At 43.0% G+C, this 238,314-nt stretch overlaps 3 protein-coding genes across 3 annotated transcripts; 1 reads left to right on the top strand and 2 right to left on the bottom strand.

Moving 5' to 3' along the window:
* Nucleotides 1–26,737: 26,737 nt before the first annotated feature.
* DGKQ (diacylglycerol kinase theta) lies at nucleotides 26,738–141,286 on the bottom strand. The gene is made up of 25 exons (XM_059834040.1): nucleotides 140,624–141,286; nucleotides 122,511–123,070; nucleotides 122,291–122,397; nucleotides 95,868–95,947; nucleotides 85,820–85,919; nucleotides 80,882–80,967; nucleotides 80,028–80,153; nucleotides 78,451–78,604; nucleotides 73,706–73,774; nucleotides 59,911–60,011; nucleotides 58,178–58,401; nucleotides 57,247–57,337; nucleotides 53,325–53,379; nucleotides 52,124–52,185; nucleotides 51,709–51,859; nucleotides 50,789–50,827; nucleotides 48,983–49,098; nucleotides 40,933–41,084; nucleotides 39,772–39,920; nucleotides 39,072–39,253; nucleotides 37,503–37,603; nucleotides 32,147–32,293; nucleotides 30,403–30,514; nucleotides 28,417–28,569; nucleotides 26,738–27,259 (listed from the first exon to the last, which is right to left on the bottom strand). Exons 1-25 carry the CDS (start codon nucleotides 141,284–141,286, stop codon nucleotides 27,161–27,163), a joined length of 3,879 nt encoding a protein of 1,292 aa, XP_059690023.1. The 3' UTR covers nucleotides 26,738–27,160.
* ACO1 (aconitase 1) lies at nucleotides 140,619–181,179 on the top strand. Its single transcript, XM_059833260.1, has 21 exons — nucleotides 140,619–140,658; nucleotides 152,390–152,510; nucleotides 153,619–153,787; nucleotides 156,785–156,922; nucleotides 158,944–159,013; nucleotides 159,122–159,305; nucleotides 164,204–164,343; nucleotides 165,366–165,537; nucleotides 165,996–166,096; nucleotides 167,145–167,261; nucleotides 168,513–168,672; nucleotides 172,568–172,703; nucleotides 173,219–173,303; nucleotides 173,645–173,801; nucleotides 174,357–174,481; nucleotides 175,252–175,356; nucleotides 176,050–176,192; nucleotides 177,604–177,751; nucleotides 178,166–178,288; nucleotides 179,311–179,496; nucleotides 180,779–181,179. The coding sequence occupies exons 2-21, from the start codon at nucleotides 152,414–152,416 to the stop codon at nucleotides 180,890–180,892; spliced, it is 2,670 nt and encodes an 889-aa protein (XP_059689243.1). The 5' UTR covers nucleotides 140,619–140,658; nucleotides 152,390–152,413; the 3' UTR covers nucleotides 180,893–181,179.
* A 2,960-nt stretch (nucleotides 181,180–184,139) lies between these two features.
* Nucleotides 184,140–210,849, bottom strand: RIGI (RNA sensor RIG-I). Its single transcript, XM_059833288.1, has 18 exons — nucleotides 210,744–210,849; nucleotides 210,461–210,592; nucleotides 208,438–208,616; nucleotides 206,955–207,105; nucleotides 204,939–205,064; nucleotides 204,003–204,116; nucleotides 202,863–203,016; nucleotides 201,721–201,979; nucleotides 200,824–200,986; nucleotides 200,307–200,408; nucleotides 195,872–196,029; nucleotides 195,430–195,565; nucleotides 194,398–194,546; nucleotides 193,014–193,104; nucleotides 192,128–192,298; nucleotides 190,418–190,569; nucleotides 186,674–186,820; nucleotides 184,140–184,905 (listed from the first exon to the last, which is right to left on the bottom strand). Exons 1-18 carry the CDS (start codon nucleotides 210,847–210,849, stop codon nucleotides 184,606–184,608), a joined length of 2,790 nt encoding a protein of 929 aa, XP_059689271.1. The 3' UTR covers nucleotides 184,140–184,605.
* Between the last annotated feature and the right edge of the window lie 27,465 nt (nucleotides 210,850–238,314).

Here is a 238,314-nt window from a genome sequence, read left to right as displayed (position 1 = left end):
ACCTCCTACCGCCCTCTGGGAAGGGCCCCCGTCGCTCGCCTGAGGGGGGCGCGCCGCTGGGGCGGTGGGAGCCATTTTGGGCTGGTCCCGGGGCTCCGTGTGCTCCAAGGGTGGGGGGCCCTCCCGCCTCGCCGGTGCCGGGGGCCCTCCCGCCTCGCGGGTGCCGCCTCAGTTCGCCTTGCCCTCTTCCCGGGGAGCCGGTGAAAACGCAGTCCTGTTACAAGGCAGCAGTTAAAATTGCCTCCTTGAGAGGCAGACTGAGGAATGACAGTTAAGTGTGTCGCTTCTACAGAGGACGCAGGTTTTACATTAGTTCACTTAATTGCCTCAATTTCAGAGTACCGAAAACTTCACTGAATTTAATTCCATAGTTGGATCTCTCTGTTGACACCTGTACAAAACCATTGCATGGCTGCAGTCTACGTCAAGGAAGGGCTGGGGGCTGGCGGCTACCCTGACGTCAACTGCGCCCTGTCCGCACTGCTCTGGGTCCGTGGCACCCTTCCAGTGGGGCTGTGCCTGCTCAGCCTGTACCCAAGCAGCTGCCGAGCTCCCGATGCCGCACGTCTGTGTGGGCACCTTGAGCAATGCTGCATACTTGAAACCTTCAGGTGCTGCAGTTTTGTTTTTGGTTGTGTCCTCTAGCTGCAAACACATGGCTGAACTCCCAATGTGTAAGTGGGCTTTCTAATCAATGCCCCACACAGAGGGGCAGAAGATGGTCACTAGCCATATGCCAACAGGCCTTGTGAAGTTGGTTCTGTTGCCCACCACCAGTGATGGAGATCCCCTCCTGCCATGAGGGGGCCCTGCCACCCTGCAGCTCACTTGCAGCAGCATTCCCTTCTTTGCAGGTATCATCCACTTCTGAGAGCCAGACTGGAGGCAACATCAGGTCAAGCTGCATCATGACAGATTGATGGAGGGCTGCCAAAGCCATGCCAGACGCTGGCCCCACAGAGGGACACTGTGGGGGCACATGCCAGTGTGGAGGTGGAGATGCTGAACCTCACCTGGGGTGTGCTTGCAAAGGGCTCCCAATGATGACTACCACCAAAACTTGGTGACAGCCTCCTTCTACCACAACCATGACAGCCTCCAGAGGCTGCTTCCTGTCGGGAGTGCAGTATTCTCTGACCAGGGTTTTTAGATACTCCACACATGGAGAGTGTGATGTTTAATACGACATTTACTTATTTGAGGCTATTTTCATTTACAAGGGTTTTCCATTTAGTAGGGTCATACAGCTATCACATTATAAATACACATTATATTTTGCAGACTATTGCATTTTTAATATACTGTGGAATCACAATATAGTCATGAATCTCATTACTGGTCTCTAGAATATGCTTATTGTCACAATACTAACTGTCCCTAATTGCCTGGAAGGGATATGTGGGTTGCAGCCAGCTCAAGCCTGGAACTCTCTCTTTAAAGGTTCTTTGTTCATTGTTTTTGACATTTTTGTACTTGGGATGAGCCACATACACACTCCCTATGCTGGTCTGCTCAAGTTTATTGCCATGGAGTCTGCAATGTGCAATCTGTGTCCCATCTCTTCCTGCTCCTCTGTACTTCTTGCTGTAACTTCTAAAGGCCTTCAGTATCAGACCAGTCCTGTATTTCTCTCACTACATCATTGTGCTGGTACTGCAAATATCTCATTTGACCCAGGACAAGTGCTTCCGACTATTCTTGTTACAAAATTGTGGTCACACTGGACAAAGATAAGGAAAAATAAAACAAATAGCCATATCAACCTTATAAATTTAGCTGTCACAGCTAAAACAAGTAAAACAAAGTTGCAGACAGACCAAGAAAAGCTTACACAGAGCAAGCTTCACAACCCCTAGCTGGAGGCCTTGTAAACTCAGTACAGAATTGAGCCATTACTTGTTAAGTGCTTCACTTAACTTACAAAACACTTGCTAAATTACTATGATAAGGTGTAGAGCCAAGCTTAGAACTCATGCAGCTAAAGAGACCTGTCCAACAGGCACCATGGTGGGGAGCATATTTCTTCCCTCCTCACTCTCTGGGTCTGGCGGAGCAAGCCGTAGGTACATGGCACTTGAAGGTACAGCCACTGTGGAGTGAGGTTCTTCTGGCAGGACAGGTAGCTCAGCTCCTTGGGCTTGCCTCAGAGTTTGTGGTGTTTGCACTGCTCCAGCTCTTAGTTGTAGGTGGAGTCACAGCAGACAAAGTCCCATGCTGAGAGACTGACAGGGCTCTACAGAAAAGTGTAAACCAAGAAGCTAAATACCTGTTATAGTTATCTGTGTAAAAAAAATAAAATATATATATTTATTGTAGTCACAGGGTCATAGCATTAAACACATCTAATGCTTACACAAGCTGTGTTATTTTAACAATAAGTATACCCCTAAAACTAGTAGGGGTATACTGTTCTGCTTAAAGTCTGCATTTCTTTAAGTCACGGACAGACAGTTATACAACCGTACTTTACGCTTAGCTGATTCAGACAGTCTGTCTGAAACAAAGGCATCCTCTGATCCTTCTGGTATTGAAATGAGTTTGGCTTCCTTTGCAACAGTTGTGGTCAATCACTTGTCCCCTAAGCCTCAAGGACATGGAGCCGCTCCTTAACTCCTCAGAGCATGTCTCCCCTGTGTGTGGGGGGGGAACGGGGCAAAGGGGTCCTTGAACTGGTCACAGTCCTGTGACTGCAGCGGGAACCAAGAGCCTCTTTGGAGTCCACCAGATACTAGCAATTCTCCAGAAGCTCACTCTTCTGATGAACATGAGGATATACAACCTGGACAGCCAAGCCACTGCAGGGGACATACAGCTGCTTCTTTATGAGTTGCACCAAGCAGCTCCTTCATGAGCTTATCAGCTTTGCCCAGTCCTTGTGCAGCACGGATGCCTACAACTGCATGTGGCTACCATGCTCTTGGCAAGCATGAAGGAAGCCCCTTGGCCTCACTGAGCCTGGCAGCTGCCACAGTGGCAGCCACACCTCCAGCACCAGCCCAAGTCCATCCTGGACCAGTAGCACTCAGGTCCCTCGGCACAAGGGACTTCCCAGCAGTTCATACACCATCACCCATGAGGTCCCTGCAGCATCATGGTCTCCCCAGCAGCTGTGGGGAGGCTCTGATGATGGTGCGTGTCCAGTGTCTCCATGTGTCCAGCTGGAGCCCTGGCAAAGCTGGTAGGGTGTGCTCTCCACACTTCTCCTGATGAAGGAGACCAGCTGGACCTGCTCTAGCAGCTCCCCCACTGCCCCTGCAAGGAGACGGAGCCATGGGGGAGGCCAGGGGAGGACATGGCTGGTTGCTGTGCCAGGGGATACAGCCAAACCTGCTCCGCACCCAGAAGGAGCAGGCAGTGCTCGCCTGGATTCCCCAGCTGCCCAGGAGGAGGAGGGCAAGCAGCTTTAAGCATTGTTCCCACCATGGCAAGAGGCAGCTGTGAGTCCAGCACTGGGAGGGAGCGTGGGATCAAAGCCATAGTGCCAGCGAGATGGTCAGAAACCGGAGACAGGAGCAGGCAGAGGAGCCAAAGAAAAGGGCAGAGGAGGAGGTCAGGACACTGGCAACTCACTAAAAAGCCAAAGAGGCTTTGAAAGTTGTGAGAGAGACCAGCAAGTCCCAATGCTGCAGAAGGACTACAGCCAGAGCACCTGAAGGAACAAAGACAGAAGCTACTGATCTGGAAGAAACAGTACCCAAAGTAAGGCCAGAAGGTGGGAGTGAGGGAACACACTGATGGGTATTGGACACTCAGGGCACAGGGTCAGGGGCAGGAGGCATAGAGGGGCCCATGTGCAGGAAAGAGTGAAGGAGCACCCATTGCCTTCTTTACCCAGACAGTGAGAGGTCTGGGTCTTGCACCCCAAAAACTTCTTTCTCATGTGCTTCTCAGAATGTCTGGGGATAGGAATTGGCCTGAACTAAGTGTCTGTAGGGTGCAGCTTAACTCTACCCTTATCTGTCCAGTCAGGACTTCCTCTCTTTATATATATTTAATGCAACTTCGTCCTAAAGTCCAAACATCTTAGGGAAAGATAGAAAGGCATGTGTTTCTTACACGTGAAATAATTGTTTTCTGTTTCTTCTGGGCATGTCTACACACTTATGGTAGTAAAGCCCTGGGCACGGAGCAGAAGCTTAGCACTTACACCACCTGTTCCCAAAGCTTTGCTGTAAAATGACCACGAGATGGAGAGTAACCTGGCAAATGCTGAGGATGCTTGCAGCATGCAAACCTAAACAGCTGAGAGGCAGTTTAGGAAGCTGCTCCTGGACATTTCTCAGCTGTTGGTGAGTGAGCAACAGAACTGGGAAGGCTTGCCTTCAACCTGGTCTGAACCACGGTCTGGTGGGTGGCATAGTGAGGAGTGGGCAGTGGCAGCTTCCTGAGCTGTCTCACTTTACTGATCTCTGGGAACATGTCTGTTTGTGCAAGTCCCCAGGTTATGCAGCATGGTCTTGCTGCAGACCAAGCCTAACACAAGGAACAAATACAGACAGTTACTTACCTACAATTACTTGGTTACACTATGTTCCGTAGCCCTGTGCAGGCAGCTAAAGAGCAGTGGAAACTTAGGGGACATCTCACCACGTTGGGTAATATCAAGCGCTTACTACACAGGTGGCTCTGTATGTGCCCACAACTTTAAAAGGCTTGCACCTTCTCAATAAACAAAAAAACCCCAATAAATGCACTAAGGTTAAGGTAGGGTTTGTTTTACAAAGGCTGCTGCTGGCCCTCTGCCAGTCTGAACAGGTGAATGGACATGTTCACCCAGGGCACAGTCTTGCAGGCTTGCATTTTTGGGACTGTGAGGCAAAAGCCTGGACCACACGAGTTTCACAACACTGACCTTATGTACCTTGCTAATCAGGTACACCACCAGCACCAGGTCTGATAGGAAGTTTCTGCTGTGGGAAAGGCACTCAACACAGCTGCGGGAGCAGCTTCTTCTTCCAGCCCCCTAAGCCCACCGTGGCTGTGGTTCATTGGAGCCCACAGGACTAAAACCACACCTACAGCAGAGCAGGTACCCAAAACTGCTGTCAGTGATAGTGCAGTGCTAGTTGCCTCGTTTCCCTTAATGCTGCAGTGTTCATGAGATCCTCTGACTATCTCAGCGTGGGGTGATGGGTAGGCAGACACAGGAGAAGAGGACTTTGAATGCTTGTTATAATCAAAGCTTTCATACCAAGTTGAGGCTGGTGCATTTGTCCAACACATGACGTCCCAACGAGTGGGTCCAAGAGATATGAACTTCTTGGGTCTTTTCTTTGGCAGGTGACCACCACCTCCTCTCACTCTTTGGGGGGCATCCTGTGAAGCTCTGTTCACCAGCCGCTAAGTCTCTCAAAAGATGAGGGAAGGATCCAAAAGCCCAGCCTGGCTGCCGCCCACTGCTGTCTGGAGGTGTGCAAGTGCATGTGTTTGACGTGTGCTCCTCCTTCTGGGCGCAGTAACGCTGTGGCCCGTAGTTGAGCAGGGGGTGCTGTGAAGGTGGCTGTGGTAGTGGTTGTTCCAGGATCAGTGAGTGAAATACACTGGCCCGGCAAGGGCAGGAATTGCTGGGGTAAGGAACCATGCATGTGTAAACACAGGTTTATGCAGTGCTGCCTGTATAGGTGTCGGTATGTGGGTGACCTGTGTGTAAACATACGTGTACACACGTCGGGTGTGACACGGTCAGGTTAGCAAAGTGCTGGGTGTGCATAAAGTAAAACAGTTCCAGGAACGGTGAGGGATAGGACTTAGTGCTGTGCCTCCTTGCCCGGCACCTGAGGTGGGCCGTGATGAGCTTGGGTGCCAGAAGGTAGAGACAGTGTTTGTGCGTAGACGGAAACGTGTGGCCCGGTGTCTGCAATGTGCTGAGGCCTGGGATTTCTCTTCCTTTTGGACTCAGTGTGTTGCCCAGGGTGATTTCCCCTAAAAAAGGGAAATGGTGAGGGGAGAGGGGCTGCTTCTGCAGAGAGCAGCACAGACTAACTTTACATGGCGTCCCGCATAGCGGTACTGCGGTTGCAGGCAGCTGCCCGGTGCCGCCGCCATTTGGAGAGAGCGCCGCGCAGTTATGCGGGTGGCAGTTGCTCGCCTTCATGAGCTTGGAGGTGAGGACTCTCCTGTTGTGTCTTGAGCTCGAGAGGCTTGAGGGGAGCGAGGTCGCCTTCTCCCGAGCCACTGACCCTGCTCGTGTTGCGCATTAGTTGCTGGGGGGTGAAGGTGAGGTGTTCCAAGCACACGAGCGTGGACTTGGACTCGACCCAGCGTGCAGCACACGCTTTGAGAGCAGGGTGGTCCTGGGTTGTGCGAGAGCTTCGTCCGGCTTCGTCCCATGATCGTGGCAGGGAGGTTTCTCTGGCGAGACTGCCCCTGCGGCGAGTGAGCCTCTGCGAGAAGAACGCCTGCCCAGGAGCGCAGAGCCTGCGCGGCAGCACTTGTGCCTGGAGCTCCCCGGTGTTTCATGAGAGTAGCTGTAATGAATAATTACATATGAACGAAATGGAATTGAACAAATTTTAAAGACAAGTTTGGGGCCTCCACTTTGCATGGCTGCAGCAAAAGCAGTGACCTCTCAGGGGGCACCCAAGAGGTGGTATGGAGAAGTTGGGATGTGCCCAGGGGCGTTGAACCTCTCTGAGATGGCCACCAAGCAGGCCTCGGCACGAACCCTGTGTCAAGAAGAGAGCTGTCCTGTGAGCCAGAATGAGAGGGCCCCACGCCTGGGCAGAGCCCAATGGGATTGTCATGTGGTATGTATCTCTGGGGCAGGCTTTGGGCATTGCATGGCCCTACCAGACATAGGCAACACAGTATGCAAAAATGGAAGACTGGAACAAAATTCCAGTGTCAGAGGAAGATGTGTGTGGGGACAGTGAGGAAAAGACCTGAAGGGGATACCAAAAAAGACCACATGTGCTTCTTATCCTTAGGTTGACGCCGTAAAAAAAAGCCAGAAGACTGAGCATGCAATCAAGACTGCCCTGTTAGACAACAATTACTTCAAGGCTTTGGGGCACAGACCACAGCCCTGTGCCCCTAGGGACCAGAGCTCCTGCAGAAAGAACAAGTGGATCAGCATGAGCGCTGGAGTGTTGCAGAGCTTTTCAGCTCAGACCATGGTTATTTTGGGGCCCAGAGGAGCAGGATGGTGGTGATAAAAGGGCTGGTGGGGCTTTTGAATAACAGGCATGATGCTCCGCATTTTGCTGGGAGTCTCATGGTGCGTATGGCCATGAGGGATCTGACAGATGCAGAACTGCTGAGCAGGGCATAAGGGCTGCATGGCAGACTAGTGTGGTCTGTACACAGGAGGGTCATGCCAAGCCACATTCCCTCGTCTGAGGATGTGCTACATGTGCATGCACACATCACCTTTCTATCTGAGGGGATTTTTAGGCAAATGACAGTCTCAGATATCCAAGGCCTGTTCCCATCCATCCATTGAAACACATGCTGAAGGAGTGTGTCCTTGGCAGACATTTAACAGGGCTGGTGAGTGCAGTTGTGCACTGGTGTGGGCTGGTCACAGCATGAGACGGCTCACACATATTTTATGCACCTCTGTGAAGCATGCAGAGAGGCAGAAGAGGAAATTCTTTGCCCCCCAGATCATGCTGCATATGTGCTGTGTGCCTGTTTGCATTTAAGCACAGGCAAGGCTACTAGTCCAAGCTCTGATACTCATGGTATGCTTTCTGGATAGGTGTTGACCGTGCAGCGGGTACACTGTCTGATTTCTAAGCAGGAGCTCCTCAGATGGAAAAGCTGTCCCTCAGAAGGACAGGACCCCCCTCCAATGGCTGTATTGAGTTAGCCTGGTGCAAATGCTGGGTGTGCAGTGGAGGAGGAAGAGGAGGGGAAGGATGAGCCCATATTTCTCTGGGCTGTTTGGGTCGGCCTGAGGGACTGAGGAGGCCTCTCAAGCAAGCTGTTGCTGCTTAGCAATTGCTTGCTTTTGTTGTCTTGGCACTTGGTTTTTTCTGCTTTGGTTGCCCTGCCTCGCTTGTGAGAAAGATTCCTTTCTGGAGCTGCTGTTCACTAAATTTCAGAGGTCCTGGCCAAATCCCTGAGTTTCTCCTGCCCCACTACTGCGTTAAATTGTCAACCCCCGTGCTTCATTGGGGGCCATGGTTATGAGGGTAGCGGTGCTGTGCATGAGGGCCCCTTTTTCAGCCTGTACCACCACCATAAAGGCAGAGCTGGGGTGTGGAGAGTATCAAGTGTGGGGTTTTGCAGCATAGAGCCTGTGTGTCTGTTGGCTGTGGCTGTTGGGTGGCAGATGGAAGCCCCTGCAAGCTGTGTACATAGGCTGTTTTACCAGTGCAGACATGAGGAGTCCCTTGGGAGTCTATTGTGTTGGCTTGGGACGGGAGAGTGCAGGGCAGTGTTGTGAAGTAAGATGGTCAGCCTGTGGGATGGGAGTGAGAAACCAGGCTGTTTCTTGATGGGGCTCAACCTAATGTGGGAAGGTGATGGAGAGGCTGTGTTGGACCTGGCTGTCTGCTTTGCTGATTTCTGAGGTGCACTGCGAAAGACGAGGGAGGTCTCCTAGGTCTGTGTCTGCTGCTGAAGACTTTCCTGAATTGCCTGCAGGCCTACATGACCCAGCAGTTACAGGCATGGAAATGGTTGCAAGCCCTTCTGAGGGCAGTGGATGAGCTTGGGCCTCACTGACTGTTTTCCCCCCATCCCCTTCCTATTCCGACAAGGTCATTTGCCATGCTGTTGCTTGCAGCGAGACTGTGCCAATTGCTCAACTAGTGGCCCGTCAGAGGAGTTCCAAGAGGAAGATGGGACGGCAAGTGAACTGCCAGATGAGGCTGAAGAACACGTCTCCCGTCACGTTAGCAGGTAAGCCCCAGGCAGCTGTGGAGGGTCTGCCTTTGTGAAAGAGTTGTGCACTTGCTGGAGCAAAAGTCTTGGCCATGGGGGTGTGTCACTAATGGCCATGAGTTGCATGGTCCTGGTGAAGAGTTCCTGGGAGCAGGGAGTGTTGTTGGTAAGGGTGCTTGTGCTTGCAAGCCATGGTCAGTGAGGAAGTACTTCTCAGGTGCGTACGTGAGATGTGAATGATCTGAAAAAAAAGTTCTTGGAGGATGCTTGGCTTCACTTCCACCTGCCCGTGCTTCTGTGAGAAACGCGGTTGAGATGCAGGCGAGAAGTGTGGCAATGAGCCTGCTCTTTCTTCGAGGCCGAGCTCGGACCGTTGTGGAGTGGCAGGGATGAGCCACGCGCTCGCAGTGAGAAGGAGCCCCTGCAGCATCCTCTGTGGCTGTTTCAGCAGCTCCTGGTGCTGCTGCAAGTGCGCAGGTGCCACGACAGTGCTGATGCCCCGGGGCTCCTCTCGGTACCTCTGTGCCTTTTTCATAAGCTGCTGCAGCAGTGTTTTCTCAGAGCCTGTGGGTCAGGTTTCCCTCACTGTCGTGCTGTTGTTGTGTTGCTGTCAGTGGGGTATCCCAGGATCAGGTCCAGGCAAGGCCCATCTGCTTGCGGGTTGGCAGCTTGGAGCAACAGGGGGTCTCACAGTTTGTTCGTATTCCCCTGTTCTTGTCTGTAACGAAGGGTTTGTTGCTTCTTGCTCTCCTGCGCCCACGCCAACAGTCTACCCTCTAGTTTGGAAGCTGAACTGGTGACTCATATCCCAGTTAAACGACGATGATTGTAAAGGCACGTTGGTTCACTGTCTTGCACGGCGATACGCCTGGGAAGTGTTTGAGCCCACCAAAATTGGTGTGGTACAGCCAGCAAGTAAACAGCAAAGCGCCCAAGAGCTTGTTTACCCCGGTGCGGCCTGAAGGCCGGTGTGGCGTGTTCCTCTGCAGGTGTTATTTGGTAACCTCTGCTGTGTGGTGGGAGTTTGGGAGGAGGGTGCTTGCAAGCCAGGGTAGAGAAGATGAAACCGTCTGGGCAGCAGTGCAGGAGGTGGCCGAGGAGGCGGAGTTGGGCTGCATGTGCTGCACCTCTGGGAGCTGCTGCTGCTGTTGGGTGGTAAAGGGCAGCCAGACCATGGGTTCCAGCTGAGACATGACCTGTTGTGGCACCTCACAGGTGCATGGCTTTTCCGAGAGTGTAAGGAGAGACGGGCCTCGTGTCTCTCTCCCTGCTGCAGCGCGGCAGTGGAGATTGTGAGTCCTTGGGCGTGAGCCACGATGCTGTAGCAGAGAGACCCGCAACAGTGGCTGAGAGCATCCATCTTAACTGTGTTTTGGAAAAGTATGGACTCCCTGGAGGGAGTTATCTGCTGTGCTTGAAGTCTCTTTGGGTTGGGTGGAGGAGAGCGCTACTCACGGCTACGTCTGCAAACTCTTTAGGAAAGCCCAAAGGAACTTTGCGACAGCCCAGGTCTTTGAGCATGCCAGAAGAAGGCAGCAAGAGGCCTGTTCCTCGCCCTCCGCGAGGCAGAGGAGTGGCGTGTGGAGTGGTGAAACCCACTATGGAGAGTGCCCGGTCTGCCTTGCCTCCAGCTGCTGGGAGTGGACCGTCTAAAGAAATGCCCATGCAGAGGCACGTCACTGTGGTAAACAGGTCAGTGTGTGCACACGTGTGTGTGTGTGTGAGCGAGGTGAAATGAAGCGTGGTGGACCCTTGGATGCTGCCATGCCAGCAGTGCGTTTTGGGTCGTGGGAATCCCGGCTCCCGCCCTTGCAGAAGGTGAAGTTTGAATGTAGGTCGGTACCCAGGAGGGAGACGGGTGACCCTTTGCCTTTTTGGATGCTGCCGCAGCTACCCCGTGCTCTTGGCCTGCTGCCATGTCTTCTGGGGAGAAACCTGGCCAAAGGTGTCACAGCAGAGGTGTGTGGGGATGTCGCTGTTCCCCAGGCCCAGGAGGGAGCTGTTGTGGCCAGCACGATAGAAAGCAGGAGGCGGTTAGTGTGTAGGTGACAGGTGTTGCTGCGTGTTCAGAGTCCTGGTTGTCTGCAGGCGGCTGCTCTTTACATCTTGCCTGACTTCTCCCGCGCCAGCTGCAGCGCCAGTTTTTGTGGCCCTTCTTGGTGTGCTCGGACGCATCAGCTGCCCGACCGTGTTTGGGTGAGCTGAGATGTGGGCTGGAGGTGCAGTTTTGCTGGGTTGGCAGTACACGCTGGTTTTCAGCCCCTTTTGAGCCTCTCTAAGCCAGGTGGCTTACCCAACTGCTGCCCCATCACTTCTCTTTCTGTGTTGTTTTTATCCACCCTGGGCCATCAGCTGATGGTGGCAAGAAAGCGTTTGCTGTTCCCTCATTGTGGCTGCGCTAAGTCCACTGGAGCTGTGATTGTGGTGGTAATCCTCTGCAGGTCCCCGGGGTGGGTTAGAAATCAGCCTTGCTTTGAATGGAAATGGCAGTGGTGTGCCGCTTCCACGGCAGCGTAGCTGTGGAGTGGCACGGAGCGGAGTGACGGCTTAATCCTGCCATGGTGCCTGCTCTTTCTGGAAGACCCACAGGAAACAGGCGCGTCCTGCCCCAGTCGCCTGTGTGAGTCCCGTGTGCGTCAGGGGTCTGTGTGCCAGAGGGGGAGATGAGGATGTGCTCAGAGCGCTCGTGAGAGCAGCAGCCACTTCAGCTGTTGTGCCTGAGAGCGTAGCCTTTTACTGACGGCTGATGGCACTGCCTCGTAACCTTCCTGCTGCTCCACAAAGGGCCTTTTGCTATGGCAGTGCTCTGCTGGTCGTGGTTTAGGGGAGGTTCCCTGGCGTGCTGGTGCTGGTGGAGTGGGCAGGTGCCCCGGGGAGGGGGAGGCAGCCTTGGGGCTGCCAGGTGGATCTGCTGGGACTTTGCTCTGGGGCAGGGCTCCAGTCGAGGGCAGGAGCCGCTCCTTGTCCGTGGGCATTCAGGCTGCGGCTGTAGCAGCAGCATGCCGAGGCAGAAATTTGGGGGAGTTAAGAGGTGGGTGGTGATGGCAGCAGGAGCCAGAAGCTGCGAAGCTGAGGTGAGTGAGAGCAAAGCAGTGGCAGGAGCAGCGAGGAATCCGGAGGAGGTGGCAGTGGCCGTGTGAGGAGTGGAGGGTTTGGAGGTAGAGGCCAGGGAAGAGAGATGTGCTGTGTGTGGCAGGTGAGGGGAGTGAGGCCAGGGCCCCAGCAGGAGTGGGGAGACTCGAGATGGGTGCCTCTGTCTGCACCACAGCTCCCAACGACATGAGTGTGGACTGACCTGTTTTTCTGCTCCTGAGCAAGCTGAGTGGAGCTGCAGTGGAGAAACGTGTCACCAGCTCTGCTCCCTGTTTTGTCGAGGAGGCTGCTGCAGCAGAGGAGAGAAGGGCCAGGCTGTCCAGCTATGCAGGAGAGATCTGTTCTGCAGGACCTTCCACCTCAGGCCCTTCTTGAGCCAAGCACTGTGGGACCAAGTCCTCAGACCATGCAGACCCTGCGCCACCAACTTCCCTGTGCCTGTGCACCCCGGGGTCTGGCCCTTGGGCTGTTGAGGGCTTTGCTCCCCACCTCCCTCCAAGCCAAGGCCCATGGTGTCTGGCTTGGGGTTGTGCCATCGCTGTCCACCACTGTGTCCCTGTGCAGAGTGCCATGGGGCCTGGCCTTTAGCCATGCTGGGTTGTGAATTTCAGGCTCCTACTTAAATAGAACTATGACTCCTGCTCTTGAAGGCAGGCAGACCTTTGCCACCAAAGCTGCTCCCACTCTCAGCACCCTCGAACCTGGCCCTGGAGCAATGCCAGGCTTTGTTCCCCACTGCTGAGTGCTGAGTCTTGGCCCTCATGCTGTGAAATGCCATGATGTCCCTGTGCTGGTGTGGAATTTGGATAATGAGGTAGAACCAAGAACCATAAAGACTGCCCCTCGCTATCTCTTGTGCGACCTGGGGGGAGTAGAGACTCACCTGGCTAACACAGGGTGCAGATGAGGAGGGGTCCCTGCAGAGGCAGGACAGCCCTGCTTGTGGAGCAAAGACAGTAAAATAACAGGAATCTGAGGGATTCCTTGTTTCTTCGAAAGGCTTCGTGTCCAATAACTGACCTTTGCCTCATTACCGGTGAAATGCATATTACAACTCACACCCTGCATATGCTAATGAAGATTATAGAGATCAGGCTAAACATATGTGACGATAGCACTCGTTTCTCCACCCAAATCATGCTACATGTCACATATGGGGGGGAGCCTTGTAGTTTTGGGGATAAAAGATGGAGAAAATGATTGTTAAAGTGGGAGAGAAGAACCTCGATACCTGACAGACCAGTCGACGGGCTGTGTTCTCTTCCTCCACCCCAGGCAGGGACGCCTCTTGGGGTAAGCGCTGCGCCTCTCACCCTCTGGGTGAAAGCTATCCCCTGGTTCTTGTATCAGTATCAAGTTTGCTAGCAATGTTAACCTTAATTAGTAGCACTATTGTAGTTAGTGAATTTATCAACAGCAATCTCGAATCTGTATCTGTCGCTCTCAATAAAATTACTGATTTCGATTTTGTGCATCTGCTCAGTGCAAGTCCTTTTGCTGGGGCTCTGATAAATGAATCAGAAAAGTCCTGGGACTCTGACAGACAAATTTCGAAACTGCATTTCTTTTAACACAACAGCTGGGTGATGTGGGGCCTGGCTCCCGCTGGCTGTGCGAGGCACTGCTCCCCCAGCTCACCCCAAGCCCAGCACCATGGCGCCTGGCTCCTGGGCCATGCTTTGGGCTTCCCTACGTCCCTTTGCAGGCAGGTTTCAGAGAGCCAAATTTTCGCCCATGGGGGACTAGGTCCCTTGTGCCTTTCCTCTGTGGGGCCACGGGGGACTGGTGGGCCATCCACAGGGCACAGCTTGCCAATGCTTTCCCAGCGTGCATGCCTGCCTCCAGAGGGGAATGGCACCTCCAGAGCAGTACCCCACACCTTTCTGCTGCTCTTCCCAGCAGTGCTGCGTGCTGCTTCTGGGATTGGACCACCTCGCTGCCCAACGAGATGCAGCAAGACCCACTGGTGACACACTCCTCAGCGGCAACAGTCCTTGGCAGGGGTAAGACAAAGCAGGAGCCTCTGGGGACACCACTGCAGGAAAAGGCTCAGCTTTCTGTCTCCACCAAGGCACATCCCTAGCACCCACTTTCTTCTTGGGGTGGGATCAGAAGAAGCTGGCCAGCCCACGCTCTCCACACTGCAGCATAGCACCACTGCTGCTCCCAGCAGAGGCGGTGGGTGTCTGGGTTCAACGACATGTTCTGGTGTAGGGGAGCACCCCATGGCGGGGATGGAGACAGTCACCATGGAGAAGACAGCATGAGAGACCATCAAAGAAAGCTCTGGAGACACTGGGAGAGCAGCCTCAGAAACCTGTGCCCTCAGCACCCCACCTTACTGCCTTTTTTTTTTTCCTCCCCAAACTGATCATAATTTCGGAGGAAGATGATTTTTAAAAAAACGGAAAAAGCTTTTTTTATCCATGAACAAAACAGTTATAGCAAAAGCATCTTTGCATAACTACAGTACACCATTTCTCTTACAATAATTTTTAACCAGCAGCAACAGCACATCCCGTGGCTGGGCATGGGTTCCTGAAAGCCTTTCCTAATTCAGTGGAGGGTTTTGCTATGCTCAGTCAGAAAGCAAGAGGGCAGCAACTTCCAGTTTAACAGTGAGTACAGTTAACTAGACAGCTAAAGCGTAAAGTTGTGCCAAGCAGCAAAAGGCCTTGTTTGTATATAAAAAAGAATTGCCAGAACTAAGGTCCCCGTTTTAGTGGTGTGGTGATTTAATGACACTGCTTCATTTTGTGCCAACACTCAGCATAAAACTTGGCAGACACCTGTGAGGATATTTATAATTAACAGAAAATAAAGCAGCTCCCTCTAACAGGCAGATACAACTGAGACTTTGGACAGGGTTTAGCAAGCTGCAGTTTAAAGTTTATGGTCAGAGCTGCTGACACACCACAGTTATAAACTTAAAGAGATTAAAAAAAATCCACATAATTTTCACTTAAAACCGAAGGAAGCCTGAAAAAAGTGTTAAATGTTTCTAGAGAAGAGCAAATATGGCAAGCCATTGTACGGAGCAGTGACACAGGAGTGATGATGAGTCCTGGGAAGGGAATGACTGATGTGGAGTTAGGAGGAGGATGGAGGTACCAGTAGGAGCCAAAGGTTGGGAAACTGAGGTGGAAGAGCATAGAAGAAAAAAGTGTCTTGACTGAAGCAGTCTCCTCTCCTGTAACAGGGCTGATGGAGGCTCTTCAGTTCTGGCATCTCCTAGGTGAGCTCTGTTTCCACACCTTTGTTGCAGATGTGCTGAGACTGTCAGACAGCGCCCTCAGCATCCAGAAGTTTTGTTTGGACATGAGATGTCGGGGTGCAGCTGTGGGGACTGTGGCTTATGAGACTGAGAGCCGTAGGAGACTTGCTACCAACTCTGCTGCATGTTTTGTAGAGGAGGATGCTGCAGCAGAGGAGAGGACCCGAAGCCGTCTTGTTGTGACAGAGAGAGGTGGGAGTAGGACCTTCAATGCAAGGTTGTGTAATGGCCCATGTGACTAGACTAATTTCTTTCAACGTGGCCAGTTTGAAGCAGGACTGGCAAGATCCATGGCTGGTGTCCTTGCTGCTGGGGTTGTTTCGCGCCCCCAGAGCTGCTGTAGTTGCTTGTGCTTTGGGAATTGCAGGAGGGAAAGCTGCTTTGAGCGAGGAGGTCCTGACCTCCAAACAGTGTGCAAATGAGCAGAGGTGTGAGCAGCATCCCCAGAAATCCTGGGCTTGCACCAGCCTTGTAGGTAGTCGGCACAGACTTGAGGGCACTGTTCCAGCAGCAGTGCCAGCACTTGCCTGTGAGAGTGGCTGCTTGTGGTAAATGATCAATTTGATTCACAGCACAGGTTGGCTGAGAGAAGCCCTGAAGGTGACAGAGCTTGTCCCTGCCCTATTTCCTAGTCTGGAGTGAGGTGCTGTCCGTGTGCAGTTTCTCTGGGTGTGTGTTCTCATGCCCGCCATGACCCCCTCTTATTACGAAGGCCCCATGTTAAGTCAGCGTACTTGTCTGGCCAGACTCCATGGCCTGATCCTTGCAGTCTGTTCTACCTCTTTATTAAACTCCGTCTATAACTGTTTTGTTGTTGTTGTTCTTTTCCCCCTCTCTCTGTGATCCCCTAGCAGACTTTTAAGCTGGATTTCTTGGCTACAAGATGTGAGAGCGAGGTTCTGGATAAAGCAAGTGTATGGTGCCAGCTACAAGAGGGGCCAGGGAAAACTGAGAGAGACAGAGAGATTCATTCAGTAGTGAACTTTGAGCCCAGTTAGTTGGTGAGAAGGCACAGGATTGGACCATTTGTATTATTCATGTTGATGCTGCTTGCCTGTATGTGGGTGCCTGCAAAGGCATTGCTCTATGTCTGCTTGATCTGTTTGCAACAGGCTAGTCCTGGGAATGAGAAAATGCAGCCACCGCCACCCTGCGTTCCAGCATTTGGTTGTTCAGCCCCAGCCGGAGGAATCCCCTGTGTGCCGCAGTCCACCAGTTGACCGCAACAAGAAATCATCTGTTTTAGGGGGCCAAAGCTGTCATGCGATGATCAATTTGATGTCCAAAATGGCTAGAGCTGCCCTTCAATTTAATTTCCTTGTGACTTAATTATTTGTCTGAAAGTTTTTTGCTTAGCTGTACTTCAAAGTGTATTTGTCTAATTGGTGACTAAATCCACTCGGAAGTCAAACTGGGATTTATTATTGCCAAACCGTCTTTTCCATTCTGAGGCACCAGTTCCCCTTGATGGGAATGTGGCACGGCCGGATCGCAAGGCACAACCCTACGTGAGCAGGAGCGGAAGGACCGCTGGAAATGGTCCGCTCTGCCTGCAAACCACATCCTTCCTGTTCTCTCAGCTCAGAGGAGGGCAGGCGTAAAATTCAGTCCGGTCATCATTGATATAGGCAGAACATCATGGCTTCTTGGAAGCATCCAAGTTCCTGGATGTGCATTGAACTGTCTAAATATTAATCCTCCGCTGAAGCCTGTGGTGCCTCACCCTGAAAGGGCAGATAACTTGACCTGGTACCTTTTCTGCCCACAGGCCACTTGAGGTGCACTCCATGCACTTAAACATGGGGTGCAACCCTCTGAATACCCAAACACCCCTTTGTCCCTCAATTCCCTCCAACAGTGAATTTCTGGGTCATCTGGAGCCCCAGCTAGGAAGCTCCTCCACTTGCATTTCTTTCCTTCTTTTCCTCTTTCCCTTTGGCAGTCAGAACACTCTCATTTAGGCTTGGGTAAAGGTTTTGAGGCCTCCCTGCACGTGGGTAGGTCTGCGGATGTGCCTTTTCGCTCAGTAAGCACCTTTACAAGAAGCCTCATCTGGCACCTGCACCACAGTGTACGTCTGCTGGCTGCCTCCCATGGGCGGTGGGGGTGTCATGCCCACAGCTTCGAGGAGGTGTCTGTCAGGTGTGATGCCAGAGCCTCTGGCAGTGCTCTGCTTAGAAGGAGGATCGTAGTTTCATCACTGCCTGCTTCTTCCCGGTTACTGGAGAATTAGATCATACTCCCTTTCTTTTTCAGGACTACGTATGAGGATTAATTTTTTGGCCATGTCTCCTGAAAAACAAAGTTCACCTAGCTCACTGCATGCTGTTCTCTCACAACGGTGTATCACAAGCTCACCTGCAGCATTTGAAAGGACTTCACCACATTCAGCACCCACGGAGATTTCCCAGGTCCTCCAGGTACATGTGTTTTACCCAGTGGACAGCCTGGCTGGCTCCTGTAATCACGTATTTGAAATAGGTGCTGGGGTGCAACGCATAGAAGTTGAAAAGATGTGCATACAACGTGAAGAGTAGTATGTTTTAGTATGCTACACCATCACTAGGTCCTGAAGAAAGAGTAAGTGGAAAATGCTACTTTGCTTTCCCCAATTAACAGAGAAAGAGCAATTTTTCTTCCATTTTTAAGGCAAGCTAGTAGGCATAAAGCTTGGTTAAATCACAAACACTTCATGTTTGGGTGTTTTGTGGTTGTTTTTTTTCCCCTCTACATGCAGGTCAATATTTTGTTTGCTTCCTCTCTTTTCCCAGAACAGTAGTCCTGAACTGAGTTTTTCTATGCGTGTTTTTTAAATGTGGTTGTAGCAGCTTCAGAGCTTGTTGATTTGCAGCCCAGCAAGGAATAAGGTTTACCCTGAGATGCTCAGGCAAAAACAAGCCCTCCCCTGCTCTGCAATCAATTGTTGAACAGAGTGGGGAGAAACAATTGCTCCATGGCAGAGGACGGGTTACTGCAGCAGGGACATCCTAATTGGAGGTGTCAAGCTGATGGACCCCATGAGCTGACAGATCTTGACCTCCAGGGAGAGGTGGGCTGTCCACCCACAGTGGGGCAGAGTTTCCATCTGGGCTCTGCTCCCTGGACAGCCCTTCCTCTTGCTCCAGCTGACTCCCTCCAAGCCAAGGTCCATGGGGTCTGGCCCTTGGGTTGTGCAGGCTGGGTCCATCACTGCTTACCCGAGCCAAGCACAATGGGGCTATGCATCGGCCTGTTACCCACAGCCTGAAAACACCAGGCCACGTGTTTCTAGAGAAGTGCAAATAGGGCAAGAAATTGTACAAAACTACCTTGGATAATCTGGATCATCACTAAAGTAACGCACAAACCAAAAACGTTTAACACACTATGGTGCTATCACAGAAAGACTTTACCAGTTACAGTAAGTGCTACCTTCAGAAATTAAGGGCTCTAGAAGTCCTTGAATGTTGCTGGGGCCGAATTAGTGTGTAGGTGTTGTCTTAGAAACTAAAACCTACAAAATAACACTGCTACAACACAGCCACCCTCTCACGGAGGATGACCCAATCTCAAACAGCAAGGCTACAGAATACCTATAAAAGTAATGCCCAGCTGGAACAAAGTATGTTTGTCTCTGCAGAAATGTATTTCACTATTTTTAAAGCATGACTACTCCACAAACATCCAGGGTAGAAGAGAAGTTGTATTTTTCACAAATTCTGTTACAGACCTCTGGAACTTGTAAATAACACTTAGAATACAGAATTTCAAATCAGTGCAAAATGTACAACCAAATTAAACATGAAACACATATTGCAAAATATATACAGAATTGTTCTAAGATCACAACCCAAGGACAAACAGATGTTTAAATAGAAAAGTCCATCTTTTATAAATCACTTCTTTTTAAACCAATTAGTACACTAAGTATCTTATTTGTAGATGTTACCACAGCATAATGACGTGTCTCATTTGCAAGGCAGACATCGAGAAATAAGTTACATCATTAAAAGCCTGTTTCTGAGACCAATCCACAAGTAAACGTGTGACAATGCATTTCTGGTTTGAGGCACACAATGTGGAAACAGTTTTCAACCACTTTAATGCTTATACTTAGGGGTTTTTTTTTTTTCTGAGAATTATCAGGCAGATGCATAAAGAATAAGCAATAGACAATAACTAAATTCAATGGTCAGCTTACCTTAGCTTGTTGGGCCAAGATTATTTATTACCAATGTATTAAAACATTCACAAGAAATTCTGTAAGACATCTTAGAGTATCTTGATTTTAAAATAGTATTCATAAAACTGCTTAAAGTTGGATAATTTAAATAACCAGAGGTGAAAAACACAGTTATTTAAGCAATAGTTAAGCCATAGTTTGAGAAGAGTTAAGACATCACAGGTGGTTCATAAGTAGGAGGCATGCTGAAATCTATAGCCAATTACAAACTCTGTGATGCTTTGTGTTCAAAGCAGAGATGCTCACTTCCAGTAATAAGAACCTGCAGCTTCAAGTTATTGACTGCTACTATCTACACCATTGCTAATTAAACTACCCAAGGATAACTTGCTTTTGGCATGTTCAGAAAGCTAAAGTTACACAGCTATTGCTATGCTATAGATCCCCAGAATTTTGCTTTAAAATAGCAGTGAAGGCTTTATAAGCACCTAAAATTACACAATAAATACTCAGTAATTCTTCAAGCACCTCTTGCTACCCAATTTGGCAATATCAGCAGCACAAAGAAAGGGATGCCATGGTGAGGCAAGCTGTTAACTGTTTGACACAGGCACATGCCTATTTGCGCCTTCCTTCCTTCAGAAAGCAAAAGGACTAATGTGTGGCACACCCTGTGGACAGCAAGAGAGGACTGTAAGTGCTGAACAGTCACCAGACTTGTAATGTTCCTGCAGTCAAGCATAAGGGCAGGCTCTCTGCTCTTTAACCTGTGGTGATTTGTATGGGGGAAAAGTTCTGCCTTCTACAGCTGATGTTTATATTAGGAGTTGCTGCCAGAAGTATAGTACGGGATACGCACAATATAAATGAAGCCACATCTTCTGAGATCAAGTCGTCTCCTAAATAACATGCTTGAGCTGTGCACAGAGACACGTGAAATGGGTGTGTTGCTAGGAGAGCTCAGAGGGATAAACACACCAGTAACAGTGCCCTGTTAAAAAATACTTTGCTTTGGGATACATCTTTAATATCTACACACATTTATTTCAAGACTTCAGACCAACTTTTTCAACAACACTGATCTGCTTATAAACCATTCTCATAAATTATCTTCACAAAAATAAAAGTCAATCTTTCAGAAAACACGTTCAATATGACGCTTGTATCAGTAGAAATTCTATCCTAAGAGTACATGGCACAAAAGTCATAATCTGCATTTAAATCTCTCCAAAGGGATATAACCAGGAATCTAAACCAGAAGGCAACTATTTCATTAATTATCATGGAAAGCAGAAACAATACTTCCAAAACACAGAAAGAGTGCACTGTTTCAACCGACATGTATGGGTTTACAGAATCACTAAGGTTGGAAAAGACCTGTAAGATCATCAAGTCCAACCATCAACCAACACCACCATGCCCACTAAACCATGTCCCACAATGCCACGTCCACACATTCCTTGAACACCTCCAGGGAGAGTGACTCCACCACTTCCCTGGGCAGCTTATTCCAGTGTCTCACCACTCTCTCAGTAAAGAAATTTTTCCTCATATCCAGCCTGAACCTCCCCTGGCGCAACTTGAGGCCATTTCCTCTTGTCCTGTCACTAGTCACTTGGGAGAAGAGACCAACACCCACCTCTCTGCAACCCCCTTTCAGGTAGTTGTAGAGAGCGATGAGGTCTCCCCTCAGCCTCCTCTTCTCCAGACTGAACAACCCCAGCTCCCTCAGCCGCTCCTCATCAGACTTGTGCTCTGGACCCCTCACCAGCTTCGTCGCCCTTCTCTGGACACGCTCCAGCACCTCAATGTCCTTCTTGTAGTGAGGGGCCCAAAACTGAACACAGGATTCGAGGTGCGGTCTCACCAGCGCCGAGTACAGGGGCACGATCACCTCCCTGCTCCTGCTGGCCACACTGTTTCTGATACAGGCCAGGATGCCGTTGGCCTTCTTGGCCACACAATCAATAGTCACTGTCCTGTAAGCATTGAAACTGCTTGTCTAACTGCAGGTTAATATTAGTAATTTGCATTAATTTCACTGCATTCCACACATACAATGGCTACACTGTTGAAAAAATATATTAAATAGCAAAAGGAACGAAGGCTTTGAGCTGGATCTCTCCTACAAGCCAAGTGTAAATGTTGACATTATAAATAAAACTTCAACATTACTTTCATGCATTATAAAATCAGTCTAATAAACCTAAATCTTAGAATAGCAGCCAATTTGTAATTGTTTAAAAATATACATGAACTTTCAGTCAGTCAGCTATAAATACATACTGTGATGGGAGGAAGATACCATCGCTCATTCCCAAGCAGGCTTTCAAGGAGAACACAGTATTAGAGATGGATGGGGATCAAGGAACGCTGCAGTTAGAGAAACTCCTGAACAGTTGCATTCTCCAAACTTGTTTTCATCGTTACCCGAAAGTGCATCTTTGTATCTGTAGAGTCATCCCCATATTTTCAATAAAGTACAAACATTGCAATTTTGCCACACCCTACGCCTATCTAACCTGCATTTTCTGTTAAGTGCAAAAAGTATATTAAGTGATAAATGCACTGGTGCATCTAAGAGCGAAGCCTGAAAATGAGGCAATGCTATCACCATGAATCCAAGGTCGTTCAGTAGTTGCTGAGTCTTTGCTGCACAGCTGTTAAATGGCTGAAGTAGAAGCTGAAGTAGAAATCAAGAAACAGTCTAAGCCCAATAGCCAGGGCGGTGTTTATAGCAGGATCCCCATTCCCTTGCTCTCCACACACATTCACCACCACATACTCATGCCTTTCTTACCAGTTTCCGTACAAAGGCTGGGCCCAAGGGGCAGGAAGGCAGCCTAGCAGAAGAGGAAAACGCAGAGTTACTATGAAGGTTGTAAGGAAGAGGTATGAGGCGCAGACTGACAGAGTATCTACTGCCAGGTCTCTCAAGTGCACAACTCCAACACACCCCCATTTTCAGTGCTGGAGTATGGAGTAGCACCGATGCAACACAGGGCATACCTGCTCACAGTCAGTACATTACAAAATACCTGTGCAGCTAAATCTGTTGTCTTCAACGGAAGTCCTTTTTAAGGGTGACAACAGCTCCTCTTACCTTCTCATCTCACAGAATGAGGCTTCATTTGATAATGACACATTTACATGCCAACAAACTGTGCTGCAGAGTAATATGCACACATAAATGCTTAGCGATTCCAAACAGCTGATACTCAAAACAAGTACATTATTTGCTCTTTAAAGAAATACAATCTGTACAATAGTTGTAAGAGGGTAACTGTGAGGATTAATGAACAATTGTCTGTAATTTTCTCCTTACTTAAGTCTTGTAGTGGACTATGCTACAGCTTCTTCTAGTTTTTAAAATGCTACAATAGCCATTGCCATTGATTCTGGACACACACAGACTTGATTAAAATCTAGAAAGAGTAAGAGGAGCTCAAACTGTACATGTGCAGAGACTGTAGTCTAAACACAGTTGTGCTTTCACTGTATTGCCATCATGTCTTGTCAGAAAGCGCATCTCCATTAGAAATATAGAAATATGTGCGGGGAACCTCAGTGGGACCAGAAAGAAAGTAAGCGCTGCCTGTCCAAAACTGGTGAGAGGAAGATACGAAAGTGAGTGCTCTCAGAATGTTGTAACACAGCAAAAGCTGTACAAGTAGGCACTGTGAAAGGAAATACAATGCAGCCTGTTTTTAAAGGGTGTGTGTATATGTATGTATACTCACATATGTACACACACATATATACAAACGTGTATAAGTAAACAAAAAGTTTCTGGCAAAATAACAGTTTCATTTAAAAATCGATGCAATGAAAACATCAGGAATTTGAACTATACAAATCAAGTGTAAAAGCCATGGGGAAAAAGCAGCAAATTTTCTGAAGTAGCACCTGTATCTCAGGGATAACCTTTTGAATTTCAGTTCTCCTATTCAAGACAGAGGTAATGTGTTTACCCATCAAAACAGATTTTAACCAACTGACCACCTTCTCTCATCTGCAATAGTGGGGTATTTGAAATGCACCATGATTTTCAGGACCCTTCTCTCCCTGATGCTGGGAAGCCTAATAGGACACTAGCAGAAGGCCAGGAGTGTGTATCTCAGCAGGAAAAATGCCAGCTGTGCTATCTGTGCCTGCTATGGTTTATAGGCAAGGTAAAAACGCAGGGCAGTCGAGAGAGGATGAAGGAGTGTGCTCAGGATAGCAGTGAGCCTGCATCTTTGCCCTGTCTATATTATGGTTCCTGGTCCTGTGTCCCTGATGTTGACCTAACGCCTGTCTTGGCAGAACTGAGCCTCTTCCCCAACACTTTCGTTATTGCATTATTTAAAGCACTTGCCATGTGACGATGAGGTTCTCACACAATGTTACTTGAAGACTCAGTGCCAAGAATTATTTATCTGCCCACTATCATGTAAATTATACTGCATTGTTTTGTTCAACGTAAAGGCTAAGTCAAAATTAACTTTGCATTAACTGCAAAGAGTTCTCTTCTCTCTTCAGGGAAGTCTTACATACTGTGGAAGAAAATGTGAGGCCTTCTCAGACACTAAGTGTGATGAAAATGTGGAAATAAAAAAAAAAGTATATTCTTGATACACTGGCCTTTATAGTACCTGAAACTGCAGCATCTTAATAGATGGGTTAAACAGTGAGTTTCTCCTTTTAGAAGCTTTACAGGAGCTTTCCTATCTCAACTGCCCAGGAATCTGTTTTGTCTTCAAAACACACTAAGAATCATTTTACGATGCACAGAGACCTTAATGCTAAGTGTGTTTTTCTTAAGATGCGTTTTCATTCAGTGTGGCACTCATCTGCTCAAACAGTATGCGGGAGACAGTTTCTGGAAAAACAGAGAAGGGAAAAAAAAGGATAACTCAAAGCCTTCCTGTCCCCCCACCAGGATCCCCTCTGGGAGTTGCGAGGAGAACATATTCACACTTCTGTGTCGCCATGCTACCACAATACTATCCCAAGACGGACTTGTACAGTGTTCCAGGGATGGAAAATCCCCATGGAAGGATATGCCACAGTAAGGGGCCCTGTGATGAAAATACTGTGGCCCGAGAGTTTCATGTTATTTCAGATAACATACTGAGCAACAGGTAGAGACAGACAGGCCCTTAACAAGCCAAGAACATGAGTCAGTCAGTTGCATGCTGCAGGTTTATTTACTTGGGCTGTAGAAGATGGTCAGTACCAGCAAGGTTAAGGCTTACACAAGTTTTCTGTAACAAAAAATCAACTTTTCCTCTCCATTACTGAGTCAGCAACTGGAAAGAAAACCATGCATTCTTTCTGCTGCCCTGAGGACACAAAGCAGTTTCTCCAGCTTTCTGGACAATTACAAGCAGCAATCCATTTCATGTTTCCTCTCTAATTTGTAAGCTTCATCCTGAGAGGGCACACCCTGAAATACACTTTGCCCTTCCTACTTGTAATGCTGGTACCAGGATGCCAGAAGAGCTCCAGCTGATCCTTCATGCCCAGGTTCTGAAGCAGAGACAACCCTGTGTTTAACGGTCAGGAGACAAGGATTTTACCTCTGTACCATCCACACTATCTCGTTCATAGCCTGAGTCCAGTTTGCATATTGAATAAAAAGGTAAGTTGTAGCCTACATGGTGGTACCTGAAGAGCATCCCTAAAATTAACAATTTAAACAATTAGTAACAGGCTTCCTTGAAAACAGGAGTCAGTCCTCCAAATGCATCTCTACCAGAACGTTAAGAACAGAAGAAATCACTGGACAGGAAGGAGAGGCTGCAGGTGGCTGCCATTTTTGCATGGCTGTTTTGTCTCTGTTCATAGCTTTAGCTTTGTTGCTACAGATGACTGTCTCACACCACCCACATTCACACCCTCGTCTGCACCGTGACTGGGAAGTAGAAAGCACTGGTAATGATCAGATGTTGCTGAAGCTGGCACAGTACTTACAGTACAGACTGATCAATAAGACCCAGCAAGAACTGCCTTAGCACGTAATTCGCTCCAACACAAAACAACTTTTGTATATTTTGAAGTTACACTGAAGTCCTCTGAAGCAGCTGGAGATGTTTTTCTAGACACACTGGCAAGAGGAACGCTCCCAAAGCTGCCACTTGAGTGATTAATTCATGCCATCCATAGCTGAATTTGTTATTACAGTGCAATAGAGGACAAGTAAGCCCACTGGCCAGCTAACTGGGTTCTGGCCAACACGGCTCAAGCAGCTCCAGGCAGCAGATGCATACAAGTGGCAAAACCAGGCAGGTCCCCTGCACCACAACTGGCTCAGAGGGCCCCTTGTGTGTGATGTTGACCTGAAGTGAAAGGTTCAGTCACTGCAGAACCATGGTGAGATGAGACCAGCAGAGATGTGAGTGAAGACCAAAAGTACTACAGCCATGGACAGCAGATATATGTAGCGTAAGACAGGACCAGCACATCTGCTCTAGCGCCAGTCTCTAGCAGGAAGCTGTGTAAGAAGTACTGGATCCCCACATCTTCAGCAGATGGGTAAGCACAGAGAGGTGATCTCGGTCTCAAAGGAGCTGAGAGAGGAACACCCTCTGAAGAGCGCACACTCATCAAAGTGAGAAAAGACAGTCGCTGTATCCCTGGGCCCACACCTGATAACAACACCCACCAAGAACTTGAGAAGGCTGACCAGGTAAGCGAGTTTTCATGAAGGCTATCACATTCCCAGTTATCTGAAGCCTACAGCATGTTACATGCACACTACAGGCTTCAATACCTCCTAAGGCTCCTCAGTGAAGCTACGCTGTACTTCAGTTCAGCTCTAACGTATGACTGTGCTAATTTACTTAAGTGAACGCTAAATGGTACTTCTTTTACCCTAATTAGTAACGATTCTTTTAGTCTTTGAGGTTGCTGTTAGATAACAGTCCAGCTGTGACAAATTAATGAAAATGAAAGAGCACAAGTAAAGACAAGAAGCAAAGTCTGGTGTCAAAGATAATGGTTTCAATGATAGAATAAAAATCAGTATAATGTAATACTGCCTCGGGTATTCTTGTTCCTTTTTTATGTTAGAGTGGTAGCTGCTCTTTTAAAACAGGCTTTGGCTGAATAACACAGGAGAAACTAAGCTGTAGTGAAAACTTGCTCTACAAGTTGCTTCCCCTTCATTTATTCTGTCCAAATACTGTTGAATTAAACTCTCAGAAAAACTTTGACTCAACTGTTCTAGTACCTTCTCTCTTCCCAGTGCATGGGGCTCCTTTTATAGAAATCATCTCTCCTGTGTTTTGTATTCTTTTCTTTACAGTAGTGCTGTTTCAGTTGTGCTATTTGGACTGACACAAGGAGTTCTCAGCAGCTCATGCCTTTGCCTTTTTTTGGTTGGGAGGCTACTGCGAGCGTTAATTTAAAGGAACACATTTTCATTTACGGAACAATGCACTAAAATTTATCTATGGAATGATTTTCTTTAAGAAAAAGCTGGGAGGAGGGAAAGAGTCTTTGTGAAGGTAGATGCAGAAATCTTGGCATCTTGGAATCTCTGTTTGGCCTTAGTTTCTATATACATGAAAAACTGGGAAATGGCTTATGGAAAAGCAACCCAAAGTAAACATTTCAGATGAGACAAGTGGTACATAATAGTTATTTGTTACAATGAGGCACTATCTTTGAAAGACGAAGTAGAACCCAGTACTATAAAAATGTAATGAAAGGCACGCTCATAAGCAACCCTCTTCACTAGTTGTCTGCACTTGGTTTTACTGAACCATCTTGGTATCTACAGTAGGTGTGCTGCATCACTTCTGAGCGCAGGTCTCCACTTAGCGTCCTCCTTCAGAGACTGACATGCTATCCACTTTCATCTCTTTCAGGCTTCCAGTTTTTTTCTGTTTCTGCTTGGATTTTTTCAACATATGGACCTAAAATGGAAAGTTTTAAAAGTGAGTGAGTATTAAGATATCTGTAGTCACCTGTAAGCAGTTCTAAGGCAACTAACTAATAAGTAAAATATTGGAACTGCAACAGAAAAACATTTAAATACACAACTATCTGAAGCACCTATCCTTATAAAGCAATGGGATTAACTTTTTACATAAACATATATACACGTATGTGTATGTATATAGATATATAAGGATATGTATGTGTGTGCGTATATATTCATGTACACACATATACATACACATATACACAGATAACACTATTAGTCACTAACCTGATAGAAAGACAGAAATATTTCTCACTGGAAGGACAATTTAGGTTTGTTCTCTCTTTCTTTCTCTTTTTCCCCCTTTCATTCAGAAAAAGAACAAAGTTTAACATATTCCAAAATGTTTGAGGTATGACCCTCTTTTTCACCTATTTTTCCTCTGCAAGTGCCATTGTTCTAATAGCCCTCCTGGTAGGGGTACATATTCTCTGAGATTGCCTATAGCAACAAATTTCTGTGAGTTAAAAAGGCATCCTTAAGATAGCAGGCAAATGTGTAGACTGGTGTGCACCAGAGTCAACTACTGCAAAATGTTTATTTCACAATTTCAGTGTCAATAGAGAAGTTACATTCTTAGGTAGCTGATGCTCTTTTACTTCTACATATACATTGAGATACCAAGGAAAACCAGACACTGATTACTCCAAAGTCTCTTTTTCTCAGACCCTCCTCCTCTGTTATTCAGTTTTCTCCTTTGCTGCTCTCTGACAGACCTTCCCTCCTCTAGCGCTGCCAGCAGACTTCTTCCTACCTCGCACACTGCAATACTACCATGGCCCTCATAGCTGTGATCTGCTTCAGTGCAAGCAACACTGCCTGGAGATCTCAATACAGGGGAAAAAATTAAGTCACTAGGCTGAAGCTCAAGGACTATGTTTTTAAACACAAACCTCATCTGAGCCAGTTGAGAGGGCCCTCAAACCATCCTCTGCAGAAACTGCTGTGTATTTATCCAACACTTTACCACACCGTGCCAACTAGCTCCTTTAAAGTTAAGCATCAGAACACAACAGACAAGCAAGGTAATACGGTAATATCCACTTGAGAAACGAAGTCAACTTGCTAAGACAAACCTACAGCCAGTACCTGTGGTCCTGCAGCAGAAATAATAATCTGGCCAGGGGCCTGAATCCAGGGCTCTCCATCAACTTGAACTGGAATTGGCTTTAGGAGTGTTACATGAAAATATGAGCCTTGGGCTATGCGGATTCCTGATCGAAAACCACTTTGGACTTGACCCTGTTAGGAAGTAAAAGCCAGGATATCAATCACCCCTATAAACAAGAAGCACAAATATTAGCTGCACTTAAACTGCATGGATAGAATATTATTCTCACCCGACATTTTAAGTTTCAAGTAAAAGAACTGCTTAGGCAAAATCTGCATAGGATCCTTTACTGACACAGCATTAATTATTTAAGTTAGTGCATGAAGAAGAACTCGGATACCCCTGCAGGCTGCTGGAGACAGAACAACTTACACAGTGAAGTCATTTGTACACTCAGGTTGGCCAAGGAGCACGCACTCACAAAAGTCTTGTTTGCTTTTACTTCCCCCCTCCGTAACATAGTAAATGCATTTTCAAAACACCTAACTATACATACAGATTTCAGCACATGTGAAAATCTAAAGTCTAAAAGCACTTTATCAAACAGGGAGAGAGAGTTTTGCCTATATATATATATACACACACACTCAACTACATATACATGTACATATAGTCACCTACAACTAATGTCTGAGTGTTAACTATAAAAAGTGAAGCAAAGAGAACTTTGTTGCTGCACATTCTCTTGGGGAATGTGGACAGACACCACACATGGGGGTAAAAACCTTAAGAGAAGATCACAAAACCAGAGCACGGGTTTGTTAACATTTATATTCCAAAGCAATGGGTACACTCCTTGTTGCTTCTAACTTCACAAGAAATTTAGGGATCTCTACCAAACCACTTCTTCTAATGGAATGTTTCAGATTTGCCTTCCTTAAAATATCTAAATTACAAAATGGTAAAGTTGGCCAAAACCAAAGATCAAGCTGCACAATTTTAAGCACCCACCTTTCCATTTTTGGTGGTTATATGGATTAGTTGTCTCTAGTTACCTGACCACATATACTTTTTCAGCAGCAAATTTCTTAAGATACTGAAATAAGTATGAAGAAAAGACAAAAATAACCCACCATCCCACAGGACTGCGTTGCTAATAGCAGGCCATTGTAAAAAGACGTAATACGTGGAAGAATTGAAGCTGCAAAAATTGAGTCATAATATTCCTTGCAGAACTGGCATACCATCTGCTTCACGTAGCATTCAGATCAAAAGCAGCTAGCATCAGATTCTCAGAGACAGGTGTTGGAAAGCCTGTGGCAGATAATTGTGAAGCCACTTGTCTAGAAGGAATCTCTGTCCCGACTGTGATGAGGTATGACAAGATTTTTCACAAATACACTACCTAAGTGAAGAGTGGGTGTTTTTGTAATATTAAAATAAAATCTTATTTTCATCCCATGAACTGTTTGTTTTTGACAATGATAACTGTTATGAGAAAGCTAGTGCATTCCATAATTCATATATGAAATGCAAATATATATATATATATCTGTATACATGTATGTTTCTAGCCTTGGCTCAAAGCCTGCTTAAGTCATGAAGCATTTTCCCATGAACTTTTAACAAGTTCTTCACACTCCTATTACTTCTTATCCAACCACAGATTTCTTCAGTTTCCATTCCATCTGTCGTAATCTGGCACCTGAATCTGGATCTTCAGGGCAGGCAAGTAAACAGGCAATAAGAAGGCACTGCAGTCCATCAACAGGCATACCAGCTGCAGCTGAACTCCTGAAATCTGAACCCTTTGTTCACAGACAGCTGATGCTGCCCATGAATTCTGTTTACGATCTATAACCATTTTTGTGTGACGCAACAAGTACCTGAATAAACGATGGCATAACCTTAACACAGATGCATACCTTTTAGGACTACGCCCTTGCAATGCACTGTTTGTTACAAAAATAAAGCAGTTTGAGAAAATGTACGTTTCCTCTGTTCTTACTGGGACACCAACTTACCATGTGAACGACGCCAGTCACACCAACAACTTCCAGCAGGCCATCATCGATACGTGGTTTCTCAAAGCGGTTATCACTCTCTGACCCCCAGAGATCGGCTCCGGAACCCCAGCTGCACAGAGACCACACCACAGTGACTGCCCGTGGACCTGCCGTCTGCCACAGAGCACCCTGCCCAGTACCCTGCTAGGGGTGGCTGGTTCACCAGACTTCAAAAGCTAGACACTCTGCGCCCCACCAGCTGGAGGAGACAACACAACTTTCCTGCGCTGTAAAAGCAGGAAGTGCTTTCCTAAAATTTGGAAGACTTCTGACCAGACCTCTTAGGAGTGAAAGGAGGAGTGAAATAAGTAGTTTCCACTTAAAAGAAAGAGTAGGTAAGAAGAAAGTAACTCCGAAGAGTTTTCGTTTGCTGGGAAATACAGGTTACAGCTACACTAACCCTTAACTTCCGAGACTTAAGAACTTAACATAGATCTTACTGGTCTTGACAATATTCACAGAAGCTACTGAAGAGAAATTAAAGCTAAAACAAGCATCAAGTTTTTAGCCTTTTACCTGGCCAAACTCACCTGTAGTTAAGCAAGTATTCCTGCACATCAGTCCTCTGAAATGCTTCTGACAGTTTAACACCATGTTGCTTTTTGTGCAGTATTGACCCTCCTTACTCAAATCACTCACTTATTGTTTTAGCGCATTGACAGCTCAGTACTAATTGTGATCTTTTCTGCTCCACAGTTCTCATGTGCAACATATACTTGTGTGTATGTGTATATGCACATATGTGTGTGTACATGTAAATGCATGTATTTGAATAAAAAGTTGAAACATTTTCAGACTAAAATGGAAAGAGATACAGGTAGTTTGAGGTAAGAGCATACTTGAAAAAAAATAGTATAGCAACACTAATTACCTGCTGGTTTTGTGCAAACAAAAAACCTGCTTCTACCAACAGCACATCTAAGGAAGCCAGATTCCAGCAGATTTGCCTTCCTTTCTTCCACAGCAGTAACTCTAGCTCGCTGCAGGTGTCAGGGCAGCCCCCACAACCCCGTGAAAGGTACCTGAACTGCAGGTTTTCCCCAGCTACCTGGGTAGCATCACCAATTGCACATACACTGACCTGTAGTCTGTCCACACATTCCGTGTTTGACACCTGAATCATGGCTGGCCTTCACTGCAGGAACTGCTTAGGCACCCAGTCACTAGCATGCCAGAAAGGGTGTGCAAGTGGATCATCTTTGATCCTTCTACAAGTCACGGTAAAATCCGGTGGACCATTCAAACAGTTTGGGGGAAGGGGAAACTGAAGGGGACAGAAGCCACAGGCCTACAACCATGCCTAAAAACTCATGTTTTACTAGAAAACTGCTCCAAAAGAAGTCTGAAGACCTTTGGTGAGGAAATCATTCCAAATTACTGTTAGGACACAGAAGAAATAGCAAATGTACGAAGGTTTGCCCTGGGAAAACAAGATAGTACCACCTTTATGTGGAGTGAGGTTGTGAGTTTCAAAGGATCAGAAAAACTAAGTCAAAATGGTATTAAGAGCTAGCTCCTTAGGCACAGTTGCAAAGCCAGTGAGTTAGGCAATAATCAGAAACACCCAGTAACCACCATCTATTAATCTAGACAATTTAACATTTTATCTAACCATTTAAAATTTCACGCTCAAATACCAAGCAGCATTTCCACACATACAGCCAGACACGCATCCACACAGGATCCTTTCTCTCCTTTTTACCTGGGTATATTAATAAAAATGAGGCCTTCTATACTTGGTAACTCCACCTCGTGCTGGTCCACTTGAAGCTTTATGTCTTCACGAAGATTTCTGGTATGACTTATCTTCTGCAGCCCAACTTTCACGTAAACTCCTTTGTTGTGAAACCTAGAAGCAGACAAGCATCCTGTAACTAAAAGGTAAGGCCCAGCATAGCACTCTTCCTCATACGTATACCAGTATTGTCCTCTAGCAGGTATGTTTAAAGAGTGTTTCAATTAAAACCCTCTCCAAATTCTTCTAGCTGTACTGCAGAAACAAAGCATAAGCCACAAACTGCTACTTCATATACTTTTTACTTAAGCGATGATTTGTGCTGTCGAGACATGTGGAGATCTGTGAAATTTTACTACAGAAAAATCATCCCTTCTTAAAGCACTGCCTGAATACAATGCCTCTTTGAAATGTGAACTTCTGGGCTGAAAAATTGTATTTTCAATTAAGACCTAGGGGTCTTCATGAAACATTTTAAAATGTTTTCTCAAGCAATGCTAGAATAATTAAGGCACAAAAACCTTTGTGAGTCTTTGGTTTACATTTCCTAATTGATTTGAAATATACTCAGCTGTAGAAAGTTAAAACATACTTAGCAATGTTAACCTGTGACAGAGTTATAACATCTCTAATTTTAGAGTAAAAAAAGATGAGGAAGATTTTATGGCATCCCTAGAAATGTCAAAATATTTTAAGAATAACATAAACACATGTTAGTTAAACACACACAGTATTTTATTCTATAATGGAAACCTTTGGATACATGGCCTTCAGGGCAACCTTAAAATAAAAAGCATAAATTTCCATTATCTGACCTGAGTAGCACATGGGTGTCACTGGAATCCAACTCTGCAAAATCTTTCTAGTTTTATGTCTAAATGCTGTAGACATTCAAGTGGGGAAGACAGCCAGTTTAGCATGTGGGTTATAGTCAACTCTTCAGACAGAGACTGCTCAGTTTCTTAAATTTTTACATTGGGAATGATTAGTCCTGCATGCTAACAGTTTTAAACAGTACCAAATTAAAGGTACCTGATGTAACGCCATTTAACATATGCTTAACATATGCTTCTACTCCAGACAAGGCAATAACATGTGTCTGTGCTAAGATAGGTTTTGTCTGATTTGGATACAACTGAAAAATAACAGAATATTGGTAGGAAACACAATACTTTAAATATCCCCAAGAAGTATTACTTTTTGTTGCACGAAGAAGGAAGCCTGCAGAAACTGAAAGAATACGACACAGTGCCACAACTGCAGACACAGTCCTGAATTACATGACTTCTAAGAAACGCTTACGGACCACTGAGGTCCACAGGATACAGAGGCATTGGATACAGCACCCTGTGATCCACAACAAAGGGTAAATCTGTCAGAGATTAAATCCTATCACTCCATTCCTGCATATATATTTCATTCCATTTATGTATCTTATTAGGACATTGAGATCAAATAAAACCAAACAAACTGATTTCTGTAATGTTACCACACCAATTGCTACCCAATGGTTTTGAAGGTGACTGAAAGATTTTATGATTAAAATGGCCAGCCAAGCTTGGAAGGGTCATCTTCGCAAATCTACTGCTAGAGAGATCACCACCCTTCTTTGCACATCTACATGCGGGACATGATGTGGGGAGAAAGTACCAGTGGAAGAAGTCGTCAGTCTACTGCTAGCAGTAGCCAGTAACATACTAGCTGGCCCACTGGGCAGAAAGAATAAGCATCTCCTAAAGCAAACCCTTCGTTAGATAAATTTTGCAGACAGTAGTTTCACCGCACTTCACTGGCAAGGCAGGAAGGAGGAAACTGTCCTTGAAGTAGTGTCCAACACCTTATCTGTGCTGAAGGAAATCAAGGTTTGTATTAGGTGAGACTCACATTGCAGTCACTGCTGTAAATGACACTGATGGGGATGAGAAAGGAGGGCAGGATGTTACCCGCAGCTCATCCATCCCCATGGAGGCAGTGACTCCTTGCATCGGCTCGGCTGTTACACTTGCATCACTAAGTCATCCCAGAATTATTTGGAAGGTTCTGCAGAGTACAGATACTGAAGTAACACCCTACTGCTCAGATGAGTTTGGGGATTTGACCTACACGGCTCAGGAATCACCCTTGGGTTTGTTTTTCTACAAAAGGTGCACTAGAAGTATAGCCAACATTCACGTACTACCTGATGCCCCACGGGCTACACCCATAAATCTACATGCACCCTTCCTGAGGGACATTCAGAAGGCTGGACTGGTTCTTCAGTTTAGCTAATTGAATATCTCAGAATAGATAAAGTTAAAAGGTGATCCTATATAGGACCAGATTCATGGATTATTGAAGTAAACAAGTGGGTTTTAAGTATTGCAATCCTGTATTTATCCTTGATAGAGGAAATTGAAAAACACCCCTTACTTTTAAAAAGTCCCATGAACAAGTCTCCGTAGACTCATGGAGACACCATAGCATCAACTTACCCTGTTAGTTTAATCATCTCTGTAGTTGTTGCGCAAGCAGCAAGCAGCTCTGGTGGCCAGAGGAAGCAAGACCATCAGTAACTGCTTTCCCAGCTTTCATGAAAACAAAATAAAGAAGCCAGTCCTCAAGAGCCATGAAGAAGCAAAGTGAGCTGATGCAGAAAGCCAGACTTTTCAAAGCTCTGGCCAGCTGCTGCATAACCAGAAGGGTAGGTTGGGGGAACTCTTTTTTAAAGATGATGGATAAGAAACCTGCATGACAGGCCTTTTTAAATGAACTGCCATTTCCCACAAGCACTAATAAACAGCTAGGTAACATCTCTCAGAAGCAAACCTCTCAGAACTGCAGCACACAGCTTGGAAAGCTATCAAGCAAAACAAAATGACGGCCTTTTATCTAGTCCTGCAATTCAACAAGCCCACCACTGGGTGGGAAACCACCACTGCAAAAGCCAAGAGGTCCGACCAATAATTAGCATCCGTTTGGGTGCTTTTATTAGGGTGATCTCACTGACTGGGAAAGAACTTTACCAGGTTCTCATACAGAGAACCCAAGATGGAAAAAGTGAGTTAGACAGTAGTTATTGTAGCATTTTAAAACCCACAACCGACAAATCATATAACCAATACTTTCAAACCTTCCCCCCCCACCAAGAGAGAGAACAGTTCTGTATCTTTGTAAAACAATTCTAAACTTGCATTAAATTGTGGAGAATATTCTCTCTGCCGAACCCTACATCCAGGAGACTGCCTGCCACAGCAGGCTCCTGCCAATTTTGGATGGCACAAAGATGTGGTCTCTTCTTTAATAGACAATCCTAAAGACTGCTCCAGGATCCCATGGGAATGGGGGAATGAAGGCCCTGGTCCTTAAGTTTTACACTGTGAAAAGAACTCACATAGCTTGCCACTGAAAAATGTAAAAACCATCACTGTCACAACACACACTATTTCTATCTGCCCTGCGATGCAAGTTCAGCACTAAATTCCCTGCAGGGAAGCCATCATTGCACTGTGAGCTGCTAGCCAAAGGCAAGGAGCCTTGGGCATGTAAAGAGACTATACAGTGTCAGTGCACAGCTTTCAGGACATTTACCAGCTTAAGGTCTTGATTCAGAAGAGCACTCAAGCCCATTATTCTTCCAAGGACCACCTGCAATTTCTGTTGCCACAACCTGAAACTTCCTGTTCTGCACGCAAGAGCAGCCAGTTCACATGCCAGCAGCTCTTGCATCTGGCATTAAGTAGTCACCCTTCTTAGTTAATTTACTGAAAATAATAAAAAAATGCTAATCTTGCTGGCAAGAGCGTGCACTTGCATATCCTGGGAAAGGGTAAAGCCAGCAATTTTAACAGTCATCATCACAGGCAGTGAAAGGCAACAATCATGTCTCCAGCACTGTTAGCCTGCACAAGCTGTTTGTCTCCTACAAAACTGTACCTCAGCATCAATTCATTATTTCATGTTTCTTTTCCAGACCTTGAATCACAGAAATATATAGCCCTTCAGATTTACAAAAAAAAAAAAAATAATCTCCTCTTTCCCACACTCCCTTCAAGAAACCCTGCTTGCACGGTGGCCAAATATGCATGTAAGAGGTCTGCAAGAATGGTACCAAGTCATCACTCACTGCACTGCATGTGCACTGCACACAGTGAACTGACTGAGATAAAGATTAAAGGGATGAAAAGCACACAGGGCAGTAAAAGTCAAAGTATAACCCTTAAATACAGTGGCAATAAGAAAAGGATATATTTTTTAAAGTGCTGCAGCTTTGACAAGTCAGAGTAGTATATTTTAATGGAAGAATGAACATAACTCTTACATTATATTAATTGCACAAGTAAATCTAGAACAGTTTTATACACTAGAACAGCCATTGCTATATGCAAACTTATTGCCCGATTTTACTACCTATGATATTTTTAATCCAGTGGATTGAAAATGCAAACCAGTGCCTAACAGTAACTTATTCCATTTTTAAGGAAAAAACATGAGCAATGCCTATAATGATAGACAGAACACTGCAAGATAGGTGGGATTACACATCATTACACTCATAACTGGCCAAAGAATATTTTTAATAGTTAGGATTTGAATACTGCATAGTTGTAACTGGCTGTAACTCTCTCTGGCAACCAAGAGACAAGTTAGAGGACATGTACTCACAAACACAGGGGAAAGCAGACAGAAACTGTTTCTACAAAGAATTACTGATTAATTACACAAATGTGATTTCTTTTTCTCATCAATTTCAGTGATTATGGGAAGAAGAAGAAGAAGAACTGGTATTGCTTGATTAGCATGCCAGAAAGAAGGAAGGTCTCTCTCCACACCTTTTTAATCACACAATCTCACTTGAGATACGGAGATATTTTTTTATCCTTATTATCAGCATGCAGGTGCTACCACAACACTAAGCCAGGGTGGGAAAGATACAAAGAAGTTCTGAACAGTGTGTTTATGGCTCATGTAACAACACTGTCCTCCCTCCTGCTAAAGGCTTTGAATAAGAGGTATTGCTACTACCTCAAAATTTCACTGACTTCAACATTGCAGTTACTGGCAAATAAGTATATTGAATTATAATGACAGGGCTTCCAAAAACTGCTTTGGTGGTCTCTCTTGGTAAAGAAAAAAAAACAAGGAAAAAAACCCCCAAAACCAAGCAAAACCGCCGAATTGTGTGTCTATGAGTTCTTGGCTAACTTAATTCCTCCCTGTGCCAGCTCTGTCTTAAGCAATATTGGTAGTGGATACCTGTAGCATTTCAAGGTTATCAGCCACAGCATAAGTCGGAAGTTATGGAATACCACAGTTTTCCCTTCACCCCTGGTTTCCCCAGGATTACCTGCTGTTAAATTTCCCTGGTTCTTCTTCTCTAGCATGATGAAAGTCCAAGCTCAACTCTGCATCAATGCCAAGACCACAGTAATTGTTCATCTGTACAATCTGACAAAAAAAATTGTATTATTTCCTCCTTACGTTTATAAACAAAAAGGTTCCAAAGTTTTTCAACAAAAGCAAGCTTTGCAGATGATCCTTCCAAGTGACCTGCATCCTGACAAATTCTGGAAAATATCTTCCAGAAACACGGCACTAAAAATAAAGCTGTATGGACAATTGTTGACATGTGTAGTCACTATTTCCAAAGTATCAGAAACTTCAAAATTTAATCTTAATTGCAAGTAACAAGCATAATAAGGCAGAAATAAAAACAAATGCAGAAATAAAACCAACCCAACTTCTCAAAGCATTTCTATGCAATAACTATGTAAGTTGCTGAACACTAATGCCACTATTATTTTTGGCATCAGACATGGATTTACCGTGACATCATTGGGAAGACACTCTTCATTATTTTGGAAGGTGACCAGCTTATGTCACATGAGTGAAGAACTTGACTTCACCTACTCAGCTGCATTTTAAATAGCTACCTATATGCCAATCTCAAGTTTCTAGAGATTTCAACCATTTCTGCAATTAATTCTTCCTTTGCATGCCAGTTCATTCCATAGCTTTTCTATCCTAGTCCTTCACTCTCCCACCCTTCACCTTTAAAAAGCAGATTAGGCACTCAGGGCAAATCAACCCGTCTCCACCAAGTGAAAAACAGCTGGAACCTGAGCAACTTAAATCCTCCAATTGACACATAATGCCTAGGATTTTCCAGTGACTGACTAAAATCTTAGACAATTGCTACCATTACTACAAATTCCTACTTTCTCTTTGCCACCTCCTTGTCCAATTTCTTTGTTTTGTCTGAAGATAAGCAGAACCAGGATTCACACAAAGCTCTGAAGGCACCATCTACAACAAACATTTTTATTTTCCTAAACAGAAACAAGCAATACAAACCAAGGGATAGGGACTCTCACTCCAAAAAAATAAAACAGATGCCAAAATAAAACAGATGCCACATATATAGACACACAATGGCAGTAAGATGACAGAAGGATTTACTTCCTGTATATGCTAGCAACTCAGTAATTTTTTAAACTGTTAAAGGAAAAATGAGAGTACTTTTTTTGGGGGAGGGCTGTTTTTTGGTTGACACTGCAGTTTCATTAGTGTTCTGGAAAGTGTCTGGCATTCCGTCAAAAAGCTTTTCTTATTTGAGAAATAAATTTCTTTCCAACTGAAGCAAATAGGTATGCCATTGTCACTTGACTCTTTTCATTAATCCTCTATCAGATGCTTTTGGCCAAACAGTTACAAAGCGTGTTCTGCAGCCAACCAGTCCTACCAAAACTGAAGCACTAGATCCAGGTGTATGCTGTGTTCATGAAGGAATAGCTCAGCAAGGCCCAAGCTCAAAGGTAAGTAATAAAAGATTAAACTATGTTAATATCTATCTTCTCTGTGATTTCTGCTAGAACAACAGTTCCTAGGAATCAAACCCAAATGGTGCTCAGCTCACCTTTGGAGGCTCAGGTTCTGCAACGCCATTCTCTGTGCCTTCAGCTGGCTCTTCTGCATCCAAAAGGATAGTCCAGCGATCCATAAGAACATCGTCCGCCTCATCCACAGAAACCAAAATCGAGTAGGGGTCCTCCCCACTGTAGCCAGCTCCCCAGGACAAGACCCTCCCTAAGTCATTACCTGGACAACAATGAAAAACCCCAAAATATGACTGCATTTCAGAAGTTAGCTAAAAGCGTAAAAAAGTGCATCAGCCCTGTTTTATAAATCAAATCGCATTAAGGTGCTCCAAACAAGTCATGGAAGTAATTAGATTGGACTGAAAAGTTAACAAGCAGAAAAAACATCTCAGCTTTGTTGTGGTCGCACGTACGCTTAGTATCACATACAGATATACTGTCTCATCTGAAAAGTTTTCACAAAAGCAATGGAAAAACCTGTTACGGAGTTGTGAAGGCAGGGAGCAGCTGAGTTCACTGGTTTACAGCAATGGCTGGTGTACCTGTAGCTGTCAGGGGGAGAACATTTTGCACTCTCCAACTCCTGCCCACTCACACACACCCATATCAACACCCCTGCCACTCATTTTTCCTTCAGAAAGCATGACTGACATTTCCTTATTATTCCTCAGACGGATAAAGATAAACCTTCTGGAGGACTTCTGCCCTCAGAAGAATGGTGCTTGCTGTGATTCTCACCTGTTCCTAAAGGTAAGATTGCTACTGAGGGCTCTGAGCACACCAGCTTGTGCCTGATCTCCTCCAGTGCACCAAGGACCCAGCTGACGGTGCCATCCCCTCCGCACACCAGCACTCGGAAAGAGGGGACTTTAGAGAACACATGAAACCTCCATTGAGAAACAAAGCAAAGAGGAAAAGAAATGTTACAACATAGTACAGGAAAAGCAAAGCCTTTTAATATGCTATTTAAGGTAACACATCGTTACTGGACACATACCGAGACATCCTACAAAGGAATTTTTACTTCCCATTGCACAAGAAGCAATGAACAAGTAGAAGCATTTTGCCATAAAGCTACAGAAGGATTCCATGGGCAAACCAAAATGAACGAATTACTGAAGCTGCAGCTTAAGCTGCATTACGAAGTCAACAGAAATATACAGGTCTGACAGTGCAGTTTGTTTTTCTTGCCTCCTGCATAAGCCACGTTTCTACCACAAAAGCTTTTGTTTTGAAGAGCTTGTCATGACAGTTTTTTGTTAAAGCAGTGCTGAAGGAATGAGGCACTCTGAGTAGGCTACAACTATCACTTTCAGTTTTATGAAGCTGGTAACTGTGGTGTTGATTAAATCAAGTAATTGGTTCCTGCCTCCCTACAAGTACCTTATGTTCTGTTCCTTGTATTTAGAAATGTTGCAGCTGTGATCAGACAGGCCCTGTTAATTCTGCAACAGTGGCCAAGTTTCAAGAGTCAAGATAGAAAATTTTATTATACTTTCCTGTTAGTTCCCATGAAATATCAGAGGAAATAAAAGCAAAAATGAGCCTTTGTCGGGCAGTGTGACATTTCTCTTTCCATCCCCATTAAATTATAAAATCTTTTTATTTTTAATAATGATTAAATCTGTGTTATTGTAAAGTGCAGATGACTTTCCCAGACTGGACTCTATTAGACTTGACACAAGCATATACATCAGGAACTACTCTATTCTCTTTTCTTTAGAGAACCTCAAAGTTTTTATCTGTTTTCACAGTGTCAAAAGTAGTGATCCACTGCTCTGGTCTTCAGACACAGAACAGAAGCAATTTAGACCTTCATAACAAGTGAATCTGATCCATCCTTTCAAAAAAACAACAAAATATCATAAATAAAAAAAATTTTAAAATATGATGACTTACCCAGGCAGTGGGCCACCATTGGTAAGTTCAAAGACCTGATGTGGGTTTAGCAGCTTTCTAAAACTGTACAGCAGATCTCGACCTTTTAGACCACCACTTTTTGGATTCACAAATACAAGAAGTGGGCAGCAGTTCTGTGGTATCTTGGAAGCCTGAAAGAAGACAAGAAAAAGGATTAGCCAAAACCATGACTAGGCAGGAAAATTACTACTGCGTCTCAGAAGTATTTCCTGATGCTTCCTTGATGCTTAGTAAGAAACATCCAGATTCCATAAATAAAAAGATTCAATTTCCGGACAACGGACAGGTTAGCTGCTGACCTTGTTTTTCTGATAACTGAAGTTTCCTTAATCCACTTCAACTGCACAGTTAAGCCAAACGTTAAAAACAAAGGCACTGTAGGTAGTCCTTCCTACACATTTTCAGTAAACAGTCTATGCCAAAGAATAGTGTGAGGGATAAGGTACCTTCCAGAGTCTCATACAATTCAAACACTTTCCTTGCAAAGAGAGAACTTCTTCCAAAAACAACTGAGACATTTGTCTTAAGTTTTGTGGTTGTCTTAGAATACACGTTAATTTACAAGGAAAAAACATTTCAAAATGAGGATGTTCGGGGCAGACACTGGCATGCCCCTCCCCATGAAATAAGAGCCTGAAAGCTTCTTTAAAAATATGTATTTAAAATTTTTATTCAGGAGGATTTGGTGCCAGCATCTTATGATCACAGAATCACAGAATCACTAAGGTTGGAAAAGACCTGTAAGATCATCAAGTCCAACCATCAACCCAACACCACCATGCTCAATAAACCATGTCCCACAATGCCTCGTCCACACACCTCCAGGGATGGTGACTCTACCAATTCCCTGGGCAGTTTATTCAGTGTCTCACCACTCTCTCAGTAAAGAAATTTTTCCTAATATTCAGTCTGAACCTCCCCTGGCGCAACTTGAGGCCATTTCTTCTTGTCCTGTCACTTGGGAGAAGAGACCAACACCCACCTCTCTGCAACCCCCTTTCAGATAACTGTAGAGAGCGATGACGTCTCCCCTGAGCCTCCTGTGCTCCAGACTGAACAACTCCAGTTCCCTCAGCCACTCCTCATCACACTTGTGCTCCAGACCCCTCACCAGCTTCGTCGCCTTTCTCTGGACATGCTCCAGCTCTACTGAAGCTGCTGCTGAAAGGGCTCTCAAAGCATGGCCCTGCTGCTGGGGCGCCTTGTACCCATCCAGAAACCACTCCAAAGGAAACCACTGCACATGGCAGAGGAGGGATTCCCTGGGGTACTCCATGCACTGCGTGGGAATGGTACCTGCAGCCTCACTGGAGGTCAAAACTTCCCACCACCAGAAGCACCCCGTTGGGACTGGTTTTCAGCCATTTTTCTAAATGGTTCTAGAAAGATCAGAAAATGCCAGCACACCTTTCCTCCATCCTGCCACAGGGCTGTGGGGCAGGTACGTACCAGAAAAGTCTGTCAGACATTTCAACGAGCACGCTTCAAAACATAAATGTTTGCCACAGTCCCTAAGTTGTGGTAATTTGTATTTACAAATTGGACAGCATTCAGGGAACAGCAATTTGTCACACAGCTGACAGGATGGGTTCAGAAAACAGAACAATAGTGCTAAATATAAGTCAGCGTAGACAAGAATGATTCAGGGGGCAGTGAGGCAGCAGCATGACTGCAGCGTGCAAACATGCGGAGAGATACCAACAGCTACAAAGGAGAGGAGACAGCACCCAGAGAGCCTGTCGGCTGCTGTCTGTGAGTGACCACCAGAAAGCATGAACTAAGGCAAAGAATGGAGAAATCAAGACAAATTAATGAGTAACTTTGTGGGGAAGCAAACTGGAGTCTGATGTTGCGATATCCCAGACCATCTCACCACCTGTGAGCGGATCTGTACGCTTAAAAACAAACAATCATTTGGGGCTTCCCAGTATTTTAGAGATTTCCTCACATTTTTCTTTCCTAAAAGAGCTGGATGCTAATCCTCTGCAAGTCACACCCTGCCAGATGTGTCAAGATACCAACAAACACATAAAAATCCTTCTCTGTGTCACTGCCTGCATGAGAAATGCCCTCTGCCATCCAGCGTGACTCGCAGGCACAAACAGAAAACACACTGGGAAGAGGAACACTAAGCAGGTAAGAAGGTTGGTGGAGCAAGCACACATTTCTCATCTGGCCCCTTACTTCCTTGTCCTTTAGATTCTACCAGAGACAGTCAGTTTGAAAATATGTATGTTTTCTCAAAAAAAAAAATTAGCCAAACAAGGGCTATTTTGGCTGACAAAGAGCCAGAAGAGCCTCAAAATTTTGTTTTACTGGAAACATTTCACTGCTGGCAAAACAACTAGGTTGGTGAGACAGGTTGCAAAGCTGTCCACACAGCTTTCTCCAGAGGAACCACGTTCATGCTATACTGTGACAACTGCTAGGTCAAAACACCTCTTGCCTCCATATTCAGGCTTTATTAGAAAACGGGAAGCAAATACTCAAAGCGTGCCCAACACACAACAAGGGTAATATATTTATTTCTGCTAAGCACATGAAAAGGATATTTGGAGCCAGCAAGGGAAGTCTAAGGAAAACAATGCATGCCGCTGCCACAAAAAGGAAGGACTTCTTGAGTTGTAAGGTCAACACCTCAAGGATCGACACATCCCAATGAGAGAAATGGATCTCCTCCCCTCAAGCCATCACAGATATTAATAAAAACAGTAAGCAGAGCTCTGGCTTTTCCAGAAGTAAAGCCCTTCTCATTACTCAATCAGTTCCTGCACCATCATCTGCCATATCCCATTATGAATGGTCCTTTGAATATCTCACAAGCAATGAAAGGCAGAGCAGCTCTGAAAGGAAATGCCACATCCCATGGGGTAACAGGGTAAATTGTTCCCTTTCTGCAGTCCTTGTTCCAGCTTCTACTCTGCCCTACCTTCCCACCTGATCACTTCCCATTTCTTCCTCTTCATGGTGGGCTGACCTTGGCTGGACACCAGGTGCCAACAAGCTGCTCTATCACTCCCCTCCTCAGCAGGACACGGGGGGGCAACATAAGAAAAAAAACAACCCATGGGTCAAGATAAAGGCAGTTTAATACAGCAAAAGCAAAGACCACATGCGGAAGCAAAGGAAAACAAAAGATTTATTCTCTACTTCCCATCAGCAGGCAATGTCCAGCCACTTCCCGGGAAGTAGGGCTTCAGTACGCCTAGCAGATGCTCCGGAGGACAAACCGTAAATAACAAATGCCCCGCACTTCCTTCTTCTTCTCTTAGCTTTTATTGCTAGGCAGACATCATATGGTATGGAATACCCCTTTGGTCAGTTGGGGTCAGCTGTCCCAGCTGTGTCCCCTCCCAAGATCTTGCCCACCCCCAGCCTACTGGTGAGGGGGGAATGTTGTGAGACAGCCTGGATGCTGTGTGAGCACTGCTCGGCAGTAGCCACAACACTGGAGTGTGGTCAGCACCCATCTAGCTACCAATACAAAGCACAGCACTGAGGGCTGCTGTGGGGAAAATAAACTCCACCTCAGCCAGACCCAATATACTCTTCAAAGCTTTTTTACTACCTAAATTTCATTTCCAGTCATTTCAACCTTCTGAACAATACAGGCTATCTGAAACCTCAGGCTTGGTACAATGCCCAGAAACCTGTCAGGTTTAAAAAAAAGGGGGTAAGGAGATAATAGAAAGAAAAAATATTCAGTTCTGCAGCTCAAAGTAAACAAAAACCTTTTCAAAACAGAACGAGAGAAAAGAAACCAGCCCAATATTCAAGTCAAACAAATACCTTACTTGAATGTGGACAAGAACATTTGATTAACTTCTCTTCTCCAGGAAATCAGTTTCTAAAAATACTGGGTTTGGACATTTAGAAGTGACATGTTGAACACATGTTTTATATTACTTGTCTTTACAGGCAAATTCTAATGCACTGGGTTTAAAATCAAGTAACTAAAATAATTCATGAGGAACTTCAGGGAATCACAATGTTTTTTGAGATGTGGTAAGCTCCAAGGCATTCAAAAGCACAGCTGTGTTTTAGAAAGTCATCTGAGATCCTACCCAAATAAATATATATTGTTGCAGATACGTATTTACAGTTTCTACAAAACTGCCATCTAAATTTCCTAATTGTCAAGTGTCAGTATTGTACAAAAAAAAAAAGTAACACATTTAGCCTGAATGCTACTAAAACTCACAAGCAGTTGTGAAGAATGCCTGATATCTTTATGTTGTGTAAACTGAGCAGTCCTACCACCCAAAACCATCTTTGTTCAAGTATCTTCTAATGTAAATCCCTAACTATACCTATTTAGGACTAGACGCACCTATGAAGAATAAACAGAAGTATTCTAGAAAGTGCTTAGCCTTACAGTTAACTTGCTTCCCATCATCACTTCATTAAACTTAAAGGAGTAAGAAACACTGCTAAATCCCTCAATAAAGGCCAGCTTCTAAGAAAACAATTACTTTTCAGTAGGGGTTAAAAAGTCTGTGACAGTTTGCACAGCAGAGCGGGGCTGCTGTGTTGCTTTCTGAAAAGCAGACGCTCCGTTATCATTATGGCCACAAGGGTAGCACTCTTATGCTGCAGAATTTTTTTTAATCCCTTAATAAAGCCTCACTGGGGACGTAGGTACGAGTTTGTTACTGGGCAGAAGGGGATGAGTGACTCACAGCCTGAGGACTCCCTTCCCCCTTTAGCCCTGGCTTCAGTCCTCTGCTTGAGGAGTGAAATCTGCAGAGGGGTTTTGTGTTGGCTGGCGTTCAGGAAGGAATTTGTTGCTCATTTCTTAGAGACAGCTGAAGGAGGCTGTGTGATTTAGACACTCTGACAGTCACTGAGAATTGCTTAATTTGTCAGGATTAGCACAACGCAGCTTCAGACTGGGTCAAGATACTTAATTATCCACGCTAATCCCCTCTCTGTTGAGTGTACTGTGTAAACACATCTCATGACAAAGTAGAACACGGCGTTCTGTGCCACTGGCCTGCCAGCACAACAACCACAGCACATCTTCCAGGGTGGTGGGCTGTCTCCAGGAACTGCAGATATCTCTAAATGACAAGTAAAATTCAACTTTTGCAAGGAGGCTGCCTGCCAGATCTCCCATGTGCAAGGATTCACGATGCCCCAAGCACAAACTTCCCTCACCCTGGCCAGAAAGGAGTCATTGAGGAATGATGTGCAAGACGTCTCAATGCAACCAGAGTAGCAGCTGGGTCAACACAGCAGGAGCTCAAGCCTTTTCTTTACTTTTTCAGGAACTGTGGCAGTGGAATAAGGGTGGAAAGTAACCTTTCATGGTGTTTTGGCTAAGAGGGTCATTAAACTATCATCCTTTTAAGTTGGACAAGAAACATTTGTGCAAGAAATTAGCGGAATGAATGAAATTGAAAGTTTCATCCATTTAGGAAACTCCCACATCTTTTTCTTCTACTCTTAAGGAACCTAAATACAATATGTCAGAGGGCACTCCACTGGTGAGTGGCATTAGTGACTTGTCACCTTCGTGCTGATATTGGCCTCATACAACTATCTGCTGATTTCCTGGTTTGCCAGTACTGCAAAAGGAGTTCTGGTAAATTAGCTTTCAATTCAAAGATTCAGCCCTGCAATGTCTTTCACCTTGACATGCTACCAAAGAGTGATACCAAACTGCCCCTGCAAGTCCTTACACACAGCAGCTAAACTGTATCTTTTTCACACTCCAATAAAGACAGTATTCTCATTTATTTGAATATTGTGAAATGAAAAAATGTTTGATTAAATTCTTAAAGGCCTGAGATCGTGAAACAGTAGAACAGATCAACACATCTGATCACACTAATTGCTTAACTTTCTAACAAGCAGTTAGTGCAAACTGACTCTGCATTCAAACTTCTCAGTAATGATAGTAAGAGGATGAATTGCTTCTGGCAGACCTCACCATGCCAGATTAAAACTGGGCCTCCTCCTTAGAAGGTATATCAGACACAGAGTAAGCGAATCTTACCTCGGGAAAACGAAGGACTAGCACCCTGCTAACCACCAATTTACTTCTGTGCTTTTATTGACTTTTAGGAAGGGTTGTTTTGTTTTGTTGGGTTTTTATTTAAATTGCAATTTGGAAAAATCATTCATTAACCAAAACGCTGTGGCCTTTGTTTTATCACCCATTCTTCTTCGGAGACTACACATTAGCCTTTCATTCCCCATTTCTTTGTATTTCACCCACAAGAGGAATACCAAACACAGCACAGATTCAATATTGTTCTCAGCTCCTGTATAAGTATTTAAATGGTCACATCTATAAAGTATAAACAAAGGCTAATAGTATCACAGGGTAAAAGGATAACCTGGGTTGGAAAGTACCTCAGGAGGTCATCTAGTCTAATTGCTAGGATCAACACTCACTCATTAGTTTACCCTGGGTAATTAGTGAATGGCATAAGCTGGGTGGCCAAAGCATATATGAACAACACTTGAAACATTATTTAGATTAACTCGTGGCTCATTCCAGTGAGATGACCAAATATAAACAAAACATGCTGAAATGGAAACAAAATTTATGTGCGTATGTACAGCCCCTCTCTCCTTCTTACATATCAGAAATTCATCCCTAGCAGTGCCCTGAAAAGGAGTTTCTAAAAAATATCTTGCATGAGATAACAGATAGCATTATCCATATTTTCCTGGCATCGAGAAGTTCACTTCAAACATATCTAGTGTCAGAAAACCAGACACACGTAATCAATAGAGTGAAGTATGTTCAACCTCACACACCGTGCACCAAATCTAGGCTCGTAATGCATTTGCCTAAAAACCACCAAGAAAAAGCATCCAAAAGGAGCCCCATCTTCATGCTGCCTTCTGTTTCTGATAATAGAAACTGTGAAACCTAGTTTGGACGAGGGGGAACCTTGGTTTCTAAGGATCTCACAAAACATAATGCCTATGCATGCATAGGAACAAAGCTCTCATTTTTTTGGAGAGGGGATAGTTTTTAATCTTGCCAGTTTTACCTAAGCACTGCCACTAGTATCTGCTCATATAAAAAGTAATTTTGCCTTCAGAAAACTTTGACAAGCACAGGACTCTTTAAATGGTAAAAGCAGGCATGAAACTATGCAACTATGGCTATTGAACTTGAGACCCTCCCATCTGAAGTTGTTTATTGGGCCCACTAATTATGTTTTTTTTAAGTTTTCAACCTTATGTGAACTTCTAAGAAGTCAAACCAAGACCCTAACTTCACTTGCCATAATGCAACTCCACAAAGACAGTAACTGCAAGATACACAACAGCTCAGCAGAAGGTAACTACAGCTACACTCTCTTTTGGATAGAACCTACATCATCCTGGTTAAAAATCACTTTGCTCAGTGAACCACTTCCCCCTTTTCACCCTGAATCTGCTTTGTTAACATGAAACCTATTACTAAATCAACCGATTCACAGGAAAGTGATTTGTAACAATAAAACTTGATAAATTTGAGTCAAGCCTGTTATTTGTGAAAGGACTCTTGCACTAAGTCTTTCAAAAGACTGTTTTCCTCTGAAATCCGCAATGCAGCATTTAAACAAGGTCAAACTCCCTCTGCTACAGAATGGGGGAAATGAAGATACTGTAAATGTGAAGATTAGCAATAGTACTTTCCCTCGTGGTTAGCGAGGAAACACCTTTAGTCCCCAAAACAAAGTTGTAAGCATTTAAAGACACACCAGCTAAAACTAAAACCCCACCTAACTTCTTGATCATTGAAAGAAATAAAGAGGAAAACAAAAATTGTTTTTCTCCCCTTTATAGTTACATAGTTATATAGTTATTCCTGACAACAATAACAAATCAAGTGACTTAATTCACAGAAGTGTATCATACACATGAAGGACAGGTTGTCAGGTATTTTTTTCATCACACTACTCAGAGAAACTCACTGTATGGCTCCTTTGAATAAAATGTATTTTCATTTACTTCCTGCAGAAAAAGTCTTAAGGTAGTTGTTTATCTTTTAAAGATGTATTTTAAATTCAAACCCATCTCTTACCATAACTTCAGGAATCACCACGGCATTCAGGGGCTTGTCATTGACAGTTGTATCTTTAACTAGCATATATATTCTTTCAGCTTCAGAAAAGCATGAAATTTCGAGTACAACAGCACCTGTAAAGAGGCATCAGGACTATTTTTTATATTTTCTATTATTATTAGGAAATCAGTATCATCATATCACAGCAAAAGTTTACTCCCTTTACTCAGGACATTATTCAGTAAAAGTTACTCTGCAACACTTGCAGTTGTTGGTTATCAGTGCATTGGGCTGTTTGGTTGTTTAAGCTTTCCTTCATACTCCCTAACACACCCCAGATTTTTTTTAAAGCAAAGCAGTTTGAGGACAAGAAGAACTGCAGCACAGAGCTAATACATATTTAAAGATGTCCTTTGGGCTTCAGAAGTATGGCCTGCTTCCATACTCTTTATTATAACTAACAGACTGTTCTCATCATGTAAAAGTGACAAAGGTATCAGGTTTCATTTTGTATCTCATTTTTGTATACCATTTTGTATATTTATTAAAAATCCAGTAGTTGCATTCATTGACAATATCTCAGTAAGAATTATTACAAGCAAAGATTTGATTTGTGAATCAGTTTAAGATCTTTATGTCGGCTTAGGTCCTGTATGGGAAAGTTGGGGAAGAAGGGAAGACGAAAGGGAAAAATAAAAGAAAATAAAATACTAACACGTTGGTTTAAAGTAAGGTGCTCTATGAGGAGGAAAACAGGGCAGGACAAGATCAAAGTGCATAACAGACAGCATATGAGATGTAAGCTGATAACACAACCTGGCTGCAACCAAAAGTGAGAGTCAGGAAGTTATCAGAAACAGAAAAATACTCAGAAAGTGAAAAAAACCACAAAGAACAATAAAAATCACATACAAGCCGAAAGATCTAAAAAACACATGCAGGTAAACTTGGTTAAATGAAGCTGTGACATGAGAAGAGTATCACAAAGATATTCTCCATTGACAAATATGAAAAGGAGAAGGCACATATGAAAGCTTTACGGTTTTCTTTATGAAAAGTCAGTATTAACTAGCCACGTGGAGACAGCAAATAGACAAAGTATGCATCAGTCTTCAAAATCACACTACAGAAAGTTTCATTTAGCAGTCACGTGAAAGTTAAGCCTGCCAAAGGACCTGAAACATCTCGGATATGGACACCTAACCATACAGAAGATAAATTCCACACTTTTAAGTTTTACCAAATGCAGATCTCTACCTGACCATCGCATTAAAGCTGCACAGAGCCACTGCTGCTCCAGCTCTCAGAAGCCTCACGGCTTCTCCATCGTTGCTGAAATAAAATTTGTACAGCAAAAGCAAAGCAACAGCTCAAAGGATGAATGCAGAGATGAGTGTACTGATTTTCTTCAGACTTCCAGCCACTGAACCCCCATTTAACACTGTGCTAGGAAACAGTGACTGTGAAACAATCCCATCAAGTTCAAAAGCAGTACCAAATTTTAGTATTTTAGAACTCAAAATAAAGAGAGAGCACTTGAAGGGTTTTTAACAGTTCAGTGGTGTTAGGCTGCTCAATTGAAGTGCAACTTCAAAACTCATTTTTATGATTAAATATTACCACTTTCTGGTACATGAGGCATGAAGCCAACCTTTTTATTTTTTTTCATAAGGTAATACTAATCCACTGCTCTTCATAAATACAACATGTTACATTTAATCTGAAGGGCTTTTTGCTTATGCAGTAAGACTAACATACTCCAAACTTAGAGCCTTTAGTATTAGGCTGCGGTTTTGAAAATAGACTAAAAATCTTAATGCTTACCTTGTGCTTGATAAACATGACTCACAGATACTACATTTGCTGCAAAGGGTAAAAATACAAACACATAAAACCTTGGGTACATTTAGAGTAAATATTTTAAATATTTTTAATAGTTACATAAATATAATATAAATAAATATTAAAAGTTATACAAATATAGGGAGAACCTCCAGCTAACACTTCCCCTCTCCTAAGTTTACTTTGCAAGTCAGAAAAGCTAAACTGATTTTCATAAAAGGTGACTATGAATTCTTTTTGGCATTTAAAGTTTAATTCCTCTTGAAGTTACATAAAAGATTGGGAAAAATGCTTCGTTTCCTGAAACAAAAAGCATGATGCATTCCTGACACTGTTTATAGAACACATTGGTTGAAACAGTATTATGAAAAATCAATTACACTTCTTTGAAACAGAAAAACAAATTCCTTTCACTGAGTGCTTGTCCATATGTGTGTGCACACACAGCTCATAATTCTCCGTGACCAAGCACAGAGGTCATGAACAACATGGAGAACAGCCCACACAAAAAATGTCAGAGGTTAATAAAGGCAAGGAATATTCATGCAAAGGGAATTAAACTGCACTGCCATAATTTGAATGGTGTGAGGTATGTACAGTTCACTTCTCAAAAGTGATGCTTTTTCACTAAAAAAAATGGTGTGGTCACTATAACTCAAGTAATGTAATAAATAAATAAATAAAGTACTTCTATGAATAATGAATGAGCTGTCACATCTCTCATGCAACCATGAACATATTAAAATGAATAAAAAAGCCCCCTGTGAGAGTACAAGGAAGACTGATTTTTCAAATAAGGTCAGAAAACGTTAAGAAAAAAAAATAATAAAAAGGAGCAATAGATGCTACTACATCATACTCTGTACAAGTGAATATATCTCAAAATGCACCTGTTCACTTACTTTTGATAGCTAATTCATCCTTGAGAATATTTGTGTATTCTTCAGGGGAAAGCTGAGGTGGAAGTCCACCAACAAATAAATTTACTCGTACAATTGATTTACTGTTTTCCACAATGTAAAATCTTGTTTGATTCATCTGACGTATTGAAGTCTACCAAAATAAAGAAAAATAAATGATGGGACATCTGGCAAAAAGGTATCGTGAAACAAAATCCCAAATAGTTCTGAACTTAGCAATCAACAACTGTATGCCTAGAGAGTATCACAAACAGAAACAAACTTCATTCCAAGCACTTAGCTTCTCTACAGATGAGCCAGCTGGGGCAAGGGGGGGAACTGATTACATACTTTTTCTGTAAGAAAGGGGACTCCCTACTTGCTATAAAAAAGGATCATGTTTCTTTTTCAGATTTACCTTTCTTATGTCCTTGAGTCTGTTAAGAATCAGTTCCTGATTGTCCAAGATCATGCGCTGAACTAGAGACAGCAAGAACATTAATCATGTTTGAAAGCACTGTAAGTTATTATCAGGCTCAATTAAACAAAAACAAGAAAAAAAAATTAGGGAAAAGTCACAACTCTGCGTACAACTAACAATAACATAAAGGACCACGCAGACCTGAACATTCAACAGAAAAAAACACATAGGTGCTTTGAACAGTCTGATTTTGTTCACAGTTCTTAAATACCACCCTCCTTTAAAAAAAGGCAGAAACAGCTTGAAGCCACACAAAAGACAAGCAGTACTTTGGTAACAAGCTGTTTGACAGAAGACTTTAAAACTACATTCCTTGACAACTACAGTAATAACCAACTTCTGTATTTTATTAAAATATTAAAACAATTTTAACAAATTCCAGCTAAAGCGAGGTTGTAAATGATGCTTTAAAATAGAGCACCAGAAACCAACCAAGGTAAGACGTTCACAAGGCTACAATAACCTTATAAAACAACTTACTGATAATGCATACGAAGAAAGCAAAGTATCAAGGCCAGTTTTTGAACTACAAAGATATTTACTTGGGTATGGCCAGGGCATCATCAGACTGCTTCAGTGGCATGAAGCCTTACAAATAATGAAGCATAAAGGGATGTGAACTTGGAGAACACCAGCTCAGCTCCTGCAAGATCACAAACCTCTTGAGCAACGCTAGGACTGTGTATTTCTGTACTTCATAATGCACACACATACTCCTTGGACCATCTCCGGACTCAGATTTGCTCTTGTTTGGAGGCAGTGGCAGGGGGAAAGAGGAGAGAAGGAAGGGAGCCACTTGAACTTCACAATTAATCTTTACTAAATAACTGCAGTTAAGAAAATTATGTCAGTTAAAGGCAGCTCCCCAAAACAAGGCTCTTTGCCAAAGTGTCAATACCCACCAGAAACTACTAATAAACCTTTATGTGATGATGAAGAGAAGGGAACCATACTCCCATGGGACACAAAAGACCAAAAAGAACCAACATCACTTCTGATTAAGTATTTCAACATGATGGTGAAGTTTCATTTGTGAAGGCATTTACTGTAAAAAATTAACTGTGATTGTGTTAAAAGGGGGAAAAAAAGCTAGGAGATCAGTTACAGATGTGCCTTTGGCCAATGTTCCTTCACTTACCTTGCTTACTGCCCATAAGCACTTCCACCAATTTGAAATTCTGGAGGCACTCTGTCTGTCAAAAGATGCAACATGTAAATGTAGTTTCTGAATGAAATAATTTTGCCAGATGTTTATGTTAAAGTTATGTTATATACTGCACACACAGAGCATAGAAAATGAAACATTTTAAAATCAACCACGATGTTCTTCCCCTAACCCATTCCTCCTGGGTCAGGAATAATCTTCATTTTACATACTCAGCCTCCCATACATGGCATCAGGCTCCCGTGCCCTTAACTACATCGGCATCCTCGCAGCACCATGGTGAAGAGGCACCTGTAAAACACGGCTAACTCTATCCCCCTTCAGTGACCAGCAGCTCAACTAGGGTATTTCCAGAGCGTCCTTCCAGAGAAAGCATGCAGGACTGTGAATGAACCTGCTCTTTGAGAAGATGGTCCAGGAACCAGGCTTGGCAAAAGCAGGCTGACTGGTCCCCATCTCCTGGGGCACTCCACCAGCATTGATGGAACGAAACCCTCTTCGCATGTGCCACAGTCCCTTCTCCACACTATACTACCAGGCACCACCCGAGTCCCTCGCAGCCGGACAAGAAAAGCTGGCAAAGCCAAGAGTTGAACCATTTACTAGGATTATTGCAAGCCTGGAAACATGTGACACTCAGGATTGAGAAAGCCTTGTAATTTTTGGCCTTGAGACTCGGAGGACAAATGATTTTGCTTTACATGTCGTGAACAGGGGTGTTAAAAGCTTCAACTGCCTTCATTTGCTTTGCCTGAAATTTGATGAGAGCGACTTGGGGAGGATCCTCAGCACAGTCAAATTCTGGGTATTACAAAGAGATTTCCTGTATGTACATCTTCATACAGAAAAAGAAGAAAACCCTTTAAAAAACTATCAATATCAGAGAAATTGGAATTGAGCCAAGGAATAAAGCCTCTTACAACATAAAACTAGCTTCCCAAATACAGAGATGTGAAGAGCTCTCCTAAATAAAGTACCAGACTATCCTGTCCGACAGTTGCTTTTTTCAGATGAGACAAGACTTCAGACAAGATTTTCCAAGTTTTGTTAAAAGGTCCAGAGCACTTGAGGAAAAGAACTGAAATAAAATCCTAGAACCATCCTATGGCGCAAAATGAGCTGCATACACTACATAGCTGTGTACACCTAGACAGAGATCCACAGTTATCACCTACTGCAGATAGCTAGCCACATGTTCCTATGTACCCTGTAAATAACCACAAAAGGTGGTGGTCACCCTGGAGCAGTGGAAGCGTGCTGATCTGCTGGTGCGCTCACAACCCCCAGCTGCTGAATGAAATGTACACGCTATAGCTTCATGCCTCCAGACCTGTGTGTCTGATTGAGACTGCCAGTGCCTTGGCACACTTGCAAATTCTACTAACATGTTTCCTAAAAGTCATGCTATCTTGGCATCAACTGTACGAAAGACAAGCAGACTGGGAAGATATCACCATCCAAGGAAAACATATGCATCTACAAAATTACAAGATGTATCTAATAATTTCCAATGAGGTGGGAAGGAATGCACATGGTAAAGAACGTGGGTGCCATTCAGCCTTGAGTCCTTTCTTGTAGTCCTTGAGGACTACAGAGATCCTGTTTGCCACTGTAGAGAGAAAATTCATGCAGCCAAGGCTCAATTAGAGTTCAAGCTGACCAGCATTGTGGACGACAACAAAAAGGGCTTTTTTAATATGTTAATAGCAAAAGGAGAATCAGAGATAACATTGGTCCGTTGCTTGACAAGGTCGGTCACCCCACAAACACGGACGTAGACAAAGCAGAGATGTTTAACGCCTTGTTTGCCTCTGTCTACAACACCGTTGGTGGGCCCTGGGAGCCCCGGAGCCCTGTGTTGGACGACTGTGGCTGGGGGGATGATAAACTCCCAGCCAGCCCTGAACTTGTTTGAGTCTTGCTGCTCCAGCTGGATGCGCATAAATGTATGGGGCCCGATGGGACTCATCCCAGGGTACTGGCAGAGCTGGCCATTGTCATTGGGGCACCTCTCTCCATTATTTTTAAATGGTCTCGGGGGCCTGGAGAGGTCCAGTCGACCAGAAGCTGGCAAATGTTGTGCCCATTTTCAAGAAGGGTAAGAAGGAAGACCCAGGTAATTAGAGGCCTGTCAGTCCCACTTCAGTGCCTGGTAAAATTACAGAGAAGGTTATTCTGGGAGTTATTGAAGAACCCTTGAGAGACAACGCAGTCATTGGTCACAGCCAGCATGGGTTCACGAGGGGCAAGTCCTGCTTCACCAACTTAATTTCCTTTTATGACAAGGTCACCCATGTAGTTGACCAAGGGAAGCCAGCGGACGTGGTGGTTTTGGATTTTAGCAAAGATTTTGATACTGTCTCTCACAGAATCCTTCTGGATAACCTATGCAGCACACAGCTAGACAAGTCCGTAATACGTTGGGTGAGCAATTGGCTGACAGGTTGGGCTCGAAGTCAGTAAATGGGGTTACATCAGGCTAGTGGTCAGTCACCAGTGGGGTTCCCCAAGGCTTGACTTTAGGGTCAGTGCTCTTTAATGTTTTTAGAAATGATCTGGACACAGGAACCGAATGCACATTAAGTAAGTTTGCTGACGATACTCAGCTAGGAGGAGCTGTGGACTCTCTCACAGGTAGGGAGGCCTTACAGTGAGATGTGGATAGGCTAACAAGCTGGGCAATCACCAACCGTATGAAATCTAACAAAAGCAAGTGCCGGATTCTCCACCCGGGACAGGGTAATCCTGGTTATAAATACAAATTGGGGGACAAGAAGCTGGAGAGCAGCCCCGTGGAAAGAGATCTGGGGGTTTGGGTCGATGGCAGGTTGAACACAAGTCAACAGTGTGCCCTGGCAGCCAAAAGGGCCAACCGTGTCCTTGGGTGCATCAAGTGCAGCGTAGCTAGCCGGTCGAGGGAGGTGATTGTCCCACTCTACACTGCACTGGTGTGGCCCCAGCTCGAGTCCTGTGTGCAGTTTTGGGTACCTCAATATAAGAAGGCCATCAAACGATGACAGTGTGTCCAGAGGAGGGTGACCAAAATGGTGAAAGGTCTTGAGGGCAAGACGTACAAGAAGTGGCTGAGGTCAGCTGGTTTGTTCAGCTTGGAGAAGAGAAGGCTGAGGGGTGACCTCATCGCAGTGTACTACTTCCTCAAGGGGGGCAGTGGAGAGGGAGGTGCTGATCTCCTCTCTCTGGTGTCCAGTGATAGGACACGAAGAAATGGAATGAAGCTGTGCTGGGGAAAGTTAAGATTGGACATTAGGAGAAGGTTCTTCACTGAGAGGGTGGTCGGTCACTAGAACAGGCTTCCCAGGGAAGTGGTCACAGCACCAAGCCTGTCAGACTTCAAGGAGTGTCTGGTAAACGCTTTTAGTCATATGGTTTAGTTAGAGGTATTCCTGAGAGGAGCAGGGAGTTGGACTTGACGATCCTTACGGGTCCCTTTCATCTTGAGATATTCTATGATTTCCTTTACAGAGCAGTACCAAGAAGTAGGAGACAAGCATAATCATTCTAAAAGTGTTTGCCAGTTTCCCAACAAGCTAAGATTAGCAGTGTAGTTACATACAGGCATACTGTAAATATCTCAAGACATAAACAACCAGAAAAAATATACTGCACACCAAGAATCACTGTGTTCATACACGTAAATCTGCTGGACCCAGAAAGACTGATGGTAACTCCTAGTACAGAGCAACCAGGTCTACCATCAAGACTGCAGACAGTTTTGAGCATCGTACCAGTCACATGTGATCATCTACCAAACATTAACAGCATTCACATTAACCGTGAATGGACTGATTATAACTTTTCTAAAGAGAAAAACATACACACCCCACTTCAGGGTCACTCAGGTGGTATATGGCCATGCTTATGATCTGTCATTTACCTGCTTTCCAAGTAATGGAAGCACTTCTTTGATGACAGTCTGTGTAGTACTATCCTTATTTACTCGCAGAGAAACATATGCCATTCCCACCCTAAAGAGAAAAGAAATAAAAGAGAAAAGGACAGTCATCTGACCGATCCTGTGTGTACCTTTTTTACCTAAGTGGCAAATTTTCTATGGGGGTAGGCAGAAGTTTGTGTTAGCTGAAGAAAGTTGTTCACTGAGGTTCACAGCAGATGTAGTATTAGCCCCACAGACAAGGAAAGACTTTCATCTCAAGGAACTGGTCATTACAATTGTAGCACTGCAAATTAGTTTCATCCTAAACACAGAATTACCTGCAAGTCTCTCATAAAATCTGGCAATGTAGTTGCACTAGTAAAATGAACAGATGTTTAAATTTTGTCCCACTGCTCTTAAGAAATTAATAGGTCACCTGCCAGTCTTGTTTCCACTGCTAAATACGCTTAAAATGTATATTGTCTAAGTGGTAAATGGTACAGATTTTTTTTCTTTATTTTTTCCTCCTATTCCCACATCAGTAGTTACACTGAATTTGTCCTACTTAATATTTCTTCCAAAAAACCATCAGGCTTTCAAGTGACATGTGTATGTCATCATTTGTTTACATACGCAGTTAATGTAAAGTTGCACCTTCTTGGCCAAATGCACAATAATAGAACTGCACAAGTTGCACAGTATGTTCCATGCATGTAAAGAAACCCACGAACATGCTTCCAGGCACAGAAATGAATAATATGTATACTACTCATTCAGAAATATAAACAGAAGAATCCTGAAATACAGAAGAAGAAACTACATTCTCTGTTATACTTGTGTGACTTCAATAACTGAAACACACTGGGCTGGACTACAGAAGACAAATGTAGCCAAGCAGGATAACCTTGCGATAAAGGAGGAAAACACTCACTTCAGCCAGGCAGGATAAATTCTGATCACTTCCTCGCCCTTTGGTTTGGCTCTGATGATCCAAGCTTCAGGAACAGATTCTCGGAATACTGAGACCAAGTTGCTCTCCTCTGCAGCATCATTCCTGTTGATAACATCATCAGACAGCAGTGCCTGCTGCGAAAAGGTCTGAAGCTCATACTCCTGCTGGTCATCCTTTATGTAGTATGCCCTCAAAGCAGCCTCCTACAACACAGCAAGATAAATTAACATTTTCTTGAAAAGACACCTTAATGGTGTATACCTGTATAGCCACAGACATTTATAAAGACCTTGCTTATGGAACCAACCTTTAACGTGTGTTTTAAGCACAGAACAGCAGATAAATAGCAGTTGCAAAAAACAAAACAAGAGCGAAGTTTTGAAAACAAATTTTAGTGGAAGATACAAAAAGAAAACTTGAGATATTGATAGATTTGAACACAGCCCACAGTATTTTCATCAAGTTATAGTCATTTTGACTCCATAGATCAAACGTAAAAATTCAGCACCAATAAAGCTACACTCACTGCATGCAAAATTTACTCCACAAGGTAAAAGGTAAATTACCCTTGGTTGTGCTCAACTCTGCATATTCAATCTGCTTGCACTAAGGGGATGCTGAAAATTAGTGAGCTGCTCAGCCACAAGGCTGCACTGAACCCACACACCTGCGAAGAGCAAAGGTAAGGGCTGTCCTTGGAAGATGCAAGCAGTCACAGGAATTTTACATCCATTACTGGCCCATGCCTGCAGGACCAGCTGCTTATACAGCTGCAGTGAATAGAGCCCAGGAAGTTACTTACGAGAATTGGTATTAATCTGCCCTGGTGTTACAAGCAGCAGCCTGATAAATGTGCTTGAAAGGCAAGTGGCACTCCTCAATAAAAGTGTTTTCAGCACTGTACACAATTTTCCTTGAAAGTCTTTGACATGCAGAACACTACAAACCATTTTCAAAACTCCTGTCGATTTTGAGCACAATATCAAGATAAAAATCTTAATGAGCTGTAGGTTTAAATTGTCAAAATTCTGATGTAATAAATTCTCCAAACTCATATGCCAAGTCCTTTATGACTTTGAGTCCTCACCATGCTCAATTCTACTGTGCAGGGCCTCATACCCCCTCTGGGCTTCATTTCTACCCAGCATGGGGTCTCTGCCCAGCCTAATAAATTAAGATCTGCACAGAACATTTGATTTAGTAGTAAGTAATGCTTCCACCCCAGATGGAGCACTGGAAAAGCTCAGGAGTTGCCACTATATGATCGGTAATTCATTACTTTCACAGCCAAGGAGTGGAGGTAACTATGGCATGCTTCAGTCTTCAAAGCTGATTAACTGAAATGCAATTCTGGTGGCTGTCCAGGATAAACACTATAGAAGAGGAGAAAGATCTAAGGAGCTGATTATCCAGTATTGCTCACATCAGTAAAATCAGACTTCAGTGTCACACAGAGAAGAAGAATGACTGCTTAACATGTGATATACTGTGGTCCCCATTATGCTATAGACATGTAGGCCACCACTTCTTCAGATGCTTTAAAATAAGAGCACTACATGAAGAAGTCAAATTACATTGTAATATTATAGCCCATTTACAGATTTTGTTGTTGTTGAGTTACATTTGTAAAACTGTTAGCTTTTGACTACTGTAATGTACAATCATATGACCCTTTATCACACTGGAATATTGACCTTCACCGGGTATCTTACCACAACTTCTTCATTTTTTGCAATCCTTGGAACTGAAATCAGTCGAAATTGATTGCGTTTCACTGCATCATTCCCATCAAATATCTTTAATGTTTGTTTACCTGAATGAAAACAATTATTGTATTTCAATAACAAACCCCTCAAATCATAAAGCTACCTGAATAGGAAGCATATAATGGAACTACTAAAAACGTGCTTTTAACCCACTGAACTGTTTCATCATCACAAGCTTTGAAGCTGAATCTTTTAATTTTTGTTTTGCTACTGTTCATTTAAAACAAGGGTACATTTTCACACGGAAGTGAGAAGAGTATTTCAAGTAATCATAGTTTTATCCTGGCTTTTGATGTAACTGTTTATATATAACTATACTGCTTATGTTACCACTTCTTCATCCTCACCATTCAAGACTGCATTTATTATTGACCAGTTCAACAACACGAAAACCAAGACAGAGTGCCATCACCTTCAGAATAGCTCCCAAAGCACTGCCAGTTCTGAGAGCATCCTTCCAAAGAAAGTCCTTAAAGTACCTGGTTAACTTTACAGACAACAGGAGAAAATACAGGAACAACAGAAAAACTGGAAGAAAGAAGGTACAGCAAATGAAGAACTACAACCCTTTGCTGCGTTTCATTTCATTAAAGCCTTATCAAATCCATGCTCAAACCATGGAGCACAGGTTGTTGCAGAGACATCTCTGAAAGAGTGAAGAGTTAAGGATTTCAGATTCACCTTTCACAAAGATGAGTTAAGACTCAGTTTGGTACAGTCCATTGTATGACAAAGTTTCTGTCTTATTTAAGCGACTGTTTTAAGAGCAATAGCAAAGTGTAACCAAATTCTCATAGAGCAGGCAGTTTTTAAAAGGTCTTAAGAACAAATGAATGTTATCAGTTCAATACGTGTGTCCTTAGCGCCTATGGAAAGGCATCAAGTTCATCAATCCAGACCAAAAATGAGATTCCAAAAAGACAGACCTAGTGTCCTCTCCTGATCACATCTTTATGAAAAGACCTGATGAGCTGTTCAGTTTTGCAGTTTCCTTCTGGTAGCACCCAGAGAGCCCATGCTTTACAACAGACACTACTACTCTTCATGGACAGAATTTGCCCTTTTTATTGCAGTGTTGGACTGAACTGTTAACAAAAGTCACTCTTTGTATAGCACAGTGTTACAGACTCTGATGTCATAACACATCTGTACGCCTGAATTCATCATAAAGTAATAAATCACTAGAAGCTATCATTTGTAGACTTGAAATGTTAGAAATATTAACTGAAAACCACATACACCACCTGTAATGTCCATACAACTGCTTAATTGTGCAGTCTGTTAATGCACATTGTAAAGGAGAGATAGATCACATGTGGGAGCCTACTTCCACCTTTCTCTTACAGCTTGAAAATACTTTGTAGTACAGCAGAAAGTACTGAAAGCCTTTTGCTTTCAAAAAATACTGGCATTTGTGTTTGAAGAACCACATTAGCAAACTACCGTTTGTCACAGAAGGATTAAAAAGGAGAGCTGGAACTGGAGGAGCAAAAAACCAAACCACCCTTAACTGATGGCTGAAAAAAGCAAGCTAAAATCCCAGGCAGAAATGTGCATCACTGGGTATCTCAATGCTGTGATGACAGATTACGAGGAAAGACTACAGCAAGTAACTGCTTTGCAAGGACACTTCAGTGATGCTCTGCTACCCTTCTAGAGCCACCTGAAACTCAGGTACACCGTGTGTAATCCACCTACTCCTGTTTCAATGTTTATTTTGTCACTTCAATCAAAGGCAGACACTGTGCAGAACTAAGGGTTCATCCAACACTATGTTTGAAGGTAGCCTTTTTAAAATGAGACTCTAACCCTTGAAGAAAAATCCTGATACCTTCCTTCTCGTTACCTTTATTTCTCATTATTTTGAGATGCGACAGCTACACTTTAGACTTCTTTTTCAGTTTAGACTTGTCCACTTAAGGCCTTTCTTTATTAGCGATTGCACTGGGCATGGCACAATGCGTGTGCAAGGATGTTCTTATTAGGTGACATAAAGAATGCTGTGCAATTAGCACAGCAAAGCAATCACCAGTACAGCCTCCCATCCTACTCCAAATTAATCTTTGTCTCTACTGGGACAAAAGTGGCTATGTTGATCAGTGGGCGCTTCAGCAGCAGCACTTCCCCTTACAGGAGAAGAAAAATGGCTGGGGTCACTCCAGAAGCAATCAATCCCGACATGGGATTTGGGCAGTAATTCAATATAAAGCTTTGCTCTTCTTCTTTTGCATTTATGAAACAATGATAAACTGCTAGAAACAAAAAAAACTTTTTTCAAGGTTGAGAGCTTGAGAACAGAGCAGGGCTGAAGGTGGTACATCCCACCTGCAACCATGTAAACAGGGAAAGACTTGTTAGGCAGGGGTGTGAGGAAAGCTCTCGTACCCTTCTCTGGAAATGGGCACAGCTGGGCACCTCTCTGAAGTGCCTGTACAGAACTGCCCACAGCATGGGGCACAACAAGGAAGAACTGGTTGGGAATGTAAAGGCTGGGGACAGCCCTGGCTGCAGTGACCATGAGCTGGTGGTGTTCAGGAGCCTGAAAGGAGGGGAATAAAGCAAGCAGCAGTGTCAACAAGCCAGGACTTCAGGAGAGCAGACTTTGGCCTGTTCAGGAATCTGCTTGGAAGACTCCCATGGGATACAGTCCTGGAGAGAAGAGTGGTCCAGGAGAGGTAGTGGATTTTCAAGGATTACCTCCTCTAATCTCAAGAATGGTGCATTCCAACAAGCAGTGAAAAAAAAGCAAGGTTGCAGGAGGCACGCATGGATGAGCTCCTGACTTAACTCTGCCATTAAAAGCATGCGTACAAGACGTAGAAGCAGAATTGAGTGAGGTGGAAGAACTACAGAGACACTGTCCAACCATGCAGGGATGGGCTTAGGAAAGCTAAAGCCCATATGGAGCTGATTCTGGCAAGGGACATGAAGGGCAACAAGAAAGGTTTCTACAGGTACATCACCAGCAAAAGGATGGCTAAGGAAAATGTGGGTCTGCTGAGGAATGGGGAGCTGGTCTTAAAGGACATGGAGAAGGCTGAGGCACTGATGGCCTTCTTTGCCTTGGTCTTTACTGGTAAGACCAGCCATGAGCAATCCCAGTCCTGAGACCAGTGGGAAAGTGCAGGGCAAGGAAGACTTACCCTCAGTGGGGGAGGATTAGGCTAGTGAACATTTGAACAAACTGAAGATGCACAAGTCCATGGGTCTGCTGCAATGCACCCACGGGTGCTGAGGGAGCTGGCTGATGTTGCAAGACCACTCTCAATTATCTTGAAATTTGTGATAGGTTCCTGAGGACTGGAAGAAAGCAAGTATCACCCTTACCTTCAGGAAGGGTAGGAAGGAGGATCTGAGGAGCCACAGGCTGATCAGCCTGACCTCGATCTCTGGGAAGGTGATTGAGCAACTAATCCTGGAAACCATTTTTAAACATATTGAGTGGGAGTAGTCAGCACAGACCTATCAAGGGAAATCATGCTTAACCAATGTGGTGGTCTTCTACGATGAGACAACTGGCTGGGTGGATAAGGGAAGAGCATTGGATGTTGGTTTATTTACTTTAGTAAGGCTTTTGACACTGTCTCCCTTAACAGCCTCATAGACAAATGGATGAAGTACAGACTAGGTAAGTGGAGAGAGATGTGGACTGAAAACTCACTGTACTGCCATGCTCAAAGGGTTGTCTACAGAAGTGTCAAGTCCAGCTGTAGGCCAGTCACCAGTGGAGTACTCTTGCAAGCTTATACTGGGGCCAATATTGTTTAGCCTCTTCACTGATGACCTAGATGATGGGACAGAGTACATCTTCAGCATGTTTGCAGAGGACACAAGACTGGGAGGAGTGCTTGGCAGACTAGATGGGTGTGCAGCCATTCAGAGGTACCTCAACAGGCTGGAGAAATAGGCCACCAGGAATCTCATAATGTTCAACACCATGAAATGCCAAGCCCTGCACCTGGACAGGAATAACCCAGGCAGGGGTCTGACTGGCTGGAAAGCAACTTGGCAGAGATACCCTGGGGGTCCTGGTGAAAACCAAGTTGACCATAAGCCAGCAACATGCCCTTATGGCAAAGATAGCCAACAGCATCTCAGCACTCTGAGACCTCATCGGGAGAGTTGTGCCCAGTCCTGGGCTCTTCAGTACAAGAAAGACATGGATGTACCAGAGCAAATGCAGGGAGGGCCCATGCAGATGATGATGGGACAGAAGCATCTCTCAGATGAGGAGAGGCTGAGAGAACTGGAAGTGTTCATGCTGGAGAATGAAGGATCGGGGGCAGCGTGTGTGTTTTATCCATGTGTATAAGTAATTAATGGGAGGGTGTAAAGGTGAACAGACAAGAGGCAATGGGCACAAATTGAAACACAAGAAATTATGTTTAAACCTAAGAAAAAAACTTCTACTGTCAGACTGGAACAGCTTGTCCAGGGAGAGTTATGAAGTCTCCATCCTCAGCGATACCTAAAACCTGACTGGACATGACCCTGAACAAACTGCTCTGATTGACCCTGCTTGAGCAGGGGGTTGGCCTAGATAATGTCCATACGGCCTCCAACCTCAGCCATGCTGTGACTCCATGAAGGGAAGCCTGTACAAGGGATGCTTGTACAAAGAAAGAAAGAAAGAGAGAGATAAACAGAATAAATAAGATCATAGCATCATAGAATAGTTTGGGTTGGAAGGGACCTTAAAGATCATCTAGTCCAGACATCCTGCCATGCACATGGACATCTGTCACTAGATCAGGCTGCTCAAAGCCCCGTCCAACCTGACCTTGAACACTTCCAATGATGGGGCATCCACAACTTCTCTGGGCAACCTGTTTCAGTGTCTCACCACTCTCATTCTAAAAAATTTCTTCCTTATGTCCAATCTAAATCTACCATATTTTAGTTTAAAACGGTTGTCCCTTGCCCTGTCAGTACAGGCCCTGGTAAAAAGTCTGTCCACATCTTTCTTGTAAGCCCCCTTTAAGTATTGAAAGGACGCAACAAGGTCTCCCTGGAGCCTTCCCTTTTCCAGGCTGAACAACCCCAACTCTCTCAGCCTTTCTTCATAGAAGGGGTGTTCCAACCCTCTGATCGGTTTTGTGGCCTTCCTCTGGACCCTCTCCAACACGTCCATGTCCTTCTTATACTGGGGACTCCAGAGCTAAATGCAGTACTCCAGGTGGGGTCTCACAAGAGCTGAGTAGAGGGGAAGAATCAGCTCTCTCGACCTGCTGGCCACCATTCTTTTGATGCAGCCCAGGACATGGTTGGTTTTCTGGGCTGCAAGCGCACATTGCTGGCTCATGTCCAATTTTTCATCCACCAAGTCCTTCTCCATAGGGCTGCTCTCAATCCATTCTTCCTCCAGCCTGTATTGATACTGGGGATTACCCTGACCCAGATGCAGGACCTTGCACTTGGCCTTTTTAACCTCATGAGGTTCACATGGGCTCACTCCTTCCTGTCAAGGTCTCTCTGGATGGCATCCCTTCCCTCCAGAGAATCAACTGCACCACTCAGCTTGGTGTCATCTGCAAACTTACTGAGGGTGCACTCAATCCCACTATATGTCACTGATGAAGATAATAAATATCACCGGTCCCGGTACAGACCCTTGAGGGATACCACTTGTTACTGGTTGCCACTTGGACATTGATGTGAAAGCACAAAGCGTTTAAGCAGGAAGCAAAAGAACTAACGTCCTAAATGAAAGTCAATTTGAAGAAGCAAAAATTACTGCCTTTCTAAACGGTATCTACAACATGACAGAACTTTCAGCTTCTGATTTTGCAGGTTTACTTCTGGCTCCTGTCAAGAATGAACGAACTTTGGAAGCTTCCTTCCTATACAACTATTCCTCAAGTACTCTTTTGAAAGTAGCTAGCTGAAACCTTTTACAGTATCTGTTTAAGAAAAATAATCACACAATTTCCACATGCAATGTACACTCTTTACAGAAATGGAGAATAAATCATTTTACTGGAGAAGCGAGCCTGGGATATATGCCATGACACACCAGGACTTTTCAAGTATTTTTTTTAATATGAAAAGTAGTATTACCAGATGCATTTAGCTTTTCAGTTTTCCAATTGTCAACTTAATGGCTGTGTCTGTTGTCAATTTTTTTTAGTCACAGTATAAGGAACATTTAAATATCATCAACCCTCACTTCTCAAGTATCCTTGAAACTCTATTGCCATTGCACTGAGACTATAGCACAAATCAGAAAGTGATCCACTCCTTTAAACCCTGCTGAATTAATGTCAGAAAAAGTGAAATTCTCTTAGAAACAGATTTCTGTCAGCGTGATCTCCATGGTGACTTTAGCATAGACAAATTTTAACCAAAAGACACACTGTATGCTGGGTGACCATCTTTAGGGCTAACACAACTTGAGAAAACACAGCAAATGCTGGTTACTGACAGCACAGCCAATGTTCTGCGTGTAAATTCTCGTAACATTATCAAAATCTCTACTGTTTTCTCTAGCAATACAGAGGGTAGACAACCACCTGAGAATAAAAACATTCATCCAAGTTTTAGTACTTGTTTTCTTTCAGACTGCCTTGTAGTCTGCTCTTGTTAAATACTATTTGGCCTGAGAGAATCTCTAGCAATTTTAACTGGAGATTTTTTTTATGAGCTCTCCACTTCTTAAGACCAGCCAAATGTTGCAAAAAGTTGGCTTGACTCTTTTAAAAAACTGGTTTGCAAGGAGATTTACAGACCAGCAGTAAAGTCCTAAGCTCAAGTACATTCCTTAGCTAAATACAGTATGCTCAGTCCTCCTTTCCCTTAAGGTAATCTGGTTATCCTCATACAAAACGAGCTGAATTTATCACTGAAAAATCATGTTTAATTTTGTCACTGTCCTCCTCACAGGGGTCACTTTTACTGCAACCTGATGAAAGATGGCTTTCTTGCACATGAGCTTCTGGGGACACGTTAGCGAAAGAACAAACAGCTACTTTTTTTGACCACAACTAGTCATCCAGAAAAACAATTCCCAACTAATTTAAGTGTACATCCACAACATGAAAGTTAAGGGGTGTCTTATGCCAGTCTGATTTGTCTAACTAGCCTTGGAAAGAAGGTCAACTATAATCACTTTTGAAGTTAGATAAAGCTCTTTCTCCCTCCTGTTCCAATTTTTAAATATTAGAAAATGATCCAATTCTAGAAGTGAAGTCTACATACCACTACCTACTATAAAAAAAATCTTGCCAATATGCAACAGATGCACATAACAAATTTTGGTATTTAAAGGTGTTACTGCCTGTTTTATAATATTGACACTTCACTGCCGAATGTCTTTTGTCTTTTCCTCTTTGATTAGACTATACAGTATCAGGACTTTCTCCTGAAAAACACATTAATTTTTTTCTTATTGTGGGTTACTGAGTTTAAAAAAACCTGTTCTTCATGCTTATGCTTTTCAAGGGGGAACCAGCTACACAAAGGTCAACTCCAGACATAATTTACTGAACTATGGAGTTCGATTTTGGAGGCTAAGATACCAAGTTTTCCTGGGAAAAGGATAAACAGCATTTGATGAGTCCAAAGTTCATGTCCTTTAACTTCCAAATCCACACAGACAGGACATAGCTTCTGAAAAGACTTATGTGCAGCTTGTTGCAGAGATAGGAAAATGATATAGTCCTGAATGTTGTTGCCACTGAAGAAAGCTAGAGACCTACACCAAACATATTGGTGGAATTTACTCTTAAAAGCCCACACTCCAGCAACACCGCTTACCAAGAACTATTCTTCCCAACAAAACTTGTGCTATCCACACACATTCTGCTCTTCTTCTCTAGTCATTGCTACTTTAAATTGCAACAGTGAGGACCAGCAAATTTTGGTTTATTTCAATATTACCATTTACATCCTACAAGGCAGCAATAAAGCAGGTAAGAATTGTGTATTTTTTCTTTTATTGGTCTTGAAAGAGTGTCTTTCAGAATGACAGATTCTTCCTTTCTTCAGCTGTTCTTTTCCAGGAGAGCCATTTGCAGGTGTGTCACTTCTCTGAACTTGTTTACACAAGCAGCTCAAATCCCCATAGTTCCAAGACAGTTTTGAAGCACAAAGAGCCATCCTCCCATACTGGTAGCCACCTCTTCACCCTTCTCCTCCAGGGTGCTTTTTAGAACTTCTCCAAGCATCTGCCATATGTATCACCACTTGATCTGGTTTCACCTGCTTCTCCCTCTAGCTTTAGGGCTCCAAATCAATTTAAATCATGTTTCAGAAGAACATGTGACATGCTTAGTTATCTGTAAGTGGTTTTAGCAGAGTACAATGACCCTTTTTATGAAGGCTGAACATTTTCGTAAGTATCTTTAGAGGAAAAATCCCTCAAATCCACACATGTTGCCTTTGTTCCTTCCTGAAAACAATTTGTTCCTACTTGCAGAATTACAGTGAAGGTCTCCTCCACGCTGTCAGCAGGTTTGGGATAAGACATAAGCAAGCACTAAGCCAATGACTTGGGTCTATCTAATACAAGAAAATTTTCTCTCTCTTACTTGGCAGGTGAACAGCAACCTAAGCAGAGCACTGCCCAACAAAAGAGGGGCCGTGGAAGGACATGCTGTGAAAAGTATGTTTGCTGACAGCACTGCATCTCCCATTTCTCTCCTCAGTCAAATTCCTCTAAAACCTCCTTCAGAGAGGGTTTTCTCTTGATGGCTGCATTTTGGCCTGTGGAAGCTGGGCACACACCGAAGCAGACAGTTCACAAGCAGCCAGTGAGGGCTGAGAGACACTCACGGGGCAGAGAGACTCCCAGGTCAGGGCCATGCCCTTCGCTCTTCACGCGCCCCTGTCTGACAAACAGGTTGCACACGCACACACGGCCAGAACGTCTGTTCAGCCCTCAGTGCACCTCCTGAAATATGTCTGTACACATTTCCAGTGGGCTGCTATGGAGAAACTGTACCCAAGCATCAAGACTAGGAGGATGTTAAAGCAAAGAGAATGCATAATCACTGAAACAACCCAAAAAGCATGGATCTCCATGTCATTCTTAAGTATCTACAGTTCAACTTTTAATCTGATAAGCCTTGTCATAAGGACCCCTAAGGCAGGGAATAAATTAACACTAGCTAATAACATTTGCGAATATCTCTCCATAGCCTTGTGGCAATGATGCTACAGAGCTACAGGAAGATTTTTTCAATCTTTCTTCTTGAAGAGATTTTCCATAAAACCTCTTTACATTTTCAGGAATTAGTTAAGACTACTGCTTGCCTTCCCCGAAACAGACATTTAGAGCAGCCAACGTTTTGACTACCAACTGGTATGAGACATCAAGGATGAGGGGGAAAGGGATTCAGGGAGCAAGAGAGGGACAGGCAGACTGAAAGGGAACCAAGCCAAAGGGGCAGCAACACTGGGGAGTAAATGTTGTGCTTGGGGAAGGAAGGGAACTAGGAGAGACAAGTTGTGGAAGAGCACAAAAGACAACTTGGTGAGAAGTGACAACTATAGTGGGCAATATCAAGTGTCAGAAAAGGCAGATGAAGGGGGTTGAGGGAAGGAGAGGAAAGGAAGACATCCACAAAGGGGAAAGTGAAGCAAAAGAAAAGTAATATGTCATTTTTCAGAACACTCTTTTTTCTTTCCCCAGTAGTTACAGACAGTTCAGCCACAAAAAGGAAATATACAACCTCTTCCAGCACTTAAGCCGCTAGTTCATTCAACATGGTTGAGCATAATCCTCTTTTTCAAAATATCTTCAAATGTAGGTAAAGAGAACTGTCTTGGGGAAAAAACATTTTCAGCATGACACCAGGTACAGCAATTCAACTTGTAAATGAGTATCTCTTGAAGTACCACTGTACCACTGAACAGAAGCTTTTGTGAGGAAAGAAGTTGAGGACATGGAGAAGCAACATCTCTCAACCACTATCTGTGATGGATAAGCTTTAAAATAATTACAAGCTGCCTAGGCCTCACTATACAGTAGTCAAGTACCCTCAGCTTTTATTGACTCCGGGCAAGCAACTGGGGCAGAATTTAATGTCTTTTCATGTTCCCAGATGCCTGCAGATTGACACACAAGTAAGAGCTCTTAATAACTCATTTTTTATTTCAGGAATTACTGAGATAGCTCCTCTGGGATTCATTTGTTGTGTATATAGAACAAATGAACTTTTTTTTCCCCCCTCCACTAACTATTCATCTTACCACGAAATAATACCATGATTTTCAAACGTTCACCTTTGACTTCTCAAGCTTGACAGATTACATCTGTGGTTGCAATCTTAGCCAAGACCAGTGAATTCTGCCTCCAGGAAAACAAGAATAATCTGTGCTGGTTGAAACCTAGTTCAGCATCGCATCTCAGAAAGGACAGACAATGCACACCCCTGAGAGGCACCTCTAAGGATCCCTTTTAATCCCCTTCTTTACCTGCACGCCCAGCTATCTGAGGTCTGTCAATACAAAGCAGTTTTATCAGTTATGTATTCCCAGAATGACCAAGAATTATTTTAGTATGAAAATGGACTCTGGGGCTCAAGTCTTTCCCCAGGCAATACAACTAACTACAGTAATGACAGCATCCACATGATGTTTATCCTACTATTCCTGTAACATTCAGTTCTCCTCAAGTTAATTGTTCACTGTGTAGTCAAGTCCTTAGAAGCTGGCTCGTGTTCTCAGGCACAAGGATTTACAATCCTTTTCCAAACCTGCTCTGTAAATCTGTTAAATCTACCATCTCAGAAAGCGTAGGGTTGTTTTCATGGTCATTTTATGCTTTTGGCTTCAGCAGGCTAAGTTTCATGGTTGACTTAACATATTTATGCTCCCAAAAGTAAGATTTAAATCTTCTAACTTTATACTTCACTCAACAAGACTACTACAATAGCAAAGAAACAAAAGGGAATGCAGACCACTAATTCAAATTTTCTTCCAGTATTGATCTACAGACTTTGCATCCTTTCCTATCGGCTTCTTTCCTATGGAAAAAACATGTCTTTACAAGCCAATATTATTCAATTTGTTCTGACTTGTTTTCACTGTTTTTAAAAATATGCATCTGTAAAACGTGGAGAGCTGGAACTAAAAAAAGCTCCAATATTCAGGAATATAATTAAGTTGAGACACTCCTGAGGGAGGGCACGGTAACATCCCAAAAAATGTGGCAGACGTACCGAGTCAACACACAGAGGCTAATGATCAGCACGCTCTTGACCCATATTATACAAATGGTATCATTTAGAGATGGCTGGAGGAGGTCCAGCACACTATAACCATGCATTTGTTATGTTTAATTTGACAGGTTATGACTCCACACACACAGAGAGGCACAGAAGCACAATGGCTAGCAGGTGAACCCCAATAACTTTGTCAGAGAAGTTATCAGAGAAGCCATGACCTGCCCTGATTCAAGGGCATCAGCTCCATGGGCTGAGGGTGGCACCCCCCAGGTGAGTCCGCAGGAGAAGCTCTGTGGGTCACCTCACCAACTGAGGAGGTCACTCAGGGTGTGGGGCTGTATAAGATGCAGGAGAGGAGAATTCTGGAACTGTACAAGAGTTGTTAGGGGATGTTATGGGGAGGAACCAAATACAGGGGAAGGGGGGGATCAAGGTGGTTTGGGGAGGAACAAATATCGGGAAAACAGAGGGATAAGAAGATAAAAGACCTGGTTACATGTAAAGAGGTTGCTGGTTGGTGTGCCTGTCTGGCCATGCCCTGCACCTGATCAGCACAGCCTGTCCTGTCTTCTCATTAAATGCTATTTCTAACTCTTTCTGGGGGTGCGGTTTCCACTCTTCCGCATGCATGTGTGCATACAGGTTCTTGAGTGCAGCAACTGAGGCAGGACTGCAGGTCACTGTGACCCATGCGTCCATGGTGCCAGCAACCAGAGCACCAGCAAACATCAGGCTGGACTCACTGGCACGTGAGGCAAGTGGCCTGGGAGCCACGTGTGCATGTGCCTCTGAGTGAGGCACATGGCAGACATGACTACTGGAGGGACCAGGAGGTCCAGGATGACTGCTGGGGAGACTGAGGGCGCTGGAGGTCCACTGAGAGACCTGGGGGTGGGGTTGTGCACATATATGTATGCACACATGCATACACACAGCCACACATGCATGTATATATGTACATATGTATGTATCTGAATACATGTATGTATACACACACACATTCCCACTAACAGACCTTCATCCTGCTCAGCCACAGAGGGGACAGGATGCTGCAGCAGCTTCATCTCTACGGGGGTACCAGATTTGGAGACCCCTGACATCATTAAACTAAAGCTTTCAAACATTTAATCTTTTCTTTTTGTGAACACTTTGTTTTCAAAGAGACATTAGAATCACTCCCTACCTATTGAGCTCTCTAAATCACAGCAAAGTTACTGAGCTTTACACTGACTTCTGTTTTGTGAAAATGTATTAAGAGGAAGCAATTTGTTTCAATGCCAGTGTTCTAATTAAAACACAAGTAACGATTCTTTACATGAGCCTTGAAAATGTACCATCTACTGCTGTTTCTCCAGTCCACAGATGGACACTGTATATGAACAAAAAACATATTAAAGTTTGTATTCTGTCCCCAATTTTCATATCTTTTTTCCTTCTTTTGGGAAGGCTGTCTAAAGCTGAACTGTCCTGTACTAGTACCGTCATCCAATCCAGCTGAAATATCTGGATACATAATTTGCTCTCTTTGACAGTCATGAGTAAGGGAAATAGCCTTACTTGGTGAAGTATAAAATTCCTGACAGTCAACCACTTACATCACTTAAAACACTGGAAAAAGTGAAAGTTTCTTAGATAAACTGCAGTTAGTTAGAGCCTGGTCCCATAATAAGGGAGCATGGCGGTGGATCGTTACTTGCAGTCATTAGGAGACACCAGCTTCAAATTTTAAGAAGTGAAATACGAGCATGCTTGACATCACTTCCATAACTGAGTTAATTATTTACTGAGCTGGATTTTTTAAAAATCCAAACAGCATTTGCACAATTATCCTGTTAATTTTGTAAGAACTTTAGGCTAAAAAAAGGAAAAAAAAAAAAGGGGGGGGGGGGGGGGGAATCACACTTCTTGATTTGAAATTTCAGTTTTTACAACAATCCATGCAGCTACATTAGGCAGAAAGTACCATGTTTTTCTAGTTACTAATATGGATATAGTGGGTGGGATGCCCTTAAACTGTGCTTGGCCTCATCTTCTGAAAAGTAAGAGTTTCACTAATACCAACCCCAGAAAACTCCACACACATGAGAATTTAACTGCAAGAAGCAACCAGCCCAGCAAAATCCTGATGCATAGGAATACACACACTTTCACTGCAACATGCCCAGGCAAAAATACCTAAAACCAATTAACCCGGTGTCTTCAGTAAGATTTGGATCCAGTTATTTTAAAAGAAAAAGGCTTTGAAAAGACACGCTGTCTGCCCTTTAAATTGGTTGCTTATCTATGGATTGTTAACACCATGCTTTTCTTCTTCGACTACCAAGTTAAAAGAAATTATCTATTTGTCAGGGTAATGAACAGATTGTCACTTATGCCAATCTATCAGTGGAAAATAGCGATGAGATATTTATAAGACCCTGGATAAATGTGTTGGACCAAAACTTTGGACCTGAAATTGATACCTAGCATTCGAAAAATAGCCATTTAGTATTTTTTCATAAAGCAAAGCAAGTGAAGATTATATGAATAAAGACTGGAATGGGTGACTCCTCATCCCTTACTAAAATTCTGCTTACTTGAATCTGTTGAAATTTGGACATCTTTTGCCGATCCCTGTGTTGACCCATCAATATCATCGTCTTCATCTGTGAAAACAGAAACATTTTAAGAAAGGATTCCTGTTAATTTGAACTGGGGGGGGGGGGGTAGGCAGGTTATACTCAAGTGTTTGTCATTTAAGGATGGTTTCCATCAAAGAAGCTAGCAAAAAAGAATCCAGTCAGAAAAGCATACTTTCTTCTTCTGCCTATTTTATGCTAATAATCCATACTACAAAAACAGCATTAAAAACCCCAAACCTGCATTGTCATGTAACTACAGGGAAGGCATAGCTGAAGTCCTTCTCCTGTTAGCTTTAATATTGCAACTACCGCATTTCATTCATCCCTTTCTCAAGCTACAATGTTTGCCTATGACCGAAGCATATATGGTTTCCATTAAGTTTTAAATCACCATATCACTCCAGGAATTCCAGTAACAGCTTTCCAGTCAGAAGTATGAGTATTATATAAGTAATTCCCATAACTGAAAAATAGATTTGATGATACCCAAAGAGAAAGAAATAACTGTACTCCAGAAGAGGACTTTGACCGCAGGTCATCGCTCTCACTAAAACATAGGAGCTAACATGTCAGATAACACCACAGTCTGTAAAATCACACATAAAGTACTTAGAAAAGACTAAAATAAAACTACTAACATTTATTTGCTTCTGTGAAGATAATATCCTGACTGCATTCTCATTCCTGACACTCAGGTCCATACAGGAAGACTGGTGCAAATCCAAAAGTGATAAATTTTTCTTCTCGCAGGGTAGCAGTAGTGTGCAACCCAGCGTGCTGATCATAATGGTATTCATACTCCCACCCACTGAAACTCCCAGTCAGTCTTGACTGGGATGCAGACAAAGCTCACAAAAGATATAGGCCAGGCAACACCTTTATAAAAACGATGCTTTGCAGTTGAGGGAGAAAGCAGGAAACCAAAGCACAAAACAAGAGAGAAAAAATAAAACAAAATCAGCGAAGACAGATCTCGGCGCAAAAAAGGTACTAGGGAAATCAGAATCCTCATGCAGGGAAACCTTCCAAGAAGCAGAACCACAGCATGTTAAGAAAGGTACTTAGCAGGAGTCCTAAACTGGAGACCAGGTAACTTACTGAATATTTGGGTAATGCTTCAACTGACTACAAGAAAGACCAACAATAATGTTTCTGGGTTGGCGTTTTTAAAATATAAAAGCAGAGTTGAAATACTTTCCCTGTTATAGTTGACAAACAAACAGATTTAGTTTCATATTGGAGAGAAATTTAGACAATATGGTCTTGAAACACCCTGAAATAATTGGAAGCTGAATGCCTTCTCGAATTTCACGTCAGACAAAATCAAATTAAAAAAAGAGTAAGTATATACGACAATAAGAAATGAAAGAATTCCTGATTGCTCCCAACCCTCCCTTTTTTTTAAGTTTAGATGGGAAGAAGCTGACACCTTTCTTTTACTACTCTTTCTCCCTCAGTCTGGATAGCAGGGAAATCTATACTAACAGCATCTTGAAATTATTCCAATGAAGTTCAATGACTTCTTTTGAAATACAGTAAGACAGGAGTCAGTTGGAGGAAGGGGAGGCAACTGCTCTACCACTGCTTCCCCTCGTAGCCCAAGAGTTTTGAAAAGCCACTTTCAGCACAGGGATATTCACTGAATGTTGGCCATGAAGCTTAGCATTTACACAGTGGCAAAAGCTAATTCGGACAAATGCTCCCCAGTAGGCCAACGATGATGTGCTCATTCTCTGTCTCGGACAAATCATCTGGCACTTCCCAACCATCAGCTTGGGAAGAGCTGAGCCTGCAGCAGTTAACCAGGTAACCGCCAACACTTCTTTGAACCTGCAGACTGGTCTTTTCACAATCTTCTGAGTGATGCCCTTCATCACCTGCAGCAACAGAAGTGCACCCTCTGTGCATGCCGTGGTGTGAGGACTTCTGAATGAGCATGCTTGCATGATGCATCCCACAGAAGTGAGGACAGAAGTGCTTATTATCCTCCAAAGCTGAAATGTTCCTTGCTCTCTGGAAACATCCCTAATGTGCACGCAATCTTTAACAAGAATTGCCATCTGGAGCCTACACCTCCCCCTGGAAAAGCAGCAGCAACCCCCAGGGCAGCTGTCCCGAGCTGCTCCGTGGTGAGAGGAGCTTCAAACATGTCTTGGAGAGTGTCAGGGAGCTGCTGGATCCATGACATGTCTTTGAAACTTTTCGCACATGCCAGGAGCTAGTGGGTTTTTGAAAGAAAATGCAGCTCTGTTCTGTGAACATGGGTAACCAGGACTATCAGGCCAGAGCACTGAGCTCCCTCAACACAGGATGACGTGAGAATTAGTTTAAGGCAATTCCCAGCTCTGCCTTTAAGGAAGAATCTGAGCAGATGGAAAGACCTGCACAGCAATGGTATTCAGTGCTTTTGGTAGGGACCAGCAGATGACTGAGAGCAGCAAACCTCCAGCAACAGGTCTTAAAGCAAGCCTCAATAAGAAGTGAACAGTGTAACAAGGAGCCACGCGTGAAAGCACTGCACTTGCACCTGAAGATCAGGGACCTAGGTGCTAAAACAAGTGTCACATACCATCACTGGCTAAGGAGAAACAGAACAAAACGCCTTATGCACAGCAGACTACAAGGCAGGCGCCGCAAATATTATTCTCCATGCTTTGTGCTGAGCCACAGCTGTAGCCCATTGACCATGAAAAAAGGAAGATGTCAAGTGCTGGGGGCAGCCATCAAGTTCAGATGGGACCCGCAGCAGAAGAAAAGGGGAGCGTCCCCATGGCTCGGCCCCTGCTCCCCTGGATTCTTCCACTCAACTCCATGCTCCATGTTCAATTTTTACTTAGGGGTGATTTAAAAATTAAAAAAGGAAAAAGTTTAAGTCTGACATATTAAAAGAACACACCACTGTTTAAAAGACAAACTTAGTTAACATCAGAAAAGTCACACATGAAGAGGCTATTTAAAAGGTTTGTGATTAACTTCTGTTAATAATAATACAACTTTATCTTCACTTGAACCTTTGGGAGACTTGTAGAATACCTAACAATAGACCTGAATCAAGGTTCATAATGAGTCTACCAGCAAAACCAAGCTCATACATATTGTTTATTTCTGGTATTTCTTCTTTTGGAAGCATTAAAAACTTCATGACTTTCAAGTATGAGCTGTACTTCACCTTCCCCCATGTGCTGGTTTTGGCTGGGATAGAGTTAACTTTCTTCATAGCAGCTAGTATGGGGCTGTGTTTTGGATTTGTGCTGGAAACAGTGTTGATAAAGCAGGGATGTCTTAGTTACTGCTGAGCAGGGCTTGCACGGAGTCAAGGCCTTTTCTGCTCCTCACACCACCCCACCGGTGAGTGGGCTGGGGGTGCACAAGGAGTTGGGAGGGGACACAGCCGCGACAGCTGACCCCAACTGACCAAAGGGATATTCCATACCATATGATGCCATGCTCAGTATATAAACTGGGGGGAAAGCTGTCCAGGGGACTGCTGCTTGGGCTGGGCATCAGTCGGAGGGTGGTGAGCAATTGTTTTCATTTGCATCACTTGCCTTTCTTGTTTGTTGTTGTTATTTTCCTTTTCATTACAATTTTTATTATTATTATCATTATTATTATTATTATTTTATTTCATTTCACTTCACTTATTAAACTGTTCTTATCTCAACCCACGAGCTTTCTCGCTTTTACTTTTCCTATTCTCTCCCCCATCCCACTGGGGCAGGGGACAGTGAGCGAGCAGCTGTGTGGTGCTTAGTTGCCAGCTGGGCTTAAACCACGACACTCCACCAACAAGCAAATTCATTAAAAAGAAAAATAACTCACTGGAAAAAACATGCCAAGCAACAAAAGCAACCTAACATCTCCCCTCCTCACCCTTTTATAGGTCACTTCAGTGTATCTAGGTTATGTAGACTTAGGGTCTTGCAGTTTATGCAGTAGCAGGACTCCTGCTACAGCTTCTGCACATGAGAAGGCGTGGCTCCTGCAAGCAACCAACTGCCTTCACCAAAGCTAAACCTGAATATTCAAAGCAGAAAGTTCAAGAGCAACCTGTCAGGTTGAGAAAAGTGCAGTTGCAAATATTTAACTTCCATGACCCATATTTTACCTGCCTTTTACTTGCTTTCTTATTGTATTCACGCACCAGAAGAAAAGCTTTAGAAGTACATAATAATAAAAACGTAAATTAAAAAATACTTCAGTGGCTTAAAAACATTCTCTTGTTCCTAAAGAGCTGTTAAACAAACATATACTCTAGATGGCAGCAGAACATTACCCTGCTAAATACATGATTTCCTTTCAGCACAGAAATCTTAAAAGGGCAGATGCTTAATCAAAGAGGCAAATAAAAGTATCTGTACACATGATATGCCAAATAAAAACTAACATGTACATCAGCAAGTGTTTGTAGCAATGATAACACTAATCTGCTAAGCAAATTTTTGGATTTTAGGTTTTTATTTTCTGCACGCTTACTGTTTAAAGAACAGTTCTCAAGTTGCCCTGCACCACTAAACAGAAGTTTCAGCATTTTGCACACAGTCTGCATTTAAAAATCTCTCTCCTGTCCCAGAAATAGCAAGAAATTATAGTACTGCCACAAAAGCCAGTGAAAATTAGCAATCATATGCTTCAGTGAATTACAACACTAGATTAAGCATGCTCATCAATTAGTTGCATTCAACTTTGAAAGGTTTTACCTCCTTCTGTTTGCAAATTTTCTGATATTCGAAAACAGTGAAGTTTGCTGAAGTTGCGAGAAAATAACTGCACACAGCTTGGAGGAAGAATCATATTCCTTAATCTTCCAAAAGTACATTCTGGTGTGACCACTATGTAGCAAGCAGCATGAGCCTATAAATAGAAGCATCAATTAAGAACTTAGTGGGACACAAAGAAAGCAAATTTATTTATAACAAAATATGCGCTGGAATTGCAAAACTCAGGCTAGGACATATATAGACCTTTTGTTATCACTTTCATGAAATGAGGGACCCATTTTTCAGCCTAGATTTTAATTTGTTCCATTCAGTTTTTATGTAACAAATAATGGGAAGCCTTAGCATGTGAAGAAACTCCAAGTACTACAAACCTGCTCTATTAAAAAATAAAGGGTTTTATACAGCTGTGTGGAGAAGTTTAAAGGTTTGGTCTCAAACCCTGGATCTTCCATTCTATACGGATATTTACTGGGGGAGGTGGGAAGGGTAGGCAGGTTATACTGAACAGCTTGAAAATTGCGATATCCTCTTACACAGCTGTATGCACTTGCAGATTCAGAGATAAAATGGTTTGGAGTTTTATTCCAAAACATGACTGGCTAGTTTCTGCCTTTATACTTTGTGAAATCTTCTGCCATTACTGAATACACATACCTTTGTATGTGTGGCCATATAGCATGTTACATTTGTGAGACTGTTCTCAAAGACAGCCCCTCCCACCTCAGGAATTATAAATCAGATTAAAAATACAAACCCTGCAATATATAAAAAAATTTCAAATTATTCAAATCATACCTGAAATACTGAATAACCTCAGAGTTTCATTTTAAATTATTATTATACAGAGTACCTCATCTTGCATTAAGTGCCAAATTAATGATTACATATACTTTTCAGTTCCCACCCCATCTGGTGCTACTTTGCGCTTTCATCATATTTCAGTAAGAGGTAGCATTAAGTGAATGGACCAGTTGTTATCTACACAGCAGACTGTGTATCAGTATGTGAAAAGCTGTGGCTTTCATGAGGATTATTGAAGGGTACCATCATGTGGCACAGGAATTAAACACGTGCCATGTGAATGGAAAAACACAGAAACCAATACTGACAGGTTAAAAAAGAAACCAACCACACAGGTTAAGAACTATTCCACACTGAAAGAGGAATAAGCATAGTAGAATGGTAAGTCTTTGACCTTGCAGAATTCACGTGATTTGAAAGAAATTCTGATTTCACACAGGAAAAGTAACTGCAGGCTTCTAAGCAGAAATCTATAATGATTAGTCCCTGTTAAATTTTAATTCTATTGGATTTACATAAACTTTATGTGATTTTGAGAACTGCTCATTTTAATGAATAAGGGGGGGATTTAAAAAAATCAGATTTTCCATCTAACTCATAAATATATGTATGTATTTATATAAATAAGTGTATACACAAAATATATTTCTAAAGTGTATATACAGATAAAGTATATTTAGATAAAGTGTTTAAATAAGCATGTACATATATGTATACATATGGTTCTCACAAATATATGCAACAGCACAACATACCAGGATGCCACACCATTCACATCTCATACCAGACAGCACCTCAGATGAGCCACAGGTTTTTTTGCAAACTTCACAACGAGCACTTGAAGTAAGGTTTCCCTCCCTCCAGTGGTGGTAATAAGTATCCTGGGGGAACACATCAGGACTTAGCATCACATGAAACAGATACAGAAGCATCTTCAGCCTAACTTTAACATCAGCAATTCAAACAGCTCTGAGGAAACAGCAACACAGACTAGGGCATTAAGTATTTCCTCACTATAAATATGAACCTGAACAATCTTACATTTCACCAAAAGAAGTTTATCAAACTATCAAAAAATTTATCATGTAGTGCTGCTTCTTCACAGACCACCAAAATCAACATTCTTTAAAAAAAGAAAAAAATCCTGAAAGGTCAGTATTATGCATGTATTTCACAGCAAGAAGCTGGGCAGTCTTGCCTCAGACAAACTGCAGGAAGCCTGAGGAACATGACAATGTTTGCCAGGGATGCAATGCAGACAACAGCTGAACATATAGAAAAAACAGAGTTCCATGCCAGCTTCTGCAATGCAAATTTTTACATAAAATCTTATTTTTTTTTTCTTTTAATTAGGACATTGTATACATTGCACAGACTTTTCAGCACAGCTTCAATAAGCATCGTGAGTATGTCAGAATGTACGTTAATCTCGCTATCTGTGATACATTCTGAAGCCACACATTTCCTTTACCTGCCAATAAGCAACAGAAGTGCTTTGATAATTGGCAGCATGCGAAAGGAAAGGCCAAGACTCCTCCCACTCTTCCATCCCATGTTTTCACACCAAAAATGTGTGACCACTTTCTGCTGCAAAGGCATCCACACTTACGTGGTCCTGGTGCCCATCCTGGTGACACTGCCGGCAGTCACTGCAAGCAAACAGGATACAGTCTGTGTGCACATGTAGCTCACAAACTAGAAGCAGGAAGACAAGAAAACTTCTTTGAGCTGGAAATCCCAGGGTTTTTGCAGCTCCTCTCTCCCTCCTTTCCTCCCTCCCTCCCTCCATCCCTCCAATACTCCTCCACTACCCTTTTGCACCATACTTTCTTTCCTTCATGCTTTTTTCCATTAGGCAAAGATAGGCAATAAAAGAAGTTTATCAGCATTGCCCTGTGTGTTGCTCCATTTCCTTTGTGTTAAACTGATGCGGCAAGTATAAGGAAAGCCTGAGCTAATTTTGCTCCTAAGCAGTTGCCATGCTTCCTCCAATACAGCAAGTTAAATTTGTAACAACTGTTTGGCTTATTACAGCTTTGTCTCACAGCTTCACAGGAACTGCTGCCTCCTCCAACACAATCGTGCCTAAAGTCTACTTTGATTTAGTCAAATCCAAAAAAAGCTGAATGTTAGAAGCATTGACAGAAAGAGAAAGTTCTCCTTCTGCATCCGAATACCACCAAGTCTTGAGTGTAAAGTAATGGTCTTCCTGAAGCAACGCTCCATTCCCTTTACAAACACTTTTCCAAACCCTACTGCAGAGCAAGCGGGCACTTCACGAGTGGGTTCACAACAGCAGATGCTCTTCTGCTGGACAGCCCCTCTCTCCATCCCTGTCACTGTCAGAACCACAAGGAGACAAGAGACGAGGTGTGTTCATGTCCCCAGCCCCAGCAAAGCAGGCGGAATGGCCACCGAAACATCAGCAAGGCAGTAGCGCACCCCTCCTGCTCGCAGCCAGGAGCCCTGTCTTGCTCAAGGTCCTGCGGGAGACGCGGCAGAGGTCGTCGCATCAGCCACCGACCCTCGCGGCACACCTGCACCGGCACGGACTCACTTGTGTTTGCAAAGCGATACGACACTCGCTGATGTCAGAACATGCAAAATGACTGGAGGACATCAGTCTCAGGGAGACTGCAACAGCCAGAAAGCATGTTTTACTCAGGAAATAAATCCTTTTTATTGCCAGATGACACTCAATGGATTTGATTTTAAACCTGACCAGAATAAACTGGTATGTTAATATCAGAGAAGATTTGTCTAAGCTATGTCTGTATATGGTAAATCACCATTTCATTGTCAGCAAAAGGAAAAAACTCATTTTTCAGCGCACTCTCCTAAGTAAGCTTAACATTGTCTTTCAAAATATCTTTAAGATACTGTAGCTGGAAGAAGTTTTAGTGAAGCCTATAAAGTTTTAGACAAGTTTGTTGTTCGATAAAGTACCTTCATTATTTAAAAGCTGACTTAAATATCAGATGTGAAAGAAAAGAGAATCTACAAAAAAACCCCACAGCTAAAATGGTATGCTGCAAAGGATCAGTCATGAAAAAAAAATACAACTAAGATCTCAATACCAGCTTCATTACTGCAAGAGCTAGGAAAGTCCTCTACAGACCTCAGACAGAAATGGATGAAAAATATCCTCCTCTAGCTGCTTTTTAAAGACTAGTGTATACAAGTACTCTGGGAAGGTGTCCGATTTTTTGTCAAGTAAATGAAAGTAAGAGGCAAGCTTCAAATTCTTCAAATATTTTTTTCTGTTCTGCTCAAACAGGTTATTGCTCCAAGCACATCACAAAAATCTAAAGACTGTAACCTGAAGATTGGAAGGTGGCAACTGCACGCAAGCCACATTACCTGTAAGTATCTTGAAAACAGTATTAAATTACATAGAGAATAATACCTTGTTTTGAAATCACTCTCCAGGCTGTAGAAAACATGATCAGCACTAACACTGTCTTATTCTAACCCCACAGAAGACCATGATCTACCACCACACCAAAGCAATGCCTCTTTTAATAGGGCTTACTAAGTCAGTCACAAGCTTTCATGTACAGCTCCCCATACTACGTGCCTTCACTGAGCTCAGGAACTTTTACATGAGGTATGACACAGTCCCTCCTCCAATCACATTTCTCCATATTCATAGATACAACAGGAATAATTTACAGTTCAGCCAATTCAGCTACCAGGCAAGCCAGATGCTTTGAGTCATACCCTCACTAATGGTAAAGGTTTCTTTAGACCAAATTAGGGCTTCAAAGAATTAACAAAAGTGTTGGGATTTTTATCGTTAGTTCTGCTAACAGAGGCACACACTGCCCTTTGCTGTGCTTTGTAAGGTCACAGAGGGTTTTTTTCCCTTGGTTTAATTCAAATCTGCTGCTAACACCAACCCCAACTCAGAACTAATAAGAAAACATGTGCATGGGAAGGGCGGGAACGTCACAGGAGTCAAACCCTTAAGGTAGCTATCCCGCTGCTAGGAAAGATTAAGTTTTTAGTATGTGAAGATCAAGTCAAATCAGATGACCTTACAAAAAGAAGTTTCATCTTGACCAGCCTTTCCATAATCTACACAATTCTTTAACTCATAACAGAATGACAGTTTTCTGTTCAAACTAGTCATGAAAGTGCTGTGAATTCCTTTATAATTGCCAAAAACACAAGTTGGTTAATTTCAGATACATAAGCTTGGCAGAATAACCTTTAAAATGTTAACTGCCTCCCTCCCCAGTAAATTTGCTGCTCCCCGTTGATGCTTAGTAAGAAACTTTTGTAAAGGATCCAGCACTAAAAAACATGTTCGGTTTACTCCCTTTCCTCTTTTTTTCTTTCCAGCCCTTCTTCTTGGAAAGAAACGGGAGAGCAACTCTCATCATCGTGAGACCAGGTTCAACTGTTACCAGTGAACTCTAGAGCAAAAATAGCTATCCAAAGCAATTAGTAATTGTCAGCAGAATTTGGAGTCCAAATATTGTAATTTTTGCCAATAAAGTGTATGTACTTATCTCACCAGGGTTCAATATACATGGATGCTCATTTCTGAGAGCAGATGCCTCACCATGCACCCACAGCATTTAGTACCTGTCTGAAAATTTGCAATTTCAAGAAAATCTATTTTATTGTAAGATATGAAGAGTCCAAAACAAGTTATTTAAATTATTTTAAAGTACATCTAATGATGTCAATAATTTCCTTAAAAAAGGTAACTTCATCTTAACCCTCTTTTCTATCTTAATTATGGCAAAGATTCCAGGAGAAGTTCTTTAGATTTCAATATCAGAAGAGAACATCCTAACCAACAGTAGACTTTTACTAAGTCATTATAAATAAGCAAAAAAAGGAAGAAAGTTCAACATCTCCATCTGGATTTAAAAGCTCTACAGCTTAAAACAGCTGACTTCTAAAACAAATTCTCAAAGTATTTTTGAAGGGTAAAGGAAGAATCTTGTGCATTTTATGAACCTCAGCTGCCTTTTTTAAGCTACATTTTGGAAAAGTATCACAGAAACAAATTGTAGACTTATTGGTGTTCAGAAAACAGGACAGCAAACAAGTCACACCACACAAAACAAGAAAACTGGTTAATCCACACGAGGAACATAATTCAGAACCTTCACTGAACCACGAAAAAAAAATGTCCAGGCATTTGTAATATCTAAATATAACATGCGATTTCACATGTTTCTTGTTTAAGAACATTTAAATGGAAACATCTGAAATAATAAATACTCCCCTGCAATGGGTACAACACTAATACAGTAGAATTAAGAGAGTAAGAATATGAAAGGAAAATTTAGAAAGCTTTAACTAAAATGGGTCACTAAACTAAAGCTATTTTCAAGAGCTAAAAGCACATAGCTAGCGAAAATTTTCTTTTCAAATTCTCTCATTCCACACAAGTTCTGAGGCTTATTAAGACAGATCATCAGAAAAGACTCTGTGGTATCTGTAGCTCTTTGACCATCCACCAAATCATCCAACTCACTTGGTAACTATATTAAGTGACAGATTCCCATTAGTCAGTTTAGACTTGTGCAACTCACCAGACACAAGCAGAAACAGAAACACTGCACCATTAGAAGTCTAAATGCCTTGATCAAAGAGAAATGTTTCCCATACACATAGGCAACCATATTAAATAAGACATTAGCTTTAGCATAACAGCAATTTTGAAAGCATCTCAAATCCCTACAGAACTGGTTCTTTTCTCAGTAGACTCTTTCTTTTAAACAGTTCACAGGTAATATTCCTTTAAAATACTAAATTCCAGTCAAACTCACAACATCAACTGAACAACTACTAGACATACAAGACAGGGGAGACAAGGGAGAATTAAGGAGTTGCCCCACGTCAAAATCAGTAAAGTATTCATGCCAACATGTATTTCAAATAAAAATTCTGGTGTTTGGGTGATTTCTTTAATTCCTGTTTTTTCAGAGAATCCATGTCAGAACACTCAGAGCAGTACTATTTTGACAAATAATATTTTCAAATACCTTTCCATTGAAGGCACCCCATTCTCATTACAAGCAACAGAGACGAGTAACACAGAAAAGTTATACTCCATTCTTTTGTAGAAAGGGGGAGGTTTTAGAAACACGAATACCTGATGATTCGCTGTATCAAAGGTTCCATTGGAAACAGAAATAAATTACCTCAATGGGAAAAGTCTTTCTTTTGCCATAATAGCTTCTCATTCTTTGCACATCTTGGGCATGGATTCATTACACACTGTCAACACCACAGACTTGCTCCAGACTTTACTTCCTCCAAAGTAAATGGGAGGAAACATGAAAGAGCATACACATTTGACAAAGTCTGTGGTTTATTGAAGGTTATTGATTTATTATTCCTTAATGTGAAGTACATGTTTCCATGATCAATAAGTGGATGATAAACAACCCAAAAGTCTCTCAAACACAGTAAGTGCATGTGTGTGTGTGTGTGCATACACATACCCTCAAGGTATGCAACGTAAGCAAGTGTACATTACTGGATAACACACAGATGGCTATACAACTAGGGTTTTTTAAGTTACCTTCACATCGAAAGGCAGGTGACTCTAGTGACTTTCTGCACACAGTGCAAAATTTCTTTTTGTAATGTCCTGGAGGCCCAAAACAGTGTGCAACTGGAATCTGCCAATGAAGAATGCATAAGACATCATCAGCCACAACTTTCGAAGTGCCAGTTACAATTCACAGGAACTGCTTATCATGCAAGACAGGACAGTACATACAATGTAAACTTAACTAAGCCTGAGAACAAATAAACAGGCAAATCATACTGTTTCAAAAAAATTCGTACTTAAAAAGATATTTGAAATACTTTATTTTAAATACTTAAAAAAAAAAAAAATTAAAAATTATTGGGTTATAATACATAATGCATATATTTTTAAGTCCCAGTCAGCTTCTTGATTCACAGTGCCATGAATCCAAAGGTTGCCTTTGGGATCAGTGCCGTGCAACTTACCTGGAATCACAGTTCCTCTCCTAAGTGTTTTTAATTGAATCAAGGATGATTAAAGAGTAATAGTTGCACATGTACACAAAATACCCTAAAGACACACTCAAGACAATTTATAAAAGCTCAGTGCTGCCACAGTCCAGTACTCTCCACATGCCTTTTACCTCTTCTCCAAATACAGCCCAGCCAACTGGCTGATCAGGACAAAGGCATTGGTCTCCCCCCTGCCCCCAAAGCTTCAAAGCCTGGATAGTACAGAGATCCAGCTCTTGAAGTACATCCATCCTATTGACTGTAGGTGGAAGATTATACATTTCAATATCCTCTTGCCAAGAGCTGTACCAACAGTTTTAGCAAATGTATTCCTATATATTTAAATAGGAATATATTCCCATATATATATTCCTAGTACTATTCACTTACCCTAAAAAGGTAGAGTTTTTTTCTTGTTTAGTGATTAATAATGAAGACTGGAAGTAACAGTACCAAAAGAAAAATAGAAGAAAAGATGAAAAAGTGAAGAGTAAGAAACATACTTGAGCTTATACTTGTTCTAGAGACCACTCTGCCTACAAGATGCACACCTTCATTAAATTGACATTCACATTAGAAGGAAGAAGCATAATTGCGTCTTTAAAATTCTAGAATGCAAATGACTTCCATAAAGGTTTGCCATGACTTTGGTATTTAGCATTATGCATCTCACATGCCCTTCCTGATATGACAAACATATCAGATTTATCTTTTGTTTCTTGCATCACAAAAAAAATATATTTCTAGTAAAGGCTGACAAATGGTTATTTAGGTGTGAAATGAAATTAATCATTCCCAGTAAAAAGTTGGAAATAATGACTTAAGAGACACGTCGTCACAGATAGCTTCTTTTCCTCCCAGATGTACTACTAAACAATCCTCCAAAGTTATTGAGCAGGATTTGAATTTTTCTCCTTGCATATTAGGGTTTTCCTGGGAACCACTAGCAGCAAATCTGACACATAGTGGGAACACAGAATTTGATGACCCAGAAAGTCGCTTCCAGTTATAAAGGTCTAATTACCACCAGTGTTTCTGCCTCTGAAGGCATGGGGACAGTTACACTAAACAATCCTGTACTTAGAGCACACGCAATGAAGTAAGTGAGAAAATTCTGCCAGATGTAACACAAGGAGAAAGGAACATTGCTGGAAGTTTAATCAAGAAAAATCACTAATCCCTGAACTGCAAAGCACGTGGTTCCTCCAGTCCTCCTCAGAATTAACCTTTGGGAGGTAAAGGAGGATGAAGAGAGGTATGAAATATGCCTGTGTTATTTAGACCTGAACAAGACCATGCACAGCAGCTGAATGGTCAAGCGGAGTCACCAGCTCACTGCCCCAGTAGATCGTGCTGTCTGGAGGAATTTGTGGTCCCTGACGGACCAGAAAACTGCCTGACCAGATCCCAGGCTCCCCACCATGCCGGGCTGCCAGCCAGCCTACCAAAAGGATTTCATATCAGTATCTCCAACATGATATATTACAAAACATCCTTCTCTCCAAAAGCTTCACATTTTTACTTTACGTATGAGTTCGGGATTTAAAAATACAAGCAAACCATGCTTTGGCATCTGTCTCCTACTCCCATCAACCCAAACAGAAATTTAATTCTCTGCAGCCCTCCAGCTCTAACTGACACAAAGTTCATGGTTGGCTTGCATTTTTTAATTTTTTTTTTCAGTCTGAATACTCTAGGCGTATAATGCATCTTTATAAAAAGAATATATATACTTGGGGAAAAAAAAATCCTGGAGAGCCTGGGGAACTTTAATCAGACTATCTCAGATTAATTTCAAGGCTCATAATCTCTGCCCACATTTCTTACACTTTCATGCTACTTCTTTAGGAGAAGGGGAAAAAACAAACCTGCCTGTACAGTAACAGGCAAGTTACCTGGCTCAGCTATTCTGGAGGTGAAGTGCCAGAGCTGTTTTCTCACTCTAGCTGCTCCAAAAATAAAGAAAAGTCCAATCCCAGCTTGGTGGGAGAAGGCCACTTGCCTGAAATTCATCCTACACAATGAGTTCAAGTGCAGAAAGAGAGAACGAGAACGGCTACATGAACACAATCCCAGCCAGACACAGCAATTGCGAGGAGTACTGAACAGCCCTGGTGGGATTTTTCTAGGAAAGCTTTTCTGCCCATCCCAAACTGTCTGCACGTTTCAAGTGTCACTTTCAAGTCACCTGCCTGCCCTGCTCCCACCACAGCCCCAGGCACAGTGAGGCCAGCTGTCCCCGAGGCATCAGTATTGCCCTTGAGATCAGACGCAGAGATGACCTTCTTTAGCTCTGGAATGGTGAATAACCTGCTCTGGACACCCAGCATGAGCATCCAATCCCCTCAACAGCCCATGTTTGAAACACGGAGAACTTTTCTTTCCCTGCCCATGAGTCTGGCTATAGAAATGCAGGCTTTTCATTATTGTCACAGAAAGATTCTGCTGAAGAAAAAGGACACTCCATAGATCAAAGGATCAAAGTAGCATTTTGTGAAAAACAGTGTTTATTTTGGGAAAGTCTGTGAGAAAGCACTTTGACAGGAGTCAAATTTATTCAGGGTCTTACTGTACTTATCTAGAAGACTCAAGGGAAGGAGACCAAGTCTAAATCCTGCAGTTGTTCAGACCCTGGTGACAATCCTCTGAAATCTCAAGTAACTGCCAAAAAGAAGGGAACAACTTGCTGATTGAAATGTTGGGGGGCGGGCGGGGGGAGGGAAATAAAGAAAAAGTATCTTCCTTCAACTTTTTCCTTTCTGAAACAAGCCAAAGAAACTTTGTTTATTATGAGTGGTCTTTCTAACATGCTTTAGAAGCGACAGGTATAAAATCACTGCAGAGCCTGGTGGGAAATGGGATGGGAAGAAGATGGAAAAAGAGAAAAGGTAAAAGAGCAAGTACAACATAACGAACTCATCAATCACATCATGTTTCTCCCAGCAGCTCCCTACATTTCTTTTGTTGCTGAACACGTTCCAAGCACCCAATACACAAAAAAATTCAAAACTCAGACTGGGAAAGCCAGTGAGGCATCATGTCAGAATATGAAATGTTACATATTATTCTTTAATTTATATCCACCTGTATAAGTACAGCAAAGTACAGACACATAAGGTGGCCTACAGAAAGTTAATAATTGATGAGAGTTTAAAACCACTTTTCCAGTACAACTACTTAAATTACTTTATGCAAACCACTAAAATCAATTTCCACAGAAAAATACAGAAACCCTCTGCTAGTAATACCACTAAATGACATCTAAGTGACCTCACAGTATTGATCAGAAGCCCATCAACAGAAAGCATAGTGGCAACGCTCCAGCGTAAGCTTCAGAATGACTTTGCGCTCACAGACAAGATACTCCCAGTTCCTATTTTATTTCCTGTCATCTGTTAAGATATCCAAAGCATTACAGAATGTAACACATTTCTGTAAAAGTTCCTATCAGCCTGTAATAAAATTTGATCCTACAGAAACCTAAAACTTAGATTCTAACTCCTTCAGTGCAATCTGTGCAAACGCACAGAAGTTCTGCATCATACAGAAAGAACAGCAACAAACTGCTCTTAACATCCAAACTTCAGAAGAAAAAGAAAGGATAGAATTTTTTTCTTTCAGCAGTGCCTTTTGAAATTGTTGCTCATCCTGAAATGCCACAGGGTATCAAGCATGTGGACAACAGCAGATCATGAATTTAAATGCTCTTCCACTGAGGTGGACTCACTACATACAGAGCAGCCCAGGTACCACCCAAGCCCTCTGGTTCGTGGATAGAGTCAGGTTAGGTCAAGTCTTATTGGTCTGCAACCTTTTGGATACCTCAGCAGGGAAAAATACAGCTCCAAGAAGGCCTATTCTTCACCCAGCTGCAGTTGCTTTTCTACCAACTCAGGCAGAAGAAAGTTTTTAGCCTGAATCCTGAGCCAAAGAATTCCAGGCTCGAAGGGGAACGAGAGAAATACAGATATACCAAACGCCAGAGTCACAGCTGCTGTCTTGGGCAGTCTTAAAAAAGAGCAACCTGCTAAAAACTTTTCCTAGGCCTGTGTCTAAGTATTATTTTGCCCACGTATCTGCTTTCCCATCACATCAGAGAGACTCCCACTTGGCAGGACTTTGTAAAACACACCAGAGAGGCTGAGAAAGCAGGGCTGCAGGACCTACAGTACTGCGGGGCTGATCAGTTTACGAGTAGGAAAGGGTACGCAGCAGTAAGGATACAAACATTCTCACAATAGCCTCCAAAGGTTGAGCAAAAGGATTTTAAGTTAAGGTCACTAGTTTTCAATTCAAAAACACTGTGGCATTTTAAGGATAAGCACAACCAGCTTGGAAGCAACCATCTTCGCGAAATGCCCACATGGGTAGTCACACTTCATAAAGTCTTCACAAAGACTGCTTTCAACATAAGGCCAAAAAAAATTGCTGACACAACTTAAAATGGTGTTTCTGAAACAAGAACATCTTCTGTGGATTCTGATGTTTCCAGGGTCTGCTGGTTTTGGCTGGGGTAGAGTTAATTTTCTTCATAGCAGCTAGTATGGGGCTGTGTTTTGGATTTGTGCTGGAAACAGTGTTGATACACAGGGATGTTTTAGTTACTGCTGAGCAGTGCTTGCACAGAGTCAAGGCCTTTTCTGCTTCTCACACCACCCCATCGGTGAGTGGGCTGGGGGTGCACAAGGAGTTGGGAGGGGACACAGCCGGGACAGCTGACCACAACTGACCAAAGGGGTATTCCATACCATAGGATGTCATGCTCAGCATATAAAGCTGGGGGAAGAAGGAGGAAGGGGGGACATTCAGACGGACAGTGTTTCTCTTCCCAAGCAACCATTATGAGTGATGGAGCCCTGCTTTCCTGGAGATGGCTGAACACCTGCCTGCCGATGGGAAGTGGTGAATGAATTCCTTGTTTTGCTTTGCTTGCGTGCATGGCCTTTGCTTTACCTATTAAACTGTCTTTATCTCAACCCACGAGTTTTCTCACTTTTACCCTTCCAATTCTCTCCCCTGTCCCACCTGGGGGGGTAAATATGCAAGCAGCTGTGAGGTGCTTAGCTGCCGGCTGGGCTTAAACCACGACACAGGGCAAAAGTACTTCCTTATCTAATGCTCCTAAGGTTCACTCTGACACCAAAAACCTTTGCTCTAGAGATGTAGATATGATGATCACATTGGAGTACACCCCATGATTATTCTATCCAGGTTAATATTAAGTTACTAGATCACATCCTCTCTGAGAGAAGCTAACAACTTTGTGATTCAACTTTTCCCAGTATTCACATCTTTTCAACTACTTACTTATTACTCAGTAATCACAAAGAGCCCTTTTATTTGCTTGAAACCTCTCTGCTTGAAACCTCGCAACAGGCCCTGCTAAAAAGATCAGCTTGGGGTCCAGCCGTTCTTAGAACACCCTGACCCTCACACCAGCAAAGCCTCTTTATCATGGACAAATAAAAGGGGAAGAAGAGAGAGAAATAAAGAACTTTCCCAAACTTGTTTTTTTAATATGTAATATAAAAGAGGAAAAATATTAAGCATATATTTTGTGAAGTTGAGTTCATGTTACAAATCTAATTCCACCACCATCAAAAACATACAACAAGAAGGGCAGGATAAAAAGTCCCTTGACTGATGCATGTCAAATATACAGTAATTTGAAGACGAGATGTAACAGTAATATGCCAGCCAGCTTATTGACAAACATTGCATTTCAGCCTGTCTTCTATGACAGTCTTCTGGGAGAAGCAGTAAAAGTTCAGCAAGCATTTATTGAAGCATTTTTTTAACCAATGTTGGTACAAAACTTCCAACAACTGCAGCTACCACCAAGAAATGATTTTCCAAAATCAGATTCTGATTTTTTTTCCCCTATACTCTCCAGAACTCCCACCCGATCCAATCACATCAAATTCTCCTTCCCAGCTTGCCAAGCTCTTTCTCATTTGTTAAAATGTCTGTGAGCCATTTGCAACAACATTCCTTAAAAGCTAATTCTCTGAGGCAGTCACACAGAAATCCATCTGACATTTCTGACAGCTGAATAAGACTGGGGGATATATTATTCCAAGACAAGTGAAGCAGTAACCAAACGTTGATGGTCTTTGTCTCACACTTTGTTGGAGCTTCCCGCTGCTTCTTGGGCAGGGAACAGAGGTAGGGAGAGAAAGTAAACAACAAAGAGGTTGTGTCCCAGTACAGAAGTCCTTCAGCTGCAAAAAAATGAGGTGCTGCTGTTGTGTATACGAAGTATGAATTGTCCAATGCAGAATGGCTTATCAGAAGGGGGGTTAGGGGGACTTACCCTAACCCGAGTATTAGTCTTTCCTCTCTTCTGCTTTCAGTTCATGATGAACTGACCCAAATAACCACAGCTGAATCCAGCAACCATCCCATTCACTATCACAACCCGTGAACACAGCGGCTACCCATGTTCTGAACTACAAAGCCAAGTTTTATTTTTAGCATAGAAAGCTTCAGGAGAAGCTGATGACCTAAACTAGAATTTTTCCATTCTAGACAACCTGGCTTTAAGAATAAAAGCAAACAAAGTTTCATGAGCAGCCTATCAACCCTTTTTGAAGTGGAAATGTGTACAAACCATTACACCAATGCACCAACACAACAACGAGGAAAAACAAGCATAGCAAATGCCTCAATTCCATTCAGTTTTTGAAGAACAGTTATATAGAAAACACATGCACACTTCCACGACAAATCTAAGGGGTAAAAATCTTCTAATACAGCATCAATTCCAACCGAACTTTTCACATCCAATCAAAGAAGTTTTTGTTTTCACTGTTATTTTCATTTGTGTTGGGTGTTCTGGGGTTTGGGGGGAGGGGGTGTTTGTTTTTTTGTTTGGTTTTTGGTTGGTTTTTTTTTTTTTTTTTACATACCTCAGAGTAGTCAAATACTTATGGGAATGTAGGGGACAGAGGATTTGAATTCGGAAAAGTTGTCGACACCTTACCAGTGAAACAAATCCCCTGCAAACCACAAAAACACAAACTTGTTCAGAAGACTGATGCATGAAGTCTTGTTTTGAAACATCATGACCTGGATCCAGTCTGGAATACTAAATGCAGGTGATAATGATTAATAATAGTGCAAAAAAATTCTTAGGGCAGCCTTAAGTGTGAACTCATCAAGAACGATCTGCGGCTGGATGCAGTCACGGCATGCTTGTGACTCTGCGGGCCTTTAATTGACCCTGGGAAGGAAACCCTACTCTCAGGACTAAAAGTTTCCATGAAACATCTGCTGAAAGATTATTCTCTGACAGTTTGACTTAGTATCAAATGACACACACTCTGATGAGCTTTAACAATTGCCATCTTCTCTAGATTAAATCCAGGGGATTAAATAAATAAAAAATCTCATTTCTGTAATACACTGAATATTGACATACTAGAAGGATCTATCAGAAAAAAAATCCCACCAGTGTTCCCTCCTACGTAGGGCCTTTTCATAAATAAATAATCTGAAAGGAGAGCAGGGAGATTAAGAAAATAAACTTTCCACACATTCTATAAACGATTATCATTTGTTTTTTGCTCTGTTATGTTTTTTTAAGCAAATGCCAAATTCAATATTTACTTCGACAGAGCCTGTATGCAAAACGATGTCTCCCATATGGCAGACTTCACTTGCACAGCAGACCAGGATTAATATAACTTGGATGACCATGTCAAGGAGGACAAGACTGTCCAGAAAGAATAGCACTATCCAGTATTTTCGAAACATAATCGTTACAGCTCAACACGAATAACGCAGAAGACTCTGCAGCTAAACACACCAACACGAACTGTGAACAGCTTTGAGGGCTGACGACCACACTCAGATAAAACAAATTTTACTGCACAGCAAGGGTAGTTAGATTTTATGTGTAAACAACAAACAATTAGACACAATTCATGTGTTGGGGCAGGTAGAGAATGGGGACTGGCAAAAGAACAACAAAACTACACTGACATCCATGACTGATGCAAGTGGAAACATTAATAAATTTAAACACAGGATTTTTACCACGCAAAAGCAAAGGAACAAATGCTATTTTAAACAATGAAATAAATTTAGAGCAAATTCACAAAAGCAGCAATCACAAATGTTTACAACTCTGACACTCCAAATTAAATAAGTGTTTCCCAGTTGCATTTTTACCATCCCCCTTGCAAAGATACCTACATCATCTGACTCATCATTCGTTTTCCCATGCTACAGTGACTGACGGCCAGCATACTGAAACAGTAGTAGATGCTTATTCTTACTAATAGCATTTCTCACTATCTACATGTCCCTTTTCTGTGGGTTCTAAGACTTAGAGCAGTATTTCTTACTATTTCACTGGCAACTTTCTATGTATCAGACACCTTTTTGCCACCTAAGTTTTACGTCTCAAGATGAAAAGTATGTGGGGAAGAGGAAGCGTGTAGCAAAGCCTAACAGCATTATCATCTAGACAAAGCAAATTTAAGAAAAACAAGTGGCTATTTTCTCTCTATCCAATTCCTGTAACTTGAGTTTTAAGCCTTCCCATCTCAACCCCTACACAGGTTTCCAGAATATAAAGGAACTTGTAAAGCTTTTTAGGATACAAAGAAGGGAATCAGCTTTCCTTCACAGATTCCCAGGTCTACACAATTGTGTTCCCATAAATGTGCTTTTAGTTAGCGAGGTCTGCAATGCACGTGATTCTGATTTTACAGCCATGTCTCATTTGACTTTTGCATTTAGCTCCTTAAGGTATTCGTAGTGTTTTACTACTTCTCTAGTAAGCTTCTCATCTCCTTCCTCCCTTTTTTTCCTTTTCTGTCATCCTTTCCCAAGTGGATAATACACTTTGTTTTCTCCTCAGTTTAGCTTCTTAATACCTTAGTTGCATCCTGTTATCTTCTTTAAAGTTGCTTTATCTTTCAGACCCTTTAAAAGCAATTTCTTAAGCATGAAGTCTTGTGGGAGAAAAAGTCCCAGGGCATCTGAAAGCAAGTACTTTATTAAATACCGAAATAAAGAAATTTGAATTATTACCTTCAATTGAAGTTCTGCCCTCTGTTTTTTTGGCTTTGAAATCCTGTGCTTTTAATGCAATGACTTTATTCTCTGGACACAATAAACAAGCAAATTCTTAAGATGCAGCAATCAATAAAAGCCAAACACAGCCCCTTCGCTAGGCAGAGAAGCTTTAGCATTTTCCCAGTAAGACATAATTGCTCTAAAAAATTTAGTATGACACACGGTATGGTTTTCCGAGAGCACTGATATCAATCAGTTACCCCACTCCATTACTGCAAGACTTCCAGGTAATGACACACAACTAGGAACATCTAGTAATATTTAAAGAATGCAAATAACTGCTCCTCAAAGACAGATTATCAACAGCTGCCCATAGCAGGGACTTTTCGAAGGAAATGTAACTTTGCCTTTGAGCAGCTATAAAAGCCTCAGTGATGACTAACACAATTGATTTAAGCATTACGATATTAACAAGCCACAACTGTACAACACCATGTTCCTTAGTGATAAATCTGTGCTTTTATCCCAAGAAGGAGACAAGGCAGGGTGTGCTTACTCACCCGTACAAGGCTGGGAGCAATACAAGAGCATGGTATCTTGACATTCTTCAGGCACTTTTCATGAGACATGAAGTTGCAAACTGCGGAAATAAAATAAGAACTGTAAGCAAGTCTTCACAAACAAGGGACTTTGTGAAAAACAAACAAACAAACAAATCATATGGAGTCAAATACAATTAGGAACACATCTTTTAACCACATTTGCTCTCCCCTAGGTTTGAGAATGTACATGACTGTCACACTTCTTGCAGTGCGTGAACTCTAGCTTATTTTGTTACTAAGGTGTTGTCAATGGAAAAGGAAGGAGAGTTTATCCCGATGCATTACAGGCCTACGGCACGTCATGCCCTCCCACACTCTCTCTCCATAAGCACCAAAATGAGCTCTTGAATTTCAAAAGATATTTTAAACAGTCTGAAGTCCAAAACAGCTCTTTGAGGTAGCCAAAGCAGATGAACATGTTTGAAAGCGAGTTATTCTACAAACTAGTGCATGTGACAGGAATAAATGGGAGAACACAGTATCATTACACACTGAGCGTAATGGATGTAGGAGATGAAATTAAAGGTCACCAGTTGTGTGCAGCTTTGAAAGTCAAGAGCAACTAATTATTTCTTTTACTGTGGAAGCAACAGGTTTAGAATTCCACCCGAGTTCCACAAAGCACTCTTTCAAACAAGACAGTGTTTTTGAAAAAATAGTTTCTCATGGGTATGATATTTTCCACAGCTTCTTACCATGGATTTACATGATCTTAAGCTGTGCAAAGAAAACAAGGGATTTTTTATTTCATTCCCACTACCTCGCATTAATTAAGAACTAATAAGCTATGCAGCTATGGCTTTAGAGTCCTCCTTCTTTCAGAATTGCTCTCTACCAGTTGAAGCGTGAAGCCTTACACAGATGCTCAGGCCCTGACCTCTTGTGTGGAAGCACAGACCTCTCCCAGTGCCTGGGCAGATCACTTGCCAGTGGCAACTGCTGCTGTACACAGGAGGTTTTTGCATGTCCCTGCTTTTCAGAAACACACTGTACCACTTCCTGAGTTTCACCAGCAACTGCAAAAAAACCCCATGCGCTTCAAGCTTCCCATCTGCAGCCCACTGCTATTACTGATCATATGTGCTAGTCCCATCAAAAACAGACAATTTTCTTCTCCTCTCCCTTCTCCAGCTCATTGACTTCTGATGTCAGAACGCCGCTTCCCCCATGCCAACTCAAGCATTAAAATCCAGGTCCACTTCTCTGGCTTATTGCCAGTCGATGCATAGTAACCCTTCCTTTTGGTGGCACAAAAAGAAGGATGACCCCTTTCACACTGGCACTCATCTTAATGTGAGCAGCAGGCAGACATTTTTTCATTAGTCTGCAAGTCAGAAAAAAAAGCAGCACTACAAGTCACTACTGCATACAAACATGTTATATTCACCATCCATGGTTGAACACAGAGTGATTACCGCACTGATGAAAGAAAGTGGCAATGGAGCAGACCCAAACCTTCTGCTGGTGCTATGAAGTGTTATGTGCATCTTTAAGCTTGATAGCGTTCCTGACTAAGTGGGGCAGATAAGGGGTGGAAACTGTCAATGAAGGGATGATGAAGCAGATTCTCAGAGCTGAAAATGCAGATGCCCAAAACATTTGGAGGTGGTCACTATGGAGGAAGGAGCGCACAGCCCATCAGCACAGAGAAGACCAAAGAGAACAAAGTGATTGTCTGGGCAGAGGAAAGATGCATCTCCTGCTCCAGAAAACAGGTACGACCCCAGACAGAGAACTGGTGAATTCTTATCACACTTATGTATGTTATCACAACATGGATGTAAATGAATGTAACCTACTCTCTCCTCAAGTCTCTGCAACATTTCTACTGACGCTTTTAGGAGGGTCATCTGGTTGCTGTGAGAGCAGGTCTGCAGAGCCTGCAGGAGAAAAGCTACCTGTCCATTGACCAGCTAGTCTGAAATTTACCACACATGCCCTGCCTCCACCAGAAGACATTTGTCCCAGCCGTCCTCACTGTCCCACAGTGGTGCCCAAAGCCCAGCTGAACCTGGCTAGGTGAGTGGGACTGAGCCCTGCAGGCAGAAGCACGGTGACAAAGGTTCCCACACCTCCAACCCACAAAAGGCAACAATAGGAAGCTTCAAATAGAAACAGACAGCTATCAAGAACTTCATGAAGGGGTGAGAGCTAGTCAAGGAGAAAGTATCAGTTAGTACTGAAATTCAGTGAAATGGCACTGTTTTCCCTCATTTTTCCAGTTCAGAAGGGGACAGACTAGAAGGGAAAGAACAAAGCAAGGCGCTGCAGATTGCTCCCAGAAATTTTATGATCTGCAAGAAGCAGCAGGCAACGGAAGTCTGAAGATCAGTATCTCCAAGTGACTACTAGCTTTATTTGAGATGCACACACAATAACTCAATACACAAGTTAACCAAGCCCTATACAAACACCTCAGGTAATTCAGAGAAGGCAGCTACAAATCAGCCGATACACGTGTGGCTCCTTCCATGGGCATGGACCTTGAGGGATGTTCTCCATTTATTCAGACAACTCAAGTCACTACACAATACCACTCAATTTTCTCTTCGCAGTGATAGATGCACCAAAACATGGTCCTGCATAAAGACAGCATCTCACCGTTCAGCTGAGGAAACATCTCATGGCACAGAAAAACATATTAAAGAAGAATTCAAACTGGCAGCTTCAGACAAGCAGTAAAATCAAAAGGTGAATGAAGGTTTCAGACAAGGAGTAAAATAGGAAGGTGCATAAAGGTTTTAATCGTTTGACTGAGGGCATACAGAAAAAGACGACATGCAAAATAATGAATTCCCTAAAATTTCAAGGGAAAGATTGAAGCATTTGCTAAGAATCAAATTAAGGAATATCAAGAGACAAATGGCAGGAGATCAGCAGTGCCCAAACAGATATTGTAACATTCTCCATGAAAGAATTTCACAGATTTTTCAGGAGGTATGCACACACCCCTCCTCTGCTTGTCACATGCCTCAAATTCGGCAGGGAGGATGCGCTCAGGCTGTGTCTTTTTCCTGTCCCGCAAAATTCCTCCGGGGGTGAGCTAACTCTTACAAGTCACCAGTTTGGTTTTGTTCTCCACAACCCCCAAAGAAACAAAAAAAAAAAGGCAGCAAGCCAAATTGAAGCATGAACAATATTGAGGGGGGAATCCTAAATTTGTATCAGTAGTTTCAGAAAGGCAACACAATTAAGCCTGAAGTTCTGACAGCCAGGAGAGGGTTTGTGTTTTTAAAGGGTGATCCTTCACCAGGAAAAAAAAGACAGAAGATGCTGTGTGAAGTTTCAGGAGATGAAATGCAAAACTTTTGAGGAAAATGAAATACCAAATTTAACAGATAATCTTCTCCCACTTTTGAAAAGACCACTCAGTCCCGAGCAAAATCCTAGATGGTGGTGAAAATTACTTTTGTTTCCTCTTTGAGGAGATACTCACCATAAGTCAGTTTTGCTGTTTTTCAAACATAAATTTGTAAATTTATATTTTAACATGTTAGTTTTTTTTTTATTATTTTAACTTTAACAATTGTATTTATAAATCTAATTTTACATTTGCTAAACACTTTTAAAAAGCAGAGCTACCAAACTGCTCTCCAAGGAGGATCAAGGAATGTCACACAAAGGCCAAAACAGATTTGATCCTCTCCTGGAAGTGTGAGCAGTTTAACACAAGACTCACTGTGGACCAATTCACATGTGTGTTTTAACCCGAGAGCACTTCTCTCATTTCAGCGAGCACTCATTCTGAGCTTAACAAAAGCACCTGCAAAGTAAATTGCAATTCCTCCTCCAACCCTCCGTTGTCTGGATTTGTTGTCCTGCCAGTCACCTCCTGCCCCTCTGCCTCTGGTTCTTACATTTCAGTTGAGTTGCACCAGTACCAGCCGCAGCAGTAACACTCTCTCCTTCTTCCAACAATTCCCTCCTGTTGTCTTCACTGCAGGGTGCCACGACCCATGGTTTTTGCAGGACGTGGTCTGGTACTAACAGGAGCCGTCACCCCTCTCGTTGACACAGGTCACATTGAGGACTCTCAAAAAGAGAGGGCTCCTGTACGTGAAGACAGAGGCAAGTTCCTGCAGCCGAGCGCTCTCTCCGTGCACACCCGGCACGCACTGACACACGCAGACCCACAGCAAACTTCAGTTAACTGCCAGGAAACAACACAGTGCTTCGGCCAGCTGCCTGTCACAGAGCCAGCACTGGGAAAACTTCACACACTGACATGAAGTGACAACACCACAACTCCTCAATACTGCTTGGATGACTTGGCAAATAATAATTCCATTTTGTTTTGGCGTTATCTGTGAGTGCTGTAACTCACTCACTTGCATTTCGCTCACCTGCACAAACTAACTCCCATTAAGTGCCTGCCAACGTTTCTTCTAATCTTTTAACAAAGGTTACAGATTACTGAATGACCTAGTTGACTAAAGGGCTTATTCTTGTTTTTAAAACAAACCATTACCTCAGCCAGGAATGACCTCGTAACTCAGAATTGTTTTCCCAGCTATCAGGGCACAATAAATTCTTCATTTCTGGAAAAATTTAAGTGCCATGCATTAAAGAACATACTCAGTTCATTAATGTGAATATAAATAAAACTAAATGAAAAGCAGTAATTCTCTGGGGCATCCTGTTAAATCTAAGACTTGGAAGAAGTCCCTGTCTTGGAGAGTTTACTGGACCAGATGGCCTAATATACGTAGGAGTATTACATACATGAAAACTCTCTACAATCCTCTCCAAAAGCCCTATAAATTTACACAGATTACATGCAAGATTATAAGAGGGATTAAAAAAAAATGAAGAAAGGAAAATGCCTTCTTGAAGATCTAATGCTGCATGAAACTCCCATGGACTTGCTAGCAGCTCAGTCACTGCAGACAGTACGTGCACACTGTGAGTTTGTATAATGGCACAGAGATGGCTTTCGTGCCATTCCTCCCCATTCCCTTTGTAATAATGTCTCGCATTCAGTTTGCCTTTTTTTGACAGTTACTCTCTGGGCACATATTTCCCTAGATGCACCATTACAACTCTAACTTCATTTCTTGCCTGATCTGTAAAAGCGGACTCAGGGCTCATCAACTTGCAAGAGTATTTTTCCCCCCTTCATACACATCACTTTACATTCACTGACCCCAGGCAATAAAATGGTAGACTAAAATTAATTCACTTAAAAGATTCTTCTGCAATCCTCAGCAGCTGATGTCCAACATGAACTCTCAGGTCACTATGGGCCTTTGCAGAGGGGGTGGTGGGCTGTTAATCAGAGAGTTGAGTAGCATACGCCCTTCTAAGACATCGCTGCCACAAATCCACCTGCAACTTCATTGCTTCCCTCTATCACTTCTGTCTGCCACCCAAACGCAGGCCTGCAGTCAGTGTGGTTTTATTTTAGCATTTCACACATCGTGAATGCCAGCTTTCAGTTCTGGAGGGAACCCTCCATGCACAGGACCCTTGATTATATCTGTCTTCTGCTAAGATGCTCAGAAAAACAAGACAAAGAAAAGGCTGTGGTTATGGCTAACAACTGACTCTGGCACTGGACCACCCTTTGGGTGGCCAGGGGAATGTTGTCTACTTTTTCTTGAGCACATGGAAATTGTACTGGACAAAAAAGAAAAGCTTCTACCAGATTAAATATTGGGTAGCTTTTTTTTCAACAGCAGGTGTCTGCAAGTATTATAGATGATCCCTATCCAAACATATGTCATCTTTAAAAGGTCATCTTTAAAAAAAGATGAAACATAGTAGATGGAGAAACACAGACAAACTCCTCATCAGGTATCTAAAGTGCAACTTTACTCCTCCTACCCTGAACTGCAATGGGTCTCTGTATTCACACGTATGTTAGGCTTAAAAATTTGAAGTTTTCATTTTAAAAACCAAACACATTTATAGACAGCTTCCTGGACCAGACGCAGGTGGTACAATTCTGTTGTCCCCATCTCCAGCTTTACGGCAACTTCCACTCTTTATCATAAACCTCCGCACCCTGAGAGCCTCTCTCCTCCTTTTTCATACGAAAACCTTCAACTCATTACTGCTTTTTATACATCAAATAAAACTCATCTGTAATCAAATTTTTCTTTTTTCCATCTGAACAAATCCCAGCAGCTGCAAGGAACATAATTTTCTGCCAATCAAAGGCAGGCAGGTCTCTGAAAAAACAGGACCATGCCCCTTAACACCTTGCACCACACGTTTCTAAACTTAGCCATGGGAAGACGGCAGCAGGCCACAACTGCCCCAAAGTTTGATTGCCCCAAGAGAGGGGCAGCAGTCTGAAGAGAAGGGATACACAAAAAGTCCACCTCCTTCCAGGTGGCAAAAGGATAAGATCACAGACATGTACCTTGTGATAACTGTGGTCAGAGTCTGCGTTGCTAGCCGGTGGACCCAAGAACCATCTGTCTCCTGGCTGCAAACTCCAGGGTGATGAGCACCAGGAGTACGACTCTGTTGCTGTTTCTCCAAGGAACTGTTGGGGTTAGGTGGGCTTCTTGGGAAGGTGACGGCACAGGCACGTTTTACACTACCACATGCCTGATGCAACAGACCATTGACCTTGGCAAGAAATCAGAGCCATCAAGTTTAGCAGTAGTCTCAGGGCAGCACAAAGGATAGGCAGTGCAGTTTCAAGCCTTGTGCTTCACAGCAAACCTCACTGTGTTTTAAATGTAACAGGTACTACAGAAAGAATAACGGCTCATGCCATTTCCTCCAGAGGGGTAATTCACTCCAGCAGGGTGAATTTTTCAATTCTTTTTCAATATTTTCAGTAATTTTCATTTTCATTAACTCAAGGAGAGAGCATTACTGTTTAGAGGGCGGTACATCTAACTACGTAGTCTGAAGAGTTAAGGTCAGACTCTAACATGCTGTAAATCAGCACAAGTCCTTTCAGCTTGCTAAAGCACAACAATTTACAGAAGCCAAGATTCTTTTACTTCAAGTCAATACACCAGATTATAAATTAGTCCATGGAACATATATCTTGTTCTTAATCAAGATGAAAGAATGAATCAGGAGTAAATTATACCCTCAAAACATTCCCAGGCTTCCCGTAAAGTTTAGTGATGAGAAGATATATCCACCAGTACTTCTAGCAACATAAATATTTCTCTTAAGCAGGCACAATTATTACAAATCTTTGTTCCATATGTCACCAACTTATATAAGGCATCGACAACCCAGAACAGGAAAGAGTATTTGAATTTGCCTATGCTACATGAAGCCATTATTGCAACCTATTCTGCAATTAGAGGTACTTCCTTTCCCCAAAGTCAGAGCTATTCTTCAGAATATCAGTGTTCCTCAGAATTATTAAATGTTCTCCTACTCCAGACGCCAAGCCTGAGAATGCTGCAAATTCAGCAATTAACAAAAAAGTCTCAGCATTTATCAAAACAAATTACTGTGGAAATTCAGAGGTCTTGCATGATTTGCTCCCGAGAAGACATCTGTCGTGAAGAAAGAGACGAGGACATTCCTGAGCCCAAATGATGAGGGAAGCACTGGGATTTCCATCCTTTTCTTCTCAGACCTGCAAACCAAAACTCACTCCAAGCAGAAGATAGAAGAGTAGCAACAACTCTGCTCAGCTGATGTCAAATATTCACATGTTATAGTTTAGACAGTGTGTTATTTCTGTGCCACATGCCTACACTGTCAATTCCTAGAAAAATATTTATTACTTTGGGCACCAATCTCAGTATGTCCCAGAGGTAACTGTAATGAAAGCATGTAGGTTAACGCATTAATTTTTACAGAAAACTGGGCAGCAAGCGACCTCAAGAGCTCAGCTAGTCTGTCCTTCTGTGTTCCTGACAAATGTCAGCCAAACCTGCTCCAAAAACCCACCCAGGAGAGACTACTCACAGCCTCTCTGCACAGCCAGTTCTACGTCCTCCAAAATCCTTACAGTTAGGAGCCTGGTGCTTGATGCCCAAACCAAACCTCCCTTATTACAACTTCCGTCCAGCATTTCTTGCCCTGTGTACTACAGCCACAAAGAACTGTTTATTTGCCTTTCTCTTTGCAACTATTTCTGCAGCTAGCTACCTTAGAGAGGCAAGGTTCTGGTTATTTTAACAAGTTAAAGAGGCTTATTTTGGGCACTTACTGACTGCAGGACAGAAAGGACAGCAAAAACCACATAAGGTGGCAAATCTTACCTAGTCTTTCAAGTGATTATTCTCAACCCTCCCCTCACAATAAAAAAAGAAAAAAAGATAGTGCTTGGCAAGTGAAAAAACAGCTCTTTTTTTAAGAGCACGGGCAATCACTGCTAGAATAAGTGAAAACAGTATGTTCTCTTATTACCCTTCTTATTAAGGAAGGGCATGGAAACATTTGTTCAGTCCAGCCACTTTCCCCAGGGTCACCCTGAAACACAGAAGGGCCCTTTGCCTTCTGGTGCATCACCAAACCAAACTGCTTTAGTCCAGGAGCTGGAAAGGCTTCCATAATTCCCAATTTGTTTGCCAGCATTCGTAGACATGTCTTAGCTTCCACCTTGGTTCTACCAGGACTCACAGTCATGAAACAGCAGCACTGGTTTATAAAGAGGCTGGTTACGAGCACTTGGGAAAGGATGACAGGTACAGAAGAGCTGAACATGGAAGAATCAGCTTGCTCAAATTAGTTTAATAAAAGTACACCCATGCACACAATGGCAAGGATGCCCAGTGCAGGAGGCATAGCTACTGCAGCATACTTAAAAGATGAAAGGAGGAAGGACAACTGCCTGTAGATGGACAGAGCAAAACCACCCAGAAATCTAGCAAAGCCAGGGAGTAAACCAAAGCTTCAAAGCTGTTATGCAAGACAACAATAACAGTCTTCCAAACAATGAATCACTGGGAATTAAAGGGCATATCAGCACCAAGAAAATTCAGGCCAAGTCAGACTAACTCTATGAAAACAAAGTTTTATTTTGGTCAAAACTAAGTAGGTTATTTCCCCCTCTCTTCTGCTCTTCCATAGCATGTGCCTGCCATGACAGAAGCCAAAATACAGGCTTAATCTTACAGTGCCTCTGCCCTTTCGGGGCTTTCTCACTCAATTCTGAAGTTGTCTTCATCCTGCAAGCAGGCTATTTTGTTCAGCAGGACTGCCTTAGTATTCACTGAAAAGATCCATCGATAATTAGAAGACAGTAGCTTTGTGAAAATGCCCACAGGCTAAGTAGTCATAGATTGGAGAAAGAGACTTTTTTTTTTTTAAAGCTCAACGTTTTAAATTATTATATAAACCACAATGTTATCAGACTGCTTATACAGACAGGATCATTCCAGCTGATGGAGGAGATGCTATTTTCATGAGTAAACTTAAAAGCAATGCTCTCTTTTCACTGGAAGTTTGTGGGACTTAAAACTTTTACATTCGTTACACAGCTTTGAGCTCCTTTTCCATTGTAGCAGCTTGCCAACACAGACACATTCAGCTTTTTTGTTTAGGACCATGACCACAGGCCAGCCTGAATACTGTGACTATTCACTAAAAGGAATGCCGGATGCAGTACATGGACCTTGCCAGCTTATTTCCCAATTGAGCAGAAACATGCAAAGACCTGTATGCAATATTGGTGTGCTCTCTCAGACAAAAACACAACCTAGTTTAAGTTTGTAAGTCTATTGTGCAATGCTTGCTAAATGTCACCAGGAAAGCTGTCACTAGAAGCTTTGGTCTTCCCAGTAGATTTCAAACAACAGCAAGCCAGGAATGGAAAAATCTCTGAAAGCTTTAAGAAGTCTGGCATTAAAACACCCTCCTCTCTCACTGCGGTGAGAAACCTTGGGCCTTTGCTTGTTTTACAGTCCAATGAGACCACATTGTGCATCCTCTTCCTCTGAAAATCCAGAAGAAATGAGAAACCTGTTAAGGTTTTCCAAATATTTACTGAGCTCCCTTATAGATCACTTGTACTTGCCAGGTCCTTTCTCTCTCCAGGACTCTCCAGTCTTAGCAACTAACCAGCCATACCTGCCTCTGCTTTAAATGAAGATGCCAGCATACACCCTGTCTGATAAAAATGCAGTTTCTTTCTGCACAATGTGGGTTGCATTGTACTTCATACTTCCAGAATTGTCTACACGAGAGCAAGCTGTATTTATAGGTATAGATACCCAAAAGAAATGTTTTTGTAACATCTGAGCTCTGTTATTTCCAGGGAGCACATTTGAATTCCTATTCCTTTGTATTTCAGATGTGCTGTTAGGAAGTAACAGCAACCAGTCAAGTGAAAACAAGACAAGCTACTGAATAACAGAACAGTCAAATCAGTTCAACGATATACCTGAACCATCGATCACACAAGCACCAACTTGGTTATAGCAGGTTTGTTTGAATGGTGGTAGCCTTACAAAGCCCCTGGGCTGCCCTAAAGACCTCTCACTCTCCTATCAGTAAGGCTGTAAACATTTTAAAGTCTAACAACAAACTCTGTCTTGCTTCTCCATCTCCCTGGTACCGTAAGCCCAGTACTGACAAATGAACTAAAAGAACTTCACCTTTCAGAAAAGCACCCTCCCCATCGTCCCATCTCCTGACTTCACCCAGAGCAGGTTTCCTAAACCCACTAAGCAGGTGAAGCTAGAGCACCTACAGCTGGAGGGACGACAAAGGCACCTACCTACACTGCATGCTCAGCTCCACCAAGGCTTTGCACTCCAAGGAGCAAATAACAACTGCACAAGCAAGCTATACCACAGTAGCAAAAGTAGCCATCTCCATTTGGTCAAGAGGCTTTTCTAGGTCATAACCATAGTCATCAGAAAACGTAGACACCCTACCAGCTGCGCCTATAGAAAGAAGAGGGGTCCACCCTCTCCACTTAACATCCATAAACAGTGGGATCAAGTGCACCCTCAACAAGCTGGCAGACAACACCACACTGAGTGGTGTGGCTGACATGTCTGAGGGACAGGATGACATCCAGGGGGACCTGGACAAGCTTGAGAAGTGGGCCCATGTGAACCTCATGAGGTTCAGCAAGGCCAAGGGCAAGCTCCTGCACCTGTGTCAGGGCAACCCCTGGAATCAATACACATTGGGGGATGAAGGCATTGAGAGAAGCCCTGAGGAGAAGGACTTGGGGGTACTGGTGGATGAAAAGCTGGACATGAGCCAGCAATGTGTGCTCGCAGCCCAGAAAGCCAACCCTATCCTGGGCTGCATCAAAAGAAGTGTGGCCAGCAGGTCGAGGGAGGGGATTCTGCCCCTCTGCTCTGGTCAGACCCCACCTGGAGTACTGCGTCCAGCTCTGGAGTCCTCAGTACAGGAAAGACATGGACCTGTGGGAGCAGGTCCAGAGGAGGGCCACAAAAATGTTCAGAGGGTTGGAACACCTCTCCTTTGAGAACAGGCTGAGAGAATTGGGGTTTTTCAGCCTGGAGAAGGGAAGACTCTGGGGAGACCTTATTGCGGCCTTTCAGTACTTACAGGGGGCTTACAAGAAAGATGGGGACAGGCTTTTTAGTAGGGCCTGTTGTGATAGGACAAGGGGTGACGGTTTTAAACTAAATGAGGGTAGATTCAAACTAGATATAAGGAAGAAATTATTTCCTATGAGGGTGGTGAAACACTGGAACAGGTTGCCCAGAGAGGTGGTAGATGCCTCATCCCTGGAAACATTCAAGATCAGGCTGGACAGTGCTCTCAGCAACCTGATCTAGTTGAAGATGTCCCTGCTCATTGCAGTGGAGGTTGGACTAGATGACCTTTAAAGGTCCCTTCCAACCCAAACTATGATTCTATTCTACGACATTCTAAGAGAAAGGTCAGTTCTGCATAGACTTTACTTTCTCCCTTTTGAAAGACAGGTAGATCAGACTTCCCACCTGTGAAATGAAGGTGGGCACAGAATTTCAAAGATGCACAATTTTAGCACAGAACAGGTTCCCAACATTAAGAGCTTTTTCTTCTTCAGACAGATGGAAGATGGCTACTGCCAAACTCACATTCAGATCCAGAAAGCATGAACACAGGCCAAAGACAGGACAGTGCCCTGGGACAAGGCACTGGTTCACTGATGGAAAACCAGAAATCTCCAAGAGGGCTACAACATCAGGAGAGAGCTCAGCAACTCATCTCCTGACAGTTCCCCAAACAAGACCCTCCAGAGGAAGAGGCATCTCACTCACAACATGGAGTTGCACAGGGAGCTTGGAGGGACACAGTTTTTGCCTTCTGTCCACGGAATTCATCTTTCCATTGCATGGTTCTAGCACGGAAAGCACTACAGGGAAGTCGCACCCAGCATGTGGCAGCCACAGACCACTGGGATGGCTGTGAATCTCCTTCCAGCGAGGAGGAATCACAAGCTCCCATTCTTAGGGGGCTAGCTGTGGTACTCAGTGATGCTGAAGACAGGGATCCTGGAAACAAATCATCTCCGAACCACAGAAAACTATCTGAGGACAAACAATTAAGCACTCCAGTCGCTCTTTTGTACAGGCTAGAGGATGAAGGTTGTGCATACAAACCAGATGCCAGCCGATGTAACACAGCTGTGGCTTTTTGCCAGGTCTTCCAGACTGCAGCCTTTATACAGCTAGAAAGGGTCAAGCCAGCTTGAAGTCTGACAGAAAAACACCCCTAAAGGGAGAATACAGGTCTTCCAGTGACACCCAAATCAAAATTTCAGGAAGATGTCACGGGGTTAAGAAGAAAATCAAATACCAGATACCACTACAGACAAACCTCTTGAAGACCACTTCAACATTGGTCTGTCCCCTGGATCTGTCTTAAGCTGGAGCCTCTTTTGACTTCTGCTGCCGATTGCCCATGCAATCAACTGAACCACAGACAAAAAAAAGTGGCAAAAGCAGAGAGGTGCCAGCTCTACAGCATCTGTAAGTGAAATGGGACAGCAGGGGCATAGAAACATATAATGGTTAAAATCAGGCGAGTGTCAAGGAAGACCCTGCCAAACCACAGAACCACCTACTGTAGGACATGCACACCAGTGTCATGAATGCTAAAGACATGGCACTTAACTCCCTGCAGCTGTTGGCTGTAACAGCTTCTCCAACTCACTCCTTTCAGGGTGATGTTTTACAAAGAGAAACTTTGTCAATTGTTTATCAGTACTCTCCAGCTGACTCATAGCTACTGGTCAAAACAAAGAGCTATAGCTTACAGTAATCAGAACAGAGTAACAGAACAGAACAAGGCAGTCTGACCCAGCCCTCAATTTCACGGAAAATCCACTAAAACAATTTGACATTTACTGCAAGCATCCTTGTAACTAAAAGTTCATCACGCTTAGGGACCCTACATAAATCCTGCAGGTTTCCAGCCCTCACATACATGGCCTCCTGCATCACTATCACTGGTTGCCCAGTATAGCACATATAACTCCACACACCACAGTGTCATACTTCAATAAATGGTTTCTGAAAACCCAGGTGGACAACACAGATGTCTCCTACAAAAATCAGTCTTGTTAATACTTCTGCAATTTTAGACATATTCAAGCAAAAATGCCTCCGCACTTATAAAAGGAAAGTAACAGCAGCACATATTCAGCTTTGAAAAAGGAGAATTTGAGTTACACTTAAATAAACAGGGCAGATCATAGCAGAATTTAGTGCATGGTAGGACTGCATAAGCCATGATGGCATTCTGGCAGAAAACTGTGATGTTGGCACAGTTGCCTGGAATCCCTCACAATACTCAAAGATCTGGAGACATTCTCAACACTACAGCATACAGAGCAGCTGTAATGTAGTCCTGCACCTATGGGGCATATCACCGGGGGCACACAACGTACACCACACATGCCTCCTGCGCACATAAAGCCTGAATAAGTTTGCTCAGTGCTCCAGGAGGGAGAAATCCAAGAACTCGCTCCAAAACACACATAAGCCTTTGAACGGACCAAGGAAGGAGAGACAGGTAGCATTTTACATAAAACCAGCCTCCTCCACTCAGTGACGTAACCAGTGAGCAGAAGGGTCGCAGCCACCAAGAGGTACACTTCCTGCCATCTTGCCTCTTAAAAACTGAACACAGAACACAAAAACATGATAAAAAAAATCTTGAAGAGACTGCAATAAAAACCGCTGCTAATCTTAGCTCCAATAGCACCCACCTACATCCACAGCACAGCTATAATTTTAAAAGAAATGCTGAGTACAATTAAAATGTAGGCCAAATTATTAATATATGTAACCCCAAGGTAAGTGCTCTTCCTCTTCTAACTTTAATCTCAGCATTATCTATGGCATCTCAATACTTCCTGTCACCACAAAACAAGTGAAGGAAAAAAAACCCCAAACCACTCTGGTTGCCATGGCAACCTCTACCTCTCATTCCTATAGGGCTTTATTTCTAAGCTGCATCGCAGACAGAAGCGTACAAAACTATAGGATTTGAGTGAAAAACAGAGCTGGAAAGAAGAGAGGGGGAAAAAAGCAAAAAGCAAAGAAACAGGGTCCTGTGCCATCTGGGTAACACATTCAGTATTTTCTTCAACATGGTTGCTACGAGGGTATTGACATGGTCAGGAAACTAAAGGCAAGTGATTCATATAGTGGTGAATCAGGGGAAAATAAAACACTCACAAGGCACTATTTCCAAAAAAGCTAGCAAACTGAAGGTGATAATCTCTGAGCTACTTTTTTTTTTTTCTCATCGCCATTGTTATTATTAATTTCAAGCATTTAAAAAAGATTCCTGTTAAGAAAGAGTGAGGATTTCAATTCCACCACTTAGGCTTGAGTCACTGATGAGACTCAGGTCTATACTTATCTTGAATTTAAGGAGCAGTCTCTTTCACATGAGTAAGATCATATATAATTCATAGAAGCTGAGCGTTTACATCTATCTGGAGAAGAGAAGCCTGCAGTGTCAAGTTATATACACCACTTATGAGTACAGCAGAATTTCCAAGGTGCAATAGCTCTGTTCGCGAAACAGTAAAACTCAAGATCTAACCCCGAGAAACTATAAATCATTCCTAAAGAGGGACCAAATGATCGCAAGGTTTTGTTTATTTTGGTTTGTTGTTATTTGGTGTGGTTTTTTTAATCAATCAGACTGGCAGGAGAAGTTCCTGTAACACTTGCTCTGAATTTATTATGTAACAAAATCAGCTATTAATTCATACACGTGAATTACCAATGCATGCTGAGAGGTTCTTAAGGCTTCCCATGAGACTGTATTTAGGAAAAAAGTTACACTGAGTGAAAGTACTGAATAAATGTAATATATCTCCATTATCTTTCCAGACTTGGGAAAAGGGAGGGGAGAAGGATTTATTTTTTACATAATCTATTTGCTTCTCCTGAAGAAAAAGTGATTGAATGAAAAACACAATAGCTTCAAGAAATCTCAAGGCACTTGCCAGATAGGAGCTATTCTAGAGCAAAGAGAAGATCATAGAATCGTTTAGGTTGGAAAAGACCTTTAAGATCATCAAGTCCAACCGTTAACCTAACCCTACTAAGTTCACCACTAAACCATGCCCCTAAGCACCTCATCCACACATCTTTTAAATACCTCCAGGGACGGTGACTCAACCACCTTCCTGCGAAGCCTGTTCCAGCGTCTAACAACCCTTCCAGTGAAGAATTTTTTCCTAATATCCAGTCTAAACCTCCCCTGGCGCAACCTGCGGCCATTTCCTCTTGACCTATCACTACTCACTTGGGAGAAGAGTCTGACACCCGCCTCTCTGCAACCCCCTTTCAGGTAGTTGTAGAGAGCGATGAGGTCTCCCCTCAGCCTCCTCTTCTCCAGACTGAACAACCCCAGCTCCCTCAGCCACTCCTCAGAAGACTTGTGCTCCAGACCCCTCACCAGCTTCATCGCCCTTCTCTGGACACGCTCCAGCACCTCTATGTCCTTCTTGGAGTGAGGGGCCCAAAACTGAACACAGGATTCCAGGTGCGGCCTCACCAGCGCCGAGTACAGGGGCACGATCACCTCCCTGCTCCTGCTGGCCACACTATTTCTGATACAGGCCAGGATGCCATTGGCCTTCTTGGCCACCTGGGCACACTGCTGGCTCATCTTCAGCCGGCTGTCAATCAACACCCTCAGGTCCTTTTCTGCGGGGCAGCTTTCCAGCCACTCGTCCCCAAGCCTGTAGCGTTGCATGGGGTTGTTGTGACCCAAGTGCAGGACCCGGCACTTGGCCTTGTTGAACCTCATACAATTGGTCTCATGTCGTGGTTTAAGCCCAGCTGGCAACTAAGCACCACACAGCCGCGTGCTCACTCCCCCGAGGTGGGATGGGGGAGAGAATTGAAAGAGTAGAAGTGAGAAAACTCGTGGGTTGAGATAAAGACAGTTTAATAGGTAAAGCAAAAGCTGCGCACACAAGCAAAGCAAAACAAGGAATTCATTCACCACTCCCCATCGGCAGGCAGGTGTTCAGCCATCTCCAGGAAAGCAGGGCTCCATCACGTGTAACGGTTACTTGGGAAGAGAAACGCTGTCCGTCTGAATGTCCCCCCTTCCTCCTTCTTCCCCCAGCTTTATATACTGACCATGACATCATATGGTATGGAATACCCCTTTGGTCAGTTGTGGTCAGCTGTCCCGGCTGTGTCCCCTCCCAACTCCTTGTGCACCCCCAGCCTACTCTCTGGTGGGGTGGTGTGAGGAGCAGAAAAGGCCTTGACTCTGTGTAAGCCCTGCTCAGCAGTAACTAAAACATCACTGCTTTATCAACACTGTTTCCAGCACAAATCCAAAACACAGCCCCATACTAGTTACTATGAAGAAAATTAACTCTACCCCAGCCAAAACCAGCACACCTCGGCCCATCGATCCAGCCTGTCCAGATCCCTCTGCAGAGCCTTCCGACCCTCCAGCAGATCAACACTCCCACCCAACTTGGTGTCGTCTGCAAACTTACTGAGGGAGCACTCGACCCCCTCATCCAGATCATCAATAAAGATATTAAACAAGATCGGCCCCAAAACTGAGCCCTGAAGAACACCGCCTGTGACCGGCCGCCAACCAGATTTAACTCCATTCACCGCAACTCTCTGGGCTCGGCCATCCAGCCAGTTTTTTACCCAGCAAAGAGTGTACCCGTTCAAGCCATGAGCAACCAGCTTCTCCAGGAGAATACTGTGGGAGACAGTGTCGAAGGCTTTACTGGAGTCCAGGTAGACAACATCCACAGCCTCTCCCTCACCCACTTGGCGGGTCACCTGGTCATAGAAGGAGATCAGGTTGGTCAAGCAGGACCTGCCCTTCATGAACCTGTGCTGGCTGGGCCTGATCGCCTGGTAAGAGGAACAGAATAAGAGAGGTCAACACCAGACACAACAATACTTAGCTGTTTTCAAGGGTATTTTTAACATTACGGTATTTTTACCTCCTACTTTGTCTTATTTCTGAAGAAGGATTCGACTGAGGAGGTCTGATAGTCCCAGGTGCTATTGGGAATACGGGGCACTGCTTAACTTCTCTTCCTCGCAAGAGAAACTACAGGCATGTAAGTCAATGGCACAGAAACCAGAACAGGAATCTTTTCCCTTGTTTGTGTTTTTAAGGTTATGTCTCTGCTTTCACACCTCCTCGTTTTGGATCACATGCTTGGTTTCTCACTCAGCATCTTCTATTTGCAGAGATAAGTCTCCCCAGCATCCAGACAGAGGGTTGGAGCATCAAACGTAATTGCAAGCACCATTTTCCTCAAGTTTCAACCCCTTCTAGGATAAAGCGGTTGTGATTACTTTTTGGAAGGGCTGCTATTACCACCAATGACAACTCTCCAGTACTGAGCGCAGACACACTGCTCACAGCTCCCATGCACACCTGCCAGGCACAACTGTCCCAGTTCAGTACTATGCCACTAGTATATCCAATGGCATCTGTGGACATCAACATTTGTGCATCAACTTGCAGAAGTGTCTTGAGAGTTTTAAATTCTCTAAATATTTGTGAATATCCAGAAGTCTGAAATCAGCCTTTCCAGTCCTCCGTATCAACACTGTTTTGAGAAGAGGTTTAACGTGAAAAAGCAGTTTTTCCTAGGTCACGCTACTCAGCCCACACCTTTCAAGTCCAAGTGTTTCTTTCTATAGCAGATACATTCCAGGACTGCTAGTCCTAATTGGTTTCCCATGCAAATTTATTTGTTTGATGACTTACGCTCACTCTGGCATCCTAACCAGATTCTGAGGAAAATCTTTCATCTCACAAAAGGCTTTTTTTATTCTGAAAGAGAGCACCCACAATCTCAAACAGGACTAGCCTTTTCACTTTATCTTCAGAACCATCCCTCATGCCCTCTTCATGCTTAGAGGAATCTTAGCAATTTCTGCCTTCTTCTGAAGCTCCCAACCACGCAATGAGTTCAGCACCAAGGAAGTATTTTTGTTTGAAACACTTAAAGAACTGGTTAGTGGAGTACTCCTACGCTTGCTGGTTAACAAGGTGTACCAGTCCTTATCTCTATGCGCTGTAGAGAAAGTACTGCAGAAAAAGGACAGTCTCATTTCCTGAATTACATCGTAACAAACCAGGACATTAAAATATGACACATTCTGCCGAGGAGAGAGAAATGCAATGAGGAACAGAGATTTTTTGCTACATATTCTTGCACTTAAACTGGAAGTCCTATTTCCTAGCCACCACCTGCCGAACAACACACTGCTCCTATTTTCACACCTGAAGTTCAAATCATTCAGTTTCTCCCAAGCACCTCTGCTTAGCAAAGTATTCAGTCTCTAGCAGTTTTCTGTATGTAAAACCTCCAGGGATGGATTAAATTATGGTCAAATACAGTAATTTTTATTCTCACTTTTAGTTGCTTTAGATCTTAAACAATGCTATTTTTAGCTATTTTAGATGTCACGCAAGTGGCATGACATCTGTATCATACAAGTGGTATTTAAAAAGAAGACAAGCAGGTGAGCAATATCAGCATATTACATTTATGATCCTAAACATACTCCCAAGTAAATCACTCATATTCAATTTTAAACCGGGAAAAAGCAACGAATATGTGTTCTTCATCTGTGCATATATATGTGTGAATATATATGTATGAGTATGTGTACACATACATGCACACACCCACATTCTTCCAGAGCCAAGAGAATAAAAATATTTAAATAAAAACAGGAAGTGAAATTAGGGGTTGACTGTACTGTGGTGAATAACAAACTTCCACAAGTGAGACAACAGTGGACAACAACACAGTTTAAAAGGAAGAATACTGTGGTGGCACATTTAGAAAAAAAAGAAGTACACTTCCACTGAGTTCCTTATCACATTGTGATATACAAATGTTAGTTTTTGCTCTCTGCTTGGGAGTGTTTCTTAACAGGCTTCTCTGAAAACTGAAAGGTGCTATTAAACAAAAAGGCTGGGGGGAAAAAAAAAAGAACAGGAGGTGATCAGCACATATTATTTTATCCTTTAGAAAGATCTGTATGCTATACATACATCCTGTTCTTTCCCCACTGGAGCTGAGACAAATTAAATACATGAATGTAACTTAGTCACCTGTTTTCAATAGGTGTTGCAAAGGCAGTTTTGCCAAAGGGATTTTCCTGAGCCAGCTCACGATGGACCTAATGAGCAACAAGTAGCCCAGAAGGAAGACAGTTTGAGCTGATGAAATTCAGTGTTAGAAGCAACTCTGGAAGAAACTAGGGACATAACCAAAAAGCAAAGGTCATCTGGGGAAGCCTGATTCAAAGACAATTAATGCTGCCACCTGAGAAAAGAGCTCCAAGAGAACCAAGTTTCTATGGGATAGTAAGCAGAAAAGCAACATTATGGATGAGTTCTAAAGAGCATGTAATCAAAGAGGAGAAAATAGACAAGCGACAGGGACGCTGCCCAGAGGGAAGCCACTGAATGGACTTGGAATTCAGAACGGGAGTGGGGGGGTGGGGTGGGGGTGGGGGGGGTGGAATCGACAGAAACATCTGTTACGAACTGCAAAGAGGAGAATGAAAACTAAAAACCTTGCACGTCTTCCTCCATGGCACTATAAGCAGGAGACCTCACCTCAAGATCAGCATCTGCACCTGGGTAATAAATGCCCACTGTACATAACACATCCCTTGCTACACACAATTGTCAACCCCATTAAGCAATCGCTTTGTGTTATTTCACATGGAAAACACCAGGATACTGTCTAACGTTATCAGGAAAACACTGAAATAAAAGTAACATCACTACTAAAAGAACGTCCGTTGACTAAAACTGAAGGAGGACAGAGTAATCACACATAGACATGTGCACTGCTGAGTAAGATGCACTACATCCCATTTTAATACAAACTTCTACATCTATAAAGAAGGAATGCACACCATCTCTAGAGGAAGGGGAGGTGTTACCAAAATGTACTAGTTCCCAAAAAGAAACCAAACCTGAACCAGGGGGAAACACACAGTTAATGCACGCAAGCATCACAGAAAATAGGAACAGGCAAGTGCTTCTGCACCCATCAAGTACTGAGGTCACTTCTGATTGAAACTCTACCCAAGTTTTAAAGAAAACACAGTTAAATGGCTCAGTATAGTGCTTAGAAAATGTTTTATGGTGAATAAAGAATTCCAGGTCCTTTGTTTATCAGAAAGAAATAGCGAGTCAGGCATTTATCTCCCACACAACTGCAAGAAAGAATAAAAGGCTTTTTAGACCCTTAGCACAGCACTGCAAGAACTATGGTCTGCAGGAAACTTACCAGAGGAAGACTGAAAAATTTTGTTGCAAGATGTAAAATAACCTGGGGCTATTAGCCTAGAAAATGGCTGAGGAACACCTGAACATATCAAGTCTAAGTAATATTAGACGAGACGTCATCTAGAAAGGAAACCTGCAGAGAGCAAGCCGCAGCCACTCCAGACCATGACGGATTGATGAGCACCTTCTTTATTGCTTTTGTCATTTATCACCGAGTCAGACTGAGGCAGTAACACAGATGAGATATGAAAGTGCTGTGCAAAGCCAGGTATTGGATTACTGGCTTTAGCACTTTCTGTGCTAAGTTATTTCCTACATAATTGGGTTTCTGGACTGAAATCTGGGATAACGCTATCAACACGAAATACAGCTTCCAGCTACAAAAGATGTGTGCATCCTCGCAAAGCTCCCTGTCCTTTCCTCTGCATCACTGACGGTGACAGTGGTATCTTCCTCCGAAGTACTGTCAGAGGAAGGTGGAGAAAAGAAAAGCGTAAATTCTCCAGTACAAAACGAATTATCCGTCAAATCCAGACCAGTCAGTAAGCTGCATCTTTCATTGTGTCCGTCAATCCTCCAAATACTTTTCCCAACATATGTTTCAGCTTGACTAGAACTGAGCTAAGTTTTTGTGTCAGGGTTTCTTTTTGGGAGTGTTTTTTGGTGGGTTTTTTTTCTTTTTTGACAGTGTCTGTGCTTGTTTGCAAGATGGATTCACATGGCTCAATCTGAGTTTTAAATGCAGCAAAGTCACATCTGCTCAACAACACGTCAACCACAAACTCACATTGCATCTCAACATCAAACATCTTATTGTTGCACGGAAAGGCCCTGCCACTGACAAGGAACCCACTAAAGAATAAAGCGAGTGAGTCTTGAAAATTCAAACTGATCTTGCGATAGAATCAAGATTTTACTGCAGTTTTACCTTCTTGCAGCTTTAATTTTAACTCAAAATGCACCAAAAGCAAGCCAAGCTCATCAGAATAAGGAAGAATTTGTTTTCCTTTTTAACTGCAAGCATTAAGACTTTCTGGGGAATCTCCTATATCACTCACTTCCTTCAAAACTGAGATGAACGGAACCAGCAGGGTCAAGGATGTTCAAGCTGCCTGTCTCAACAACAGAACTAAGCAGAAAGGATGAGAGTTCAAGGGGATTGCTCCTTGTCCTTTTATTCCCTGCTACTATTTCCATATCCCTACAGAGACAAACTCCCTGTTGGTCTAACTTGCAGCTTTAAACTAAAACACACCTTCCTTATCTGTCTTCAGTTACTTAGAACAGTCTTTAAATGGAGTAGATGCCATTCAAAACATGTCTGAATGTGCATCCCCAGACCGCTGCAGAGATGCTGTCTGAACATCTCCAGGTTCTCTTGCACTGACGAGGCACAACGTAGCTTGCCCAAGTCTGGGACATGCCTGTATGAATCACAGCAGCTTTATGGCTCTCTTTCTAAGTCAGAGGTTTACGGCATAAACATAACTCCAATTCACCATTTACATTTTATTCTGCAGGAAAAGCTGCAGTGTTGTCAGCCAACATCTAAACCAGATCAGGAGAAACAGGGATTTCTGCATCTTGGAGTAAGTTTGGAGGTTCTCCTTAGAATACAAAGCCTAAAAACAAACAAAAAAACCCCCAAAAGTACAAGAACAGAAAACAATGATGCTATTTCCCAAAGTATTATTTGACTTAGTGTCTTCATATCAAGCCAAGTACCCTACCTGCTCAAATGACATTTCCCTAGTAGAAACAGAGACAAAACATACCAAAAAGTCCCTGACAGTAGCTTCCAATAAATGCTCCAAAGAGATATATATGTATAGAGTAACCTAAAAATGTAACCTAAAAATGACTAAACAATTCTGTTAAATTTGTAACCTAAAAATGACTAAACAATTCTGTTAAATTTGCTAACCAACTTGCTTATTACTTAAATCCCTTACATTTTACCTTTGGCTAAAATAAACCAAACCAAGTTCACATTAGAAAAATTTATAGCACTGGAAATGTTAGTAGCCCCCACAGTGTACAGATTCACAATTCTTCCCACATTTTTTTTTACGTCTTTTATGCAAAAAGCACTGTGAAAAGAAATGTATTTATTGGTGGCTAAAATAAATCCCGAACTCCAAATTAAAATATCTGCTAGCTATATGTTCAGTGTATGAAACTGGTTCCTCTGTACATTACCAATGACAACTCAACTCTCTTTATTTCTTATACAGCTTTCATATATTTAATATTTTTCATTCTTAAGGTGTACACACACGCATAGAAACCCACTCACACTGCCTCTTCCTCGTCAAGCCTGAGGAAATTTAAAGCCTCTCAAAACTGAAATGACCAGGCTTCGGAAAGCAAGAGCAATATAAGAGAGTAATTGTTCATGTTACAATCCAAACATCACTTACTCTTTCACACACACTTATCAAAGGAAGTGACAGCTACAAAGAGTAAAGTGGCAAGAAAAATAAAGAGTCATTTATGAAGGGTTTACGGAAAACAAATTTGCGGGGGGGGGGGGGGGGGGAGAAAAACTAAACCACAGCTGCAAGCCTGGTTGACTGAGATTACAATAAATATGTGCACAAAAGCTTAATACAGTGGCATATTCAGACCTAACTGGGCACCTAATCCACACAGGAAGACTATTGCCTTCTCGGTAAAATTTCACTCATAAAAATACCTTGCCCATCTAGCAAGAGAGCTGCAATTCTCCCCAGGAGTACCTCCTGTCCTGTACAAAGTGCTGGCAACAGCAGTACTGGCCCTGAACTGGAGAGGGAAGCAGTATCTTTCTTTAAACAGAGGGATTAGATCCAGGACACTTTGTGCGTTGTACGGAGAACATCAGCGCATCTCTTCCATGCATTTTTCAGAGTCCACAAGAAGAAAAGGGAAGGACCGCTGATCTTGGCCTGCACTGCCAGAAATGTGTTAAGAATTCATTATACTTTGTGGTTTTGCTACACAGCCATGTAAGCCACATGGGCATGTGCCAGTCTGCTGAGCAGTTGTTAAGTTTACCGAAAAACTCCATGGACCTTATCATTCACATACAGAAGATGCCATTTTCCAAGCGTCAAAAGCATGATCACAATTAAAACTCAAATTCAGATCATTTAGGCCACACAACTACTCAAAATAATGACAGGCAGGAACTTATTTTTTTTCCCCTCCTTTCTTTAACTAACGGAGTCTTATCATCAGCATGCTCAGTTCCCTTCAAAGTTTGGAAACTTTCTCTTTTGATCAAGACCACCTTCAGAGAACGTCAACACAAACAGCATCAGGAGACTGAACACCTTGAACATGCAGATTTGGAACAGAAACCATTGCAAATTCACCTAGAAAAAGGCCACTCAATGGCTTCATTTCGAAGCCTGTAGGTGGTTTATCAAAAGGAGTCCAAACAAAGACAACATCAGCTCAGCTTCAATTACACCCCCAATCCTAGTCTCTCTGGGGAGAAGAAAAAGGACATAGCAATTAGCTACCAAGTTTTGCCAGCCTACCGCAAGTATTTCCTTCACTAAAAGCTGAGTGGGTTATTTTTTTATTTTTAATCAGCCTGGCACTCCTAGAGATCACTCTTTTATTACTTTCTAAAGAACAATGATCAAAGCCCATTAGTTAAAGCAAATGTGACAAGGAGGTTAATTATTAAGTGGAATTTACTTAAAATATCATTCAAGAAAGCATATCAGCATTTATTAAGTAACTTGGAAAGAATGAACTGCCAAGCTCTTCAACAAGGTACAAGGGTATACGCATGGCTGTCAAAAGCAGCCACTGTCAGCAAATGACCCATCAGGTATTTTTGAAATTTGTTGTTTAGCAGGAAGTTGTTGGAAAAGACAAACACGACACTGAGCATAGCTGGTTGAAAACAGACAAACAAACAAAAAATATCAGTTCTTCACCCAGAGGAGGCACTAACGTGCCAGGTGACATTACACGGTTTTCCCCCCACAGCCTGAGCAGGCAGTGTTACAGCTAATGAAAACTGTTTTTCTCTCTCTCATTACGCCTCACACACACGACTTGTTTGGGGAGGAGGTTTCAGATGTAGGTTTAAAAGAGATATCTAAACAGTGCAGCTTGGAAGTGCCCATTAGCACACGGTCATTAGACAGTGGTACTAACAATCCTTACCCAAAATTCAGCCTGAAAAGTTGAAGGGGAAAAATAACTCCAGATCACAAACTGTCAGCACAGTTTTCAAACTGGGAAAAGACCCTAAATTCAAGTTACAACTATGCACTAGCTTTATGTATGCAGTATGCGAACATAAAAAAAAAAAGTGAGATATCCTGGACAAAAGCCTTTCACATTTTCTTACCTGTTAATGTACCAAAGCCGCTCAGCTCTTCAAGTAACAAAACTGGCACCTGACTGCCCACTTTTGTGACTCCAACAATTTGCCTTTTTTTTAGGCAGTGATAAAAGACTGTAAAAGACTAGCTTTGTGCATTTGCACAACTTGAGAAATTTTCACTCGAGTTTAGGGCTTTTTTGCTGTTAGGGTAGGCAGTGACTTTCTGCTATGCAGACAGAACAACACGTCTCTCAGCAAAGTTTTAAGCAAATATCAAACCGTTCTCACAAGACTCTTTTTGCACCACACAGAAACATGACTTCGACCCAACTTAATGCCGCACCCTCCTCACCCACAACGACGACAAAAGGCAGGAGCTATTTCAAGCACTGCAGGGTACTTGCTGTACACCCATGGCCTTGTTGGACACCACCCGAACAATGAGGCTCTTGTACAACCCGACTCCTCCAGATGTGGTCTTGGAGATGCAACCCAAGCCAGCTGGGTCACACAGGCTCAAGAAGACCTCAAGGTGTTGGTTGGTGGTTTTTTTTCAAGAGGGACATGGAGAACCCCTCTTTTCCCTATGACACCACTTGGTTTCACTGCATCAGAACAAGCTGTAATATTGTCGCCTCCAGGAACCTCATCTGCCGTGCGAGCTGCCAAGGAGACCTCGGGATTCCTTCTCCCCTCCCTGGCATCAGCCCCGGTTTAAAAGGTTCAAACTCCAGGCAGGGTGCGGCTCCTCCACACCATCGGGCACTTCAGCAGATGAGGGCACCCCCGGGGATGGATCCACTGCTCGCAGCAGATCCATCCCCAGATGGGCAGGGGCAGTGCTGGGTCATGGCAAACATCCCTGTCACCACACAGCAGCGGGCAGGGCCGCACCTCTGACTTTTTATCATTATTGTTAGAAATTTTAGTATTATTACCAGAATTTTTATTGTTATTATTGTTAGAATTTATTATTGTTAGAATTTAATAGTAGTTTTCAGTATTGTTGTTGGTTTGAGACTTTTTTTAGAATTTATTATTAGAATGTTTAGTATTGTTGTCGTTAGAGTTTATTATTAGAATTTATTAGTATTACTAGAATTTTTATTATTACTATTGTTAATTTTTTTAGTAGAAAGTACTATTTTCACTGTTAGAAAATCTTCTTATTATTAGAGTTTTACTATTATTTGTTACTATTAAAATTTTTATTAGCAGTGTTTTCGGAAATCTCTTCCCTCCCCCCCTCCCGCCCAGGACGCGGCAGCCGTTCCCAGCAGGTCCCCCACCACCGCCACCCGCCCCGGCCAGCACGGCGGCGCGGCGCCCGGCCTGACCCCCCCTCCGCCCGGCCGGCCGCCCTCCTCCATCCCCTTACCCTCGCACTGGTAGCCGGCCAGCCCCCAGATGAAGTCGGTGCAGTAGTGGCAGAAGGTGGGCTTGGTGAGGGTCACCCTGCGGAAGCCGTGGCCCGGCGGGCTGCCCCCCCCCACCGCCGCCGCCGCCACCACCACCGCCGCCGCCGCGGCGCGGCCCCGCCCGCCCGGCACCGGGCTGGAGCCCGGGCTGGCGCCGCGCAGCGAGCGCGTCCCGTCCGCCATGCCCGCTCCTCGCGACGCAGCACCGGCCGCCGCTCGCCCTCGCTTCCGCCCGAGGCGGCGGCGGCGGCGCGGGGCGGGCAGGGGCGGCGCCCCGTCAGGGCCTCGCCGGCCGGCGCTGCACTGCCGCCTGCCGGCCGCGCCGCGGCCCCGCGCAGCCCGCCCTGAGGGGAGGCCGCAGCCGCCCCGCCGGCTGCCCTCAGGCCGAGCGGCCCATCCTCAGACGCGCCGCCGTTCTGCGCGTTTCTGGTGCGGTCTCGGCTTGTCCTGAGGTGTCCCCGCTCCTGCCGGGTGCGAATTACGCACAGGGCGCGTAGGTTCAGGTGAGCGCTGGAGAAAGAGGCGGAAGGGTGTTGAAGGACGAGCTCCTCTGCAGCGGTGCAGGTGGTAAACTGCGACGCTTGAAAAGGCCTCCAGTATTTTCCCATGACATTAAACTGGATAGTTTCGCTACCCCAGCCTTGTGCAATTTTGCCCCATGCCAAGAAGCTTTTTGATGATGCGCTGGGAGAAGAAGATGGTTTGCCGTAGATTTTGCCTTCTACTCTCAACATCCCTGCCTTTATGAGAAAAGATGAAGGGTTCTGCCTGGCAGACTCTCTCCGCTATAACACGTTTTTTTGTCCTTTATGTTCACTTCATCTTCTTAGTGCTAGTTTTGAAAACATCTACACGACGGGACGTTTCCAAGTTGCTAGTCTCCTCCTCTGTCTCTGAAATGCCTCTCTTTCTCTGACTGTTACTACATTAGGTGAAGTATCGTGGCTGTAGTGGGTTGGGACAAGAAAGTAGGCTATGCCTTTGGATTTTGTGTATATAGATTTATGCTGTCCGTATCTCCCCTTGTCTGATTGGGTCCTAGATCTCAGCTTCGTATTAAGTGAGAATCTCCACTGAGCTGTCTGAAACAACATCCAGGTACCTTCATTAAGCCATAACAGACAAGAAAAGAGTAGTTTAGATTTTCGTCCCTGATTTCGATTTATTTGTATTTTGGTGAAAGGTTTAATAAACCATCCCGTCGTCCTGTAGACCAACACTGAGGTCCTTCTAAAATTTCTTAGCTTATTCTAGTTTCTACTAATCTTACTTTACATCTCCCTTCCATGTTGTTATTATGGACGTGTTTATGATCAGAAGTAAGAAGGATTTGACTAGTTCAAAGAGAAACAGTAAAAATAACTTAGAGACTAAAGAAAGCTTGGTATGTCTTTTTATGGTTGGAGAGTGAGCAGTTAGATACAAAAGCTTTGAAATATTTCTAACTGCTCCTACAAACATGATTTGGAAAACATACCTAAGATACTATAGAGTTTTATGGAGTCCCAAATATACAAGAGATTGGGGAAGAGGGAAGCGGTGTGAAACCCTTTCCCTTGAAAACATGTGCCTGCTGAATACAATGAATGAGCCAAAGCCCATAACGACAGGTCCCATCTTCCACAAACTCAGCTTCACTTTGATCTTTGTGAAGACCACAGAGCAAGGCCTGTTGGAACACCTTTCTGGGCACATGGAGGAGAAGACGATGATTAGGGACAGCCAGTATGGATTTGCCAAGGGTCAGTGATGCCTGACCAACCTAATTGCCTTCCATGACAAAATGGGTAAGTCTGTGTAGGAGGGGAGACCAGTGGAACCTTGACTTCAGCAAGGTTTATGGCATGGTCTCCCACAATATTCTTGTATCCAAGCTGCAGTATTATGGTCTAGCATGGGTGGACAACTAGATGGGTAAAAAACGGGTTGGATAGTTGGGCTCAGCAGGTAGCAATTAATGGATCGTACTTGAACTCTGCTGGAGGCCAGTAATGGGAGTATTGCAGTGGTCTCTCCTGGTACCTGTCGCATTTAGCATCTTTGTCAACAACAAGGAAAAGGTGGCGGAGAAGACTATTGTCAGGTTTGCACATGATGCCAAGCTGGAGGAACAGTCATTACACCGCCATCCAGAGGGACCTGGACAGGCAGGAGAAATGAGCAGACATGCAGGGAGGCAGCGCAATGGAAAAGGTCCTGGGTGTCTCCATTGACAATGTGCTGATATGAGCCAGCTGTGCACCCTGGCAACAACCAGGGTAAACAGCATCCTGGGCTGTTCAGGAGCACAGCCAGTAGACTCAGAAGGGATTACCCTGTCTCCTCAGCACTCGTTAGAGTATTGCATCCACTGGATTTGGCCCCCAATACAGGAAGCACACTGACAAACTGGAGCAGGTTCAGTGGAGGGCCAACAGGATGGTCAGGGGCTGGAGCAGTTATCCTGTGAGGAGAGGCTGAGGGAGCAGGACTTGCTCAGCCTGAAGAAGAGAAAGCTTCAGGGGGACCTCACAGCAGCTCCCTGGTACAGACACAGAGGTCTTCAAGAAGATGGAGCAAGGCTCTTTACAGTAGTGCATGCTGAGAGGACAAGAGACAAAGGGCAGAACTTCAAGCAAGGCATTCAGGCTGGATGTAAGTAGAAATCTTTTCACCCTAAAGGCAGCCAAGCAGAGGAGCAGGTTACCTGCAGAGCTTATGCCATCTCCATCCTTGCAAGTTTTCAAGACATGACTGGATAAGCCATGACCAACCTGGTATGACCTCATGGGTGACCTGGCTTTGAGCAGGAAAATTAGACTAGGTGACCTCCTGAGGCCTCTTCCAACCTTAATTATCCCATGAACCCGTGATTCAAAATGTTACACTCAGCCATTTAAAATCTGAATGGACCTCAGCACACACACAAATACTATCTCTTTTAGAGACCTGGCTATGTTGTCATTTGGTACAAGCTGACATAGTTCCGTGAGTTTTATCTCTGTGTGCACCAGCTGAGAGTGCAGACGTTCACAGAGGACACCTGAATTCAGAGAGACTATAGGTACATTTAAATTCCTGTTGAACATGGAGAAAGGGAAACTGAGACTGACAAAAGCAGTCTGTTTGCCATGCTGTCTGCTTGCTTCAGCTCCCATGTAGTCTATTTCAGTGCTTTCAAACAAGCTGAGTTTGAATGTATCATGACAAAAGTTGTAATTAGATTAGAAGTGCCAGTGGTTTTTTAGATGGACTTCAGTGCTGTTTGCCAGATTTGTTCTTTGGGACATTCCTCCTTGTTTAGGAGAGGAAGCCCCTTCCCTATATGCTTAGCCCACGCTGTTGTATTCTCACCTAGTTACAGAGACCTCTTTTGCTTTTCTTCAAGAACTTGTCTGCAAAGCATCTTGCCTCACTTGTTTCATTGGCCTGTCCTGCTTTTCTTTTCCACATAGACTGTCCTGTTGAACTGCCTCTTTTTTGTATTGATCTAATAGTCCTTCCCCTCTCAAGAGATAGAGGCCCAAAAGTTGGAAAGCTGAAGCTCACATGAACAAATCTTACCTGTGATCGGGGAAATATACTGAGCTGCCTTATAAGGGCATCAGAATTTGGCCCTGTTTCAAAAGCCTGAGGAAGTAATCAATATATCCTTTTATAGAATTGCGAAAATGCATTCAATTAACAAGTAATTCAGATACATTACTGCATCATCTGCCAGTGCAGGGTAGTCACAGTGTTTCCTTCCTAGCAGTTACCTGTGGAATGGTAGTTTTTATTGTTAAGGTGTAAATGAACATGTGAGATTTTGGCTATTTTGTGATATCTGACTCCTCAGATACATATTTATATGCTGTAACACATAGGCATGTGTGACCTATACTTATTGTGCTTTAACTTCCCTTCTTATTTCGGAGCAACCAGTCTAACCAGTCAAAACAACCTAAACCATCTGATGATTGTCTTCAGCCAACTCTGCTGCCACCTCTGCTGCTAGCAGCCACGGAATATGGCAGGAGTTGAAGACTAGCCATCCTTTCCATTTCACGTGTGTAGCAGGGATGCAGTCCTAGACAGTGGAAAAGAGTGAGGTAAAGAATTATTATCAGAGCTGTCACATTCATAAATGTGATAGCTCACTAGAGGCATTTGATCTCAGTTCCTACTCAGAGCTGGTCATCTTAACTGCAAGGTTTCTACTGCCTTTATGCCTGCACGCAGGATACTTATCCAAAAATAGAAGAATGCTAAAATAGCTGGAAGCAATTCCAGCTTTTTCTTTTTTTTCCCCCTTTTTTTTTTAGCGATTAAGGTGCTCTTTATAAGGAGAGCATATACTGGTCTTTATAATAAAGTGATAGTTAAAGTCTTTTTGAATAAGAAACATCAGTTTGCATGAGCCAAAGAAGATGGAGTTACGTGCAACTAGCTTAACTGTCTGCACTCTCACAATGGCAGGAACCTGTGCAGCTAAAAAGAATAAATTAATAAAAGCAGCTACCTGTTTTGGAAGTGTCAAACCAGAAAACCAGCTGGACTAAAGAAACAGTTTGAGGTGGCTGGATCATAGCAAAGCATGAAAAAGGGCCGCTACTGGTCGAGGCCACAGTTACAGTCACAGTCCTATGTGAAGCTGGAGCATATTTATGTCAGGTCAGGCAAGTACTGTTTGTCTCGAACAGTTCTGCTGGGACGGAATTGTCACCCATTTTAAGCAGCAGTGTGTTCTTGGCTGGCAGCTTACTGTGATAAAGCTGTGCTAGGTTGTCTGGGTCAGGCTATTATCTGAGGGGGTTGATCCTCCAGAAACTGTAGTCAATAGTCAACTTTATATTCAGATCTGCTTTCGAACTCGTTTCAGATAACCCAATGTCATCAGCAGTCAAAACACATTATGGGGAAAAAACATAGACTTATAGAATCATAGAATAGTTTGGGTTGGAAGGGACCTTTAAAGGTCATCTAGTCCAACCCCCCCTGCAGTGACCAGGGACATCTTCAGCTAGGTCAGGTTGCTCAGAGCCCCGTCCAGCCTGACCTTGAACATCTTGGTTAACGCTAAAAAATCCTATATTCTCATGGATAAGTATCGTGGAGCATTTCCAGTTTAGAAGATTTTGTGGAATTCCAGCAAGCCTTCGATTCAGAACCAACATTCCCACCTACTCTAGCACAGACTACAGATACCCATGAATAGGTGGAGAAGTAATTTCTACCTTTATGCTTTAATCGTAAAATGTGGAGCTGACAGATCAAAGGATTGCCTTTGTTAAATATTGCTCGGCTGCTCTGCCAGTCTTTATACATATATATCTTTTTATGTATATATATATGTATAATAAAACGATGAGATATACATCATGTCTCAATGGACTGTTTCAAAAGATCTGCATAGATCTCCAATCTGCAGTAAATATAAGGGGTTTTTTGTTCATGCAGGAATTGCTGCTCTACAGACTGGTAACTGAAAGATGGAACAAACAGGAGCAAACTGCCACTTCATAGATGCAGGGTATTTTTAATAAAGAAGATGACGGGTAAGAGGTCTCTCAGCCTCAAGGGGTAACCTTGAGAGGCATCCCTGCTTAAGGGGGGATCACCGCCATGGAGCCCACTGCTGTACAGGAGAACTCAATGGGCTCGGGGTGGGGGGGGGCGGCTACAGATATCTACACTGTAAAATGACCGACTTGTAGTCAACCCCGCTTTGGTGTATGTGCAGGAGTGCGGACATAGCAGTTTTAATTTTGTTTAGTTGTAGCTCAGGCTGGTACTGTTAGCTCCTGATAAGACATGGCCTAAACTCCCTGGTTCCTGAGAAGATAATGGCCTAGCGCAATTCTCAAGGTTTGCACAGCACAGCTGGGTTTGCTGACTGCAGGCTAACAATTACTACACTGTTTTAGCAATTTTTCTAACCCATCTGTTTACATTTGGTCTCAGTGCAGAAAGATCACAGAATCACAGAATCAGTACGGTTGGAAAAGACCTGTAAGATCATCGAGTCCAACCTGGAAAAAAAAAAACAAAACAAAACAAAACAAAAAGAAAAACCACAAAACCCACGCCACACAACAACAACAACAAGCCACAACCCACCCAACACCACACAGCACCATGTCCATCAAGCTACATCCCACAATGCCACATCCACACGCTCCTTGAATACCTCCAGGGAGGGTGACTCTACCACCTCCCTGGGCAGCCTATTCCAATGTTTCACTACTCTCTCAGTAAAGAACTTTTTCCTAGTATCTAGCCTGAACCTCCCCTGGCGCAACTTGAGGCCATTTCCTCTAGTCCTGTCACTAGTCACTTGGGAGAAGAGACCAGCACCCACCTCTCTGGAACCCCCTTTCAGGTAGTTGTAGAGAGCGATAAGGTCTCCCCTCAGCCTCCTCTTCTCCAGCCTAAACAACCCCAGCTCCCTCAGCCGCTCCTCATCAGACTTGTGCTCCAGACCCCTCACCAGCTTCGTCGCCCTTCTCTGGACACGCTCCAGCACCTCTATGTCCTGGCTGATTTCAGCCAGGCCTACTTGTCGGTAATGCCTGAACCAAGGTGCTGTTCACCCAGTCAGAGTGGGTGCACCCATCACAGCAGCGTAGGGCTGCAGCTCTTGCCTCTGCACAAATGTCTCCTCGGAAGGATCCTGTTGCTCTCCTGCTCATCCTCCCTGATGCTACGTGGTGTGCTGGCCTTCTCCCATACCTTCTGCACCAGGCAGCCGTGCATCTCAGCCAGACCTCAACCTCCCATGGGCGAGGCCAGTGTCACCCCCAGCCCCAGCCCTGGGGAGAGGCACGAGGCATTCCCTATAACCCCACACCTGGAGGGCCACCCTGCCCTCCTTCTGGAGCAGCATTTGGGCTGGTGCTAAGGGGCATGCTACCATGCTGGTTCCGGCTGTCCCGCACAGTCTCTAGCAGTGTTTCTGTGTCCCCTTGGTGTCCCCTGCTATGCTACTGCTATGCTAAAGGCCAGCACCCCCTCACCAGCCTGATCACGGCTCTCCTCTGGTCCAGCTGAACAGGAGCAAACACACGCTGACCAAAAAACCACTGACTTGGAGCTGTTGTGCTCTGTAATGAGGAAAACACAAGCTGGAGCAGAAGCCTCTCTCTGTGAAAAACAAAAAACTGGTCTGTTAAGTGCAAAGTCCCTGTTTGTTCCCCCTGGTTACCAGTACGTTTCCTTCTTCTGCTTTGTAACAAAGTAACTAGAATAGGCTCTGCTCAGTGCAGTCCAGGGTTGATTCATAGAAAGATGCATACTGTGAATGGTGCAAGAACTGGTTTTGTAGGTGTTTATTTCATTGAATAATGCAGGGTAGGAGGCTTCTCTGGAGCTCAGAGCAGGGGCAACCTCAAAGTTAGATCCAACTTCGGTGTTAAAGCAGTTCCCTGTGTTCTCCCAGCAGGGCTGCTGACCTGCTGTATCACCTTGTTATGTAGACAAAACTGCAATGTGTAACTCAGTTCAAGATTTTGGGAAGAGTGTGCATTTTCCAATCCATGCTGCAAGTAAAACAATTAAAAACCTGTTTATGTGCTCTGTGACATAACTGGACAGGACCAGCAGGCAGTCATGGCTGTAAAATAGAACCTTTCAAGGTGTGCAGGGCAGCCGATGGCTTGGGCAACAGCGTGATATCCCGGAGGCTCAGGCAGGGAAGGCAATGTGGCAGTGGCACTTACTCCTGCAGAGGCTGATGTCCTTAAATTCCCCAAGGGCCAGAGGAAAAGAGAACCCAACACCAAAACGTGGTCCACAGCTAAGTTAACAGGGATCCTTCACCTGTGCATTGCATCATGGGGACAGGCACCAGCACCTCCAGCATCAAAGCTGCAATGGGCCTGGAATCAACCCCTGGGAGAGAAGCCGAGAGCTCTTCTGCCCAGCCCCAACCCAGGGACCCACCCACAGGTGCCATTTGGCGCAAGGCTAGTTATGGGACAGAGAAGCCATGAACCCCGCCGTTTCCGACCACAGACCACTGGCATCATGAAAGTCTAAGCGCTGGAGTCCAGCCTGGCTTTCCCTCAGAGACCACCAAAACAGAGCCGTTGCCTTTCAGCCCAGGAATTTCCTTACAAACCACTGCATTGGCCCAAGATGCTGTTCCTGGCAAGACCTCTGGTGTGGTGGACTCCCGGGCTTCATGTCAGCCTCTTCCCCTTCTGTAAGCACTGCTCAGCTGACAAGAGAATCAGTTCAGCTTGAGTATTTCTGTAAGTTGAACTCAACCTCAAAAATACTTCAATCCCCAGGCAGTGCCATTGCAGGCACTTGGGATTTGTTGGGAGTCAGGCCCTACTAACATCAGTAACTGTTAGGTGGCTCTGTATGCTTAGTTACTTTAATCTAAATAAAGGGTACCTTCAGAGAGGTTCAACCCACACACAAGAGTAAAATGTTTTTCTTTAAAATTAAGTCCTCTTGTTTTTTTCTAGTCTTTTTTTAATGATCACATTCCAAAGCACTCATGCTACACTTCACTAAACGAGTACAATATCTGTCTTCTCTTTTTCTTCTTTTTTTTTTTTTTTTTAAATAAAGCAACATATTACATCTTCCTGGAAGGCTCCCCTACTCCTAGATGCCCACTCAGAACACTGGACTATGAAGTCATTTATACTTGCTTCTGAAAGCTTAAGAGGTTCAATTTACCAACAAATACTTGAATGCATCTTCACAGTTACTCATTAACAAGAGTTTCAAAGATCAAAGACATATCAAATAGTTGCTGAGGTTTGGCAACTTAATCCTAAATTAGTTTGATATGGAAAAAAAGAGCCTTCAACATTTCCTTGTGGTGTGTTAGCCTTATGTTCAGGTTGAGAAGGCAGACTTCAGGGTGGGATTTTAGGACAGCTTGCCATTTGCCTGGGGAGTAGCCCGAGGAAAGAAAATGTGAAATAAGAGTGTAATGTTAAAGCACAGCAGATACTCCTCCATTAACTTTCATGTGAATGCTTAGTCCAGAACTAGGATTCTGTAGCCTAGGTAAGTTTTCTTTGCAGATGGACTCAACTAAGTATTGCCAGTGTAATTTTTAGTGTGGAACAAGATCATCCAGATGGGACTCTAGTGTGGAATCGTCCCTTTGAGTTGTTACCCTCCAAATAACACATTTACAAAATCTCCTAAAAGGCAAAATTATAACAAGAGCTGCATCAGGCCAATACTAAATGCCTTCAGGAGGTGGACATTCAGAAAGAGGCTTAGCCTTGGTGTATACTGAAAGCACCACAGAATTAAACCTGGCTGTTCAGGAGCTGCTTGCATAGCGAACATGACTGAAATACTTCATCGATGTTTAATGACCAGATTTTCAGTTGTTGTGGCCAGTTAAGATACTGCATTAAAAAAACAAGGTGAATGGGATTTCACTGATGGAAATGAAGCATTGAGAGCCCAGTAGCATGCAAATTAACATTTCAAAGTAAGTCCCATTGGGTAGGTTGCTCTTGGCACAAACACAGTTTTTGATTAAGGTCTGTGATGAATGAGGCAGTCTGTTCACTGAGAAATCAACAATGGAGGTACTATTTGCACACAGCAGTAGTAGAGGATTACCCACTCTCGTGGCATCTGAATGCGCTAAGAAACAGGATAAAAAGAAAAGCCAATCTCTGTATTCTTCACTACATTATCTTCAGCTGCTACGTTCAGTGGATGCCCTGTTGGTTAGTGCAACCACTGAAGTAGATCTTAATGAAGGCTCAGTTGTATGGGAAGATTTGGACTACTTGCAAAGGGGCAAAAAATGCAGCTTTTTAAACAGGAATAGTATTGCAGTGCCCGGTGTGAGAGGTAATTTAGCTCTGTGCTCTCACTCTCGCTAGGGGTCAGGCTATACCCTTCATGATGCATTATTCTCTGCCCTCAGAGGCAGGAAAACACGTCAGAAAAACATCCATCCTGACTGTGTGATATCATAAGTGATCTGGTCTGGTCAGGAAGCCTTGGAAGAAACTAAGTGGAAGATTCTTGAATTATGACTCCTGTTTTTATTCAGGATGTTAACTTCCTGCAGGAAAATTGAGAAATCAAAAAGCAAAGTACTAATATAAACATTTGGGGAAAAAATAGGCAATATCCAACTTTTCATTGAAAAGTAGTTAAAAACAGTAAGTAAGCAGTCACGTTCAGGCACGATGATAAGTGAAATGTTATGGACAAACACAGCCTACCATTAGGGTGCAGCAAAGGAATTTCTGCTGCTTTTCTCTGCATCTTTAATGCTCTTTGAGCAAAACAAACATGTATAGACAGTACAAAATGTAGACCTCTTTTCAAGAAGCACATTTTCTGTTGCCTTCTATAATGTGCCAGCTGTTCTTTACAGCTATGATTAAGTGTTTGCTTTTGATACAGGCGTCAAATAGTTAATTTCAAAGTAACAGAAGAATGTTCCCATTTTCACACGTCGGAGAAATTGTTAGAACCTATATCAGAAGTTCTTCTGACATGAATATGGAAATGGATAATAACAGGAGAGAAAGACAGACAGCTGGAAAATGATGAATTTCAGGTTGAAAACAAGTATTTTCTGTCAACCCCTACACTTTAGAGAGATTAGTAAGATTTATTTCCAGATGCTTCCTTATCATCCTCCTCCTCCAGCTCCATATAAATAGGAAGCAGAAAAGAACAGCAAGCCTCAGCTCTTAGCTTTTGCACTGAACCTGGCTCTGCTTTCCTCTCAGTTCTGGAAGAAAAAGTTTGGCACAACCTTCTGCTATGACTGAATGAGTTGTCCAAGGGTAAAAATGGTATTTAGCAGGTAAGACCTAAATAAGCACTGAAATTAATGTCAGCAGGTAGATTAAATATGCACATAGATGAATGACACCTAAAGCAAGTGAAATATTCCCTGCTGCTGTTCTTGTATCTTTCATTAGTAATGTAGTAGCTTTTATTTGTTATTAGAGCAAGACTTTTAACTGCTCCGTTTAAGTACAGTTATTAACCACAGGGACTCTAAAGGACATACCTTAATGCAGAGCCTTCGCTAAGGTAGTAAGACACATCCAGATGTTTTTTCCCCTCAGAAATTAGCAACCAGAGATACAGGAAGAAGAACACTGTCCTTTCTACGTAGTGAAGTCTTGTGCCATTTGACCACTGCTAGTGTGCGGAGGCAGTGGGAAAGACCGCTCTTTGCCTCCTGATTTAGAGCCCAGGCGTTGTACTCCTCCCAGAGGCTTACAGTAAGTTTTGCACATTATTTTGCACACATTAAGTCCCTCAGTGCAGGGCTAAAGTGCTGTTTGAGCCGTCTATAAAAGTGAAAAGTGACAGTATGCCTTGGCTGGTGTAAGTCAGAACAGCTCCACCAAAAGCGGAGCAGCTACAGCAGTGTGGATCTGATCAAGTAGAACTTCAAACTTCTGAGTTTTTAGCCAGTGCAAAAATAGCTCGATATTTGCTGAATTAATTACTTGGAGCCTTTTCCATCATTTATGACTAGTATATTAACCCTTGCAGAATCTATCAAGAAGTTAACCCATATTTTTATGATAATAGTATTATTTACTTATGAATTGTTTCCGACTCATTTTACTAACAGTGCCTGTCTTGAATTTCAACACATTTTTCTTTTTGGCCCAGTTTCCTCTTTTTCTAACCTGCTTTTATTCTCAAAGTATTTGTTGTGACTTCTTCTCATACTCTTTGATTTGGAGGATCATTACATGATATTTATTTTTCTAAACGCTCTTATTGCAATTGACTTCAAAATTGCCTTAATTTGACTGCAAGTGACCACAACTGTTCTGAAATCACCCTTATGTTCTATGTAATACCTTCATACTTTATGTGAAACTGCTTTTACATAATTTCTACCAGTCACAGCTTTAAAACTGCCATCCCGGCTGATTCAGAACACTTCAGCAGTGATATTTACTGCATTCAACAAATTTACATTTTATATTAACACTTCTCTGCAAAGCAGAAATTATTCTGAAATTTGAGGTGTGGCCACCACCTCTGTTTCTAAAAATTATCTCAGTTATACTCAAGTCAGCATAACAATGATGGTTTGCTCCACATCTTAACTCACAAAATGCTTCATGGAACTCAGAATGGCAGAATCAGCAATTGTTTTCCTCTATCTGGAGCTGCAGAAAGACACATTTAATGAAACATCTAGGCCTCCACCAACCTGAGTTAATACAGCATTTTAAGACTGGACACGACGCTGATTTCATCTGCATTGCTAAAGGTGGGTCACAAACGTTCCCTCTTCTCCCTGACTTTGGGAGTAACTGATGCTTGAAAATCACTGTTTCTTAAGAGGGAAAGGCACAGGATTTTTGAAGTTTGTATGCTTTTATTCACTTGTGAAAACAGCACAACACTTCGGCTAGATCAGCACAATTATGCAGCTCTTGTCAGCTGTTCTTAAATATCAGTTAGTGCTAACCCAGAATTTGCTTGTATGTACACAACATTATCAAGTCCAAAATTTTGAACATGAGGTTGTTTCCACATTGCAACAAGAATGTAAATTAAAGCAAAGACAGTGTTTCTGTTTCTCCTTCCTATTCTTGTAAGAAATCTTCCCGCTATTTAAGTGAAGTAACTCTTGAATTGTGAGCTACAGAAAATAAATTCATCATCAACTTTTTTCTTAGAAGTGAGAGAACTCACTGGAATAGGTCCCATGGGAAGTGGGTAAACCAAGTTCTGGATGTCAGGGCAACTACAAATAATTACTAGTCAGTAAAGGGAGTGGAAGGATAGTGTTGTAGTGAACGCTCAAGGCAGTATGTCTACCAGTGACCAAATGCGTGACAACGAGCATGTAGTAGGAAACAGATACCTTTCAGGTAGGGATTAGTGACTGCGTGCAAGTTCTTTAGGCTGGTACAGCTGCAAAGTGAAAACAGGTAGCTTAGACTGGCCACATGATATATAGTATAGGAGCCTGGGCTCCGGACTTTGTTTCTTCTACCAACTTTCTGCATTAGTTTACTCCCCTCTTCATCGCCTTTCAGCTGTATCAGATGTATAACATTTTCTGTCAGAGTCCTGAGCTCGGAAGGGAGTGTTAGTGCAACTGCTATACAAACTATGAACACCACAGATCCATCCTAACTGTGTGCAAGGGTATTGTACATCGCGTATACACCAACAGTTTAAAGAATATTTTGAATATGGGTTGGTTTAGGGTGCGCATGCCCATGAATCTAGTCCAGGTTAAAGTCCTCTACACCATTGCAGCTATGCAGGGAAATACACTGGTGACCAGGAAAAGACTTCTGCATTTACTGCAAGTTACCTAATTACTCTCAATAGGGACAGGAACTCCCCAATTCTATGGTGCACACATTTTTTCCATCTGATGCTCAGTACAGCGATTATAAGCTGATCAGAAATTACCCACTTCTGAAGAAATTCTGCAGAAGCGTTATGTAGCCTGGTGTTGAAGGCACACTGCTGACAGCCAAGTGACAGGAACTTTACTTGTCTCAGTCTCAATTTATGCTTTGATTTTGGGTACGTAATCCTGTCCTCAACTCCCTTTTCTTCAGTTCATGGGGCAGAGTCGAACGAGTGCTTTTATTCTGCAAGAGAACTGTATAGTTCCTGGACAGTACACTTGTGTGAATTTCGACTCGGGAGCAAAATCAGGATCTGAACTCCCATGCCCTCTATTGGCAGTGAATGACACCAAGCCTCTGCTAAACCCCATCTAACCAGTAGATGGCAGAAATTAAATCTTTCTTTTGATACTGAAGCTAAACTATGAAGTTCAATATGCATTACTGCAATTAGATGAATTGAAGACTCATTTAAAGAAAGGCATTTAAGTAAATCAGTGCTAAGACCAGAAGCAAACTGTAATATATTTATCAAAATATGCTGACCACAGAATTTCCTTTAGAGGATGCACAATTATCTCATTAAAGATAGAGAAGCAGCAGGCCCTCACTTATTTAAATAACCAGAACCCACTTTGGTATTTCTAAGCGGTCTTCTGAGAGACACTAAGTTCTCTCTTTTCAGACTTGTACTACTGTTGCACAGTGACAATTCTAACAACTTAAAACAGTTGAGTGTATATGACTGATGATGAAATCTAAGCATGAACTCCTTTGTGAGCTGCCAAACAAATTTATCTTCCCATACTCAGGACAAGCTGTAGGCCACAACCGGCAAGCAAGCTACCACCTTACCAGTTCCCGAATTCATTTGCAGATGGCTTCCTGGAGTGAAACATTTTTACTGAGTGCCAAATTCATTTGAAAGTATTAATTCATATCATGCTCTGCAGAACATAATGTTATATGATGTACACTCAGATGCTGATTGTGGGGACACAGCACTCCAGAACAAATCTCATGAGGCAATTTCATTATACTGCAGATAGCCAGGAAAAGCAGGAGGACACATGCAGATTGTGCTACTGAGGGACAGTTGTTTGGGATAACTACTTCAAAGGGCAAACAGCTCTGGGTCCTCTAGGCTGACAGCTCTAGTTTATTGTCTCCCCCTCATCCCAGTCCTAGCCCAGTTTGAGACCAATTGCAGCAACCCTGTGATTGCTGCAACCTCAGTGATCAGCTGAGACTCCGCAGAGGATTACAACACAGAAGTCTACTAACTGCTGTACGTTAACTCTTTATTGGCTGTAATGAGCTGAAAGCTGCCCCTTGGGAATCCCAAGTAATTGTAACTTCTTGATTGGATCAGAATGAGTGAAATACGTTTAGAAGCACAACAGTGAAGTCAGCAAAGGATTGAACAGACATGACACATTCCCTGGACTTCTAAGACACTGCTTGGTGAAAAACCTCGAAGAACACTCTAGAAGGAATCTGAGATTAGACCAAGCCTCTTGTAGATTGATTTCCCTAGTAAGACAGAGAGGACAAAGGAGTGACACACAGTTCCTCATCTGCTGTGAAATGATTTAGTGAAAAACCCTAAAAAATAGGAAGTCACAAGCACTGGGATGCGCATGACTGCAACACGAAAAGCATTGTTACTCCTATTTGTGTCCATCTTTGGTGCAAGAACTGAAAGTAATTTCCTTTAATCCTGATTCAGCACAATGCATGATTGCCCAAGAAAACTGTTGGATGTCCTTACAATCTGATCTTAAAACCAAGAACCCATTTCACTAAACATCTTCCTTACAAACAATAGATCTAACGTAGTACTCACCTGCTACCAGTCTTGGGAGAGAGACAAACCCACAAATTTTTAATCATCTGCTAAATAAGCCACATTATTGTAAACTCAGCCCTGCTGAGAAGAGTCACAGCCTCAAATACTCATGTTGCAAGTGCCAGCCTGTGATAACCTTCAGACAGCATTACCATAAACCCTTGAATGAACAGCCCATCTTCCAAGCCCATCACGGCCCCTGTGTCCTTACATATAACCAGCAGATGCTGCAGCACTGCCGCCTCCCTTTCTGCAGTAAGAAATCTTCCCTCCCACACCTCAGCCTCAGGGCCCTCCCCTCCACACAGAACAGAAAATACAAACCTTGCAGATACTCACTGGGAGAAGTCAGAGCTCATGAATGGATTTCCCATTTCTGTTGCTGACCTGCTCTTTCACTAGTCCTTGCTCAAGAGATTTTAGGTCAATCAGGTTTTGCAGCAATTGCTTTGGTATCTAGCTGTGACGGATTTTATTCATGATTCAAAACTCAGCGGCGTACATGGGCCTTGGAAGTCTGTTCTGTTAGAAACAACCACCAGAAAAAAATCACAATCCTTTTTTTTAAAGGGAAGTGACACAAAGAGTTATTACAGGACTTTATCATACCAAGAGGAACATACTGAACTGCTTTTTTTACTATTAACTAAACATATACAAAAATAAAAAATTCTGTAAGTTAATGAAACATCTAAAGAAAGCACTAAGAGGTTTTAGAAATTCTCCAGCTTCTCATACCACGAGAGTCATCTACTATTTTGTGGTGTCCTGAAGAAAACATGGGCCTTCTCCTTCCACTGCCAAACTACAGATATGACCTCGTTCTGAAAATCTCAGTCTTGGGAACATCTGTGGCCAAAGCTTTGAAAAGAATATTATGAATGAATGTCCAGTTTCACATCCAAGTTAACCATCTGTTAAAGCAAATTGTATATTCTAAAAACCAGTTCAATTCTAAAAAGAGAACTTAGTGCATGTGAATTACTCCACAAGATACTCATGCTGAACAGAAAACAGGTCAACCTGGTGTGCTGGTTTTGTCTGGGATAGAGTTAACTTTCTTCATAGCAGCTAGTATGGAGCTGTGTTTTGGATTTTGCTGGAAACAATGTTGATAAAGCAGGGATGTTTTAGTTACTGCTGAGCAGGGCTTACACAGAGTCAAGGCCTTTTCTGCTCCTCACAGCACCCCACCAGAGAGTAGGCTGGGGGTGCACAAGAGGTTGGGAGGAGACACAGCCAGGACAGCTGACCCCAACTGACCAAAGGGGTATTCCATACCATATGATGTCATGCTCAGCATATAAAGCTGGGGGAAGAAGGAAGGGGGGGACATTCAGAGTAATGGTGTTTGTCTTCCCAAGTAACCGTTACACGTGATGGAGCCCTGCTTTCCTGGAGATGGCTGAACACCTGCCTGCCGATGGCAAGTAGTGAATCAATTCCTTGCTTTGCTTTGCTTGTGTGCACAGCTTTTGCTTTACCTATTAAATTATCTTTATCTCAACCCACGAGTTTTCTCACTTCTACTCTTCCAATTCTCTCCCCCATCCCACCTGGGGGGAGTGAGCACGCGGCTGTGTGGTGCTTAGTTGCCAGCTGGGGTTAAACCACACCACCTGGAAAAGATTTTGAATGATAACTCACAAGTACTGTATTTTGTAGATGACAGAACTTTTAGAGGTATCAAGTCAGAGCATAGTAGGTTGAACTACAGAGGGGCCCTGGAAGTCTTAACTGTACCAATAAAATCAGTAGCCAGTGTGCCAAAGCCAGGATTTCAGCATCTAGTTAAAGAAAAAAAAAAAACAAACCTACACAAGGTATCTTGTTTGCTAGACCCCGAGATCCTACCACTGAATTTCCCTGGTCTGCAAGTTCCAGCTGGACAGTGTGTAGGCAGGAGGATGTGCCAGCACAGGTCGGTGTGCAGGAATCCAACCCACAAACAACCAGGAGAGCCATCTTGGGAATTTTCTATGTTTCATCCTTCTTTCCGAGCAGAGCAAAGCACTTCCATTTTCACTCTTTGCATCAGCTTGGTCATCTGACACCTGCTCCTCTGCAGCAAAGCCAGCAAGTAGCCCTGTTTGCTCTTAGCCTGAGCTTTTTTCAGGGAAAAAACAAAACATTCTCTTCCTCCAGCTCAGACTCTCAGTGGTTAGCAAGTCTCCTACCCACTTTTCAGGTCTCCAAGACCTTCTCCAGACTTCTAAGACACCTCTACACCCTTTCCGCACAACTCCTGTCTTATCTTTAACTCCTCCTTTCCTATTTATCTGACGTTTCTCCTAGAACTAGATGCTTTTAAATTTACTTTATTCAGGCCCAAACCATACGAAGTTCTATTGTGGGCATGCTGGACATTAAAAAACACCCCATAGCACTCAGCTGTGGGGATGAAATTAGGTCCTCTAGGACACTCTGTATTCTGACATTGTTCTTCAATATTAGCGTCGTGATATCGATCTTGACCAGTTTATAAGTAACAGGCTGGTTTTGCCAACAGCCAGGCCAGTCAGCTCTCCCCCAGGCCCCAAGAGGCAACCTGAAGTCCCTCTCCTATTGCGCTGCCAGAAGAAGGCAGACCTGCAAGGTATCCCAAGCGAGACCCTTCCATTTCCCAGGCCCCGGCCTCCGTGACAGCACTCTTGGACCCCTTATGAAGCCCGAGCAAACGTGCAGGAAGGGAGTGCGCAGAGCACTCATGGCATGTGCAAAGCACACCACGGCCCGCACGCCGCTGCCTATTTTACAGTGCCCGCCTCGGCGATGGCTTGGCCCGCAGTAGAGGCCTGGCCTGACCTCACCCGGCCTCGGCCCCGGCCCCGGCCCCGGTGCCGCCACCCTGACCTCGAGGGCCACCCCTCCACACAGAACAGAGCTCCCTCGCCTCATCCCCCCCGGGAGCGGCGCCGCGCCAGAAAGGCAGCAGCTCCTGTGAGGGGCGAGCCCGGGCCAGGGCTGGCGGCAGGAAGGGGAAGCCCTGGGCCGGGCGGCCGCCTGCCCTCCCTCGCTTCCCGCCTCCCCGCTGGGGCGGCCGACGGCCGTGGCTCCGCGGGCGGCCTTGAGGGCGGCGGGGCGGAGCCAGCCCGCCCCCACCCCTTCCCTCCCTGCGCCCGGCGGGCCCTGACGGCCAACGGCAGCGGTCTGTTCTCCTCGCTCCGCGGTGAGTGCGGGCCCCCGTGGGGCGCGGCCGCCCTGCTTCCCCCCCGCTCCCGGCGGCGGCGGCTCGGGCGTCTTGAAGCCGCCTCCCCCGCCGCGGCGCCCCCTTTCCCCGGCGGCGCTGGGCCCTGTCGGCCGTGGGGGCAGGCGGGGGGTTGAGGGGCGTCCCTCGGGGAGCGCTGAGGCGGGTGCGGGCCCGGGCGAAGGGCGAGGATCGGCGGCAAGGCAGGCCAGGCCAGGCCGGCCGGGTGGCGGGACGGGGGACACTGCCGCTTCGCGGCGGCGGGGCCGGGCGGCCCCGGCTGGCGGGGTGGGGGCTGGATGGGGGCGTTGGAGCGGTTCGATGCTGCGGGGCGAAAGCGGCTCTCGCAAAGCAGCCCTCCGGGCGGCTTCCTGATACCATCTCCGAGCAGCGGCCAGCTGTGCGGCCCCCCCGCCGCGCTGCGAGGGGGCAGGGAGCCGAATGGCTGGCCAGGCCCCGGCCGGCTGAAATTCGGCCTCTCCGAGACCCGGCTTTGAACCTGCTCGCAGCTGGTAGAGGAGTCTGCTTTTCTAGAGCTGAGAAAGGGAAATAGATTTAGCTGGAGAAGAAGAGCAGGAATGCAAGAGAAGTTGAGCTGCCCTATCCTCATCTAGGCAAAGCTTTTTCATTGATTTTCTTACTGGAACAACTCCAGCCTTGTCTATTGGTATTGCAGTAGTATCTAAATAGTAGAGGACAGTGCATAGTGTACGTATCAAGCACACAGCAACCCTGCTGTGTTGCAAAACCCCAATAAAACAGCCACATAGGTAAGTAAGAGAGAAGGGCTGGAAGAAAAGCATTAGAAGGTGAAGCCTGTATTAAGGTAAAGTGATGGGTTTTAATAGTTTTCAGTTTTTGTTTTGGGTGACAAAATCATCTGTTTTGCATTCATGGCACAGACGGCAGGTGCATGTGCTCCATAACAATAACAGTCATGGAGGTTGTAGCACAGATGGAGGCATTTGCCTTGTAGTCCAACCTGGCTGAGGATTGTGGCTGTGGAGGTGCCCGGTTTCAGAATCTGGATTAGGTGTGTGTTCAGATTAGTCCCTGTGTATCTGTTATGTTCAGATTAGTCCCTGTGTATCTTTAAGCACGTTGCCATGTTTCATAACACCACCACAGTTCCCTCTTATTTTTTAACTGGAGGTTGTACTTTGATATTTGGTTTTCACCTCTAAAAGCTGCGATGGGGGGGGGGGGGGGGGGAGACAGAGAGATCTGGACTTCAGTATTCTTTAGTATCAGCAGGAAACTTGGTCTAAAGCAGAGGATTCTCTCTCCAAACACTTAGAATTGAAATAATATCTCTGAGCACTCAGTGCTGTTGCTATTGTTCAGACTGGCTCATTATCAATCCACAATACCGAAGTAAAGGAAGACCACCCTAGAGAAATATTAACACTGGAATGTTTATTTAGTATTGCTTTGCTTAAAAGCAATTGTGCTCTATCAGAATGTCCTAACAAACTTCTGGGGATTGTTAACTTCTTCAAAGAAAGTAGGAGGAATTTAATGTGCGTAGAGTAGGAAGTGCAGCTGACTCTTGTGCCCTCCAGGATCTGTGGTGTGTGTGAGGAGTTATTTGGAAAGTTGTCAATACTTCACTCATCCTGGACTGTGTAAGATAGAGGAGATTCCTGCAGAGTTTTTTGGTGTATGAAGGAGTCTGATCATTTAGCGGTGCTTTGCAGAATATATCATGCAGATTACAGCTGAACTGAAGACTGTAGGGCTTTCAAACTGCATTTTTTTGTCATATCACATTTGTAATTTGACACTTTTTGTTATCTCTGGTTCCCTTTAGCCAGAGGATAATATACTCCCACTTTGACATTATTAAATGAAGTTTTTATAGTAATGGAAGAGCTGAAACAATAATTGCAGAAAACCACAGAAGAAATAGTATTTAAATAGTAAGAATAGCAGAAAAATCTCTTTTGCTACTGTTTTCAAACAGACTCTCACTGTAGGATTTCACCACATAAAAGCTGGAAATTTTCTCCCTTCCTGGAGTAACAATCCATGTAAGATCACTGAAGAGTATGAATTGAACAGTGGTCCCTTTCCTTGTTTTGAAACAGAGAGAAAGTAGAGAAGAGTCTTAATTTCCAGTCTGCTCTGTTTGTGTGAATAGGAGGTAAGAATTTTTCAGGGTTCTTGCCTTCAGTGCTGCCTTGGGGAGTGGTTAGTTCAGAAGATTTCCTCTAGGTATTTGGCACTTCCTTGCAGGAATTGGGACATCCCACAATTCTAGGGTCAGGACTCCGGAAGCTTGTGAAAGGGGGTGTTTAGTTTTGGTTGGTGGTTTTTTTTTGGTCCCCAGCCTTTTTGTGGAAAACTGTTCTGAAAAAGCCTGTTGAATTAAAAATGTTTTGTGGAAACTTAATTTGCCTCCCTAGGGAGCTTGGCTAGTAAACCCTGGTAACGGCTAGTTGGAATTGATGAAATCTTACCAGATGCACACTTGTTCTGCTTATAGACTGAGGCCATGGGTGTTTGAAGGATGGATTAATCTACGTGAACAGTTAAATGGCTGCTGAGATTGTAGGCAGCAATTTTTGTTGTGAGAAAATTATCTGTCATTATTTTCAGAGCACAAATTCAGGATTTGTCTTGAAATGGCATGAAAAGTTAGGACTTTTTCCCCACGATGCCAGATTTATTTCACAACAGTAGTAATCCTCTCATCATTTCTTCATTCTGAAAGGACTCCTGCCACCTACATATTTTTGATAGCTCTGAAACAGTTCAGATAGCACGTTGCACAAAAGGAGTTTTAGGGGTGCAGAGACAGCAGTTTACAGAGCTGGTACAATGGTAATGGCCTGAGTATAGGGCAGATTCACAATACTACTGTTTTGTTTCCCCTTCCCATGCACCTCTGCAGTGTTCTTCCCTCCTTCACGTGAGCCTTTTGAAACAAACAGACAAACACTGAGATGTCTTTTAATTGTCCTGCTGAAACTGAAACCAAATTTCAGACCAAACCTTTGTGCACACTTACAGCACTCTCTATATTCGAGACTTCTTGCAGTGCTTCCATGTTAACCTATCAGTGGGAACATGTTTCTGTGTGTTACACTGGATTTCATTATTTATTTATAACTAACACTGAAAGCTGGTTCTTTGTTAAAACTGGTCCATGCTGCATATTTGTTAATGAACCACCTAAGACTGCTAACATAGGGGAAACAGGCAGCAAGTATGTACAGAGGTAGGAAGTAGGTTAAAGATCAGAGTTGCTCTTTCAGGGAATAAAAAATTAAATTCAAGGCTTCATTTTTCAGTGTTCTGTAGCCTCCAGATAAGCTTCCCTGTATTCTCAGGCATAATACTGCTCATTTTCCTGCAGCAAAAAGAAAATTACTCTCTACTTTTTCAACGAGGACACTCAGCGGTGAGTCTGCTGACGCAGCATTCCCTTAACACTTATGCCTGCTTAATTAGGATCTGGATTTTGTTGACTGTAAGGCTAGATTGCGCTCCAGAGGCTGTCTGAGGATACTAGATACATGTGCTTGCCTGGGTCACCAAAAGCTGGTGGGATGTGTACAGGAGAATTGTTTTGACTGTCCCTTAAGCAGTAGGTGAACTGTGTTGAAGTGAGGGAGGAGGTAGCATTTGGCTTTCTGGAGGGATGAGTTGAGAAAGTTTAATATCCACATCTTGGAATTGAGCACGCATCTAAACTTCCAGCTCACTTGAAGCCGAAGTTACTTTAAGACCTAAAGGTTTGATTTCATAGGCTTGATCTCTGAACTAAATTTTCATTTCCTGTATGTACAGTACAGCAATACTAACGAAGTGAAATGATCAGAACTCTTACGGCAGCCTGTGAAATACACAGATAATAGGAATATGCATTTAGTAACCTGTCCAGTGCACTGGAAGTATAGCACATTATGGCTCTGAATAAATAAATATCTTAGCATTTCAGTCAAAGTTTTAGGCATCGGTGAAAGGCTGTAAAGTCTGCAATCCAGAGTCTCGTTTGTGTTCCAGTACAGAGTTCCTCTTGAGCGTTAAAGTTGAAAGAGGCTCCCTGAAACTCTGCTTAGAGAGTGTTCAAAAAAACCTCATTTACGTATTACTGTATTTTCTTCCAATGTGCAATAATGGTGTAGTTTATACCAGCAAATTGTTACTGGACTTCTCTTTAAGGATCTATATGTAATGATGGACTTCTTTGTGTAACTGAGAAACAAAGATTCTTTCTCAAATCTGTAACTGTTAGTACTGGAATCTCATCACTGACTGCTTACAGCAATGCAGTACTGTGTATTTCTTACATAGTGGCCTTATCTGTCACAGGTAGAGTAAGTGTTAAAATAGTAAGAGCTTCTCTTAATCAAAACAAGAAACCTGTGTTTATTGCAACAGTACTCATCTGTTCTGTGTGCATCCAAAAGTAATTATAGCTAGATACATTATAAAACAAGACTCTGCTTGTTCTAGTAGTGGTGTTGAACACTATCCAAATGCTGGGGGCATTTGTGGGGTTTTTTTGGTTTTTTGTTTGGTTTTTTTACCATTTGTGTGTGTGTGTGTTTTTATTGTTGTGTTGGTTTTTTTTTTTTTCCCAGGGTAACAAAAACATTTTTCTTAGGCAACTTGGATATTTAAACTAAATTTTTTTTCTACCACACAAATATCTATATTAGGTTTTTTTCTAAACTGACTTGAATTATGAATGGATATACTTACCAAAGTTTTACTACTGCAGACACCTGACTAATACTGGAGAGGTTGTCTTTCCCTATCAAAAATGCAGACTCCTGGCAACATGCTTAACATGGGTATTTTCCTACCTTGCTAAGGTAGGCACACACAGAGCATGCTGCAGTTCCAATAGGACTGGAGTTCCTGCATGCTGCACCTGCTAAGAGGTCTTTGTTCATGGCTAAGCAATCAATAACTTAAGTAAACTGGAAGTAGTCATCAACATTTTTAATTAAGGCCCATTGCTGAGTAGAATGTGAAACGATGAGAAGGGCTATGTGAGTTGCAGAGACTGATTTTCTGTTGGGAAACTGAGCAATAGCCCTCAGTTTAAGAAGTGCTGCTCAGCTATATATAAATCTTAGTAATGTCAGAAAATGCATGCTCAATATTGTCTTGATGGATATACAACTCAGTAGCCTGCTGTTCTGCTGCAACTCCCCTTAGATTTTTTTTTTTAATTACTTGCTTCGCTTCTGCTACTTAGAGGTTCTTGTCGCATACTTAGCGACTAAGTACAGATACACACACATAAACTCACACGCACAATGTCAGTCAGTTGAGTGGACAAAACTAATGGAAATAACTTGGGGGAGTAGTAGGAGGAATGATAATCGCAATGGAAGGTGGTAAGATCAGATTCAGCATGGGTGGAAAATGCTGTATTTTCCAAGCAAGGCCATGAGTGTTCCCTATGTCCTCTGCCTTAGCACTGGGCAAGGGCTTTTATCATAGCAGTCCTGCCGGCTCACCTCTCCTTTTCCCAATTTTCAGTTGGAAGTTTCTTCACAGATTTCCTGCAAGTACCAGCAAGTCTGAGCCTTCCCCCTTTTCTTAATGGCTAATAAAATACCATCTTTACTTTGGCTCAGTGTAAGCTTTTCTAGCATTTCTAGCATCTGGTAGAGTGTTCAAATTAACCTGCTCCTTTGCTGAGTGTGTGCTTCACTGTGGTGCCTGAGAATTCACCCATTCTCCAAGAAAAAGAGCTTTTACTACTTGAAATCTGCTTTAGTCAAGCTATTAGGTATTTAATTTTATGAATAGATGCTTAAAATGAACTCTTCCCATTAGTTATGTAGGCACCCGCACATAATTTGAACAACAACTAAGAAACCAAAGATCAAATAGAAAAGGCAGTGGTGGAGACATGTTCCTTTTCCCTGAGTGAGACTAATATGTTTGTACTAAAATGCTGAATGACTGCCTGTCCTGTTCCTACTTTATGGCCTGAAGCTTAGGCAGAAGTTGTCTGATCCAGAAGCTTTTTTTTTCCTTTTTGCAGGTCAAACAAAAAAGTTTGTGATTGGTTTGTCTTCAGGCACTTCTGTAATAAATGTGATTATTACTAATCAGGAGTCTTTTGTCAACACTCATGTACTACAGAAAGAGCATGATTTATTATCAGCATGTATTTTGGAAGAAAAGTATTCCATGTGCTGTTTTCTCTTATTCTGGGTAGTAAGAAATGAGGGGGATCCCCTGAGATCCCTAAAAAATCTCAAAACAATATTTTTGCTGGAATTGATCTGGTACAACAAATGAAGATAAGAGCAGTTATGTTTTAAAAAAATGATTTTTTTAGTGGTGTGAAAGAGATTGTTGCTTTTAGCCTGATTAGCTGTATTCATTTTCACCTTCAGGCTCTCCTGCAGCTCTAAAGAGAGTAGAATAATATGTTAAAGTGATGTCTAGAACAGCTCTGGTGTCTTCAGATTCTCTCTTAAGTATTGTGGGAGGCTAAACAGCACACCTTTTCCTGCCCTATGGTCGGCGAAGATAATCTCTGCAAGTGCAAAACTTGTGTATCAGGATGCTTTCTCAATTCCATTCATTTCAGCTCGTTGAAATCGTTCCAGGGAACACTGCTGCTTTTAAAGGGGTCTGAAGTGGAGTCCAGGACGCACAGTCAATCAAGAACATGCTTTAAATAATACCTCAATTACTGAGTTGAGTTCTTTTCCAATAGAAGGTGTTGTGATATGACTCGTACTATGTTTATGTTGGATACTCAGAAAAGTTACATCAACTTAGGATTTGAAATCAATACTTGCAACATATGTTTAAATCTCCCATGAATGTTCATTTTTTAAAAAAAAAAGTTACTTTAAGTTACATTCTTTAATCCTTTTTGTGGAGATCTGCATAAGACTTCTATATGCTTTGAGTGTATTTGATTTAGATGGTTAATGTTTAAGAGAAAAAAAAAGAAAGAGGAGGGTATAGATACCTTTTTCCTTCTGTCCCCTTGGGCTTGTGCATACTTCCTAGGGAGTGTTGATCTGCTGGAGGGTCGGAAGGCTCTGCAGAGGGATCTGGACAGGCTGGATCGATGGGCCCAGGCCAGTTGGATGAGGTTCAACAAGGCCAAGTGCCGGGTCCTGCACTTGGGTCACAACAACCCCATGCAACGCTACAGGCTTGGGGATGAGTGGCTGGAAAGCTGCCCCGCAGAAAAGGACCTGGGGGTGTTGGTCGACAGCCGGCTGAAGATGAGCCAGCAGTGTGCCCAGGTGGCCAAGAAGGCCAATGGCATCCTGGCCTGGATCAGAAATGGTGTGGCCAGCAGGAGTAGGGAGGTGATCGTGCCCCTGTACTCGGCGCTGGTGAGGCCGCACCTCGAATCCTGTGTTCAGTTTTGGGCCCCTCACTCCAAGAAGGACATTGAGGTGCTGGAGCGTGTCCAGAGAAGGGCGACGAAGCTGGTGAGGGGTCTGGAGCACAAGTCTGATGAGGAGCGGCTGAGGGAGCTGGGGTTGTTCAGTCTGGAGAAGAGGAGGCTGAGGGGAGACTTCATCGCTCTCTACAATTACCTGAAAGGAGGTTGCAGAGAGGTGGGTGTTGGTCTCTTCTCCCAAGTGACGAGCAACAGGACAAGAGGAAATGGCCTCAAGTTGCGGCAGGGGAGGTTCAGGTTGGATATTAGGAAAAATTTCTTTACTGAGAGAGTGGTGAGACACTGGAACAGGCTGCCCAGGGAAGTGGTGGAGTCACCCTCCCTGGAGGCATTCAAGGAACGTGTGGACGTGGCATTGTGGGACATGGCTTGATGGGCATGGTGGTGTGTGGTGTGGGTTTTTTTGTTTGTGGTTGGGTGGGGTTTTTTGGTTTTTGTTGTTGTTGTTGGGGTTTTTTTTTCTTTGTTTTTTGTTTTTTTCTTGCTGGTTGGACTTGATGATGTTACAGGTCTTTTCCAACCTTAGCGATTCGCTGATTCTGTGTGGTCTTCAGGCTGCCATAGAGATCCCTACACACAGTACAGCCAGTAGGCATTTTTGCACCGATTTTTTTGTTGCTAGTAAACATCTGAGCTCTCATAGTAAAAGCTGAGTTCACTGACATTCTCAATACAGATGAAGTGAGGAATGTTGTTGTACTCAGATTTTGCTAGTGCAAATGCTTTGTTAGAGGACCACGTAAAACTTGTGTTGCCAGAGAAATTTGAAAACTCCTGTGTCATGTCTAGGTATACAGACAGTATGGAACAGCTGTTAACAGCCAAGGGTTCATTCTCCACTCTGAAGAGCAAATGTTGCACGCACAAAAAACAGCTTCTTTTTTTATAGTCGGAAAGTTGTGACCTCGTCCAAATAAATTTGCCCCTCCTGGTATTCATAGTTAGCATCCTTCTGCACTTTTGCTTCTCTGGGGGAGAAAGAAGTGGAGCTGGGGGAGAGAAAAGCAGAAATCAGACTTTTTGTGATGAGCTGATGTGCAGTCTGTGGGTGAACTCAAGGCATACTCTGATAAGAGATGGAGCTAGGTGGCACAGTGCTAAGCAACTGCGTTGATGTGACAAGGTGAGTGGAAAACAATATTGATAGTTAGGGAGTGTAGATTTAAAGATGATCAGCATTAGTATGAGCCAAATTATCACTGTTCACAGAATTGCGTTAGTAGGTACGGGAAGGTCTAAAATAAAGATATTATTTGTCTAGTACACTTTATACGATGCAACCCGTTGAGAAGGTTTCAGTAATAAGATTCTGCTCCTTTTTTGGTTTTTTTTTCTTTTTTTTTTTCTTTTTTTAACTCCCCAGTTGAACCATTTTCATATATTTCCGTCAGTGGAAACCCCTGGAGTCCTAGGGTTGTGTCCAGAATTGCACAAACACTGAAGAACATGCATCTGGATAATTGGAGAGGGGGAGTGGCTTGGGCTGGAGTTGCTGCTGTTTTCCAAGGCCAGGATGAGCACCGTTCGTGTGGGTGGCTGGTGGCTGTTACCATTGGAAACCTCTTAATTAGTACTTCTGTCTTCCTGAGGGCCACTATGTGGAATCCCATTTCGGATGTGACCTCCACACAAACGTTTTTGAGGTTGCTAGGTAGAAGATCGAGTGCTTTCTCTGGTACACGGGATCAGCTGTTACTGTGGTCATGTGGCAGTGGCCACACGCAATGCATGTGACCCTGCACGCTGCGCCAATCCTAGGCAGACAGATGTCAGCTCCCCTTCGTGCTAGCCTGTTTGTGTATTTACATTTCAGTGCCTGCAAAACGTGAATAAATATTGTGTGCTGCAATCACAAGTTAATCTGTATCTATCACAGTGATTACTTAAAAAATTTTGGTGTACTTAGTCTGCAGAGTATTGCTCCCTTGCATCTTTTTGGTGGATCACTAGCTTGAGTTCTGTGGGGTGGCCGCTTGGTTTATAAGTTACTGTCTGGATATAGTAGTTGGTATGACTGAGCCTTCGCTGGCTCTGTGAAATTTGCTACAGCAATGCTGCCAAGTTGGTATTTTTTCTAGATACTTTACCTCTTTGTGGGGATTTCTAAATGGCTTACAAGGTTGTAACAGTTGTTCATATCACCATGACCAGGCAGGTGAAAAGAACATGTGTTTAGGCCTTGGTTACCCCACAGTTTGGCATATTTGTGCAACTCGCTGATGAAGGCAGATTTGTACTGAAGTATCTCATTCTGTGAACTAAAAAAGCTGCATTCAGGGAAGAGGGTGATGTCTGGCAAAGAAATGGTAACAAGTAGATCACGTGTCATAGCATCTTGAATTGGTGCTGTGGTTTGTCAAGACTGACTTGAATGGGAAATGTTACAGCTGGACTTTACACTTAGATAAGCTTGGACTTGTTATGGTCATAATCAAAGTAATGATCTCCTGCTTTATGTGTCAGGGCATATCCCAGTGTTTTCTATCTTCAGCTACCCTTAGCCTTTCCCATGAGAAGTGGATATGCATAAAATAAAGTTCTCAGCTTGGAAGGCAGAAAATAAAGCTTATCAGGAGCATAGCTGGCAAGGAGAGGAATGAAGCAGTTTATGTTGATCACGCTCAATCATAGAAGCAGAGAGTTTGCTTAGAAGAGGAATAGCTGAGTAGTAGTTAATGTTGTTTAAAGAAGATGACACTTAACATTTCATGGGCTAGTGTATGGGATGGGTATCTGCAAAGCTGGGAAGAGGAATCTCAGAAAATAACTTGTAGGTGGGAATGTGAGACGTGATACGTTTGGGGAGGACAGTGTTTGCAGTCTGTTCATTTGCCTATCTTTCTGCCTTCCTTGGGCATTCAACTTTTTATCTAGAAACTTCCATTGTTTTGTTTGATAGAATTCTGGAAATTTTTCTTTTTTTTACAGTATCTTGCTGCTTTACGCCCTGGACCTTCCTTTGTCTGTCACCATTTCTGCTATCTCTTCATCTCAATCTAACCTCTAACTTGGTTGTTGTCTTCAAAAATCACATGAAATGTGATTTGTGCTGGAATACTTTAAAAAAACCCCATAAATGTATTCCACATAATAGTATTCCCTGAACAGTCAATGAGAATGGCAGGTGAGATAAATTTACTCTTTGGCCTTGCATTAACTGTCTTTAACAAATAGTGAACTTTGTGCATCCCTTTGCACCGAACAGTCTCCAAGGCCTGTCAAAGGATACACATCGCATACCTTGTTGGTTTTTTTCATTTTGTTTAAAAAAAACAGTGCAAGGGGAGATAATGTTACTTGAATGAAGACAGGAACAGTGCTGTGGGAAAACAACAACAGATCTGGAAATCAGGCCTGTGATTATCTCTCTTCTAAAAAAATCTTAATCGTGACTGGGAATGGTGCCAGGCACTGGAAGAGAATTGTCCTTACTGTTAAATTGTTAGCTTGCTCCTTGGCATGTGTTGACCTAAGCCAATGCTCCCAAAAGAGCCCTGGGCATGGTTCAGGTCTTAAGAGTGTTCTAGTAACTGTTCCGTTAGGCAGTTTGCATGCAGTTAACCTTTTCTGGAGATTGAGAGATGTTTCTAGAGTGAATTTAGGCCCCCGTATGCTAGTTGGCCTTGATATTGGGAATATCTCAGGGTACTTTAACTTGTATAAGTGAACCCTAAAAGTCCTAGGTCCCAGTGGAATGCTTTATCCAGTAAACCATTAGCATAGCCACAAAAAAAGAAAATATCTCAAACTAAAATGATGTTTACAATGGAGTCTACTTTTTTTTTTTTGGTGGCAACCCTAATGAATCTTTCTGAAATCATTAGGGTTCCTTGTGACTCTGATGGTCAGGGTTTGTAATCTTAGTCTGTAACACTTTCTGGCTCAACTAAAACTATTGTGTTTTCTGTTTTACTTGAACTGTTTTTAATTTTGAATGCAAATGCCTGTCTGTTTAGCTTTGGACCAATACCACAATGCATGGTGGTTTGTGGATCAGAGAGGCAGGCACAAAGGGCTATCTAGTAGCAGCATAAAGAAGAGAATAATGCAGACGTTGAACTTCCTTTGTAAACCATGTGATATATCCGTATTTTTCACAATGCTCTTATCTTCCTGCAGACCTTTTTCTCTGAGGATGTGTTACAAGTAGATTTGTAGGGGAAGGGTATGACTAACATAGACTGTGCAGTACCTTTTTGTCTGGTACAGGCCTTGTATATGGGACGGATACATTGTGGGACTGTGGGACATATAGTTTGTATGTGGGACCAATGCCGTGATAATGGCTTTGATTCTTCTTTTGTGTTTTAGGGACGCTAAGGGTCTTGAATAACGATGAGCAACCCTTTTGTACGGATTGTGGAGCCACTGGACCCTAAACAGCCTCTGAAGAAGTTCTTTAATCTGAGCAAATTGGAAGATGTGAGATACGGTATGTTGATAACACAAGGAAAGCATTTTGTTAACATTGATGAACAGAATCTGAAGAAATAGACGCATACATGTATGGTATTACCAGTTGATCCATTCCAGGATTCCAAGAGTGATAAACTCCAGGTTCTTTAAAGAAAAAAGGATGCAATTCTCATTATCCAGCAGAAAAATGGAATAACTTAGCAACAGAAGATCAGGGCAGGGACAGGGGGGAGATGATTAAAAAAACCCCCCAAAACAACAATAACAAAACAACAAAAAACAACACCACCACCACCCCAAATTATTCTGAATTACTGTGTCCTAAATAATAGTTGGGGGGGGGGGGGAGTTGTGATAGCAGTAATGAGGTCTCACTGTGATTAAGTGACTTTTGTGTCTTGGGGGCCCTGTGTAGAAAGTTGGGACAAACTTCTCAAGAGATTTTGAATGTAGATATTCTGAGAGGCAATCAAACAGCTATTATTACAGTGGACCAGGGGATGAAGGACAAAGAAACTTTTTCTTTTTTCTTCACACCCATTGCTTGTAGTAAAGCTGTTAGGACTGCTCTAATAATATTTTGTGTCATCTTCTATAAGTATTTCTATCTTGAAGTAAAAGAAGATTAACAGATGCACAGTCTCATGCTGTTCAGTTTCATTCTCCATCTTTGGAGAAGAAGAGACTGCCTAGACACTAAAGCTATGCTTTCCAATATATCAGGTAGAAAATTAAGTTTTTCTAGTGCATTTATATGATTGTTCAGTGGCAAGAGTGACAGGAAACTGCAGAGAAACAAGGTGAGCATATCATGTTTTCAAAGTAGTATTGCTGGGGAGGATGGAAGAGCTGTGGAAAAGAATCCTTTCAGCAAAGACGTCTGCTGTCTCACAGGGGCTGAGATAATAAATCTGCTCAAAGAATTGAGTGGAACAGGCCAGTTAGCACTGACCTCCTGACAAAACTGGAGGCTAGAAAAGGGTGTTAATAATTTGGGATAAAGCCTTCTGAGAATATAGGGACAGCACTCAAGAACCCGTCTGCCCTTGGTGTGGAACTCTGCACTTGCTGACATATGCCCTAAGGTAAAAACTGAATTTGTTTCTTGCCTCTTACCCACGCAGCACGCCTGCCATTTTCTATTCGAGTCCTCTTGGAAGCAGCGATCCGTAACTGTGATGAGTTCCTAGTGAAGAAGGGAGATGTTGAGAATATTCTCAACTGGAAAGTGGTGCAACACAAGAACGTTGAAGTGCCGTTTAAGCCTGCAAGAGTTATTCTGCAAGACTTCACGTGAGTCTGATGCTCTCCAAAGCTAGGAAGAAGGCCTCTTGAAAGTGCAGCAATGCTCAGCTTGGGGTGGAGGGGTGAGCTGAGGGAAAGAATAGCAGAGAAAAGTTTGGAAAGACCTTTTTCAGCCTTCCTGGATGTCATGCTACAGACAACACTTAGAGAGGCAAACACTCATGATAAAAGCATCTCATGAAGTGATTCTGGGATGGAGAAATTAATATCTTTATGAAACTCTTCAAAACAGAGGAGAAGAAAATGGGATGGATAAATTGCATCCAAATGAGGCAATCAAGAGTTTAGAGTTTTTGTTGTTGTTTGTGGGGGGTGTGATAGTGCTGTCTTCCTCCGTGCCTCCCACCCCCACCCCCCCAGGGCTCTTGCTTTCAATTTTATACCCTTTTCAATTCTCATTTGTAATCCACATAATTATTTTCTCTTCTGAGTCAATATTATTCCACACAGATTTTTAAAGTCTTATCTGCCATTGAAAAAATGAATGTCTACTTTTTCCCATAAATGCAAACTGAGATTCCTACCTAATGGACTCTGAGAACTGGGCCATGTTATTGCAGTGTGATTAGTCCCCATGTGCCAGCATGTAATAGTCCCTGGTAGATGTGGAAAGTCTATTTTCATGTGGAACAGTAGCTTCTAATGGTTTTTAATGCAGCATTTGACTTGCAAGTCCACTGTCCTTTGTACCTTTGTCCTCTGCCTTTGCAAGAGAGTTTGTTTCAACTGTGGTAAGCCCCATGCTGCTAAGCTGTCAGTTGATTTTATTTCACGGAACAGTAAAGCGTCTTAGCTGTCATACCTTCTGTTTTGCATTTTCCCAAAGGTTGGCCAGGTGCTAGAGACCCAATAGAAAGACATTAGGAAATGTCAACTCCTAAAGAGATTAGGAAAAATTGGCAAAGCCTCAGTTGAAAAAAGTGCTGATTTCCTAGCTATTTTTTACCCACTGGCTGTTAACATTTTAAAAAGCTGGAGCACAGAGGAAGCCAAACTTTCAAGCAAACATTGTTCCCTTTGTTACTGCACTTCTTTCTTGTCCCCTACTGTCCTGCTGAGTTTCAAAAATTTGCCTGTAAGTCTGCAGAGCAGCTGCATTCATGAAAAATGAGCTCTGGAACAGGCTCCTGAGTGGGATCTTTTGGAAAAGGCATCTTTGGCAACTTTCCAGGAGCCATACAACAAATATATTCACGTGTCGTGGATTAGAATTATTGAATTTCCTAGATCTGATCATTCTGTAATTATCCTGAGTTCTGCTAAGGCTGTAGATGGATGTTGTGTCTGTTCCTTTTCAATTGTATAACATTTATAAGCTGGCAAAATAACTCTTCCAATCCCTTCTTCCCATCCCCGCCCTCCCCCAAATCCACTTAGGTAGCATAACATAGCATATTCAAAGGGAAATAGCAAATATCCTGGGACAACAAATTGCTTCAAACTGCTGAACAACATCAGTTAATCGTGTCAAGTTTAGATAATGTTGACCCTTTTTTCTGTTTGTTTTTGTAAACACTCAGGATTTTCAAGGTAAAATTCTGTGGAAATTACAAAGCCTTATCTGTTGTTCTTGCATTGTTTCTGATATATTTTAAAATCATAATAGCTTCCTTATAATCAGAGTTGGAAACATAAACTCTCACTGCCTTGGGCTGCTCTTGCAGAAACGTAGTCTTCTCAGTGGGTTACTGAATGATGCCAGATCCTTAGAAGCACGTTGTAGAAGAGCTCTTTTTGTCTCAGCAGGCAGCAAAATCAGATAGGCTGATATGCAAGGTTTCCCAAACTGATGGAAAAATGTCATGGTAATACACACCTCAGTAGAAGCTGAGAATGTATGTGCTGAGAAACACCAGAAGCTGTGTTAAAATAAATATGGAAATGTGTATGATCTATTAGACAGGACAGGTGTTGCGGTGCTGGAACTTCTGTTTACTACTGCTTGTTTGTTTATGGCTAAACTTGTGTTGGAAGTGGAGGATGGATGAAAGACTCACATGCATTACTTGAACCCTTTGTATAGTTTACCTACCTCACTTAAGAAAGAAGGCTTAATTTAGGGATTTTAACATTGTTTTGGATGAATGAGAGATACAAACATAAAGAAAAAGGCCTGTTAACTTTTTTGAGTCACTTGGAGTTCAAGGGCTTGCAGGATTGTCACAAGACATGAGAGAAGGCAGAAATGTGAATGTTGGCCCGTAGCCTGAAAACATGCTGTTTGAATGTCATTTGTGATATAAGGTCTTTCGTCAGTGGTAAGTACAAGAATTTGTTAGTAATGATGAACGGTACACCATATTTCTGCCTTTCATGTTTGTCCAGTGATCTGCCAGGGCAGTTAAACCCATTTCTGAAAATACAGTTATTTTGCAAAGGTGTTCTGCAGTCATGTCCATTGTAATTTAAGAAATCTGATGCCCTGCTCTGCCAGTTTCACTTGAAGTGTGGAAGGTACCAAACAGCCCTAATTATGGAGAAGATTCTCCTGTGCTTTGCAAAACTTGGAAGAGATGACCCTTGCCTTAAAATCAGCTAAATAAACATAGTGAAAGAGTCAAAGAAAGGACATTGTCATTTTCCGCCTCCCCGCTTCTGATTGGGGAGGAGGGAGAGGAACAGAGCAAAATAAGAGAAACCAGTTCAAGGTCCCAAAGGAATGCTGACTAGGACTAAGTTTCCAGATTCCTGGCCAAGCATGTTAAACTGCTTCTGTTACTTGATGAATTTTCGTTTTAGCTTTTCATTCTTACAGTGCTCAGGATATAGATACAGTTCTGTCCCTTCTGCTCTTCTGACTTTGTCTTCTCAAGTATACTGTCTCTGCCATACAGTAATGATCCCAAGACTCAGGGTAATGCTGTGATTTGCTTTGTATGGGACAGAAGGTGTCTGTTCTGCATCTCAGGATCTCAGCTGCGTTTGTTTTGTTGGGTTTTTTCTGCTTCAAACTGTTTCAACTTGCTTATTTCTCTTCTGTTTTAGTGGGGTACCTGCTGTGGTTGACTTTGCTGCGATGCGCGACGCTGTGAAGAAACTTGGTGGGGACCCTGAAAAGATCAATCCTATCTGTCCTGCTGATCTAGTGATAGATCACTCCATCCAGGTTGATTTTAACAGGCGGTAAGGATACAAAATTAACTCTTACTTCTTAATGGTTGTAAGCAAGCTGGATCCACTTACTGGTAATAAAGGTAGTTCCATTGCTGACTTTCTTAGCATTTGAACTATAACATCCTAGACTTTAAGAAGTGTTTAAGTTAGACTGTTGTATCAGTTGCTGTGAATTAGATGGAGGAATTTTGGTTTTTCTGTGGTGCGTCTCTCAGCAGCACAAGCTTGGACTAACTGTTAGTAGAAACAAGCTCAGTCCAGACCTGTGGTGATCATAATTTTCCATAATAATACTGCATTATTATTAGTTGCTCCGAAATAGCTTTTTTCCACATGCACTTTTTTGACCCCGTAGGGCTTTTTGGAAAGGACAAGCAAGAATGTCTCCTTTCTTCCTTATATAAATAAGAACAGACCTGAGCCGCCCTAGCCCAGCTCTGAGGAACTGTTTGCTGGTTCAGTGCCTCCACACAGAAAAGCACAAGACACTGATTAATATGGCCTCTATAAGTACAAGAAAGAAACATAATGCTATTCAATCCTCAGTCTGCTACAAAGAGATGAGCACTCACTAGACCTACAATGAAATACAAGATCTCTGTATAGGCGTCCTTCTACCTTCCATGGTATGTAAACATGGGCCCACTGAACTACTCTTTCAGACAGACCCTGCAATTACATGTTTCTCAACGGTTTCCTTCCATCTTCCAAACTCCTGAAGTTTTTTGTCTGCGGTTACCTTGCCTGCTAAGATACTCTGTATTTATTGTCCTCTATAGGAGATAGTTTTGAAGCAGGCCACTTAAGTTATGGCAAAGAAGAAATTTCCTAGAAGGTGGAAATTAAAGAACATAAAGAGCACATTCTCAGTGCCAGTATTTAGAGGCTTCTTTAGAACAAAAATACTGAATTTCCGAGGAGAACAGTATTGCAAAAAGAATGTTGCCAGACAGTTTTCAAATATAACTTTTTTCCTACTTTTTTTTTAACTGTAGAGTAGTAAGGACACAAATTCTCAGTGATGCCATTTCATAATTGGCAGGGGAGAAGAAGGGCTAAAAAATTTTCACTTATGTAACTGTTGAAAATCAGCACCCTTTAACTTTTTTTCCTAGAGATGCTGTATCTATTATTATCTTAACATAACACTAAGGAGTTTAGAAACAGACGTAAAATTAGAAATAATCTAAATACTGACCTCTGGGGTAATGGATGTTCTAGCACTAATCTATTAAACTAGAAACCTAATATTTTTTCTTTTTAATTTGCATGGTACCATTTTTTAAAATCTTTGGGATCAGTGTATTTCTTTGTGAACAAGATATGATTTCATCTTTACCATAGGACAAAATAAACTATTATGATTCTTTTTCTGTATCATTTTAATAAGATTAATTTTATGTTATCAGTAGTATCCAAGACTTCATTTAAATATTTTCTTGCTAATTACTTTTTGTCACAGCCTTTTTTTATTTCTATTAGGCTCATGTATATGTGGAGAGTACATTGGCCAGCCCTACTTTTAGTTTTTTCAAACTCTTCAGGCCTAAGTTAGGCAGCTGATTCAAGTGAAAAGTTTGTTAGTTCTATCTGCTTTGAAACACAGGGGCTTCAGGCAGCACTGTATCATTGGTGATAACCTCTTTTTAACTGAAGTTGCAGGGCAGTTGTGTTCCAGTTCCCTTTACTGCTTTGCTGATGCTTCTGATTTAGGTGTTGGTAACTTCACATTGCTCTAACATGTAGTGTTGCTTTTCCCGAGCTACGAATTTTAGGCCTGCCACACATATAATATGCAGATTAGCACTCAAGTTTGAACCAGACTTCAGGTATTATCCCTTAAGATTTCTCAAATCCTTTTCATTGGTTGCCTGCTGTTCACAGCTGCAGTGAACTTAAAAAGATGAGATTGATCAGCATTAACATTAGCTAGTAACTCTTCCTTTCTCTCGACTTTTGGGTATATCTGACCAGACATAAATTTCAGGTGGATACTTCTGGTGCTGACAGCTGGTTATTTTCACTTGCAGATCAGACAGCTTGCAAAAAAATCAGGACCTGGAATTTGAAAGGAACAAAGAAAGGTTTGAATTCTTAAAGGTACTGAAAGAATTAATCCTATTTGCATGGAGTAAAGTGCAATGAACAAAAGTTCTTCCAATACTCATGTGCCTTGAAATATTTTTACTCCAATTCCTTCTGTTTCAGTGGGGCTCTCAGGCTTTTAAAAACATGAGGATTATTCCACCAGGCTCTGGGATCATCCACCAAGTGAACTTGGAGTACTTGGCAAGAGTGGTGATGGATCAGGACGGCTACTACTATCCAGACAGTGTGGTGGGCACTGACTCGCACACCACCATGATAGATGGCTTGGGAGTGCTTGGCTGGGGTACGTGCAGTAGCGTATCATGAATAGCCTGTTGTCTGACTAAGCTGTGTTTCAGACTCTGGTGAGTTGACCCTGGCTGGCAGGTTAGCCCCCACCCAGTCTTTCACTCACTCCTCTTTCCAGCAGCATGGGGGAAGAGAATCGGAAGGGCAAATTCCAGAAAAAACTCATGGGTTGAGACAAAGACAGTTTAATAAGTGGAGGGAAAGGGGAAAAAAAAAAAACAACCCAAAAGCAATTGATGGAAAGACAATCAGTCACCACCTCCCGCCAGCACACCAAAGCCCAGCCAGTTCCTGGGCAACGGCTACTTTGGAAAAATACCCCCCACCCCACACTTCCCAGTTTTAACGCTGAGCATAATGTTTTATGGCATGGAATATCTCTTTGTTCAATTTGGTCAGCTGTCCTGGCTGTGACACCTCCCAGTGTCTTGCCCACCCCAGCTTACTTGCTGAGGGGCAGAGTGAGAAACAGAAAAGACCTTGACACTGTGTAAGCACTGCTCAGCAATAGCTAAGACATTGATGTGTTATCAACACTGGTTTGGTCACAAAACTAAAACATGGCATTATATGGGCTGCTGTAAAGAAAAGTTATCTCCATGCCAGCCAGACACAGTACACAGATTAACCCCAAATTCAAGGAACCTGATGAGGTCTCATACAGTTATTTAAGACTTTGTAACTAAGCTCCCTGTTCTGATAACAGCCGCAAATAATTTCTGGTGCATGTGTTGTTAGTTTGTGTGGTTTTTTTCTTTTATATATTTTCTATTCTGCATTTAAATCACAAGGAAGCAGGCAAAGAAAATATTAAGTATGACTTCCGGAGTATCTTAGTCATTTGGGAAGGCAAAGGAGTTGAAGTTGAATCCATTTGTTCCTTAGTCACTTAGCTACTTTCAAAGTGTTGCCTTATCAAAAACTACTGCAAATGCTCTGTTAGATTGAAAATGCTGAAAGTTGAATCTGAGCGAGTTAAATATGGCCAGAGAGGCCATTGTGAAAAACAGCACTATGAAGTATGTTCTAATACCAGTAGTCTGCAGAATACTTGTTACAGAATTAAATACAAATAATTCCTTTTTTGCTTGTGGTGGCAAACTGCAATGTTTGAATTATTGGCTAAATGAGCAGGTACGAAATTAAAGTATTTGCAATCATCCCACGCATAGTAGCAAAAACTTCAGTCAAACTTTTTATCTTCCTGTGATATGATGATAGAAGCCCTATTGAAATAGATATCGTGCAAATACAGAAGACATTGTGTTTTTAAACAGCGTTTGGTAGTTGTTCACAAAGATGCTTGTCAAGTTCTGAGTACCACATGTGATAGAAGTATGACATTGTGTTTTTTCTACCCCACCTGTACTACTGTAGCAATATTGGTTGATTGAGACTTTCTATCGAGGGTGGAGGAATTCCTGCTGGCTTGGCATACAAATGTAAACAGGTTCACTTTATTCAAAACCATGAGATCTTCGGGATAAGAGATGTCTCTTTTATTCTGTATTTGGTTGCACCTTACACAGGGACCTGTCATTTAGGTGATGTTGCAACACCAATAGCTGCTTGGAAGAGTGCGTCTGTAAACTTAGCCTCATTTTTCTCCAGAATTTGAGAAGTATGGCTGGGCATAGTCCATACTATATATGCTCAAAGTGCACAGTCTTGGATCCAGCATTTCTTGCTAGTGGCTGGTAATGCTGAACTTGCTTCATGCCTGCCCGTGGCAGTCCGTCAGTCATGTCGATTAGCTTGACTGTTTAAAAATTATTCAACACCTAGTTAAAGGAGTCACATGACTGGATCTGTCACAGAATTATCTTTTTAATTTACATACGTATATAATTTTGCACAAAATAAACTGGAAATTATTTTTCAGAACCATTAACAGATTAAGTGGGAAAAAGGAGTAGTGGTTTGGCATATGTAAGCAACTATTACAGGCAATTTGTTCTAGCTCAGTATTAATTAAGCTAAACAAAAGGTAGAAGGAGGTTTGAAAGTGGAAGATAAACCTGAGAGGGACTTTATACAGGCAGAAAGTTATAAAACTGCTGCCTAATGCCAAATTGCTAATAAACACCATGGGTGTTTTAGATTGCATATGACTATGACATCTTGATACTTTACCTTATTACATTAGCAAAATGAAGTAGTGACTTGAATTGCATTCCTCTAATACTGAAGGTGTGCTTACACAGAGGTTCCTGCCTGCATATGCCCAAGCCCTGTTGAAACTTAATAGACTTAAGGAAGATATTTCTGTCTTAACAAGTAGCTTTTCTGAGAGTATTCTTTAGAGCAGTCTATACTCCTGAGTCTAATAATCTTTCCCTCCTTCAAAATAACTTCCTTCAGAATAACTTCTTTGGTGACCAATAGTGTCATGGTCTGCATACGTTTCACTCGCAGCACACTGTGTTCAATGCCATGTCAATCGTTCTTTATGCATTGCATAAAAAAAACTTTTACATCTGTTATTGTAAAAGCTGAGTGTCCTCAAAGTAAGTTACTTAGATTTATCTAATATCCTATCTAATGGCTGAGGAACAAGGATGAAAGTATGAAATGGAAAGAAATTAAAAAGCCCAACCTTGCAGAAACTGAAGCAAGATGAGGAGTGCCTTTTAGCAGAAGACTAAGCCCTCTGGCTGGCTGCCTTCTCTCTTCTTTCACAGCTTAAGTTGTGTAATCATTGCCGGCGGGGAAGACGACCGGCCTGGCTGACCAAGGAGCTTATGCTGAGGCTCGGGGAAAAAAAGAGAACTTACCACCTCTGGAAAAAGGGGCAGGCAAGTGAAGAAGAATACAAGGACCTCGTTAGGTCATGCAGGGAGGGAATTAGGACGGTGAAAGCCCAGCTAGAGCTCAACCTGGCCACGGTCGTGAGGGACAACAAAAAAAGCTTCTATAAATACATTAACAACAAAAAGAGAGCCAAGGAGGATCTCCATCCTCTACTGGATGCGGCGGGGAACATTGTCACGAAGGATGAGGAAAAGGCTGAGGTACTTAATGCCTTCTTTGCCTCAGTCTTTAACAGCCACACAAGGTATCCCCAGGGTATCCGTCTCCCTGAGCTGGATGACAGGGATGGAGAGCAAAATAGGCTCCCCATGATCCAGGAGGAAGCAGTTAACGACCTGCTATGCCACCTGGACACTCATAAGTCTATGGGGCCTGATGGCATCCACCCAAGGGTGCTGAGGGAGCTGGCGGAGGAGCTTGCCAAGCCGCTCTCCATCATTTATCAACAGTCCTGGTCAACGGGGGAGGTCCCGGATGACTGGAGGCTTGCCAACGTGACGCCCATCTACAAGAAGGGTCGGAAGGAGGATCCGGGGAACTACAGGCCTGTCAGCCTGACCTCGGTGCCGGGGAAGGTTATGGAGAGGCTCATCTTGAGGGCGCTCATGGGACACATGCAGGATAACCAAGGGATCAGGCCCAGCCAGCACGGGTTCATGAAAGGCAGGTCCTGCTTGACCAAACTGATCTCCTTCTATGACCAGGTGACTTGCCTAGTGGATGAGGGAAAGGCTGTTGATGTTGTCTACCTGGACTTCAGCAAAGCTTTGACACTGTTCCCCACAGTATTCTCCTAGAGAAGCTGGCGGCCCGTGGTTTAGACAGGTACACTCTTTGCTGGGTAAAAAACTGGCTGGATGGCCGAGCCCAGAGGGTTGTGGTGAATGGGGTGAAATCCAGCTGGCGGCCGGTCACAAGTGGAGTCCCCCAGGGCTCAGTTTTGGGACCGGTCTTGTTTAATATCTTTATCGATGATCTGGATGAGGGGATTGAGTGCTCCCTCAGCAAGTTTGCAGACGACACCAAGTTGGGAGGGAGTGTTGATCTGCTTGAGGGTAGGAAGGCTCTGCAGAGGGATCTGGACAGGCTGGATCGATGGGCTGAGGCCAACCGGATGAAGTTCAATAAGGCCAAGTGCCGGGTTCTACACTTCAGCCACAACAACCCCAGGCAACGCTACAGGCTTGGGCATGAGTGGCTGGAAAAGGAGAAAAGGACCTGGGGGTGTTGATCGACACCCGGCTGAATATGAGCCAGCAGTGTGCCCAGGTGGCCAAGAAGGCCAACGGCATCCTGGCTTGTATCAGAAATGGTGTGGCCAGCAGGAGCAGGGAGGTGATCGTGCCTCTGTACTCGGCTCTGGTGAGGCCGCACCTCGAATCCTGTGTTCAGTTTTGGGCCCCTCACTCCAAGAAGGACATTGAGGTGCTGGAGCGTGTCCAGAGAAGGGCGACGAAGCTGGTGAGGGGTCTGGAGCACAAGTCTGATGAGGAGCGGCTGAGGGAGCTGGGGTTGTTCAGCCTGGAGAAGAGGAGGCTGAGGGGAGACCTTATCGCTCTCTACAACTACCTGAAAGGGGGTTGCAGAGAGGTGGGTGTTGGTCTCTTCTCCCAAGTGACGAGCAACAGGACAAGAGGAAATGGCCTCAAGTTGCGGCAGGGGAGGTTCAGGTTGGATATTAGGAAAAAGTTCTTTACTGAGAGAGTAGTGAAACATTGGAATAGGCTGCCCAGGGAGGTGGTAGAGTCACCCTCCCTGGAGGTATTCAAGGAGCGTGTGGATGTGGGATTGTGGGATGTAGCTTGATGGGCATGGAGCTGTGTGGTGTTGGGTGGGTTGGTTTTTGGTGTGTTGTGGTTTGTTGTTGTTGTGTGGTGTGGTTTGTTTTGTTTTTTGTTTTTTTTTGTTTTGGTTTTGGTTTTTTTTTTTTTTTTTTTTGGTTGGACTTGATGATCTTACAGGTCTTTTCCAACCTTAGTGATTCTGTGATTCTGTGATCAATCATTTGTACTTCATGTGGTTTATCTTTGACATGTTACTATCTCTATGAATAGTTGGATTGTATACTCCTGTTGCATGCAGGTGTCGGTGGCATTGAAGCAGAAGCAGTGATGCTGGGCCAGCCGATCAGCATGGTGCTTCCTGAGGTGGTTGGCTATAAGCTGCTAGGAAATCCTCAGCCACTGGTAACATCCACTGACATTGTGCTCACCATTACTAAGGTAATAAACATGTATGCTGTTTTGCTGTTACTGCTGGAAGCTATGCATGTTCTGTAGGACAGAGCCACTGTACTGCATGCTTAGGAGCCCTGTGTGTGCTTCTGTGTGATCATTTTGGACTTTTTTAAGCTTTGCCACTCTGTGTGGGTTGGAATGAGCTGCCCAAGGACAACAGCAAATTTGCTAGGCAAATCTGTTTCCCAGAAGCCAGACAAAATAGAATAGAGAGCTGATATCTCATGGCCTGTTCAAATCCTCATGTGCAGACCTGTTTTGGAGCACAGTGCTTGTAAAAGGATCTTGTTTCTCTGCTGCCTCAAAAGAAACACGATGACTTTCTTTTTTGAAGTCCCCACTTAAAATAAGGCAATGTAAAACCTGAAAACAGACAGTAAACGCTGCAGTCTGATTTCTTTGATCTGCAGGTGTTTGGCTCTCATGTCATATGTTCATAATACATTTATTCACTCTGTGGATTGTGACTGAATTAAGAGTATTGCTAGGTCAGCATTAATGTTGTTGGAGGTCAGAAATCTGGTACATATGTTCATCATGGGATGCTGTCTCAAGGAGAACCTCCAAATGGGGAAAGCCAACAGTTTTTTGAGTTCATCCAGATGTTGTGTGTGTTCAGTCATTTACAGTTTGATTCATGTGCTTGTGCAGTTGCTTCTTCCTGTTTCCCTATCTTCCTGGGTTTGCTGGCTAAAGGCCCCACACTGTTCTCCTCTCCTTAAAACGTCATGTTGAGAAAAATACAGTTGTTCTAAGGTAGACTCTAGTTTAAATGAGAGGAAGAGCAAGTTCAGAAGGAGTACATCCCTGTGTTGTAACTTATTATTGAAACTTTACATCTCTGTGTCCTCATCTTTGTGATTTAGTTTACTAAAACTTCCTGGTTTCAAATGGCTATAGAAACCTTCAAAAAAGGTTCCTCTGAAGTCAAAAGCTGGATTTCATAACACACATGCTCAGGTCATTTGACACGTAGCAATGACACAGGCACTGTATTTTTATAACAGCACCTTCGCCAAGTTGGAGTCGTGGGTAAATTCGTGGAGTTTTTTGGTCCTGGTGTAGCCCAGCTATCAATTGCTGACCGAGCCACCATTGCCAACATGTGTCCAGAGTATGGAGCAACAGCTGCCTATTTCCCAGTGGATGATATTAGCATTGGGTACCTGATACAAACTGGTGAGTCTAAGAGACCATGAGTTAAAGGTGTAATTGAAAGGAAGAACTCGAAGTCTATATGGTGTAGTCAGCAATGGGGTTGAATCAGGTGGAGCCTCTGTGCTTGAGTGTTTTTTTTATCCATACTTGCTTCTTCAGGCCATTTCTTGCTCTTAGTGTCCATAGTTAGGAAGAGCTGAGTTTTTGACTGTTTTGCAGCTAACTACCTGCGTAGCCCTGCCAGAACCTAGCTCGTCCAGATGACAGAAGCAGGAACCTAAGTTTTTGTTCTGCAAAAGCCACTAAATCTGCTCAATTGCTTTGTTTCTAGTGAGTCTAATATTTGTGCTGAAAGGGTCTTGTAGTGCAATGTACAGTATGAACAGTGAAATAGCCTGTTATGCTTTTTTTTTCTGTCACATAGTAGTTCCTCAGTTTCATTTGCATTTTGGTTTTGCTCTATCTGGCTTTCACCTTAGGCCGTGATAAAGAGAAAGTTATGTGCACAAAAAAGTATCTTGAGGCTGTGGGAATGCTCAGAGATTTCAAGAACTCCTCTCAGGATCCAGACTTCACACAGGTTAGAAATTACTGTCTTCTGGCTCCTTGCTTTATGCCCTGCCTTATTTTAATGTGACAATTGTCTTTTTCACCAAAACTAAGAAATAGTCAAGGGACTCCTTATCCTTTGGCTTGGTCCACACAGCTGTCTTAACTTAGGGCCTAGTGGAATGAGTCAGCTGGCTCTCCAGGTGTGAAAACTTGGGTGTAGGTATAGATTGGCTCTTGGTTGAGCTCTACCTGCTGCAGAATCTGCAGTGTGATCCATGTAGTTTTGAGAAGTCCAGTCCAGGCTCGAACACAGCTATGAAGCTTGTGTGGATGGTGTCTGTGTAAGCCTTCTCCCAGTTTTACTCTTCTTCTGTTCAGCTACTTATTTTACTGTGTGAATCAGGACACTTAGAAGCTCTATGTGGTAACCGCAGACCACATAAGCTATTTTCTATGCAAGAAAATCAAGGTCTTACTCTGTGTCCAGGAAACTCAAGAATATTCCTGGTTTTCTTTCTACAGGAAGAATTTAACTTCTAACTTATGTTCAGGTTTGCATAATTATTCAAAAACCTTAGTAAATGTGGAAAGATGCAGCACACTAAAAAAACCAAAGTTGAAACATGGGTGAGGAATAGGAAAATATGATAATCTCCGTTTCATAATAGACTAAACATTTTCCCCAGGGCCAAGATGAATAGCCTGCTTTGGTTTATGCCAGTACCAGGATTTCTTCACATCATTGTTTTCCGAAGATAACCCTGCTGCTAGCATGTGAAAGGACATAATTCTCAAAATCATCTATATTGTTTAGATGCTTTAGTCTCACATTGGGTTTTCAATAACTGGGGTACTTTTGGGAGCCATACCTGGGCGCTGGCAGGGTCTAGAAGTTACAACTGTTCCTCTTCTTCTCATCTTTCCCTTCTCATATGTCTTTGATAATTTCTGCAAACAAACATAAAGAGGTGCAGACTTAGCCTTGGTTCAACAGCAGAGGTAAGCATATATGTGGCTTAACTGGCTTCAACTTGTCATGCAGTGCTGAACCACTCTCTGTTCCTCTTACTGAATAGGTTGTTGAGTTGGATCTCCATACTGTTGTGCCTTGCTGCAGTGGACCAAAAAGACCTCAGGACAAAATTGCTGTGTCAGATATGAAGAAGGACTTTGAGACTTGTCTGGGAGCCAAGGTAGGGACTAGGAACATTTGGGCATACAAACTAATGCACGCTTCTAAAAGTTGTCTAGTGTTCAGGAACTACATTGTGGGTTAACTTGTATGTTGTTTGTTTGCCTAATGAAAAGTAATGAGGAGGTCTCTTTGGAAGAAGACATCAACAATGGGTAGTTAAAAATTGTGGTGATGCTTCTCTCACATGAAGGTGTTCACGTGCTATTAAAGTAGTAGTTCTTTCTGATTTTAGATCAGTCTTAGCCCTAACATGGTTTTGACATACACTAGGGGTTTCTGACTACCACAATGGGTGTTGTTAGTAGAGTGAACCAAGTAGCTACTGCACTGAGGTCTGTGGTAACTAACCAGCTCTTCACCTTTTGAAGCAGGTTATGCCCTGAGCCCCACAAGGTAGTTTTGCGTTTAGTGCTGAATCTGTTCAGCAGTTCAGAACTGCATGTGTCTCCATGACTCTTTGATGTTGGTGGTAAAGACAGGAAAAAAAAAAAAGACTTCTCTTTGCATCATCCAGTCAAAAATGGTCATTCAAAGAAGAGCAAATTTTTTATTTGAATTAATATTCCCAGACACTTAAGTTTCCAAAATCAGTTTGAATCCTTACCTGATATAGTAACCACCCTTGTTAAAGGCAGTGCAGAACTCTAGTGATGTAAATTAAAAAACTTAAACTCAGCAATGCCCAATAATTCTTGTTTGGTTACATGTTCCAAACTCCATTAAATGACCTTATGCTTTCAGATCTCTAAGCATAATTTGTCATAGTGTGAACAGTGCCTTCTTGCTCTGGATTTTTTCAGCTGCCAGGCTTTTTCTCTCAAGTCAGCTCTTAGTATAGGTTTGACCTGTTTGATCGTCACAGCTTAAAAATCTTGTGCATTATGGCTAAAATCTCAGGACTAGATTGTGTAACGACTATATGTGGTCAAGAAGCTGGACTACATGGGAGCAAGAAGCATCTAAGCAATCTGAAGAAGGATATATTCATGCAGAAAGAAAACACAAATACATTTTGCTGCAAAGTCTGCCTCTTTCACCAGTAAACAGAGAATAGGATAGACCCCAGAAAAATAATTTTTGTCTGCCACTTTGACCAGAGATTGAAGCCTTCACCACCAGACCTAAAAGTGCAAGCGTGGATGTGACTGACAGACACTTCTCATTTGTGAAATTCCCAGTCCATACTAATTACCAGTCAAAATATTTATATTAACAATATCCTTTCGATTCTTACTTTCTCCTCCTACAGCAAGGATTCAAGGGATTCCAAGTTGCCCCAGACCGACACAACAGCATAGTCAAATTTAATTTTGAGGGCTGTGACTTTAAGCTTGCTCATGGTTCTGTAGTGATTGCTGCCATTACAAGCTGCACAAACACCAGTAACCCCTCGGTTATGTTGGGAGCAGGTAAGATTATTTGCTTAATGTGCAGTAGTTTCTCTATGTCTCTGGCTGTGTGTCCTAAAGACAAACACAACACTGATGTAATTCTACAGTCACAGTGCTGTTTTTGTCATTTGGAGTGCTAAAACTGAGCTTAGTCCCTAAGTGTAGCAGAAGGAATTCTGGAAATGGTAGCTAGAAATGTGGGTTGAAGAAAATTTATTTTTCCTGCACTGTATTCTCTACAGGGCAAGCTGGAACTGAATTAACCAGCACCTCTGACACTTGTTCAGATGCACAGAAGCTGTTATATAGAGCTGAGAAGAGGCTGTCAAAAGTCAGAGCCACAAGAAGAGGGACAGTGAAGAATGGTCTGTGGGTTTAAGTCTGGAGGTGCTCTGATCTGGCAACAGAGTACAAAACATACACTTAGCTAGAGGTGTACGGAGTTGTTACAGCAAGAGTCTGGGGGCATGTAGGGGGTGAGTAGAGGAGGAAAACTGTGTTCTCTGGGATTGCCATCTTTCAGACCCTTGTCATTTACATCTTAACCGCATCCAAGAAGCGGTCAGAGGTGGGCTTTGTATCCCCACCTTCCTTGCTTATCACCATTCAAATTCTATAAAACAGTAGTCTGAGTTGGTTGTGTTAAATTTTAGGTTAGGAGGTGGTTCATTTTTAACCTGGCTAATTTGGGCAAAAGATTTCTCGTTCCAAACAGGTGCTTCTGGTAACAAAGTATGAATGAAGAGAGTCAGCTCAAAGGGTTCAGTCTATACTAGCCCAGTTCAGCCCTCTTTCCCAAGTGCTTGGCTACATGCTCACATTTTTCTTTCTCTCCTCTGCAAACATGTAGACATTATCTGTCACTGTAAGATCATCACTGTGTTAGGGCTTCCTAGTCTGGCAGACTGTTCGCAGGATGCAGGCTTGTTTTCTACAAAGGTTGGAACAGATGTGCCATGGGCAACACAAGGGCCCTTGACCAGAGAAGATTACTTAAAGGTTGAAGTCATGTAATTTGTCTCCTCTCTTCTTGTGTGGTGCTGGGAAGATCTTGGCTTGTGGACAGCCTGTGACAACAATCACTTTGTGTTTAGTTTGTTGGTGTGATATTTGTCACCTGTTCGTGGGCTAGTGTCTTTCTTTGGGTACTGTACAGCACCGACAACTCACCCCCTTCCCAGGCACAAAAGGTCTTTTAATTTCTAGCAACAGGGACAAAGTCCATCATAAACCAGGTTGTGGGATGAAAAGGGAAGCAGAGGAGAGACCAGCTCTATTTCTTCCTCTTTGAGAGCAGCAAAATTGAACAAAGTCTCCCAATTCACTTGCCCTTGACAGGACAGCCAAATCAGCATACTTCTTTCTTCAGGTCCATCCTGATCATGATCACAGAAATAGAGCTGTATTTCTTTCTTCCAAGGATCAAGAAGTAGGTTTCCTCCAGGCAGACTATCTTTGCTCTGTCCTATTTCCTTAGTTCTAGGTGGGTGTATCCCTCAGTTGTGCCTTGCTTAGGATATAGTTTCCTGAAGTGTTTGGCTCCGAGGCTAATGGTGTGCATTTTAGACTCTCTCTGTGGCAGTTGGGATGCTTATCTTTCAGCCTGCTTGGCTTAATAGCTCTATGGGTTTAAAGTGTAGAATGCTCTGCAGATACAAGTAAAGTTGGTATTTTGAACACGCTCACTACTACTTAACGCACAGCAACCTGAAGAACATAGTCCTAAGGGTCTCAACGTACGAACTCAGATTTAGTGGGTACTCTTACCTTTGCTGCCTTTCCGTACAGCGGCGCTTATGCTTTGACCTCAATAAGGAGGCAAAGAGTAATCTGTCAGTCTCCAGTAAGTGTTTGTACACTACAGTGTTGAGAACCTCTGAAATACCCACAAGAAACATGATAATGTGGCTTTCAGAGTGCAGTTTGAAATGAAGGTAAATAAAACATACAGGGCTCCCACACTAAGTAACCAAGCTAAAAGGAATCCAAAATATGAATAGTTGTTTCAGACTACCACTGTATATCCTGTGCACCAAATCATGTGCAGGGACTGTGTGTCTGAGGCGATAGTGAGTGCATGCTGTGGTAGCCTTGACAGCCTAATCTGATTTTACAAAGGTGTTTGTCGTGGTTTAGTCCCAGCTGGCAACTAAGCACCACACAGCTGCTCGCTCACTCCCCTCAGGTGGTATGGGGGAGAGAATCAGAAGAGTAAAAGTGAGAAAACTCTTGGGTTGAGATAAAGACAGTTTAATAGGTAGAGCAAAAGCTGTGCAAGGAAGCAAAGCAAAGCAAGAAATTAATTCATTACTTCCCGTTGGCAGGCAGGTGTTCAGCTATCTGCAGGAAAGCAGGGCTCTATCACGCATAACGGTTGCTTGGGATGATGAACGGCATTACCCTGAATGTCCCCCCTTTCCTTCTTCCTCCCCCAGCTTTCTATGCTGAGCATGATGCCATATGGTGTGGAATATCCCTTTGGTCAGTTGGGGTCAGCTGTCCAGCTGTGTCCCCTCACAACTTCTTGTGGACCCCCAGCCTACTCGCTGGTGGGGTGGTGTGAGAAGCAGAAAAGGCCTTGACGCTGTGTAAGCCCTGCTCAGCAGGAACTAAAACATCCCTGCCTTATCAACACTGTTTCCAGCACAAATCCAAAACACAGCTCCATACTAGTTGCTGTGAAGAAAATTAACTCCACCCCAGCCAAAACAAGCATGGTGTTGGATTAAGGTTGTTCAAAGCAATTTAAGTTCTGGCATTTCCTTGCCAGTTTTTAGAGTCTGACTTTGCATTCTTTTCAGAAACGGTATTGGCAGGAAACCAGAAGGCAACACTTTCAAACAGGCTTGTCAGGCTCTTGGGTCCTAGGATGATGATTTGTTCATGGTCACCTTTTCAAAAGTACCCAAGAGCTCCAGTTTCCACAGCTTCCTCTGGCAGCTAAGGATCCTCAGCAATTTCAGGAATAGGACTGCTTTTTTAAATTCATACATCTACCTTTAGGCCTCCAAAGGTATCAGTGTAGGCCTTCTCATACAACACTCAAAAGTAGAGGTCTCCAGGTCATGTCTAACAGAGCTGTCAAACAGCTGGCAGAACCAAACCTGTTAGATGATGTCTTCCTATTGGAGATCATGTTGGATCAAAGCAGAGCTGGTCTATGTTTTCTTATCTAAGTGGATGTGTGAGAGGCATGAGAATGTGAAATTTTGCATAGTTTGCATAGCTGCTTCTTCTTTTATGTCCGTCCTGGGAAAGGGCTGGAGGGAGCTTGTTTTCTGAACATTCATCTATGTATGGACAATTCATTTAGAAAGAAGAAATTCAGGATAAATATGTGTCTGGTAACACATACACTACTAAAACATCTCTACCCGAGTTACAAATCCAGGAGTGGTAAAACAGCACTCCTGCAACAAGCAGGAGTGAGATTGTGAGATAGCTTCCTTGTGACGAGGGACAGAGTTGGTGCTGTCATAGCCATCTCCTTCTGAGGGCAGCAAGTCATATGTTGGCAGTTAATTTCAGCACCGGGTCACTAGACCACCATAAGTGGTAAGTTAACAATTATTCATTGCATTTTTTGTGGGACGCTTGTCTTACGAATAGTGTTCATCTAACCATTTGAGTTTTGAATGTCTACGTGCTGCCCCAGCGTGAGTGCCTCTTGCCGAATGCAACTTCCAGCAACTTTCCAGTGGAACAGAAGTTGCAGACTGGATCTACTGTTCAACAGAGCACTTGAGCTCTAGCTGGTTATTCTGGGATTAGTACTTTTGGCTCACTATACTTTCATTGCTGGAAGTAGAGCCTTTTCTGTTTTCCAGTTATTTAATGGTACTTCTGTTACCTGTTGATCCACCAAACTGTCCCACTTCCAGGAAAAACTGCAACTCTCCTTTGCATTTTTCAGGATTGCTTGCTAAGAAAGCTGTTGAAGCTGGTTTGACAGTGAAGCCATACATTAAAACTAGCCTGTCCCCAGGAAGCGGGGTTGTCACTTACTATCTGAGGGAGAGTGGAGTTATGAGTTACCTTTCCCAACTAGGGTAAGAGTGCTTTTCTTACTGTTGTCCTATGGCTGCTTAACTGAAGCATTGACAACAAGCGATGCAATAGAATAACTATTTCTCGGTACAGCTTAAAAGCTATGGCAGGGATCATACAGCATGATCCTGCATGAGGATCACAACAACGCATTGCTGTTGTGCTGGCTGACTTTGTGCCGATGAGGGAGAAGTCCTGTTGCCTGCTGTAGCTTCTTGAAGACTCATGTTCTTAAGCAGTAAAATGGGTTATTTTTCAAGAGTAATGGTTTTAAAAAAGCATAAATGACACTATATTGTTCATTTTGCTAGATAACACATTTCCCAGGTGTCATTCTGTGTGCACAGACAGTCACTGCAATGATAAAAATTGAGCGTTCTCAAAGTGCTGTCTCCAGGAGCAATTCCTTTGTTAAAACAGTACATCTTCTGAAAGTAACTCTAGCCAACTGCTAAGGGGTTAAACGTTTACTCCAAAATAGCTTTTTGTTCACTGATGATTTTTGTGCTTTGTCTAGGTTTGATGTGGTGGGTTATGGCTGTATGACATGCATTGGCAATAGTGGACCCCTGCCAGAGTCTGTTGTTGAGGCCATTACGCAGGTATGCAGCTTTTCCTGTGCAGCTTTTTTAGGTAAGCTGTTCACCGTTGTGTGCTGTTCTGAGCTGTGTTATACTGTGCACTGACTCTTCTCAGCTGTGTCTTAAGTAAATTCAGTCTATATTCTCTTCTCTGTGGGAATTGCTTTTGGGATTGTTTATCTTAAGTAAATTCAGTCTATATTCTCTTCTCTGTGGGAATTGCTTTGGGATTGTTTGGAAAGAGACAGTTCTGTGACTGTCCAGTCATTAATGTTGTAGCACGGTACAGTTCTGCAGACCTGCTGGGTGTGTGGAGTCTGCAAGCACCTCAGCTACCTTTTGTCTCAAACTCTCTCTTGCAGGGAGACCTCGTAGCAGTGGGTGTGTTGTCTGGCAATAGGAATTTCGAAGGGCGTGTCCATCCCAACACCCGTGCTAACTACCTAGCCTCCCCGCCACTGGTAATAGCCTATGCAATTGCAGGGACTATCCGGATCGACTTTGAGAAAGAGCCTTTGGGTAAGACAGTGTCAGGATGCTTCTTTTCACAGCTTATAAGCTACACTGGTTGCAATTAAGCTCTTCAGAAACATTTGTCCTAGGGACATGCTTCAAGTGACTGAGTACCTCTGGGATACAAAGCATACAATTGTTAAGAAACAGCGACAAGGAGTCTGTATGATGGAGAATGGGGAAAGCCAAGCGTGGCCAGTATTCTAATTCTACAGGAGTATCTTTTTGGTTATATCTGGGTGGCAGTTTCATGAGGAACCTGATGTAGTAGACTTTCTTTGAGCAGGTAGTTCAGCTAGACAACTCTCAAAGATCCTTTCCAACCTAAATTATTCTATGAATGATTCTGGAAATTATTGGAAATCACAAAAGAAGGCGTATGTAGAGGCATCATCAAGTCTATGAGGCCCTCTTCTGTCAGACCCTTGTAGGCAAAATAAAGTGTGTCTCATGAGTGTTGACAAGGTTTGAAGGAACACGTAGCTAAAGGACAACACGATAAACTTTTTCTTTCTCAATGGAAAATTTATGCTACAACCATAACAATACCATTTTCTACAGGAATAAATGCTTCAGGGAAGAAGATTTTCCTGAAAGATATCTGGCCAACAAGAAATGAGATTCAGGCTGTTGAGCGTCAGTTTGTTATTCCTGGGATGTTCAAGGAGGTCTACCAAAAAATAGAGGTGAATTAATATTTTGGGCAGTAGTTTGATTAACATACTGTGCTATTCTGAAGATGTTAAATAAGCTGGTCTTGATAATGAAACAAACCTTTTCCTTCTATTGCTGTTGCTCCTGTTCTGACAAGGATTCAAATGAGATTTCTTTTTAAATGACTTCTGGTTAATTCATTTGTTCTTGCAGACAGTCGTGTCCTGAAAATTGCTACTTAATGATTTTTTTAATGTAACATGTAGATGATGTGTTTTAAACAGTCATCCCAGGCTGGTATTAGAAAGTGAGATATTCCAGCTTCACAGATGTTTGGGTTTTTTCAGCTGACATAATGTTCATTTGCATTACTTAATAGCATTCACATCAGAAAAAAACTTGTACTTGGTAATGTCTTCCTGCAAGCCTTTCTCAGGTATTGAAACAAAATATCCTTAAGGTTTACATGCTAGGAAAACTTCTTAAGATTACTGATAAATATACTTGAGAACTATGAGGTGTTATCTGTGTACATAATACAGGTTATTGTCAGAAAGCTGTATGAGCAGCTCTTCTTTTGTAATGAAGTGAGGGTTTTCCTAACTCTTTTAATGATAGAATCATTAAAAAAGGAAAACAAAACACAAACATAATGTGTATTGTCATAAGAATTTCCCAAAGTGCTTTAAGAAATACACAAGGCTGTTGCTGAAGTGATATTTGTAATTTTACCTGGATGTGAAGTAATTTCATTGCTTCTGAAAACTTAGAAATCAGTGGGATGTTTTTGTGTGTATTTCAGACAGTAAACGAATCTTGGAATGCCTTAGATGCTCCTTCAGATAAACTATATACTTGGAATCCCAAGTCAACTTACATCAAATCTCCACCTTTCTTTGATGGTCTGGTACGTGCATGCTTTCCCTTTGAATCAAGTCAAAGTGTGTAGTGACCTTGATGAATGTTAAAGGTGAAGCAAAGCCACTTCAAGGGGCCTGGGAGCATCCATCATAGCCTATTGAGGCCTTGGTTTTCAAATGTTAGAATTGCACTATTGTATTCATTTTAATACAAAGGCATGAGTCAATCTGAAAATTGTAAGAATTCCCTGTCACTTCAGGGCTTTTGAAAAGTCTCCTTTGGAGAGTATTCCTTGAGCTGGAATACTTTTAAATAGTCACAAAGCAAGTGAGCGAAAAGGACAGGAAGCAAAATCCACAATTCTGCTTGCCTGCATTTTGCACTAAATAGTTCAGTGTTCAGATTGCTATTTCAGTACTATTTAAAAGAAAACACAGATTACAATGCATGCAGATGTCTAGGAATCCTGGATTTTCATCTGCGTTCATGCATGTATCACAGGAAGCTTCAGCTAATTTTTTTGCCTCATCTATTTTCTTCATGCATGAGCTTGCTGACAGACCAGCCAGGACATCATATTTTGTTCAAGAACATAGACATTTTGAATAAGGTCGGGTTTTTTTCTTTCTTCTAACTTGTATAAAAAGGGAGACTTTATTTTGCAAGTTACACTTCTGAGAAAGGTAAAGGAGTTCTGTGTCATATTTTAATGATTTTGTTTTTATTTATGACTGTTTAGACTTTGGCTCTTCAGACCCCAAAAACAATAGAAGATGCTTATGTCCTGTTGAGTTTTGGGGATTCTGTGACAACTGACCACATATCTCCAGCTGGGAATATAGCAAGAAATAGTCCTGCAGCCCGTTATTTAACCAGCAGAGGGTAAGCACTACTTCTTGTTCTTGTTACAAAATGGGAAAAGGAAACAAGCTACCACTACTATACTGTGTTACAGGCACACGTATCTGCTGCCTGTTCACATATGCTTGTATATTTTGACGGAAGCCTGGAGAATATGTAAAAAAAGAAAGAAAAGCATTTCTTTCTCTGCTGTTCCAGCAGCTCTCACCAAGTCTAAGAACTTGCATAGAGTGTGCACATCTATTACACTGGAAAGCTGAAGACCTTTGTATGGAGAGAGGGGAAGAAGATAACTTTCAGGCTAGTTTTTGCAGTAAGTCTATTCATAAATAAGGGAATCGGGATTTGTCTCCCTGTCGAAGTAAAATGATCGTGGCCCTTAATGCCAAAAACTGGTTTTATACTCACTTCTTAAAGCATATGCAACTGTTTCACAGATATAGGCTATCAGGAGCTATAGAACATCCAGAAGTTTAGGTTTCAGCACAGCTGCAAAAACTCGCAAAGCTATTGTGGATGGAGTCTGAACTGCTGTAAAATGTTGCTCTTTTTCTATGGCCAGCCTGTCAGTTTAGTACTCTGGGTTCAACTTCAGGCAAGACTAGGACTTGCTGAGTTGCCCTATTCAGTCTTCACTGATAATATAATATTTTTATTCTCTGGTTTAGCACTTCTTACAACTTCAGTGGTGTTTTGAGAAACAGCATTGACATTATTACAAAAAAATATTTTCACTAGACCTAATAATTCTGGAGAGGAAATTGATTAAAACAGTGTGTTCTTCTGAAAACTAACTGCTCTGGACTCTTTGGTCCTCTGCTATAAGTCATTTTGAAACCTTAATAGTCCTACACACATTATAAAACAGATGTTGTATGTCATAGCTGCTGTTTAGATGTAGCCCAGTGCAAACAGTCCAATTTTCTGTCACATTCCAGCACATTTTTTGTTTACAGGGTAGGCTGGAGTGTCCTCTCATTCCCATATCTCTCTTTGCAAATGAACTTTTTCTTCCGTAGTTCTAACTTGCAGCAGGGGCTGTCTCTGCCTTTTAGATGTTTAGCACAGTGGTGTCTCTATCTTTGTTCTAGGTGCTATGCTAATATAAATAACGAGGAGGATTTTGAGTAGCCAGCTATTAAGAAAAGAATTGTATTTCATCTTCTGACCTAATGTGAACTATATCCTTGCGTCACTATCAGATACTGTTTTCTAGGGCAAGAGATGAGAATACTGTGGATGCTGCTTCCTGTGACCAAGCTATAGACAGACTTTTTTTTTTTTTCTTCTTTCCTTCAAAAAATCTTAAAAATAGAAGTATCAGCTAACTGGATGCTACTGCCATAATGGGAACTATGTACATACCCGCCTCAGGAACACCAGTTCATTACCCAGTTTCCTTTGTTTTCTTTGTTTTCTTTTCCCTTAATAGCTTGACTCCTCGAGAGTTCAATTCTTATGGCTCCCGCAGAGGGAATGATGCTGTCATGGCCAGAGGAACATTTGCAAACATTCGCTTGGTGAACAAATTTATTGATAAACAAGGACCTCAGACTGTCCATTTCCCTTCTGGGGAAATTGTAAGTACACATGCTGCTCTAAACTGAAGCTCACTGACAGTAAAGGAGATTAGTACTGGCTTTCCTTCTTACAGCTTAGGTCATTTACTTCAGTGCCTTTTAAGTAAAGCTAATGAGGGGACCAGAGCTGTATTGACCTAGGGAAGCAGGTCATACATACCTACATAATGTGGTGCTATCAGGCATATCAGTGGAGAGTATAACCACTGTAGAAGTGGTAGTGGAAGGTTCGGGTTTGTGTTGGGAGATCAGGCTAGAAGCCACAAAGCACTGTATGGTTAATATCCTTAAAGTGCTGCTTGGCAGAAAGCGTGGGCTTCAGCTCTTTATATGAGGACGCTTTTTTCCCTTGTTTTCCTGGAACCGTGCTTCAACCCCCAGAAGTATATAAAGTGGTTGGCATTTTCATTCCAGCTGGACGTGTTTGATGCTGCAGAAAGATACAAGCAGGCTGGCCATCCTCTGATTGTGCTGGCTGGGAAGGAATATGGAGCAGGAAGTTCCAGAGACTGGGCAGCTAAAGGACCGTTCCTCTTGGTGAGTGACTGCAGTAAACTAGAAGGACAGTACTTAAAAGTGCATTCATTTGTCAGGAAGACTAGCTTACTACCACATCCTGGGTAGCTCATTCTCACTTTTGGTAGCAGAGCTATTTTGAAAGCTCAGCTGCCTCCAAGAGCCACAGCAGAGTTGCAAAAACTATTTAAATATTAATAGATCCTGTTCAGACTGGAAGCCTTGAATGATCTTCAGCTAGAAATCCACAAGGCTACACCAGAAAGGCCAGTTTCTTTACTTCTGCTTCCCATAACCCAGTAAAGCTTGGGTCTGCTTCCAGCTGCCTCCTTCAGCTCATCTAGCAGGGAAGATAGAAAGTGTAAGAGAAAAGTAGTATCAGTGAAAATGAAACCTAGCATGGCTTAGCCATGCAGATTGCAGGGATGCTTAGCAGTATTGTTACAGGAGCCTAATAGAAACCCACATACAGTGAAGTATCTGTTTCGTTCTTTGTCTGTCCTGTCCTACGCTATTTACCAGCCTGAACTCTGATTCAAGCTTTCTTGATGTGGAATTTGTGAAGGCAATAGTGTGTGTAGTATTAAAGTTTTAGGAGAGTTGGTGTTTAAGATTACATTTGTCCAAGTTTGGGGTTTTGTTTTTTTTCCAGTGGTGATTTTTCTGTCTTAACTGTATTAACACGTAAAAATTTAGAAATTAATTAAACTGCATCCTGGAGCTTGTAGTGTGGGAGGGCAACACTGAATTAGCAAGATACGGAAATGACTAGTGGTGCTCTATATAAGACATGTTAAAGAAGTATGCAGTATTCCTAAGAAAGTGTATGTAATTTTTTGACAATCAGACTTCTTTCAAAGATGTTTGAACGTTAACATATAATGAAGTAATTCTGGACAGTCTGCTGTCAGACAGACATGCTGACTCTACCAGTAGGTGGTAACTGAAATGGAGGGGCCCACAAACATACCAATTTCCTTCCTATGAACACAGAAAGACTATCCTGAACCATGAAGATAACTATACGTGTTGTGTATTTTTAGGGCGTCAAGGCTGTGCTTGCTGAAAGCTATGAGAGAATTCATCGAAGCAACCTAGTAGGGATGGGAGTGATTCCTCTGCAGTATTTACCTGGAGAGGATGCAGGGACTTTAGGACTCACTGGACGGGAGCGTTACACGATTATCATTCCTGAAAAACTAAAACCGCAGATGAATATCCAGATTAAGGTATGAGACACCCAAGGGCTGAATTTTCTGAATCACTGTAATTTCACTCAAAATTAACTGTGTCTTTAAACAACGTGCTTTCATATGGCAGTTAAGCTTCTCTCACTTGAGGAAGGGAGAAGACTTGAGATGGTGAAGGGGATGAAACCAGTCATTGTAATAGGGATTTACTATGATGGGATATAAAAACAGCATGCCGTGACTATTTTATTTAGCACAAAGCAGTCCTGTATTCTGGACCAATCTTGAAAAGTCCACTATAAATTTTTCTGTCTCAGTTAAATATTTGAAGCACAATAGAAAGTGAACTGTAAGTATTAAATTAAATAAATTAAACTAACTTATTTAAATGAATTTAAAATAATGCATTGACAAGTCAACTGACAGAATATTGTAGACTGCAGCATTCACAGTGAAGTCTAAGCATACCCAGCATAAAGTCTGTTAAACTTCAGGCCCTGTGTTTGAAAGACTGCTTTTTGTCTAGCCATGCCTCCTACGCTCTTTTTTGAAAAATACTAGCATCTACAATAAAAATTTGGTTTATTCTTGATTGGAACATCAGTAAAACTGACTGACTTAACCTAATAGCATCAAAGTCTGCTTTTTTACTGCAGTTAGCAAAACAACCTACTTAACTGCATGTTCATTTAATGCAGGGGTCTCCCTGGATTAGTTACTAGCAATAGTTGTTTATAAATGTCCCATTAACTGCCCTGAAATGGAGAAAGTATAGATCCCAAAGAGTTGGTCAGCTTATCAGTCACAGATGAACACTGCATTGATTTGGAAGTACCTGCCTAGAGGAGCCTTATTCACTGCCTAGAGGAATTTTATTCGCTTCATGCACTTGTCTCTGTGCTATTCTGATTCCCAAGCACTAGGCCTCAAAGAAAGCTAATGAAATTAGTATTGCTGTTGCACCTAAGCCAGAAGAATGACTATAGAGAAGAACATCAAGAATTAGTATAACCACTTGAAAGGATGGTCAGCTTTCATGCATCTAGGCTTATATCAACAATAAATCTAAATGAGGTGGTAAATGCAGTGCAAGGAGACTCCATACCGTGTTTATTATGGTTTATTTTAAACCACTTTCCTCTTAAGCAGCTAGCAGTAGTCTGGTGTGGAAAGAAATACTGATGTCCAGTGAGTGCCTGTTCACTTTAACTTTCTATCACAATTTCTTAAGATGGCAAAACTATCATAATAGTCCTTACAATGATGTCATGTAACGTGTGGAAGGTTCTGCTGCTTAAATAACTTTCTTTGACCACAACAGCTGGATACTGGGAAAACCTTTCACGCCATCATGAGATTTGACACTGACGTGGAGCTCACTTACTTCCACAACGGCGGCATTCTGAACTACATGATCCGTAAAATGGCATCCTAATCAAAAACATTAAGCAAAAAAGTCCAGGTACAAGCCTGCTTCTGGTGAGCGCAATAAAACTATGGTAATCATAAATTTGAAAGCATGAACCATAAAGTGAACAGTTTTTTAATGGATGGTATTAGAAGGCTTGTTTACAATGCTGAATTATTCTGTGTATCAGGAAACTGGACGTGCTTGCCCAGTTAAAGTAAAGAGCATTTATTATTTGTTTTGTATGGTGGTTGGCTTGACTTACCTTAGAATACAATGCAAAAGTCATTAAAATACTACTGGAATCTGTGGAACTGTTGAAGATCATGTGCTGATTTCATGTATTTGGTTCATTTAGTTTGACTCTGAAGTTAAGTTCTATGCTCATATCAGTGGTCCAAAAATTAACTGACAGTATAAAAAATAATTTTTATTCCTTCCTGATTACCTGATACTGACTTGCTTTCTCTTATTCAGTTGACCAGAATCTGAATCTAATACTGAAATCATTTAGCTGTTTATTAATTTTTAAAAATGTGAACTTTGTTGTTTAAAATCTAAGCCTTTGTGGAAAGGTGGACCTATTGGGGATAATATTTCTAATGGATAAAATTAAATTTATTTTCAAGAAGTTTGGTCGTTTTTGTCATGTTATCCTCAGTACCGAGATGCAGAACAAAGCTTTGACTTTAAACTCTTCTCATTGGCCCTGGAGGAGCAGAGTCATACAAGTCCTGACTTCTCGTATTTTAATTCTTGTTTCTTTGAGTAATCTGCATGAGACAGCATGACTAGAGATACTGGCAGTCTTCTGTAACCCAACAGAATACTGCTGTGATGTACTTCCCTTTGTTTTGTGTCCTCAAGAAGACAATCTACCACAATTTCAAGATCCTTGTCAGCAACTTTTATGGCAGTTAGCAACCAATGATTACACTAACGCATTTGTTGAAGTCAGTGACCACCCAATCCACAATACCACATGACTCTATTTACAGTGGTAACAAATATCCTTTTACTCAGAGATAAACAAGGTTATAGTACTAATTCTTACTCTTAACTGTATTTAGAGCAACTGCCACAACAATTAACATAGTGGAAAACTTCTTTTAAAGTAATCTCCTAACGTGTTTTTGATGCAGTTGGCTCCAGTTGTTTCTGGAAAAAAAAAATGAAAATAGTTCTGAAAGAAGTCAGGAGGCTTAAGGAGGGGACAGAGATTGCACTGTACCTGCAACAGGCTATTCTTGCTTGATTACAACAAACAGAGCTCCTCTAGTGAATCCAGCAGAGGCCCACTAAAATGCTGCAGGGTCTGGAGCATCTCTCATGAGGACAACCTGAGAGAACCGGGACTGTTTAGCCCAGTGAAGAGAAGGCCTGGGGACATCTCCATTGTTTGTGTACAAGCATCTGAATGGAAGGCACAAAGAAGATGCAGCCAGGCTCTTCTGAGTGGTGCGTAATGATGGGGTAAGAAGCAATGGGCACAAACTGACACACAGGAGGTCCCCTCTGAACATCAGGAAACTCTTTTTTACTGTGAGGGTGACCAGGCACTGACTGGAAGAGATTGCCCAGACAGGTTGTGGTGTCTCCATCCTTGGAGAAGTTCAGATGCTGTCTGAGCATGGTCCTGGGCAAACTGCTGTAAGTGATAAGATGACCTCTAGAGGTCCCTCCCAACCTCAGCTCTTCTGTGGTTCTGTGAAACATCTTAACAGAGAGTTGTTAATATGGTCATAATCTTGAGCATTATTTGGTAATAAATATGCAACTTTAGGTTCAATTGCAAGAAAAATTCGATACTGTCAAAGGCCAAGTAGAGCGCTGGTGTTCTTTCCCACCCTTCCATCTCTACTGTGTACTGAAGGTAGGCTTGTATTAAGTTGAATTCTTATTAATGTGTTACCTCATCAACCTTTATTACGCTCATTTAGGCTGAACTGTGGACTTGTTTTAGTATGCAACCTTTGCATTCAAACAACAGGAAAAATCCCTTAACTTCCCTGTAGTTACTACTATAAGCTGTGAAACTTAAGACTGATTTTTTTGGGGTTTTTTATGCCAGGAGTCCCAAAGTAGGTGGCCCTTTCACACAGCAAACTCAGGGACCCTGATTTTCTATGTATTTTTAATTTGAAAGTGCTAAACCAGCCTTTTTCAAAAATCTTTGTTCCTCGTATTTTTGGAGGGGAGGCATTATCCAACCATAAATCATCTTTATGCATTGTTCCGTGTTTCCTTTTTGGAAGCAGCTATAAGAACAGTGAATTTACTGGGTAAAAACTAAACACAGAGTACGTTACTGTAGGAAGAGATTCAGGGTTCTTGTACAGTGCATACAGCTTTCACAGTAAAAGGCATGGACTGGGGTAGAACGTGAAGCAGTGCTTAAAAAGTTGTTTTGCTTTTAATGCCACATAACACTGTTTAAAAGAACACTGCAAGTCTCACTGTCTCTACTGTTAGGTAGCTTAAATAATTTTTGGACTCTGAGTTAGGTTCCTGTTCAAGGTGGTTTGTTTTCTTCAGAGTTCAGGTTTCAGACACATAATTCTTCTACATACATACCTTACTACACTATCAAATGCATAAAATGAACTGAAAATATATTTGATCTTGGTTCCAGAAATATTGGCGATTAAGCTCCTTGAAGATAAATAGAATCAGCAAGTGCTTTAAAGTGTACAAGTTTAACAATGTTTCCTAACTGTGTTGGTAGTGATTTCTGTTTTTTTGAGAGAAGTCTGAGATCTAGGCTGGGGGGGGGGGATTTAAAATTTAAACACACTGATATGTGTCCGTCACATGGACTTTGTTCCAATTCTAGATCAGTTCTGACAGGAAATCTGCAGAATTAATAATAGTGTCTTGAGAGATTTCAGATGCTAATTCAGGAGACAGGACATCAGTGTAAATCTAATCACCATCTAAATTAAGCCTTCACCCATGTTACAGGGCACTGCCTTGTCCCCCCTGGGACTTGTTCAGTTAAGCAACACCTAGAAAGGTGTCCATTCTGCAACTTCAGCAACAGCAACTTGACAAACGTTCAGTGATGGAAGAAAACAGTGCTACCACTTCAATCCAGAAGGTGCCTCCTCCAGGAGGGCTCTGTGAAGCCCTACTGCTTTTCTTGGACTGTTGCAGAAGCATTCTCTATTAAAGATGGATTTAAAAGATGCAGTATCTTCCTTAGAGAAAAGTTACTGGACATTTTCTTTCAATTTTCTATACACCAAAAAGCCTAGAACATTAAAAATAATTTTTAAAAAGCTTTAAAAGTAGCTAAAGTAGTGCTTAAAGTGTCAGTATGCATAAGCCATGTTGTCTGCACGGAGGTACCGTCCAACCAGAAGTTACCAGTAAGAAAGAATATTCTGATTCACACAGAAATGCTTGAAGTTGTGGCCTGTCACCTAAAATTAGATGTTTGGTTAGTCATTCAACTTGATTTTATTTTTTTCAGACCAACTTCTTCATAGCAGCAAGGATTAAGATCTAGATGCTTAGGCACATGTTTGTCCATGCTTACAGTAAAACTTCTAGTGAAACATTTCATTAGATACCAGATTTTTTTTAGTGGCCATACTAGCCTTTTTTAATCTAGCCAGATGCTGATGAGGGGCCTAGCATATCAGACAGCATAAAGAACAAGATCTTTTTATACATAGAAATAGATCGTCCACTGTTTCAGCTTAGCACAGTAGGGTGATACATGCAATAAAACGTTGAGTTCAGCTGGACATTTCTTCAACATCAAAATTCTTCAAAGAAGGATTAATATTTTTCCATTTCTGAAAATCCATTTGTGTCCCAGTTTCAACACTCTCTACTACAAAGCTTTTGATTTTGATCACTGGTAGATTATCAAATGTCTTGTACTTCACTGTGATTCCCCAGTCATGCTGGCAATTAGTATTTTGGCAATACATCTTGCTTTTTTTCTCAAAACAATCAAACTGCACTGGTTTCTGGTGAGGCTTTGTTATATAACGCTCCTTGAATGCGTCTCCTAGGACAGTGTGATGAGAGTCCTGAAACAACACATGCCAGAAGCACTTAATAGTAGAAACACCATTCCTCATTTTTTCCTGACATTACCCTTACCCTCACAAATACCATTTCCTTGGTAGGGTGCTTCCTGTCATGCAGGAGGCTCATCTTCGAGCCCCCTTGGCTCACCGCTCTTTTTGCTCCATTCATTAAATAGCAGGTAAGAAAGGCCCAGGCTTGGGCTTATCAAAACCAAAATTACTATCACCAGTCACCAGGTTATACATATTTGACCTTAGGTAGCTTCTCTAAAAACCATGCTTGCAGTATTTGAGCCTTGTGCATACAACTAACAGAGTCATCCGGACAACAGACAACTTGAGAGACTCCTGCTTCCCACTTATTTTAACTATATGACCCCAGCTTTCCATGAGGGGTGATGCAGTTACTTTGGAGAGGTAGAAAAAGTAACCCTAACAAGGTAAAGGAGTTAGTTTTTGTTCATAACCTGTGTAATAAAAGATTTTAAAAAATTAACAACTTAATTTGAAAGTGTATGTACAATTTGAGCCGGAGTCTGAAAATGCTAGTTCCTCATGGAAATGCAACTTCCATTAAATATTTAGGCTGAACTATGACAGAACTCCATTTGTAGGGATTATTTAAAATACTGTGAGGGGTTATTTGCAGAGTACTAAGCAAAAACTGGTTTTGAAGAATTTTCTGAACTCTCAGATCTATTTGCACAGGTATAGGTGATAAGTCAGCAGCACAAAATGGATTAACAGTCACAGGAGTGTGTTAGATATCCTTTGTTATTTTTCAAAGAAACATAACTAGGTTTTCACAAGGCTGAGTTATTCCCAACTCCTTGCCTGTGGACCTTCCCTGTGCAGAGGAGTAGTGAACTCCATCTACGTTCCAAAACCAGCTGGTAAAACCAAAAAAAACCACTTTCTTGATGAAAAAGGGAAGTGCCTGAAGGCAAGCACTCTATAATGCTCAGCTGTGGCCTGAAGCCCCTTAACACATCACAGCTGTGCTTTTCAGAGCAGCACAAATAGAAGAAGCTTCAAAAGAACAAATTTCAGAACAAGAAAGGCTCAAAGTGTCCAGAAGAGGCTCTTTTTCATGATCACCACTTTCCATGTGTAGAGTATTGGCTTCTTGGGCCTACAGAGAAATTCAAGTTCAGAAAGTGTACAATAAAAATGTCCCCATGAGATAGATGATACATAGAAGCAATGTGAACTACCTAAAGAATGGAAAACAAAGTAATACTGAAGAATTAAAGGGCTCCTCTTGTAAAACCATGATTTGCCTTGCCTTTCGAAACAGAAAACTGGCCCATAAGCCAAGGAGCTGAACAGTGAGCTGATCTCAGTACTTTATACGGATAATTTTCAGTGAACAAAAATGGTGGGAGAAATCCCTCAACTGCAGGAAGACTTCCAATCATGTGCTAATTGGGAAAGTAAATACCCAGCAGTTAACACTAGTGGGTTATGTCATTGAAGATCACATGGTTTTACACAAAATTCATCAGTTTCTAACAGAAGGGGGTTCAGGAAAACTGAACTGATTCCTGTCATATCACATATTTGCACACCTTGGACATTATCAACTACCATCATAATACGCTACAGAAGTAGTTATGACTGGTCCTGTGGTTTACTGATTTACTCAGAATTTTTTTCTCCTTCAGTTCGTACAAAATAGCCTACTTTCCACACCGATAAACAACACTGTTAGTTCAATAATGCTGGCTTCCTGGTGTTCATGGATGTAGGTTTCCATACAGAGACATACCTTTATAACTCTGATGTCATATGTACTGCAGGCATATGCTTTGCATTTTCCACACAGAAGATTTTTTTCCCCTTCCACTACCTTAGGTCTTGTTTCTTTCTTCCTGAGATCTCGTAATACCTTTTCCTTCATTTGCAGGTCATGTATCTTTAAAATTAATAAATAAATAAAAATCAAGATCATTACAAAATTAAGAGAAGCCCCAATGTCTGTCTAAACATGACTCAGGATATGTAACATCTAGGAACCTATTACTTAAAAGCAAACAAACAAAACATGCCTTCTTCTAGCAACTCATACCAAAGAAAGAATGTGGTATATTTGTCAGGTTAAGAATGCAAGGTAAGAAAAAGACCACATGATAGACAGGATTTATGCTGTCTGTTCCTTCCCCCACTCCACCCCCTTATGGCCCCTTGGGATGCCATTAAGTCCTTGTGAAGACTTAAGTCATATGAGACTGCCTGCAGTAGAAGTAGTGCTGCTGCTCTGGGAAGCTCACGGTTTGGAAAGGCTCCAGAGACCACAGAAATTGCAGGCAGAGAAAAAGGCAGCAGCCACAGCCTGGAGCGGGGAACCTGCAGCTCATGCAGAAACAGAATTCTCTGAGAAGAAGCAGGAGCAGCCAAACCAAGCTTCCGAGGTAGGAGAAGAAACTTCACAAAGGCTAGATGGCCTTGGACATCCTTTGTTGCACAGGTCAGTCTCTGAAAGCTTGCCTAGAAACATGGGGTGACCTGCAAATCCACAGGGATATGGCAGAACTGTGTGCAAAGCCTTTTTATTGGTAGTGGCTGCCACTGGCTTATTCCACTCTGCACTGGAAAATTTGCTACCAAGGTCTAGGAAGATAGAAACATAGAATCATAGAATCATTTAGGTTGGAAAAGACCTTTAAGGTCATCAAGTCCAACTGCAAAGCTAACACTACTAAGTCCATCACTAAACCATGTCCCTAAGCGTCTCATCCACATGTCTTTTAAATACCGCCAGGGATGGTGACTCAACCACCTCCCTGCAAAGCCCATTCCATTGCCTGACAACCCTTCAGTGAAGAAATTTTCCTAATATCCAACCTAAACCTCTCCTAGCACAACTTGAGGCAGTTTCCTTTCTTCCTATCACTTGTTATTTGGGAGAAGAGACCGCCACCCACCTTGCTACAACCCCTTTCAGGTAGTTGTAGAGAGCGATGAGGTCTCCCCTCAGCCTCCTCTTCTCCAGACTGAACAACCCCAGCTCCCTCAGTCGCTCCTCATCAGACTTGTGCTCCAGACCCCTCACCAGCTTCGTCGCCCTTCTCTGGACACGCTCCAGCACCTCAATGGCCGCCTTGGAGTGAGGGGCCCAAAACTGAACACAGGATTCGAGGTGCGGCCTCACCAGAGCCGAGTACAGGGGCACGATCACCTCCCTGCTCCTGCTGGCCACACTGTTTCTGATACAGGCCAGGATGCCGTTGGCCTTCTTGGCCACCTGGGCACACTGCTGGCCCATCTTCAGCCGGCTGTCAACCAACACCCCCAGGTCCTTTTCTTCGGGGCAGCTTTCCAGCCACTCTTCCCCAAGCCTGTAGCGTTGCATGGGGTTGTTGTGACCCAAGTGCAGGACCCGGCACTTGGCCTTGTTGAACCTCATCCAACTGGCCTGGGCCCAGCGATCCAGCCTGTCCAGATCCCTCTGCAGAGCCTTCCTGCCCTCCAGCAGACCAAAACTCCCGCCCAACTTGGTGTCGTCTGCAAACCTTCTGAGGGAGCACTCAATCCCCTCATCTAGATATTGACAAAGATATTAAAGAGAACTGGCCCCAATACTGAGCCCTGGGGGACTCCACCTGTGACCGGCCTCCAGCTGGATTTCGCTCCATTCACCACAACCCTTTGTGCTCAGCCATCCAGCTAGGTTTTTACCCAGCAAAGCGTACACTTGTCCAAGCGATGAGCAACCAGTTTCTCCAGGAGAATGCTGTGGGAAACGCTGTCAAAGGCCTTACTAAAGTCCAGGTAAACAACACCCACAGCCTTTCCCTCATCCACTAGGCGGGTCACCTGGTCATAGAAGGAGATCAGGTTGGTCAAGCAGGACCTGCCTTTCATAAATCCATGCTGACTGGGCCTGATCACCTGGTTGTCCTGTACACACTGTGTGATGGCATTCTAGATGATCTGCTCTATAACCTTCCATGGTACTCAGGTCAGACTGACAGGCCTGTAGTTCCCCGGATCCTCCTTCCAGCCCTTCTTGTAGATGGGTGTCACATTTGCTAACCTCCAGACAACCAGGACTTCCCCGGTTAGCCAGGACTGCTGATAAATGATGGAAAGTGGCTTGGTGAGCACTTCCGCCAGCTCCCTTAGCACCCTTGGGTGGATCCCATCCAGCCCCATAGGCTTGTGTATGTCTTAGTAGCGTAGCAGGTCGCTAACCATTTCCGTTTGGATTATGGGGACTTCATTTTGCTCCCCATCCCTGTCTTTCAGCTCAGGGGAGTAAGTACCCCAAGAACAACTGGTCTTACCATTAAAGACTGAGACAAGGAAGGCATTAAGTACCTCAGCCTTTTTCTCATTCTTTGTCACTATGTTTTCCCCCCACATCCGGAAAGGATGGAGATTCTCCTTACCCCTCCTTTTGTTGCAAATGTATCTATAGAAACATTTTTTATTGTCTTTCACAGCAGTAGCCAGATTAAGTTCTAGCTGGGCTTTGGCCCTTCTAAATTTCTCCCTGGATAACCTCATGACATCTTTGTAGTCCTCCTGAGTTGTCTGCCCCTTCTTCCAAAGGTTATAAACTCTCCTTTTTTTCCCCAAGTTCCAGCCAAAGCTCTCTGTTCCGCCAGGCTGGTCTTCTCTTTCGGCACATGGGGACGGCCTGCTCCTGCACCTTTAAGATTTCCTTCTGGAAGAATGTCCAGCCTTCCTGGAGTCTTTTGCCCTTCAGGACTGCCTCCCAAGAGACTCTGTCAACCAGGCCCCTAAACAGGCCGAAGTCAGCCCTCCAGAAGTCCAAGGTGGCAGTTCTGCTGACCCCCCACCTTCTCCGAGAATCAAAATCTATCATTTCATGATTACTGTGCCCAAGACAGCCTCCAACTATCACATCACCCACAAGTCCTTCTCTGTTCACAAACAACAGGTCCAGCGGGGCACCTAGTTGGCTCCCTCACCATCTGTGTCAGGAAGTTACCCTCCACACATTCCAGGAACCTCCTAGACTCTTCCTGCTGTGTTGAATTTCCAGCAGACATCTGGTAAGTTGAAGTCCCCCACAAGAAGAAAAGCTAGTGATCATGAGACTTCTCCCCGCTGCTTATAGAATATTTCATGTGTCGCTTCATCCTGGTCTATAACAGACTCCCACCATGATATCTGCCTTGTTGGCCTTTCCCCCGATTCTTACTCATAAACAGTCAACCCTATCATCACCATCATCAAGCTCTAGACGGTCAAAACACTCCCTAAGATACAGGGCTACCCCACCGCCTCTCCTTCCTTACCTGTCCCTTCTGAAGAGTTTATAGCCGTACATTGCAGCACTCCAGATGTGTAAGTCATCCCACCATGTTTCCATGATTGCAACTATATCATAGTTTTCCAGCCACACAACGGCTTCCAGCTCCTCCTGTTTGTTGCCCATACTGCATGCATTGGTGTAGATGCACTTCAGCTGGGCTATTGATCCTGCCACCTTTTTATGGTAAGAAGCCCTAATTCCTATGTGACTTTCCACAGAAGTACAAACCTTTCTTGCAAATGTTGTTTCATCCCAATTCTGTAGCTTTTCAACAGCTTCATTCATCATTTCTTCCTTATAACGGTTGTGTTTCTCATTCTCAACCAGTTCTGCTTTACTTGTCACAAGGATGCACTTGCTGTTTCTTGCCCTTCCACGACCTGCACATCAACACATTTATCCTCTTTAGTTACTCTTAACAAGATGTGCAAAAGTGGCAGCTATGCCATAAAAGAGCATTAAAGACTTTCTGTGTGGCTGCTTTTGTTTCCCATGTTCAGATTCAGATAATGCTGATTCTGAACAGTGTTCTCGCAGCTCTTTCTTCTTTGATCACAAACCAGAACAAGATGCTCCCTTCCAAGTATCATTATGGATATCCCCCAGCCAGTGCTGTATTGCCTACTTCTGTGGCCTACCTCAGTTAAGCTCAGGCATGCTCGACACTTCAGTTATTGTACAGCGTCTTGCTGCCTTCTTGTGGAAAAAAAAGCTAGAGGAGAAAAGTTCATCTTAGTCTTACTTAATAGTTTTCTGCCCTGCTAATTGGTGTCTAGTGAAAAAAAAAAAATCTATCACAAAAATCCTGGGGAACTGGTACTGGCAATACAGTACTGGCAAGAAAAGTGACAACAAGAGCAAGTGTCATCTCTTCCACCTGTCTATGTCTACTGCCTGCCTGCTTTTGCTGCTGTGACACAGGCAAACTAAGAACTATAGGGATCTCATACCAGTTTAGAAGTATTTCAGTTAGAAAAAATGTTCACATTTGCTTTTGAGCTCCCATTCCCCCAAAATCATTATTTTATGTGGTTTAAAACTGACACAATCCATTTTCTTTGCATCTTTAGTGGCTTGTTAAGAATAAACACTATCCTTTCACCCTGGACCAATTATTTCGTTATAAGACAAAAATAAGAAAATCACAGGCCACAAACCCTAAAAGCAGAGGAATAAGTACAATGGAGATCACTTCCCATCAAATTATGAAGTTAACTACTCGGGTGATATGATAAAATATTGCAGATGCACCCTTGAAAGATGTAGGCAGTTTTATGACATTCAGGAACGTTAGAGAGAAACCAGTATTTAGTGTGGCTCTTCATTCCCCTCTACTGGCCGTATTGTAAAATCACCAAGATTCAAGACCGAAAGTCTTGACAGACTTCTTTAGACAAGCCAAGATAGAAACAGGTTGTTGATTTGGGTTTATTCGGGTTTTTTTGTCTTGAATGTTAGAGGTCTGCAAATGCGAAGGCCTCGGGTACCCATGAGTAGCTGGGTTGGGAATAAGCCACTGGGCAGGGGAAGGTCTTCAGAAGCCAAGGCAATACATGAAACTCCATTGCAGCAGTCCTTTGTAAATTGTCACAGTCAGAACGATTTGCACTATTTCTGGCTACAGCTCTTCTACCCATACTTCTACTTATACGAATAATTACCCACTTGAGGGATCAGTCTTGAACAGTTCAACAACCTTGTGCAGCATGGCTAATTTGCACAACAAAAGAGAAGTCACACAACATCAAGGACTCAGTTCTGTGAACAAATCTGTCTTGTCCAGTGCTGTCATTCATCTGACTTCACTCAGGGTCACAGAGGAACAATAACAAGACATGCACATATTACTTCAGTATTTCCAAGTGCCATTCAGTAGCCCTTTATGTCCATTTCTAGGCCAAAACCGGTCTCTAAAGTAATAGCTCTGAAATTCCATACCTCTGACTTGGATCATTTTGGTGACGTTACCGAAGTATTCATAGAGCACAACAAGGTTGCACTCAGAAACATCAATGCCTTCATCAGCAACAGATGTAGCTATTAGCAGCCTGCTGTCGTCCTTGGTTTTGAATGCATCCAATACACCCTTCTGCATTGGGAGGGTCATACCTAGAGTACCAAGAAACTGTGTCAGGAAAAAACACTGAAGAGTTCCTTGAGCAAGACACCTGCATTTGCTCTTACTTAAGTGATCAGAAATGAGCATGCCCTTTTGATCTAGAAAAGTACTTTAAGTTTGCTTATCCAGCTGGCTGCATGCTATATCCACTGAGCAGGAATTCCTGTTGATGTGCCACAAGAATTGTCATTCTGGGAAACACCATTTCAGGCACAACACCTAGCTGATCTTTATTAGAGAGACCCATACAGCTTAGTTATTTTAAGCCCAAGCTAACTCTTAAGCCATGCATAATTCATTTTGGCTGCAGCTTCCATTCTACCTTAAAATGTCTTTGTGCCACCAAACACAAAATAAGAGAGGGATCTGTAAAAGGAACAGGGAAATACCGCTAGAATTAATTAAAAGAAGCCATGACAGCAAACAGTTTCTGAACTACTTTTGAGCTAGCAAAAGAATCCTGCAGCAAAGGGTCACTGACAGTGTTACTGCTGCTTTAACCGAAGATTCTGGACAGAAAAAAGCAAGCATCACCTTAGGACTGGTTAAAGGTCTTCTAGATATGTAAGAAAGCATATTGCAAACTTGCATGACCTTCCTCTGTTTAAGAGCACAGAAGATGAACACAGGAAGAGTAGAACAATTTTAGCAGTGTAGCTACCATAGGTCTAGCCAACTGGTACTCCTCAGTGCAAACCTGCGTACCTGTTTTTTGATCTCTTCTTCCACGACCCATCAACACATCTGGCTTTATGGAGCTAAATAGAGGGTTTGCTTCTATCCACTTCTTCAAAGCCTGGAAAACAAATCAGGGAGTTAGATCCTTGTCCAGATGAAATGCTAGTTTGGGATAGATAGGTAGATCCTGCCCATGCTTGCCTAGACAATTAATACTTCTGAGAACCAAAAGCAGAATAGAAGGTGAAACTTGTGCGTCAGGAGGGAACATCTATTAATAGGTAAGAAAGCAAGGGTAACAGCCATGATGCCAGATCCAACCATGCCACAACTGATTTCCACTTTTCCCACCCCTGCAAGTCAAAGGCTGGCTAGAGAGCAAGCAGCCTTTCACTGCTAAAAAGTATGCCTTTTTCTCTTATAAACCAACAGATCACTGAATACAACACCTCCGGGATCCAAAGGAAATTAGCTGCTATTTACAAACTGCACTTTCTCACTGTACAGTGAAAGTAACACCTTCAAACTGCCCTTACATAAGAACAAAATTCAGCCGCGCTACAGTAGGTTTTTACAACTATAATAGAAAATTGCCAGCAGATGCTTGGTGTTGTTAGTTTGGACTTTAGCCCGCCTCTAATTTTTTTCTGGTTTGCAATTCATCCAGCATGTCTATACCCAAGGATAAAATGGGGCTTGGGACTCTCAGCTGATAAATCTGTTTACAGTAGCCAGTGACTATGATACCTTGCTGTAAATGTTTAAGAGCTACTGAAGATAATGATTAGCAGCACACTTACTTCAAGCATGAACTTTTTTTTTCTGGGAACAAGGTATTGGAAGGGAGAAAAAAGATCATCCAGCCTAGATCCTTGATCCTAGGCAAGGATGAAATAGACCAGTGCATCAGAAGGGTCCAGAGAACATACACCCTACAAAGTCTTTCCTTTTTCTTGATCAAGAACACATACTAGGGCACAGACCTCCTTTGGGCCCATAGGAATGCTCCAGGAAACCTACAAATATCTCCTGATGAGCCGTCAGTAATAGACCAGAGCTGCTAGTTTATAAAACTGCCACATTAAAGCCAAAAATCTTGTAACGCATCTTGTTAAAACTGACTTCAGACCTGAAGTAAAAATCTGATGGCTTAGAGATCAACTATGACATGTGGCAAGAAGAAGCGACGAGGGACTCCACCCCTGTACTGTAGCTTTTAGAAAAAGGAGAAAAATCCTCATCCTGCCTCAGAGCATCAGTGCTTAGGAAGATATAGAAAGATAAATATTTTCTTAGGAAGATCAGATACATGCATACTTTTCTATTTCCAGATCAAAATGCGAAGGGTAATAGATGAGGCATTATATTTTCCTGCTTCCCATTTTAGGAGCTTTAAAAAGAAACATCTTACAGCTACTAAGGCTCTTGTCTTAGCAAAGAGAAGAGTGCGAGTCTGTGGGTTATAGCGGTATGCTTCATCCAGGATGCAAGCAAGCTCTTCCAGCTTGGGATTCTCATTTGATTCATCTTTTGAAAGGGCAGTCAGTTCTGGTTCTCTCTCTGGAAGAAAACAGCAGTGTCTTGAACAATTTACCTTCTTTAATGCAGAAAACAGAATTCTCACCCAAACCTACTTTCAGATGCTACCCACATTCTCTTTAGCATCTGTTTTTATTTTCTATGCCATTCTTTCAGATGCAAGCAAAAAAGCTATTGATTAAATGCAGCAAAATCCCCAGAAAAAAAAAAATTCTGAAAACTGACAGGATAACCTCTGTGACGTACCATGCATCAAAAGACAGCATGAAACAAACTCAGTTCTTGCAAAGAGCAGTGCTATTTCTTCTTAGGAAACAACTGACACTAAGGCCAGACAGCCCAGTGATTTAAATTGCAGCCAACACTGCAACACACCAGATCACAGGCCGGTTTACAGCACACTGTGACTAAATCAGAAGTTAGAGAACAGTGCAACCTCTAAATTTTAATCAGAAGGGTACAAGGGCCACCTACTTCTTCCCAGAAGTTTGGGATTCATCCAAAAGCATTGGGCAGGAGGAGGCTGGGCAGTGCAATGAGCAGTGTATGTTGCCTTATCTAATGCTGCCAGCACTCATGATTGTAGACCATCTCCCTACTTGTGAGGCACAGCCTTAAGGACACCACTGCCTTATCTCAAGTCAGGCATGTAAGAACCTGCTATAGCATCTAGCCACAATTACTACTACTGCCTTAGCTCCTGCACTAGAAGCTTGAAGTCCCAGAAAGTAAGTTCCACCCTGCCTACCCTAACACTACATTTGTACCCTCACGGACACTAGATCTTCTGAAAAGTGCGAAGTTTCTGGAAAAACAGTTGCACTTACTCCGAAGAAAACACTTGGCTCTTCCTACCATAAGCCCTCTTCTCCCCTGCAACTGTCACAGGTACTGTGTGAAATACCTTGAAATTTGGCTGTCAGTTGCTTCTCTAACTCTGTGTATGGCCCATTTTTGACGTTTGTGAAAAATTCCGTTAGGTAGGCTAAAGCATCTTCAATGCGGGCGTCTTCACTGATGATGAGAGCATCGTTGAATTTCTGCTCAGAAAGAGACATACACATTTAAGCCTCATTTTCTGTGGGACAGGGGATGAATGCAAATTTTATTCAATTAGATTAAGCATTACAAACTTATGTTGTTCTTCCATTTGCATGACAACAGAAGCATTACAAAGTCTCCTCTGCACTATACTGTTCTTAGTGAGTATTTTAAGACAAAACTCTTACATGCTATGCTTTAGCCCGTGTCAAATAAAATGATTATGTTCAAAACCTGCTCCTAGGTGAACCAGAAGAACAGGATGGCTCCACCTCTGTATGGGAGGAAAGAGGATATATACTTACCCGCAGGTGTTCAGTGCAAATAAAAAGATCTCTACAAATGCTGCTCTCCTTCTCCTTATCTTCCAGTTGCAATAGTCTGCATTTCTTCTGAGTGGTAACTATCCATTGTTCATACTTCTGTGTTCCAAAATCATTCTTGTTGATTTGATAGATACTATCTATAAAGAAGGAGAAAACAAACATTTGTTCATCTTGACTAACAAATAACTGGAACAGTTAGCTAGAAGATAACACATTTTCCACTAATGTTAGGTCTAAAAAGCCTATGCAGAAGAACACTGCATGATACAATCACAGAATCACTGAGGCTGGAAGGCACCTGCAGAAGTCTTTAGTCCAACACGCTGCTCAAAGCAGGGTCACCTAGAGCCTGTCACTCAGGATCATGTCCAAATGGATTTTGAGTACTTCCAAGGACAAAGACTCTACAACTTCTCTGGGCAACCTGTTCCAGTGTTTCAGCACCCTCACAGCAAAGAAGTTATTCCTGTTGTTTAAGTATTTCTGTTTGTGCCCACTGCCTCTCATCCTGCCTCTAGGAACAATTTGAGAAGAATCTGGCTCTGTTTTCTTCACTCCCTGTGTTTCAAAGCGTACCCAGATGTTAGGCTAAAATTAACCCAGTACAATTCATCTGAGGATCTGTGTATATACACGCATCTGCAGAGTCTTTAGCAATAAAATTAGAGATCACTTATCCTATAAGAAGCCTACAGTATTCAAGACACTGCATGTGCATTGCTCCTTGACTTACCAGCTACTCAATAGTTAAGTACTCATTTGCTAAACGGTCCATGGTACTTAAAGGCATATTATCCAAGGGCCTGTTCTTGAGGCAGAACTAGTCAGTACCTGTTTGTCAGATACAGAATCACTACGGTTGGAAAAGACCTGTAAGATCATCAAGTCCAACCATCAACCCAACACCACCATGCCCACTAAACCACGTCCCACAATGCCACGTCCACATGTTCCTTGAACACCTCCAGGGAGGGTGACTCCACCAACTTCCCTGGGCAGCCTGTTCTAGTGTATGACAACCCTTTCAGTGAAGAATTTTTTCCTAACATCCAGTCTAAACCTCCCCTGATGCAACTTGAGGCAGTTTCCTCTTGTCCTGTCACTAGTCACTTGGGAGAAGAGACCAACACCCACCTCTCTGCAACCCCCTTTCAGGTAGTGGTAGAGAGCGATGAGGTCTCCCCTCAGCCTCCTCTTCTCCAGACTGAACAACCCCAGCTCCCTCAGCTGCTCCTCATCAGACTTGTGCTCCAGACCCCTCACCAGCTTCGTCGCCCTTCTCTGGACACGCTCCAGCACCTCAATGGCCTTCTTGGAGTGAGGGGCCCAAAACTGAACACAGTATTCGAGGTACGGCCTCACCAGAGCCGAGTACAGGGGCACGATCACCTCCCTACTCCTGCTGGCCACACCATTTCTGATACAGGCCAGGATGCCGTTGGCCTTCTTGGCCACCTGAGCACACTGCTGGCTCATCTTCAGCCGGCTGTTGACCAACACCCCCAGGTCCTTTTCTGCAGGGCAGCTTTCCAGCCACTCTTCCCCAAGCCTGTAGCGTTGCATGGGGTTGTTGTGACCCAAGTGCAGGACCCGGCACTTGGCCTTGTTGAACCTCATCCAATTGGCCTCAGCCCATCCATCCAGCCTGTCCAGATCCCTCTGCAGAGCCTTCCTACCCTCAAGCAGATCAACACTCCCACCCAACTTGGTGTCATCTGCAAAATTGCTGAGGGAGCACTCAATCCCCTCATCCAGATCATCAATAAATATATTAAACAAGACCGGCCCCAAAACTGAGCCCTGGGGGACTCCGCTTGTGACCGGCTGCCAACTGGATTTCACTCCATTCACCACAACTCTCTGGGCTCGGCCGTCCAGCCAGTTTTTTACCCAGTAAAGAGTATACCTGTCTAAGCCATGAGTCGCCAGCTTCTCCAGGAGAATACTGTGGGAGACAGTGTCAAAAGGCTTTACTGGAGTCCAGGTAGACAACATCCACAGCCTTTCCCTCACCCACTAGGCGGGTCACCTGGTCATAGAAGGAGATCAGTTTGGTCAAGCAGGACCTGTCCTTCATGAACCCGTGCTGGCTGGGCCTGATCCCTTGGTTGTCCTGCATGTGTTCTGTGAGCACCCTCAAGATGAACCTCTCCATAATCTTCCCCGGCACCGAGGTCAGGCTGACAGACCTGTAGTTCCCTGGATCCTCCTTCTGGCCCTTCTTGTAGATGGGCATCACGTTGGCAAGCCTCCAGTCGTCCGGGACCTCCCCTGTTAACCAGGACTGTTGATAAATGATGGAGAGCGGCTTGGCAAGCTCCTCCGCCAGCTCCCTCAGTACTCTTGGGTGGATGCCATCAGGCCCCATAGACCTGTGAGTGTCCAGGTGGCATAGCAGGTCATTAACTGCTTCATCCTGGGTCACGGGGAGTTTATTTTGCTCTCCATCCTTGTCTTCCAGCTCAGGGAGCTGAATACCCTGAGGATACCTGGTCTGGCTATCAAAGACTGAGGCAAAGAAGACATTAAGTACCTCAGCCTTTTCCTCATCCTTGGTGACGATGTTCCCCGCCGCATCCAGTAAAGGATGGAGATTCTCCTTGGCTCTCTTTTTGTTGTTAATGTATTTATGGAAGCATTTTTTGTCATCCCTTATGACCATGGCCAGGTTGAGCTCTAGCTGGACTTTTGCCACTCTAATTCCCTCTCTGCATGACCTAACGAGATCCTTGTACTGTTCTTCAGTTGCCTGCCCCTTCTTCCAAAGGTGATAAACTCTTCTTTTTTTCCCCGAGTCCCAGCAAAAGCTCCCTGTTCAGCCAGGCCGGTCGTCTTCCCTGCCGGCTCTTCTTATGGCACATTTCCTTCTTGAAGAAGGTCCAGCCTTCCTGGACCCCTTTGCCCTTCAGGACCGCCTCCCAAGGGATCCTCTCAACCACTGTCCTGAACAGGCCAAAGTCTGCCCTCTGGAAGTCCATGGTAGCAGTTTTGCTCTGTCTGAGTGCTTCACAAACTTCAGTAATCAGAGGGTCCACAGAAGGGAAGCCAATGGCATTCATGCACGAGGAACTGTGATGCAGAAATAAGCTTCAGAAGTTTTTGTTAATTTAGTGTGCAGTGTAAAATTCCCACTGTATTTGTTCTTTGTTGGGGTTTCTTGGGTTTTGGGTTGGGTTGGTTTTTTTGGTTGGGTGTTTTTTTGTTCTTGTTTTGGTGTGTTTTTAAAATTCTCTCTTCCTGCCCCCAAATATAGTTCACTCTCCAGTACCTGGAAAGTGGGGGGAAGAAAAAAAAAATCTAGAAAGTATAGAACTGAGGTCAACAGGCTTAAGGCACCCTAGTCAGTCTGCAAAAGCCAGTCTAAGCACAGACAAAATCCTCTCACTCAGAGCTGGGTAGACCAAGGCTGATCCTGAGCATAGCCATCCATGGGTCTCTGCTTTGTACCCCCTGTAGCTCTCAAATTTGTTGGTAAGAGCCACTTACTAGACACCACTTAGGAACCCCGCAAAACAGAGAAGATTAATTGATTTCTGCAGGGCTGCAGAATTAGGTCTCATGACAATGAGACCCATTCTGTCTTCTCACAGCCATGCATCTACCTCTCTGCAAACCTTCACACCACTGCAGCTCCTGAGGCTGTAACCCTACAGACAAGTGTTTTCTTTCTTAGCCAGCCATATCCTCTCTCTGGTGGTGTTCGTGTTCCACAGATCCTCCTCTGTAAAATTACCTTAATGCTTTTCAATAAGAAATAATGGACATCTGGTAAAGAGTAGAAATAGGGGTACCCAGAGGTATAGAGGACAAAATGCTGACCATAAAAGGTGGCCAGGGCACCCCTAGAAATAGCTCTGAGCGCAACTCAGAAAGGCCATAGAAAATATGAGAAGTGTCAGAGCAGCAAGAGTGAAAGTAAACTTTCGCTGAAAGGAAGAAATTGTGTCATTCAGAGTAACACCAAAACTGAGACCCTTCTTGTTTTCCTTAGCTAAGACAGATTTAGGTACGAAGCATTTGGAGAAATGCTTAAATAAGAACATACAGATATCTCTCATCAATGAAATCCAGCTCATTGCATTTTGAAAGCAAGCCCTTTGGTAGTTTTGTTTCAGATTCTTTGAACTTTCTAGAAGATTTCACAGTGTCAAAAGCACACCACCCTTAGCTGCAGGAAACACAGTTTGAAATCCAAGCAAAAATTTTTATGGTTATCCAACTAATCACGTGTAACAGGAAAATAGTTGATTCTTCTACCTGTAATCTCTTATTTAGGAAATACTGGCTAAAGGCAAGTAAAAAGGAAGGAAGAGAAAGGAAGCAGAAAAAGAGTGACTGTTCTAGCAGCCATGAGGGTTCACACTGATGTAGTCAAAGACTGAGTCCCAGTTACAGGCATATTACAGTATCTTACCCACTGCGTAAATCTTCCTCATCAACGCCTCTGTCTCAGACATCAGACCTGAGATAATGTCTGCAAAGTGATTCTGAACTCGCATTTTAACCCATCTGACATCTAGAGACAAGAAATGGAAGTCAGTGTCCTGAATAAGTAAAACATTTCCCTGGGCAACACAGAACAAATTCTTGCCTAGAAGAATGCTACATATGGTGCTCTATGCAATCATAATTATGTTTATTGTTAATAACAGTCCCCAGTCTTCACTGGCAGAACTGCACTGGCTTTTCTGCCTCACTAAATAAAAACCAGAGATTGTGGAGCTCAGCAAAGAGAAAATTTGCGCAAATGGGCACTGCCTTACTGCAGGGCAACAGTCAAGTGCATGCTTAAACTCCTTTCAAGCCAGCAGGAAGCAAAGCTCCAGGTTAGTTTTAAGCTTTTAACTTCACCTGACCAAAGGAGAATTGGATAACTGCCTTAATTATGGTGCTTTGCATCTCGCAGCAAAATAAAAAGGAAGCGTGCTTACGTGTTTCTGGCTTGTTTCCGAATCTCTGCAGATCCTGTTTGTTCTCTCTGACAGTGGATATGGCCTGTATGTCAAGGTAGGAGCAGAGGGTACAGATGTGCTCTATCGTTTCATTGACGCTCTTGGCAGTACCAACTCCAACAGAAGCAGTTAAACCTACAATCTGAGCACACACATGAATAGCAGTGGTTGCTCCTTTGTCACAAACGAAAAAAACCCAGGAGACATTGTTGCCAATCACCACGTTGTCACCGTCTTCAAAAACAAGGAAACAAAACAGGCAGCTGAAGTAAACATGAGTGCAAGGACTAAATCTTGAGAGCCAAACCTCATCCCCACTCATGCCCCCTCCAAGGCACTCAAGCTTTGAGTATTCAACCTGAAAATAAACTATTGGCCCACTTAAATCCACAACCAGCTGTATTTGCCAGTGCTCATCATACACAGAAAGAGCAAATCCACCTCCAGAACCATCCTCCACATTCATTCAGAGGAGATCTCTTTTAAGCTGGACCAAAACCTCCTGGCAGTGGTGGCAGTGGCACCATTTTATTGTTGCAGAAGACAGCAACAGAGAGGTGACAAGGAGGTTACTAAGTTCTGGGGCACATGCTTTCCTCCTAGCCCAGCAATCCTGTTTGCTCTCAAGTACTCCAGTCTCCGTCATGTTTGATCAGTCTTTCTTGGCAGCTGGAGGAAAGATATAACACGGGAAAACAGCCTGGAGGTGTCTGAAAGGAGGGAAAAAGTGTTCAAGATGCTACCATTTCAATTTGCAGCCATTGTTAAATGGGAATTTGACCTGGATTAACACAAAAGGCAAGACTTCAGGCTTTGCTGACTGCACTGCAAAATACTTCTCTCTAATGATTCCACCACTGACGGGCTGGACCTTACCTGAGGCAGCTGGTTTGCAGAGGAGTCAAATTTTTGTTCCAGGTATCTGGTCATCAATACATTGTAAGGGTGGTTGCCCGTAGTGTTGTGGCACTCATCAAATATCATCAGAGTGAAGATGGAGAGGGAGCTAAGAATCCCTTCCTCCATGCTATTCACAAGAATCTGGGGTGTCAGCACAATGATGTCGCTGTCCTGTATAACCTTTTCTACGGAGACATTTGCAACTGTTTCACCACTAATTCCTTGAACAGAGTATCTAGGAAGAAGAGGCAAAAGATAAGGTATGAAAAAGGATGTGTTGCAGGGCAAAAAAAAAAAGCTAGAACGATGGACTTCTCAGCAAGCCTGAAGGGTAGTGACTAAGTTCAAAATGACAGATTGTTGGGGCGGGCAGTTTGACCCAGAGAAGCTGAGGTAAAAAACTGCTGAGGGTAAACAACTGGATTTTCAACTCCCATTAACTAAGACATATTAGATTTGAGGGGTGGTGATTTTGTACATTTAAGCTGCATCTGTCAGTTCACATCTATCTGGAGATCCCACCCTTCATCCCTTTTCTGTATACCTCTGGCAGCACGGGACTGTTTTCTGTCCAGCAGCCTCATTTTCCCATAACTATAAGGATTCATATGTGGATGTTGAGTAATCATTTCCCTCAAAATCAGAAGCTATAGGTTGTTGATACTCCCCTAAGCAATTTTCAGTCCCATCTGAGAGGTGGACCACCATTTTCTGACTAGAGGTTGAAAAACCAAAGAAGTTTGGGTCCTTCCATTTAGAAAAGAAAGAGAGACTCTGCCATTTGAGAATGGCAATGCTGCTGCCTGGAATTGCCTCGTCTTTGGAAGCAGGGCTGCAAGGAGTCTCGAGACAGAACACACTTCACCCTCTTCCAGAGGCAAGCACAGGTATACTTTGGCCCTTTCCACAAATGCTGCACAGCCAGTGCTTAAACTCTCCAAAAGCAGACTTCAGACTCTCCAAACAAAGTCTACCATGGTAACTTGCCATTCTTACCACTATGCATCATCCTTATGTTAATGCCAAACACTCTTGTCACCAGTGAACCCCTAGCCACAGCTGACCTAGAGAGCAGTTTATTTTCTGTGGAGGAAGCCACCAGGTAGAATTACACTTACCCACTTCTTTCAAAATGCTGCTTGAATACAGTTTTCTGTTGTTCGTACACTGGCACTTTAGTTGCCAGAAAGACAACTTTTGCCTTTCGTCCTGCAGGCGTGTTTTGGAAATGGTGTTCACAAATCAAAAGTGCCACAAAAGTTTTTCCAGATCCTTTAAACAAAGAACGAGAAAGGTAAAGCACTAGTATGAAAGGGAGTATTTGTAAGCAGGAGCCTGTCTCATGTGGATGCCCTGTAGCAACGGGGAGGTGACAAGGGTGCTGTAACTCTTCCAGACTCTCTGGGGACGGATTTGAACACATGCTTGCTGCTTACTCAGGTGGGTAATCATCCCTTTCTCTCTTGCAGTCTCAGTCTGTAAAGACCACGTGGCAGTCACTGGGAAGGAAAACCCATTTGCCGTTTTATTTGAGTTCTTTGAAATCACTGAGTCTATTTCTGCTCTTAGACTGTACTCCCACATCATATCAGACTATGGTACAGGCACCAGGCACTTTCAGCTTCCACCCTTCCCCAAGTAGCCTTGCTCCTCTCACATTTCTTTTCTTTCAGCACTCAGGTTCACGGTGCAGGCCACCCAGAGCCCTTCTGCGTCCCTGCCTCTGCTACCCCACTTGCCTCTCCAGGGCCCAGGGGAGAATCAGGCTAGCAATGTGGAAAACACAGGTGGAGAGAAAGAGCTGATTGATCTCTCTTTTGCTGCTGAACATCAATCTTCTTAATTCAGTCCTGAGCAAAAGTTCCCTGTGTTGTTTTGATGTTGTAGGCATTGCAGTACAGAAGACAGGGGAGTCTCACGGCAACTCATCCTATTTTTCCTTCAACTTGCAAGATCTTAAAGATCTGCAGTGATCAGTGAGTGATTTTAACTCAAAAATCCACACCGGGGAGAGAGAAGCAGAGGTCAGAACACGGAAATCTGAATAAAAGCACGGAAGTGCCAAGAGACACGTCTGTCTTGCTCAGTCTTTGTGCTGCCCTTGGTCATTAATTTCAGGTTAGATCTGTATCTACTCCTGCAAGGAAGACTGCTTTTAAATGAACAGCTGGAAAAGTCTGACCCAACCTTTACCCTTCCCTATCCTTCACAGCCCTCTCCACCAACAGAATTTTTCTGAGAGACATGTGTTTTCTTACCTGTGGGGGCACATATCAATGTGTTTTTCCCATTGACAGCAGGCTGCGCAAGTTCAGTCTGGTAGCTCCGAGCTTTCTTTGGTTCATAAACAGGTGAAGACTGATAGATCCCTTCTACAAGACAACCATGTTTTTGTGAAGAGTGTTGCAATAGAAACACACAAAACATAGTGTGCCCCATACAGTTGCTATCTAAAATGACAGAGGTAGAGTCCTCACTGCCTACACAGAGCATTCTCTGACAGACAAGCTGTTTAACAGGACATACGCACCAGACAAGAATTTTGTGTAGGTTTGATGGCACACTTTTGTTACCACTCGACTGTGCTTCCTAAAATGACCTAATTTCAAGGTCTTGGCTGACAACTCAGCTGGTCTTTTTCAACTCAGAAGGAAAACACAAGGGCTTATTTTCCCCCAAATATATGGGCAGTATTCCTTTTAGCCTTCTGCTCTACGGACTTCTGAAGTTAATACTCTCGTAAATTATGGTCTTGTCAGAGGGTTTGCACTTGCAGAACAGGAACTAGAAACCACTGGTGGAGCAAAATTTGCCATATGAGACATGACAGCCACTGCACAGATCCTCTGCAGCCATATTCAGGTCTCTCAACTGGCTAATATCAGGTCACATATGAATTAGTTATATCAGAGAAGAGATGCATCAACAACCGTCTGGTGTTTGGAGACCTTTTTGACAATGTGCTGGCAGCACAACTTCACACTAGAAATGTGGTAAAAGAGGGCAACCCCTAACATGTGCAATGCCCAGCATGAGATTCTTTAAACATTAAAACAGAAAACAGCTAAATCAAGTCAGAGATTAGTACTAGATCCTCAGTATCTTCCTTTGTGGCACACCACATGTGGATCCTTCAGGAGTCTAAGGAAATGGAGAATTCCAGCCTCAAAGTGTTTTAAGTTGCTAAATCTTACCTGAAGCTGAACAAGGATTTTCACTGAGATTATTATCACATTCTGCTTCTTCAGAAAATGTCATCATGGTTTCGAAGCTGTTGTCAAAGGCATCTGACATTTCACCATCAACATCTTTGTCATTACCTGTACAATCACAAAAAAATGCACGTTATTGATCCTTTTGATTTTAAAATGTTGTATTTGCTGGCATGGCAAGGTGAAGGAGTTGGTTGCTAGCATGGAAAGACCACATAAAATGACGCTGCATCCAGGCTCCCTTTCAAGTAAGATGGATAGCACAACATGTAGACATGGCACTTCGGGACATGGTTTAGTGGGCGTGGTGGTGTTGGGTTGATGGTTGGACGTCGTGATCTTACAGGTCTTTTCCAACCTTAATGATTCTGTGATTCTGTGAGAGTCTTGGGTTTAGAAGACCAACATACTCAACACACATTTATCTATCCCTTAAAAATCAAGGTAGATAACAGATTGGGAGGAAAGTTATATCCTCTGTGTTTAGTGACAAGATTACAAATTTAACAGGGACATTAACCACAAGCATGAAAAATACTTAGGAGTTCACAGAAGCTTTGCAAATTCAAGACTTTGTTCTCCCTTTCCCCCCACCTTTTGGAAGGACCTAGAAACTGTAAGACCATCTCCACCCTTTATCTTACATGATAATGAAGAGAAGTTCCAAAGATGCTTGCTAAAATTTTCTTTGGCCCCAAAATTATTACCTTCTCAAAGAACTGTCACTGGGCTTTGCATTAAGAATCTCATTGCCAACAGAACACATGATCACAAAGAGCTGCTTTGGAGAGGGCAAAAGAGCGCATTTGCACCCTAATCCAGCTCCAGAAAGCACACGGTATCTGAGATTAACTGCTACTAGCAACTCTTCTTAACTGCTAGCATTAAAATGCTTCCAATATGGATGTTGCTTCAGTAGGCTAACTTTGGCTTTATTAAGTTGGATGTTAGCAGAAGCCACCCCAAAAGACAGTGATATCTTTAACTTACAAAATATAACTTTTAACCAAATAATATGTATAACTATCAGCTACATTAAAAAATATATACGCAAATAAGTATTATTCTTATATATTTTTATATAATTATTTATAAATTTATTAACTACATAGATAAATTTATATATATAATAATTAAATTTCCAAATAAGAAATTGCACACATTTGACTACAGCAATAAAAACACTTCAAAATAAGAAATACTGTTTAAGAAGCCACTTAAAAGTAGCTTGTCGCAGCTGCTAATTAAAAACAATTCAAACAATCACTTACGCTGTGGGACAAAGCGAATGTAGATGTAAGGAAATCCAGCTTATCTAAAATCAATTGTCTATCTTAATTATTTTGTAGTGAAATACTGTATTCCGCTCTAAATTATCCCATGCTGCAGGGTACTTACATAGGTATTTTTCAAGTAGAGAAAGGTAAATTCAATGGCAAAAGCAAAATCTTACTATGGGAAATTCTGCATTTTTAAAAAAAATTAACGTAGTGATTTGGTAAATACTGCTTATCAATTTCTCAAAGAAAAAAAGTGTATGATCTGCTTTGTGGATCACAGAAGCATATCACTTTCTCGAATATCAAATTACTAATCGTATTTAGCAGGAAACATCGCATCTATCACAACTCAAGCAACCACAAAGATGGCAAAAGGTGAATTACAGTAGAAGGGAGTGAAGAAGATAAACATTTTGTTAGTTTTGTACCTTCAGAGCTTGTATGCTGTCCAATTCTGTTTACCAAAAAGAGACATCATTCATAACTGTATGGGAGGAAAAATACTCAAAAAATAATTTCTGGTGGTTTGTAGGGTAGTACCTATATTTTATTTTATATCAAAAACATTTTAATTTTTAAAAAGTTTCTATTTTTAAACAACAATGAGCAATGCAGTCTGCTGGGATGCTTTCAAATTCACCTTACTCTCCTTAAAAAAAAAACTACTGTCTGGTACAAGAATAGGAAAAGAGCATCATAAAAACGGTTCGCAGTTTACCTTTTCTCACATCCCACAGTTCACTTGCATTGTAATATCCTGTGTTATCTAGTGCCAGCTGAAGGCTTTTGGGCCAGTTTTCCTTATCCGATCGACAGAGACATTCAATGAGTTTAGTTATCCCAGCTGCTTTGCTTCTGTGTTCACTGATCTGCACACACAACAAACAGAAGTTGCTGTAGCTTCTGAGTGATCAAACCCACTGTTCTTTGACTGATATTTTGATTTGTTTTGTTTGATGTTCAGTTGAAAATTGCATTTCCTTCTCACAGAATAAAAGGTTTCCAATAAAAGTCAGTCATTTACCTACTACTGCTGCAATTCTGCCAACCTAGATGTACACTAAACTTAGCTGGACTACATCAACAGGTAGGCTATTTGCTTAAATATTCACAAGGTCTGAAACATCACAGAGCTATTCTGTGAATTTTCATCCGTATCTGCCATAAACCTCTAAGGCCAAACTGATTAAAAAACATTCCAGAATAGGAAAATGCAAAAATACAAAATTTATGGCAGGCCTGATGTTTGGTCAGGTGCAATAGCTTTCCAAATGTTATGTATCTCCATAAAGAAATACTGTTTTAAAAATAAAATGGCTGCAGACAATCCTTCTCAGGAGTCACAAGGAGCGAGAACACCTAACAGACTCCTTCACACAGCATCAATAACTTATTATTAACCAGTTGTAAATGATGAGTGATTGGTAGTATCACTTGTTATCAGTCATCCATAACAACACTAAGCTGGAACTGCATAACAGCACAGCAGCTTCACATCTGAAGGCAATGAAAATGTTGTCGACTTCTGTCAGACAGCATTTGGCTAATGGCTTCAGAACAGAAGTTTCGTTTCACCCTATGACCATCCCTTTGGATGCTGACAAAACTCAAAGAGCCACACAGAGTTTTTAGGGTTTGCCACAGTTAAGGTAATAGACTATGTCAAATCCCACGACAAGCAGGAATCAATTTAGGCAACATCTAAATGCTGCTTTGCCTACTTCCATCTGTGTTTTTAGGAGTGTTAATGCAGCGTGAACACTCCAGAAAGGAGTCTATTTCAAAGGCATAGCAAGGCACCCATTTCACTGTAATGTGGCACCTTCCAGAGCCCCTGAGGTCTCTTCATGGGAGCCTGGACTCCGCAAAGACATACAGCTGAGCACTGCCAATGCCAAAGCCACCCCATCCTGCTTCTGTGCCTGCAACCCTTTCACACACCACCTTATCCATCGAGCCGGGGGCGGTGAAGAACAAGACGTGCAGGTGTCACAGACAGTGCTGCTGTGGGAAGCTGCAGCCACACAGCAAAGCCTCCTCTAAGCAGAAGAAAGTAAAGTCCCTCCCCAGGACACTGTGGCTGGCCATCCTACTCACTCAGCAGCCTGATGGATGGGCACCAATTCATCCCACAAGTGAGGCAGCCAGCACTTCTCCGCAGCAAAACTAGGCAAATAGCAGGATTTTACCATTAACTGTACCTGCAGGATCTCATCGCATTCCCTTTCTATCAGGCATGTGTTTATGTAGGGCATGAGTACTACTGGATCAATTTCTAGCATTGTTGCTTCTATCCGCTTCAACAGCTGTCTGTGCAACTCCAGTTTTTCCAGTTTGCTGAAGTCCCAGTTTTCAATTGCTTCTGCCAGTCCAGTGTAACCTTCCAGAAAGAGACAAATTTTTACTATGAATTCAATATCCAACTAGAATAGGTAGGAACAAGCTGAAAAAAAAACTTTCTAAGCCACACCACAGAAATTAAAATTATTTTGGCCTGTAACTGACAAAAATCTTGGTGAACCACAAACAATTTTTATCAATTAAGTGACTGCTTTCTTTTACAGCACTTGTGTCTATAATGCGAAAAACCCTATGCTAAAAGAGTGGTAGTAACACTTGCAAAGAGAAAAAAGAGCTACACGATGTCACATATCACATCGCGCAAGCAACCGTAACAACCCCCTTCCTCTGATCCATACAATCCTTGGATCCCTGCAGGCCATGATACTCTTCCACAGGAATTCCCAGAGCACAGGACACTACTCAGAATCACAAACACCTGTGGTCCCCTTTTCTTTTATTTACCAGCCCTTTACCTTTTAGTCCTGCCCTTGGCTCCACCCTCCTTCAAAAATCCTTACCATATTCAACTCAGTCCCTGACTGAACGCAACCCAGACACCTGCAGCCTAGACAGTCAGCAAACAGCTGAAAATACTGTCCTGGAACAGACAGTGGCAGGGAATCATACTTAGAGGACTTGTGTGATTTGCTGTGTAGGCTCCAGAGATGGAAGAAGCAGGTCAGGGTCCCAGAGGAATGGTGGGCAGACAGAAGGAATTTGCCTAACGTTTTATTTTCTTGCGGAGTAGCAGGAGAGAAGTGTGGATACTTACCACCACAATGTCTTTAATGTAATTATCACCTATCTCTGCATCTGCCAAATACAAGAGTAATGCTAAATTCTAGTCTAAGGCCCAATTAATAAGTACTTGGGATAGTGCTTGGAGTCAGCAGGTTAACTTTTTCAGTTTTCTGCTGAAGGTACACCAGACTGAACACTATCAACACGTTCAAAGAAGATGTTTTGGTAATTCAGAAACTAGGACTATCACAGGCAGCTAAAAAGTTTCTCTGGACCTAGTATTTTCTTTAAGGGGAGAGTGGGCTACATCAAAGTGCTAAGAAATTTTGTAGTAGTTGCTCACTGAGATACTGTAACTATACATAGTTAATAGTGAGTAAATGAAAATGAAAGTGGTTTATGGCTTGAGATTTTGGGGTTTGAGATATCTAACAAATCACCAACAAGAATCTATGATAGAACCTACATGTATGGAGGAAAGCTGGCAAATTCTGGTAATTTTACACCTTCACAATCTCTTCTGTCACGTTTTGGAAAGGAAATTGCATTAGGATCTCACATATCAAGCAGTCATAGCTACTAAGGAACAACCATCTCATTTATAAACTACTAATGGTTACTTCCTTCTTGAAACATAACACTTTTAAGACCTCCGAGTATTTTTTTTAAAAGTCAGTTTCTAATTTAAGACTGTGTCCTTGAATGAAGTTATCCCACGCTACCAGTTAACCCCCACACGCGTCCTGAAACCCATTTAGCTTTCTCTTTCAGAGGATTTAGCTTCCTTTATTTGGTGAGAACAATGGCTGCCTTGTTTCTTCTCCAAACGCTCCGAGAGAGACAATTGTCCTGTCAATGAAGCTTTATTCTGCATCCCTTCATCTTTCATTGACTTTCTCCATCATCAGAATTGTTCCAGCTGCCTCTCAGATGGGCGTTTCCCCACGCCTTCGATGAATTTTATTTCCATCCACTCCCAACCTACTTTTTCCTGCCGCATCTCACCTGACGGGACAAGACACGACCGCAGAAGCCCAAGGACAACGCAGCGATGCTTCACGTCCCGCCTGCGCGGGGCTGGTCGGCCCTGGCAGGGAAAGGGGGAAGCGGAGGGGACCACGCTTGCGAGTGGGAACGCACCTGCTGCGAAGAGGGCGTCCAGGAATCCCCGCAGCCAGCCCTCCGCCTCCAGCTGCAGGATGGCATCCAGGAACAGCGCGGCGGCCGCCGTCACCCCCTTCTCCTCCTCCTTCCGGACTCTCTCCTTCACCTCTAGCAAAAACCCGAAGCAGGCAAAGAGTGAGGGGGGTAGCGGGGGGCAGAAGTGGCGGCGGGGAGACGAGAGCTCCCCACCCGCGCCGGCAGCGGGAGGGGCGCGGGCGCCGGGCAGCGCCCGGGGAAGCGAACCGCTGCCGGCCCTCACCGTCGGACAGCCAGTCCGTCATGTTGCCCAGGATGTACACAGGGTTCAGGCTCTTCTCGATGTACCGCCTGTAGCACTGCAGGCTTCTCTTCTCCTCCGCGGTCATGGCAAGGCCGGCTCCGCGGCGGCGGCGGCACCGCTCCCGCTCCCGGCTCCGGCTGCCTGCGGGGCGGCGGGGGGCGCGGAGCCGACCGCCTGCCCTGGAGCCGGGACAGCGAGAGGGAGCGGGAAAAAGAAACTTCAGGACAGCGGGAGAATGGAAACCGAAAGCGGCCCCGGAGGAGGGGGGCGGGCCGCCGCCGGAGGCACCGCGCTGCCTTCCGCTGGCGCCTGCCCTTAGCAAAAGAAAAAGAAGGAAAAAAAAGGAAGGAAAAAAAAAAAAAAGGCAAGCATATGCGCATGCCCACGGTTGGAAAGCCTGTGACCAGCTTTTTGCGGCTGTCGGGGTGAGGGAGAGCACAGCCAGGTAGTAGGAATAAAGGCATCGCTCTACCCCCTCTTCCCTTTTGCCTCCAGAAAAGACTGAACTGGATTTACAGGCTGTATCCTGGCTTTTAGAAGACTGAAAAATAATTGTCTACAGCAAGGCAAGACCCCTACGTGCTCTGAGCAAGTGCTTGCTAGGCTGCTAGCATTAGCATAGCTTGGGAATGCCAAAATGAGAGGGTCTGACTGCCCTGTAGCAGGGAAGCGAGCATCAAAGGATAGGGCTCACAAAGGGGGCCAGCAGGTTCCAGAGCTGAAAGCACCCACAGTTCAGAAGTGCTGCTAAACATGACAACTCCATATGCAAACCTCCCTCTAGCCATTCATGTATAAAGTGGGTGCATCCAGCTGTTTGCAGCTTCACAAATCTCATATTCAAATAGATGACTAACAGGCACTGGGCCAATACAAGATATCTGCTTTCTAAATCCACAGCAACGCAAGACAACTGAGTGATGGGCTTGCACTGGAAGGATGGGGGGGGGGGGGGGGAGACAGGAGGAAGCGCTACCATTGGCATCACATATTCTGCTGTGTTCTAATCCATCTTTACTCTCAAATACTTAATATTCTTTCTTTTATTTCTCTTGATACTTCTTTTTTGTCTATTCCACCCAGTTCTAAAGGGATTATAGGAAATCTCGTTTGAAACATCCCCTGTGCCACCATGATGTAGAATTGTTGGCCATTGTCTTCTCAAAGGGCCCTAGGACAGGAAAGACTTGCATTTGGACTTTTAGTGTTAACCCTACACAGTGAAATAGACCAGGGAAATGTCATGCTCAGCTGAAGGTTATCCACCACCCCTAGATGGGGAAATGTCGAAAAACTGGGAGAGGACAGCTTCTACAGCAAGAAAAAGACAGGTGAATAAGCCCTAAATGCTGCCACCAGTCACCTCTCCATTCTTCGTACAACCCTCCCGTGTGTCCCTGCTGTGCTGTCAACAAAGCAGGAGCTCCCGGACCTCGCTGTGCCTGAGCTCAGCTTCCACAGAAAGGCACATTAGATCTCAATTACAGAAGAAACGAAATAACAACTGGTGAGTTTAATATTAAAATGAGCAAACAGATGGGTTAATTTTTTCCCATTGGTCATGCCTGGTACCCTCCCAGAGGAGCCTAGATTTCCTAGAACCAAGAACTCAAACCTTCTCCAAAACCTCAGAAATTATTCTTCTCCCTCCAACCACCTGCAGAGCCAGTATTTCCAGGCAGAGACCCAGGCCACCCTGCCACTTAGCTCTGTGCATACCTCCAAGCACCACATCCACACCTCAAGAGCACATAAATGGCTCAAAATAAAAAAATCATATAACAGTTATAGAATTGGTCTGGTAGAGAGTCTGGGATTCTGGTTCAACATTATAGCTTCCAGCTCCTTATTTGGTGTGGAAAGGAAGGACACTGTCTATTCCTGTTCACCTCTATCAAATAAGTGAGCTTGGTTAATTTGCAGCCTAATGACGTGGCAAACAGCCCACTTTGACTTCTCAGGGATCAATTTTGTTTTTGTTTATCCAGCCTGCTGCAGCAAGAAGATCCCTTAGGGCTTAATTTCCTTGTGTGTAACAGGGTGGAAGTGTCAGCCTTGAGGCTCGTCACCCAGCTCACCCTGCAGAGTGCAGCTATCAGATGGGCCAGTAACAGGCATCGCAGAGGCCATCTCCAGCTCAGCAGCTGACTTCACAAATGCCTGTTACAGCTTTCACTCTACCAGTGACAAGTGATTTTAGCACTCAATACCCATCTAGCACAGAGAGCGCATGTTCAGCGACTCAAAAACCAGTGTTGCAGCTGGGTACGAAAAACCCTGCTGTGCAGAAACCCAGTCCCGTGCTTTGTCTGAGAGCAAGAGGGAAAGAAGTTCCTTGCCGGTCGCTTCTCTAGCCTTGCAGCTTGACACACTGCTCTTAAACAAAGATGGCACAGGGAAAAAGCACCTGTCTACAGGAGGTGGGATGGCACCTACTGAGCAGGGTGGCTCCAGGCTGGGTCCCACAGAAAGTGGGGGCCAGTCCCACCAGGCTGGAGATGCACTTGGTGAGAGCAGGCAGCTCTCCCAGGCTTGTGTCTGCCTTTATGTTTGCAGGGCAGAGGTGCACTGAGCCAGGCTATGGCCTGTTGAACCTCTCACGCTTATGTCCACGGTGTCTGTTCTATGCCGCTCTTGCACTGTCTGGGTGCTGCAGTGCAGGCGGTGGGTTGTGGTGGCTGGGAGGGTGCTGCATTGTGTTGTGTGAGAACAAGCCATGGCACGGGGAATGCCTTAACCCGCTTATACTGCTGCAAGTCATGGTGCTGAGCAGTTTCTTGGAGATCTTTCTAAGCTAGGCTGTAGGAAAAGTGTTAGTTTTTCCCCCTGAAACTCTTGTGGTGCTTGGAAGGATCCCCAGGTTACCCACCAAATCCTGCTTTAGAGCGGGGTCCAGCAGCTGATGGGGGGAATGCTGCTGCTGTGGTCCATGAGCCACATTTTTCTGCCATTTTCAGAGCAGAGCCTGGGGTTGTAGTCATCAGCTTTAGATTTTGCAGGTCGAACTATTTGCAGGTTGCCAGCTGTAGATTTTCCCCAGGATCATCACCTGCCAAGCGATTGTCCACATGGCAGGGAGCAAAGCACCACAGGTGGTCTTGAGGCCGATGGCCAGCCTTAGCCCAAAGTTAAACCGATGGCAGCACAAGGAAAGAAACTACCAGACGTGGCAAACAGGTGATGAAAAAGCATTTGGCCAACCCTGACTTGCCCCTGGAGTAGTAAGGCAGTAATGGAAGAAACTGCCAGGAAAAAGGTGGGGAAGGAGCCTATCGGGGAACTCAAGGGTGACAAATGAAATAAGATGTTGAAAGGTGGGAAATGCTGATTTACTGGCGTCGCTGAGCATGGGTGTAGAGTCAGCAAATAAGAGTGCTGAGTCAGCAGGATGGAGGCAAATGAGGAACACATGAATGGAGCGGATTGTTTCAGAAGGGAAAAGTTGGGAAAAGGGAATATCAGGCCAATGACATTTACTGGATAGACTGAGCATGTAAGGCCAGTTACTGTAGGGATCTACGGAGAGTGTGTGTGTGTGTGTGTAGACAATGGTCTTTAGCCCAGCCACAGGTGCCCACTGAGCACATGTTTAACTACATTTGTGGATCCTGGTGGTTCCTAAAACATCAGAAAATTAAGTAAAAACATCTACTGAATTATCTTAGAAACTATTCACCGAAAGATCACCCCTCATCCCTAATGCATACTCAAGCTTTCCACTGCAAATAAATTGCTCCATACTTCAGTAAAAAGAAACAGTTTTTAAAAATGCAATTTAACAAGTACTGTTAAATATAATCTTTTTCATAACCCATTAACACTTTCCTTTTGCTTGACTGAGTCTTTTGAGTGCTTACAAAATTCCTGACGCTTGGTGGAGACATTAACTGACCAACTGTTAAAAACAAACAAAATAAGCGCTGGTGTTTATGGAAGCTTTTTAAATACTCGCATATAGGCACCCACACTTTTTCCTCTACTTGGAACAACAAAAGCGGCTTGAAAGTGCAGTGATTGCTGAATGCTTAACAGCCCTAGGGAGGACAGAGCTTCGTGTCTCTAGTCTTGTAACAGCTTATGAGCCCAGGACTTAGCTCACACAAATGCTTCCACCGAAGAGGATGACTTAACGTGCCCAAAGCATGGCACATGTCGAAGCACCCTACCTAAGAAGAGGCATTTTCACTAGTTACAGGGATCTCACCCAAGAACCTCAGTGCAACAGCGTATTACAGAGAAAAAGGAAAAGGCCACCGAACTCTGCGTCAACACTGTTTGCTGATAATCACGCTCCTTGACACACGTTTCCGTATGCGGTACAACCAGTCGCAACAGGGAACTCCATAACTTAATCATGGAAGAAAAATTTCTGGTACCAGTGCAGATGAAACACCTCCCGCTCTGCAGGTGAAATAATCGGTGCCAACCAGCACAGGCGGTTGCGGTGAAGGGGATGGGCAGGCGATGGCGCTCACTTTCCGTCTGTCTTTCCGAGGTTTGACTGCCGTCTGGTGCACTACGCGGAGTCTGCAAAGAGAAATGCTTTTCAACATTGCGCTGGCTCACGTCATTTCGTAGGCAAGAAAAAAGCCTAAAGCAGACCTCAAAGTATGACTTCTAACCAAACCCTGTATCACAGCTGTTCTTCAGAAATTGAGATTTCTGCTGAATATCTGCTGCGTAACTCCTAGGTGTCAGATACCGAATACTCTTGCTCAGAACTCCAGTCAGCCTTTCCCAGGACTTCTCTGAAGCAGCCACTTTCATAGGTAACTCTTTCCTGACATCTTTTTTCCTCCAGATCCCCCCAGTAAAGTTCCATTGACTTATCGGAAGTGAGGGCCTGCCCCACAATATTTTAATACCTTGCCTCTTCTCATTGGAATTGAGGTCAGAATCAGGCCTGAAATCAGAATAGTTGGAGGTTTTTTCCCAACTAGACCTTAGACAGCAACAAAACCCTGATGAAACTCGCTAATACTTTGTGATTATGGCCAATACAAATCTTAATAAAGGGTAAGAATAAGAATTAAACATTGACTCAGAAAGAGATATTGGTAATGTTTTCCCTTTGTAGATGAAACATGACAAGTTTGTAGTTGTATACAAGGAAAGTTGCAACCCAAGACACAGTTCAGTACTAGAAGGGATTAAGTAAGTTCTGCAAGTCTTTCCCACACTGCTGAAAATGGGTGGGGGGGTGGGGGTGGGGGGTGTATCCATCTGGATTTATTAATTTCTAAATCAACTGTTTTTGAATAATGGAGGAAATAGTTCTGTTCAGAAATGGTATATACAAAGGAATGGATGTATTCTCTGAGTAAGAAGTACTTAAAGTGGCATGAAGGAATTAATTACTTGGAAATATGTCTTAGATAATTTTATACATTTGAAAAAATTAAAAATCTTAATACAGAGGCCATACTAGGAGCTGACAGCAGAACTGAGAAATAAAATGCCATCTTCTAAATTAGAAACTTTGAAATGTCATTCTGATACTTCAGATCTGACAAGCTAAATCCTGATGTTCAGAAAATATATCTTCACAGCTTTGTGAAATATTGTGTAATAGACACCCAAATCATGGCAGCCAGACTTCCTAATGCCTTCTCCAATTCTCCACTCCTGCTCCTCAGCCTTGAGGTTAGTTGTGTCTCCCCTTCTCAGCCTCTCAGATTATTCCCATAGATTGTTAAAAGACAGCACACCACTGAAAAATGGAAACTCATGTTTTCAGTGTGTTTATTTGGAATGGCAACATCTAAAGAAATACATGGGGGTTTTTAGCTTATCATTAAAACTGAATGAAAGTGAAGAACTACCACTTTGCAGAATTGGTGTGCACTTGGTCAACTTAGTTCAACTTAGTGAACAAATGTGTTTGAATAAAACTGCAGAAAATGTTGACAGGAGTCTCTGAAAACTAGGCTAAAAATTAATCCTGATCTGCCTGAATCATTTGAAGAGAACAGGATTTTAACAGGTGAACTGTTCAGCTTTTTAAAATGAAACTGGCTGGAACTAGTACTTAAAATCTTTGTTGATCAGTAATGAAGATGATGACAAAAAATTCCAAGATGCAACTATGGAACACACCAAGGGAAAAAAGAGCCGAGGGAAAAAAACAATGCAGAAACAGATTAGATCTGAGACAAAACCTATTAAAAAAGCATACTAAAACTTGCTGGTGGGAAAATAAACTGCTTTCTTGCTTTCTAATACCTTAGGTAAACTAAGCATTTAGAAATGCCACTATTCAAAAGACTATTCATCTGAAATGTTTGAGCTTTGGGGTGGGAAGTAGGAATTTTACACGTTCTGCAGCCCAGCGCTTGCCTGCAGATGTGTATCACTTGTTTAATCATCATGCCACAAATGTGCCGTCATCATTTGGATTCCAGCTTTCTGCATCAACATAATACCTGCTCAGGAAAGCTTTGGCTTTGCTCCGGCAAAGTCCCCATTCACATCAGCATTGGTGATGACAGTAGCCCCTGCAGAGAGTGCCCAGAGTCCTTGTCCATCCTCAGCTGAGAGGGGCAGTCATTCCTCAGGTTTTGTAAATCCAAGGGAAGAAAACACCTGATCAGCAATGGAAATATGCTGTTGGAAGGAAAGAATTCCTCCTCCAGCTCTGTGTCCTGTCAGCAAAAGAACATTCATGTGAAAAATGCATGAGGCAGCTTGAGAAAAGCAGTTCTTCTAAAGCTTGCAGTGTAAGAAAATTTGAAAAAAAAAAAAAAGAAAAAAAAATCTTACAGAGCAGTGAAAGTAGAAACCACTTTTCTTTGCTGGAAAACAAATACACTCATACACAGAGAAATATGCTTTGTTTAAGTACTCCTTATATTTTAAATCTCCATAACCAGAGAGCAGCCACTATAGCTGTACAGCAACAGTGACTGGAATCCTCCTATGCATTTTCCTATAAATCGCGTTTCTGTGAGCTTAGACTTTGCTGATATATGAGAAGGGGTGTTGATTAAATATCAGAAGCCTGGCAGCATTAATGAATTGGTTGAGAACTAAGGATTTCCCACATGTCTCGTATTTTTGAAAGCCTCAGGACACTCTTTTATGTGTTTAACACTGGTGAATCTTTGGATCAGGTACTATAACAATCTGTAGAGTATCCTATTCCATGTTCCTGTAAGGCAGATAAAAGCAAGAGAAGAAAAGAGATGATCTCTTTGGGATACTAATTCATCTAGGTGAGACACACGTGCTTCTAAGGTATGGCATTGCCCTGGGAGTCCATGTCCAGTGCTCTGTCTTGGTCGCGAAGTCCCTTCCTTTGCTTACATGGTGCAAGCAGTCCACACAGCTCTGTTAAACTGGCTCAAGTCTCATTGTGGTTCATTAAGCCACTACTTTACAGGCATGAGTGCCCAAAACACATGTTGATGGTCTGATTTTCAGTTGTCCTCAGTCTTTTGTGATCTTCCACAGAAGAATTTGCTTGGACCACAAGGCCTTTCAAACTTAGCAGTCAATTGCAGATGTCAAACAAAAGTGTAAGATAAAGGCAACCAAACAATGCTATCTCTCAGATATTACTTTCCTGGTTTCCAGTCACCTGCACCTTGAACTTCTTCACCAGAGGTGGTATCTTTATGTTTTATAGTCTTTAATGGTCTTATCTTTCATGAACTTGTCTAAAGTTCTTGGAATCCTTATACAGTTTCATCATCCACAATGTCTTGTGGTAATCACTTCCACAGATTGACAACATGTTGTGGGAAAAATTGTTTCATTCCCTTTTGAACCTGACATCTTCTGGTTTCACCTGCTGTTCCCTTGTTCCTGTACATCAAAACACTTTTTTTTTTCCTTTTTTCCACCCTGCTCATTTTATAGATCAATCTTATAGTTTCTTACCATATTCATCCCTTATTGTCTGCTTTTTTGACCATAGTCTGCTTTTCCCGGGGGAACAATCCCGCAAATTTGAGCTTTCATGTTGCTGCTCTGAGAACTTGAACAAACCTTTTTTATTCCTGCTTTATCTTTTTGCAATGGGGTGGGATCAGACCTGCCTACAGCATTCAAGAGGCAGGCACACCATGGAGTTGTAAAGGACGTAACAAAATTCTCTGTTTTATTCTTTACTCTTTTCCTGATAATTTCTAAGATCCTGGGGTTTTTTTTGATTTTTTTTCCTAGTGGACACTTAGCTACTGTTTTCACATTGCTATTTATTAGGTGAGAGATCCTGACATTCCCTTTTAGAATGATTCCCTGCTCAAACAAGGTGTCTGAGCAATTCAGCTCCCTCCCTCAAGACAGCATCTTACATCTTGGCAGCACTGGCAAACTGGTGTGGAGGCTGCTGGGCTGTGCAGATACCCACCCATGCACAGAGGCAGGGGCTACCAAGGCTGTCCTTGCTGGGCAGCCCTGGATATTGGGCATTTTTTTACCCGCCCCCACCATTGGAGCAGGGAATGTAGTGTGCCCCTGAGGTTCCCCTTGCCCCAGCGCTCGATGTGGTATCTGCCAGGTATCTCTGAGCCGTGTTAGGAGGTTGCAGTCGTGGTTATCAGCAAGGCTGCTGGTCTCTGCCCTCATAAGTGCAACTGCTGAGAGCATGAGGCAATGGGATGGGGCCAGGTGTTTTTTGTAAGAATTAAAATAACGTGACATTAGAAATTCCACCATGCACATCAGTCTTTGGTTTGTTTACATTTCGTCCTCATGTCATGATCTAACATTTCACTGGGACCTCAGGAGACAGGCAAAGAAACTGCATGGAAAGGGAGATTCCACAGCAGTTCATCATCCTGGATTTGCTAAAATGTCTCACTATTTTCCAATACAAATTGCAAAGAAAACCTGCTGTGAAAAGTTTTATATTTGTTTTTGTTTGAAGATCCAGGAACTGTTGTTTACCTTTGTGAGGTAATTATAACTGTATGCCAACAGAAGGATGTTCATTGTTGATGTATTGTTAATTGGAAGGAAAGCAAAACCAGGGGAAATTAAACTTACCCCCTCCCACAGGCTGCATGCAGCCATCACTAACAACACAAAGGCAAGTACCAAGAGGCAATAGAAACTTCAGGCTCTAGATGCATTTAATGCACCTGACATAGTATTTTTTTTTTATTCAGTCGTTACTATTTTCTTGTCCTAAGATGGTAAAGTGTGAAGTATTTAACATGACTGACAGATATTATACAAGGATTTGTGTTGTCTATTAGTGGCTTTCTTTGAGGACGCTGCAGAAGCCTGGAGAATTTCTTAAATTGATTTTTTTTTTAAAAAAGAACATCTTTATATTCTTATGACCACTGCAATCAAAGCATTGAAATCCTGATTTGTAAAATTTGTATAGTAGCTATATCTTGCCATCCAAATAACATGGACAACTGTCAGCATGAATAGTGATGAGAAAGTGAGTCCAAAGATAAGAATTTTAGGTAGATTTATTGAAGAATAGCAAAACACTGCTGTGAATACTCTTACTCAAAATTAAATGGCTTTGTATCAATTTAATTTAACATACTTCAGAACTAAAGGAAATCTAATTTAATACTGAATGAGAGTCCACACAGAGGTTTAATAACCAATAGATTTGAAGAATTCACTTAAAGTAATTTCTTCTTGGTACCCCTGAATACTCAGGACCATGTATTTACTCTTCCACTGAGTGTAAATAAAGCTGAATATGCTTAAGTCAAATCACTTGTTGATTTTCTTTGTCTTTCAATTTTTCTTGCCTGGGCTAGTGTTATTTATTTATCGCTAGCTCCTGCCACTCCTCTTCTCTCTCCCCTCTCTTCTCTCTTCAAGGCATGTACCTTTTTTATTCCTTCTAAATCATACTGCCTTGCAAATTCCTATGCATCTAAAAACTTTCTCTAGGCTAATTGTGGGCCTTCATTTTTAAATTTTTTTGTCAATAAGCACAAGAAGTTGTTGAAAATAACAATAATTTCCCAATATTTTGTGAAGAGTCTGCAATCTGTTACTGAAAGGAAAATTTTAATACAAGAGCATGCTTAGTAATATTAAGATTGTTGCAGTTTGACAAAATAGTTGCAGAATTACTTGCTGTTGCATAACTCTCTGTTAAATGCAGTCCCGCTGTACCCACTGCTACTGTTCATGTTCTTGCAGATGCGGTCAAGTAAGTCTTTGCAGGAAGAGGGGATTTGGTTTAAAATTTCTTCCTGTTCTAACTATGACATGGTTTTGTGGTTTCTATTTTAACAAGGAAGGGGTAAATGAAATTACAAAAGTATGAAGCACAACATTTGTTTTATGACTTCGTACACTGTTTGAAGGCAGAGTTCTAGAGGAGGTTGCTTTCAGAAATTCATTGTTGGTGATTTTGGTTTGATTGTATAAAATGGAAACCAGTTGTTCTTCTTACTCCAAACCAGAACCTTCTGGGTAGAATTCCACCTCTTTCAAAATTAACATGAATCACATGAGCTGTTCAAGAGTTTTCCCACTGAATGTAAGTAAGAGAGATGAAGCACACCACACTCAGGAGCACTCCATAGCCTCACAGGAGCACCTTGTCTACAGAAGACATCAGATCTGCCTAGCACCTCTTCCTCCTCAGACAATTTAAACAGTCTGAGCAGCTTGCTTATTGCAGACTGGAGCAAAAGTTTAGCTATTTTCTTTAGTTTTGTTAGATAAGAACATCCAGAAGATAAAGATTCATGAGAACAGTGGTGTTGGTGATAGTGCTTTGCGTACTGCTGGCCATGGGGCCCTGGTGAGCAGTCACTTAGGCAGGACGTTATTTCCTGCATGAAAGGAACATCCTTATTATTCTTACAGCAAAACCCAACTATGCAGCTGCAGAGAACAGACGGATGGGGAAACAACCGAGCTCCTCTTTCCATCTCTTGAGTAAGTTTCTTCATGTAATTTATTGTCTGTCAATACTGAAAGACATACAAAATATTCTTAATGCCAAAAGCAATGACATGTTTGACCCTTTGCTATGAACTCCTGGGACTTTATGGGTTCTTTTGCCCCCTGAGTGAATATGAAGCTTTCTAATTCTTTATTTAATATGGCTCCAGTATGGTTAAAAAACATATTGTGTTACACTTACCAGGCCCAGCCAGCACGGGTTCATGAAGCGCAGGTCCTGCTTGACCAACCTGATCTCCTTCTATGACCAGGTGACCCACCTAGTGGGTGAGGGAAAGGCTGTGGGTGTTGTTTACCTGGACTTTAGTAAGGCCTTTGACAGCGTTTCCCACAGCATTCTCCTGGAGAAACTGGTTGCTCATGGCTTGGACAAGTGTACGCTTTGCTGGGTAAAAACCTAGCTGGATGGCTGAGCACAAAGGGTTGTGGTGAATGGAGCGAAATCCAGCTGGAGGCCGGTCACAGGTGGAGTCCCCCAGGGCTCAGTATTGGGGCCAGTTCTCTTTAATATCTTTGTCAATATCTAGATGAGGGGATTGAGTGCTCCCTCAGAAGGTTTGCAGACGACACCAAGTTGGGCGGGAGTTTTGGTCTGCTGGAGGGCAGGAAGGCTCTGCAGAGGGATCTGGACAGGCTGGATCGATGGGCCCAGACCAGTTGGATGAGGTTCAACAAGGCCAAGTGTCGGGTCCTGCACTTTGGTCACAACAACCCCATGCAACGCTACAGGCTTGGGGACGAGTGGCTGGAAAGCTCCCCCGCAGAAAAGGACCTGGGGGTGTTGATCGACAGCCGGCTGAAGATGGGCCAGCAGTGTGCCCAGGTGGCCAAGAAGGCCAACGGCATCCTGGCCTGTATCAGAAATGGTGTGTCCAGCAGGAGCAGGGAGGTGATCGTGCCCCTGTACTCGGCGCTGGTGAGGCCGCACCTCGAATCCTGTGTTCAGTTTTGGGCCCCTCACTACAAGAAGGACATTGAGGTGCTGGAGCGTGTCCAGAGAAGGATGACGAAGCTGGTGAGGGGTCTGGAGCACAAGTCCTATGAGGAGCAGCTGAGGGAGCTGGGGTTGTTTACTCTGGAGAAGAGGAGGCTGAGGGGAGACCTTATCGCTCTCTACAACTACCTAAAGGGGGTTGTAGCAAGGTGGGTGGCGGTCTCTTTTCCCAAGTAAAAAGTGATAGGACAAGAGGAAACTGCCTCAAGGTGTGCCAGAAGAGGTTTAGACTGGATGTTAGGAAAAAATTCTTCACCGAAAGGGTTCTCAAGCATCAGAACAGTCTTCTCAGGGAGGTGGTTGAGTCACCATCCCTGGAGGGGAGATGTAGATTAGATATTAGGAAGAAATTCTTTACTGTGAGGGTGGTGAGACACTGGAACAGGTTGCCCAGAGAAGTTGTGGATGCCCCCTCCCTAGAAGTGTTAAAGGCCAGGTTGGATGAGGCTTTGAGCAACCTGGTCTAGTGGAAGGTGCCCCTGCCCATGGCAGGGGAGTTGAAACTAGGTGATCTTTAAGGTCCCTTCCAACCCAAACCATTCTATGATTCTATATTGCACAGCATAAATAGTTGAATTTATTCATTTCCTTGTGTTAGAAATAAGAACACTTAAAAAAATAAAGAGACATCTAGCAAGCATGCAAGTGTTGTTGAACAAGGGATAACATGACATTAGCCAACTACAGTGGCACAAGTCCTCTGTATTTAGTGTTCAGGTCTCTTTAAACCCATTGGTGACAGTGAATTTACTCCTGTTGTATGTTTCAGAGGTCTTCAGCTGAAATCTATTGGCAGTTAGGTACGTAAATAGGACCTAATATTTTTGCAGATTTTGAACTTTGTAGCTGACTGATTTACAGTGGTGCTGACTGATTTACAGCTGGCTCTGACTTAGAGCTGACTCTGACCTGCCTCTATACTAATTTTGTCATAAACTGTGATTTGGTTTTATAGACATGAGCAATTCTGCAGATAACGCAACGTGGGAGTCCTTGCACTGAACACCTGCTATCTAGGGTCTCTGCTGTGCCCTTATCCTTCCTGCTTCATGGACACAGTCATCTAATTTGGTTACCAGCTGTGCTGAGAAGAGATGGGCCAAATGCTCTGCAGAAGCAGCCTTCAGTTAGGTTGGACAGGGGTCAACTGCCAGAATATTGCAAAATGAGAAGGGAAGACCTGCTTCTGCCTTTGAAACTAACACTGGCTACTCTACAGATCAACACCATTTCCCTTCAAGCTAAGGAGAAATGGAAAACCTAGAACACAGTCCACCTATTACATTGAGAAAGTATATCCTTTATATAAACCCCAAACTTCATCTACGATTGTGACCCCATATGTGTGAATTAGTCTTAAAGACCTCTCCCTCCCCTGTTCCTTGCAAGCCTTAATTAAACAAACACATAGTCAAATAGCAGAAGGTGGAGAACCTGCTGTTTGAAACACTGGCAGACACAAGCAGGAGAAGAAGGAAAGAAGCCTTCTTCCACAGTTCATTTACAAAAATGGGGCAAAGGAAAATATGAAGAATAAAGGAAAGAGCTAATTTAGGGATAGTGAATTCAATAATTATTTAGTAAAAAAGAACAAATATATAACAATAGATGTAAAAGCTTAGCCTTTGGGCAGGCTTACCTTCAGAATACCTCCTTCAGTTACAGGTGTTCAAGCTTTACTGAGGTGGGAATGTTAAACAGAAAAAAGAACAATCGAAGATACAATTTATTCTTCAGATAGCATGATAATATCTGACAGAAAATTAACCATTGCTTTTAAAAATGTTCTTTTTTTACTAACAACATGTGTTATTTGAAAGTCTGTTTATCTTCCTTTTGTGTCCCTATTATTTTTTCCTTTTACATCCTTTGTGGTCAAAATTTCCCATAGGTCTAAAGCAAATACTCCATATAAGCCAGTACAGTTCACACCTGTCCTCAGCTTCCCCGGAAACCCAGAAACTGTAAGGACAGTAAGACACGACATAACACTTGATGTTACATGACCCACTTGTGGCATGGATCAGCTGGGGAAGGTGCAGCTGATTTTCAGACAATGGCTAAGGACAGGAGTGAAAAGCCAGATGATGAGGCAGCCCTAAACCCTGGACAATATGCACAAAAGCTCAGGGGAAGGAACACAAAAGTCATTGCTCCCCATTCTTGCCACAGAATAATGCCAGTGAGATTGGAAAGGCAGGCAGGAGAAGAGACAGCAGATAAGGCAGAAAGGATTATAGTGAAGATTTGCCTCTGAATGACTGAAAATTTGCCTCCTTTTACAAATACCAACTCTATTACACCTGACAGTTTTGGCTAATCCAGCCTACTGTGTAGGGGTAACTACTGGGTTCTACAGAAATACACGGGGTATTCTTCCCACCATGATTTTCTGAGTGTCCACCTTCCCCAGTAATTGTCTGCTCCTTCAGATGAAGATTATGCAAAGAGTAACCCCCATTTTTATTTTCTTTTTATTTTTGGTTTGTTTAGGCATGACAGCCTCTTTTCCTCTGTTACAGTTTGATATCGACAGAATACTCAGTGGGGTACAGGTATGTTTTCCAAATTTCTCAGAAAACACATGCACACCTGGTCACGAGGGAGAAGCATCAGTCAATTTCTTCAGTTTCAGATTAACACATAGGTAAAATGAGTTTGGAGGCTGAAGCTTAATAGCAAATTTTCTGGAGCTGCTACCAAGTGCAGGTACCTTCAGGTACCAAGAAAGTACCTTCAGGTACCTCCTTGCACTTTGAAGGAATAAACAGCTGGGCATATTCTGGAAGAAAAACCCCAACCAAACCCAACCCAAACCCCAAACCTTACAATTTCAGTATATTTAATATTTGAATTAATATCTCCATATCTTACTTGGTCCATTAAAATACAAGGATGCTAATGTCATTTCCTTTGGTAAAAGCTGAATTATAATCTGCTCACCTCTGGGCAAGATACAGAGGACAACGCAGAATGCATTTTTCAAAGCTGTATAATTGCATAATGTTTTACCATGTTTTATTTGTGTGTCCAAACAAGCGATGCTAAGTCAGACTCAAACAGATTCAGATTTTTTCTAAACATGTTGCTTCTTTTAATTACTCCAAGCCATATTTCCTTCTCTATTGCTTTTCAACACTAACCACAATAGTGGATTCCAGCCATTTTTAGTAGTTGCATTAAAAAGAGAAGAAAAGAGCATGCAACAGGCACAGCTCTGTAATGGGAAGCAGATTGATCATCTTCATCATCAGGAACTTATTCTGGCCCATGCCCTCACTTCAGGGTCGCAAATGGAAGAAAACACCCAAATCCCACTGAAATTCAGTGGGAATAGGGCACCCACCAAATTACCGTGAGAGTCCTCTCTGTAATTACCATTTTTAGCAGTGAGGGTGAGGTGCTTATTTTGCAAACTGACCTCATCTGAAAAAAAAAACAAAGAAAAAAGGGAGAGACCATTGATCAGAAGTAGTGCTGTGCCAGGACGTGGGCTAGACAAGTAATATTGGCTCACAAACACACGTCCCCCGTACCACATCTACTTGAAGTAAACCAGGCTAAAAATTACTCAAACCAAGTGAAATGCCCATTGGCTGAAGTGGCTTTGTGACAGCAAGCTCCTTCAAGTGACTACTTGGGTACATTAAGGACACACCACGCTTACACGACCACTGTGAAGCAAAACTCTGCTTTGCATTGCCAACCTACCAGCATGGATGGGTTACCCAGCTACGTACTATTATGCCAGCTGTTTTACAACATGACATAACTGAACAGACCCATCAATATATGATTTCAAAAGAATATTTTCATTGCATAAGCCCTCACTGCCGAGCTGTTAAGAAACACGATAAAGAGAAAGTCAGTGCTTTAGTATGCTAACTGTCGAGGACATCCATGTAATTACTGTCTTCATAACTGGGAGTGGGAAAATCTAACACTACTCCGGTCCCACAGCAAACTTTAGTGGCATTAAAATGATAAAGTTTCTTTTTCTTCTCACAGGTTGTCAGCTGCTGGGGAAGTATCCCATTTGCTGTACACTACCTGGACAATGTAAATAAGCTTTATGCGTACTAAGAAGAGTACTCCTTAGAAACAGTGAAGTATGATATATGCTTTTGCACATCACGTTTTGAAACGGGTGTCATATTGTGCCATTGAGAGAAACACAGATCAAAAAGTTGAACAGATCTTGGCAACTATGCTTAACCCTCATGGAAAAGGCAGGACATACACACTAAGCAGCACTATGACAGTTCAGGTCCTTGCATGACAAACTTTCTATGCATTGCAGACAAAAATCAGTAGGGTTTTTTTTCCTCCATGGCATCTGGAAAATTCCTGAGCATGCAGGTTGAAACAAATGCCTCATTGGGATTGTTTCCTTCAGCTGCAGTATTACTTTTCATGCTATTGCACCCATGTTTCCAAGAGACTGAGCACCCACATCTCACCTTAATCTCAACTGGAATTGTAATTATTCTATAAGGTTGATAATTGAGTATTTCTTGAATATTCAGCCAAGTGTGAAATGCCTTGATTTTCATAGATGGAAAAAAACCACAGTTTCCTTGTCCTATTTACTTTTTAGATCCCAATCATCTTCACACCACTTTCACATCACCTCCGTTTTATAAAGAAGGATCTAAGGCATAATTAATGCCCGGAGACAAATGTCCATATTTTGCACTCTCTGCCATTTCAGTGGCTTCCAGCTTTCATGCCTGTGAACAGGGGTAAGGTACTACCTGTTGGGTAGTAGCAGCCTATGCTGCCACAGGTAGTTTATGGCAGTGGTGGAAGAGCTTTGCTAATTCTCCATCTACCAATTTAACCATCTTCTTCCAATATAAATCAACAAGGAATGCAGTGCACAGCAGTTGTCAAAAAAAAAAAAAAATGAAAAGATGAGGCTATGATGTCTAAAATGGTTTGTGAATTATATATCTCTTCTGAGAAAACCATAGTTACTCTTGCTGAAAGTTTGATCTTCCTCTGACTATTCCTTGTCACTTCCTCCTCACTTTTTGTTGAAATAACAGAAGATAAAATTTGATTAATGGAGTGTACTTTGTGTTTCTGGGTAAAGGGCCCTGCAGAATTACATTCAGTGATGCCTGTCTCTTGCCCATCAATTGTAGAAAAGTCATATCAAGTCTTTTACAAAGACGTTGAGTCTTATTTTTGAGACTCCAAGTGAGAATAAACATGCCACATCTGTTGAAGAAGACCAGCTTGGAAGAGCTGAGAGTTCAGTTTCAGTTCCACTTCAGGTTCTGTATCATCACTTCTCTTTTTTCAAATGAATGGCACTGGTGAAATGAGTGAATGACACAGACATAAAGTAGGCGTAATAAAACAGAAAATTGGGTTCACAGCCTTGGCTTTAGCAGGTCAATTAACAAAATCAGCCAACGTTTTAAATGAGGATCTTTTGTGATAAATGCAAAACTATACCTATGTCTTCATCTATGTTCAGAGGTGCAGACAGGTTGCAAATCAGACACAAGTGTTATCCCAAGTTTTCCAACCCAGAGATTACTTTGTAAAACACTGCAAACTTTAAGAAAAAACCCCTACATATTCCTAATTTGTCTTTTGTTTACTTTAGAGGCTTGAGTGACTCATCAGCTCCTGGTCCATCTCAAATGATGATTTCTCCTATCTCCATATCAAAGTCGTTATGAGGAGTAACCACTTTATTTAGAGCGGTTGAGACTGTTTTAAAAAAACAGTATTTTTGTGCTCAGCCTGACTTCACTGGACCTGACAAGAAACAACAAAAGCCAGCCTAGTGAAGGTGAGACAAAAGTGATCTTAGTTTCTTGTAATTGCAGCTTCTTCGTATACTAGGCCAAGATGCAGAGTGAGATGATAAGAGATAAGCAAAAAGATGGTTACAGCAGCTGAAGTAACAAGACATCTCTTGTTCATTTTTTCTCTTTGTCTGCTCTATCCTACAAAAATAGATGATTGTTACTTTATTTCTGTTTTACATGTTAGCCTAAAAAATGCTATTCATTTTTTCAGGACAGGGCATAAATGGAATAGGATTTGGTTGTAGGTTTAGAGGATATTTTTAAGTGAGTGAGTTTTTTGGCACCTCCATAGATGAAATTTGGTCTTGAGAATCCTGTGCTGCAACTTCTCGCTGTGGAGGGGCTGCCCAATTGAGACATGTTCTTTCAGAGCCTCTGGTCAACCTCAGAAAGACATGCTATAGCTTAGGTTTGAGCAGTCTTGCAGTTGGATGTGTTATAGATTTTAATAATAGTGAAATGAAGAATAAAAAACCCCACTGGGAGTAAGGAACCTGTTTTTTAACAATAAGGTCAAATAGGAGAGTTTACCAAAAGAAGAGATGGATTTCTCATTACTTTGATGTCTTTAAACAAAGTTGGATGTCTCTCTCAAAAGGCATGTTTGTAGTTTAAATAAAAAGTATTTGACTTGAAGGGAAAGTAAGTAGTTTGGGTTCTTCAGCCTACATTTTACAGGATGCCAGACCAGATCAGCTTAACAGTCAGTTCTGGCCTTTGCAGCAAGAGCACAGTAGCCTTACATTTACTAAAATCATCAGTGAAATGCAAGCCTCTTGGTTATAATTTGATGTCTGCTTAACAGGAACATTTTAATTTGTGAGCAAAGATGGAGCAGTGCTCCAGCTGATGAGGACCAGAAGTCTCAGGAAGAACAGAAAGAGCCAAGCTCTGAATTTTGGCCAGGACAGTAAGTTAAATCATTCCTATTTGGGTTTTAAATACCCACATCCCCTCAAGAGCCAATTCTGATGTTTTATGTCTCACCTGATCAATTAAACATTAATCATTTAAGTCCCATGTCAGCACCTCCGTTTGATCAGATCTGGTCACCATTGGGGATATGGAGCACTATTCCATAAAGAAGTTGCTCTTTTCTTAAATATAGCTTGTTTTACTGAGGGATGATATTAGCGGGATGGACGTCGTGTGATCTTCTGGTGAAGTGTGCATCATATATGAAGTGAAAAACTATGTACAGCTCAGACTTCATAGTGCTCTTGTCCCTCAACACCATTCCTTAGGACAGAAAGATAGTGGTGTGAGCACTGAGGTGTCTGGAGTTGCTCCAGTTACACAGATACTGACACAAGCAGCGTGAAAATTCACAGACATTATTTCTAATGCACTGTGCCTCCTCACAATACTAACCTGCTCAGCAGTGTTGATGTGCAATGAAATATGGTTGCTCATTTCAAGGGGCTGTAGATGGACTCAGCAGCTTCTGTCAGTGGGAATGCAAATCTAAAAAACAAGATAAAGCTTTGCTTAATTTTTCCAGGATTTAGAAGCCAAACTACATAATTCAGCTTCAGCTCAAGCAGATATTGGATAGCATCTGGAAAGTTTGCAATATAAGATAATTTTTTAAAACTAGGATATATAGGATATGTCTATAACCTATTTAGGTTATGTCCTAGAGTATAGGATAAGTTTTATAAATGTTGTCTTGGTATTTCTCATAAAATAGCTTTATATATATATATAAACCCCCAGTTCTTTAAACACTCATCCTATTTATGATTTCCAGAGATGTCTTTCTCATTGGTTAATGGGTATATGTATTTATGTCTATAACAATTCTACACAACCACATACTATTCTTTCTTTAAAATTACTTTTTTTCCCCAAAACAGAACTCAGTTGTCTGCATTTGGAACTGGGCAGTACAAGTAGCTGTGTCTACTCATCATTACTCAAACGGGTGACAGTCTATAAAATCACTCCACGCGTTTTTCAGATCTGTTTAACCTATCTTCAATTACAAAAGATCTTTAAAAGAAACATTTGCACTGTTTGGACTAGAAATATGAACTTGTGCTTGGTTGCCTTAATGATTTATGAGTCCTAAATCACTTCAGCAGAGCAGACACACACAGAGGATACATTTTACAAGTGCCATCATTCAGGTCTATATAAATCATCCCACCTAATGGTAATAGTTCAGACGCTGTCTGATTTTATTAACTCTCAGTCAGTTCTTGTCCAAGTCACATCTGTCTGAATAGTTATATCTGTTCTGTGGGTATGATAAAGTGCAATGTGCACAGGAACGGCTATTGTTGCCCCGGGTAGCCCCGGTGTTCATATAGCTATTTTCTGGTGTATCTGTGTGGAGCCAACTCAAGGCTTCTCGGCAGAGTAAGTCGTTCTGAATTTTATCACCTCTGGAATGAAACCAAAATAAACTATGCTGCTAGAAACAATCTTACATTTGTGTTAAGTACATTTCATCAAAAAAACATCCAATACAAACATACCCATACAACACATACGAAGAATACCACTATTTAATCAATAGAAAACAAATCAGGCTTATTTGGAAGGTTCTTTCATAATGAACTTAATACCTGAAATGACACCACCATGTCAAAAAAGTGGTATATAAGGTACCAAAAGGAAATCACACTGGAATAAAGTAAGACCGTCTGTCTAAGGAAAACATTGGGGGTTTTTTGTAAGGTATATTCAATCATCCAGGCAAAGAAATGCTGGGGAGTAGAGGAGCTGGGGTTTCTGCGATTTTTGCATAATATCATGCTGTTGCCCTCTTCAAATTCTGCCAGGTTTAAAATTCTTGAATTTCAGTATTAAAGCCTCTGATTTAAGACTAACAGGGCAGCAGGTTTTTCTGTGCTGCAGACGACTCTATGCATTGAACCAACTAGCTAATATGAAATAACACACTTGTATACAGATCTGTGTGCTGCCTAGAGGCAGTCTGCACTGAACCGTGTGTGACTGAGGCCAGACTGGGCATGCCACTGGGACACTTCTACTTCAGTGCAAGAGGTACGTGATGGCAGGTATTGCCCACGCACCACACTCACAGCCACAGCTACAATTTCAGAGCTCTCTGTTCTCGTGGTGACATGCAAAGTATCCAGGCGAGGAGGATGAGTTACATATTAGAAGAAAACAGCATGATGTCTTTCATTTTCCTTACTGATCTGCAGTTAATATGATGCATATTGCTACATTTTATTTAAAAAAAAAGGCAAAAAACCTCAGAAAACCTAATGCCATACCTTTTCCTCCCATAGAAAATACAAAGCAGAAGACACAATTTACTCCTTCAGAAAAAACTGGGATAAATTTTACACGGGATATATTTTTCGAAGAAAGGCTGTGCTAGCTCTTCTCTGTGCTGAGCCTGTTTGAAGGTTTACTGACACGTCTGTCCTTGAGTTATGTTTTGTTAAACAAATCAACATGGATTACAAGTTCCAGAGCATAAAATTTTTGGTAGATGCAAATGATGAGGATGTCATTTCAGCTGGGAAACCTCCAGCTATATCTTGTAATATAGTATTAATGAACACACTGTAGAATTTGGCTTGCTGCTGCTGTTTGTACAACACCTCCAGAAACTGTACCCATGTGGCAAGAGACAGATGCTGCCCCGGAGAACTTATGTTTTGAATGCACAGAGCAACTAAGATTGGGAAAAAGGCATACAGTGTTGTCAAAGAAGACCAGAAACAAGTCACACAGGAACGTTCAGGAAGTAACCGCAGGTCTCAAGTCTAAAAAAAGGCAAAATAAAGTCCCAAGAGTTTTCAGGAGTTATTATGTAAGATGAAATATGAGGGTGGTTTAGCCCAGCACCCTGTCTCCAACAGCACCTAGTACTATTTGCTCAGAAGGTGCAAGACCCTCACGTTAGACAGCTCTGTGACTCAATCAGATCTTTAACTGTTAGACAGTCTGAAGCACGGCATTTTACATCTCTTCCAAAATTTGCATCAGCCTTAAATATTGCCATCTCTGAGAATTTAATTACCCTACAGATGTCCAGTTCTGCACTGAACCTACGAATTTTCTCTCCAGGCTGAAAGTTTCATGAGACTGTCTGCACACAGCTAGCGTGAACCTCAAAGCAGTGCTTGCATTTCAGGTCCAATTTTGTTGTCAGACACATAGATGAAGGGCCCACAGTTTAGAATTTGAGATACCTGCAGGTACCTCAGCAGACTTTTTCCCAGCTTTGCTGTGGAGGGTTTTCTTTCATCTGAACCCAAATCCAAGAGTTTTCATAACGATGTTTTACATAACTTTCAGTGTAAAACAAAATACAATTATTCCCCCATATTTAGATCCTATAAGTCAACTAAAAGTTAAGAGAACATGGCCGTTTTTTGTCTGAAACCATTAACTTTACACTGCTGGAGACAATGAGCACTCTTTTGTGGTTTTTGTAAAAGTGTTTTACAAGCAAATGCCTAGAATTACATTTGATAGACTTCTACAGCCAAGCTTTGTGAAAGACTACAAGCATGAGTTAAGAACTGTAAGATATAAGAATAATAAGAACTGCTGAAAATAAACAGACATTTTACTTTGTCAAAAGGAAATTTCATTTACAGTTGAAGAAAGAGAAACAAATAGCTACACATCAAAAATCAGGCTTAATCACATGAATCACTTACAGCCACTAAATGCTTCACTTTTTGATCTTTATGGAGTCAACACAGATTTTCCCTTAAACCAGCACTGAAATACTTTACAACTCTTCACATAGGGTATAGTTCAATGTATTCAGTGCCAACAACAGCAAAAATTGCATCCATCGAGGATGGCCTCCCCTTCCCAGCCCCTTCCCTCAATCTTCCCCTTTCCAAGCTCATTGATCAATCCACTCCTTTCCAACCCCATCCCACGGTCCTCTCCTTTCTAACCCCATCCCTCAATCACCCCCTTTCCAACCCCATCCCTCAATCCTGGTGTACCTTGGGACCTGCAAACCACACACTGCCTGAAGAGGAGGGGGGTCCAAGGTCCCCAGCACAGAGAAGTGCCTGAGGAGCATGAGCACTGCCTCCTGGCTCCAGCCCTGACAGCCTGGCTCTCCCCCACCCACGGCTCCCGCTTACCCCACACTCCTCTCCCAACACATCGCACCACCTCGGCTGGCACCCTGTGTGAGTCCTAGATATTGGTATAGGCTGGTGCAGATAAAGATGCTTGCACTGCCCCTTGCCTCAACACACACCCTAATGATAAACACTGGGTTTCAGTCTCCAAGGCCTTTGGGCCAAGATGCTGCATTAAACTGTACATTTTACGGGTTTTCCAAAGAGAAAGAAAATCCTGACAAGCAGGTAATTTCTGCAGGCCACATCTAAGTACACCTTTTTTGTGGCAGCTCTGATGCTGGATGTGAAGACATTGAGCTTCTTAGAGTAAAAACATGAGTGCCAAGTATTCGCTGACACTGAGGTGCTTGAATTGCCCCTGGGTTTAACGCAACTGAAATTCTGGCTATGGTTGGCAGTCCCAACCAGCAATGAGCTTTTAATAGAAGTGTCTCTTCTGCCTGTATCTTGCACTCTATAGAATAACGTCCTAAGAAATTAGCCAATTACACAGCTGTGCCAAGTGCAGCAATAAACACACATCTTGACAGCAGTTGCATTATATGCTTCTTCACCACTCTACCACAGTCACATTTTTCTAACTTCTTCCCCAATTACCCTTCTTTCTCTGTCATGTATCCACTAAGGCATTCATCTATTTATCCTCTGTCACAGCCCTGGGTCTTCAGCAAGAGGAACGTCTGCTACCCATGTTTAACTGCTATTGCCATAACACACAGTTCAAATTTTGCTTCAGTAGATATATGTGACAAAATTGACATTTTTGCATAGCAGCCTTGTGGGTTATGTACCAGCCCAGTGAGGTCCTGGATGTTTTTTTTTGTCCCCTCCAAAACCAAACTACAGTATACTGAATTAAAGGTAATATCTTAAGAACATTTCTGCAATGTGCTTTAAAAAAAGACTTTTTATGGAGTGAAATGGTGCAAATAGAAACAGTGCTTCTGTGGTTGATTTATAAATTATCTTCACAGTAATACAACCCTGTATCAATACTGATAGTAATAACAAGCAATAGAATTGTAACTCAGTATTACTTGCAGTGATATCTTTGTGTTGTAATAAAATGACGATGGTTAGTAGCCATTTAAGCTATTATTATTTTTTCAAAGATGTGTTGTCTAACCAATAAACTTTCTAGCCAGGCTCTTCTTTCTTAGTCCTATACAAATCCTCCCCCTGGAAAAGACACCCCTTTTATCAGTGGCAACTGAAATGAATTCTGAATTGAGGAGAGTTTCAGGGACAGGCAGGAAACAGCAAGAGCAAGTGGGACCATCTCCATCCTTGGAGGGTTTTGAGCAACCTGGTCTGACCCCATGGTAGAGCCTGCTCTGGGCAGGGGGTTGGACTGGAGACCTCCTATGGTCCCTGCCAGCCTGAATTGTCCAATGGCCCTCTGACCATGAAGGGGAGAAACATCATGCCTCACAGACAGTTGAACGTGTTCATTCCCCTTCCCACAGGGTAAAGCACCCTCATGCTGGTGTTAACATGTGATCACTGTGCCTTGGGGAATGGCAGACTTCTACAGAGGACAAGCAGCGAAGGGAAATGACAATTCATGAGTGTCCCAGATGCCTTTTGCCATTTGTATTGGGTTGTGTGACTTTTGTGTTAAGCAAGAGGAATTAGAGCTCTGAAAAACACTTCTTTCACTTGCGATCAGGTAGATGCATTTTTCCGGATACAAATACTAATTTCGGTAACTAACGCCTGGAACTCACAGTGACTCTCTTGCTATGAAATGATACCCCAGCATGATAAACAAGGAACGGTACCACATATTCTCATATACCCATGCCCAAATGAAGTAACCTGATCTTCTTGTGTTCTGCTTGCTCACCTCTAATATGGTATACTGCTCTTTATTGCAGAACTCGAGACTTCATTTCCATTATTTCACCTATGTCCTTTACTAAATTATTCCCTTTCTGTTTTCTTGCTATTTGTATATTTTCTACCCAAAAAACCAATGGTTCTAATTCAGAAAATTGGTCATATTAGTTATTTTAGAGTAAATACGGAAAATATTGTTCTTCTAAATCCTATTGGCTTTATTGAGAGAAGACCTCAAGTAGGACTAACTAATCAGCATATCCGAGAGATTGTTTTCTGATACCATAGGACACAATGATTGAAGAGGCATCACAAGATCATGGTCTGAAGTAACAGAGAGGTCTCTGAACAGAGCTGGTTGCTGCACCTCTCACGGAGAGTGATTTTGTGGCAGATGGGCAAATACTGCTGCTTCCTTAGATGGGGGTCCACCAGAGAAGGGGAAGAGCATCTTTGGTCATAGGCTTGCCAAGGTGGTGAAGAGAGCTTTAAACTAACGTTGCCATGGGAGGGGAACCTCAATCCATCCCACTCCTACCAGTTTGATGCCAATGCCAGCAATAGATGCCCAGAGCCTGGAGAAGGATCACAGGTCAGCAAGAGAGCACCTGAAGAGCAGCATAAAGGAATTCCAGCCACTCCAGCCAGTAAGTCAGCTTCATTAGGGGCCCAACTTCAATGCCTCTATGCAAACGTACGTAACATGAGGAATAAACAAGAGGCATTAGAGACATGCACACGTGTCGTGGTTTAAGCCCAGTTGGCAACTAAGCACCACACAGCTGCTTGCTCACTCCCCCACTGCCCCAGTGGAATGGGGGAGAGAATAGAAAAGTAAAAGTGAGAAAGCTCATGGGTTGAGATAAGAACAGTTTAATAAGTGAAATGAAATAAAATAATAATAATGATAATAAAAATCGTAATGAAAAAAACAACAAACAAGAAAAGCAAGTGATGCAAATGAAAACAATTGCTCACCACCCTCTGATCGATGCCCAGCCCAAGCAGCGGTCCCCCGGCCAGCCTTCCCCCTAGTTTATATGCTGAGCATGACATCATATAGTATGGAATAGTCCTTTGGTCAGTTGTGGTCAGCTGTCCCGGCTGTGTCCCCTCCCAACCTCTTGTGCACCCCCAGCCCACTGACCAGTGGGGTGGTGTGAGGAGCAGAAAAGGCCTTGACTCTGTGTAAGCCCTGCTCAGCAGTAACTAAAACATCCCTGCTTTATCAACACTGTTTCCAGCACAAATCCAAAACACAGCCCTATACTAGCTGCTATGAAGAAAATTAACTCTATCCCAGACAAAACCAGCACAACACGCCTTCAGGGCTGTGATCTTATTGGCATCACGGAAGTGTGGTGGGATGGGTCCTATGACTGGAGTGTTGGAATGGAAGGACACAGGCTCTTTAGGAAGGACAGGCAGGGGAGATGAGGAGGAGGTGTCGCCCTCTATGTCAATGACCAGCTGGAGTGCATGGAGCTCCCTCTGGGGATGGATGAGGAGCCGACTGAGACCTTATGGGTCAGGATTAAAGGGAGGGCAGGGACAGGTGACGTTATAGTGGGTGTCTGCTACAGGCCACCCGACCAGGAAGACTGAGTGGATGAGGCCCTGTATAGACAGATAGGAGCAGTCTCATGTTCACAAGTCCTGGTTCTCATGGGTGACTTCAACCACGCCAATATCTGTCGGAGGGACAACCCAGCAGGGCATAAGCAATCCAGGAGGTTCCTGGAATGCATTGAAGATAACTTCCTTCTCCAAGTGATAGAGGAGCCAACAAGGAGCGGTGCTATGCTGGACCTTGTTCTCACCAACAAGGAGGGGCTGGTGGGGAACCTGAAGCTCAAGGGCCGCCTTGGCTGCAGTGACCATGAAATGGTGGCATTCAACACCCTTAGGGCATCAAGGAGGGCACACAGCAAGCTCACTACCCTGCAGTTCAGGAGAGCAGACTTTGGCCTCTTCAGGGATCTGCTTGGTAGAATACCATGGGATAAAGCCCTGGAGGGAAAAGATGCCCAGGAAAGCTGGTTAATATTCAAGGATCACCTCCTCCAACTCAGGAGCAATGCAACCCAACAAAGAGGAAATCAGGCAAAAATGCCAGGAGGCCTGCATGGATGAACAAGGAGCTCCTGGACAAACTCAAACACAAAAAGGAAGCCTACAGAGGGTGGAAGCAAGGACAGGTAGCCTGGGAGTAATACAGAGAAATTGTTCAAGCAGGCAGGGATCAGGTTAGGAAAGCTAAAGCCCGGATAGAATTAAATCTGGCCAGGGATGACAGGGGCAACAAGAAAAGCTTCTATAGGTAGGTAGGTGATAAAAGGAAGACTAGAGAAAATGTGGGCCTTCCCCAGAGGGAAACGAGAGACCCCGTTACCCGGGATATGGAGAAGGCTAAGGTACTCAATGACTTTTTTGCCTTAGCCTTCACCAGCAAGTGCTCAAGCCACCCCACCCAAGTCACAGAAGGCAAAGGCAGGGACTGGGAGAATGAAGAACTGCCCACTGTAGGTGAAGATCAGGTCTGAGACCATCTAAGGAACCTGAAGGTGCACAAGTCCATGGGACCTGATGAGATGCATCCACGGGTCCTGAGGTAACTGGCAGATGAAGTTGCTAAGCCACTATCCATGATATTTGAGAAGTCATGGCAGTCCAATGAAGTTCCCACTGACTGGAAAAGGGGAAACATAACGCCTATTTATAAAAAGAGAAAAAAGGAAGACCAGGGGAACTACAGGCTAGCCAGTCTCACCTCTGTGCCTGGCAAGCTCATGGAGCAGATCCTCCTGAAAACTATACTAAGGCACATGGAAAATAAGGAGGTGATTCATGACAGCCAGCATGGCTTCACTAAGGGCAAATCATGCCTGACAAATTTAGTCACC

Source organism: Gavia stellata, chromosome Z (assembly GCF_030936135.1).
Source record: "Gavia stellata isolate bGavSte3 chromosome Z, bGavSte3.hap2, whole genome shotgun sequence".
NCBI lineage: Eukaryota > Metazoa > Chordata > Aves > Gaviiformes > Gaviidae > Gavia > Gavia stellata.
Note: the sequence above shows the minus strand (reverse complement) of the source record. Positions and strands in the feature narration are given on the sequence as shown.

Coding starts and splice junctions, on each gene's coding strand:
- ACO1 (XM_059833260.1), top strand. CDS start 152,414: ATGAGCAACCCTTTTGTACGGATTGTGGAGCCACTGGACCCTAAACAG. Junction 153,788..156,784: donor GTTATTCTGCAAGACTTCAC/GTGAGTCTGATG, acceptor CTTCTGTTTTAG/TGGGGTACCTGCTGTGGTTG. Junction 159,306..164,203: donor CTTGGGAGTGCTTGGCTGGG/GTACGTGCAGTA, acceptor TGTTGCATGCAG/GTGTCGGTGGCATTGAAGCA.
- DGKQ (XM_059834040.1), bottom strand. CDS start 141,286: ATGAGGATAGGGCAGCTCAACTTCTCTTGCATTCCTGCTCTTCTTCTC. Junction 78,605..80,027: donor GTGAATGGTGTGGCATCCTG/GTATGTTGTGCT, acceptor TTCTATTTATAG/GCTCATGCTGCTTGCTACAT. Junction 32,294..37,502: donor CCAGGGAAATTTAACAGCAG/GTAATCCTGGGG, acceptor GTCTGCTTCTAG/GTTTCACAACAAAGGAGTTT.
- RIGI (XM_059833288.1), bottom strand. CDS start 210,849: ATGACCGCGGAGGAGAAGAGAAGCCTGCAGTGCTACAGGCGGTACATC. Junction 196,030..200,306: donor GAGGAAGATTTACGCAGTGG/GTAAGATACTGT, acceptor CCTTCTTTATAG/ATAGTATCTATCAAATCAAC. Junction 193,105..194,397: donor AGACAAGAGCCTTAGTAGCT/GTAAGATGTTTC, acceptor TTTGTTTTCCAG/GCTTTGAAGAAGTGGATAGA.